This window comes from Pipistrellus kuhlii, unplaced genomic scaffold, assembly GCF_014108245.1.
Source record: "Pipistrellus kuhlii isolate mPipKuh1 unplaced genomic scaffold, mPipKuh1.p scaffold_m20_p_86, whole genome shotgun sequence".
Lineage (NCBI taxonomy): Eukaryota > Metazoa > Chordata > Mammalia > Chiroptera > Vespertilionidae > Pipistrellus > Pipistrellus kuhlii.
This window is the reverse complement of record NW_023425591.1, coordinates 515,185-802,653: the sequence shown is the minus strand read 5'-3', so window position 1 is coordinate 802,653 and position 287,469 is coordinate 515,185. Positions and strand designations below refer to the sequence as shown.

Genomic DNA, 287,469 nt, shown 5'->3' with positions numbered 1-287,469 from the left:
TGCGTCCATTGCTCACGCGTTGTCAGAAGAAAGCCATTTTCGCATAAAGCTGGGACAGATGTGTAACTACCATCTGCATAATACAATAGAAAGTCTGCTGTGCAGTCTGCTCCTCAGGGTGACACTGGAGCGTCTCAAAGTCTGGGCTCCAATAGTCGCCTTCGCGCTGGGAGGTGACGACAGTGCCGGTGAGATGCAGCCACACCTGGCATTCGACAGGCGGCACCGTGGGACCCAGGCGACCTCAGACCTTGAGAAGTTGGAGAAAGCTCCAAAGGCCCCTGCAGGCAGACCCTGCCCCAGCGCCACCTTCGGTCCCCAGAGCCGGAAGGAAGGGCCCCCGGCCGGGAGGGCTGGGCGCTGGTGCCGACCGGACCCTGTGCCCGCGGTGGGGGCAGCTGACGTGTTTGGGAGCAGTTTCATTCCGGATGGAGAAGTCATTTGCTCCCGGAGCCACCACGTGGAAAGGCGGAAGAACCTGCTTCCCGGTGTGGAGGGACTCAGTCAGGTGGTGCCCTCGGCCAGGTGAGCACGGCAGCCCGCCCGAGGGAAGAGGCCTCACCTTCCCTGACGGCGGGAGAGGCGGAGGGCCAGCTCTGCCCAAAGCCCGACGTGTGACTGTGACTTGAAGTGCTATTTATTGCAGTTTTCTCTAGTCTAGAGGGTGGATTTATGGATTTTCTTCCATCTGCATTTTTTCTGTGTTCTCACAATTAGTACTGAGCCTGCATTAAGTATATAATTTTAAAAATTTACCTTAAGCCAAAACCGGTTTGTGGATAGAGCATTGGTCTGTGGACTGAAAGGTCCCAGGTTCGATTCCGGTCAAGGGCATGTACCTTGGTTTCGGGCACATCCTCAGCAGGGGGTGTGCAGGAGGCAGCTGGTCGATATTTCTCTCTCATTGACGTTTCTAGCTCTCTCTCTCTTCCTTCCTCTCTGTGGAAAATCAATAAAATATATATATTTTTTTAAAAAGTTTTACCTTAAAATCATGTCATTCATCCAGGGCCTCGGGTTGGAAGCTGGGATAAAATGCCCTGGGGAGATTACCCCAGGCACGGACAGCCACAGCACAGACAGCCACTCTGTGCACAAGGCCCTGAGCCGTCAGTGTCCGGCACACAGGCCACCACGCTGCCCCGCTCCAGGCCATGGACTGCTCCGGGTGGGGGGCCGCTTCGAAATGAGCTACCGGGACACAGCGTGCTGCGCGCTCTGAGGGGCGGGGGCCCTCCTGGCCAGTCTACGTTGATGCGGGGGCAAGGATGGCAGCAAGCCAGGCCCGAGACCGGAGCTCCCTGCCCTCCGAGAAGTGTCCGGCAAACACTCTCCCCCCCCCCAACCACTCAGGGCCCCTGGAGAGCAGCAGCTCCCCTCCCAGCTCTGTCTGCCCCGCCACCTGCCCCTCCACCTGCCACTCGGCAGATACCCTGGAGGTCACCAACTCACCTCTCACAGGCCCGGGGCGTCCCACAGAGACGGTGAGCAGCCCCACAGCTCCCTTCGGGGACACCGGAGCCCTAACCGCCACGTGCCGCTGGGCTGAGGGGCTCTGCGCCACCATGCTCGCTCACGGTCGGTGGCTAACGGAACCGTGAGAAACAGCGGGAGGACCTGCTTCCAAAGGGCCTGTACTCATGTGCCGGCCGCCACAGGAGGAATGTCTGCCTCCCCGGGGGTGCTTGCTGGGAAAGTGAGGAACAACCGGCAGGGTCATTAGCTGGCCATCAATAACAGTGGCCCTCAGCCTGCAAACACTCTGCTAGAGGCCATATAAGTACAGGTGTACACACGTACACATACAGAACACACACGTGTAAACATGTGTGCATACATAAGCATGCATGCATATACACATATAGATATATATAGTCATTCAGATACACAGGCATCCATAAAAGTGTGCACATATGGACATATGCACACAAACATGTGTTAATATGCACATGTATAAACATGCATACACACATATATGTGCATGTGTATGTATATGTGGATTCCAGAAGAACCCACACGTGTGTAGGCCTACACACCTGCACACACACCAGCTCTGCCTGCAGCCTTTCCTGGCCATTTCCCTAAACCTAAAGACTTCCATGCAAACCAACACATTAGCCTCGAACAGGACACGCCAAGGCCCCGAGCACAAGCTGCCGCGGTGCCAGGTGGGCGACGACCCGGAATCCTCGCTGCGAGCTTCCTCGGACGCGAAGAGAAGCAGGAGGCAGAGTCCACGCAGCCACTCACAGGCGGAGGGGAGCACCACCCGGGCACCTGAGTGCCACCCCGTCGCCGGGCACTTGGTGTCCTATTGCCAGTGTGGGGTGCCCGAGGGGAACTAGCTGCTTTAGCCTGAGGCTGCTCAGGACCAAACACTTGTGAGTAAGAACCACCCTGTGAGCAGGCTGCTCGGAGCCAGTTAAATGAGGAGTGAAATCAATGCCCCAACGCAGGAGGTGTGAGTGAAGCCACGGTCCACTCGCCGGCTCCCTGTACCGCCAGCCGGGCCCTCCGAGGGCCGGTCCGAGCCCTGCCGGGAGGCCCCAGACCCGGGGCTGGGTGGCCATCTGGGTGCGTCTCACATTCCAGTCACCCCATCACTCCCTGTTGCACAGCCCCCAGTTACCAGTCAACAAGCAAAGGCTGTCCCGGGAAGGCGCAGCTCGCTAGTGAGCCAGCCAGTCTGCAGACCACGTGGTCCGTCACGTGGTGGTTAGTCTCCGGGCCAAATAGAAGTTCCTGAAAGACCACCAGGCACCTGTGACCTACGATGGAACCAGGTGTGACTCTCCAGCACGGCTGGGGGTCCCCCACCCCCACCCCCGCCCTGGGCGCACCGCAGCCCTCGCTGCTGAAGGACGAAGCTCTAATTCCCTCACCAGGAAGTCAGCGGACGAGCCAGGCTGCCTCTGAGGAGGCACCGCACAGCGACAGCCACGGGAGGCGTGCGGCGGCCCCCTCTTGCTCTGCCCTCGGCCGGCGTGTGCCCCAGTGACATGTGGCGCGTGGGGTCCCCGAGCACCCGCGTGGCCTCACCTGGACACGGAGCCTCCCGCCACCGGAAGTTCAGCCGCTCAGCACCGCCGGCCGCACCGGGGAAAGGGAGGAGCAATGGATTGGACGCCAAGGTCAGTGTGTGAGAGCCGTCTCCATGTTACTTGTGGCGAACACGTCGTTCGTCCAGTCCGATGGAATATGAAGTGGCACGGCTAAGAGGACGGAGCACCAGCCGGTGCTGGAGCCGCCTTAGAACCCAGGGCTCCACACATGATCCCACCCCCACCCCCGGCCCTGTCCTCCCGGAGAGTCTATGTCAGCCCTGGCTCTCACCTACCCTGCCTGGGGGTCTCAGCGTGAGGGTTTGAATGGAGACGCTCAGGTCAGGGGCCAGCCTGTTCCCGCTCTGTGCTTCTCGGGAACCGCGCCACCAGATGACGGAGCCGGAGCCCTGGCCCGACGCCAGGCGACAGCTCCGTCCTCTCCTTGCGGCTCTCGGGGACACGCTGACTCACAGCGCTGCCCGGAAGACGCTCTCGAAGGTCGTCTTTGTGCGGTGGCCAGACCCGGACAGCCCCCCTGACGGACGGACTGGTGTGACCTTGGCTCCTCCTCCAGGAGGGAGGGGGGTGCTCAGGCCGACTGTCAGAGCAGCCGGGACCTTGGGCAAATCTCTTCTCATCTCTAGGATCCGGTTTTAATGCCACTTCTTCAAAATAGACTCGCCCAGGCAGAAAACTGACTTTTGCACATGGGCCACAAAGTTTCAATTGCACTGTACGTGCTTTGTGCTTTTGTGGAAGAGCCACACTCAAGGGGCCAAAGAGCCACATGTGGCTCACGAGCTGCAATTTGCCGACCACTGCTTAAGATATATAGAAAGCTCTGTCAAATAAGTAAATAATAATTATATTCTATTATATATTCATATTAAATAGATTCTAATATTATAACTAATATAACTTTGCAGAAAGGACAAGATTCCATGTCATTTGCATTATAATTAAATCAATAACCATGTCATTTTAAATTTCTTACCATTTGGAGGCAATATAAAAATTATTAGAACTCAATAGAGTATCTGGATTTATAGAAATACTGGCAAGAAAAATCAGGAGAAAAGAATTTGATTATAGGACTAGTGAACTACAAATAATTATAGTTTTAGTAATTATCATTCTCATGGCAATGTGTTTGTTTGCATGAATCCGATAAGAATCTGACTTCTTCGTAACAGGACGTAAGACAGTTTCCAATTATAGTTTTATTAACCAAAACTTTGCTGGAATGTCATGTCTGAGAGACCTGCCAGGACTCTGGATGCCAGCAGAAAGCTCTGAGGAGTGAAGAGTGACCTTGAAGCCCATAAGCCCCTTAGATAAGGCCTGGGCCCTTGCTAGGTCACGTGGTTCCTGGCAGTCTTTCCCCGTAGCGAGCGAAGGTTGCTCTCCTGGGAGACGGCATGAAAGAAATCTCAAGACACCCGAGGGGACCTCACCGGGAGGACTGCACCCCACTCTGTGGGTGTTGCAGGCGAAGCCAGATGGCAGCAGTGTAGTGTGGCTTCTTTGCCTTGGGAGTAAACTTTCTCACGAAATTCCAGCAAAGCACATTTTAAAAAAAAACAGCACATGTAATCAACTGTTATTCTTGTTGTGTTCAATCAGGCCAAATTATAACTAGATGTAATACAGTAAAGTAAATTAGTCTTTAATAAAAATGAGGGCATTTTAGGGAGAAAAATTGTTTCAATAGGAAATTATTAGAAACTGTTCTAACTTTTGCCCAATAAAACTAAATTTTATAACACAGTTTGTCTCCACCAGACTACAAGCCCTCCTTGCACCTAGGGAATACCACCTCTAGGCGCCATTGCCTCCTCCTTCTGTGCCCAGGCCTCCTCGTCCCTCAGACAGAAAACTCGACCCTCATCAGCAAGAAGCAGCTTCAGAAGAAACCCAGCATTCCCTTTCTCTGAAAGAATCCAGAGCCAAGATCCTTGAGGGGGAGGTGGGAGGCAGACAGACATGAGCAGAGCAAGGACAACGGGCCAACTAGAGGAGAGAGGCTCTGAGACATACTTCTCACCACTCCAACTGCTCTGAAGCGAGGCCTAGAGGAGCCTGTGTAGAACTGACCTTTAATCATAACTAATCAGAAGGAATTTGTGTAGTAGAAGGTATAGAGGTACAGGAACAAGAAAGTGAAGTAGACCACCTGAAGGGGTATGTATAAGTTACAGAAGGTATATGTAAACTGTAAAAGGTATGTGTAACCTGTAAAAGGTGTTTATAAGTTACAGAGAGTCTGTACAAGTGAAAAGGACTAGAGTTAAGAAAGTAAAAGTTGTTAGAAGGGATATAAAGAAAGGAATATAACAGGAAGAAAGGAAATTAGAGTAGGAATACTTAAGAATAATTGTGAAAGTAATAAGATTGTTTATAAAGATCATAGAAGGTTTATAAAGAAAAATCTTAAAAGGAATTATAAGTATACTGAATAATAAATCTAATAGATAGAGTACTGAATTAATCTGGAAAGTAATCATATTATTTTAAATCTTAGAACACATAGAGTTATATGTAAATAAGGGGGTACGTTTTTCTTAGTTTTCTTTTCAAGGCCTGTGCGAAGTAATTAGGGAGGTGCTCAGCTATGACTCCTGCGAGCAGAACCAATAAGCATGGTCAGACCGACCCACCAAGAGTCAACATCATCTCCTCAGCATCATCTCATCATCTGACAATAGCTGATGTCTACAGACCCTCGGCCTGCACGTAGCTACATCCCTCACCCTAGCCCCTTCCCTTTATCACCCTGTCCCCTACACCTTGCTAGAAGACAAGACTTAATGCTTGTAAGCACCTGTCTTCTTAATTGGACTAACCATTGCTGTTGTTGTGATTCTCTTTGTTTTCTTATAGTCTACAAAACCAGAACTTGAGCAGTGAATGTCCTTCATGGACCCTGACCTTCCAAAGCAGAAAGTTCACCGTCTCCCTGTCTCCTGCAGCCAGCAAAACAAAAAGGGGGGAGGTGTGCGGAGGTGTCTTGGTTGGAAGGTCTGGAAGGAGCCATTTCTGAAAGGTTGGGAGCCTCGGGGGGACCTTGCCAAGGCAACAACCCCTGCCTTGACTTTTCCAAGCAAGTCTGACTCCCTCCCTCCCCGGATGTTTTACTAGGATCTTTATGCTTAGACTTCAGTTTGTGCTTGTTTGAAAGACACTACAGATGTAGGTTCTTTCTCAAGGATGCTTACGTGCTGATTGTGTCTAGGGGTTAATTTTAGTTCAAGCTGTTGTGACAATAAAAGCCTAAGGAGGCAGGCAAACAGGGCCGTTTACTCCTAAACTGAGCAGCCCCTTAGCCTCTTTCACAGAAACATGTGTGAGAGGAATCATTCACCGTCCCTCAGGGTCTGCAGGTCAGCCCCGCAGGGCACCAGCGACTCCGGCATCCACCGAACCTCAGGGTCACTTCAGAAACCCAAGGCTCTGTGTGTCTTTGTGTCCTCACCTCCTTGGGGACATTTGAGCCCAAATTAGAAGTCTTGGGTTGTCACTTGAGTATTCCCCTGAGACCTCCGGCCCCACTGGGGTGTCGGCCAGCCCTCCTGAGAGTTCAGGGACCTTCAGGCACAGAACAAGTCTACTATTTGTCCAGGCTTGTGCCTGAGGGAGGGCCCTGGCCCAGGAGGATGTCAGTGAGTTTGCTTTGTTGGTTGTGGCTGTTAAAGGTGTGATTGGGTTTGGGTAACAAGCAGCTGGCCTGTCCTGAAAACAGGACATGATTTTCTCAAAGCTCCAGTGGCTATTTCAGAACCTGCTACGTGTCCAGCACTACACGGCCACCACTTCCACCGCTGCAGGTCCTGGGGAGCCTGAGTTACAAGAAACACCCAGAGGCCATTGAGATACAGGTCTCATGCCCAGGATTGTCAGATACAATGCAGGGCAGCCACTTATCTTTGAATTTCAGGTTAAGAAAGGGAATGTCTTCAATTTGCATGGGTTGCTTATTAAAAAAACAACAGCAGTATTCATTATGCCTCTAAAATCCAAATTTAACTGGTAGCACATATTTTTTATTTTCTAAATTACATGATTACATGCCGGGCCACTCCTACTCCCTTCCAACTCTGCCCAAGGACCCTCCATGCTCCTGTGTCTGTGCTGACATGAGGAGGCGAAACCACAGTGAGCCCGCAATGGGAGCGCTGGAGCAGCGAGGTCTGATTCGGGACGTCTGCTCGGCGTTCGCACATATGTCTGTTTGGAAGTACTGAGAAACCTTAAAGTGTAAACATCTTTATTTAACCACTCGCTTCTCAGACATTGGAGAAAAACAGTGATCTAAAAATAGACACAAGTTGCTCTTATGGAAATTGAAAATACTATTCACTTTGCAGACAAGAGTGTAGGCGTAGATTTTAAGCCACACTTTCTGCTGTCCGCCAGCCCGGCCTGCGTGCCTGCCTGATCCATCCAGGCCCCCGAGCCTGGGCCCTGGGTGGAATCAGGACACTGCCTGCCCGCTCAGCCCACGGGCAGGAGTCCTGTTCTCTCACATCTCCCAGGCTCACCAAGTCTCCCTCCGCACGCCCTGCCATTGCCACTGTGCAGGGTTAAGCCTCAGCAAGGCTGGCCTGGATTCTGGATCCAACCCACCAATTTCCCTCCGGTCTCTCTTTGCTCCTCGCTTCACCTGTGATTGCCAAGTGACTTCCCCAAACACAAACCTGGCCTTATCCCTACCCAGCTCCGTTTTTCCTTGACGTGAGCAAAGTTGGCCTTTCCCATGTCTTCGCCTGCTGTCCCCACATGTGCCTCCCAGCTTGCTCACAGCACACACCTGCAGTTCCCTGCACACACCATGCTCTCAGAGATTGCGTGCTTCATGCCCTGACCACTCCTGAGGCACCTTCCCTTTCAACTCTGCCCAAGTAATTCATGTCAGTCCTCCAGATCTTAGTGAGCCCCACATCACCCTAGCTGTGTCTCCTCTAGACCCCTGTGCAAACCCAGCCACGGCCCCTCAACACATGATGCTGGCTCTTCTCTTGTCCTCCTAGACACTGAGCTCCTGAGGATGGATCTAGGACTAATCCATGGCCTATCCCTGGTACCACACTGAGTACATTGGAAGCTAAATAAATGTGTTAAATTTATATATAAAGAGAGAGCGTTAACCTGCATCCTCCAACATGGCCTGATCCACACCTCCAAGGCCTGGTGTTGGTGGAGTCTCCTCCCCTTTGAATCAGAACTGGCCCTGCCTGATCAGTAGAAAGTGGTTCAGATGCTAGACCATCAAAGATGGGTCATAAAAGGCAGGGGCAGGGGCAGGGGCAGCCACATGCAGTGAGGATACTCAGCCAGCCCCAGGGGGAGGCAGTGCAGAGAGGACCTGAGCCACCACGCACAACGGTTTTCCCTTCATGTGACTGAGCTGCCTTAGAAGCAGGTCCTCCAGTCCCAGTCTAGTCTTCAGATAAGACTGCAGCCCCAACCAAAATCTACCTGCAAGCTCCTGAGGAATTTCAAGTGAAAACTGCCCAGTCAGACCAATAGATAAAAAATGACAATTGTTTTAATCCATCAAGCCTTTGTGACCTTTGCAGCATTAGATAGCAAGGAAAAACACACATACAGACACACATAGACACATATACACACATGCACATAGAGACACACATGCACACACAGACACATACTAGTAGACACACAGATATAATCACATGTATGTGTACACACTGAGGCACACATGACACCCACATGCACCTACAGATACAGAGACACATACAGAGACACACACACAGACCAACATACTGCTATAAAATATTATACTGATTTTGTATAATGTTTTCTTGGTCACTTATTCATTCATTATTGAGAAATCTTTCTTGGACTCTGAGTCCATCTCTGTGTCCCTGGAGAGTTTAAGACCCCTGTCCCTAAGAAAGAGGAATCACATACAAATTCAGGTTTAGGTGGTCTGTGAGGCCCACGACTTAACCATATAGTCAGCCACTATTTCTTTTCCTTTAAGAAATAATATATGAAGCACATTGGAAAATTTAGTTAATTACTTGAGAGGTGTTTAATTTTTATTGTTTGTTTATAAATTCAAAAATAGCATTATCTAGCTTAATTATTAATCTTTTCATAAGAGTTGGCTCCAAATTACACAGCCATTTCCAAATCCAAGCACACCTTCGAATGGCGGTCGGCCGGCCTTGAGGCAGGTCCGGTGTGCCGCTGCTGGCTCCCGGGCTGTCCCAGGGCTCTCCCCCCTCCCGCTGGCTGCAGGGGGCTGAGCACATGGCTGACCCGGGAGCTTCCGGTCAAAGACAGCCTCCCTCAGGTAAATCAGCACCCAGACATCACGTACTACCTCTGGAATATTCTAGAAGTGCACGGCAATCTGACTCATAGAGCATTCATCCCATTCTACTCATCACAGCTCACTAAGCATCTGTCTCCTACGTGCGGGGAGCTAGCACTGGGTCTCAGAAGCCAGCGGGAAGGCTGCGCACCCCAGCCCGGGCACCTCCTCAGAGAGCTGAGGGACATACGTGGAAATAACTTAGGCCAAGGCAGGACCTGCAGAGACGGCGGGCTGGGAGATGCCCCTCGGTGTTTGAGGTGACAAGAGACACTGAGGGCCAAACGTCCCGGACAGAGTGACGGCGGGCCAGCCTGTGACCCCGGGTCCCCGGCTCCGTGGCTGACTGCCAGGACGCCTCCCCGGGACACCAGCATGGCTTCACCAGGTCCAGAAACCACATGGCGTGTGGAGCGGCACTGGGTCTCCTGCCCATTTGCTGCCAGCATTGGGCAGGCTGCTGGAAGGCTGTGGACGTCCAGCAAGACCAAAGGTGGGAAACGCTGTCAAGTTTAGCATGTCCGAGTACGGGGTAGGAGGGACCGCCCTCAGCGCCGTATCCCAGAGGAGCCCGCAGGCAGGCGAGGAGGCCGGCTCGTAAAAACTGAGACAGGCAGCTGGCAGGCGGGGAGGCAGCTCAGAGGCTTCAGTCAGCACTCTGGGGAAAGGGGAAGGAGCGGGACGAGCGGGTTTTAGGGTTCCCGGTGGGGGTCTGGAGAGAGTTCCTGACTACGCTCCCCAGCAGCAGGTTCTGCCCAGGCCATACTGGACCACTCTGTGTCCAGCTAGCTGGCCAGGACCCAGAAGAACGGGTTGTCCTGAGGATCCCAGATCACGTCAGTAGGAGATCTTAGTAAGGCATCTGCCCCTGCCCTCCCACCTTCGATTGCTGGGAAGCAGGTGCCTCAGGGGCCGCCGTCACCAGGGCCCTTTGTCCTCACAGGTCAAAGATCTCACCCACCACCTGGCTCTGGCAAGGCGGGTGAGGCAGGGGCACAGTGATGTGCCGTGCAGCCCCTGAGCCATGAGGTCCGCCGCCAGCCCACCTCCATCTCCCCCAGGCACCCTCCTCTTGGAGGCAGGGTCCTCAAGTTCTCTCTGCCCCTCCTCCTCCTGCACCCACTCCTTCCAGATCTAACCAGTTCACATCACCACCCATGTGACAGGTGACAACCGGATAAATTCCATCTCCCAGAGGTATGCAAGGAAGGCCTGATCCCTCTGTCCACAAAGTGGATACAAGGAGGAAATTCTCAGACACTCGCAGGCCGCTGAGGGATTGCTCTGAGACAGGGTCCCCTCTCCCTCGCTTGCGGGAACACTCGCTCGCTCCATCACCGGGCCCAGCAGGAGCAGCTCCCGCCCAGGTAACCCACATCTAAGGCCCTAGGACAGAAGGGGAGGGAGCCGCACCTCTGAATTACCCTGGAGACATGAGGACAGACTCAGGACCCAGCCTTTAGGAAGGGCCAAACTCTCCCTTTTCTTCCTGCTCAGTTTCTGCATCTTACCTGTGAGGACATCAGGGTCCCAGCGAGAGATGTGTCCCCTCCTGCAGGAGAGAGCAAGAGCCACCCTCCCAGCCCAGCCCACTGGCCCACTGACTGCTCACAGGCTCACCCGCACTCGCCCTGCGAGGGAGCGGATCTGAGCATCTTCATTTTGTCACCACTCACAGGAGCCAGCGGGGGCCTACGGAGAGTGCCACCTCCGAGGCCGGCCTGGCCCAGCTCTGGCTGCGTCTCAGTCCCCGAGGACCCAGCCCGAAGGCCTCGGAGGCACCCCAGAACCCCCCTGTGGAGGCCGAGGTCCTGTGTGGGCCCCACCGCCTGGTCCATCCCAGGCCCTGATGGGAGAAGAGACTGTATTTGCTTTACTTTACCTTTAAGAGGGTCTTTCAGCCGTGACATCTGTTTAAATAAGCACTCTGATTTGGAATACTTTCAGATTTATAGAAAAAGTTCAAAGGTTGTGCAGAAAGTTCCTCGTACCCCCGCCCAGCATCTCCCAGGGTGCCCCACGGCCCCGGTCAGCAGGAGGCAGGAGCAGGGGCACAGATTCACGTATCTGCCTACATGCAGCCTCTTCCTATCCCCACAGCCATTCCAGGTCAGCACTCCAAATCCACGCAGAGCCCCGCCTACCCAAGCCTCTCACACCTTCACCAATTCCTGTAGGCGACCAGTGTCTAAGTAGCTGACTCACTGATTGGGATCCAAGATACTCTTAGTAATCGTGGCCACCACTCGTCTCACAAGGCCACTCTCACCTCCTGGGCGCCTAGTCCTGGGAGCTGGCAAGTTTGGGTTCCATCTGCCCTGCCTGTCGCATCGTGGGCCACAGTCAGTGCTCCTGGATGTGACACTCAACCAAGGCAAGGGGTCTGACAGGACACAGCGACGATGCTGCACAGCAGACCCTGACAGAGCCCTCAGGTGCGGAGCGTGGCACGTGGAGATGGTTTGTTGGCCTCACTCACTCTCTCTGGCACCCCGTAGGCCATGGGTAGAACAGCTGAGACGATCCTTGAAGATCTCAAGTCTATGATCATGTGAAGTCTGAGAAAAACAACATAAAAACGTAAAAATACATTTGCAAATTCAAATGCAATTTTTGCTCATTTTGTTAATCCTCACCCAAGGATATGGATATGTTTTTATTGAGAGAGAGAGAGAGAGAGAGAGAGAGAGAGAGAGAGAGAGAGAGAAAGAGAGAGAAACATTGATGTGAGAGAGAGAAACATCAATCAGTTGCCTCCTGTATGCATCACAACCAGGGATCAAACCTGTAACTTAGTATATGCCCTGACCAGATGTCAAGCTCCTGAGCTCTTGGTGTATGGAACATCATTTCCACCAACTTGGACACCCAGCAAGGACATTTTAGTTCCTTTTTTTTTTTTTTTAGGAAACCAATACAGTTTTTCTTATACATTTCACAATGAATGTGAGAGTGATTCTCAAAGTGTGGTCCACAGGGCCTTGGGTTCTTTGAGACTCTTCTGGGGGGTCCAGAAGATCAACATTATTTTTTTTCAAAATCTGATGAAGACATTCATTTCCTCTCTCTTACGCCCTCACCGTGCCTGGTGGGGAGATGCACTGGGAAGTCACAGAGATGGAGACTGCCTTCTGGAGCATGCAGAGCCCCCAGACCCTGATCTCAGGGGACGGCCACGGTGCAGAAATCCTGTTTCAAATGTTCAAAGGGCAGGTGGCAAATGGAGAGCATTTGTCCAAGAAAATCTGCCAAACCGCGGTGAGAGGAGGAAGGGTTTGAGGACTGGAGGCAGATGCTCTCCTGCCGCCTCAGTGCTGAGGGAGGCTCCACCCGTGAGTGTGCGGCCCGGAGCACAGGGCCCCCCTCAGGCATCAGGCTGGGCTGGGGTCTCCCCGGGAGGGTCTCCCTCGGAGGGACAGCCCACCGGCACCTCTCACGTCCTCTGGCTCTGGGCTGCAGAAGCTACATTCCAGTCCAGAGCAGCTGAGAGGACCGGGACCTCCTCCCACAGGCCCCACGCGCGCGCAGCACAGAAAGCGGCTCAGTGAGCACACGGGCCACGGGCCCCATCGCCTCTCCGGCGAAGGCACAGGCAGATCCCACAGCGGAGGGACAGCACTGCCTGCCGCCTGCTGGGAGAGCCGGAGTGCCACTGACAGGAGGCCGCTCCCCGGCCCGAGGGGCTGCCCTGGTAAGAAGGGTTTCCCAGGAGGAAGAGGGAAACCGGCTTTCCGTGGAACAGAGCATGAGGGAGTTGGGTGCTATCGGACACTGGCGATTTTTGTGGTTAAAAAAAAAAAAAAAAAAAAATTAAGAGGAGGTGGTAGCTCCATGAACACACAAGCTGACCTGGAGGCAGGCGGGCAGTTCCCAGAGAGAACAGCGCAAAGACAGCTAAGAGCCTCCCCAGGTCGGATGGGGCTCCAAGTCCCGCCCCACACTCAAAGGGGTCCGTATTCAATTGGACCTGACCAGGGGCGGTCTGAACTCGGGGCATTGTCACACAATGGGCAACAAGCCAGCACCAGTGAGGCTGACGCCGAGTGTGACACCACCCGAAGACGGCGATGGAACCGCGATCGGGGAGAGAGACAGCCGGCAAGAGCCCTACCAAACTACTGTCCTCTCGGGGTGACTGACACACGCCCAAGGCTGTGCCCTCTGGTGTGACATCAGAGGCTGCGCACGCAGAGGGACGGCCAAACTGACGCAGGAGCAGACCACAGCGAGCCCTGCCCATGGAGCCCAGCACCAGGCCTGCTACTATTCATTTCTAGTGTGTCCAGTTCTTAACAAAAAAGAAACGGGAGAGTGTGGCCCAAATACAAGGGAAAAATCAAGCAACAGAAACTGCTTTTGAAAGGGCCCAGATGTCAGACTTAACAAAGACTTCAAAGCAGCTACAGTAACTATATTCAAAGAACTGAAAGAAGCCATGTTGAAATAAAGGAGGGTATAATTAAAATATCTTATTGAATAGGGAATATCAATAAAGAAATAATTATTTTAAAAATCAAATGGAAAATCTGGAATGGAAAAGTACAATGGACAAAATAAAATAAAATAAAACAAAATAAAGCCCTAAATCTGATCTGACAGAGGAAAGAATTTGAAGGTAGATTGATAGATATTTATGTACTCTAAAGAGAAAGGAGCAAAGAAGATGGATGACACCTGAGAAATGTAGGACGCATGCAATCTACTAACATATGCATAATGGGAGTACAAGAAGAAGAGTGAGAGAAAGGAACAAAAAATGACTTTTAAAATGACTTCGAACTTCCCAAAGTCAACAGAAAAAATTAACCTACACATATAAGAACTTTGCAATCTCAATGATCTCCAAATAAATTACACGCAAAGAGATTCACAAACAGACACATCATAGTAAAAATATTGGAAGACAGGAAATCTAGAAATCATCAAAAGAAAAAAAGTTTATCACATACAAGGAAACTCCAATGATATATTCAAAGTCTTATAAGAAAATACCTCCCAATGAGACACTTACATCTAGTAAAATTATCTATGAAAGAAAGGTGAAATAGACATTTCCAGAAAAACAAAAATGGAGGGATTTGTTGCCGACAGACCCATCGTATGAGAAATGCTAAAGAAGGTTCTTCAGATTGGAAGCAAGTAACACCAGATGGTAATTCAATCACTTTTTTTTAAAAGAGTTTGTAAAGGTAATTATCTAAGTAATTATAAAAAACAGTATAATTATATATATTTTCTCCTTTCTTCTCTGATGCAATTTAAAAAGCAATTATATAAAATAATGTGTATATAATTGCAACGTTGGGTCTATAACAAATAGATATGTAATATACTTGACAATAATAGCATAGAAAAGGTGAATGGTAGTGAATTTGTATTGGAGTAAGAAAATAATACCATATATTACCTTGAATCTGCAGGAATAAATTATGAGAATGAGAAATGGTAAATAAGATTAATGTAATTAACATCAAAACTACATGCTTGTCTTGTTTTTCAATCAATTTCTTTAAAAGATATGCAATTATATAAAGTAATAATTATAACAATGTATTGTTGGGTTTGTAACATAGATAGCTAAGTGTATATAATAATAATAACAGCACACAAAGGGGAGCAACATCCCGATAAACATTAGGTATGACTCTGAAATAGATTCTAAATTAATATGTATATTGTAAGTCCTAGGGCATCCACTAAGATAATAGTCTAGAAATATATGATGAAAAAAAATCACTACAAAAAGTACAGTGTTATACTAGAAAACATCTGCTTAATGCAAAAGAAAGCATTAAAGGGGAAATAGAGGAACTAAAAGGACATAGGCATATGGGGGGGAGAGGGGAGTGCCCGGATCTAACCATATCAACCCTAACACTAAATGTGAATGGATTAACAATCTAATCAAAAGGCAGAGACTGTCAAACTGAATTGCTTTTTTAAATCTAACTATCCTGGCTATAGTATATTTGCTTATTTTATATTCCAAGATACAAATAGGCTAAAAGTAAGAGTGAAAAAATATATACCCTGCAAATAACAATCATTTGCTAACATCAGATCAAATTAACAAGAACTGCAGGAAATTTTATAATGATGGGGGAAGTGAAAACATTCTAACACCTGCTGCGGGGATGGTTACAAACTCTGAATACACTAAAAACCATAGATTGTTTCATTTAAATTGGTACTCTGTATGGCATGTGAATAATACCCAAAAAGCTTATTTCTTATTCAAAAAAGAGAACGATGCCATACAGAAGCCACTGTGAGACGTCAGCGACAATTGAAGCCAGACACCAATCAATAGACATAAATCCCCCCTCTCGTTAGCGCCGCTGTTTGGGAGAGAATTGCTGTTTCTATTAACAGCGTGTTCTTGGTGTGATGGATTTCTTACTGTTATTTCAGACACACCCCTTCTCCCACCTGGGATCCATACCCCCAGAGACGCCCTCTCCCACACCCCATCCCGGTGCCCTCTGCGTTGAGCCTCGGACAGCTGGGCCTGGGCCGGGGGCTGTCACCGCGCTGCTCGGTGACATGAGGGTTGTCCAGCACGTGGAGGGCCGGCCAGCGCCGTCTCCACCACCCCGGGAAGGGGCTTCGGGTCACCCTTCAGGTCTCTGTCCGACAGAACAGGTTCCCCCACCCCCCACGCTTGTTTCGGGTGTCCGAGGCCGGACCACCCCAGGGTCCTCCCCACCCGGTCCCGATGAGGGCCGACGAGGACAGCACCGTCGCGGGCCAGTGCCAGGCCTCGCAGGCCGGAGGGTGCCCTTCCTCCAGCCCACGTCCACGCCCCCTCCAGGCGGAGGGCCACCCTGGCCGTGGCAGCAGCCGGCCACGCCTTGGCCCAGTGGCAGCGGCTGGGCCAAGGTCAGGGTCCCTCGTGCCCACCTGGCCCCTGTGCCCTGAAGGCTGCTTGCTGCCGACGTTTGCAAACTTCCTAGAAAAAAGCCTGAAACTGGGAAGTCGGTGCAGCTGTGGCGCCTGCGTCTCCCGGCCCGGAGGGTCCCTGGCGGCCGGGTCTCGGCCTCTTGCAGGAGCAGCCCAGGCTGGCCCGGCCTCCCGGCACCTCAGGGCCTGGGGCCCGAAGGAGCAGCGCAGCTCCAGGCCCAGAGTGGCCCTGGGACGGCTCTGGGACCTACGCTGCCTCCCAGCCCCGCCCTCCGCTCAGGGACTTGCCACGGAGCCTGGACCTTCCTCCATCCGCCCATCTCTCCCGCCTGAGGCCTGGGCAAGACAGGGGCGGGGGCGGGGGCAGGGGAGGGACGGGGCGGGGTGAGGTCTGGGCAGGCTTTGCTCATTCACCAGGTCTTCTCCCCACCCCCCCACCCCCCAGCACATGAGCCCTAAGGGCTTGGCGCTGGGTGTGTTTCTTATAAATCTAAGTGATACATTTGGGTTTGAATGAACCATAAAAACGCGTTGTTCTCTCCCCCCCCCCCCATCCCTCCACCCCCCCAGGGAGTGGCCGCTTTAGGAAGAAGGAAACACTGGCTCGTGAAGCTGGGTGAATGGGAAGGGCTCCTTGATAAGAACACCCATAAAATGAGTAAGGACACGTTTTACAGGGTGGGAACCCCGTCCCTGAGGTCGCCCGGGGGGCGGCAGAGTGGGAGGGTCACAGCCAGGGAGCAGGAAGACACAGGGGGCGGAGAGGAGAGGAGAGATGGCCAAGGGGGTGAGGGCACCAAGTTCCCCCTGCCCCCCACAGCACTGGGCCCCGTGGTGGGAGGAGCAGAGGCGCTGATCAGCCGCACAGGCAGCCTGACAGGCACCTGCCCTTAGTGCTGTGCCATTTCTCAGATGAGAACACCAAGGCCCGTGCAGCTGGCTCACTTGTTCACAATCAGGAAGCAGCCAGCGGAGACTTGAACCCAGGTCCACAGGACCCCAGTGAGCACAGCCTCCCCACGGGGCCTGCTGGTTCCGCAGAGACCGTCCGTGTGACCCTGGTTTCCTCAGGATGCGCTTAGCGTTTTGTGCGTCTGAAAACCACACGCACGGATCTGGACACAGTGCTTGTCGCAGCTTCACTGGCCACAGCAAGACTGGGACACCCCAGGACGGCCTTCGGTGGCTGCGGGTGACACCCCGGGCCGGCCACACCGATCCCTCTGCCTGAGGGAGGCTGCGGCCTGGGCGGCCCGGACGATAGCCCCCATCACAGGCCGCCTGCGAGTCCCAGCGGACAGCCCGCTCAGTGTGACGAGGCCCAGACACGAGGCTGGTGGTGCTGGCGCTGTGAGGGCAGGGTGACCAGTGGGTTCGTGGGGCTGCACGGGAACACGTGGGTCCATGTGAACACACAGGGAGCGAGCGCGGAGCTGCTGGACCGGAGCAAGGCAGGAGCTGTCAGGGACGATTTCCCGCTGCGACGTGGCGCTGTGGTGGGGAAACGTTCGCTGGGGGACACTATGAGGGGCCCTGAGGTCTCTGGTTTGTTGCTATAACTCGGTGCTCAGCACGGTCACCAGGGAGAGCTCCGAGGCCTGGTGCTCTTACCTGCCGCTGTCGTCCTCCGGGGCACAGGGCACGGGGCACGGGCGAGGGGCCAGGTGAGACGTCACCCCTTTCACACTTTATTTTAAACCTGGACTTCCTTCTGCCTGAGAGCTCGGGGAGCACTCCTCCCAGGAACGCCAGGCAGCGGGGCGTGAGCGGCCGGGCACACGCGGGCGGGAACCGGAGTGGCCTTCCTGCCGTGTTCCACATTGAAACCTGCCTCTGGGAAGAGAGGATTCACCTCCAAGGGGCAGAGGGCGCTGGCTGGGCACGGCCTCCATACCGCCGGAGCTGGCTTGTCTCCCTGCGGGCGGGCAGCGCGTGGGGCTGGGGGCCTCCGTTCAGGCCGACTGTGCCTCAGCGGCCAGGACTTTCTCCATCCTCCACGCTGGCTCCGGAGTCAGAGACAGAAATGAGCCCAGGGGCAGAGAAGGAGGGCCTTGGTGAAGCTGAAGTCATAGCGGGGAGCGGGAAAGGGGGACCCAGGACTCAGCTGATCTGCAGGCCGGTGTAGAGTCTGGGGCCAGCCTGGGGTAAACTGCTGCAGGGCACCCAAATCCTAGGCCCTCCCCTGCCCTCCCAGCCCTTCTTCCTGGCACAGGGCTGGCTCCAACAGGGGACGGCAGTGGGACAGCCCGTGTCCCCGACGGGGGGGAGCTCCTCTCTCCGGTGGGGGCAGAGGCAGCGGGAGCAAGTGCTCAGGTTCCCCTCGTGGCCTCGCCACCAGGCCTGGGCGCACTTCTACGCAGGGCCAGCCCTGAGCTCCCCACTCCCCTCAGCCCCCGACGGTGCTCACCGACCCTCACGGCCAGGTGTCCCTGGGTGTCAGCGTTCCTGTCCCAGAGCCAGGCCTGCAGCCCGCGCACCAGCACCGCTGGGCTCAGACGTGACTCCACTTCTTTGATTTCAGACCGGGCTGCTGCTGCAGAGCCCGCCCGACCTCTCACAGAGCAGAGTCCAAACCCAGTCCCGCACACACACCATACACATGCGCACACGTATCTCACACATGCATACATGTGACACCAATGTACTTGCATGCACCGCGCATGTGCACATCTTGTGTGCAGGCACTTGCACGCACACAGTTGCGTGCATGTGCACAATCTCACACGTGAACACATGCACACTCACATGCACATGTGCACACACCACATTTGTATGTGCGTGCACGTGCACACAAGCACACATTGCACATGCACACGCACGTCTTGTGTGCACACACATCGGACATAACATGCATGCACATGTGTGTGCATACACCATACACACATGCACACACCCACACATGGTGGGCTAGCTGGGCTTGCTCTGGGAGAAGACAGAGAGAGGCCTGGGGAGCCACCTTGGGAAACAGTGACCTCCATCTGGGCTGCCGGGGCTGTGACAGGCCAGGCCAGGAGCCCTCCCAGCCCACGGACATTGCAAGCAGCCTGGCTTGGCAGCAAATGCCAGCACCCAGTAAGAGGCTCAGTGCATTGCGGCAAAGAGGCATTCTAATGAACGACTGAGAGAGGAGAGACCCCTTGATCCCAGCACAGTGCTTTACCTGCAAGGATCTGAAAGCCAATTTGGGGACCAACCAGCTCAGCTGCCCTGGCCAGCAATCACAGTGGGGATCCAGCCACAAAGACGCTGACCAAGGTGGGCATGGGGGCGCCGGCCACAGGGCCAGCGCTGAGGCCTGCCGGCAGAGGCAGGCCCTCCGGTTCTCAGCGGAGCCATGGGGGGACGGGGTGTCTCCAGCTGAACAGAGAGAAAGCAGAATGGAGAGCAGCAGACAGAGTGGCAGTGCCGAGTGGAGGGCGGGAGAGGCGCCCACCCCCTCCGCCATCCAGGCGAAACCCAGACCAGAGGCTGGCATGCTGGGACCCGACTGCAGGCCAGTGGCTGCGTGTCCAGTCCCTGTCCCTGCTCCACACGGGCACCTTGCCCAGTCTTCCCTCTCAAACCACTCCCACCGAGCGGGCCCCTTCCGGTGATCTGAGGGCGTGAGGGCGCCGGGGTAAGCCAGCATGTCCTGCGCCTGGGCAGGCCGCCAGGCGCAGGCTGGGGACACGGCTGGTTGTGTCCTGGGTGTGGGGCCGTGCGGGCTCCAGGCAGAGGCGGCCTCCATCGATTCCACCGAGCTCACAGATACTTCGCTCTGCCGTGTGCATGATGTTTGCCCAAAGCTCAGGAGCCTGGCTATAAAAACGACATGAGCTCGGCGGGTCCCATGTCGCCGCACTCAGGCTGTCTCCAGGGCAGCAGTCCTCCGAGCCCCAGCCTCAGGGCTGCATCGTGGCTGTGGGGTGGCCAGGATGGTCACTTTGTGTGCGATGATTAGCCAGGCCCAGGCTCTGCCTAGAGATGGAGGGTTACAGGACTGGAAACAGAGAGAGGACTCTGTGTAAGCAGTCCCTGCACAGGCCCGGGGAGAGGTGGGTAGATCGCAGGTTCCAGGCTAGACTGGTGGCAGGAATGGAGCCAGGAATCCACACGAAGAGATGAGCCGCTGTGGGAAAGGCCAGGATCGGAGGACGGGCTGCAGGCGCCACTTGGAAGCAATCGGGTGGGGAAGGGTTAACATTGCCTAAATGCTTGCGGGGCTCAGCTTGGCAGGTGGGGGACCTGAGTGGGGGGAGGGGAGTGTCGCCCCTGACTTCAGGATGCCATGGGGCACCCGGCACGGTGTCTGACGGGCACTGGTGGCCGGCGCTCTGGGCTGGGAGAGGCCCGGGGTCACTCTCACGAAGGTACGCGGATATGGACGGTGGCCACAGCCCCAGTGAGACCCGGAGCTGGCGGCCTTCGGGGCCAGGAGAGACGGAAGCCGAGCTCATGGGGCGTCAGCCACAGAGCAGCGCCCTCAGCGGAGGCCAGGCCCAGGAGCCCTCCGCAGCAGGTGTAGCCCAGAGATGGCGGCACCCAAACAAGATCACGGGAGAGAAACACGGGTAAAGCCGGCCTGGCCCGCAGCGAGGCCTCTCGTGGGCCACGGTGCCCGGGACACGCCCCTCCCAGCTATTCCTGCTGCCGGGACGGGAGATGGTGACTTCGTCTGCGAGGGTGGAAGGCCACCCACGGAGAGCCGCGCCGAGGGCAGCCCTGCACCTCGTTCTTAAGTGCACCCATCACCCACGCGATGGACGGGACAGGAGCTGCCCGTGAAAACCCCAGTCCCGCTGAGAAGGGCCAATCACAGCAAATAACCAGATGGCACACGGCCCCGGCCAGCCGGGCTCGGCGCCCCAGGCTGCTGTCTCTCGAGGGAGCCCCTGTGACAGTCTGGCCCTGGGTGACCCCTCCCCCGCGGCCCAGCATGTGAGCCGGACAGGCCACGGTGGCTCATGCACAACCCCGGTCTGGCTGCCATATGGCAGCCCTGGCAATTCCCGCCGAGCCCCGGTGCTCATGGTGTCGCTGGGAGGACCGAGGGCCGGGACCAGCTGCCTCCCCACCACCATCATGCAGCCGGGCCCGGTGACCTTGGCGAGGGCCTGTGGCTGCTCCGCGGACACCTGCGGTGCTGTGCTGTGACACATGTCCGCTCTAGAAGAGATCCTTTCCTGTGTTTACTGTCTGCGTCCCGTTCGGAAGGAGGGAAATCCTGGCGCCCAGGCCCCCGGGGAACAAGGCAGGGCTTGCCCTCCCGTGGCCTCAGGCACAGCTCCAGAACCTTCCAGGCCCCTCCCCCTGCCCGGGCTTTCCCAGGGCGTCTTCCTGTGCAGCACCCCTCCCCGCAAGACCCACCCACGTCCACGTCCACTGGTGCACCCAGAAGCCCCGCAGGGTCCCGGGACCACAGGCCAGGGGGGCCAAACTCCGGGCACTGCCCACCGGCTTCGAGGCCCGGCCCCACCCTCCGCTGAGTCAAGTTCAAACCTCCCCCGCCCCACGCGCCTTTCATGTGGTTTCCGTCTAATCTGGAACGCCTCCTCCCCACGGCCTTTGTACTCGCGACGGTTTCTCCAGTCGCCTTTTGAAAAGCCTGGTGCCTCGCAAGCACTGGTTTCACCTGTGCAGTCAGCATGTCTGCCCCGGGCCCCCCACGGGGAGAGACGGGCAGGGTGCAGGCCGGCCCAGTGTCCGCCAAGCGAGATGCCGGCACCTTCCCTGCCCGGCCTCTGCCCCAGCAGGCCGGCCTCCCGCCACCACCCGCCCGGCCGCGGCTCAGGACCTCAGAGCAGCTCTGGTCCTCCCCCGGGAGCAGGCGGAGGATGGGCACAGCCTGCCCGCTCCCCGGGAGGCACCGGGAGGCGGTCCGAGGCGGGGGGGGGGGGGGCAGCCACACACCTCCCTCACGCACAGCCCTGCCCTCCCCGCGAGGACCTCACAGCCGCTCAGAATGTGCCCATGACCGATGTCGGCGATGCTGAAGGTTTGACAAGCTCCACTTGTGGTTTTCAAAAGAAATCATTTTTAGTGTTTTTGTGCGTGAAGAACTTCCTTTCTTGGCATAAAGTAATTGGAAAGTACCATGGATATCTCAATAAACACATCAAAAGTAACTTCCCGGCTTGCTGCGACACGCCGGCCTGTGGTTTCTGTCAGCTGGAGCTAAACCTCAGGTTTTCTCAGACAGAACAAACCATTAAAATATCCAACAGAAAAAGCAAATAGATGTAACTCCTCTTCTGTTTGCCGGTCTTCAATAAAAGGCCATTCTGAGAGGAGCAGCCGCTCGCCCGGAGCACGTTTCTCCGGTGCCACGTTGCGTGTCCAGCTGGTGGCGCTATGCCCACTGCCTGTGCCCACTGCCTGTGCCCTCTGCCTGTGCCCACTGCCTGTGCCCACTGCCTGTGCCCTCTGCCTGTGCCTGCTGCCTGTGCCCACTGCCTGTGCCCACTGCCTGTGCCCGCTGCTGTGCCCGCTCCTCTGCCTGCTGCCTGTGCCCGCTCCTGTGCCCACTCCTGTGCCCTCTGCCTGTGCCTGCTCCTGTGCCCGCTGCCTGTGCTGGCTGCTGTGCCCACTGCCTGTGCCTGCTGCCTGTGCCCACTGCCTGTGCCCTCTGCCTGTGTCCTCTGCCTGTGCCCGCTGCTGTGCCCGCTCCTCTGCCTGCTGCCTGTGCCCTCTGCCTGTGCCTACTCCTGTGCCAGCTGCCTATGCCCGCTGCCTGTGCCTGCTCCTGTGCCCGCTGCCTGTGCCTGCTGCTGTGCCCGCTGCTGTGCCCGCTGCCTGTGCCCTCTGCCTGTGCCCACTGCCTGTGCCCACTGCCTGTGCCCTCTGCCTGTGCCCGCTGCTGTGCCCGCTCCTCTGCCTGCTGCCTGTGCCCGCTCCTGTGCCCACTCCTGTGCCCTCTGCCTGTGCCCTCTGCCTGTGCCCGCTACCTGTGCCCGCTGCCTGTGCCCACTGCCTGTGCTCACTGCCTGTGCCCACTGCCTTTGCCCGCTGCTGTGCCCGCTCCTGTGCCTACTCCTGTGCCCGCTGCCTGTGCCCGCTCCTGTGCCTACTCCTGTGCCAGCTGCCTGTGCCAGCTGCCTGTGCCTGCTGCCTGTGCCCGCTGCCTTGCCCACTGCCTGTGCCCACTCCTGTGCCCGCTGCTGTGCTGCCCGGAGCCAGGCCGTGCACAGACGCTGCCCCTGCTGCAGGGTCTGAGAAAAGCTCACAGAAACTTGAGGCTAGGGTTAAAATGTCAGGGGCTCAGGCAAACCTCTTCCCGGGGAGTTGGCCGAGGCAGCCCAGGCCATTCCCTCCCCGCGGAACGTGGGCCCTGGGTCCCACGCATGGCCCCGGGGCTGGTGGGCCCGCGGGACCCGGCAGCTGAAGCAAACCAGCACCCCATGCAGGAGGCATGACTGTCACCTTCTAGCAAAAGGGACATCTCACATCACAAAGGACATTTTCCGGGGGAGAGAAGTGTGTGGCAGGCTCTCAGCCACAGCGGTCGGCCTGGGAGCAGGTCCTCAGGGGGAGGTCTGAGACAGGCATTGTCCCCCGGAGGGGAGAAGGCAGACGCAGAGTGGGCGGTGAGCGGGAGGGCAGGTCTGTGGGGACCCCGTCCAGGGCTCAGGGCGCCCCCGTCGATGCCCGGGCCTCACCCAGGGTCCTCTTCCCGCCTCCCTCCCTTTTGCACCCAGGTCTGCCAACCCTTGGTGCAAAAGCTGGGGAAGGCGAGAGAGAAAGAGAGAGGCAGAGGCAGACGATGCAAGGAAGAGTGGCCACCCCGCAGCCCACGCCAGGCACACGCTGTCGTGCAGACTGACCGGCCACACGGAGGTCCGCCTGTGCCCGCCCGCCCCGCGTCCTCAGCAGAGCTCGTTCACGGACACGGTCTGAGCCCGGGCCTGGCACGGAGTCTGCGGGGCCAGTGTGCTGAGCGGGCCGGTGAGGGCTGGGTCTGGGCCCCGTCCTGACAGAGAATCTGGAATTATTCCCAACAAGGGCTTGGGTCCTGCTCTCCAGCCGTTTGGGTAAGTCTGGGGCCCGGATCCAGTAGGTCTGGTCTCGCCCTCAGAGTCAGGCCCTGTCCCCCACCTCCATTGTCACTGTCACCACAGGAGGCCTGTGAAACAAGGAGGCTCAGCTCTGGGGGGCCGGAGGCTCAGAGGAACACACGCAGGAGAGATGATGGGCAGATGCGCATTCAACAAGCTCTGTCTGCATCAGGGGTGAAGGTGGACAGAGAGGGCAAGATTGTGGTGACAGTGACAATGGTGACAGGGACCGTGGTGACTGACAGGGACTGTGGTGACAGGGACAATGGTGACTGACAGGGACCGTGGTGACAGGGACCGAAGTGACTGACAGGGACTATGGTGACAGGGACTGTGATGACTGACAGGGACCGTGGTGACTGACAGGGGCCTAGGTGACTGACAGGGACCATGGTGACTGACAGGGACCATGGTGACTGACAGGGGCCAAGGTGACTGACAGGGACCATGATGACTGACAGGGACCATGGTGACAGGGACTGTGGTGACTGACAGGGACTGTGGTGACAGGGACCGAGGTGACTGACAGGGACTGTGGTGACAGGGACTGTGAAGACTGACAGGGACTGTGGTGACAGGGACAATGGTGACTGACAGGGACTGTGGTGACAGGGACCGTGGTGACTGACAAGGACTGTGGTGACAGGGACAATGGTGACTGACAGGGACTGTGGTGACAGGGACCATGGTGACTGACAGGGACCATGGTGACAGGGACAATGATGACTGACAGGGGCCGAGGTGACTGACAAGGACTGTGGTGACTGACAAGGACTGTGGTGACAGGGACTGTGGTGACTGACAGGGACCGTGATGACGGGGATCGTGGTGACAGGGACTGTGGTAACAGAGACTGTGGTGACAGAGACAATGACTGACAGGGGCCGAGGTGACTGACAGGGACCGTGGTGACAGGGACTGTGATGACTGACAGGGACTGTGGTCACAGGGACAATGGTGACTGACAGGGACTGTGGTGACAGGGACCGTGGTGACTGACAGGGACCATGATGATGGGGATCGTGGTGACAGGGACTGTGGTAACAGAGACTGTGGTGACAGGGACAATGGTGACTGACAGGGGCCGAGGTGACTGACAGGAATCGTGGTGACAGGGACCATGGTGACAGGGGCAGTGGTGACAGGGGCAGTGGTGACAGGGACCGTGGTGACAGGCACTGTGGCCACAATGACTGAAACCCAGGTGGAGTTGACAAAGGACATGGGGGACAACGGACTCTAAAAGGATGGACTCCAGTGATTTGGTGATTGGATGAATGTGGGGAAGAGAGACAGTGAGAGACAGAGAGGGAGATGGAGAGGGAGATGGAGACAGAGAGGGAGAGAGAGACAGAGACAGATAGGGAGATGAAGAGGGTGAGAAAGACAGAGAAGGAGAGGGAGACAGAGACAGAGAGGGAGACAGAGACAGAGACGGGACAGGAGGGGTGGATGGGGGTTCAGGACTGTGGAGGAGGGGGTGGTTGCTGTCGGTCCGCCCGCTGGCAGAGAGGTCTGGCCTGGAAGTCAGGGCCGGGCCAAGGCACTGAAATCGCCACATCGGGAGGTAAAGTTCCGGTCGGGCTGCCAAGCATCCAGCCGTCACTGGGACGTGGGGATGTGCTCGCTGCCAACACCTCGCTCCGCCTTGGGGCCTGTTCCCAAATGTGCAGACCCCAGCCCTGACCCTCACGGCTGAGTGTGCCCCTTCTGGAGCCAGGGAGGTTGGTCAGGGGAGGTCACCAGGGTAGGTCCTAGTCCAGTCACCAGCGTGTTACACAGCAGACATGCAGACAGACACACAGACTCGGGGCGGGCGCCCGTGAAGGTGAGGACTGCCGCGGATGCCCTGGGACGGAGAAGCCCTCGGAGAAGCCCAGCCCGAGCTCGCCTGGTCTCGGAGCCCTGCCTGGTCTGCAGTGGGAGCCCCTCCATCGGAGAAGCGATGTGACCCAGCCCCGAGCACCTCGTCCGGGCCCAGCACCGCTCTGAGCGCCGTGGCGGTGAGGGAGGTGACAGAGGCAACCACCCAGGAGGCCATGGGGACCGTCGCCATGGAAACCAGACTCCTGACTCCAGTAGAGAATGGCTTGGGGTCCAAGGCAGAGGGGTTTCCAGGCCCCTGCCCTGCGCCCCCTTCCCCCGCTTCCAGCACTGGCCAGGACTTCCCAGCGCATATGTGCCAGTCGCCTGGGGACCAGCGAACAGATGAAGTAAGTCACCAGCTCAGCACCCCAGATACCTGGGGAGCACAGGCGAGAGCCCCGTTCAGAACAGCCCCTAGAGGGTGGCGATACCTGCCGGCTACATAGATGCCCTCTGCCATGTCACTGATGTCCCTCTGGCCAAACGCTGGCGGCAGCACCTGTGGCAGTGATGTCACAGGAGCCACGCCCATGGGTGGTCCCTGCGGAGGCTGAGGCTGCAGGTCCTGAGGGCATCAAGCAGCATGGCAGCCCTGGCCAGTCTGGCTCAGTGGCTAGAGCATCAGCCTGCAGACTGAAGGGCCCTGGGTTCAATTCCAATCAAGAGTATGTACTCCGTTACAGGCTTGATCCCTGGCCCTGGCTGGGGCGTGTGCAGGAGGCAACAACCTTTGTGTCTCTCTCACAGGATGTTTCTCCCAGCCTCTCCTCTCCTTTCTCCTCTCTCTAAAAACCAATGGGAAGATATCCTCAGGTGAGGATTAACACAGCGAAACAAAGCGAACAGTGTGGCAGAGGGTGGGTCGTGTGGGCTCCCACTGTGAGATGGTGGAAGGATGGACTGTCCACGGTGCCTGCACGCAGGGGTCTGGGCAGGAGGCTGCCGGGGTGGGCGGCACTGTGGCCATCGTTTCCCTGTCCTGCACACCATCAGGTGCAGGCGTTTCCACGGCAGCGCAGAGGCTGACCTCCAAGGCCGATGAGAGCCAGGTCCCTGCCGAGTGAAAGCACTTCTGCTGACGGGTCCACAAGTGCCACGCACGGCCGTCAGCGGATCTCCGGGGCTTTCTGACGAGGCGGAGACAGTGCCTGACCCACAGCCGGGAGGTGTGCCAACTCCTCCCGGACAGGGTCTGGTCCCCCGAGATAGGCCCCACCACTCCCGGCCCCTCACAGAGGCCCTGTCCCAGGCCGCGCAGGCCCCTCAGCTGCCCTGGCCCCGCCCACTCCCCCCCAGGACACGGAGTCTAGGCCATTAGGGAGCATACGCCATTGTTTTGTGGGCACACGCATCTTCTCCTGACGGCTGTGGGTCAGGGAGGGTGACCACTCCCCAGGACCAAGGTTCCTGACACAACCACAGTCAGTAACTCACACTGAGCCCAGCCGTGGGTGTGCCTGGAGGAGCTGAGGGGCGGCTGTGTGCAGGGCAGGGCTCAGCGCTGTCCCTTGGCCTGTGTTCACTCTTCTGCTTCAAACTCGACGTAAACACGTGATTTCAGTTTTGTCCTTTCTGTTGGGCTGTGTGTGGAATGGATGTGTTAGCTTAGGAATTGTCACCATAACAAACAACGTGCAGGAAGAAAGACGGGGGGAGAGCTAAGCCAAGGCAAGGCTAAGAATAGAACCTAATTTATGCCAGTTGATTATACTTGTGGCAAGAGTGATAATGAGAGATATTTTGAAGGGAAAAAAGAAGATAATTGGAAGATTTATTTCTCCTAGGCGAGGAGATGGAGAAGAATGAGATCTTTAATTACATGAATAAGGAAATAATTATTGATAGTCACAAATAACGTCTCTATTGGCTCAGCGGCACTCACGGTCTGTCTAATCAGTTTAAAACCTGACGAGGGTGCTTAGTGGTGGCTGAGGAGAGCGAGCCATGCGGGGCAGTCAGAGCTGCTCCCGGGGTAGGTTTGTAGCAGGAAGAGCCAGGAGCTGATGTAGACGTGGGTCTCCGGGCGCGGGGGGTGCAGACACCACAATGCTGAGCCCTCGAGGGCGGGGCCCTTCTGACTGACGCCCTCTGCTCTGGGTCCCAAGCTCTGCATCCTTCCGGGCACCCAGTCAGCCAAAGCCACTCCCTCCGGGGGAGGCACCTTGTACTGGGGGCTACTTCCCGCCCTTGGCTTTTGGAATCGCTCGTCGCACACTCTCTGAGGCCGCTCAGTGCAGAGTCCCTTCACGGGGCCGAGTCCCTCCCCCGGGGCGGCACAGAGCTGCCTGAGGAGCCGGATGGTGCCCCTGGCACGTGGGAACGCACCAGCCTTTCTCCTCAGCAGCTCCCAGGCGGCCTCGGGAGGCCTCACTGCCCGCTCTCGGGGTCCCAAGCACAGACCCTCCCCTTTGAGGAGGGGAGAGCTGGGTGGGTGGCGGTGGCGGGGAGAGCCCGGTTACTGACTGGAAGAGGGACTTGGGCTTCACCGAGAAGCTCTCAGCGGCTCAGGCGGCGGCCAGGCCGTTTTCCAGAGGAAGGTGCCCTCTGCGGAAGCATGAGTCAGAATTAATCAGGAGAGCAGCGAGCCCCGCCAAGGCCACAGGCCGTCCCCAGTGTCCTTGACAGAGCCCCCGCCCCCTGGCTGGGCGAGGGAGTCTTCGTCCTCAGAACTAACAGCCACCAGAGCCAGCCTGCCGTCCCCCACCCCCCACCTCCCCAGAGGAGGCACAGACGTGGCATGGTGGGGAGCCGGCCACACGTCCACCCCCCAGGTGCCCACGAGACTCTGCAGCTGCCACACACACCCCGCCCCTCGGCCGGTGGCCTGTCCTGAGTGACGGGTGATGCAGTGGGGACCCTGAGAGTGGTCCTGTCCCAGACCCCATGTCCCTCAGTCCGCAGGCCCCAGCTCTGGTATTCTCTGTGCCCAGACGGTCTCAGCGTCTCCCCGTCGCTGTCCTCTGCCTGTTCACCAGGTGACAGAGCCCCCTCCCCCTCCCCCGCCGGCCCAGGAGAGGTTGTTCTTGTAGGACAGCCCCCCGGACACCCCTGATGGAACACCACTGCACCACTGAGTGCTCACAGCGGCTGAGGGGGAGGGTGGGAGGAGTGGGTTCCTCTCCAGGTTCGGGACAGAGGCTGCCACTGGAAGCCTGGACCATGCGGCCCCCACCTCCTGAGGCCAACGGGTGCCTGGTATGCGGAGACCGGCCATTTCCTCAGAATGGAGGTGCCCAGCCACCTTGGGGCGCTGAGGATGCTGCAGAGCCGGAAACGGGTCCAGGGGAGCAGGGGCTCAGACAGGGGACTGAGCAGCGCGGGCACAGCCGGCCTCAGGCTGAGCAGGTGCTCACAGCCCAGCTCCAGCTTCGTCTCCGTCCTTGCCTGGGACCTGTGCCAGGACGCCGAGTCGGAGACCCAGGCCCAGGAATGTCCCCATCGGGGAGCCTTCACGGCGAGTTAAAGGAAGAAGGCATGGCTCACGCAGAGGGGCCTTCGTCCCAGAAGGCCATTGTCCGTCAGAGCCCACTCGGCTGCACACCCCGGCCACGCGGCTGTGCAGGAGCGACGCTGGGGCGGGTCTCTGTGCTGATGCCACTGGAGACGGCCCCAGTGGAACAACCTGCAAGAACTGGGGACACTTGTGGGTGACCCCTGCGGGGAGCCCCTGACGCGGCCACCCAGGGCTGCTTCGAGCTTCGGAGCAGGCGCCCTGTGTCAGAGTCCACGAATGGCTCCGGGCATCAGCTCTGCTGTGCATGAGCCGAAGAGCCATCGTGCTCACCTGTCCATAGCGACGGGTTGACCCTGGAGGTCACTCGGGCCCTCAGATGCCACAGGGAGGCAGGCAGGGCCAGTCCTGCTTCCCGACCCACACAGAGCGGGGCTCAGAGTCAGTAGCCCCCTTCTCCCTGCGGGGTAGCACAGGGCACGGAGTGTTCTTAAAGCCTGCGCGCCCAGCTCCCCTGGCGGGCAGTGCCACCCTCGGCCCTGCAGCGGGCTGGTCCGAGCAAGTGTCAGGGGGCAGTTCCGGGAAGCGCTGCCGCTCCTGGACCAAGTGATCCCTCTTCTTCCTCGTTGCTTTCTCCCCAACCCCTTCTCCACGCCTCCCCTTCTCCTGGAGAGAGTGGGCAGGAGCTGAGCACCCTTTGTGGCCAGGAGGCCTTCCTGAGGACAGGCACTAAGAGTGGGCTCTGAGCGTGGTGCCCTCCCCGGACTCTGCCCACCCCACGGCCCACCTCCCAAACAGGAGGGCACCTCCTCCCGGGTTTTACTGAAACTCAATAGCCTTCTTCTCAGCACCTATTCATGCCCAGAACAGAATGAATTCCGAGAAGAAATAAACTTTGCTGGGTGATCCATCCTGCACAAGACATTGTGCAGCACCCAGCGGCAGGACTGGCACCCATAGGAACACAGTTAAACTGCCAAGCAGGCGTCTTCAAACTACGGCCCGCGGGCCACATGCGGCCCGCAGAGGAGTCTGATCCGGCCCGCCAGGTTTTTTTGGGCAGTGAGCGCAGCCGAGGTGTTACAGTAGGAATTAGTAGTTCATATAGTCCAGCCCTCCAGCTCTCTGAGGGACCGGGATCTGGCCCCCACTTTAAAAAGTTTGAGGACCCCTGGCCAAGAGGGTCCGGGGCAGAGGTGTGGGTCCACACAGAGCGGCCATGGTTTGTGAGGTGAGATAGACAGCCTCGCTGGAGAAGGTAACCTGTAAGGAGGCATTTTTAGCTGGAATGACTGATAGAATTAAAACACCACCGCCCGGTAAGAGACACACCATGCTGCTCACTCCCGGGTGCAGGCAGCTCGATGGACCCCAAATCCCAGCAAACATTAGCTCCGAGAAAGACTCTTTTCATCCACAACTGCAGCCGAGGCCAGGCTAACTGGTGTTTAAGACATCTTTGGGGAACAAGAAAGCCTCGAAGGACCTAGTACCCCGAAGCCGGCCACTTCCAGCTGTCGACGTTAACGGTAAGTTAACGGCTCGTCAGCTCCCACCAGGGCCGGGTTTGAGATGAACGGAGGCGCTCTGTGTGCGTTCAGCAGGGATTATGGTCCCAGAAACGTAACCGTGCAAACACCTGCAACTAGACAGTAATTTGCTTAAATTCCGTCTGCATATTAAATGATCATCTGCTTTTTTCTCTTTATTTTTGTTTTATTGCCTTTTTCCTTATTTATATTCAGTCGCTGCCTCCAGCCTGCTAAGACACAGAAAGTCACTGTAATTAATTTCTCATGAGAAACAAGATGGACACAGATGTCACGTAGGAAGCAAATCCTTTCAGCCTCATCTCGGGGAGTCCTCAGGAGCCTCGTCTGTCACCGCCAGCAGGCCCTCAGCCATGCCACCTCGCTGCCGGCGAGAGGGCCAGGGGGCTCTTCAGACCCCACAAAGGACGGCGGCTCAGAGAGGCGGCTCCCCCAGACCTGTTGTCAGAGCTTCCGAGAACCAGACATCACGGACACGGTGTGAGGGCCGATCACAGGGTGTGACGCACGCCGGGTCAGCCGCGGTCTCCGCTCCTCCCACTGTCCACCGGGCCTGGCCACTGCCAGGTGGAGAGCCAAACCCAAAGGGGTGACACCACCAAGACGAAGCATCTCTGCTTTGACGCAGCAGACCGGCCTCTGCTCACTTGGTGTTCAGGTTTCCACCAGGCGGCTCAGCATCGAGCCTTTGTGAATTCCATCTGTTCGGCTTAGCAGTTTGTGCCTATTCCGTCATGTGTTAATTATTTCTGTGAAGTTCTCAGGCACCACGGGTAAGAGGAATTCTGAGAAATGGAAGCACGTTCTGGCCATGGACTCCGGACAGTTGGGATGAACACTGAGCAACCACACATGCAATTCCAATGCTTTCAAAGCTTAGCCAGACCCTGTGAGCCCTGGTGCACACTCACACATGTTCAGCCCTGATGTGTGCTCACACGTACTACTGCTGTTGTGAGCTCACATATGATCAATGCTGCTGTGTGCTCACACGTGATCAATGCTGCTGTGTGGTCACCATGCTCACTACTGCTGTGAGCTCACACGTGATCAATGCTGCTGTGTGCTCACTGCTACTGTGTGCTCACACGTGATCAATGCTGCTGTGTGCTCACTGCTACTGTGTGCTCACACGTGATCAATGCTGCTGTGTGCTCACTGCTACTGTGTGCTCACATGTGATCACTGCTGCTATGTGCTCACATGTGATCACTACTGCTGTTGTGAGCTCACATATGATCAATGCTGCTGTGTGCTCACATGTGATCAATGCTGCTGTGTGCTCACATGTGATCACTGCTGCTGTGTGCTCACATGTGATCACTGCTTCTGTGTGCTCACACATGATCAATGCTACTGTGTGCTCACATGTGATCACTGCTGCTGTGTGCTCACATGTGATCACTACTGCTGTTGTGAGCTCACATATGATCAATGCTGCTGTGTGCTCACTGCTACTGTGTGCTCACATGTGATCAATGCTGCTGTGTGCTCACTGCTACTGTGTGCTCACATGTGCTCACTTCTGCTGTGAGCTCACATGTGATCACTGCTGCTGTGTGCTCACATGTGCTCACTGCTGCTGTGCACTCACACGTGATCAATGTTGCTGTGAGCTCACATGTGCTCAATCCTGGTGTGTGCTCACAAGTCATCAGGGCTGGCTCCTCCCACAGCCTCTGCTTGGCGTGCAGACAGCTGTCTTCTCCCGTGTCCTCACGTGGCCATCCTCTGTGTGTGTGTCCTCATCTCTTCCTCTAAGGACAACAGCCTACAGGGTTAGGGCCCCAAGGCCTCACTTTGCCCGTCACCTCCTCAGAGCCCTTCCTCCCACGCCACCACGGGCAGAGGTCCTCGTGACCGCGTGGGGACGGAGTCAGCCCACAGCAGCGATCCTGCTCACCGGCCTCCGGGGACCGCACCCTGTCCTCTCGCACTGACCTGGGTAACCCTACAGCGACGTTGACCTGTTTTTCTCCATAATACGTCCATTTGTTCAAACCTGTTTTCTAAGAGAATTGGGAAGGTCCAGACACCGTCATCCTCCACCTGCTAAGCAACCCTCTCCTTAACCCACGAGGCGGAGGCAGAGTGCATACCACGGTGACTCTTACCTGCAGCAGGGCCTGCGGAGGAGGCCGAGGCCACCCGACCCGCGTGGAGAGGGCAGTGACGGGCATTTCCGCAGACGCAGGTGCCGGCATCACATGGCGCTCACGACGGGCACATTCCTGTGCGGCCCATGGACGGTGCTGACACGTGTTCCTCTGAACCCAGGTCCGGGTTAGGATTGACAGGGGGTGACATAGGCAGGGTTCCTCATAAAGACTTAAACAACGAAGCCCAGCAGAGCTGCCTGAGGCAGAGGAGCACGCACAGGGACGCGGTTTCGGGAAATTCGAGGATCATCTCCTTGCCCTGGGTCACCCACCACCGGCATCTCCCCTGGGCTGGCAGCCCCGCTCCTCAGGCTCCAGAGAGAAGTAGGGGACACAGCGGCCTGGGACCCGGACAGGCCTCTGGAGTCTGCTGGCACCACAGAGCAGAGCACGCCTCCCTGCCGCCATTGGCTCGGAGACCCCACGCTCCCATCCTGGAGAGGACCCGGTGGCTGAGGAGGAGCAGAGGAAGAAATGAAAGTGTCAGGCTGGGAAAAGAAAACAAAAGGGAGGTGAACTCTCAGCAGAAGCAGCGGAGGTCCCTCCCAGTCATCCGTTGCAGGTATGAGCGCCGGGAGTTCTGGGATAGCTCATGTGTGTGCTGCCCCCAGACACGGAGTGGCACCTGTCCTTGCACCCGCACAGAGAATGGCTAGACTGGGCCGGCAGGGCAAACAGAACCGCGGGGGCCAGGCCCAGGGCCTGGAAGATGCCCGCAGTCACCCAGCATCCTCCTGTGCTGGAATCACAGCCAGCCCAGCTCTGCAGAGCTCACCGCGGGCAAGGAGACAGGTAAAGCTGGGTTTCACTTGTGTCTCGGGGTGACAGCACACTCAGTGGAGAAGGGCGTAGGGGACACAGGGCCAGAGAGCAGGTGGGTTGAGGGCAAGACCTGGCCAATGAGAGCTGGTCAGTGTCTTCATGTTCCCCCAACGGTCTCAACACAGCGAGTGCCGGAGGCTGTGTCCCAGCCAGATCGCACAAGGGTCACCTGCAGACATGGCCGACGCATCAGAGGCCCTCCTCCACCCGTCCCTCAACCCTTTAGGAGAGTCGTCACTTGACGGTCATTGGGAACAGGCATGGGTCCCCCCAGGGGCATGGCCAACAGGGAGCGGTGACATCAGCCTAAGGGCTAGTGACCTCCTATGCCAGTTGTCAGCAAACTCATTAGTCAAGAGAGCCAAACATCAACAGGTCAACGATTGAAATTTCTTTTCAGAGCCACATTTTTTAAACTTAAACTTCTAACGCCACTTCTTCAACATAGACTCGCCTGGGCGTGGTATTTTGTGGAAGAGCCACACTCAAGGGGCCAAAGAGCCGCATGTGACTCGTGAGCCGCAGTTTGCCAACCAAGGTCACTTCCACACTGAGCCCGTGTCACCTCCACGCTGAGCCCGTGTCACCTCCACACTGAGCCCGTGTCACTTACACACTGAGCCCGTGTCACCTCCTATACACTGAGACCATGTCACCTCCACACTGAGCCCGTGCCACCTCCACACTGAGCCCGTGTCACCTCCACACTGAGCCCATGTCACCTCCACACTGAGCCCGTGTCACCTCCTATACACTGAGCCCGTGCCACCTCCACACTGAGCCCGTGTCACCTCCTATACACTGAGCCCATGTCACCTCCACACTGAGCCCGTGTCACTTCCACACTGAGCTCGTGTCACCTCCACACTGAGCCCGTGTCACCTCCACACTGAGCCCGTGTCACCTCCACACTGAGCCCGTGTCACCTCCACACTGAGCCCGTGCCGCCTCCACACTGAGCCCGTGTCACCTCCTATACACTGAGCCCGTGTCACCTCCACACTGAGCCCATGTCACCTCCACACTGAGCCTGTGTCACCTCCACACTGAGCCCGTGTCACCTCCACACTGAGCCCGTGTCACCTCCTATACACTGAGCCCGTGTCACCTCCTATACACTGAGCCCGTGTCACCTCCACACTGAGCCCGTGTCGCCTCCACACTGAGCCCGTGTCACCTCCACACTGAGCCCATGTCACCTCCACACTGAGCCCGTGTCACCTCCTATACACTGAGCCCGTGCCACCTCCACACTGAGCCCGTGTCACCTCCTATACACTGAGCCCATGTCACCTCCACACTGAGCCCGTGTCACCTCCACAATGAGCCCATGTCACCTCCACACTGAGCCTGTGTCACCTCCACACTAAGCCCGCGTCGCCTCCACTCTGAGCACGTGTCACCTCCACACTGAGCCTGTGTCACCTCCACACTGAGCACGTGTCACCTCCTATACACTGAGCCCGTGTCACCTCCAGACTGAGCCTGTGTCACCTCCTATACACTGAGCCCGTGTCACTTCCTATACACTGAGCCCGTGTCACCTCCTATACACTGAGCCCGTGTCACCTCCTATACACTGAGCCCGTGTCACCTCCACACTGAGCCGTGTCACCTCCTATACACTGAGCCGTGTCACCTCCAAACTGAGCCCATGCCACCTCCACACTGAGCCCGTGTCACCTCCTATACACTGAGCCCGTGTCACCTCCACACTGAGCCCGTGTCACCTCCACACTGAGCCCGTGTCACCTCCACACTGAGCCCGTGCCACCTCCACACTGAGCCCGTGTCACCTCCACACTGAGCCCATGTCACATCCACACTGAGCCCGTGTCACCTCCAAACTGAGCCCATGCCACCTCCACACTGAGCCCGTGTCACCTCCACACTGAGCCCATGTCACCTCACACTGAGTCCGTGTCACCTCCTATACACTGAGCCCGTGTCACCTCCTATACACTGAGCCCGTGTCACTTCCTATACACTGAGCCCGTGTCACCTCCTATACACTGAGCCCGTGTCACCTCCACACTGAGCCCGTGTCACCTCCACACTGAGCCCGTGTCACCTCCTATACACTGAGCCCGTGTCACCTCCACACTGAGCCCATGTCACCTCCACACTGAGCTCATGTCACCTCCTATACACTGAGCCCGTGTCACCTCCACACTGAGCCTGTGTCACCTCCTATACACTGAGCCCGTGTCACCTCCTATACACTGAGCCTGTGTCACCTCCTATACTCTGAGCCCGTGTCACCTCCACATTGAGCCTGTGTCACCTCCACACTGAGCCCGTGTCACCTCCTATACACTGAGCCCGTGTCACCTCCACACTGAGCCCGTGTCGCCTCCACACTGAGCCCGTGTCACCTCCTATACACTGAGCCCATGTCACCTCCACACTGAGCCCATGTCACCTCCACACTGAGCCCATGTCACCTCCACACTGAGCCTGTGTCACCTCCACACTGAGCCCATGTCACCTCCTATACACTGAGCCCGTGTCACCTCCTATACACTGAGCCCGTGTCACCTCCACACTGAGCCTGTGTCACCTCCACACTGAGCCCGTGTCACCTCCACACTGAGCCTGTGTCACCTCCACACTGAGCCCGTGTCACCTCCTATACACTGAGCCCGTGTCACCTCCACACTGAGCCCATGTCACCCTCCTATACACTGAGCCCGTGTCACCTCCTATACACTGAGCCCGTGTCACCTCCACACTGAGCCTGTGTCACCTCCACACTGAGCCCGTGTCACCTCCACACTGAGCCTGTGTCACCTCCACACTGAGCCCGTGTCACCTCCTATACACTGAGCCCGTGTCACCTCCACACTGAGCCCATGTCACCTCCTATACACTGAGCCCGTGTCACCTCCTATACACTGAGCCCGTGTCACCTCCACCACTGAGCCTGTGTCACCTCCACAATGAGCCCGTGTCACCTCCACCTGAAGCCCGTGTCACCTCCTATACACTGAGCCAGTGCCACCTCCACACTGAGCCCGTGTCACCTCCTATTACACTGAGCCCATGTCACCTCCACACTGAGCCCGTGTCACCTCCACACTAAGCCCGCGTCGCCTCCACTCTGAGCACGTGTCACCTCCACACTGAGCCTGTGTCACCTCCACACTGAGCACGTGTCACCTCCTATACACTGAGCCCGGTGTCCCTCCAGACTGAGCCTGTGTCACCTCCTATACACTGAGCCCGTGTCACTTCCTATACACTGAGCCCGTGTCACCTCCTATACACTGAGCCCGTGTCACCTCCTATACACTGAGCCCGTGTCACTTCCTATACACTGAGCCCGTGTCACCTCCTATACACTGAGCCCGTGTCACCTCCACACTGAGCCCGTGTCACCTCCACACTGAGCCTGTGTCACCTCCACACTGAGCCCGTGTCACCTCCTATACACTGAGCCCGTGTCACCTCCACACTGAGCTCATGTCACCTCCTATACACTGAGCCCGTGTCACCTCCAGACTGAGCCTGTGTCACCTCCTATACACTGAGCCCGTGTCACCTCCTATACACTGAGCCCGTGTCACCTCCACACTGAGCCCGTGTCACCTCCACACTGAGCCCGTGTCACCTCCTATACACTGAGCCCGTGTCACCTCCACACTGAGCCTGTGTCACCTCCTATACACTGAGCCCGTGTCACCTCCTATACACTGAGCCCGTGTCACCTCCACACTGAGCCCGTGTCGCCTCCACACTGAGCCCGTGTCACCTCCACACTGAGCCCGTGTCACCTCCTATACACTGAGCCCGTGTCACCTCCACACTGAGCCCATGTCACCTCCACACTGAGCCCACATTGCCTCCACACTGAGCCCGTGTCACCTCCACACTGAGCCTGTGTCACCTCCTATACACTGAGCCCGTGTCACCTCCACACTGAGCCCGTGCCACCTCCACACTGAGCCCGTGTCACCTCCAAACTGAGCCCATGCCACCTCCACACTGAGCCCATGTCACCTCCACACTGAGCCCGTGTCACCTCCTATACACTGAGCCCGTGTCACCTCCTATACTCTGAGCCCGTGTCACCTCCACATTGAGCCTGTGTCACCTCCACACTGAGCCCGTTTCACCTCCTATACACTGAGCCCGTGTCACCTCCACACTGAGCCCGTGTCGCCTCCTATACACTGAGCCCGTGTCGCCTCCTATACACTGAGCCCGTGTCACCTCCACACTGAGCCCGTGTCACCTCCACACTGAGCCCGTGTCACCTCCTATACACTGAGTCCGTGTCACCTCCACACTGAACCTGTGTCACCTCCTATACACTGAGCCCGTGTCACCTCCTATACACTGAGCCCGTGTCACCTCCACACTGAGCCCGTGTCGCCTCCACACTGAGCCCGTGTCACCTCCACACTGAGCCCGTGTCACCTCCTATACACTGAGCCCGTGTCACCTCCACACTGAGCCCATGTCACCTCCACACTGAGCCTGCGTTGCTTCCACACTGAGCCCGTGTCACCTCCACACTGAGCCCGTGTCACCTCCTATACACTGAGCCCATGTCACCTCCACACTGAGCCCATGTCACCTCCACACTGAGCCCGTGTCACCTCCACACTGAGCCTGTGTCACCTCCACACTGAGCCCATGTCACCTCCTATACACTGAGCCCGTGTCACCTCCTATACACTGAGCCCGTGTCACCTCCACACTGAGCCTGTGTCACCTCCACACTGAGCCCGTGTCACCTCCACACTGAGCCTGTGTCACCTCCACACTGAGCCGTACATACTGAGCCCGTGTCACCTCCAACACTGAGCCCGTGTCACCTCCACACTGAGCCCGTGTCACCTCCTATACACTGAGCCCGTGTCACCTCCACACTGAGCCCGTGTCACCTCCACACTGAGCCGTGTCACCTCCACACTGAGCCCGTGCTCACCTGGCCGTTCACTCCACACTAAGCCCGCGTCACCTCCACACTGAGCCCGTGTCACCTCCACACTGAGCCCATGTCACCTCCACACTGAGCCCGTGTCACCTCCACACTGAGCCCGTGTCGCCCTCCACACTGAGCCCGTGCCACCTCCATCCTGAGCCCGTGTCACCTCCACACTGAGCCCGTGTCACCTCCACACTGAGCCCATGTCACCTCCACACTGAGCCTGTGTCACCTCCTATACACTGAGCCCATGTCACCTCCACAACTGAGCCCGGTGTCCCTCCTAAATGAGCCCGTGTCACCTCCTAACACTGAGCCCGTGTCACCTCCTATACACTGGCCCGTGTCAACCTCCTATACACTGAGCCCGTGTCGCCTCCACACTGAGCCCGTGTCACCTCCACACTGAGCCCGTGTCACCTCCTATACACTGAGCCCGTGTCACCTCCACACTGAGCCCATGTCACCTCCACACTGAGCCTGCGTTGCTTCCACACTGAGCCCGTGTCACCTCCACTGAGCCCGTGTCACCTCCTATACACTGAGCCCATGTCACCCTCCACACTGAGCCCATGTCACCTCCACACTGAGCCCGTGTCACCTCCACACTGAGCCTGTGTCACCTCCACAACTGAGCCCATGTCACCTCCTATACACTGAGCCGTGTCACCTCCCTATACACTGAGCCCGTGTCACCTCCACACTGAGCCTGTGTCACCTCCACACTGAGCCCGTGTCACCTCCTATACACTGAGCCCGTGTCACCTCCAGTCTGAGCCTGTGTCACCTCCTATACACTGAGCCCGTGTCACCTCCAGACTGAGCCTGTGTCACCTCCTATACACTGAGCCCATGTCACCTCCACACTGAGCCCGTGTCACCTCCACACTGAGCCTGTGTCACCTCCACACTGAGCCCGTGTCACCTCCTATACACTGAGCCCGTGTCACCTCCACACTGAGCCCATGTCACCTCCTATACACTGAGCCCGTGTCACCTCCTATACACTGAGCCCGTGTCACCTCCACACTGAGCCTGTGTCACCTCCACAATGAGCCCGTGTCACCTCCACACTGAGCCCGTGTCACCTCCACACTGAGCCCGTGTCGCCTCCACACTGAGCCTGTGTCGCCTCCACGCTGAGCCCAGGGTCCTGCCCAAACTGCAGGTGTCTCCCAGAGAGGACAGGGTGCGGGGCACCCCCCACTGTCTCCTGCTCAAAGGAGAGCATGAGCTCATTGCTGCTCGCTCCCACTCTGCCTCAGCCCGTTCCCTCTGGGCCTCGTGTCCTCACCTATGAGTGGGGTTGAGAAGAGGACCCTCCATCTGGCGGCTGTGTCTGAGGACTAACGCCAATCTGCAGACGCTTAGCTGGGAGCTGCAGGCACACGCTGGTGCGTAGGGCTCCTCTGTCACTGTTACTATTAGTCACAGGAAGATGGGCAGGCCAGGAGCGGGGACCAGGCAGCACTGAGTAGGATCGCTGGGGACAATGTAAAGGCCACGGGTGTTCGATGGAAAGAGGCTTGGGCTGCAGCAAAGAGGACCCCAGAAAGGAGAAAGGCAGGAGGAACCCTGGAAAACTGCAGTCCGGTGGACACTCTTGGGCCTGGATGGCCCTGAGGAGCTGCCAGTGCCACCAGGACCCCGCTCCTCCTCCTCCTCTCGGGAGCTGAGCCACCTGAGCAAGTCGTTCTCCAAGCCCTGTCCCCGTGACGGCCTGGCCATCACAGCGCTGCCCAGAAGGATGTCAGAGAGTCCATGCGGCCTGTTTGCTGGTAGCACTTGCAGCAGGTGTGAGTACGGGCGCCAGGCCAACCCACACCGTGGCCACCTGTGACCTGGGTGTGAGAGCAGCCAGCCTTTCCGTGATGGAGCCGAGTCATCCACCGCCTTCACACCCCACCATCACGGCGCCATTGCTCGCCTCCTCAGTCCCTGTTCCACAGGAGTTTCTACGAGCAGCTACTAACCCACCGCCGACGGCACAGCCTCCCAGCCCCGCCGCCTACCTGCCCAGCCTTTTCCTGGTTGGACACCACCATCACCCTGGGTCAAGCTGGCCACCCATGCCTCCCACTTTGCCCGGCCTCCTAAAGCCTCCTCCTGTCCCCCCTGCCCGCCCGCCCCCTCTGGGCACCACAGGCCATGCTGACCTCTGAGCCAGGCTCCCGGCTTCTGGCGGCCTCATGTCCTCTCACCTGCCCTCTGCTAAGACCCCCAGTGGCCTGTCCACTGGGCCCATGCCACACTGACGTTCGGGGGGCCCCCAAAGGCTGACGACGGCAATCCCATTTGGGGGGCTCTAAAGGGCTGAGAGGACTGTGTGTTCCCTGCAGCGCCTGCTTCTCTCTCCGCCCTCTCTCCTCCCATCGCCTCCTCCAGAGAGCACCTCCTGACCAGCCCTGCTCCCACTAAGCAGTGCCCATGCTCCTAACACCGCCTCGGGAATAATGCCACTTACCGCCTTGACCTCTGACTGCTTCCTTTCCCGTCGCTGGCTCTCGTCCTAAAGCTCACAGGGCAGGGATGGAGCCTTCGTCTCCCAGATCTGGAGCCCAGCCGCCCTCAGTTAATATTTACTGAATGAATCAGGGGACACGTTAGCTGGAGCTCATTCACACTAGCATGTAAATGGCTGATATTCATCTTTTCCTGAGAACAACTCTTGGTAGGGGAGCCAGAGGGGAATCCCCGGAGGCCAGAGCAGGTGGAGAGAAGGCAGCAGCCCCATTGAAGGGGGGGGGAGGGGTTTCAGCTTTGCACACTTCCCTTCCAAAGGCCGGTTTCCTCACACGATCTGAGCAGCGTGGTTGGAGGGGAGTCCTGGTTCCTGTTGGAACAAGTCAGAGGTACTTGTGACACTTTCCAGGGGAAGGAGGAGCTGGGCAGCCTGAGGAGTCAGACCCTGTAAGATTGAACCCCAGACTCGAAGGGACGTTCTGACTGCACGGTGTGGCTGCCTCGCTCCTGAGGGACACAGACTACTGAGATGCCACAGGGCTGTTCCTCACGGGGCCATGGCTGTGGCCGTGGCTGTGGCTGTGGCTGTGGCCGTAGCGTGGACTCAGAGGGCTTCCCGAGGCCTGAGATTGGTGCTGCTGACCGCACTGGGAAGGACCCCCAGAGCCGCCACCATGACCCACCCCACAGAGACCAGGCAGGCTGGCCTCCAGCCGGGCGCTGGCCCTCAGGAGGCGAGCAGGCAGGGCAGGTCTCTGGTTTCCTGCTGTCCAGTGCCAGGACCTGCCCCAGACACACCACTGGAGCTCACACTCAGCTGCCCCTGGGTCCCTACTGACCCCTCTCAGTCCTTGATGCCACGAGGCTGCCCAGGCAACAGCCAGCCCTGCTCCCCTCCCGCTCAGGGAGCTCTCCCAGGCCACACCTTGTCACCGCAGGCTGCTCTCCTGCCAGCCAGCTCCCCTCCCGCCGGGCGCCCGCCCCTCCTCTCCGGGGAGCACACAGCGGGACCCTGCCCACACCGTGTGCTCAGAGGTGTCCCCCGACGGTCCAGGCGAAACAGGTCCTGCTTCCTCCCGACACTCGGCAGGTCCTTGCAGAGGCAGGTCCTCTGGAGTTTCCAGAATGACCGAGGAGCCGTGAGCACGTGGCTCCTGGAAGCTGGGTTGTCACTCTGTGAGCTGGAACCCCAGGGCGACGGGGGCCCAGGCACCCAGGCAGACAGATGATACACCTTGATGGGGACAGAGACACTGCGGGCACTGCAAGGTGCGGAGACTGCTTGTCACAGCCGTGCTCCTGCTCAGCTTTCATCATGATGTCAGAGTCACCCCGCCCCCCTCCACTCTAAGGTGCCTCTCCCTTCCTCTCTGACCACGCACACCGGCGGGGGTGGGGGGTGAATCCCTTTGTAAGGCGGCTCAGAGACAGCAATGATGTCTGCACCCTGTGCCCGGCATGGGCCTGTGGTGTCCCCCAGACAGAAGTGCCGCCCTCGGTCCTTGGGGTCAGCAGCTGGGCCCTCACTGGTCCCAGGCCTCTGAGCAGTACCTGGTGTCTTTGTTACCCAGCAAGTGACCAGGAGGCAGATGCGTGCGAGGGACCAAGGGCTACGAAACCGCAGTGGAGGCAAATATTTATTCCAGGCACACTTGTCATGCGCCTGCAGAGCAGATGAGATTAGCCTGGCATGTTGCAGATAAAGAAAGTCAAATGGCACCTTTTGCCTCTGGCCCGTCTCCACACGGCCTGCCATCCCAGGTCGCAGGCTGGTCTGGTCTTCTCCCCACCCCAAACCGGAACTGACCTTCCCTAGCTTGCTGTGCTTTGGCCTGGAGGCCTCTCCTCCTATCCCCTCACCTCTCTCCACTCCCTGTGTCCTGGAGTCACCCCCTCCCCGCCCCAGCCCCCGTCCCTGGCCCTGGGCAGGTCCACGGCCTCCGGATCTGAGTGGGATGCAGAAAGGCCACCTGTCCCAGGACAGGATTCCAGGCTGGGCAGCTGGAGCCCTCAGGCAGGGGTGACACCTGAGGGGGGTGGCCTTGAAGACACAGATGTCCCTGCCTCATGCCTCCACCACGGGCTCGACGGGCTCCCAGCACCCCTCCCCACAGAGCCTTCACCTGCTCCCCAAGAATGGGGGGCAGGGAGGTGCAGACAGGAGCACAGCCCCGGGCACAGGAAAGCAGAATGTCCTGGGAGGAGGAACCCACCAACACCTCATTCCATTACCTTTTGTGAAGAAGCAGTTCAGGAAAAAACACCAGTAGCAGAGAATCCAAGATGGCTGCACAGGTAAACACCTAGCCACAGTCACACACAACAATTTCAATAAAATACAACTAAAATATAAAATGGACATTACCCAGAACTACAGGAAAGTTGACTGACTGGAAATTCTACAACGAGAAGGAAAGAGAAAACCAGAAGGAAGAGCGGAGGAGCTGTAAAAGCCTAAGGTACGGAGACTAGCGGCGCGCGCAGAGAGGACGGAGCCGGAGAGGAGGGGCGGCTGAGTGCCTGGCTGGCGGTCCCTAACAGAAAGGAGATAAAAACTCTGACTGTGCTGAACCCCAGACCCGACAGCGCTGAACCCCAGTTCTAGGCCAGACCCTGGGGACCCAGGCTCAAACAGAGGGAGCCTGGGCTGTGAGGCAGAATCCCAGGGGAGCAGCGAAAGGCAAAGCCCCCAGAGTCGCACACATTGCGCACAGAGGACCGACTGTTAACTCTGCTGATAGATTGCCCTGGCGGGAAGGAGACAAAGGCTCCGCACTGTGCTGGGCCCCAGTTCCAACTGCTCTGAACCCCAGTTCTAGGCCAGACCCCGGGGACCCAGGCTCACACAGAGGGAGCTGGGCTGTAAGGCAGAACCCCAGGGGAGCAGCAAAAGGAGGTCCCGGAGGCGCGCACATTACGCGCAGAGAAGGAATGATTGTCTGTGCTGTGGGATTACCCTGGTGGGAAGGAGACAAAAGCTCCAGACTGCTCTGAACGCCACCTCCAACTCCACTTCCAACTGAACTGAACCCCAGTTCCGGGCTCATTGTAGGAGAGCCTAGACTGTTTGGTAGCAGGCGAAAATTGAGGGCACCTTTCTCTCAGAGGTGCTTGCAGCGAGTACTGAAGGACCCTGGGGAATACTGAGACTCAGGAGCCACGTAGGGCGGGGCTGACAGAAACCAAGGCTGTAGGCTCCACCCCATCCAAGCAGAACACAGAGACTTTTAAGGCTACCAACTCAGGGAAGCTGCGAAAATGCCTAGACAAGAAAATAGATCACAAACGAAAGAAATAGAGGACAAAAAGCAACTGGATATAGAGTTCAAATCTACGCTTATAAGGTTTTTCAAGAATTTCCTAGAAAAGGTCGATAAGACCTATGAGGATATGAAAAGAGATCAACTAAAATTAATAAGGAATCAACAAGAAATAATAAGGGATCAACAAGAAATAAAGAATACATTGTCTGAAATAAAAAATATTATACAGAGTCCTAAAAACATAATGGAAAATCGCAAGAGTCAAGTCAAAGATTTAAAACATAAAGAGCCAGAAGACACTCCTCCGCAGAAGCAAGAAGGCAAAAGAATCCAGAAAATTGAAGATAATGTAAGAAACCTCTGGGACAACTTCAAGCGAACCAACATCAGAATTATGGGGGTCCCAGAAGATAAGAGAGAGCAAGATATCGAAAACATACTAAAAGAAATAGTGACAGAAAACTTCCTTCACCTGGTGAAAGAATTAGACTTACAAGTCCAGAAAGCGCACAGAACTCCAAACAAAAGGAATCCAAAGACCACACCAAGACAAACCATAATTAAAATTCCAAGAGCAAAAGACAAAGAGAGAATATTAAAAGCAGCAAGAAAAAAGCAGGTAGTTACCTATAAAGGAGCACCTGTATGATTGTCAGCTGATTTCTCAACAGAAACCATGCAGGCCAGACAGGAATGGCAAGAAATATTCAAGGTGATGAATAGCAAGAACCAACAGCCTAAAATAATCTACCCAGCAAATCTATCACTCAGAATTGAAGACCAGATAAAGAGCTTCACTAAAAAAAATAAATAAATAAATAAATAAATAAATAAATAAATAAGGAGTTCATCACCACCAAACTAGAATTATATGAATTGCTGAAGGGGGTTCTTTCAAAAGATAAAGTAAATAAAGATAAAAATTATGAACAACAAATACATAACTATCAACAAGTGAATCTAAAAACCAAAGAAATTAAAAAAAAACCTGATGAACAATATTAACTGGTGAATATAATAGAATCAGAGGTGTGGAAGGGGAGTGGACTGACAATTCTCGGGAAAAGAGGAGTGGGGGGTGTGGGAAGAGACTGAACATAAACTGTGCACCTATGGATGAGGACAATGGGGGGTGGGGAAAGGGCAGAGGGTGGGGTGGGAAACTGGTGGAGGAGAGCAATGGAGAGGGGGGGAGGGGAAGAGGAACATTTGTAATAATATGAACAATAAAGATTTTTTTTTTAAAGCGGTTCAGGGCAGTCCTCTCAGCAGGACGCATGGTGGCAGCAGCAGTGGTGGAGGTGGTTGTGGAGGTGGGGGTAGTGATCGTGGTAGAGGTGGTGGTGGTGGTGATGGTGGTGGTGGTGGTGGAGGGTGGGGGGGGTGGTTTTGGTGGTGGTGTTGGTGGTGGTGTTAGTGGTGGTGGTGATGAGTGGTGGTGGAGGGGTGTTGGTGTTGGTGGTGTTGATGTTGGTGGAGGTGGTGGTGGTAGTGGTAGTGTTGGTGATGGGGGGTGGTTTTGTGGTAGTGGTGGTGGAAGTGGGGGTGGTGATGGTGGTGGTGGTGGTGGAGGTGGAGGTGGTGGTGGAAGTGGAGGTGGTGGTGGAGGTGGAGGTGGGGTGGGGGGGGGGGTGGGGGTGGGGGGTGGGGGTGGTGGAGGTGGAGGTGGGGGGGGGGGTGGGGGGTGGAGGTGGGGTGGGGGTGGGGGGTGGTGGTGGGGGTGGAGGTGGGGGTGGAGGTGGAGGTGGAGGTGGAGGTGGAGGTGGAGGTGGAGGTGGAGGTTGGTGTGGAGGTGGGGGTGGGGGGGAGGGTGGGGGTGGGGGTGGAGGTGGAGGTGGTGGGGGGGGTGGGGGTGGAGGGGGGGGGTGGGGGTGGGGGTGGGAGGGTGGGGGTGGAGGTGGGGGTGAGGTGGGGGTGGAGTGGGAGGGGTGGGGGTGGGTGGGGTGGAGGTGGAGGTGGGAGGTGGAGATGGGGTGGGGTGGGGTGGAGGTGGAGGTGGGGGGTGGAGGTGGGGGTGGGGGTGGGGGTGTGGGGTGGGGGTGGAGGTGGGGGTGGGAGTGGAGATGGGGTGGTGCTGGGGTGGGGGTGGAGGTGGGGGTGGGGTGGGGTGTGGGGTGTGTGGGGGTGGGGGGTGGGGGGTGGGTGTGGGGGTGGGGGTGGGTGGGGGTGGGGGTGGGGGGTGGGGGTGGGGGTGGGGGTGGGGGTGGAGGTGTGGGTGTGGGGTGGGGTGGTGATGGAGGTGGGGGGTGTGGGTGGTGATGGGGGCGGAGGGTGGAGGTGGGGTTGGGGTGGAGGTGGAGGTGATGGTGGGGGGGGGGTGGTGGTGGGGTTGGTGATGGAGGTGGGGGTGGGTGGTGGTGATGGGGGTGGAGGGGGCTGGGGGGGGGGTTGGGGGGGGTGGGGGGGTGGGGGGGGGGTTGGGGTTGGGGTGTGGGTGGGGTGGGTGGTGGGTGTGGGGGTGGAGGTGGGGGTGGGTGTGGGGTGGGGGTGGGGGTGGGTGTGTGGGTGGGGGTGAAGGTGGGGGGGGGGTGGGGGTGGGGTTGGTGGGTGGGGGTGGGGGTGGGGGTGGGGGTGGGGTTGGGGGTGGGGGTGGGGGGTGGGGGTGTGGGTGGGGTGGGGGTGGTGGTGGGGGTGGGGGTGTGAGGTGTGGGTGGGGGTGAGGGGTGGGGGTGGAGGGTTGGACGTGGGGGGAGGTGTGGGGTGGGGGTGAGGGTTGGGGTTGGGGGTGGGGGTTGCGGATGGGGGTGTGGCGTGGAGGTGGGGTGGGGGTGAGGGGTTGGTGTGGTGGTTGGGAGGTGGAGTTGGGGGTGGGGGGTGGTGTGGGGGTGGGGTGGGGGTGGGGTGTGGGGGTGGGGTGGGGGTGGGTGGGGGTGGGGTGGTGGTGGGGGTGGGGTGGGTGGGGGTGGGGGTGGGGGTGGGTTGGGGTGGGTGGGGGTGGGGTGGGGGTGTGGGTGGGGTTGGGGGTGGTGGTGGGGGTGGGGTGGGGTGGTTGGGGTGGGGGTGGGTGGGGGTTGGGGGTGGGGTGGATGTGTGAGGTGGGGTGGAGTGGGGTTTGGGGTGGGGGTGGGGGTGGGGGGTGGGGTGGGGGTGGGGGTGGAGGTGGACGGTGGAGGTGTGGGTGTGGGGGGGTTCGGGGGTGGAAGATGTGGGGTGATGGGTGGGGCGTGGAGGTGATGGGTGGAGGTGGGGGTGGGGGTTGGGGGGTGGGGGTGGGGTGGGGGTGGGGGTTGGGGTGGGGGTGGGGGGTGGGGTGGTGGGTGGGGGTGGGGTGGGGGGGGGGTGGGGGTGGGGGGGTGGGGGGTGGGGGTGGGGGGGGGGTGGGGGTGGGGGTGTGGTGGGGTGGGGGTTGGGCGGTGGAAGTGTGGGTGGGGGTGGGGTGGGGGTGGAGGTGTGGTGTAAGGTGGGGGTGGGGGTTGGAGGTGTGGGTGGGGTGGTGGGTGGGTGAGTGGAGGTGGGGTGGGGGTTGGGTGGGGGTGGGTGGGGGTGGGGGGGAGGTGAGGTGGGTGTGGTGTGGTGGGGGTGGGGTTGAGGTGGTGTTGGAGGTGGGGGTGTGTTTGGGGTCGGTGGGGGGGAGGTTGGGGGTGTTGGAGGTGGGGTGAGGTGTGTTTTGTGGGGGGGTAGGGATGGGGGTGGGTGTGGGTGTGGGTGTGGGTGTGGGTGTGGGTGTGCGAGTGGGGTGGAGGTGGGGGTGGGGAGTGAGCATGGTGGTGGTGGTGGTTGGTGAACATGTGGGGGTGGGGGGTGGTGGTGGGGGTGTGGGTGGGGGTGGGTGGTGGGGGTGTGGGGGTGGGTGGGGGTGGGGGTGGGTGTGGGTTGTGGTTGTGGGGTGGGGGTGTGGGGTGGGGGTGGGGGTGGGGGGGAGGGGGGGTGAGGTGGAGCGGTGGAGGTGGAGGGTTGGGTGGGGTGGGGGTGTAGACGGTGGAGGTGGCGGTGGGTGGAGGTTGGGATGAGGTGAGGAGGTTGGGGGTGGAGGTGGATTGTGGAGGGTGGGGGGGTGGAGGTGGGGTTGGGGGGGGGGAGGTGGGGTTGGGGTGGGGGGTGGGTGAGGTCGGGGGTGGTGGAGGTGGTGTGGGTGTTGGTGGTGTTGGGGGTGGGTGTGTGGGTGGGTGTTGGGGGTGGTGTTGGGGGTGGAGGTGGGGGGTGGGTGGGTGGGTGTTGGGGGTGGTGTGGAGGTGGGGGTGGGGTTGGGGGTGGAGGTGGAGTTGGGGTGGGTGGTGGGTTGGTGGGTGTGGTGAAGTGTGGGTGGGGGTGGTGGGTGGGAGGTGGGGGTGGAGGTGGGGGTGGGGGTTGAGGTGGGGGTGGAGGTGGGTGGGGGGTGGGGGTGGAGGTGGTGTTGTGTTGGGAGGTGGGGGTGGGGGTGGGGGTGGGGTGGAGGTGTGAGGTGGTGGGGGGGTGGGTGTTGGTGGTGCTGTGGAGGTGGGCGGTGGGTGTGTGTGTGGGGTGGGGGGTGGAGGTGGTGTTGGAGGTGGGGGTGGGTGTGGGGGTGGTGCTGGAGGTGGGTGTGTGGGTTGTGGGTGTGGGGTGTGGGTGTGGGTGTGGAGGTGGGGGTGGAGGTTGGGGTTGGTGTGGAGGTGGGGGTGGGTGTGGGGTGGGTGTGGGTGTGTGGGTGTGGTGTTGTGGGGGTGGGGGTGGGGGTGGTTGGGGTGGGAGTGGAGATGGGGCGTGGTGTGGTGGGTGGTGGGGGTGTGGGTGGGGGTGGGGGTGGGGGTGGGTTGGGTGTGGGTGTTGGGGTGGAGGTGGAGGTGGGGGTGGTGGTGGGGGTGGGGGGGGGGGTGGAGGTGGAGGTGGGAGGTGGGTGTGGTGGAGTGTTGAGGAGGTGGATGGTGGGGTTGAGGTGGAGGTGGGGTGGGGGGGTGGAGGTGGGGTTGAGGTGTGGGGGTGGAGGTGGGGGTGGTGGTGTGGGGGTGGAGGTGGAGTGGGGTGGAGGTGGAGGTGGGTGTGGTGGTGGGTGGTGTTAGTGGGTGGTGGTGGAGATGGTGTGGGGGGGTGGTGTTGGTGGTGGGTGTGATGTTGTGGGGTGGGGTGGTTGTGGTTGGTTGGTTGATGGGGTTGGGGGTGGTGGGGTGTGGTGGTGGAGTGGGGTGGTGTGGTGGTGGTGGTGGTAGGTGGTGGAGGGTTGTGGTGGGAGTGGGTTGGTGGTGTTGATGTTGTTGGAGGTTTGGATGGTGGTAGTGTGTAGTGTTGGGTGATGGTGGTGTTGTTTTTGTTGGAGGGTGGTGGTGGAGGTGGTGGTGGTCGTGGTGTGAGTTGGAGGTGGATGATGGGGGTGCTGGTGGTCGGTGGGGGTGTGGGGTGGGGGTGGTGGGGTTGGGGGTGGGGGTGGGGGTGGGGGTGGTGGTGGGTGTGTGGTGGTGGTGGTGGTGGGGGTGGGGGTGGGGGGTGGGGTGGAGGTGGAGGTGGAGGTGGAGGTGGGGGTGGTGGTGGGGGTGGAGGTGGAGGTGGAGGTGGTGGTGGAGGTGGAGGGTGGTGGATGCAGGTGGGGTGTGGTGGTGGGGTGGGGGTGGGGGTGGAGGTGGTGGTGGTGGGGGTGGGGGTGGTGGGGTGGTGGTGGAGGTGGGGTGGTGGTGGGGGGGTGGAGGGTGGCGGTTGTGTGTGGGGGGGGGGGGTGGGGTGGGGGGTGGTGGTGGGTGTGGGGGGTGGGGGTGGGGGTGGGGGGTGGGGGTGGAGGTGGGGGTTGGGGTGGGGGTGGGGGTGGGGGTGGTGGTGGAGGTGTGGGTGTGTGGGGGTGGGGGTGGGGGGGGGGTGGAGGTGGTGGTGGTGGGGGTGGGGGTGGGGGTGGGGGTGTGGGGTGGTGTGGGTTGGGGTGTGGGTGGTGTGGGGGTGGGGGTGGGGGTGGGGGTGGGGTGGGTGTGTGGGTTGGGGGTGGGGGTGGAGGGTGGGGGTGGGATGGGAGGTGGGGGTGGTGGTGGTGTGGAGGTGGAGGTGGTGTGGGGGTGGTGTGGGGTGGGGTGGGGGTGGTGGGGGTTGGGGTGGGTGTGGGGGTGGGGGTGGGGGTGGGGTGGGGGTGGGGGTGGGGTGGGGGTGTATTGGACTGACAGTGACAGGAATGGAGTGGAGGCCTCTGCTCTGGGACATCCCGGGGAGCCTGGCCCTGGGTGAACGATGCGGATTGGTCTGTAGAAAAGCGTGGGAGATGGACCACTTGTTCCCGGCGCGTGGCGCGGTGTGTGGGGTGAGCTCACTGTACTCCAGGGGGCTCTGTTGCAGCAGGTGCTCAGCTTCCTCGCACACTTAGTTCTCCTGAGGATGCGCTGTGTTGTGTGTCTAACCACTAATACCGATGTGATGCCCAGAACTACACTGATGTCCCTGCAGACTCCTTGTCTGAAAAGAGCCGCCGCCTGAGGGACCGCGGGGCCGAGCGGGAACTCAGACCGTTCAGGGACAGGCTTCCTCGCTCGGCTCTGCCCCCGGAGCACACGGGGACCCCGAGCCCTCACACCCGGCCGTCACCAGGGCTGGGTGCAGGCAGAGCTCCAGGCCGGCGGCCTCCGGTCCTGGCACCGGCAGCTGGGACAGGTGGTGGCCCCACGTGGCGCTCCGCCCTGGCCCGGGGCTGCCCGGGCTCACAGACACGCCACCCAGGCCTTGTCGGAGCAGCTGTGGGGACGCCACACCAGAATGTGCCTGGCTCAGAGGGGCGCCTGGTGCTGCACGTGCATGTGAAACCCTTTCTTCAGCCGGGGAGGGAGCCGGCCGCCTTCTTAGCCGTCTGTGTCTCAAGGATTCTCTCCGCTTAAGTCTCCGGGAAGTAGCGGCTGGCAGACCCATCCGACCGGAAGCAGCGCAGGCCGTGGAGCAGCGGGGCAGCGCGTGCGCAGGGACCATCGACGCCGAGCGGGGAGGCCGGTACAGCAGCGGTGCAGGTAGGCGATGCTGTGAGTGTCCATGCCTCGGAGCTGCGCTTACAAACGGTTAATGATGAGCGCTGTGCTCCGTACACTCACCGCACACAAAGCACACAGCTGTGAGCGCACTGGCTGCCAGCCAGGAGGCCCAGCGGGACGCGGCCCCGCACTGGAGATGGAAACAGCTCTGAACCCACTCCTCTCCCGCAGGGTCTTCCGAGGGGGGCACAGCCAGGAGGAAGAGGCGCCATGGGGCCACGCCAGGAAGGCGCCGAGCACCAGCTCCGGGATGGCAGGGAGCGCGGTGAGCCGCCACCGGGGCTGCATGGAGGGCCACCGCGGCCTCCCACATGCTCCCGGCAGACCCAGGGATGGCACAGAGGACGGAGCAGGGCAGGGCCGGGCGTGGGAGCACACCGAGAGGCCTCCGCACTCCCCCTCCCTGGTGCCAGGAAGCTGCCACCCGAAGGTCATCCATCCCTCCTCTCAGCCACGGCTCCACTGGCCGCATGCACACTGCCCGCCGGCCATGGCGAGCCTGGCTCCCAGGCTGCGCTCCGCCTTTGCGGTGTACCTCGCTCACCCCCACGAGAGCTCGGCCAGTGGAGTTAGATCCCCCCGTGATCCAGACAGGAAGCTGAGTCACACCTGAGTGGGGCGTGGGCACGTGGACCACAAAGCTCTGCCGGAGCCAGCCGTGCCACAGCCGTGCCGGCTCACCGAGCGCCACGTGGCCTGGCGGAGGCCCTCCTCCAGCCCCTTTCTGTAGCCTCGGCCCCGCCCACCGCGCACAGTGTGCGAGGCCCCCGCAAGGCCCTGAGGCCACCACTGGGGAGGGAAGGGGTCGATGCAAAGCCGTGGCCACAGGGCGTCTCCGAACAGTCCCGGCGCGGAGGGGCCTGTGGAGACCACGCCGGTCAGAGGACCAGGCCCAGGACCGGCTCAGGTGTGGATCCAAGGGCCAAAACCAACTGACAGTGGCACAGAGCCAGAGGCGTGGAGCCGGGAGCGGACCGACAGCTGGGGCGGGGGGGAGGGCTGGATAGAAGAAGGTGAAGGGATCCACCAAAGAACATCTGTGCGTGGCCACGGCACAGACCAGCGTGGAGAGGCGGGGTGCGGGGGGCCGGGGGAGGACAGCGGGGAAATGGGGGAGACTCGGGCGACGGGCACACGACGCAGTGTACACGGCATGTTTTACTTTGGATTGAGCTGTACACTTGAAACCTGTCCCCCAGTAAGTCAATAAATAAACAGAAATAAATGTTAAAAGACAGAAATGAGTGTCGGTCGGAGGACCACTATCAGTGGGCACGAAGTCCGCCCGGCAGCCCCTCAGGGAGGCGCTCACAGGCGGGACGGTGGGACGGATGTTTGGAACTTTATATCCAGGATCTGAGCGCTCCCTCTGTGGGAAACAGCCTTCTCAGCTACTAACCAGCAGGAGGGGCGGGGGGCGGGGTTCCAGTGCATCCAGTCCAAGCTCTGCAGCGATCAGCCGTGGCCCCGATCAGTGTCGCCGCTCCAGTGGTTCCTGTTGGAGTCCGGGCAGTGGCTGGTCTGCCCTGAGCTTGGCCTTCCTGTGAGTCACGGGGCCCCTGGCAGGGGCAGGGGCAGGGACGCAGAGAGAACAGTGGGTGGCAGAGGGCAATCGGGCGTGGGGTTCCCCACCCCACCCCAGGCAGGGCAGGCCCGGGGCCCCGCAGAGCCCTGACCCCAGAGCCAGTGCCCGGGTTTGAGCCACGGCGTCCGCGGCCACAGCACCTGCACTGAGACGGGTTTCTGTGATGTCGTGGGGCGCAGATCCCCCAACATGAAGACAAACACATTCCTGCTCGGCCGCGGGTCATGCCCGGTCCTGCCGAGAAGAAAGGCCGCCTGTGACTGGCTCTGAGTCACCAGCTCGGCGTGAGTCACCGCCGTCATTCAGGGGAAGAGTCGCCAGGCCATCGGAGCGCACCCTCCTCCTGTCGCCTCCGGCTGCCCTGCGGGAGCCTTTGTTTCCAGAACAACAGGAGCCTCGGACCCTCACATGTGTCCATGTTCGGTCTGGGGGCTCAGAGGCAGCACACCACAGGATGGGCTCTGGGCGCTCCCATTCGGGCCCAGCTCTGACCTGGGGGGCACCAGCGTGTTTGTAGGGCCTCCCCAGGGCCAGGCCAGACCCTTAGGGCCCCCAGCAGGTCTGCTCCCAAAGGCTGGGCAGGAGGCTGCCCAGCAAATGCCCCCCTCGGCCCTGAACTGACCCACACCTTCCCAGGCCTGTTTGGGGAACTGCTCTGCAGTGAGGACCAGGACCGCCTCCTGACCCCGGGCCTGTGCCCTGGGCCTGGGCAGCTGCTGCTCACCCAGTGCGGGCACAGCCATGTCCCACGCCTCTTCACGGCAGAGTGAGCGTGGCCCCTCAACCACACTGACATTTTGAAGGTCTGTCCGTCCCCCTGCAGCAGCTCGGGCCGGGCCGGGCTTCCACAGAGCCGTGGTGGACGAGGTGGAAGGCCGTCTCCGGCCTACAGGCTCCTGTTCCGGGGAACCGTGCACAGATGGAAACCGAGGGAGGAGCCGAGGGGGGAGGAGCCTGACGCTGACATCTCCGTCCAAGGAAACTTGGGTTTGTCCCTGCCCTGGCCTTGGGGAGCACCTCCTCGCCTCCTGGTGTTCTGGGCGAAGGGGTGAAGAGAGGGGCCCCAGCCAGCTGTCACCCACGTTGTAAACATTAGTCGTATTTGGGGGGGATGAACCGAGGGAACCCTGACGACCGAGCAGCTCTGCTCATCGGACGGATGAATCGAAAGCCCTGAGCCTCCCTGCAGGTCCGAGCCGCCGGCCTGGGGAGCCATCGCTAGCGCCCCACGGAGGCAGGGTGCAGTCCAGCCGTCCAACCCCCTGACGGAGCGTGCACCGAATTCAGGTTTTCAGGAAGTCCAGAGCGTCGGTGCCCCGGTCTACACCCACGGCGCCGTCGTTTCCTGTCACAGTGGGTTTCTTCTTAGAAACAGAGACAGTGCTCAGCACACAAACACCAAGTTTCTGCACTTCCAAACGAAACGAAAATGACGGGAAACGTAGGCACAGGGTCCGCCACTCACACTTTACACCTGGTCTGTGCTGTGGGACGCAGACCGGGCAGCCGCTGGGACACAGCGAACACAGCGTGACGCTTCCCAAAGACCCGGGCGCACTGCATTCGCATCCCCGCAGCTTAGGGGGCAAGACCAATACGGCTTATTGGTCTAGGAGAGATACAAGCAACGGGCAAGCTCCGGTTAGCGAGGAGCCTCCGGGCTGGGGGTCCAGAGCAGCCTGTTGGGAAAGCCTGTAGAAACGTCCAGCGTCGTCGTTAATGGCTTTGTTTGGTGCCAAGGAAAGAACAGAACTGAGCAGACAGACGGTAAGAGTTCACGGGAGCCGAGGCCTGGGCCAGGCCGTTCTCGCTGACCGCCGGACTAGGGGAGAGCACAGGGCGGAACACGTGCCATGCCTTTGGCACAGGAAACTAGGAGCTGCTGACCCTGCCCCTCCCACATGCCCGCCGTCTGGCCGAGGATGCCGGTCCCTCAGCCCAGCTCCGTTCCAAAGCCCGGAGCCCGGCCGCCCAGGCCGTCCTCCCAGGGCCTCCGCCTCGCTTCTGCAGGAGCAGCCTGAGCCCCAAGCCGCCCGCACAGCACCTGGTCCTCCAGCCCATCGGGACCTCGGCGCACGCAGCAGACGTGGGGGCACCCTCCTGCCTCAGTCCTCAGACCCTCAGGCCCACCCGCAGCTGGAAGGTGGAATAGCAGGGAGCCACAGCGGGTCATCCTGCCTGCGGGGGGAGGAGCAGACACGCCGCCCGGGCCCCGCCTGTGTCTGGGCCACGGGCCCTCAGCTCCCCACGATCCCACATGTCCTCACAAAACACCTACCGAGTCCCGGAACTGTGCCTGGTGCTGGGCCCAGCCTGCCCTGCGCTGACCGTGCTCTGGAACAAAACTGCCTGAAATACTTTTGGGCAAAGATAAAGGTGGGGAAGAGACAGACCAGGCAGAGCACCGGGGTCTGCGCATCTCCCGGGGTCCCCAATATGCCCCGGGGATGGCCGGGGCAGTTAGGCTGGGACCACAGGTGCCGCTCCCTGAGGCCACCGTGGGGTGGCTTTCCTCATTAAGGAGCCCACCCCCGACAGCAGGTGCACCCAGGTGGGGCCGTCCTCCACTGTTAACCCAGAAAGAACAGGCCCCGCCCGGCGACGCCCCGCCCGCCCCTTTAATAGGCCCACAGTCCTCCCAGGCCTGGCTAATGGCACTGATGCGCGAACAAAGCTACAACCACTCAACCACAGCAATTATGCGGGGCTGCTCCTATTATTAGAAGAGATTGGCTGGTGGTCATTTATTTTCCCGACGCAACTGACAAGGAAAAGGTGACAGGCACTCCCAGGGAGCGTGTGCACCGGGCCCAGTCTCGCAATGCCGTGGCCACTGTCCTCTGAGCCTCGGGAATGAGATGCTCCTGTAGCACAGACTGGTGTGGAGCAGCAAGGCCGTCCCAGGACCCGGCGCTGCGGGGGCCACAGGATTCTCCTGAGCAGCAAGCTCCACCAAGCTTCTCAGTCGTGTGGAGAACACCAGCCCCCACTGCCCAGAGCCGCCCAATCTGAGGCTGCCTCCTGAGGACGTTGGGGCGCAGTGGGCACCCCCCCTCCCCCCCCAGAGACAAGCAGACCCGGCGCTCTGCCTGGAAGGACACCCTCCTGAGTTGGAGTCACCAGATCATTGTTAAAAGACAGATTAAAGTAATTTTAAATAAAGTCAACACAAAATGTCAAATTAAAGTCAATATTTTAATATATAAGTATACCCACTGTCCCCCAAAAGGGATGGCTCACGTGTACTCCGCTCTGCCACACGCCCTCCAGAGGAGGTGGAGCAGCCAGTGCGTTTGCCGGAGTGACCCGCAGGGCTGCTTTAATCGCTGTTCCTGCTTACGGTGCGGCTGAGCTGCCATGAGGCACCGAGGCGTTGTTCCACGCGGTGGCTGTCCTCCCTCTGTGCACAGGCCGAGAGGTGAGCGGGAGCCGCCTTCTCCGGCTCCTCCCGGGCTGCCTCCGGCACAGCGCCGCGCAGTGGTCAGTGTCACCACGGGTTGCACAGCCTCAGTTGCTCTGGAGCCCGCCTTTGTGACTGTGGGGCCTGTTGCATGAACTTGAACTTGAGCCGCCCTTGCTGCCCGAGACCAGCCACCCTGAGATTCCTAGTTCATCTGGAACGTCCTGTTCCCATCGGTTCTCCGGCGGCTTTGTCAGCTGAGACACGGGCTGACCTGGAGACCTAGCTCTCCCTGCGTCCACCCAGCGCCCCACCTCCCCCACACCCACCCCGCACTGCTATTTTCTGGAGCGCTAGGCCGTCACTGCTATTTACTCATTAACATCCCAACCGCCCCCTGCATTTGGGAACGGCCCAGGGCTCCGGGGCTCAGCGTACGTCGGCCCACTCCCGTATTTATGCCATAATTGTTTTCTCAGTTTGATGGGCGTTCGTCTGAAAACCAGCAGTAGTCACAAGAGGCCCCTCCCGTTGCCCTGCCCTGAGCCGCTTCCCCCGTGATCCGCCTCCAGCTGCCAGTGGTCCTCTGACAACCTGTGGCGAGCTCCTCAGGCCAGGCCCCATGGTCTCTCACCTGCCAGCACCCGCTCTCACGGCTTCTCGGCAGAATGCTGAGACACAGGGAATCCGTGTGGCTCTGACCACACATGGGCGCGAGCTCACGGCACACCCGCCGGTCAAACGCACGAAGCCCCATGGTCCCCCAGAGACTGGGATGAGCTGTGGGTGACCACACCTCCCCCACCCCCAGCAGCCTGGTGAGTCAATCAGCCAATCATCTAACGAGGGTCTGCAGCCGAGAAGAGGGGGGGAACCAGCATCTCTTGAGCATCCATTACACGCCAGGCACTACCCTCAGACGCTACATCCACGGCCCGTTTGTTGACGTCACCGAATGAGAACGGAGAGCCAGAAGCAGCCGGCCAGCTCCTGTGCGCAGGCCTGGGTCTTGCCTCGGGTCTGCACCGCGACTGTGCTCGCTCAGTCATGAGTCACGGTCACTGCCGGGGTGGGGGGGCGGGGATGCCCACCTTGCTGGAAGGCAGGCCAACATGCAAAGCAATGCCCTGCACGGACCAGCTGCCAGTCCCTAGGCAAAGCCTGAGGCCCCCGCGGCGGCCCCTGCAGTCCCCTCCCTCCCCACCTCCTGGCTCTGAGCAATGCTTCTCCGCGTGAAGGCCGCCAGCGGTCCCCTGGGCCGCCAGAGGTGGGGATGGGGATGCAGAGCCAGGACAACCGCTGGTGCCAGAGGACCTAGCCGGAGCTTCCCAAAGCCTGGCCATGGCTCCGTGTGCCACAGCGGGTGGGCAGCCAGAGTCTGGGCATCGCAAACCATGGCCAGCCAGCTCAGGTCTGTGTGTGATGTGTGGGCAGCGCTGTTTTCTATGGATTCCATGATGTGGACGAGTGAGGAAGCACCAGAGCGGCACATTAAGCATCCCAGGCCTGGCTGTCCGGGCTTGTGCTCCAGGACCCGGTGGATGACTCACCTGCAGGGTCCGCGGCAAGAGAGAGCCCAGCGGGGACAGCAAGCGGGTCTCCGCTCCTTCCGTCTCCAGACAAGCGTGAGGAGCTCTCTGACTGCCAGCACTGACCCCTCCCCCACTATTTCCTGTGGCCACAGCTCACCTCCTCGCTGCCCGGGCTCCGTTTTACTCACCCAGCACCCTGTGTCTGCATGCTTCATTGTCTACGCCCCCAGACCAAGGCTCCCATCAAAACATACCTGCCCGGCTCCTCTCTGCCTCCTGGCCTGGCCCACCATCCGAGCGGAGGGGCAGCAGGAAGCACCTGCAGTCCCCGTGGGGGCTTCATGCCCTGGGCCAGGCAGGGCCTGTGGTGGGGGCTTCGGGCCCTTCCCCGGCCTGGCCTCCTGGAGCCCTGTCTGTGGGACAGTTCACCCGGCTGTGGCTCCTCCCGAGTCCAGAGCCTTCGCTCCTATAGGCCCCTCCCCCCGCTTCAGACACGGTGACCACAGACTCCAGCCCAGTGTTAGTCCTCCAGGCCTCCGACCACATCTGCACGCAAGCCCCCACCTTCTTACTGGTGAGGACACAGAGGTTCAGAGTGGTCCGTGGCTGAGGGCAGCCTGGTGGTCAGAGCAGGACTGACTCTCTGCACCGCCACCTCCAGTGCAGGAAGGTGCTCACCCTCCAGTTATCAGGCCTCTCCTGCAGCGTGCGGGGCTGATAACCGGCTGCTGAGGGGACACATGCTTGCTGATTAGGACAGTGGCTGGCACACGCTGACACTACACAACTGATGGCGATGATGGTGATGGTGACTGTGATGTGATGGTGACTGTGATGTGATGGTGATGATAATGATGATGGTGATAGTGATGATGGTGACGGTGATGGTGACCATGATGGTGATGGTAATGGTGATGATGAGATGGTGATGGTTATGGTGATGATGGTGATGGTGATGGTAATTATGATGGTGACGTGACAGTGACGATCATGGTGATGGTGATGGTAATGGTGATGGTGATAATGATAATGGTGATGGTGACTATGATGTGATGGTGATGGTGACCATGATGGTGATGGTGATGGTGATGGTGATGGTGATGGTGGTGATGGTAACGGTGATGGTAGTGATGGCGATGGTAATGATGATGGTGATAGTGATGGTGATGATGTCACTACACAAGCAAATGTGATGATCATCACCATCATCTTCCTGGCTCTCAGTAGGACCAGGAGTTTAACCAACGTCATAGGGAGAGCTATCAGAGAAGCCTGATGAAACGAAACAGCCTGTTTTTCTGGTGTGGTGTGTTTCTAATATGCTGGGAGTACGAAGGAAGATGCTTCAAGGCCGTGGACCAATTCATTCGGCCTCGTGTTCTGAGATACACCTGCATTTATTCATTTGGCCTCGTGTTCTGGGATACACCTGCATTTGTAGCCTCGTTTCCAGTAAGTTGACCTTGAAAGAGCAAAGCAAGCAACCCCCAAATGCAAACGATTGAAATCCACATATAGAAAAGCTCCGCTTTGTGGAACTCTTGTTTCTTTTTTCTCCACAACCCTAACGAGTCATCTCCCCAGTGTCAGGGAAGTTCATGCGGCTGTCTTACTGGAGGACTTCCGGAGAACCGAGGAGGGCCCCACACTCCTGAGAAAGGGCAGCTCTCTAGCACCACCCTGAAGAGAAGCAACTAAGACACAAATCCAGTACACCACACACACGTGTGTTCATACCCACACACATGAATATGAATATATATGTGCATGTGTGTGTGTGTGTGTACTCACATGCATGCATGATCGTGTGTGTGAACACATGCACACACCCATGTATGTACATTCTTCCTGAGTATCCTGAACCTGGGTCCCAGGCTTCCTCAGAGCAGGTGGGGGTGGGGAGCACACATTGGGGACATGAGCGCTGAGGAAGACACTGCGCCGCGGGCACAGCCGCCTGTCCGCCTGTCCTCGGTCCTCCAGCCTGGGCCGAGCCTCCTCTGCAGGGCACCTTCCCGCCCGAGCTGAGAGAAGAAACTGGCAGCCCAAGCACAGCGCTGGCACAACCCGCGTCCTCTGGCCCGCCCGGCCCGGCCTTCCTCGGGGTGAGACCAGCCCACACTCGGGCCCTGGCCGCAGAGCCCAGAGGCCGCACCACGGACGGCCGCCTCACCGAGAGGGAGCTGCGCGGGCGCGGGCGGACGCCTGGCTGTCCCCACGGCGGGCCCGCGAGGGACGCCGCAGGCTGCAGTGTGTCCCGCGGGCGCTCGGCTCAGCAGGCAGCCTGGTCAGCACATGGAGAGGAGGCAGAGGAGCAGCGAGCGCGGGAAGAAAGACCCTGCGGGGGGGTCTTCACGCCGCGGCTGCTCTGCCTGGTGTGTTTGGGGACTTTGGGCTTGACAGCCTTTCGTGGCCTCAGTGAGTCAGGGGGCCCAGTGCCATGGGAGAGGAGCCATGCCCAGGTGGCAGAAACAACATCGCCCACGGTCTGCTGGCCACTGGCCACCTGGCCACCTGGACACATGGACACATGGACACATGGACACATGGACACATGGACACATGGATATTTGGACACATGGACACATGGACATATGGACACATAGACACATGGACACATGGATACATGGATACATGGACACATAGATATTTGGACACATGGACACCTGGATATATGAACACATGGACACATGGATACATGGACACCTGGTCACATGGACACATGGACACATGGACATCTGGACACATGGACACCTGGACACATGGACACATGGATACCTGGTCACATGGACACATGAACACATGGACACATGGATACATGGACACCTGGTCACATGGACACATGAACACATGGACAAATGGATACCTGGACACATGGACACTTGGACACATCGACACATGGACACATGGACACATGGATACCTTGATACATGGATACATGGACACCTGGACACTTGGTCACCTGGTCACATGGACACATGGACACCTGGACACCTGGTCACCTGGTCACATGGACACATGGACACATGGATACCTGGGCACATGGACATATGGACACATGGATACATGGATACATGGACACATCGACACCTGGACACATGGACACATGGATACCTGGACACCTGGTCACATGGACACATGGATACCTTGATACGTGGATACATGGACACATGGACACTTGAACACATGGACACATGGACACATGGATACCTGGACACCTGGTCACATGGACACCTGGTCACATGGACACATGGACACATGGATACCTGGACACATGGACACCTGGACACATGGATACCTGGACACCTGGTCACCTGGTCACATGGACACCTGGACACATGGATACCTGGACACCTGGTCACCTGGTCACATGGACACATGAGCACACGCATACCTGGACACTTAGACACATGGACACATGGACATTTGGACACCTGGTCACATGGCCTAGGGGTTAGGATGGCTGCCAGAGCCCTTCATGGAACAACGTGTTTCATCAGCATTACTGCGAGCCTTAAGGGACCAGAGCGCACCAAATGGCCGCTCACGCCCCAGCAGGCTTCCCTCTGCCATGAGTCCAGAGGGGCACCAGTGGCACCACCCGGCTCCCCTCTGCTCCAGAGTGACATGGCAGGCGATGAGGTGCTCCTGGAGGAGGAGCACCCTGGCCTGAGGGGAGGGCCCTACTGTCAGAAGCAGCGTGGCCAGGGCTGCCCTCAAATGACCACCAGAGCAGGCCCTCTGGGGGCTGCCGAGGGACCGGCAGGACTCGGGTCCATGGTTCCAAATGCTGGTCCTCGGCCATGAGAAGCCCGGCCGTGATGTGAGAACAACAGGGACAAGAAGAGAGAAATGGAAGTGACATTGAAATGGATTCCTACAAAGGACTGCCTTTGTTCTGGAGTTTGTCTTTTGGGTGTTAAAATGTTTTGTCATCCACAGAAGGATGGCACTAATTCATGGTAGGGCTTTAAAGTTCTTGATAAGGGAGGGAAGGAGGGAGGGAGGGAGGGAGGGAGGGAGGGAGGGAGGGAGGGAGGGAGGGAGAAGGGAGAGGAAGGAAGGAGGGATAGAGGGAGGGAAGAAAGGAAGAGGGAGTAGGGAGGAAGGAAGGAGAAAGGGAGGAGGGAGAGAGGGGGAGAAAGGAAGGGAGGGAAGAGGGAAGGAGGGAGGAAGGGAGGGAGGGAGGAAAGGAGGAAGGAGAGGGAGGGAGGGAGAAAGGGAGGGAGAGGGAGGGAAGGAGGAAGGGAGGGAGGGAAAGAAAGGAAGAGGAGGAAAGAGGAAGGAAAAAGGATGGAGGAAAGGAGGAGGGAGAGGGAGGGAGGAGCCAGCTCAGACTGGTCCTGAGGTGGGCCCATTGGTTTTGAGTTCTCAGTGTTGGCAGGCAGGCCTGGGAGTCAGGGTATAACCCACCCGCCCACTGTCCAGAGAGGAAGTCCAAACCCCGAAGACAGAGCCGCCCAAGGTCACACGGCCCGCCTGTCCTCACACAGGCCCGGCCTTGCCAGAGCTCACAGGCCTCGCCGCCACTCGTCCCCGTGGCAGAGGGTGACGCGCAGAGGTGGCGCAGGGCACCGTCCTGGACTTCCCCGACGGCCCTGCGGGTGACGGTGCCGAGCCGCCTGTCCTCACACCCCTCCCCACCTGCTCAGGGGAGTTTCAGTCAGCCACAGCCTGGTCAGCGCTATCAAAGGCAACTATAATAGTTTTCAAAGCCAAGTGTTCACATTTCCGCAAATTAATTAGGTAATTTGTTTCTTCAAGAGCGTCCACCATGCCTTACCCATTAAGCAAAGCTCTAATGCATTTAATGTGCTCAGCACCATCAAGCTGCAATGGTAAATTAGTGATAATTACACATAAATACACTGCAGCCCCGGCTAGCCTCACTCCCAGGATCTGACATCACTGACAAGCCCGCTGAGGTGAGCACCGCCAGGAGCGCCGGCCGGGGCCTCGGCGGGCGCACGGCAGGCTGACGCTCCGGGCCGCGTGCGTGTGCACCTGCTGCGGGAGGCGGGCTGGTCCCGAGAGGAACCAGCGGGAACACCCTGCTGGCCCCGGGCCTTCCTCCTCGTCCCGGTGAGCCGGCGCCAAGCGCCGCTGGGCGGGAGGGGCTCACAGGGAGGCGAGCGGGTCGTCCTGCGGCCAGCTGCCGTGGTTCATGAAAGAAACACGTTCGGTACCAGCCCAGCTCTGTGCCGAGGGGGAAATGCTCCCCCCTCTCAGGGGAGGCTCCTGCGCTCCCCGGTGCGCAGGCCTGGCTGGTAGCTGGGCGTTTGGGGCCCTTCTCCGCAGAGCTGCCGTGGGTATGGGCTCGGTCACAGTTCCTGGCCCTCGTGGTCCGTGGCCGGCGTGGCTTTGGTGAACCGTCTGTGAGCTGTGACCGTCAGCCAAGGTCACCAACATGGAGCACATAGACCCTCAAGAACGGATGCCCAAACCGCCCCTTTAAATTCACCTCCACACAGCGGGCCACACGGCCATGCAGCTCCACCTTCTGTGGGCATCACCCACAGGTATGAGTAACAATCGTGTGCGTCCAGTGCCCTCCCATCACTTGACTGACACGGGTGTGTGCATGTAAGTTACATGTGTACGCATTTAATGTGCTCAGCACCATCTTGACCCTTGGACACAGAGCAGACGCCCCCAGAGCTGAAGGCCTCGGACAGCCAGGAGCTGGCCCAGGACCGAGGGCCACGGTACAACCTCATCGCCACTGTTTCCGGGGAACCTGGATGTGGCTCTTTGAACGTCGTTCTCCTTCCATCAGCAGACGACCCTCCCAGGAGTCCGGACCCTCCGGCGCTCTGTCCGGAAGGAGGCGTGTGGGGCGCTCCCTGGTCGCCGGATCGCGGCGGGCTGTGGGCTTGCAGTCTGTGAGCAGGGACACTCACGAGCCTGGTGCAGAGGACTGATGAGGTGACACTTGTAATGTGATTGCAGATGATCTGATGAGCAGCACCTGTGATCGAGAGCGTTCCTCCGCCTCCGAGGATGCTGGGGTGTGATGGCAGGCCTGCGGGGAGCTGCACCTAATTATGTAATTGTCTCACGCCCGGAGCGCGCTCAGCGGGGGCGGCGGCCGCACCATGCGGCACCGGCTCCGTGAGGACCCTGGTCATTAACGTCCGTCTCGTCCATTAAAAGCGGAGACTTCCGTGTCACTCTCCCAGTGACCACCAGTGATCACAGGAACGGAGTCACACCGACCGCTTAGAGGGGGGCTCGCAGGGGCTTTCTCAGCCCTCCTGCCCGCTCCTGCGCACACCTGCCCGCCATGGCGGAGCCGAGGCCGCTGGCCAGGCTGGGACTGTGGCTGGGCAGAGGGCAGCCATGGGGGATGTGCGGCGGCTGGATCAGCTGCCACATCAAGGGCTGGGCTCCCCAAGCTGGGCCTGGGCAGCTGCAGTAGCTGCGGGAGGTCAGAGACCTCGTCTCAGGTCCTCTCACGGACAAGTTGGCATCCGTGGCCATGTCTGGAAGAATAAACTGAAGAATGAATGAACGCATGAATGAATGCATGAATGAATGAATGAGGTCCAGATAAACCAAACAATGCCTCATGGGACAGAGGGGACCTGAGCGGGGCTTTGGGGCGGGGAGGAGTTGAGGCACATCCCCACCTGTGAGGCCAGAGGTGCTCTCTGAGTGAGAAAACTGGTTTGGCGGCTTCCGGACCAGGGGCAGATAGTGGAGAGGCAGGTCAGCAGGCCTCAGAGCCAGTTCTGAGCTCCAGTGCCTCTCACGTCCTTTGTCCCAAATTTCAGACCCAAGAAAGACCGAAGTGCACAGAAACCCGTGATCAGACCTGCAGCTCCTGCTGCCTGGCTCACAGGCCCAGGCCCCAAAGTCTCCAGGGGTCCCCTAGGGCTACGGGGTGCTCCTGGCCTACAGGCAGTGGGCAGGGGCAGCGTTGCAAGTCACCGAGAGGCAAATAGCCAGCAGGAGGCCTCCCTGAGGGGGAGTCTGACACGGTTTCTCCAGGGCCCGGGGCTGCGCCTCCCCAGATGGCAGGAAGCCCTCAGGCGAGCCATGAGCCCCCACTCCCTCCCCTCCCTCCGTCTCAGACAGAAGCAAATACCGGCGTCTCGTCTCATCGGAGCCCCTGCCTCGCCCACATGCAGGGGGCGGGATGTGAGCCGGGGTGTGAGGGAGCCGCACGGACATGGTTTGTTGGGCAACTTTAGGCAAATCGTTCACTCTCTCCCGCCCAGGGCTCCTGGCCCACAGGTGAGAAGCCCCGTGCATGGCTCTCCGTGCCTCAGGCTCACCGAGGCTCTGGATCCGAACGCCGGAGCACACGTGGGCCCCGCATCTGTTCTGCACGGCGGGCGCGCTCCTCTGCCACAGGCAGGCTCAGTGTACCCGCCCCCCGGCTCCCTCCCACCCTGCATCCCTGTGCCCTCGGTGCCCCCTAACACCACACCCTGGCCCCACAGGCTGTCTGTGGCTTCTGCTCAGGCTGAAGTTCACAGGATCCCTCAGGAGCCGCAGGGACAGCAGGGCCCCGGGACCATGCTCCTTCAGGTTTAGAAAGAAGTGCTGGGCTCCCCCACCACCCAGCCCCACCCCCCGCCCCCAGCCCCTGCCCCCAAAAGCAATTCCTGTTGTCATGCCCTCGTCTACTTCAGTTTGGGCTCCACGAGTGGCCTCTCCTGTCCTCTCCCACCTTCTCCCGCGTCCCTGCACCGGGGCAGGGAGGAAGGGGCGGGTGGCAGGTCCTGGCTGCCAGGGCAGGTTACGGGCGCTGAACTGAGGTCTGGCACCGCCGCCTCCTCCTGAGGTGCCCTCGGCACCGCGGCCAGGCCTCCGTTCCCCTCACGGCGCCCCCTCCCCCCTCACAGCCTCGTGCCCAGCAGCACCCTCCTGTGGCCCCAGACTTGTCAGTGACCAAGTGGGCCTGGGGCCTCACGTCCACCGGCGCCCTCGGAGACACTCACAGAGGCCCACGGCGCACTCCGCCAGCCTCACCGCCCGCCTCCCTCCCTGGCCCGCTGGAGGAAGAGGCTCTGGCCAGCGGGGCAGGGAAGCAGGGCACTGGACTCTGGCCTGCCGCCCCTCCCTCCTTCCTCATCGCTCCCGCCCAGCCCCAGCCCAGCCCCGATCTGCTCTGAAGGGGCTCCACCCAGGCCTGGGCACCCCCATGGTTCCCTCCCCAGCACTTGGTCACAGGCACCCACCTGGCCGTGCCCTGGGCCAAGCCTCCCACCAGAAAGGCTCTCCCCCCCCCCCCCCGGAGGCCCCGCCCGCACAGGAGCCCTGGCTGAGCCGCACAGGGGCTGTGGCTGCCCCGCCAGGCTGAGTGCCTCAGGGGCCGTCTCAGCATCCTCCCTGGGAAGATGGGCAGACGCCTGTCCTCCCGCGGGGTGATGCCAAGGAGCAAGTGACACCTGCCTGCCCTGCCTGGGGATGCCCTCCTCCTGGGAAGTCTCTAACCAGGCCCAGATCCTGGCGGACAATCTGGGCGCCGCGGCCGAGGACCAGCCGAGTGCACGGAGCTCATGAGACCCTTAGGACCCCGGGGGCAGGCACCAGGCACTGCTTCCCAGGCCAGAACACAGTCTGTGCCTGGAGCAATGGCAGGGCCGGGGCTTAGGCCGGGGTCTGCGTGCTGCTCTAACCTGCCCTGACAGCAGTTACCGCGGTTACTGATGGGGAAGGCCCTGCCCCCGGCCTGCCTTGGTCACTCGGGAGCCACGTGGGAAATGCCCCCGTAGGTAACTTGCAGGTGGGGAAATGCATTCCTTCCAGCTCAGCCCTGCCCCCTATCTCCCACAATGCTTCACTCTGTGTGCCCCGGCACCTGTCATAGCCTTCACCTCGCAACATTCCGTGGCCCCACGTGCACGGGGTGAGATTTCACTCCCTCTCCTGGCGCTGATTTGGAGTGGCTGTGGCCAGAAAGGTCACCCAGGCCAGCTCAGGTCCATGGCGGCTTCCGGAAACCACAGCTCACCCGCCGGTGCCCCCCGAGCTGGGTCTCTCCCATGCCCAAGCCCTCTCAGCACGTCTGAGTGAGGAAGCCAGCGTGACCCGGAGGGTCAGCAGCCTCAGGCCCGGGCTGTGACCACGTGGACGGTGCCGCTCGCCGCCCTCCGTGCTCTCTCGCCCGGCTGAGGCCGGCCTGTTCCGATGCTGTCGGTTCCAGACTCCCACAGGTTCTGAATGGACCGCGAGCACAGCTGGGCATTGAGAGGATCTGGCACTTGTGGTCCCATTGTCCCCAGTGAGAGTGGCTCCCGTGCCCGGACCTTCCGGGCAGTCCACGCCGAAGGTCACCCACAGTGTGACCAGGCAGCGCGGGCAGGGCTGGGCAAGTCTCCGGAAATGAAGATCCCTTTGTGCCCGGCCTGGAAGGGCAGAGACTGCCATTTGAGATTTGCCTCAACAGCAGGAAGCCCGCCCCCTCAAAGGTGGCGGACCCTGGGCGCTGTGGGCACCGAGCAGGACCAGAGTGCGGCGCTCAGCAAAGGCCATCGTCCCGTCACAGACAAAGGCCGCTGTGGTCCAGAGACAGTTGGCAATAAAGAGGCGCTTGTCTGAAAGGCCAGCAGCTCAGTGGGCTGGAAGGAGATGGCACCCCAAGTGCCCGCCCTGCCCCGCCCTGCCCAGCATCTCCAGGGAGGGGCGGTCCCGCCGCCCTCGCTGTTTCTGCTCGCTGGTCCCATAGCGTTGTGACAAGGGCCCAAGACAACTGCATGGGGAAAGAATGGGGTTTTAACAGATGGTGCTGAGGAAACCAGAAATCGACACAAAAGAATGAATTTGGACCCCCTACCTCACGCCATCTATAAAATGAACTCAAAACGTCAGAGCTAAAATGACACACTTAGGGTGGACCTCCATGACCCGTGGCTGCACAATGGTTCCTCAGCTGCCGACACCAGTGCCCCAGGCACTGAATAAGTAACAGACACATGACTTCATCCAAATGAAAATGTTTCCGCATCCAAAGACATCCTGAGGAAAGTGAAACACAGCCCACTGCTTCTGCATTGGAGTGTGAGCATGGACAACAATATTTGCAAACCACATATCTGATACGGTCTGATATCCAGAATATGTAAGAGCGCCTACACCACAGCAACAAAAAGGCAAAGAGCCCAATTTCAAAAAAAGGGGGAATTGGACAAACATTTTTCCAAAGAAGATATATTGTAGCAATATCCAATGACACAAACACATGTCCCTGAATGGCCACAGCAGCATTGCCCACGGTTATCAAAAAATACAAACAGCCTGCCTGCCCGTCACCCGGCGCATGGCAAACACGTGGTGTGTCCTCCCACGGACGTGCTACTCCGCCGTGAAGAGGAATGGAGCTCTGGTGCATGACCCGGACGAGCTAAGAAAGCATTACGTATGTCTGCGAAGAAAGCTGGGCACAGATGGCCACGTGTGTGCGGTCCCATCATTATCCAGGACTGGCAAATCCAGAGGCAGAAATGAGAACGTGTGGCCGTGGCCGGAAGGAGGGCGTGAGGTGGACAGGCACAGGGTTCTCTCTGGGGATGGCATGTTTGGGAATTAGCAATGATGATGGTTTCTCGACTCCAGGAATACAAAAAACACCCTGACTTGCACTTTGAAATGGTGAGTTTTATAGTTAAATGTATCACATTTCAATTTAAAAATTCAATAGCCCAGCGGAGGTGGGGGGAGGGGTGTTACTCTCCCTAAAGCATCTGCACGTAGAGCGAGATTCTTGGCATCCAGCAGGGAAGGGACACTGAGGACCCCACCCCGCCGTCTAGTCCCCGCCCAGAACCAAAGCCCCCGGTGCCGCCCAGCTGCTCCCCTGAGCCATCAGTGTGCCCACCCCGGCACGGGAGGCAGGTGTGCGGGAGCCGGGAGCCGGGAGCCGGGAGCCGGGAGCCGGGAGCAGACCTGGCCCGTCCTCTCAGGAGGGCCCTCTCTCCCGCCCAAGGCCCTCCGACAGGCCCTCCACTTCTTGTCGGCTCACTCCTCGGTCACTTCCCTGCACCGCGTGGGCGGGGCTGTGGGGGCAGAGGGAGGGGAGAATCAAAAGGGAAACACACATATCAGCAGCCAGAGAGCCTGGACACAGGGACAGGGGCTGGAGGGGGCGGGCTGCCTGGTCATCAGTGACTTGGCTGCCCTTTGCCCTCGTCCGCATGGTGGGCAGTGCCCGGGCTCCAGCAGAACAGCGAGGCTCCGGGCAGCACCGAGGGCAGAGCGGGGGAGTGAACCCAGAAAAGCCCCCGTGGGCTGGGGACTGGGAGGGCGGCGCCCCTTCCATCTTTCCAAAGGCAGGCCCATGCCCGAGGTGGCTGACCACAGAGGAGCGGACCCAGTGACAGGGAAGGGGCCTGAGCCAGGGCCAGCCCGTGACCCCTTCTCCCAGGGCCTCTGACCTCACTGGCTGGGGCCTGACCCGGTGACCGTCCTCTCCCCCGGGACAGGGGGGACACAGAGAAGGGGGAGGGAATTGGGGGAGAGCAGATGGAGAGCCTTTCTCAGGGTGGTGGCAGGCAGAGCCTTGCAGAGGGAGAGCCCAGAGCTGGGTTCTGAGGCCCCTCGAAAGCCCCTCCCTGGCCCTCAGCCAACTGGCTGGCTCATTCCCTGAGCTTCACTCACATCTCTGCCTCCACCTTGATCTGACCAATTGGGACCATCCTAGGGGGAGGGGGGACTCTGAGAAGCTGTGGGCAAGTGGGGCCCCAGAAGAGCCCTGTGAGGAGACCTGGCACCTGCGGGAACTCAGCCCGGACGCCACATTGCTCTCATGGCTGGGAGGCCAGGGGGCCGGGGGTGGGGTGGTGTGCAGCATGTGCAGCAGCATCCCCCTGAGCACTTCTAAGGCAATCGGCAGAATTCCAACATACACTTTGCCAGTGAGCGGATAAACTTAAATACACGTGAGACATCGCTACAGAACGAGGGTGGCTTCGTGTGGCCTCCAGGCCCCGTCCGATGGGCCCGCAGGCCAGCCAGGGCCTCCGGCGGTGAGAGGCGCAGTCTGGGCTGAGCGCGTCCGGTCTCGCCACGGAGAACCAGGCGGACCAGGCTGCACGGAGGCCCTGCCACCTACTTGGGTGTCGCACATCTGGGCGGGCCAGCAGAGGCGGAGGGCACCACGCGAGGGGCAGAGGCTGGCAGGCTGCAGCGGCCAGAATGGGGACAGGAGCCCCGAGCCCCCGGGAAGACCTTGGGTTCAGATTTCTGCGGCCACAGCCTCCCTGAGCAGGATGGACACACCCCTGCGTTCATCTTACCGTGAGAGAAGCTGGGGCATGTCACTGACCCAGACGGCAGGTGCTTTAAACATCTGCGCCCCGGACAGCCACAGCCACAGCCTGGCTCATACTCCAGGGGAGGGCAGGGGAGGGACAGGACTGAGCAGGAGGGGAGAGGACGGCTGGCGATGCTGGGTGGTGCAGGCGCCTCGGGGGAGACCTCTGTGCTCACTGTGCCCGTCAGAGATGATGGGCATGGCTGGTGAGGGGGAGGCTCACAAGCTTTAAGATGCGTTCCAGTGGGTGAACGTTGACCTATGAACCAGGAGGTCACGGTTCAATTCTGGTCAAGGGCACATGCCAAGATTGCAGGATCAATCCCCAAAGGAGGCACGCAAGAGGCAGCCAATCAATTATTCTCTCTCATCATTGATGTCTCTCTCTCTCTCTCTCTCTCTCTCTCTCTCTCTCTCTCTCTCTCTCTCTCTCGCTCTCTCTCCTCCCCCCCTCTGAAATCAATAAAAATATTTCTTTTAAAGTTACACTAGCCAAAGCTGGTTTGGCTCAGTGATAGAGAGTTGGTCTGTGGACTGAAAGGTCCCAGGTTCGATTCCAGTCAGGGGCATGTACATTGGTTGCAGGCATATCCCTGGTGGGGGGTGTGCAGGAGGCAACTGGTCGATGTTTCTCTCTCATCGACGTTTCTGGCTCTCTATCCCTCTCTGTAAAAAATCAATAAAATATATATTTTTTTAAAAAAAAAGTTACACTAATATTCAAATGACTGCATTAGAACTTAAAAAAAAACATATAAAGAGTCTAGATATATAACAAAAACTAATAAGATGGGATTTATCCAGCCTGATTACAAAATCCTAACCCCAAGTGTGACGTGTGTGGTCAGCTGGGAAAGTCACAGACACAACCCAGGGATGTGGTAGCCAAGGAGGCCGGGCTGAAAATGCACACAATAAAAATCACGCAAGTGTGGCCACTGCTGGTCCAAGCAAATCTAGCCTATTGGGTCCAGACCTGGCACTTTGGAGACCGACTCTTAAGCGAGCTAGTCTGGATCCCAAGGAGAATACCACGAACAGCCCAGGAAAGCTAGGCACACCCTGGGACATGGTCAGGAAGGTCAGCTCTGTAAGCCACTCCAAATCTACCGTTGATTTGCTGTGTGACTTTCAACAGCTACTGAACCTTTCTGAACCTCTGTTTTCTTATCTGAAAAAAAAAAAAAAAAGCATGGTTTAGAAACTACTCTAAATGAGACAATTACTGAAATCATTAAGCCTGTCTCAAAGTATTTGGCCAAGTCCTGAAATAATAATAATTATGATTATTATTGTCACTAGAGGCCCTGTGCGTGAAATTTGTGCACAGAGGGGCATTCCCTCAGCCCAGCCTGCACCCTCTCCCCTTGGAATCAGGCTTAGACCAGCAGTCAGACATCCCTCTTGGATTCTGGGACCACTGACTCCTAACTGCTCACCTGCCTGCCTGCTTGATCATCCCTAACTTCCTTTGCCTGCCAGCCTGATCACACCTAACTGCCCTTCCTTGCTTGCCTGGTTTCCCCCAACTGCCCTCCTCTGCTGGCCAATTTGGTTCTGATTGGTTGGTTTCTATGCCAGTCAGTGTCAAAAGCTCCTCCTCCTAGGCAGCCATTGGCTCCCCACAGCACCCAGACTTGGTTCTGATTGGTCAGTTGCTATACCAGTCAGCATCAAAAGCTCCACCTCTTAGGCAGCCATTGTTCCCCCTCCCATAATAGCCAGATTCAGTTCTGAGTGGTCGGTTTCTATGCCAGTCAGCATCAGAAGCTCCACCTCCTAGCCAAGCATTGGTTCTTTACAGCACCCACATTTGGTTCTGATTGGCCAGTTCCTATGCCAGTCAGCATCTCTGGGCCTATCAATGGGGCCTGATCATAAAGTCAGGCTAATCAGAAGCCTCTGTAGAGGCCTGAAGAGAAATGGAAGCTTGGCTTTTGGCCAGACTGGGAGAGGCAAGTGCTGATCAAAAGCTGCCACAGAGGCAATGGATCAGTCCCTGCTTTTCTCTTCAGGCCTCTTTCTGGCCCTGATTTGCAGCCCCCTCAGCAGTCAGTGCTGGGTTGCCATCTGATTACAGGACTGACTTCTGATTGGTTGAGCCTGGTTATTACTGGTCATTACGATCCAGGGTTTTTATATATTGGGACCATCATCATCATCATTGTGCTGAAAAAGATGTCCAGACAGAATGAGCACAACAGCTGACAGAATGAGCACAATAGCCGTCTTCCAATGCTCATCACTCAAGAGACGGAGGAGGACCTCTGGGGTGTGGTAAGTTGTCCAGAGATAAGGGGACACACCACTGAACAGTGACTCCCCTCCAGGTTCTGATTCTGGTGCCAAAGTGCTGAACCACTGCTCGCAGGGTCTGACCGCAGAGACCAATCCAGGTGTCACAGGCCAGTTCCTGCAGTGACGGCCTTGGAGACCCCCACCCGCCTGTGACCAATACCTGCTCTTTCTCTTCCTCCTCCTGCATCTTCGGTATTGAATGGCATATGCAGGGTGCCATGCTTTCCCGGTGCCCAAGATGCACTGTCCCCTGAGGAAGCCCCTTCTCGGGAGAACCAGCTTCCCCCAGCCCCAGGCTGGTCCATACCCACACTGCAGGTGTTGTGCAGCTTTCAGCCTGCACAACACCTGCAGCGACTCCGGGCCCACACACACCGGATCCCATCTGCCAGCGAATACCACTCTCCCAGAACTCAGCAGAGGGAATGAGCAGCGCCTGCCCAGCATTGCCCCAGCAGGGTGTGCGTCACACAGGCCTGAATCACTGAATCATTTCAGTGGAAACAAATTTCTCACAGAATTTCCCCGCTCCAATTCAGTCTTCAAAGCCCTTTTAGCCCAAAACATTCCCTTTTCACAGGATCATAAAAGCAATGTATGCTCATTGTACAGAATTTGGAAGCTACAGAAAGGTAGCTTTTAATATCGCTAGTTCCACCAATAGAAGCTATGCAGTTACTATTTCATGGAACATGTTATGAAGTGACCTTCATTTTACATTGGTGTATAAGTCTCCCAAGTATTGGCATCCTTTCTGTCATTTATCGTTACATCATGCAAATTTTCCAACTCATTAGATATGCTATAAAATTATGATTGGTATTCCACCACATGAAAAGAGCTTATGTCATTGGACAATCCCCTATTTTAGCTATTTATGTGGTTTCTAATTTTTTGGTATTATATAGAACATTGAAATAAAAATGCTTATTGTAGCTTTTTATTATTTCTTTAGGATGAATTCCTAGGAGACACTTATTGGTGGGCCAAATGATGAAAGCATTAAGAAACTTGATAAAAGTAATAAAATTGTCTCCAGAAAATAATACCAAGTTACTCAGAGCTAGGTGTGAAAATTCTGGACTGGCTGTTAATTTCATTATTGTTTCTCACAGAGTGCAATCATTGAAAAAATTTTATTTTACTATGACTTATTTTATTACTAATGGTATTGAGCACTGTACTTATTTTTATTGGCCATTTGTCTTACTGCTGAGAATTGTCAATGGATGCCATCTGCTCAATTATCTCCTTGGATATTCAACTTTTTCTTATTGATCCTTAAGAGCATTTTATATCTAAGAACTTTAACTATTCGTCATATGTATTTTTCCCAGTAGATTTTGTTTGCCTTTTAACTTGAAACACTATTTTTAATTTGCAGATATTTTAAATACAATATAATCAAACCTATTGATCTTTGTTTTTATGGGATCTTCTCCATTCTAAGATTAGGTAAGTATAGCTCTCTTTCTCCCCTCTGATTCTTTTATGGGTCCTTTTCCACAGGGAGTTATTTAATCAACATGAAATTTATTTTGGTGCCTGAGGGGAAGCAAAATTCTAAGTCTTCTTTTCCAAACCGGAACTTCACAGTGACCTGCTCTCCCAGCACCACTCATTGAAAACCCACTTCCCCCTAATATGGAATGGTCACCTCATCACATACGTCTTAACATATTGGGACTGTTTCTTGGTTTCAAGTTTTGTTTGTTGCTCCAGCTTTTCCATGCTACTTGATTTACTATTTCTTGATAGCACATTTATTTTGGTAGACAAATAGACCATTAATCTTATTTTCTAAAAAGTTTTGTCTGTTTCTACCTACTTGCTATTTCTTGAAGAATCACTTGATTAAGTTCCAAAAATATCTTGGCAAGATTTAGGTTAAAACTACTATCCACATAATAAAGAGCCAGAGTTGTAACCACTGTTACATCCGAAGGCTCAAGTAGACAGGAAGTCAGTGCTGGGTTGCCCTGGTGACCCAGCACTGACTGGGGCTGCTGCCAGCACCCGACACAGCACTGACTGCCTAGGGGGCTGCGGATCAGGCCTGCAGAGAAAAAGGCAGGGTCTGATCCATGGTCTGTGTGGCAGGCATTGATCAGAACTTGCCTCTCTTTCTCTCCAGGCCTGGCCAACAGCTACACCTCCATTTCTCTCCAAGTCTACACCAGGACTGTTGATCAGCCCTGCCTTTCTGATCAGGCCCTGTTGATAGGCTCAGAGATGCTGACTGGCATAAAAACTGACCAATCAGAACCAAATCTGGGTCAACTGTGAGGAGCCAATGGCTGCCGGAGGCAGAGCTTTTGACACTGACTGGCATAGAAACTGATCAATCAGAACCAAATTGGCCAGCAGAGGAGAGCAGTTGTGGGGGAGATCAGGTTGGCAGGGGAAGGCAGTTAGGTGTGATCAGGCAGGCAGGCAGAGGCAGTTAGGGGCAATCAGGCAGGCAGGAAGGTGAGTGGTTAGGAGCCAGCCATCCCAGATTGTGAGAGGGATGTCTGATTGGAGTGGGTGCAGGCTAGGCTAAGGGGAAAAAAAACCCTCCGTGCATGGATTTTGTGCACTGGGCCTCTAGTATTTTTATAATATTAGGTCTTTACACTTGGGAATATGGCATAGCTCTCCATTTAAATGGGAGGGGGGGGGAGAATTGGTTGTCATATGAGTTCTGTATTTTTCTTAGATATATTCCAAGGTATTTCATCTACCGTAGCTAATATAATCTTCCCTCTCTTAAGGTCTTAAAACTAGTTATTGCCAACATCTGAAATACTTATTTCCTAATGGTTTTATGCTGTAACTAGCCACTTTAGTACAAACTGTCTCAATAGTTCCAATAATACTTTCAATTTACTCTCTTGAGGTTTTTTATGTGTACAATGAAAACATATATAGATTATGGGGGTTTTTTTCCTCTACTTTCTGGAGGCATATATTATTTATTTTTTTCTTATCTTATTGCATTGTCTAAAATGTGTAGGTCAGTGTTAGAGCAGGGAAATCCTAAGTTTAATAGGGATCTTTAGACTATGTACCCTGATGTCTGACATTAGATTTTAGATTAAAAGTCAGAATATTTACCAAGAAAGAATTATCCTACTCCTAACCTGCTAAAACTTCTTTATTCATCAAAAATGGAGTCTCTTAGAAAATTATCAAAATGAACAATTTGTTTCTATCCTTGGGCCTGCTGATGTGATTAGTTATATCAATCGTCCTCTATATTAAACCATCATCTCATCTGGATATAAATATTTTTTTAAATCAGGATGAATTATTCTTTCAATATTCTTCTGGATTTGATTAAGTAGTATTTTATTTACAATTCAATACATAAGTGAGAGTAGTCTGTAATTTTTCATACAATTTGTCAAGATTTATATAAGAATTATGCTAACAATAAAGTGATTCATGGGGGACTTTTCATTTCCTATCTGAGTGAACAAACATGAAACAACATGAAAGTTTTATTTTCCACATCAACAATGAGACACCAACAAACACCTGTCAGAATGGCCAAAATCCAGGACACTGACAACACCAAGTGCTGGCGAGGACGTGGAGCAATCGGAGCTGTCGATCACTGCTGGGGGGAACGCACATGGTCCGCACTGCGAGCGGCACTCCTGCAGCCCCTCACGAACGAACACTCACACCTGCCCAGCGATCATGCCCCTGGAAGGCCCTGAAAACTACGGCCACACCAACACCTGCACACAGATGTCTGCAGCAGCTTTGTTCTCAAGTGCCAAAACCTCAAAGCAACCGAACTGGAGGGCCGTCAGGAGCAATGGGTAAATGAACTGTGGTCCATCCGACATGGAACAACAGCATGAAAGATAAAGGAGCTATCAAGCCGTGAAAAGACATGGTGGAACTTTTGAGTGAAAGAAGCCGGTCAGAAAGGCTACATTATGTGATTCCAACTCTATGACAATCTACAAAAGGCAAAACTACAGAGACAGTAAAAGGGTCAGAGGTTGCCCAGGGTTGAGGGGTGAGGAGGGATGAATAGGGGGAGCACAGAGATTTTCAGCACAGTGAAACTGCTCTGTATGATACATAATGGTGGATCCATGTCATTATACATTTGTACAAACCCATAGAATGTACACCACAAGGAGTGAACCCTAATGTAAGCTGAGCACTTGGGTGACAGTGGCATGTCCACGTAGACTCATCCATTGCAACAAGTGTCCCGCTGGGGGCAAGTGCTGATAGTTGGGGAGAGTGTGGGTAAGGGGCAGGAAGTGTATCGGAAATCTCTGTACCTTTCTCTCAATTTTTCTGTGAACATAAAACTGCTCTTAAAAAAATAAACCTTGGCCCTGGCCAGTGTTGTTAAGTAGTTAGAGCATCAGCCCTCATTCAAAAGGGTCAATGGTTCAATTCCTGATCAAGGGCATGTACCTGGGTTTCAGATTGGATCCCGGGTACCAACCTTGTGGAAGGCAACCTACAGATGTGTCTTTCATATCCATGTTCTCTCTCTCCCACCCCCTCCACTCCCTCCCTTCCTTCCACTCTCACTAAAAATCAATGGAAGGGTGAGTATTAAAAAAAGAAGAAAGTATCTTATTGAGCCAATCTTTATTTTCCAGGAAATAATCCAGTTTCTCAAACCTTCAATTTATAAGCAGAGTGTTAAAACCATGACCATTCCTACATTTACTTTTAATAATTTTATCTCTATAATCAGCATTTATAATTTATAATTGTATGCATTTCTCTTTTTGTTTGACTTATTGGATGTTTTCTTTTTATTGGGTTTTCCCCACAACCAATTTATAATTTATAAGGAAATTATAGTCCCTTTGGCTACTCCGTTTTCTAACGCATTCATTTCTGCACACAGTATTTTCTTGTCCCTTCTCTTCTTGCTTGGTGTACACACTAATTGTCTTTTCCCCTTTCTAAACTTCTTACGTACCGGTATCTAGCGTACTTATTTGCATTTTCCCTGTATGGTAACGAGTGACTTGCACACCATAAATTTCCATCAACTGCTTTGGCCACTCCCATAGGACTTGCTATGCAGGGTTCCATCAATGCTAACTAAATAGTAAGTGCCATTTTCATTTCCTCCTTAATGCAACTTATTTTGTTGCATGATTCTTAATTCCCAAAAGTTTTAGGGTTGTGACTAAAGTTCTGGTCAAAGTGGAAGTAGCATTTGATCCTGATCTCAATGGATGGAGGTGGAGCGGAAGATAGAGGGAACCTCAGGAACAAAGACACAGAGGTGAGCAAAGTTTGAGCAGGTGCCAACCCAGAGTGCTGGCGTCTCCATCTGCAAGGAGGAACTGAGGACTAACAGGGGTCTGACTGCCAGGCTTCACCGCCTCTGACAACACTAACTGGTGTTAGGGTGGTTCTCTCTCTCTCTCTCTCTCTCTCTCTCTCTCTCTCTCTCTCTCTCTCTCTCTCCCCACCTGGCTTTCTTCCTATCTATCTCCCCTCTCTCCATCCCTATATCTATCTCTTTGCAGGGGGGAGGGGATAAAAGCAAAACTTTCTTTATAAAAGAGAAAAAGTAGATGACATAATACTATAAATAGAAACCCCTAAAGATTCCCCACACAAAAACACTACTAGAACTGATGAATAAATTCAGTAAAGTAGCAGGATACAAAATAAATATCCAGAAATCAGTTGCATTTCAGATAGACAGATATAGATATAGATATAGATATAGATATAGATATAGATATAGATATAGATATAGATATAGAGATATAGATATAGATATAGATATAGATATAGATATAGATATAGATATAGATATACATAGGGGTTTTTTTACAGAAAAAAAGAGAAAGGGATAGAGAGTTAAAGTTAGAAAAATCAATGAGAAAAACATTGATTCAGCTGCCTCCTGCACACTCCCTACTGGGGATGTGCCTGCAAACAAGGTATATGCCCTTCACCGGAATCAAACCTGGGACCATTCAGTCCACAGGCTGACAACTCTGTCTACTGGGCCAAACCAGTCAGGGCTCAGTTGCAATTTTATACACTAATAATGGACTATCAGAAAGGTAAACTAAGAAAACAATCCCATTACAATTGCATCAAAAAATAAAATAAATTACCTAGGAATAAATTTAGCCAAGACTTGTACTCAGAAAATTATAAGACACCGAAGAGGGAAATTGGAGAAAATACAAAGAAGTGGAATCATATAGCATGTTCAGGGGGAGAAATTGACTTTATTAAAATATCTATACTACACAAATCAATCTATAAATTCAGTGCAATTCCTATCAAGATATCAATGGTGTATTTCACAGAATTAGAACAAACATGCAAACTATGCCACAAAGCCATAGCAATCAAAGTAGCCCAGTACTGGCAACCTATACAGTATTTGACAGCCCTGCCCATGTGGCTCAGTGGTTGAGCAACAACCTATGAACCAGGAGGTCATGGTTTACTTCCCGATCAGGTCACATGTCCAGGTTGTGGGCTCGATCCCAAGTAGAGGGCATACAGGAGGCAGCCAATCAATGATTCTCGCTCATCATTGATATTTCTCTCTCTCCTTCTCACTTCCTCTCTGAAATAAATAAAAATATATTTTTAAATATTTTAAAAAATATTTTACACAGGAAACAAGAACACAATGGGGTAAATGTAGTCTATTCAATAAATGGTGTTGGGAAAATTAGACAGATACATGAAACTGGACCACATTCTTACATCACACACAAGAATAAACTCAAAATGGATTAAAGGACTAAAGAATTAAGTGCATGGAGATTCCCAATAAAAATCTCACCATCATTCACACACAGAGATGGACATGGGCAACTCAAGCCACTTTCTTTGCCCACGCAAGGTGACTCGGGTTGCAGGCCAGACTCAGGGATGGCTCAGCATCAGGACCAGCCTCCGCGCTGCCAGCTGCCCTCCCTACCTCCCCACCCCCCCAACCCCCCACAGCCCCCCAACTCCCCCGCCATCGCCATCCCCTTGCAGCTGGGCTCCTACCCCTGGCCCCCACCAGCACCCTGGATGGGACACAGGCCCAGACGTGAGTTTCCCCATGGTCACATGGTCACATAGTCACATGGCCACATGGTCACATAGTCACATGGTCACACGGAGGTGTGTACTGCAGGCGCACTGTCCCAGGCATCCTGTCCCAGGGTTTGATCATTGCTGGAAAACAATGGAAATGGAAAACAAAGTTCTTTGGACCCACTCAGAGGCTGAAAGGCCGTGGCTCTCCGAGGCAGACAATGGAAGAAAGACACAAACAGAAAGGAAAGAAAGCGGGTGAGGCACAGAGGGGACACAAAATCAATGGGGCCGGCCGGTGGATACTCCTTCCCTCTGGGCTGTAGGAGCTCCCACCTCTGTTCAGATCGCCCCGGTTGCTTCCCGTTTGCACTGGACAGAGAGGGACTTTGGGGCCAGAGCAGCCTGCCCTTTCCCAGCATGCCTTACCGGGTCCTTCAGAGTGGCTACAGGTCTGCCCCTCAGTTCAGGGTGGAGCTGGTCGGCCCAGCCCTGTGCACAGAGGAGACCCAGTGCCCACACCGGCACAGATGCTGGGCCACGCCTGGGCCACAGTGGCTGAATGCCCTCCAGGAAAATCCAGGCCCTGCTAACGCTGCCCCTGGGACGGGAGACCCAGGCCTATCACGTGGGGCTCTCCATCGCAGAGCATGGGTTCGGCCCAGCCACAGAGCAACTCCACATGCAGGCCCGCCAGCCACAGAGCTGGCTCCACAGCGCAGTGGTGGGGGGGACCCACAGCACAGCAGCCGGGGACCACCCATGGGGAGAGGCCTGGCTTCCAGCAGTTACTCCGCGGCCCTCGGCCGAGACCGTGGCTCCTTAGCTCCTGGCCTTTCCTTTCCTCTCCTCAGCATGGCTGCTGTCCGGGGACCCACACCTTTTCTCACTGCCAGACCCCCACCCGATGAAAATAGACGGAAATGCCCGGAGTGTTTGCACATGGCAGTGGCCAAAGCGGAGATGGAGGGGGGTGTTGGGGCATTTTCATACCCTTACGTCAAACCCCACCTGAGCAGTGGGGGACTAACGTGAGGACTGGGAATCACACCTGAGCAGTGGGAGTCACACCTGAGCAGTGGGAAATTCACCTGAGCAGTGGGGATCACACCTGAGCAGTGGGGATCACACCTGAGCAGTGGAGATCACATCTGAGCAGTGGGGATCACACCGGAGCAGTGGGGGTCACACCTGAGCAGTGGGGGACACACCTGAGCAGTGGGGATCACACCAAAGCAGTGGGGGACTCATCTGAGCAGTGGGGGTCACAACTGAGCAGTAGGGGACTCACCTGAGCAGTGGAGATCACACCTGAGCAGTGGGGGACACACCTGAGCAGTGGGGAACACACCTGAGCAGTAGGGGACTCACCTGAGCAGTGAGAGACTCACCTGAGCAGTGGTGGACTCACCTGAGCAGTGGGGATCACACTTGAGCAGTGAGGGACACACCTGAGCAGTGAGAGACTCAACTGAGCAGTGAGGGTCAAACCTGAGCAGTGGGGATCACAGCTGAGCAGTGGAGGTCTCACCTGAGCAGTGGGGGACTCACCTGAGCAGTGGGGGACACACATGAGCAGTGGGGGACTCACCTGAGCAGTAGGGATCACACCTGAGCAGTGAGGGACTCACCTGAGCAGTGGGTATCACACCTGAGCAGTGGGGGACTCACCTGAGCAGTGGGGATTACACCTGAGCAGTAGAGGACTCACCTGAGCAGTGCAGATCACACCTGAGCAGTGGGGGAGTCACCTGAGCAGTGAGAGACTCACCTGAGCAGTGGGGGACTCACCTAAGCAGGTGGGATCACACCTGAGCAGTGGGGATCACACCTGAGCAGTGAGGGACTCACCTGAGCAGTGGGATCACACCTGAGCAGTGGGGATCAAACCTGAGCAGTGGGGGACTCACCTGAGAAGTGGGGATCACACCTGAGCAGTGGGGGACACACCTGAGCACAGGGAATCACACCCGAGCAGAGGGGGACTCACGTGAGCAGTGGGGATCACACCTGAGCAGTGGGGGACTCACCTGAGCAGTGGGGGACTCACGTGAGCAATAAGAGACACACCTGAGTAGTGGGGATCACACCTGAGCAGTGGGGGACACACCTGAGCAGTGGAGGTCACACCTGAGCAGTGGGGATCACACCTGAGCAATGGGGGACACACCTGAGCAATGGGGGACACAACTGAGCAGTGGGGGTCACACCTGAGCAGTAGGGACTCTCCTGAGCAGAGGGTTACTCACCTGAGCAGTGGGGGACTCACCTGAGAAGAGGGGTACTCACCTGAGCAGTGGGGGACTCACCTGAGCAGAGGGGGACTCACCTAAGCAGTGGGGAACTCACCTGAGCAGTGGTGATCACACCTGAGCAGTAGGGGACTCACCTGAGCAGTGGTGAACTCACCTAAGCAGTAGGGATCAAACATAAGCAGTGGGGGACACACATGAGAAGTGGGGGACTCACCTGAGCAGAGTGGGACTCAACTGAGCAGTGCGGACTCACCTGAGCAGAGGGGTATCGCCTGAGTAGTGGGGGACTCACCTGATCAGTGGGTGTCACACCTGAGCAGTGGGGGTCACACCTGAGCAGTGGAGGACTCACCTGAGCAGTGGGGGACTCACCAGAGCAGTGGGGGTCACACCGGAGCAGTGGGGATCACACCTGAGCAGTGGGGGACTCACCAGAGCAGTGGGGATCACACCTGAGCAGTGGAGGTAACACCAAAGCAGTGGAGATCACACCTGAGCAGTGGGGATCACACCTGAGCAGTGGGGGACTCACCTGAGCAGTGGGGATCACACCTGAGCACTGAAGGACACACCAGAGCAGTGGGGGTCACAACTGAGCAGTGGGGACTCTCCTGAGCACAGGGGGACTCACCTGACAGAGGGGGACTCACCTGAGCAGTGGGGAACTCACCTGAGCAGTGGTGGACTCACCTGAGCAGTGGGGATAACACCTGAGCAGTGGGGGACACACCTGAGCAGTGGGGGACACACCTGAGCAGAGGGGGACTCAGCTGAGCAGTGCGGAATCACCTGAGCAGAGGGGTATCGCCTGAGCAGTGGGGGACTCACCTGAGCAGTGGGGGTCAAAACTGAGCAGTGGGGGACTCACCTGAGCAGTGGTGATCACACCTGATCAGTAGGGGACTCACCTGAGCAGTGGTGGACTCACCTGAGCAGTGGGGATCACACCTGAGCTTGGGGGACACACCTGAGCAGTGGGAGCCTCACCTGAGCAGAGTGGGACTCACCTGAGCAGTGGGAGCCTCACCTGAGCAGAGTGGGACTCACCTGAGCAGTGCGGACTCACCTGAGCAGTGGGGGGTCAAACCTGAGCAGTGGGGGACTCACCTGAGCAGTGAGGGACTCACCTGAGCACTGGGGATCACACCTGAGCACTGGGGGACTAACCTGAGCAGTGGGGGTCACACCTGAGCAGTGGGGATCACACCTTAGCAGTGGGGGACTCACCTGAACAGTGAGAGATTCACCTGAGCAGTGGAGGACTCACCTGAGCAGTGGGATCACACCTGAGCAGTGGGGGACACACCTGAGCAGTGGGGATCACACCTGAGCAGTGGGGTCTCACCTGAGAAGTGAGGGACTCACCTGAGCAGTGAGAGACTCACCTGAGCAGTGGGGGACTCACCTAAGCAGTGGAGATCACTCCGGAGCAGTGGGGGTCACACCTGAGCAATGGGGGGACTCACCTGAGCAGTAAGAGACTCAACTTAGCAGTAGGGGACTCACCTGAGCAGTGGGGATCACTCCTGAGCAGTGGGGGTCACACCTGAGCAATGGGGGACTCACCTGAGCAGTAAGAGACTCACCTGAGCAGTGGGGGACTCACCTGAGCAGTAAGAGACTGACCTGAGCAGGGGGGGACTCACCTGAGCAAATGGGATCACACCTGAGCAGTGCGGATCACACCTGAGCAGTGAGGGTCACACCTGAGCAGTGGGGGTCACACCTGAACAGTGGGGAACTCACCTGAGTAGTGGGGATCACACCTGAGCAGTCGGGGACACACCTGAGCAGTGGGGGACACACCAGAGCAGTGGGGGTCACAACTGAGCAGTGGGGACTCTCCTGAGCACAGGGGGACTCACCTGAGCAGTGGTGGACTCACCTGAGCAGTGGGGATCACACCTGAGCAGTGGGGGACACACCTGAGCAGTGGGGAACTCACCTGAACAGAGGGGGACTCACCTGAGCAGTGGGAGACTCACCTGAGCAGAGTGGGACTCACCTGAGCAGTGCGGACTCACCTGAGCAGTGGGGGGTCAAACCTGAGCAGTGGGGGACTCACCTGAGCAGTGAGGGACTCACCTGAGCAGTGGGGATCACACCTGAGAGTGGGGGACTCACCTGAGCAGTGGGGGTCACACCTGAGCAGTTGGGATCACACCTGAGCAGTGAGGGACTCACCTGAGCAGTGATAGACTCACCTGAGCAGGTGGGACTCACATGAGCAGTGGGGGTCACACCTGAGCAGTGGTGATCACATCTGAAAAGTGGGGGACTCACCTGAGAAGTGGGGGATTCACCTGAGCAGTAGGGATAATGCCTGAGCAGTGGAGATCAAGCCTGAGCAGTGGGGGACTCAACTGAGCTGTGGGGGTTACACCTGAGCTTTGGGTTCACACCTGAGCAGTGGGGGACTCACCTGAGCAGTGGGGTTCACACCTGAGCAGTGGGGATCATGCCTGAGCAGTGGGGGACTCACCTGAGCATTGAGAGACTCAACTGAGCAGTGGGGGACTCACTTGAAGAGTGCGGCTCACTCCTGAGCAGTGGGGATCACACCTGAGCAGTTGGGGACTCACCTGAGCAGTGGGGATCACAACTGAGCAGTGGGGATCACACTTGAGCAGTGGAGGTCACACCTGAGCAGTGGGGGTCACACCTGAACAGTGGGGGACTCACCTGAGCAGTGGGGATCACACCTGAGCAATTGGGGACACACCTGAGCAGTGGGGGACACACCTTAGCAGTGGGGGTCACACCTGAGCATTGGAGACTCTCCTGAGCAGAGGGGGACTCACCTGAGCAGTGGGGCTCACTCCTGAGCAGTGGGGATCACACCTGAGCAGTGGGGATCACACTTGAGCAGTGGAGGTCACACCTGAGCAGTGGGGGACACACCTGAGCAGGGGGGACACACCTGAGCAGTGGAGGTCACACCTGAGCATTGGGGACTCTCCTGAGCAAAGGGGGACTCACCTGAGCAGTGGGGGACTCACCTGAACAGAGGGGGACTCACCTAAGCAGTGGGGGACTCACCTGAGCAGTGGTGATTACACCTGATCAGTAGGGGACTCACCTGAGCAGTGGGGATCACACCTGAGCAGTGGGGGACTCACCAGAGCAGTGGGGATCACACCTGAGCAGTGGAGGTAACACCAAAGCAGTGAAGATCACACCTGAGCAGTGGGGATCACACCTGAGCAGTGGGGGACTTACCTGAGAAGTGTGGACACACCTGAGCTGTGGGGGTCACATCGAAGAAGTGTGGACACACCTGAGCTATGGGGGAATCACCTGAGCAGTGGGGGACACACAAGAACAGTGAGGGACACACCTGAGCAGTGGAGATCACACCTGAGCAGTGGGTTACTAACCTGAGCTGTGAGAGGCTCACCTGAGCAGTGGGGAACTCACCTGAGCAAGAGAGATCACACCTGAGCAGTAGGGATCACACCTGATCAGTGAGGGACTCACCTGAGCAGTGGGGATCACACCTGAGCAGTGAAGGACTCACCTGAGCAGTGGAGATCACACCTGAGCAGTGGGGATCACACCTGAGCAGTGGGGGACTCACATGAGCAATGAGAGACTCAACTGAGCAGAGGGGGACTCACCTGAGCAGTGGGTATCACCCCTGAGTAGTGGAGATCACACCTGAGCAGTGGGGGACTCACCTGGGCAGTGAGGGACTCACCTGATCACTGCGGGTCTCGCATGAGAAGTGAGGGACACACCTGATCACTGCGGGTCACACCTGAGCAGTTGAGGACTCACCTGAGCAGTGGGGGTCACAACTGAGCAGTGGGGATCACGCCTGAGCAGTGAAGATCACACCTGAGCAGTGGGGGACTCACCTGAGCAGTGGGGGGTCACACCTGAGCAGTGGGGGACTCACCTGAGCAGTGGGAGACTCACCTTAGCAGTGGAGATCACGCCTGAGCAGTGGAGATCACACCTGAGCAGTGGGGGACTCACCTGAGCAGTGAGGGACTCACCTGAACAGTGGGGATCACACCTGAGCAGTTAGGATCATGCCTGAGCAGTGGAGATCACACCTGAGCAGTGGGAGACTCACCTGAGCAGTAGGGGTCACATCGGAGCAGTGGGGATCACACCTGAGCAGTGGGGGTCACAACTGAGCAGTGGGGACTCTCGTGAGCACAGGGGGACTCACCTGAGCAGTGGGGGACTCACCTGACAGAGGGGGACTCACCTGAGCAGTGGGGGACTCACCTGAGCAGAGGGGGACTCACGTAAGCAGTGGGGGACTCACCTGAGCAGTGATGATCACACCTGAGCAGTGGTGGACTCACCTGAGCAGTGGGGATCACACCTGAGCAGTGGGGGACACACCTGAGCAGTGGGGGACACACCTGAGCAGAGGGGGACTCAGCTGAGCAGTGCGGAATCACCTGAGCAGAGGGTTATCGCCTGAGCAGTGGGGGACTCACCTGAGCAGTGGGGGTCAAAACTGAGCAGTGGGGGACTCACCTGAGCAGTGGTGATCACACCTGATCAGTAGGGGACTCACCTGAGCAGTGGTGGACTCACCTGAGCAGTGGGGATCACACCTGAGCTTGGGGGACACACCTGAGCAGTGGGAGCCTCACCTGAGCAGAGTGGGACTCACCTGAGCAGTGCGGACTCACCTGAGCAGTGGGGGGTCAAACCTGAGCAGTGGGGGACTCACCTGAGCAGTGAGGGACTCACCTGAGCAGTGGGGATCACACCTGAGCACTGGGGGACTAACCTGAGCAGTGGGGGTCACACCTGAGCAGTGGGGGACTCACCTGAACAGTGAGAGATTCACCTGAGCAGTGGAGGACTCACCTGAGCAGTGGGATCACACCTGAGCAGTGGGGGACACACCTGAGAAGCGGGGATCACACCTGAGCAGTGGGGTCTCACCTGAGAAGTGAGGGACTCACCTGAGCAGTGAGAGACTCACCTGAGCAGTGGGGGACTCACCTGAGCAGTGGGGATCACTCCTGAGCAGTGGGGGTCACACCTGAGCAATGGGGGACTCACCTGAGCAGTAAGAGACTCAACTTAGCAGTAGGGGACTCACCTGAGCAGTGGGGATCACTCCTGAGCAGTGGGGGTCACACCTGAGCAATGGGGGACTCACCTGAGCAGTAAGAGACTCACCTGAGCAGTGGGGGACTCACCTGAGCAGTAAGAGACTGACCTGAGCAGTGGGGGACACACCTGAGCAGTGCGGATCACACCTGAGCAGTGGAGGTCACACCTGAGCAGTGGGGGTCACACCTGAACAGTGGGGGACTCACCTGAGTAGTGGGGATCACACCTGAGCAGTCGGGGACACACCTGAGCAGTGGGGGACACACCAGAGCAGTGGTGGTCACAACTGAGCAGTGGGGACTCTCCTGAGCACAGGGGGACTCACCTGAGCAGAGGGGGACTCACCTGAGCAGTGAGGGACTCACCTGAGCAGAGGGGGACTCACCTGAGCAGTGGGGGACTCACCTAAGCAGTGGGGGACTCACCTAAGCAGTGGGTGACTCACCTGAGAAGTGATGATCACACCTGAGCAGTAATGGACCCACCTGAGCAGTGGGGTTCACACCTGAGCAGAGGGGGACACACCTGAGCAGTGGGGGACACACCTGAGCAGAGGGGTCTCGCCTGAGCAGTGGGGGACTCACCTGAGCAGTGGGGGTCAAAACTGAACAGTGGGGGACTCACCTGAGCAGTGAGGGACTCACCAGAGCAGTAGGGATCACACCTGAGCAGTGGGGGTCACACCTGAGCAGTGGGGATCACACCTGAGCAGTGGGGATCACATCTGAGCAGTGGGGGACTCATATGAGAAGTGAGGGATTCCCCTGAGCAATGGGGATCACTCCTGAGCAGTGGAGATCACGCCTGAGCAGTGGGGGACTCACCTGAGCAGTAGGGGTCACACCTGAGCAGTGGGGATCACACCTGAGCAGTGGGGATCACACTTGAGTAGTGGAGGTCACACCTGAGAAGTGGGGGTCACACCTGAACAGTGGGGGACTCACCTGAGCAGTGGGGGACACACCTGAGCAGTGGGAGACTCACCTGAGCAGAGTGGGACTCACCTGAGCAGTGCGGACTCACCTGAGCAGTGGGGATCACACCTGAGCAGTGGGGGACTCACCTGAGCAGTGGGGATCACACCTGAGCAGTGGGGGACTCACCTGAGCAGTGGGGGTCACACCTGAGCAGTGGGGATCACACCTGAGCAGTGGGGGACTCACCTGAGCAGTGGGGATCACAACTGAGCAGTGGGGATCACACTTGAGCAGTGGAGGTCACACCTGAGCAGTGGGGGACTCACCTGAGCATTGAGAGACTCAACTGAGCAGTGGGGGACTCACTTGAGCAGTACGGCTCACTCCTGAGCAGTGGGGATCACACCTGAGCAGTTGGGGATCACACTTGAGCAGTGGAGGTCACACCTGAGCAGTGGGGGTCACACCTGAACAGTGGGGGACTCACCTGAGCAGTGGGGATCACACCTGAGCAGTGGGGGACACACCTGAGCAGTGGGGGACTCACCTTAGCAGTGGGGATCACACCTGAGCATTGGAGACTCTCCTGAGCAGAGGGGGACTCACCTGAGCAGTGGGGGACACACCTGTGCAGGGGGGACACACTTGAGCAGTGGGGGTCACACCTGAGCATTGGGGACTCTCCTGAGCAAAGGGGGACTCACCTGAGCAGTGGGGGACTCACCTGAGCAGAGGGGGACTCACCTAAGCAGTGGGGGACTCACCTGAGCAGTGGTGATTACACCTGATCAGTAGGGGACTCACCTGAGCAGTGGTGACTCACCTGAGCAGTGGGAGACTTACCTGAGCAGAGTGGGACTCACCTGAGCAGTGCGGACTCACCTGAGCAGTGGGGGTCAAACCTGAGCAGTGGGGGACTCACCTGAGCAGTGAGGGACTCACCTGAGCAGTAGGGATCACACCTGAGCAGTGGGGGACTCACCTGAGCAGTGGGGGTCACACCTGAGCAGTGGGGATCACACCTGAGCAGTGGGGGACTCACCTGAGCAGTGAGAGACTCACCTGAGCAGGGGGGACTCACATGAGCAGTGGGGGTCACACCTGAGCAGTGGGGATCACACCTGAGCAGTGGGGGACTCACCTGAGTAGTGGTGGACTCAGCTGAGCAGTGAGAGACTCACCTGTGCAGTGAGAGACTCACCTGAGCAGGGGGGACTCACATGAGCAGTGGGGGTCACACCTGAGCAGTGGGGATCACACCTGAGCAGTGGGGGACTCACCTGAGCAGTGAGAGACTCACCTGAGCAGGGGGGACTCACATGAGCAGTGGGGGTCACACCTGAGCAGTGGAGATCACATCTGAAAAGTGGGGCACTCACCTGAGAAGTGGGGATTTTACCTGAGCAGTGGGGATAATGCCTGAGCAGTGGATATCAAGCCTTAGCAGTGGGGGACTCACCTGAGCTGTGGGGGTTACACCTGAGCATTGGGTTCACACCTGAGCAGTGGGGGACTCACCTGAGCAGTGGGGTTCACACCTGAGCATTGGGGATCATGCCTGAGCAGTGGAGATCACACCTGAGCAGTGGGGAACTCACCTGAGCAGTGAGAGATTCACCTGATCAGTTGGGGACTCACCTGAGCAGTGAGAGATTCACCTGAGCAGTGGGGGACTCACCTGAGCAGTGGGGATCACACCTGAGCAGTGGGGTCTCACCTGAGCAGTGGGGAACTCACCTGAGCAGTGCAGACTCACCTGAGCAGTGGGGGTTACGCCTGAGCAGTGGGAATCACGCCTTAGCCTTGGGGGACTCACCTGAGCAGTCGGGGTCACACCTGAGCAGTGGGGGACTCACCTGAGCAGTGCAGACTCACCTGAGCAGTGCGGGTTACGCCTGAGCAGTGGGAATCACGCCTGAGCCTTGGGGGACTCACCTGAGCAGTGGGGGACACACCTGAGCAGTGGGGGACTCACCTGAGCAGTGGGGGTCACACCAGAGCAGTGGGAATCACACCTTTGCAGTGGGCTACTCACCTGAGTAGTGGGGGACTCACCTGAGCAGTGAGAGACTCACCTGTGCAGTGAGAGACTCACCTGAGCAGTGGAGGTCTCACCTCAGCAGAGGGGGACTCACCTGAGCAGAGGGGGACTCACCTAAGCAGTGGGGGACTCACCTGATCAGTGATGATCACACCAGAGCAGTGGGGGACTCACCTGAGCAGTGAGAGACACCTGAGCAGTGCTGGACTCACCTGAGCAGTGGGGATCTCACCTGAGCAGTGGGGAACACACCTGAGCAGTTGGGGACTCATCTGAGCTGTGGGGGTCACAACTGAGCAGTGGGGGACTCACCTGAGCAATGGGGATCACGCCTGAGCATTTGAGATCACGCCTGAGCAGTGGGGGATTCACCTGTGCAGTGGGGGTCACACCTGAGCAGTGTGGATCACACCTTAGCAGTGGGGGACTCACCTGAGCAGTGAGAGACTCAACTGAGCAGTGGGGGACTCACCTGAGCAGTGGGATCACTCCTGAGCAGTGGGGATCACACCTGAGCAGTGTGGGACTCACCTAAGTGGTTGTTGGACACCTGAGCAGTAGGGATCACACCTGAGCAGTGGGGGACTCACCTGAGTTGTGGGGGACACCTGAGCAGTAGGGATCACACCTGAGCAGTGGGGATCACACCTTAGCAGTGGGGATCACACCTGAGCCGTGTGGGACGCACCTGAATGGTGGGGGAGACACAGCCAGCATGAGCTACATGTCTCCTGCCATTGACTGAGCACAGCGCAGGCAATGGCTGGACGACCTGTTACAGGAGATGTTACAGGAAAAGAGTCACGTGGACTTGCCATGGGCCTGTGCTGGGGCCCCAGGAAGGCAAGGGCAGCTCCATCCCATCCTGGCAGGAGGCGGCCGAGGGTAGGCGGCCGGTCCCACAGACCGTCCCGCTATCCAGAGCCCCTCTCTTCCCAGGGACAGCTCACCTGCTCCCGGAGGCCGGAGGCCAGAGCACCCCACACCCCACACGGGCTGGCCGGTCACAGCTCACAGTGCCCAGCCTCCAGCGGCTCTTGCCCCCATTCTTGTCTTTTTTGTTTCATTCTGGAACAAGAAGCCCTGAGCACCTGTGTTTCCATTCTGTACTTCCAACCATTCTCCAAAAGGTGGTATTTGGGGAAGAGTGAGGTGCTGAGTATCCACCTGACCGTTTTGTTTTCGTTTTGTTTTGTTTTGTTTTTTTATTATTGCCTTAAGGATGTTTCTTCAAGGAATAGTCTGGATTTTAATTTGCTTTGTTCAGTGTGCACGGACTGTATGCTGGGATCCTAACCCTAGCACTTAGCACGAGTCTGTCCTGGGAGACAGACTTTAAAGAGGTTTTAAGGTAAAGAGAGGTCATAGGGTGGCCTGACCGGATGCCACCGGGGTCCTCACAGGCAGAGAGCATGACCCAGCCAAGCTGCCCGTGTCCCCCGCACTGCTCAGGCGTGATCCCCACTGCTCAGGTGAGTCCCCCACTGCTCAGGCGTGATCCCCACTGCTCAGGTGAGTCCCCCACTGCTCAGGCGTGATCCCCACTGCTCAGGTGTGATCCCCACTGCTCAGGTGAGTCCCCCACTGCTCAGGGGTGATCCCCACTGCTCAGGTGAGTCCCCCACTGCTCAGGTGAGTCCCCCACTGCTCAGGCGTGATCCCCACTGCTCAGACTCCAGATACCGCCGTGAGGAGGCGCAGAGAGGCTGGCCATCTACACGCCAAGGAGAGAGGCCTCCAGCCCGGGGCCAGGTGAGGACGGGAGGAGACAGTGCCCTGGGCGTGGCCGAGGGTGGGAGGGAGAAGTCCATCAGGGGGTGATGGACACTGGCTGAAACCTGGGCCCTGGACCGGCCAGGCCTCCGGAGCCTCGCTGGCCATGGAAACGTCACACAGCAAGGCTGCCTCCCCCTGAGGCTGTGTGCTCCCTCCTTCGCCCCAAAGCAGTTTGTGTTGGTCTAAAAGATGCAAAGGGACCCTCAGGTTCTTCAGGGGAAAGTGTAACGAGAACACGCAGCCTGCCCACGTGACCTCTGCCGTGTGCTGAGGTGGGACGTGACTGCCTGGAGGGAACACGGTTTGGGGGACTTGGTTTTGGAGCCGCCTCAGAGTGGCCCTCATTGTAGGGTGGGCGGCTGGGTGTGAACTCGCACCCCTCCCTCCTGGCCCCTGAGTGGGTGCTCAGCAGCCCGATGGGATGGAAGCCCTCGGGAGTGCCTTCTCGGGAACTTCCTTGCAAAATCAGATTAGTTAGCCCTGGGCCCAGCACCAGGCGAACAATGGCGTCTCTTCTCCGCAGCAGAGCGTGAAGAGGCCGTCATGAGGACTGGGCACTGGCTCTCTGCTGCCCCATCCATGTGCGAAGGGCCTCACATGACAGGAGAGGCCTGGGACCCACGAGGTGCCCACCCCATGCTCCCAGGGCCTCCTAGGTCTTCAGACAGAACCTTGACCCACTCTACCCCTAGGAGGAAGGCCCAAATGGAAAAAGAGAGAGGTCTGATATCAAACTGAGTTCACTCTCTATCTCAAAATGGACAGCCTTGGGCTCCTGGCCGTGACAAGGGAGGCAGCAGGGGGACTGCAGAAGGAGCCCCCACCTTGAGTCCTGGGCCTCGAATGTCTACTTCATCCTCTGTCCCAGAGGGCAGGACCCCGTCTTCCTTACCTCTGCTCCCTGACAGTCCCTGGAGGTTATTCTCCCCAAGTGGGTGCTCATTAAACGTTTGCTGGCCCTGGCCGGTTTGCTCAGTGGATAGAGCATCGGCCCACAAACTGAAGGGGTTTTGACTCCCAGTCAAGGACAAGTACCTCAGTTGCAGGTTGATATCCGGTAACATTGGGGGTGCAGGTGTAAGGCAACCGATCGATGTCTCTCTCTCACTGAAACCTGGGCCCTGGACCAGAGGACGCTGGGGTTGCTTGTTATGCATCATAACCTTGCCTCACTGTGGATATGACCTGGTTTCCATGTTCCAGTTTTAGTAATTATCTCTCGATGCAAATTGCCCCGCCTCTCGCTGCCCCTACACCACGGGACAACCATGTTACCATTTTGAGTTTTTCTTACCCTTGTAGATGTGCGTACCTCTTGATTTTTCCACTCTGTAAATCAGGGTGGCAGCTCCTGCTCTCTCTACAACTTTTGCCAATTATAATTTTACTAGAAGCTCCGTGCACAAATTTGTGGATAGAAAGGAAATTAATCAGAAGAAATATTTTAATATCACTATTCGCCCTTTTTCTATAATAGAAGTGTCAACCAAATTCACAATTAACAATGGCAGATAGAAACACATGTGTGCAACTGGCACCAGCAAGAGCTTTATATATGTATCACGCATGAGCAAGTCAACTTAGCCTTTTATAGACGTAGAATTAACTTGCTTAATTAGACCTGCTTTCTAATTTAGTTGAAGTTTTTCCAGCCCAGTGAAGCACCCCAACTTCCCTTTCAGGTAATTGTCAGAAACACAACAGTAATTATCAACACAAAGCAGATTACTATTATAGATCACTCAGGGAAAACAAAGGGTAAAATATTTAACTGCAGCAGTGTTTGACTATATTCTGCTTAGTGAAAAAACCTGAAGTCATTGTCAAGGTCCACCATTTCTTACTTCTTTTCAGTCAGATCAAGTTTTTGAGCTTTCTAAATCTCCATTTTCTAGCTAATGAAAAGAAAATGGGATTCTATTGAGTCTCCTATCTACCTACTCCAGGACTTCTGTGAGGATCAAATGAGATGAGGCATATGAAAATGCTTTACAGACATTTGGTTAAAGTGTAAAATGTTTGCACCTGGCTATAAAGCAAGTCATGTTCCCGGGCTGAAGAAACTGCAAGGAGGCTAGTTGCTAGGGAGAGGAAGCCAGGCGTTGCTATGTGATGTCATTACCCAGACAGACACTTAGCATATTAGCCTTTTATATAGAGAGATTTTTACACTGTCAGGAAGGCTAGTATCGGCATTTAATCTTGACACTGGCATGAAGTATTCTGGGCTTTATTCCATTCAATAAGATAAATAAACGTTTTTTAAACATTGAGTGCATTTCCATGATTATGGCTGCATGGAGATTGTTCCTACAGACAAGTGATCTGGTCCGCTGAATTATCTGTGGGTCCCATGCCAGGGTCCCCTGGCAGCCGGGTCACTCTCCAGCATGAAAAAGGCGTTCTTCCCAGGTTCCACCAGGAGCCATGGCATTACAGACTCCTGTTCTCATCAGCCAGCTGTTGGCGGGGAGCTGGGATGGGGCTGGGGGGAGGAGGGAGTGGGGGGGGAGACAGGTGAGGGGCAGAGTCCTGAGAGCCCGGACAGACAGACACCATGGCTGTCTGTCTCCAGCCTCAGCTCCCCAGTCTGCCTGGCCACTCAGACCCGCTCCACCGGGACGGAGGCGCCCCAGCGGCCGGCAGAGCGGCTCTGGCCACCTTCTCTTGCAGGTTTTGTGGAAACATCTTCTGTGCTGTCACCCCCTTAGGATCCATCAGGTGTGGGCTCGTTCCTTTGTTGTTGTCACTGTCCCTTCAGCGTAAGAAGCCCACCAGGACTGGCAACTTGTAAGAATCATCGCCATCTCCCATGAACCCCCAGGCCAGGCTCCAGTGAGCGCGCTGCATGCACGGAGGGAGAGGAGGGGTGTGTGTAAAGCGGCCTATGGGAGCAGAGCGGGCAGAGCTGGCGGTGCACTCACTGTGCACCGGTGAGCAGGAGACAGCTCTGGCCGCTCGGCCTCCCCAGCAGTGGGGAATGCCCCTCCCTGCTTCACACGGCCAGGGAGGGGCATTCCCCACCCGGGAGCAACCCTCGTGCACAGGGAGGCAGCTGTGGGCACGTGCCCCTGCTGAGGGTGACCGGGAGTCCTGTCTGTCCTAAGAGAAGCCTGTGGCTACCGTGGAACCACAGCAACACCTGCTCTCCCTTACTCGGTCTCACATGCTCCTCCTCTCCTGGTTCCTGGGACCACCCCAGAGGGAACCCTCTCCCAGGCCGCCCAGGCTCTGCACGGGGTGAGCCGTGCCCTCCGGGTCCTTGGGCCGCTGACACCGCTGGGTGGGGAGGAGCGGGCAGGGGTCTCGGGAGCTGGGTCTGGTAGCAGGTCCAAGTGCAGGTGGTCAGGATGTGAGGATGTCTGGTCCTGAGGCTGGGGAGGGGTGGTGAGCAGCGAGCTGGGCTCCATTGGGTGGGAGCCCTGTCCCTGGGGCTCAGGAGGGACCGTCTGTGAGCCCTGAGGTGGGACCTGCTCAGATGGTGGATAAGCCCGGCCCCTGTGGAGCCAGCCTGGCCAGCCAGCGCCGTGGGCCATTCCCGCGAACCACATGGGAGGGCAGGGCTGGGCCTCCACGTTAGCATCTTACGAAATCCGAGTCATTTTCAAGTTGAAGGTCGCCGTTAGCTTTTGCTTCATTGTAAGTGAGTCTGGGGCCCGGCACAGGTAACCCTGCAAGTCACCACCGTGGGCCTCTCGTGTGAAACAGTGGCGAGAACCGCAATCGATGGGCATACATCAAGAGTGAGAGGTTTATGCGGGGCGAGACAATGGCTCAGCAAAGCAAATGTTTGCCTTCTTTAAGAATAGCATTCTCATGTATAAAGTATGAGTAATAAAATCAATGCCGCTGGCATCGAGCAGCCACGGGAGGGGGGGTGGAAGAGGTGGGCTCTGACAGGTGACTAGATAAGAAGGGCCCTTAGCCCTCTGCTCGGTAAACATGTGCCCGGGGTCTTGGTTCCTCACGGACTGCGGGTGGAGGTTCCCCAGATTAGCCCACTGTCTTACCTACTCAACATTCAAGACGTGTTTGTCGTCTCAACGATGACTGTCCTTCCTGTCAGAACAGGGACTGCAATAGGAGACATGGAGCCCTGGGGCCCATGCCTAGAATGGGGTGCACTGAAGAGAAAGGTGGGAAGGGTCCCCCCCCCACTGAGGTGAGAAGTGGGGTGTCTCCAATCAACCTGACATGATGTCACTGGCGTGGCGATGCATGCGGTGGCGGCAATGGTGGACTTTGGAGACCTGGGCAGTGTGCAGACCCCTCTCCCACAGGCAATGGGGACGCCGGGGCAGATGGCGTGGCTAACAGCCCACCATTTGCAGGGCTTGCCGAGGGCTGATCGGAAAGACAGACACATCAAAACTGGAGTCACTGCTCCCGCAGAACGCCACAGCGTGTGACTGTCATAGCACCTGGCGGCCCTCACCTGCCCCCGGGAAGGTGCAGACCCCGCGTCTGCACCTGGGCTGCCTCCCCTCTCCCCTCCCCATGGCCACGCAGGGCCTCCCTGCTCCGCTTCCTGGAGAGGGCAGCCCAGCAGGGCCGGCACCCGGGCGGCTGGAGGGACCTCGGGCTGAGAAGCAGCCCCGGCCCTGCTTTTGGGGCCAAAGCTGGAGAAGAGGCCTCCCGGGCCCCGGCCCAGCAGGTCACCCTGGGGTGGCACATGCGGGGACACCCTCTCCCTGTCCCAGGCGTGACTGGGAAGCGTTCTCTGATGAGCTGGGCCTTGGCAAGCCCGCGCGGGGCTGGCTGCCAAGTGCTGTCCCAGCAGAAGGGCCGTTTTGCAGGAAAGAGGAAAAATGATTGCAAATATGAGCTGACGTCAGCTCTGTCTTTGGAGACTAAAAGTTGGTGGCAGGATGAGGTCATTGAAACAGGCTCTCTCCTCCTTCTAGAGTCTTCCCGTTCCCTGGACGCGGCCCTCGCCCCGGGCTCCTGTGTCCAGAGCTCCCGGAGCAGGAAGCAACAGAGTTCCGAAGGCAAGGCTCTGCCGCCCCTGGCAGAGCTGACCGTGCCAGCCCGCAGCCGGCGCACCTTCCAAACGCCGGTGCTCCCCGAGCCTGCGAGGGGACGCCGAGCCTGTCACACCCTCCAGCGCGGCCTCAACCTGCCCCTACCCTTAGCTGATGACATCCCACAGTTTGCCCAAATCAGACCATGGATGGGTCATCCCCGGGGAGAGGGCAGGGGCCCCTGTCAGGGAGGGAGGGGCGGGGGCCAGCTTTCTGCTGCGTGTCCCAGGAGCAGCCAGCGTCGAGCTGGGTCCATGTCCGCCACGCAGCTTGGAAAGGACTCGGAGAGGTTAAGTGCAGCACTCGAGGTCACACAGCTGCGTGAGGAGAAGCAGGACTTGAACTTGGCTCTCTCTGGCTGTGATGCTGTGGGCATGGGCACAGCCTCCCAAAGAAAATAGAGACAGTTCCTGGTGTGGAAGCCCCGAATCTAACCACAGCCTTTCTGCCCAAGGTCTGGTCAGCCCATGTCACCCCAACAAGCCTCCTTGGGGGTAGGCAGAGGGGAGCAAAGAGGAGGGGACCAATGGGACCAAGGCTGGGACCGGAGGCAGGGCCCAGGAGGAGAGAAGCCAGTGGCTTAGAGGCGGCAACGTGACCTCACCTGGAAAGCATCTCGTGTCCAGGAGGAGCGGCCAGGTCCCCTGGGGAGACGCCCCGGAGGCGGAGGCGGGGTGCTGGGTGTAAACAGTGTACAGCCTCTCCAGGTCTCTAGGGCCTTGCCCAGGCGCCCCTCCATCGGGATGAGGACCCCAGAAATAGGTCATGTTGGGGAGACTTATTAATAACTTCCTTCAGAGGTTCTTGAACCTCCAAGTGGAGAACCTGGAGCCCATCCTGCTGTTGGAAGCGGGGCACGGGGGTCTGGCAGGCCACAGGGTGGGCACGGGGGTCTGGCAGGCCACAGAGTGGGCACGGGGTCTGGCAGGCCACAGAGTGGGCACAGGGGTCTGGCAGGCCACAGAGTGGGCACGGGGGGGGCAGGCCCCTGAGTGGGGCACGGGGGTGGGCAGGCCCCGGAGTGGGGCACGGGGGGGCTGTCAGGCCCCGGAGTGGGGCACGGGGGGGGGGGGTGGGGGGGCAGGCCCCGGAGTGGGGCACGGGGGTGGGGGCAGGCCTCGGAGTGGGGCACCGGACACCCAGAGCGGCCGTGGCTGATCATTGGCGGGAATGTGAGGCCCTGGGCTTTCAGGGCGGTGGCAGCGGCGGCAGCAGCCAAGGGTGGGACGCGCAGGCACTTGGGAACCTCTCGCACCCCCCACCAGGGCACCAACGCCTGCTCCTCTCCTGCTGTGCTGAGCTGAGGGATCAGAAGCAGAGGGCCAGAGGTGGGAGTGTGAGGTGAGGGTGAGAATGGGGCACACCCAGGGCCCCAGCCACCGCCAGCAGCAAGGCCAGCAAGTCCTTGGCACGTCCTCGAGCAAGTCCTTGGCAAGTCCTTGGCACGTCTTCCAGGGCACGTCCTCGAGTCACCACTGTGTGGCCCATGCCCACGCCAGGAGCCTGGGGTCCATCCCAGAGCTGGGCTCTCCCCCGTTTTCCTGAGCTCAGGGGTGAGCGAGGCCGGGAGTGGCCATGGGCAGAAGCTGGCTGGGCACCATCTGATTCTCACTGTCCCCGCATGTGCCACCCCAGGCTGTGACTCCCGGCTCTTGCTCCTGGGAGCGGGACCTGATGCTCAGAGGCTGGGCTGTGGCCTCGCTGCACGGCCTGTCAGGTGCCCAGCAGGTGGGGCAGTCCCCAGTGGCCCCCAAATCACAGGTGGTCTAATCCGGTGCATGTTTGCTCAGCGCCCAAGGCCGGGGTCTGGGGACGAGGGCCTGGCACAGGGGTCCTGTCCTGCCCTTGAGCACAGCCCCCTCACCCCCTCACCCCCCTTACCCCCTTACCCCCTCCACCCCCCTCATCCCCCTCATCCCCCTCACCCCCTCACCCCCTCACCCCTCTCACCCCCCTCTCTCCCCTCACCCCTCTCACCCCCTTCCCCCCTCCCCCCCGCCGCTCCCAGCGATGACCTGGACACACACAGGTGCGCCTGCACCTTCCTGGGGGCAGAGGTCACCCGGGTGGGTTGGGGCATCTGCCTGGCCCAGCCGCCAGGGAGAGGTTCCGCATGTGCCTCCTGCACCCGGGCCGCAGTCCTCCCTCCGCTCCGCACTCAGCCCTGACCCTCCTTCCGGCGAGACTCCTTGCCACCACCCGCCTAGACCCCCAGCCCGGGGGACGCGGCTCCTGACCCAGGAGGGGGAGGAGATTCGGGTGAGGGGGCTAATTGTGACCTGGGCAGCACGCTGCTGCCCGGCGGTGACTGGAGCGCACCGGTCACTGTCCGGGTGAAGTCCTCAGGAAGTAAACGTCAATGTTTTCTCCAAAGCGAAGGGCGGGTCAGGGAGTGCCTGTGTGCTGGGAGCCACTGTGCCCGGGACCCCCCTCTGTCAGCGGAGGGCATCCCCAGCCCCGGAGCTGCCAGGATGCCAGCGATAAAAGGCAGCAGCTTTAGAGATGAAGTCGGGGAAACCGATAGTTGAACTTCTTGTCCAAACGCACACAGGCCGTTGTGATGGCCAAGAGGCCTCACTCCTGACCGCGCAGCCCGGGCCCACCAGCAGCTGCGTGCCGCCGAGGGGAGGCCGGTGTGCACCGAGCCCAGGCCTCCCGCCGCCCTCCCACGCCCTGGAAGCAGGTGGCCCCTCAGGGACCTCGCAGGGAGGGTAGGGCTTGGGCCCCAGGCCAGGAATAGCTCCAGCAGGAAGCCAGGCCAAGCGGGCACACACCCAAAGCAGTGTCACCCGGAGGCCAGCCTGCCAGGCGTGACACGGAAAGCACGGATGGGAGTGGCACGGAGGGCAGAAAGCTTCCCCGTCAGAGGAGCCCAGAGACAGGAGTTGTTCTGGGGCCACAAGCGGCAGTGTGACCCCCGCCCACAGCCCGGCCCTCCCATCAGCTCATGGCGGCACCACAGGCTGACTGCAACCCACACGAGGACCCCACTCACACTCAGCCTCCCAAAGAGCCCCGAAGAGTGCGCGTTCCAGATGTTCTCAAAAATGACCGCTACTTGTTCTTCAAGGGTGGATGCCATTTTCAGAAAAACCAGGAAGGTCAGGAGCCACATCCAGGGGTGACCCGTCCCACCAGGTCAGACAGCAGCGAAGTGAGCAGCAGGGAGGGCAGCCACTGAGCTCCTGGTCACATGAGCTGGCTTCCTTACTGGGATCGCATTCACATGTGTGCAGTGTGTGTGCATGTGTGTGTGTGTGTATACATGAGTGTGCCTATACACTGGCGTTGTGTGTGTGCATGCACATGAGTGTCACATTTGTTTTGAGGCCCTTGTGGCGTGACCACACCCACAGTCATGCCAATGAGTGTCCTGGGGACAGCATTTCTCCCTCCTTTGGAAGAGCCAGTGAGTCTCCCAGTGGATGCCTGGTGTCGATCTGGATCGTCTCGGCCTGCGGAGGCCAGAACCTTCCTGAGCTGGGCAGAAATGCACACACGTGTCACATACACTTAAAGAGTCTGTGACCGAGAGCGGGAAGCGGGTCACAAATTCTGCAAACCTCTGGGTTTATAGGCCCACTAGGGACAGAGGCACCAGAACTTTCCAGCGGGGAAGGTGGGGTGCCGCCTCCCGGGGAAAAGGCTCCCGAAGACCCCAGGCCGCCTCCGCTCGGACCCCCAGCCCCGAGCACAGTCCTGAGTGAGCCTCACAGGACCGGGGCCTGCTCACTGGGAAGAGCTGCCAGGCCTTCGTCAGGCAGGAGAGCCTCGGGGAGGCAGCACCGGCCGGCGGAAGCAGCCTTCTGTGCAGTGAGTGAGGGCAGTACGACTTCCTCGTGGGTAACGTCCCGAAGCAACCGTGAAGCCAACCCGGGGGCAATGGCGCCTCGAGAACAGGCCTGAGGCCACAGCCCAGCCCCACGTGCTCCGTCTCCCTGACACGGACCAGCGGGTCCCAGCCTTTGGCCCTGAGACTGCCGAGCGCACGGAGAGAGCACGCGGAGAGAGAGCGCACCACGTGACTCGGTGCAGCAGCCTGCGCACCGCACACCGCTCCCGCGTCTACACGGCTGCGGAGGACGCGGTCCCACACGTGTCTTCACGGTGCCTGCGTGGCTCCGGCTGCCAGGGCGGTCGGCCTGTGGGTCGGACCTGAAACCTTCGCCACAGGGCACAGGGACGCTCTGCTTCTTGGTGACACTGAGATTCGAGGCCCAGTCCGTGGCCGCCCACGGAAGAGGTGTCAGGTCCGAAGCCTTTTTCTGTAAAGATGCAGCCGTTGTCTCGGACGATCAATCACCAGGACTGCAATGGTTTCGTCCATGAAAATGTGGACAAAATCATAGCTAAGCCCACAGGCCCACCAAAAACAAGTCACCAAATGAAACCTAATTATTCTTCTGATGTTTATTAATCCTCACCCAAGGATATATTTGCCATTGATTTATCGAGTGAACAGGAGGAGGAAGAGAGAGAGAGAGAGAGAGAGAGAGAGGGAGAGAGAGAGAAACATTGATGTAAGAGAGACCATTGATTGGTTGCCTCCCTCTTGTAACCAGGCCAGGGATGGAACCTGCAACCCGGGTCCATGCCCTGGACTGGGAATCGAGCCCACAGCCCTTCGGTGCTTGGGCTGGCGCTCTAGGCCCATCATCATTCTCCAAAAGGCTCTCTCGTCGTACTGCGGACTCTGGGATCCAGTGTTTGCGCCACCTGATGGGGTGCCCTACGTTTAGGAAATTTCACGAGACATAAGCTTAACCCCAAGGGAGCAACACCCGTTAACTCATTTTTTTCCTACTTCAGGTCAGCAACGTTAGCCCTTTACTTAGGTGACAGTCCAGAAAGTTCCCAGAGTCCCTCACACGTGAACCCCGGTCGCTCCAGCCGGGTCACACACACATTTCCCACAAGTGTTTCTGAGCTTCTCCAACGACTGTGCTGCCCACCTCCCGACCTGTGAGGCTTTGACCCTGACTTTGAATGAAGTCCGCTCCCTAGTGGGCAACAAGGGTGAGCAGGGCAGCTTCCATCAGACACACACGTGTCTGGTTTGCTCCTCTGGTCAGACCTCCCTGTGCGTTATCTCACTATCCCCACGCTCACTGGGCCACACAGACACCCGGACAGTACAGGCCCCTTTTTCTGCTCTCCCATGCAGAAAACAGCTCAGAGAAGAGACTGTCCCATCCCCTCTCCCACCCAAAGGGAGAGACAGCAGGCCAAGAGACTCGGGGCTCCGTAAGGTGAGTGAGGGCCCAGGCTGGGCAGGAGACATCGGGACAACGATAGGCACCTGGCTTTCCACCTCTGCCCTCGCTTCACTGCTGTCTGGCCGCCCATGAGGACAATCTCAGCCATGGACATCTGGTCCCCCACGGGGACAGTCCCACTGGGGCTGGCAGCGGGGACATCAGGAGCCAGAATCTCCAAGAGAGTGGACGGCAGATAAGGGTCCAGAGCTACTTTCTCTGTGGAGCTGAGCAGGGACTGGGACGCTCCCCGGGACCCAGGGTCCTTCGGCGCGCTTCTTCGGTTCCTACATGTGACCTGCCCCACGAAGCCGCCGTGTAGACACTCTGGCAGACGGCCGGCATGTGTCTGGAAGGCCTTGCGGGGTTTCCCCTGAGGACCTGGTGGTGCGAAAGCCCATCTGTCCCTCAGGAAGGAGGTGGTTAGGCAGCGTCGACATGGCCTGTGAGCCACAACAGGCCGTACAGCCGTTCCGGTGTCCGAGTCTCTGGCGTCGGTGGCAGGAGCCATGAGAGCCGCAGGAGAGGGGCCTGGGATCTTTGAACCCGACGGGAGGGTGCAGGCTGTGAGGTCTGGGCACGGGGCAGGACCTCGTGGGGGCACTCGGAAGCTCAGGGTTATGAGACGGGTGACACACCAGTGTGGGTGGGACAGCCCTCCACGCCTGGCATCACAGGACAACACCTCCTCCACTCTGTGCGCCTTGACGCTGGCCACCAGCGGGCACTGGGAGGAGGTGGTCTGGGCGCGGGGCAGGGATGCCTGTGGCCTCTCTCGGGAGCAGCCAGGGCTCAGCTGGCTCCCCTGGGACAGGCAAGGGCTGTGCCCTCCCCTTGGCATTGCCAGGAAGGCTCATTGGAAGGAAGGAGCAGCTCTGAGGAGCAACAAGCCCCCACGGCTGGGGAGGCTCCGCCTCGCGGGCTGGTTCACCCACTCCCTCTCGAGTGCCCTGCTCCCCACAGCTTCCCAATTCAGTGCCACAGGCAGTCCCAGGCCTGAGAGCTCTCCACTGTGCACTCCCATCACCCTGACACGGGAGCGAGGGGGCTGGGCTGCAGAACCATGGACAGCGGCCATGGCATGGGCGCCAGGGAGCACTGGGCCCTCACTCTCCCTGGCCAGCCTGCCCTAGGGTGGAAGGGGGAGCGAGGGCCTAGGCTCTGGGCCAGCTGGAGAGTCGCCAGCTGAGACGGTGCCTGGACCCCTCCATGCATGACATTTCTGTCCATCACTCTGGGCTGAGCACCCAGGAGGGATGCCGGGTGCCTCCGCTAACCATGACAGAGGGCTCTGGACGGCGTCCATCTGCGAGGCCCCACCCAGGTCACCGTGAACAGTGGAGGGCCTGGGCCCGCTGGCCCACACGGACACAGCACCTTTGGGAATGAGGGCTGAGTCAGAACGAAGGCATCAGGGCCACAGGAAAGGGACCCCTGGGTGCCAGGTACCAAGAAGGGTACTTGAGGTGTGGTCAGGAGGCTCCGGAGGGTATGACAGGCCCAGAGCTTACGGCTCCTGGGGCACTGCCTTCAGTACGTCTCCGATCACAGCTCTTCCCACACTGAACACTCGGAGGCCAGGCTTGGGGCCCACGCTGTCTCCAGAGGACACACTAGATGGTCTCTGCACAGGGATGTTTGTGAAATAGATGGGCTGGTGCAGGACCAGCAGCCAGGCTGCCTTGGTGTCCCCAGCAGCCAGGACATAATGGGGCTGTGTCCCTGACCCGGGGCTGGTCAGACGGGCCTCGGACCTGAGGTTGGTGTGTGCACTAGTCTGGCTTTGCCGATTTCAACCCTTGGACGTGAGCACTCGAGTGAGGCAAGCCTCAGTTTCCCCATCTGTAACGCCAGGGCTGGGCAATGTCCCAACTTTCCCCTAAAATTCTCAACTTTAACGGTGCGTGCAGAGATGACATCAAACGAGCTGTTGTTTGCTTGTTTGATGAGCCAGAAGCATGGAGGGCTCTGCCTGCGTGGCCGGGGCGAGGCCGCCTCCCAGACTGCATCCCCCCCTCCCTGGCCACCCTTTGAGCGCTCCCTGTGTTTTGACTTTTCGTCTTTGCTCCCTGAACGATGATTTATCTGGCTTTCAGATTGGAAGGCTGAAAGGCCTAAGTGTGTGTGTGGCTTCTGGGGTTGTTTCGATTTATAAATATTTTAATAGGACTTTTATTCCTTCATAACAAATACCTTAGAAACCTTTGTACCAGGAACAGTTTCCTTGTTGTTGTTTTTAACAAAGCCCATCTCAAGAGAGAGAAGAAAAGGGTTCAAGAAAATCGTCACCATTTTAAAAGTCCCTAAAGAGCATGTGAGGGTCACACCTGGCTTACACCTGTCACTAATGCTCTGGTGACCATCGTCCATCATTCTTCCAGCGCTCTGCCCTCCAACACCCACAGGACAGTCAGCGACATGGGCCTTCATGTCATGAGGCATCGTAGGGCTGTGTCACTGAGGAAGTGGGACGTACTGGGCACTTCAGTCTCCAGCTGGAGAAGCCCCAAGGCTGTGTGAGACAACAGAAGAGCCGGAACCTAACAGTGGAGCCCCAGCACCCCCGAGGGGACACAGCCCAGCTCCACGGCCCCGGGGGCAATGGGGGCCGCGGGAAGTGGTCAGGGCCGCTCAGAGGCTGAGGTCCTCACATTGTCCTGCAGGATTGACCACGGGGATAAGGGTCCAGGTGCGAATGCTCTGCGGCTAGATTCTCGCACTTCACCTCTGACCCACGTCCAGCTCTCCCCCTCCCTCCTTCCTCCCTGAGAACCTTCCCCGGAGAGTGGCTGTGATACCCCAGGCGGGGTCCCCGGCCCCGACACGCAGGGGTCTGCCTTTCTGGAGACACGTGTCTGAGCAGCAGGACTCGGAGCAGAGCTCGGATCACGCGGAAGGCGCCTCGGGGGAAGGCGCTGGCCTGGAATACCTATGGGCCTTCTCCGGCCTGCGCACCGCTGATCTGACGGTGCTGGGAGCCAAAGGATGACAGCAGGGTTGAACGCCTGCCCAAAAGCAATTACTGATTGGAATTGATTATTTCTACAAAGAAAGGTGACCGATGGATTAGTTGTCACATTACAGGGGATCGGGGCAGAACATCTGTGCTTGTTAAAGGGACGCAGCTACCTGACATAGATGGGGCGGCGGCCACAGCGCCGAGGGTGCTCCCCGCTCCCCGGAGCCTGAAGGAGCGGGCTGGGCTGCTGGGCCGGGCTCCCTTCCCTCCAGAGCTGCTGCACCACGCCCGTGGGAGCGGGAGAGCGAGGCAGGGCATTCAGAGCAGCGCGAGCCGCGGCCGCGGCCGCGTCCAACACGGATTATAAAACGCAGACCTCGCTTAGACACACAGCGAAGTAATGGGAAATGATATGTGACTAAATAGCTGAGATCTGTGGCCCTGCCTTATTCGATTTGCCTAATTACACCTTTTACTGCCTCCTTTATGGAGTCATTGCCCAAGGTGCCTGTCTCCTTTATACCCACGCCTTCATTAACAGCCGGATCAAAGTGCCACGTGAGCATGTTGGCATGCAGCTTCACAACCGCTTCCACGCCACTGCCCCGTGCACCTGGGAGGGTGGCTCTGCCCGCCTTCTCTGGCGGTGTTTTAAGAACCAGCCTCCCACCCCAGCCCTCCTTCACTACAACGCTCGAGGAGACCGGTTCTAGGAAGTACATCGGGATGGCGAGAAGGAGCACACGAAGGAGCACACAGACACGATGCCAGTGCAGCCCGCGATGGAGACGCGCAGGGAAACCAGGCAGCTCGCACTTGGGGACCTGCCGGCCTGGCCCGGGCACCCCTCGGTGTCCATGGCAGGAGGGTGGAGGGATGAGCTTGAGGGGCAGCTTTGTGTGGGCACCACTCAGAGGGCAGGCCCGGTTGCTGGGCTGCTGGGCTGTGCATTCTGGGTAGCCATCCTCACATCCTCACTCCGAAAGCCAAGAGGAGGCATGGAGGTGGCGCTCACGCACACCTTTGGGTATGTCTGCACATTCCTCCGCCCCCACCTCTCCGTGCTCCCCACCTCCACCCCCACCGCCCATGGTGGAAGCAAATGCCTCGGAGCTCTGCCAAGGAAGACACCAGTTCGATGTGTCTCTTCTCCGAGGACAGCATGGAAGGGCACTGTTGCTCCAGCTCCCTTGGTAAATAGAACAGGTCAGGAGTGGTCCCGGCCCTGGTGCACGTGTAGACGGCAGCTCCCTGGCCAACATGCTAGGCGAGAGAATGCCTCCAGTAGTCTGTGGCCCTGCACGGAAGTTCAGATCTTTCTAGAAAATGCAGCCCTGAGGGACTTGGGAATCTGGTGCACCCTGTCATCCTGCCACCAAGGGAGAGGGCAGAGGGGTGCCAGGCGGCCTGGGCAGGAGGAGCCCCAGGCGCTGGCCTGCATGGAGCTGTGGCCACACCGGACAGACGGACGAACCTGATTTGCTCTGCTCCTGCCTGTCAGCATTGCATCTCCTTTTTCATTAAGAGACCATTTGGGCAGAAATGTCCAAATGACCTAAGTGCCTGCTGGCTGCCAAGGGATCACAGTTGCCCCTTCTGAGTGGCAGGGCTCCCCAGCGGGAGGGAGCAGGTGACAAGGGCCCGAGGCCTCCCAGCTGGACCGGCTTTGGGCCCAGGAGACCTGAGTCCCCCTCCAAAGTCCCCATGTCAGGCCCTCTGAGCAGTCCGCCAGTCCTGCTTCCCTGCTCCAGCTCTGTCCTCACACCCAAGGACCTGACCTTCCTGTCACACACACTTACTCATGCATACTCATGCATGTAAACATACATGCACACACAATCACACGTGCACTCATACCAACATGCAGTCACACACATACACATACATATCGATACACTTGCATTCATACACATACATATACATAGTCACTTATATATATACAAACACAGTCACACACATCCATATGCACATACATACACTCTCGCACACATACAGACACACTAACACACATTAATGCACATGCACACACACCTCACTTTGTCCCCCATGCCTGATCTTTAGAAAGAATCAGAAAGTCACTCCTGAGCAGGCCCTCCCCCCTCCCCGTGGGCTCTGTGGGCTCCTCACCAGGTCCTCCTGGGCAAAGGGCATGCCAGGCAGACGGGGTGCCCGAGGGCAGGGACATCCCCACGCCCTAGTGCTGTGGGCTCACGGGATCCTCAGGCGACAAGATTGTGGGGAGGGCAGCCAGGCGCTGCTGGGGTCCCCAAGTGGCCTGATGCAATGAGGGCGACTGTGCTTCTGCCCTGGACTCCTGTGGTCCCTGGGCCGGGCAGCTGAGACAGGAAGGGCACACGGAGCTGGGAGCAGAGCGCTAGGTCTGTCCTCACTGCCCGGGTGTGCGCCACTCCCGCGGCGCATCCTGACCCACTCACGGGAGCCACGGTCCCTTGGGCCTGGACGGGGGCACACCCACGGGGCCTGAGGCCGAGCTCACGCTGGGCTGGTCCGAGCTCGGGCATCTGCAGCGAGGAAGCCTGTGCACTCAGCCTGCGCCCAACCCACCTGCTCGCCCAACCCGCCTGCACGCCCACGCATGGAGCAGACACGCGCCTCCTGCGTGGCGCACCCCTCGCCAGGTCACCATGGCAGCGCCTGTTCCGAGGTAAAACGGGAGGTGAAGGCTGGGGCTGGACGTGATCCCTGGCTCCCCGGCCACAAGGAGAAAGGTCAGCTGGAAGGGACGGGTCCTGGGGACAAGCACCCCCGGGGCCACGGCACTTGGGTGGGTGAGGGAGGCCTCAGCGGTCACCTGTCCCAGTCACTGAGCCTGGCGGTGCCAGGTCCTTCCCCCCTCGTGGCACAGTGTTTGGCGGGCACCACCTCCTGTCCCTGGCAGTGCCCCTCTGCGCTCTGCTCTGCTGAGGAGCGCTGCCACCAGGCTCAGCCCCACGGAAACCTTCCGGGCAGAGGTCTGTGTGTCTGGCGGACGCAGTGGCCCTGAGGGAAGCTCGCACCCCAGGCCACACCCCTGCACAGCCCTGGCTGCGGCCACGGGGGCACGGGTATTCAATGTGCGGAAAGGAGACAGAATCAGGAAGAAATGGCAAGCCGTGACCGAGGGAAAGAGGCTGCGTGGAAGGCTCCCGGGAAGAGGCCCCGAGGGCGGCCGTGAGGAAGGCGACGCAGCCCCAGGGACAGAGCAGAGGCCGGGAGTGCGGCCCGGCTGAGGCAGGAGCCCAGCCCCGCCGCAGAGCCAGCCGCACCCACCCCCGAGGGGCCAGAGGGGCCACAGAAGTGGGCGGGCGAGGGGTGGGCAGGCGGCCCAAGTGGGCTAACCCTGCTCCCAGGAACCTGCCCGCCTGCTCGCAGTTCCGGCCTTGGCCTGACCAGAGGCAGAGAAAGGAGGCCATCTAGTGGTGGGGGCCGGGCGGCGGGCGCAGAGGCGCCTCCTGGGGGTGAGGGCAGAAGACAGCAGCCACCTCTGGGTGCGGGACGGAGGATGGGTGGAGGGATGCAGATTGGCCCTGGAAATGGGCAGAGCCCAGGCAAATGAGAAGCAAAGCGGGGAGGGGGGCCTGGGATCAGGCAGAGGTGGGGTTCAGAGCCTCTGACCGTGGGGAGGGGCTGAAGTGTCTGAGGGGAAGACAGAGGAGGGAGCCCTCGGTGTCTGGGGTCAGAGAAGTGGGGGGAGAAAAGGCAGGGGCTCCCCTTCTCAGTGGCCTGGCTGGTGCCCTGTTGCTAAGACAGTAAATAGAAACTGTAGTGGAGTCTGTCCAGGGAAGACCCTGGGAAATGGGGTCAGTGCGGCCTGAGGGGGCACCGCTGCTTCTTCAGTGAGGCGGCCAGTGCCAGGCCAGGAGAGCGATGGGCCATCTGAGGCCTCTGCTGGGGGGGACCCCGTGCCTTGGGGCGCAGACCACCCAGCTGTGCGCACTGGTGGTGACATGGGGTCCCTGATTTGGGGCTGCGGAGTCACACCCCAGTGCTGCACCCCTTTGCTTGTGCCTGGGTTTGTAAGGGAGTGTGTGAGAGCAAAAAAAAGAGGAGGATTGGGAAGGGACTGGGGGGGGGGGGAGGCTGGAGTCCCCCAGGCCCAGGGGCTTCTGAAGCCCCGCCCAGCCCCACCCCACCCAGTGGTGTTGCATCCATGTGAGCTGCTGCACGGTGACACCCCAAGCAGGCTGACTCTCCAGCATCCAGGACCCGGTGTCCTTCCGGTGTCTTTCCCACTGGGCTGTGCGGCCAGGATGCTGGGTCACACCCTCCACCTGGCAGGCCTGGCAAAGGGGGCTGCTTGCCCACCTGGCTGGGGGCTGGGGTCAACCTGGGAAAGGCCCTGCTGGTGCTCAGTTCTTACTGGGCCCCTCTGGCCTCCCGCCAGAAGGCCACATGAGGGGGCCCGCGTGGACGCTGGAGGGGCCCATGGTGTTGAGGGCCCAGCCTTCAGACCTGCCTGTCCCGCTGCTCCTCCCAGGGAGGCTCGGCCTCCAGCGAAGTGCAGGGCCTGGCCGCAGGGCCGGCGGCTGCCGCAGCCCTCTCTCTGGCTCACTCTGAGCCGCTCTGGCGGGAGTGGCGTTGGAGGCCCAGAGGACGGTCCTGTGAAAGGGGGGTTCTGCTTTTTTTTTTTCTGCTTTAAACAGGACCTCATTTTCTGAAAGAAAATGGAAAAAAAAATAGCTAGTGTTGCAGGCACTCTGCAGCCAGAGCACGGCTCCCTGGGCCCGCCCGCCTCGGCTGCAGCCCCGCATGGGCCCGCAGGCTCAGGCACAGCCCCTGGGCACCGCGGGGAAGGAGCCAGATCCCACATCCAGCTCACCCCTGGCCTGCACTTTGCTCGGATCGATAGCTTGTGGGGGTGGTGTGTGCAGTCTGCCCACTCACGCTGCCCCCAGCACAATGGGCCTCCGCCCACCTCCCAGCTCCACTGTGCCCCCTCCTCCAGGCTGGGTGCAGTGCCCACACCACTTGGCCCAGCCAGCAGGCGATCTCAGATCACCAGTCCCAGCCCCGCGCACTCCTACATCCATGCTCAGAGGGTTAAAAACAATGCGTTAATGGAAACACAGAAGGAACCACGTTTTCCAGTCTCCGGGGGCTCTGACCGCCTTCATACAGCAGTGCTTCCGTGGTGGCCGGTGAGGACGACCCTCCATCGAGGATGTGGAAGATTCAGGAAAATGCAGACCCTGTGTCTTTAAAATGCTGTCAGAGCTGGACTGCATAATAAAGTCTCAGAAAATATTTAAATCAGCTCTGGGCAGCTCTACCCTCAGACACTGGAGAGAATACTTGTTTGATGATTGAGGCTGGGAGGGGGGTCTAGGCCGTCCTTTAAAAACTTAAGTTGGTTTTAACTGAAGCACCTACCATTCCGGGGAAGGGAGGGGGAACAGGGAGACACGCACAAAGCAGGGGGTAACTGGTGTCACCCTGGGCGCGGGCAGCGTCCCTCACACCCACCCTCGTCTTAGCAAAGGTGTTGTTCTTCTCCTTTTAACTCAGAGCCTTCAGGTGAAAATAAAGCAACAGCAGCACAGAAAAAAAATCTAGTCTTTTTTAGGGTTAACATCAGAAGCGAAGCTGTGCTGCTTTGGCCAATCAGATGCGCCCCTGCCAGCTATAATATAGTACTGAAGACAGCCTCTCGCACAGCTCTCCAGGCTTGCTACCATTTAAAATCAGACTCTTTTTGTCTTTTGATTGCTGTCTCCCGCCCCAACTCAGATGTGCTCCGTTATCAGCGACCAGCAGCCCGCCGCTCCAGCCCCCGTCTGGGTGGGGATCGGCAGAGAGTCCCCGGCGCTGGTGGCGGGCAGGGTGCTATAGGGAGAGAAAGAGCGAGGCAGAGAGCAGCGGGGGAGCAAGCGGCGAGCCCGGGAGGAAGGGAGGGCGCACGGCACACACTCGCGCACTCGCGCACAGACCTGCACGGGGACGGCGTGGAAGTCACCGGCTCCATGGACGAGATGCTGCTGCTGACGAGATGTCTGCTGGTCCTGCTCGTCTCCTCGCTGCTGCTGTGCTCCGGGCTGGCCTGCGGACCGGGCAGGGGGTTCGGGAAGAGGCGGCACCCCAAAAAGCTGACCCCTTTAGCCTACAAGCAGTTCATCCCCAACGTGGCCGAGAAGACCCTGGGGGCCAGTGGAAGATACGAAGGGAAGATCTCGCGAAACTCGGAGCGGTTCAAGGAGCTCACCCCCAATTACAACCCCGACATAATATTTAAGGACGAGGAGAACACAGGAGCGGACCGGCTGATGACTCAGGTAGAAGCCAGAGCGGGCGGGCAGGGTGTCGCCGCTGCCGGGGGGCTCTGTGGGACCAGGCCGTCCGGCTGTGTGTTTGCTCTGGGGCAGAGGGAAAGGCGATTTCCCCCTAGCCTTCCCCACCCACCTGTCCACCTGCCATCCCTTCCTCTTCCTGGAGGGAAAGCAGGTGAAGGGTCCAGCTGAAAACTTTGGGGTGGGGGTGGGGGAGGCGGCGGTGGGGACGTGGTCCCCGGGTGGCCCTGATTTGATTCTCTGGCTGGGATGGCCTTCCCATCCTGCCTCAACTCTGGCGGTGACTTGGGGAGTCCTTCCCTTTGGGGTGTCTGCCCTTTCCAAGTTTGGAGTGGAAATGCGGGAAGGGGCAGAAATCCCCCATAACCATGGACTGCCTCCAGCTCACCGCACAAATGTGGCCTCAGCATCTCAGAGCGCCTTCCCTCCTCCTCTGTCTTTCCACCACTCCCCGGGCGCTGCCCCTGGGGCGGCCAGAGATGGCGGAGCCAAGGCCGGGCTGGGGGCCTGGGTGGTCCCGGCGCTCCCAGCTCCCCTGCGACTCCTGCGCGGCGTGCCGGCAGCGTGCATGTATCCATGTATCTTTAAGGATGTGCGTTCCTGCTCCTGGCCGGTACCTGAGGGGAGGGACTTAGAACTTATTGGCACCGCATCAGGCCGGTTTGCAACCCGTTCGCCCTGGGACTCTCCAGGGGCTGGAGAGAGGAACCAGCGAACCCGCGCGTCCTCTCTCCCTCCGCCGCCGAGACTCCGCGCCAGCGCCCGCCCGCCGGGGTGGGCTGTCTGAAACTCCGAGCACGTAGGACTGAAGCTAGAAATGGATTTCCTGGCAAATATAGGTCAACATCCTTTTTATTGCCCTATTAAAATAGTCAAGTCCTACCTTTAGGGCTAGGAGCGCACAGCAGCTGACTGAGCGGCGCAGAAGGGGCCGAGTGCGAGAGGGGGGCGGCGGGACGGAGCCCCGGGGCCGCGCTCCCGCCCGAGGCCCGGGGCTCCGGGCGGCCGAAGCCTGGGCGGAGGGAGCCGAGGAGAAGGTCCCTCTCCGCCCCCCACCCCGCGCTCCCCTCTGCTCCGACCCCCCTAAACCTGCGTTGCGGGTGCGGCCCCGCGCGCCGGCCCCGGGAACTCCACGCAGCCCCCGGGCGCCCGCGCTGTGGGCGGCGGGGAGTTCTCCGGTCCGTCCCGGCCCGACCCCGTCACCCCGCTCCCTTGGAGGGAGGGGACGGCGCGGGGTCCCCGGGCCGCGGGAGGGGAGCGGCCGGGCAGGCGCACACCCGGCAGACGCACTCGGCTCCACTTACTGCGGGCGATCGATCCCGCGGCTCGAGTTTCCGCGCACCGGGCGCTGCGGCCCCCGAGCCCTGCCCGCGGCCTCGGCTAGAAGCAGGCCCGACGGCCGGGTCCCCGCGCGGGCGGAAGGCTGGTGCGGGGCTCCGCTGCCTCCGCGGACCCGCGCCCCGCGCCCCGCCACTCTGGCCGCTGCGTGCGCGGGCAGCATTTGAACTTCTGACCTTCTGTCAACTTCCCTCAGACGGAGAAACGAAAACAAATACTTTTTCCTTGGGCAGTGGCTTTTCCCGTTCCCTGCACAAAAGGACGGGGGAGGGGCAGCCACCACCACGCTGGGTGGGGAGAGCTAGGCCCGAACGGCAGCATGGACACCACAAATGTCCCCCCAAAGTCGTGGGTGTCTGGGGAGCGGCCTGGAAGGTGCCCTTGGCTCATCCCTTCCCGCCCTACCTTTTGCTCTGATCCCACGGGTGGGAGGGCGGGGCAGGTGGAAGGCGGCAGGCGTGGGTGGTGAGGGGCCAGGCTGGGTGAGGGGGTGACACAGCCGCCCCCCAGGCTGGCGGAGGCTGGGGCTCTCCTGGGGCACCGCGCACGGGCGCCCTCACTCCACATAACCCCCTGGGCTCCGCTCAGGTGCGCCCTCCTCCCCTCCCCGCGCCTCCGTGCGTCTGTCTCCACTGTGCCTGCCGCCCGAGCCCCTCAACCGTGGCGAGATCGTCCCCAGTGGAACTCGGAGAGCATTCTGGACGCATGAGCTCCTGGTTAATATTAACTCGGCGGGGGGAGCGCAGACAGAGCCGCGTCCCCGCGGCCCGGGTGCCAGGCGGGTGCCGGCCGGGCTCTGAGGGGCAGGGCCCCGCGAGGGCCTGGCTGAGGCCGCGGGGGCACCGGCCTGAGACGCGGGCTGAGCAGGTTTCTGGGTGCGTGGCGGCCCAGGGCCCCGCGCGCCCGCGTGGCTGCGGAGGGTTTTCCCGGTTGGAGGGAGGCTGGCTGCCCGGAGCGGAGCGGGAGGAGCGGGCGGTGTGTGCCCGGCGGAGGGGGCTCTTTTGAAGTTGGCGCGCCCCTCCCCCGCCGGGAGCCCGCAGGCCGCCGCCGGGCCGGTCCGCTCCCGCGCGGGCGCGGCGGCGGCGCAGACGGAGGAGGCGGCGGGAGCTCAGGCGGGGGAGCCGCTGGGCCTCGGCGGCACAAAGCGGCCGGCGGCCCCGCTGGGCTTCACGGTGGCTGCACAGGAGCCGCGCTTGATTCGCGGCACACGACCCAGTGAATTGATGGCCGTCCTGGGCTCCGGCTCTGCCGCCGCCGCGCCGGGGAGGAGGGGCGCGGGAGCGGATCGGGCCTTCCTGAGCCTGCGTCCTCGCCCGCGTCCTTCGCCTCTGATCCACGCGGCGCAGCTCCGGACGCCAGGGTGGCCCGTGTCCGGCCTCCCCTCCCGCCGCGGCCGGGCACCTCGGCCCCCCGCGCCGGGAGAGCGGGGCGGGCGGGTGAGGCCGGGCCGGGCCGGGCGTGCGCGTGTGCGTGCGGGCCGTGTGCGCCTGCGCCGCCGCCCCGCAGCCCGGCGCTAACTGACCCCCGTTTTCGGATTGATTTTCATGTAAAACGCGTTCAATCCTCAAGATGACCTCACTCAAACTCTGTCCTCCTGGTTTTTTTTTTTTTTTTTTTTTTTTAAGAAAACGGCTGTCAGGCCCAGAAACCTGCAAGCGCTGACCTGCCACCAGGGCCGCCCTCCCCCATCTGTTGTATGTTTAACTCTACAACCGTATTACTGCGTTTTATTGCTGCCAAATACACAGGGCTTTTCCTGTTGCGCAATCTATCATATCCCGGTGTGCAGGGCGCCCCTCCCCCCGCCGAGGAAATGAGTCTCTCCCGGCTCTGGGGGCCGGGGCCGGCGCCCGCCCGCCCGCCCGCCGCAGGCAGCCCTGCCCTCTGCAGACCCGGCCGGACACTGCCGCGCGCCCCGAGGAGCCGGCCTCTTGGGATCCGCCAGGCTGTGTCCTTGTCCTTTCCAATCCTGCACCCGCAGCAGGACGCCGCCAGCGAGTCCCCGCCACACACACACACGCACTGGATTCGGCGGTTACTGCTTCCTCCTCTGGGACCGCGCACATGCGGGATGTGGGAGACTTCCGCTCCCGCACCCTGCCCCCGCCTGCCGCTTTCCCCACTCCCCGAGCAGCTTCCTCGCGAGGTGGCTGGGGGTGGGGAGGCGAAGGCCGGGTTCAGGGGAAGAGCCCAAGGCGCAGGGCTCTCTGGCCTCAGGCATTTCTGACTCCCCATCCCCCACCTCCCCGCCCCACGCCCTCTCCCTCCCCACCGCCTCCCTCCACCTCTGAAGTTTGCTCTTCAAACTTGCCGGACACCATTCTGCGCCAGAGCCAAGAAAACAAGAGGGGGAAGGGAGCAGGTTAAGGAAAACAAGAGGCAGGCAGACCTCAGCCGCAGCGAGAGAGTCCGGCCGAGGAATGCGGCTTCCAGATAAAGACTGTTTGTCGTCCGGCCCAGCCCGGCCGCATTGAAAATTATAACTCACTGGGCCTTTCACTGCTGGCTCTCGCCCACCCTCCCTCTGCTATCAGCGCCCCCCTCCCTCCACCTTTGGCTTCATTCTCACCTCAGATAGGCCTAGGGCGGGAGGGAGGGTCCAAAGATAAGGCGAGGCTTTGGGCTCTTGAAGAAGTCGTGCGTTTTGCTTGGTTTCTGCAAAATTGCACCTCGGGCCTCCCTCTGGCCTCCGGGTGAGGGAGTGTGCCTCCCGGGGAGGAGGGCGGAGCCCCTCACAGGTGCAGAGAAACGGGCCACAGCCAGGGGTGGCAGTGGGTGGGGGACACCTTGGGGAAGGCGCAAGGCATGGCCAAGGGTACCCCGTGGGTCCCGCAGCCTTTGTCTGCAAACACAGTTCCCTCTTCCCCCAAAGTCTCTGCTCCTTCAGGGTCAGACACGGCCCTCAGCTCATCTCTAAAGGAAGCTGCTCCTGCAGACACCCCTTCCCAGCCCGGTGCCCCCTCTTCCGGGCTGATGGCGCCCCCTCCAGGGCTCAGGGCTGGCCCCACCCTGGCCGCAGGGACCGCTGAGCAGCGGGGAGGTGGGTGTGGGCTGGTGCTGATGTCCTCGCCGCCCTTCTCTCTGCAGAGGTGTAAGGACAAGTTAAACGCCTTGGCCATCTCGGTGATGAACCAGTGGCCAGGAGTGAAGCTCCGGGTGACGGAGGGCTGGGACGAGGACGGCCACCACTCTGAGGAGTCGCTGCACTACGAGGGCCGCGCCGTGGACATCACCACGTCAGACCGGGACCGCAGCAAGTACGGCATGCTGGCGCGCCTGGCCGTGGAGGCGGGCTTCGACTGGGTGTACTATGAGTCCAAAGCACACATCCACTGCTCTGTGAAAGCAGGTGAGTGATCCCTGCCCGCACCCCATCCCTGCCACTGCACCCTTCCCCAGCTCCACATCCACCAAGGGTGTCACCTGGTGCCCTGCTGCCTGACTCAAGGCAAAGCAACAGAAACGGGGGGGGGGGGGGGGACCAGGGAGGGCATGTGCTTCTGCGGGGGGGGTGTGCTCTGTGAGGCTCGACCCCAGCCGGCATCGCCCCCCTCCCATTTATGGCTGCAAAGGCCCGAGGTCCCTTGAACACTGACGCAGGGGGCATGTGTCTCCTGAGTCACCCCACCCGCTCCCGGAGCCCCCACAGGAAGTGGCGGAGACAGGGGAGAAAGATGGGGGACACTCTCCTGATGGGAGACTGCAGCCTGCTGGTTAGCCAGGTCTGGCTTCATCCTCCTCTCCTTTAGGGCTTAAGAGTCATCGCCCCCCCCAACAGGAGCTTATGTCCAGGGTGCAGGCCCCTGTGCTCTCCCCTCCCGGGAGCGCCTTCGGATTCCAAACCAGCTCAGCTCACTGGCACAGCCCGTGGGGAGAGGCCTGGTGGGAGTGATAAACCCAGCAGCCACCACTTCCCACATCTGGACATGCAAGCCCAGAAGCCACCCGGCTGGTTAGCAGCAGGTCGGCTGCCCAGGCCACGGCAGTGCTGGAAAGGCCGCTGCGGCTGCGACCAGCCTGCTGGGAGTGCTTCCCTTCCCAGGCCTGCAATGCCCCGCGCAGTCGCTGGCGAGGAATCGCCCTGGCAGGAAGGCTTTAAGCCCACAAGCCAATGCCCCAACCTGGCGGCTGTTTGGCCCAAGTCCCTCTAGCCCGCGTGGGCATTTAGCAGAGCAGTTCACACCGCATTCCCCAGGAGTCCCTCTGTGCCCTGCGCGGTGTTGAGCAGCAGATGTGAGTGGAGAAAGAGTTAGTAGGTAAGGAAAACGTGGCTCTTTTCCCACCAGAGGAAAGGAGTGTCAGGGACGCTGGGAGAGGTCCCTGCCTTGGGAGGTAGGGAAGGCGGCACCCCCACCCCTTCGCCGGGCGCCTCGGGGAACCTTCTGCTGGGTCTTCCCTACGCCGCTCCCCTGACCCCTCCCGCCCCCGCAGTCAACCCGCACCCTTCCCTGGCCCTGGAGGCTGCACCCTTCCTGGGGCCACCCTTGTCCGGGGTCCCCGGCGGGGCGGTCCCCGGAGGCGGCCTCGGAAATGAGCAGCGGCCATGCGGCCGGGCGGACCGCAGAGCCGCTCATTGGCATTCGGCGCACAGGCCGCGGCGTGTCAGGCGGGGCGTGCGACTGGCCGGCCCCGCGCCCGCCGCATTCCGGGCTGCGGCCTCCCACGGCCGGGCCCGCACTTCATGCCGGAGAAACCGATGAGAAGATTAAAAACCCTCGGTAATTCCGGCGGGAAGATTCTTTCTGGCGATCTCTATTTGCGAAAAGCATGATCCCGGAGATTGGAATGCAGAGAAGCCTGGGCCTCCGCGCCCCCCTCCCGGCCCCCCGCGCGCCGCGCCCGGTCATTGTCCTCCGGACACTGAGCCCCGAGCGCGGAGGCTCCTCACGGCGCGTCGTCAAGGGGCCTTGAGAACCGGCCTGCCCGCGGCCGCGGCCCCGCCATTAAAATTCAAATACACAGCTCGAGAGGGGCGAGGGCCGGGCTGTGCAAACAGTGCCTGTGAGGCCGCCCAGAGCCGCGTGTGAACCGCGGGGGGCGCGGGCTGCACCTGAGCAAATAGGGGGGCGGCCGGAGAGGAGACGTGAAGCCCCTCTTCCGAGCGCCCCGGGGCCGCAGCCGCCACAGGGACCGCGCCGCCCGCACTGGGTTTGCCGGGAACGCGCACCGCTGTCACACCGGCCTGAGCTCTGGAATGTTTGTCCAGTTGCTACAACCACAGCTATTGTCGCCCCCGCCCGTCTCCGGACTCCGAGGGCCTGGGCGGGCGGTGAGGGTCCCCGCGGGGTAGCCGGGGCCGGAGGGGGCGGGAGCGCCTCGGCGCCCGGGGAGCTCAAGGAGGCTTCCTGAGGAATCCAAGTGGAGAGCAAACACCTCCTGCACTCCGGCGGGGCTGGGTGTGTGCTGAGCGGGGTGGGGCGGGAGGAAGGAGGAAGGAAAGGAGTTGGCTAGCCTGCCTTTATCACCGCCAGCCCAGTCCCTAAAGAGCCCTCCGGGACTGTCTGCATCTGAATGTGCCTTGGCGGCGGGGCTTGGGGAGAGGTTTGCGCGGAACCAGCCTTCCCAGTCTCCCACAGGGCGCGGGCACCTCGCGGGCACCCTCCGCACGCGCCTGGGTCCGGGACTCGCCCTCATCGCTCTCCTCTCCTCCCGCAGAGAACTCGGTGGCGGTCAAGTCCGGCGGCTGCTTCCCGGGCTCGGCCACGGTGCACCTGGAGCAGGGCGGCACCAAGCTGGTGAAGGACCTGCGCCCCGGGGACCGCGTGCTGGCGGCCGACGACCAGGGCCGGCTGCTCTACAGCGACTTCCTCGCCTTCCTGGACCGCGACGACGGCGCCAGGAAGCTGTTCTACGTGATCGAGACGCGGGAGCCGCGCGAGCGCCTGCTGCTCACGGCCGCGCACCTGCTCTTCGTGGCGCCGCCGCACAACGCCTCGGGCGCGGGCCGGCCGCCGGGGGGCGCGCCGGGGCGCCGCGCGCTCTTCGCCAGCCGCGTGCGGCCGGGCCAGCGCGTGTACGTGGTGGCGGGGCGCGGCGGGGGCCGCCGGCTGCTGCCCGCCGCCGTGCACAGCGTGACGCTGCGCGAGGAGGCCACGGGCGCGTACGCGCCGCTCACGGCGCAGGGCACCATCCTCATCAACCGGGTGCTGGCGTCGTGCTACGCCGTCATCGAGGAGCACAGCTGGGCGCACTGGGCCTTCGCGCCCTTCCGCCTGGCGCACGCGCTGCTGGCCGCGCTGGCGCCCGTGCGCGCGCTCCGCGGCGGCGACGGCGGCGGCGGGGGCGGCGGCCGCGAACCCCAGCCCGAGCCCGGGGCGCCCGGGGCCACGGGCGTCCACTGGTACTCGCAGCTGCTCTACCAAATAGGCACCTGGCTGCTGGACAGCGAGGCCCTGCACCCGCTGGGCATGGCGGTCAAGTCCAGCTGAAGGCCTGCCGCGGGGAGGAGGGCCGGCAGCAGCACCCTGCCGCAGAAGACGCGGGAAAGCAAGCGCACGGAATGAGACGTTAATTATAATAATAAGTAATAACAATAATAATGAAGTAGGACAACCCAAAATAGGCTGTAAGGAAACCAAGACCCGGGAGCTCTGGCGTCGTGTTTAGTTCATATCTATTTTTTGAATCTTTTCGTTATTGTTTTATTTTGATTTTTTTCACCTCTCCTGGCTATTTATTTGTTTGGTATGAATAGATGTTTTAAATAATATGAACCGGACCTTCAAGAGCCTTAACTAGTTTGTTTCTTGGGTAATTTATTATTGTCGTGTGAACTGTTCTCCGGGGAGAGGTGTGCGGCCAAGCGACCTGCGCAGAGTCTATTTTTCTACACGTCCCTCCGCCGACAGCCTGCCCGCTCTCCCGCTCCACTCCTCAGCCGTGAACTCAGCTGGTGGGGACACAAAGTCTATTTTTATACACAGAATTGTAAATTAGATTTTTGAGAGATCAATACCTAACTGAGTTACATTTCATTTTTGAAATAGTGTAAAATATGAAAATATATTATTTTTAATTTAACTAATTTCCAAGGTCACAGTCATCTCTTCTCATATCCTCGTGGATGCATATTTGCTTTGTCATCACCATTTTGGCCACATTCTTGGAAGTCAAGACTGTTACACACTCACACACACTTTCTTTCTTTCTTTTTCTTTTCTTTCTTTTTTTTTTTTTTTTTTTTTGACAAACTGGAAGATGTTATTTTTAACTTCAAAGAATTTATTAGAAATGATATTTTTTAAAAGTGCACATAGCAATGAGCCCATGTGGATGGAGCCTGTAGTTTGTACAGAGATAAACAAGGATTTTTTTGCATTAATAAATTGAGAATAACTGCTGTAAATTTACTAAACTGTATTTTTGAATATTTTGTAATAGTTTTATAGAAATAAAGCGTGCCGCGCACAGCCTCGTTAGTATGTCATCCCTGAGGGTCCCTGCCAGCCCCTGTTCCCGGTGGCTTCCTGGGTCCGGCCTGTGTGCAGATGACACACTGAGTGCCGACACACTCCGTGTGGGTTTCGCCCTGGAGAACCTCAGCTCTGTGTGGGACCCACACGCCTAAGTTGGTGCTGTGCTGGGTACTGTTCAGTGCCTCTGCCAGCCGTGGGCCCAGGTGGCCCAGGCTCCCTGGAACCGAGGGCAGACCTGTTCGCTGGGCTCGCTGCCCCAGCAGATGCTGTGCTCCCTGGCCCTGTAGGGAGGCCCCTGGCTGCTTCCCACAGTCCTGGGGCCCTTTGAGGAGGGTCCCGAGCGAGGAGAGGGCAGGGGCTGGTCCTGGCTGAACCTCCCTGTGCTCAGGCTGGGGAGTCCAGGGCAGGCCCCTGGGGGGTGCCCTCCCGGCCTTTCCCGACAGACACAGCATGGGCCGCAGGTGCCAGGTCCTCAGGCCATGCCGGTGTCTCCGTCCAGCCTGTCCGCCTGGAGTGGCTGCTGGGCATGGACGTGTGCCTGGGCACAGCTCTCCTTTGGCGGCACCTTGTGGCACGCCCTGGGTCAGGGCGTCTGGGGAGGAGGTCCTCGGTGTTTGATGTTCAGCCAGCCAGGGGGCTCTGCCCTTTGCCATGACTGAGTCGTGGGCTTTTTGAGGCTACTGCCATGCTTTGGCCTCGAGCCCTAGTACCTAAGCTGGGCTCTGCCAGGGCAGCCCATGTGGGTGGCCTGTCCGCAGGCCGCTCTGCAGAGGCCGACCTCAGTCCCCAGGCAGGTCTGGAGCAGCCACTCCGGAGGCAGGGCCTGGGTCCCCAGGGCCTCTGTGCCGAGGGTCTGGCATGGTATGGCTTCTCCAGGGGCCCTTGGGTGCGGCGCCTGGGGTAAGTGGCCCTGGGGGGTGGGGGAACACTGGAGCTGGCCCATGGTCAGGCCCTCTAAGCAAGGGGCGGAGGGTCCTGGTTTCTCTGGAAAGGTTTTTCTCTGGTCGTGTGGGCTGTTGGCAGGTTCAGAGTTTACCGCCCTGCTGGCATTGGGTGGTTTCTGGTGTGTTGGCTGTTTAAGTCTGTACGTTGGTGGAAGTAAACCGGCAGCCGTGGGCTTGCCAGCGTCTCTGGCTGCGGTGACCCACCTGAGTAACCAGCGGTGAAGGCAGAGTCCTGGCCTCCAGCTCTGGAGTGCCCGCAGCGCCCCCTGCAGGCAGGTGTGCGGCCTGTCTCACTTTCCTGGCCCAGTGCCTTCCCATTCTCAGCATTTCTCCAGCTTTGCATTAAGAACGCTCCTTTTCATGGGCAACTAACTACGGCAGCGCCGGGAGAGAAACCAGACCCAGGGCAGGAGGAGCAGCCGCTCCCGCTGCCGGCCGCTCACAGCTTCGCTTCTCCGTCTTTGGGGCTTCAAAGTGCACGCGTGTGCCGTGCCTCTCCCCGTCAAACAGCACATCAGTGTGTGCGTGAGGCTGGTGCCCTTGTGCTCTGTTGTTTGGGTGATTACTGATTACAGACGTGGCCACATGGGGATCCCGCCTTCTCCGCGGCTGCACTGAATGTGGACGTCCTCACCTCCCTGGCCCCCACGGAGGGCAGCCAGGCTGGGGGCCGGGCAGAGGCACCTTGTTCTTCCTGGCGGAGGCCCTTTGCTGTCACACAGCCACATGGGAGATGCCAGGCAGACCTGCTGAGAAGGCCAGTTGGTTGCAAGATTTGGCGGGAAAACAGCAGAGTGCCGGCCTGTGGCAGCTGGGGGTGGCGCTGGCTCTCACTCCGCACCCGGTTCTCTGGTTCTCGTCCCTCCTTCTGGAAGGACTGTTCTAGGGGGTGAGTGACTTCCAAACGCCTTCTCAGGAGCGAATCGCAGGACAGCCCGGCGCCCAGCTTCTGAGGCCCCGCCGGCTCACACGGCCCAGCACTCACACTGGTGTTCACGTTTCTAAACGATGGGCATCTGCGGGAGAGGACAGCTCCTGCGGGCGAGAAGCAGTGAGGTGTGAGCTCAGTCGTGGCATGGAGTCCGAGGCAGCTCCGGCTCATAGAGCTGCCCCAGCAGATGTCAGACCCTGTCCCGAAAGCATGGCCCGGCCTGGAATGGTGGCCATCTGGGTGGGGTGGGAGTGGGTGGAGTGGGGGTGGGGTTGGATGGGGTGGGAGTGGGTGGAGTGGGGGTGGGGTGGGATGGGGTGGGAGTGGGTGGAGTGGGGGTGGGGTGGGGGGGGATGGGGTGAGGATGGGTGGGTGGGGTGAGGATGGGTGGAGTGGGGGTGGGGTGGGATGGGGTGAGGATGGGTGGGTGGGGTGGGAGTGGGTGGAGTGGGGGTGGGGTTGGATGGGGTGGGAGTGGGTGGAGTGGGGGTGGGGTGGGATGGGGTGGGAGTGGGTGGAGTGGGGGTGGGGTGGGGTGGGATGGGGTGAGGATGGGTGGGTGGGGTGAGGATGGGTGGAGTGGGGGTGGGGTGGGATGGGGTGAGGATGGGTGGGTGGGTGGGAGTGGGTGGAGTGGGGTGGGGTGGGGACCTCTTGTTTCGGAAAGAGCCTGGCGGTGTGAGTGTCAGCCCCAGCAGCAGCCAGGTGGCCCCCGGTGACCCTCAGGTCCGGGTGTGGCTGTGGTGTGTGGCTGTTCACATTCACTTGGTGACATTTGTGGGAGACACAGTCGTTCCTCCCACGACTGGTCTGGGGTTCTGGGGGCTGAGGGAGCCTTAGCCCTGCTCCCTGCTCCCGACCTCCAAAGCCCACTCCCCAAAGGCCTTCTCTCCTGCGTGCTGCAGGGCCTCCTGGCACGCAGCTCCTGCTCTGTGGTGTCCAGCCTGCCCAGCTCAGGGGTCCACTGAGAATGCAGGCTCCTTTTCTCCCCTCCAGCCCCTCCCAAGGTGCAGATGGCAGGGGACGCAGGCACCACCAGGGACTATATGGCCACCACCGCCCCTCCCCAACCCCTCCTGTCCCTGGGCCCTGCCCCTGGCAGTGTAAGTGCCAGGCATGCGAGGCGGCCAGGAATGGAGGGGTGGGCTTGGGGAAATGTAGGGCCCTGGTAGGGCCCCTGCCTCTGCCCCTTTTTCCTCCCCTCTTCACCAAAGCTCCACGCTGGTCAGCATCACCAGCTTGCCGAGAGTGTGCCCTTGGGTGGAGTCCCAGCGACCTCTGGTGGTCGTGGTGGGGAAGCGCAGGCACACCCTGGATGGGGAAGCCCTGCAGTCAGCTGGGGGCTGATCCACATAAATATCAGCAGTGCCCCCAAGGAAGGGTGGTCCCACAGGCGGCGTGTCGAGACCTGAAGTGTGGGCAGTGTCGCCCTCTGCGTCCCGCCCGGCAGCTGGCCTGGCTCCCTGCCGAGAGGGGTCACTTAATTCTGAGATGCTAGGGTCAGAGAAGAAAACTAAAAGCAGCCCCCTGGGGAAACTGAGCCTTTAGGGGGACGAGGAGGTGAGCTCATGAGCGTTGGAAAGCTGAGGGTCCCAGGGCTTAGGCCCGGCAGAAGGCGGCCCCTGGGCCCCGAGGCCCCGAGCAGCCCGCCTGCCCGACTCTCCCAGGTTCTGTCATTCCATGTAAACAAGCCAGGCACCCCTCCAGGACCCGCCGCCAGGCCCGGAGCAGCCTGGCAGCCTGGTGGCCACACCTGAGCTGTTTATGGGTGGCTCTGTGTTGGCTCTTCAGTCAAAAATGAACTTCTTCAGGTCAGAGACAAAAATTTTAAAGGCTGTGGTCAGCCTGGGTGCCAGGCGGAGGGTGCAGCCTCTGCTGTCGGGCAGATTCGCAGGTGGACCCTGACCTCGGCCGGGCACCCACTCGCCACCCCGGCAGGGTGCCCGCTTTCTCAAAGGTCCCAGCTCTCAAGGGCCTGGGAGCTGGGAGCCCCCCTGGCTGGACTGTGGCCCCCCCACCACACACACACACACACACACTTTCACCAGGACATCTGGTCCAGTGCGTGTCTGTCTGTGGGCCAGACCGGAGGATCAGGCACGTGACGGTGGCAGCTCTCCCTGAGCGGAATGGGCGTGCCGTGAGGCTGGCCATACTCTGAGTTGGAGTGGGGTCCGACCACGCCATCAAGGACACCCCAGCAGAGCCAGCTGGGCGTAACTGCCGTGCCCCAGGGCAGACCACAGACAGCACCTCTTAACGCCGCGTCTTCTCTGACGATGCGAAGGTCGGGGGCAGGGGTGACCCTCAGACAGGCAGGGCCCTGGGGCACTGGAGGGGAGCAGTATGGTGACCGAGGCAAGGGACTGAGTGAAGGGTGCACACCCCGTGGGAGCGGTGGAGGCCTGGAGGAAGGCTGGCTGCTGGTGGTGAGTGTCTGGTTGGGTCACCAGTCTCTGTTGGCACCGAGAGGCCTGCTTTGGGCACCAAGGAAAACCTAAGGGACTCCAGCTCTGCCTGCCAGTCTTCACGGCCAGCAGGAAAGCCACCTTGCTGCCCCTGAGACCAGCAGAGGCCGCAGCCCTCCTCCTACAGCCCTCTGCTCTCCTTCCGGCCTGTCCTCCATCCGTGACCACGATTCTGAATCGGCCTGAGGTTCTCGCTGCGCAAGTTAGACTGGAAGAAAGGACAGCATTTCCCAAGGTCGCCCGCTCAGGGCAGGAGCTAGGGAGTCTCTCACTACGGGACTCGGTTCATGGTGTCTGTTAACTCTCCGGGCAGGGGCAGGGGCAGAAGACCAGACCTCACAGCTGAGAGCTCCAGCCAAGCTCTAGAATGAACATGGCCATGCTCAGAGTTGGCCTCGACTGGGAAGTGGGGTCACATGGAGTGGAAATGACTGACCTTTATTCACAATTGGAAATGTTATCCTAGCCTTGGGGTTTCACTGATTCATCGACTTGGCAATTCCACTTTCTTAGAGTGGACACCAAGGACATGGCCACAGACTGGCGTGTTTTCCAGCGGTTTCTACAATCGTGCAAACCTGGGCAGCGGCCTCCGCATCCATCACTAAGGAATTAAACTAATTACCTACTGTGTGCTCTCCAACAGACACCACTCTGCTCTGTACGACGACACAAAACGGTGTCATGAGAAACTATTCACAACATGGGCGAAAGCTGTTTCCAGAACATTACATACAGCAGGATCCCATTTGTGTGCAAGTATGCACACACATTTACATGCAGGTATGTTTATATGCTGTGTGTGCGTGTGTGTACGTGTGTTTGTGTGTGTTCCCATACATGTGTGTATACATATGCATATGCATTCTTAGAAAAAATTGGGCAGGATACACACTGACATCTTCCCAGTGAACTTACCACATGACCTCAGCTGTCTCATGACAATTTAGTAGTGTGAGCAAAAATAAAACATCTTAACTTGAAAACGTTTAAGAAGTTTTTTGTGTTGTTTCGTGTCCCCTCCAAGCCCGTCCTAATGGCCTGGGTCACAGTAGCCTGGGATAGCCACCGAGATGCCGCTGACCTGTGGCGCATCCCCACCTCCAGGTCCAGGGGAAACGGATGGCGGGGTGTCCACGGCTGAGGAGACTCCAAGGCATCCCCCAACGATTCTGCTGGGGCGACCCCCGGGCTGAGCGGAGGAGCCAGGCTCTAATCTCAGATCTGCGCGAGGCGAGCGGTGCTGACCGGGCCATGCCTGCTCTTCAGGCCCAGGCCCCCACATGTGATCGGAGGGGTCGGTCCCAGACCGAGGTTGGGCCCAGCTCCAACATTCCTAGCTCGTCTGACCAGGTGCCTGGAAAACTGCGAGTTCACTGGGGCAGCACTGGCACCGGCCGGGTGTGTCCTGGCTCTGTCCGCGCTGTCGCTGCAGGAATGCCACGTGGGGGTCTCTCTGTAGTGAGCTGGTGGAGGAGCAGCTGAAGTGACTGACAGTGAGTGACCCACTGCTGCTGTGCTGGGCCCACAGGCCTAGCCCAGGGGAGCTGAGTCCCTGTCATCGGGCGCCACCTGCTGGGCAGCTCTGGAACTGCCTTCAGGAAGACCCACCGCAGGCCTTGGGCCTGTCTCAGGTATCAGCAGAGGGGAGGGGCCCTGGGTCTTCCTGGGAAAGTGAGGGCCTTGGCACCCCACCTCCCAGCTGCTGGGCTCATGTCTTGGGGAAGAGCAAGGGCCTGCCCAGATAATCCCGCCCCAGAGCAGAGAACCCACAAACAGGTGAGGCAGAGGAACAGCACCTGGAGATGGCAAAGAGGAGCATGCACACGTGACAGCAGTGTCCTGGGGCCCCTTCCTTAATGTGGTCTTATGTTTTCAACAAAAAGGGGGAATTTTCTAAATGTGGGCTCACTGTGAATTGTTTGTGCCTCATCGAACTTCACAAACCAGCAATGCTTCATGCCTATGTCCCACGTCCTGGCCGACAGTGCAGGCGGCATGGGGGCTTCGGGAAGTAGGGGACACATGGCACCTCGGCAGCTGATGTTGCCTGCTTCGAAGACGTGTGGAAAGGATATGACAGAGGAACGGGAGAGACAGCAATGACCAGATCAGCCATCAGGGAGAGTGAGACCCTCACCAGGGAGGGCAGCGTCGTGGGTGGAGGTGACCCTGGTAGGTGCCATGGGTGGGAGGCTGAGGCAGTTTCACCTCTGGTTCTTCCAAGGATCTGGGTTCTCAGGAAGCAGCATGAGGAGAAAGGACCCTGCTCCTCTGCCCCTTTCCCCCAGCCCCCACCCCCATGGCTCCCAGAGCTGGGGCAGGAGGCAGAGCAGCAGACCTCCCGGGCTGGCACTGTGGCTGCGGCTGTTCGAGGGCAGGCGCGCGGACAGGCCCAGGTGCGGGGACTTCGCTGGGGCAGGCAGGTTCGGTCAGCAGGAGACACTGCAGCCTAGAGCCTCGCTCCTGCCCGCCCGCCCGCCTCTGTGCTGGACGGGGAATGTCTGCCATCTGATCTACACTCCCACCTGCCTGGTCTCAGTGCTGGGTCCTGTGCCTCACCACCAGCTCAGGGTAGGACCCAGTTCAGTACTGGGTCAGCACCCAAAGCTGTCTTCCCATCTCAGGTCTGAGTCCCTCCTCCAAGTCTCTGGGACCACAGGCTGGTCAACGCTGCCCTGGCGCCCAGCTCTCTGTGCTGGTCCCGTCCCTGTGTGACCGATGGAGGGACAGCCAATGCCCATCTGGCCATCATGGGGCTGAGGATCCCTGAGGGGCACAGCCAGGCTCAGGGCAGATTTTCTTGACTGGATCCACCTGAGACCACAGACGGCTCGCTGCCCCTCAGCATGGCCCCCAGGCACATCGGGGCAGGGACAGAGTGAGCCCCAGCGTCTGGGCCACAGCCTGCCGCCCAGCGCCCTCCTGGGCTCCCCTTCCGTGGCGCTCACTGAGCCCGCCCGGCTTCCCTCCAGCTGGGACTGAAACCACCTTCAACGTGGAAACCCACTCTTCACTGAGGCCTGAGGACATGGGCAGACTGGCCATGGGTGGCACCTGCAGCTACTCGGCCACAGCCCAGGACATGGTGGGAGGGCCGACATGAACTGCTCCCGCCTCCCAGGGCCGCGAGGCTCTGCTTGTCACACATCCTCGTGCCTTCTTCCTTCCTGAGAACCAAACGGAGGCCTGGTCCTCACGTCGAGGGAGGGGAGACCTTCCAATGGCATCTGTGGGAAGCAGGGTGGGTGTTGGGCGGGTGCTGGCCTGTGCCAGAGTCCCCAGACCTCTCAATCGTGCCGAGGCGGGCCACAGTGTGGTGGGACCTGGGCCTCGGCCCTGCAGCATGCCGCCTACTTACAGGGGCGCCTCTCCACCCGCACCCCGGGGAGCGCAGGGTTCCCGCCCAGGAAGGCCATGGGACCTCAGGCAAGGAGCTCCGGGCCCATCAGCTCCAGGGGAATATGGAGGTCACGTGCGCCACACCTTACTGCGGCCTCTTCACAGGGTAAGCCCTTTTCCAGACAAGGTGGGAGCAGTGAGAGCCACCCACCCGAGTCCAGTGCTGACACCAACGCAGGACCAGCCCGGGGACAGCGCCACCATGCTGTCTGTCCACATGGGAGAGCAGCTCTGGTGAGTCTGAGCATGGTGCAGGCATCCATATGTGTGTGTGTGTGTGTGTGTGTGTGTGTGTGTGTGTGAGAGAGAGAGAGAAAAAGAGAGAGACAGAGAGAGAGAGAGAGAGAGAGAGAAGACATCTGGTTTCCTAAATGTTTTTTTTTTTAATATTAATTTTAGAGAGAAAAGGAGAGAGATTAGAAACATCAATGAGAATTATTGGTGGGCTGCCTCCTGGAGCACGCACCCTGACTGGGGATCAAACCCACATCCTGGGCATGTGCCCTGACCAGGAATCGAACCGTGACCTCCTGGTTCACAGCTCAACACTCAACCACTGAGCTACGCCAGCACACAGAGTAAGCTTCAATGATTCCTTTAACAACGTTTCCCAGAGTGCTTTGTTTTAAAAATACTTTACTTTCAGAATAGGTTATGAATTACGCCCAATTTGTGCAACGTGGCAAATGCTGCGGGTCCACCGAGCACGTGGCACACGGGTGCGGCAGACCCTGGGGAAGCAGACCACTCGTTTCCTGCAGTGACCGTGTGTGATGCCGTTGCGGGTCCGCAGACCAGGCCACCCTGCCCTCAGGCGCCTGTGTGGAGGCCACGACGGCACCAGGGGACACCCAAGGAGAGAACAGTGTGTCCTCTGGGGACATGGCCAAGCTGTCCACAGGGGAAGAGACGGTGGACAGATAAAATGAAGGCTGCAGACAAAAGCAGAAACTTCAGACACTTTATTAACACATCTTGCACATTACAATACAGGTCAGAACACAGTCCAGCACGGAGTCACACAATGATACAGAGCAGGCATTTCCAACCCTCACGCCCGCTCTCCACATCTATCCTGAGAGGCTGTCCCAGTGACGGGCGCGTGGAAAGTGGGGTAAAGCAAGGCAGCACCCCCTGCCAACGGGAGTGCAGTGCACTCGGTAGGACGGACACACGAAGTAGGTCTACCCAGAGGAAGGAAGCAGTCGGCCGGCTCGGAGCACGCGCGGCGCCCGGCTTCACGCAGGCCAGCGGCTGCCCACACCCGAGGCGGCGGCGCACTAGGTGGGGAAGGGTCCCGGGCAGCCTGGGCCGGCACCGCCCAGCAGAACAATAGGCGCGGCTACCACTAACACTGAACCATGCAAAAGCGGTCCTGCAAAGTAGAGGGCAAAACAGAGGTTAATGACACGCCACCGCGCAGGACGCAGGCCTCCTGTCACACTGCAAAGTAACAACGCAAGTTATTCTCTCCGACAGACCAGGGAGCAAGTCAGGCGTGGACCTGTCAAAGCAAAGCTGCCGGTCAGCCAGGTGCCCACAGTGCCCACGAGCAGGAGCCGCCCACCTCGTGAAGGAGGGCGTGGGCAGGGATGGGCACCGGGGCGGAGGCGGAGGGGGGTTCATCTGGAGAGAAGGCGGGGGGAGGGGCAGCGGAGGGGTTCTCGGGGAGTCCCAAGGAAGTAGGACCGGGAGGCCCGACCTGGCCCAGCCACCGGAGCAGCAGGAGGAAGGAGAGAACCAGTTCAGTGAGAAAACATCGGTTGGGGACTTGGTTGTTGTTGAATCTGAAAATTAAACAGTGGAATTAAAGCCTCAGTTAAAACCTCACAGAGGAAAGACAATCTGGACCCCTCGCCTGTGAAAGCAAAGCTGAGTTAAGTCCAAGGACCCCCGCTCCTCGGCGGCAGTGAGTGCCTCCTGCGGACACAAAGCGTGAGGGCAGTGCAGAAGCAGCAGCGCCCACAGGGCCCCAGGCGGGAAGCAGCAGGAGGGAGCCCTGCTGACACAGGCACCAGGCAGCTGCCAGAGGAACACGTGAAAAAAAACATCTGCCCACCCTGTGGGACCCACTACTGCTTAAAAACCGTGTGATGCTTCCTGAGGACGGGGTGGGCCTCTCTGCGTGCCCTTTAGAACCAGTAAGTGAAGCACGCAGAGCGCCCAGCCGGGGCTCCCATCCAGGCCAGAGGGGAGAGCCTCACCAGCAGCGCTCGCTCCTGTCCGCGGACTCACAGCGCGGTGTGTGACCATCCTCTGGGAAAGGAGGTCACTCCGCAAAGCCAACGACCTTCCCAACCATCCGTCAGCGGACGGTACACCTGGATCCAATATGAATCAGCGGGTTTTGCAGTTTCCAGTGCACAGAACCACGGCACTTTACGTGGTAAAAATTAAATACTAGTAGGTTGCAAAAGAACCTTACACACAAATCCTTAGGATTTAATAATAAATCAAGGCCAGCGCCTTTGGAGAGTTCTTATTTAAGAATGTTCAAATAACACTTCACAAATTTTAAAAATAGTTGAAAAGATCAACTGAAATGTTCATTAAATAAATATATCAATCTAAACTTCTAACTGATCTGACTCTGTGGCTCCCTTCCCGGGGGGTCTCTGTCCCACCCCCACCCCCACCTCCGGGAGTGAATTCCCCTCTAGAACACGTCACTGGGAAATATGTGAGCCAGCAATACCTTAAGCACCTTCTCTAAATAAGCGACCACACAGAGGGGAGGCAGAGCAGGCCTCACCGGACGTGGAAGCCGGGTCGGGGCCTATGAACAGGGAGGGAGGGCCATGGCAGCGCAGGAGCCCACAGCCATAGGCCATCAACAAGGACGGCCAGCCGAGCACTGCCTCTCAGGGCTCCACGCACAGACTCACTCCAAACCTAACTGTCCTCATAGGGCCCATCAGTCCAATGGTGTAAAGCACAGCAAGCTTACCTTCGACTGAACAGAAATAAAACACAAAACACAACAAAACAGAAAACTGAAAGCCAAAGCAAAAGACTTGACAGCTGCTCCAAACCAGCTCTCACTCATCTACCCCGCAGAGCCACCTGCCCTCCGGTGGGCCAAGCAGAAGGGCCACCTGGTGCAGGACGGCTCTCCACCCGCCCTCCCACCTCCCGCGGGAGCGCCAGCAGACACCTACCACACCCATGCGCCCACCGCCCGCAGCCCGACTGCACCGCCTGCTCCCATGTGCACATGTCAGGAATCGGGCCACAGTGACGTCTCATTACAGCGACTTCCTTCTGCAAAACCTCCTCTCCCACAGCTCCCCTTCCTCCGGCCCTCACCCCACTCCTCCTCGGCTCCTCCTAGCAGCAAAGTCCTCTGTTGGTGGAATTAAGCAAAATGCTGTGTGAAAAAGACCCCAGGTGCAGGAAATACCCTGTCACAGTTCAGAGATGCCACAGAACCAGTATGAACATTGTTTCTCAGGACCTTTACACACATGATGAGGACGACCCAAGTTAAAAGTGCTTAAGATGAAGCCTGCTCCCTCCCGCCCACCCCGCCTCCCCGGGCTGCGGCCACAGGCACCCGCTTAGGGTGCTGCCTGTCCAGACATGGGACCCTCAACATTTCTTTTGGGAAAAAAGACAAGATTTTTCCTTTAGAAAAAGATCAGTATAAGGACTTAACAAATGTGGCCAGACCAACAGCAATGCAAGCTTATGCTCAGACAGGCAGCTAGGTGAACTTGTTACAGCACAAAACCAAAACAGGGTAATGCGAAAGTAATGGCTCCACATCATTACCTACTGCATCTACCTTATGAGATATACTGATATTTACTGGCTTTAAGCTTCTTGAATTTGTGAGCAAATAATACACAGGTCAGGATCAATGTATTGACTTACTCCCATCTTTATAAAAATCGGATATACACACGAACACGTCAACAATTATGGAACTGCATCCATTAAACTTTGATGAGACAACACAAAAGAACTAGCAAAGAGCTAAGGTGTCGCTGAATTGAAAACATCTCCAATAACACTTCAATTTTAAAAGGTCCGTATTTACACAGAGTGTTGGATGCATCTGCGTCTCATTTAAATGCATGATAAATAAAGAACAGAGATAATGGTTGCAACAGATCTTCCAAGAGGGTTCAGCTACGGTGATCCACTTCCCTGCGAGAAGTGCACCACGAATGGAAATAAAATCCCTTTCTAATGCTGCTGCTTTCTTTTTTGGTAGTTTCCTCCAAGGAAACTCAATTTTGTCCCCAGGCCCGGCTGCCTGCAGGGTCCCCACCCTGCGGCCCCATGTGGCATGTGCCCACCTGGGTTCTGGAAAAGGCCCACTTCCCCCTGGAGGACAGGGCCTGGAGAAAAAGCATGCCCGTGTGTGCAGACAGCAGACACACATCCAGGCACCCGGGTCCTATCAAGCCAAACGCAGGCCCTGAAGCACCGGGAGCATCTGAACAGCCGCGGGGCCGGGCAGGTTGGCTGCCGTCACTGCTGGGAAGAAAGGATGCTACACGCCACTCTCCAGAGCCACATGCAGGACTGTGGCTTCCAAGCCACCGCACACTCAGACTACTTCAGAAAGCAGCAAAAGTTTGTTCAACTCATCCTGTGTGGCAGCAAGTCCTCGAGGACGGTCCCTCAACTGGGCCTTCCCGCCGGCGACAGAGTGGGGAGTGGCCTGAATCTAACTAGAGCTCCAGCTACCTTGTCACCTCAGCGCTCACCGCTACACATCCCTGTGAGCTCCCTGCAGCTGTGAGAGTGGGCAGCTGCTGGGCACAGGGCACGGGCTCGGGGGGGGGGGGGGGGGGCCTGGCTAGTCAGGGGGCGCTCCCGGGGACCCTCAGAGTGCCTGCACTTTCCGGAGCTGACCTCGTTCTCCAGGCTCACTCAGCACACCGTGCTGACAATCAACACCGCACAAGGTCTCACAGCATCTGGATACTCCCCTTCAGTTCTGCTCACTCACTTTGAAAAAGTAAAATAAAACCTCAACTGTACAAACACGATGGTGCAAGCCCCCACAACCTGGGTCTCAGCTCTCACGAGGCGGCCGAGTCTCGAAGCGCCATCTCTGCACAGGCCTCCGGGCTCCCAATCTGGCCTCCGTATGCTTCTATTTCTATCACCTCTACGGAGAACTCAGCCTGACGTGTCAGGTATGAAATACAGCTAAAAGGTCTAAGTGCCCCCAGTACCGTTCGCTCAGTCGGGTCCTCGTCAGAGTAACTCCTCATGGACTCCGCGGTGAGCAGACATGCAGGAAGGCATGTTTCCACACACGCCCAGAGTAAATTCTCCTCAGCTTGCTCTGTGGGAGCACAGCCCCACCTAAAGGAGCCCACGCACAATCACTCATGGGTGACACAAACTTCGCTCTGGATCTCAGTCCCTGTGAGACAGCCTTCCTCGCACCACACGCCGGGAAGAGTGGCGTGCTGGGGTCTGTGTCACCTTGCCCTGGGTCTAACGAAGGACACGCAGTGCCACTCAAAGGCCTTATAAAAACAGATCATTCAAAGCAATGATAGCAGCTTCCCTAAGACCCCTGCATGTCAGAGCCAGTGACATCTGCCGCTTTGGGCTGCGTTTAAAGAAAAAAACCAACCAGCTCTGTTCAAGCTTCAGGCTGTCCCGCTGCCCAGCAGGCCCACTGTGCACCCCACCAGGCAGGGAGTCCCGGCCAGGCAGCACCCCAGGGAAGCACAGTGGCGACCACCTGGTCCTTGCCTATTTGGGAAGTTAAAAATGGGTGGGGAGTCCCCTCAGGAACTCGGAATATGCAACTGCCCTTCTGGAACCTTTATAGGAAGCAGAATCTGCCACACCCGCCCCTGCCCCACCCGCCCTCAGGCAGCTGTCAATCACAATCACCCACATTTCCGCCTGTTTTTACAAGCACCAGCAGAGGGCTTTCTAAAACGCCTCTGGTCTAGCCTGCACTGAAGATAAGTGCAACCATTATCAAATATTCTTTGCTGCGGAGAGTACTCAAATTTGTGCCGCTAATGTTACTCCCTGAACCTAAGTCACGGTGACGATCGATCAGATGGTAAAATTACGAGGAACAGTGTCTACATGCATTGTAAGCACTTTGAAAACAAAAGAAAACAAAAACTGGAGTTCTCGGAAGTGGCCACAGAACTTGAAGCCATCAACACTGAACTCCAGCCTGCCACGTCCTGCAAGTTCAGCTCTCCCGGAACCGGTGCTGGCCACCCGGCGCTCTGGACAAGAGTCAGCAGATGGACGCAGACCTCGCTGGCCGGTCCTGTGCAGGCAGCTTCCTTGAAGACAGTCCACAGCTGTGTGTGCAGTGTTAAGTCAGCCTCCCTGCTAGAAATCACTCCACAATCAGGGCCACGTTTATGTGGGACAAATCGATCATGTGCCTGTGGAGATGGAAACAAACAGCCCAAGTTAAGGGAACTCTGCACACAGCAGGCGACTGACAGAAACAGGAGAAAGCCAGAGGGGAAGGGTGGGCCCCGAGTGACAGGGGAAGGGTGGCCCCGAGGGACAAGCGTCTACATGAGAGGAAGCACTGTCCCCTGTGCATGAATGTGCATCTGTAGTGACAGGTCACACATGACAGCATGCAAAGCAACAGCTATGGTGACCGAGAGCAGATGGCAGAGGAGAGGTCCTGCCTGCAACCACGTCACCAAACCCATGGAATCCACCGCTACCTGTGGAACTTCTGCTGAAATGCCAATGCGTGGGCTGGCTCCTTAAACTTGGCAATGGCTTTCCGTTGCTGGGGAAGCATCTGTAAACTCTAGAGGAAGGAAACAAAGAAACGTTTTAACATCGTGCTTTATATGGTTAAAAAAATATATACATGCAAACATTAGACTTAATACAATTGAAGTTCAGGCTGATACTTGAATCACTAAAACAAATTCCATTTTGTGGAATTTTTCTTACCCTTCTAGATAATATATCCAAAAACTCTGTTTCAAAGGGTCATTCCCCTGACCAGCACTTATAATCTCCAAGCCTGGCATCAAGACCTCGTGTCATCTGACCACACCAGCTGCCCAATCTCCCCCCTGAACTTTCTCTGAGGCCTTAGAGAGCCACCTTCTGTTCTCAGGCATTCCTGTCAGGTGACTGTCCATAGAATCTAGATTTTGGAAATACTATGCTCCTCTTCTTGGGGGGAAAAAAAAAAAGTTTCTAGATTTCCAGGGTGCCTATCTCATGTGTGTGTGTGTCGCCAATGTGAAGGCATGAGCTTCGTTTTTACCATTTACCATATGAGAGGATTTGTGGAAGTGTGTCTTAGTGGTTTAAATCTCAATGTGATGAAGACTATCCGTCAAGACAGCATACATGGCAATGAAGTTCTTCAGCCACGAGAATGACTGGCTCTCCGTGGCCCACACCCGTCACGAGAACATTGCCTACAGTGGCCTGCTGGCTGCTCCCCTTTATTTACATTGTGGTGCCCTTTCAGTAAGACAAACCCTCATTTTCTAGACGTGAGAATGAACTGTAGAAGTTGTCATAGTCAACCTAGCGGGATTATAACATTAGTGATTTCTTTGGGAGGACAAACATGCTTCACTGAAAGTTGAAAGGCTAACAATCACTGGTTTCCATGTTTCCACATAAACAATCACCCAAACGTTAACATCTGTCTCTGTCTCCACTGTTCACTCTGACTCCCCAGCCCACCCCAAACAGCTTCCTGACATGCCACCCGCAGCACTCGCCAGCCTTTCCGAGGTGCTCCCACTCTTTCGAGACAAGACGTCTTCAGTTTCTGAGAACACGTAATTGCTCTGCTATTGATCACAAAACACTAGCTGAAGTGCTCCCCGAGTGGGCCTTCCTGTGCTCACACTCAAGTCCCAGCAAAGCCATGTGACTGCACTGCGTGGGAACTCCACTAACCGCAACGTGCATGCGGTGCAGAAGCCCCCCTCCCCCCAGGACCGTCCTCCTTCTGGGAGGAGCCTATTTCCCTGCTGGACAGAGAAATGCAATGTTGTTGGGGAACGAAACCGACTGCATCCTGACAGACCCACTCCATGCTTTCCCCTCTGGCCAATGATTCTTCAAAGATGGCCTAAAGCCAAAACAATACTAACTCTTAAACACAAGGGGAACTGCCCAAAACAGCCCTGTTTGGGGACGGTGTGCAGCCCTCTCCCCACTTGACAGCTCTGCAGCCCCCCGTGGCAGTCAGCCTTGCCCGGGCATCTTTGCTCCTCCAGGCGCAGTGCTTCTTGGAGAGAAACAAGTAGGACCTTATTTTGGAAGTCTCCCGGTGCACGGTTCACTGTCTGGAGGGGTCCGAGCAGAAATACGGGCAAGTTTGCTGCAGAGCCTCGGGCAGCCCCACCCCATGCAGTCACAGAATCGTCGGCAAGTTCCCACCTGCCTGTTCTCTGACAGACGTGCGTGTCTCCTGAGTTCCTACGGGTCTCCTGAGCTTGTTCACGCCCATCCACGTTCACCACAGGTTGTCCATGCTCCCTGACCCCTCACACTGAACCTTCGGACACAGGGCTCCTCAGAGCTCTGCCTCCCGCTGCCTCCTGAGAACCCATGGCTTCCAGGCTTACAACAGTCCCGAGCCTCTCTGGGGCCTCCATGAGAAATGCAGGTCTTATGGGCTTCTTTAGACCTGGTGGTGAGGGGACCCGGCAGCCTACGTCTGACATCCTGCTGGTTGCTTTCCCAAATGTGCTGAATGCAAAATGGCTCCCTCTTTCACTGGGGACGCCAGCGTCTTCACGTCACTCACCAGCCCCTTCCTGGCAAGTCAGAAGCAGATGCAGTGGCTGTTCTTGCCAACGCATGTCCCTCAAGAGGTCAGATTCTCTGCGGTGACCCTGCCTTCCTGGCAGCTTGGGGGACTCCCGTCTGGGTGGACGGAGATGTTGTCTGAGGCTGGCAAGCCGTGTCCTGAAGCAGCTGCCCTCAGACAAGACCTGCTGATGTAGGTGCCCCAGCGGAAGGGGACCTGCGCTTTGTCCTCCCTGCTTTCACACGCTTTGCCCTGTGACATGGGCCCGTTTCTTCTGATCCCCTCCCTGCCAGGTTAAGCCAGGGAACGATGAGGTGAGGGCTGTGTTCCCAGTCTTTTGTGATTTATGTGAGCCTGAGGGAAACACCAAGACTCACGAGGTGGAAAGTCGCACACAAAGAAATGGCAAAATCGGGACTTCCGCTGAAGCCTCATCTCAAAGCCCTGCTCCTGCTGCCACCAGCTGCAGCCTACCTCCCAGCAGGTCGGGAAAGCAATATAGCCACCAGCAGAGACACTGTCAGCACAAGCCAGGCACAGGCAGGCCACATCTAAGCACCAGCCGTTACTACGGGGCGAGGGTTGCGGGGAACCTTAAGTGATCACCAACTCCACTCTCCTGAGGAAATGCCTCTTTTTATACCATGATGTTTCATTCATTATAAAATAACAAATGTTTAATACAATTTTAGGCACAAAACTGCAAACGGAAATAAAGATAATGAAGCGAAGGGGCCTAGGAGGCTGTATCGCCCCTGCTCCCTGCTCCTGACAGCTGAGCAGCTCGGTCTTCCGGAGCAGGAGGGGGGCCAGCCACACCCCACGCCCCTGCGCCGAGGACTGCTGGTGACAAGGCCGGCTGACTCACACTCACCCTCACACCGGAAATTCTGAAACTTGATACTTCTTGTGTCATTTCTCCCTTCTGGTTAGAATATTCTACAAAACCTTCTCATTTTTTCTTATTGTGTAAATAATGAGTCTACAGAAAAATGTCTCTTCAATGGCCGTTCTAGAGAGGTTTGTGATGATGGTCTAAGGCACATGTGTCAAACACAAGGCCCGCGGGCCAAATCCGTCCCGCCAGGCCTTGCAATGTGGCCCGCACCGCACTGTCATCACTGCACTCCGCTGCGTTTCCATCACAATGACAGTTTATGACTGTTCAGTAAACCATTCGGCCCGCGATTTAGGCTGGATTTTAGATTTTGGCCACTTCTCTGATTGAGTTCGACACCCCTAGTCTAAGGGAAGAGCGACGTGGATGCCTTGCTCCACACTGGGCAAGCCTCTCAGATTCCACAGCTAAGCAGCAGACCTTCCACTGCAGTGCCATCCACAGACCCTGTCACACAGAAACCCACTCCTATAGATCATATTAATCAACCAGTGGCCTGTGCATGGATTTGTGCACATTGAAAGGAAATTAATTATAAGAAATATTTCGATATTGCTATTCGCCCTTTCTCTATAATAGTAAGTGTCAGAGATGAAACAAAATTAGTAAAATGTATATGGAAATAATAAATTGATTAATAAATAAACAAAAACAAGCTATAATAACTAAGATGATATAAACCAAAAACATGTTATAAAAGCATTGATAAAAAAAAAACAATGACTGATAAATTGATTAAACTTATTCTAATATCTCCCTGTATACCACATTAAGAGTGAAAACACTTTCAGAGTACTTGACTAAATTTCCCTTGTGATGAATGAAGTATTCGCAACGTTAACTTTAATGTCACACAATCTTCAAATTCGAGAGAAAGCAACATATAACTGACCATGTCCGAATATGGGTTCAGGTAGTAATATTCCTACTCTGTCTAGAATTTGTACTTGTGACTTATTAATAGTCACCGCAAATGCTGGCATCACAGGAAACTGTCTTCAAATTCATTTAAATTAGGGGTGTCGAACTCAATCAGAGAAGGGGCCAAAATCTAAAATCCAGCCTAAATCGCGGGCCGAATGGTTTACTGAACAGTCATAAACTGTCATTGTGATGGAAACGCAGCGGAGTGCAGTGATGACAGCGCGGTGCGGGCCACATTGCAAGGCCTGGCGGGACGGATTTGGCCCGCGGGCCTTGTGTTTGACACATGTGATTTAAATGGAAGGCCAGTGTCAGATGGGAACAAGTATCATGCATACGTGAGTAAACGTTTATTTTTAAAGTGCCAGTGCACATCATATGTACTGGGTGGTCAGTCGGACGTACGTACATACGTACAAGTCAGTCACTTAGCCTTTTATATATATAGATAGATAGATAGATAGATAGATAGATAGATATCACCCAATAAATTTTATTAGAAAAGAAAAAAAGGGGGGGGGGACGACGACACATTGCAGACACCACCACCACTGCTATTACACCATGTGGATTCGAGGTGGCACCACAGTCCAACACTCATAGGCTTTGCTGGGTCATCACAGTGGAAACCCCACCTCAGCTCCATCCCTGCCAAGTCTATTTATATTTAAAACATAATTATAACAAGATGCTGTTATATATTTTCAGAATTTATACTCACAATGATATCCTAACACTACTGTAGAAGCTTGTTCTATCAGTGTGGTCACAGACTGAGCGTCTTGGCTTGTGTGGCTGCAGCTTGAACAGCTACACCCTCACTCACAACCATCCCAGGAGCCAGACTGGCAAGGACAAAGCGCACTCGGCTCAGCCCCAGGCAGGTGCACAGGCTCTGGCAGCAGCTCTACACCCAGGGAATCCCACAGGACACGGGGCCTCACCTTTCTTTCAAAGGTAAGTGCTGTAACCTAGAAAACTTCTTTCTTGTCCTCTCTCTTTCTCATTAAACAATTCAACATTGTTTTTGCTCTGCTTCAAGTGCCCTCATTCAAACTTTATTATTTATAATAATATAGAGGCCCCGTGAACGAAATTCATGCACGGGGAGGCAGGGGGGCGAGGGTGTCCCTCAGCCCAGCCTGCACCCTCTCCAATATAGGACATCCCTCTCACAATCCAGGACTGCTGGCTTCCAACCATTCACCTGCCTGCCAGCCTGATCACCCCCTAACCACACCCTTGCCAGCCTGATTGATGCGTAACTACTCCCCTGCTGACCCGATTGCCCCTAACTGTCCTCCCCTCCTCCCCTAACTGCCTCTGCCTCAGCCCCACCACCATGGCTTTGTCCAGAAGGATGTCCAAGAAGGTCTCATGGTCTAATTGGCATATTACCCTTTTATTAGTATAGATAGGATATGACATACCGCCGTAATTATAACATATCTACCAGTATTACTCTGAGAATACATACTTCATGCAATAGGAATGCATCTAATACATTACATTATATATGTTGTAAGTGGTAGGAAATATTATATTGGTAGCAATAATATACACCTTGTGACTTCCCTTCCTGGTTTGGGAATGGTTCCCCAGTTCTTTGTACGTTTCCTAGCCTCTTATTTATTTATTTATTGTCATTCAATATAACTTTATTTACTGTTATATACTCAGAATGTTACATATACTAACTTCTTAATTCATATAGTATCAGGAACTCAACTGCTTGGTTGGTGATGGGGTTGACCTAGTTTGGGAGGATTATTCCTGAAATAATTAAGGAAAGGGGGGCTCAATCTTTCTTCTTGGTTGTTTGCTCCTCCCCAGAACCTTCACCTTTCTTCTCGTCCTCAACTTCTTGGGCATCTTCTCCTTCACCTTCATCTTCACCTTTACCTCCTTCTCCCTCTTTGCATCCTCAAATTCTTCCTTGGCACCTTCTTCCTCTTCCTCTCCTTCCTCTTTCTCAGCCTCTTCCTTCTCCTCCACCTCTTCAGCTTCTCCTTCAGAAGTGGGTTCACCCTTAGCTCCCTCGGCTTTTGCAGCCTCAATGATCTCCTCCACCTCGATCTGCTCCTCCTGACGTGGCTGCTGTATTAAGAAGGGAAGGAGTAAACGGACATCAAGTAGGAAATGGTCTGTAAACCACCGTAGGCAGATGGGTTAAAGACCTGGGAACTCTGGGAGTAGTTGCTGACTATGCTTCCTACGATGGTGAATCTGAGCCGGGTCTCCTCATCTTCTAAGAATTTCCTGTAAGCTGCAATGTCTTCGTCCAAAGCCTTCTTCTCATTGAGGTGGTCCTGGTATTCTTTTAAATATGACATTTCACTCTCTGTAGTTCTCAACTCCTTTTCTAATTTGTTGATTGTGTCCTGCAGAGCACTTATGTCAGAGTTCTGCTTATCCTCCAGCTCTTGCAGCCTCTTTTCCAGTGCTTCATTCATGCCCCAGCATGATTTGATCTCCAGGGTCTTGGCCTTGAGCAGGCAGCGGCTCTCAGACACCTCATCCTTGGGGGCGCGCACTGCATGGGTGTTCTTGGCAGTGCTCTTAGCATGGTGAAGCGGCTCTGGAACCATCCTTCGGCATTCTGCATGTTCTTGGCAGCCAGATTCTCGTACTGGGCGCAGATGTCCTTGAGCGTGGTGGAGAGGTCGAACTTGGAGAACACGTCCATCTCCACAGAGACCTGAGCATACTGGATCTGTGCCTTCAGCTCCTCTCCATGCACCTTCTTCAGAAAGGTAATTTCCTCCATCAGGCTGTCAGTGCACTTTTCAAGCTGAGCACTGGCTTGAGCTTCCTGGTCTGCACCTTTGTGCGCCTCCAGCAGCCAGCCCTTGACGTCTTGGCAGTTCAGCACCTCTTCCTCATAGTGCACCTGCAGGTTGCTCCCAGCCCCGTCTAAGCCCCTTCCTATGGGATCCGGGGCTGTACCCACGATCCCCTTGCCCTCTCCTCGCCAGGGACGGAGCCCTGCGGCGGAGCACAGGAATCTCATTTTCATTAAAATGTTCAACCCGGGCCCATTCCATCTGTGTCCGCAGGCAGCCTGGGGGTAGACACTGGCCACCCCCGCCAGAGCTCAGCCACCATGGACGGTACGGGTGAGACAACCCACCAGACCTCGTGGCTGTGATTTGGACTCGCTTCCTTAAATAGGGACCTGGTGCTGGGTGGGCGGCAGCAATGCTTCCTCCCCAGCCCATGCTGGAGCGGGTCCCTGAGGTTTCAAAACCGAACTATGAGGGCGGCAGAGGCCCGGAGCCCACCAGCTCTCCCTGGAACCCACCAAGGCTTGCTTCCACACTTGCTGAAAACCTTGTCCTCTTGCCATGGTAATCAGTTCGGGACTCTGGCCGGCCTGAGGGAATTGGGCGCCGCCATCTTCTGGCTATGGGCGCCGTCATTTTGTGCCAGAGTGATGGTTAATTTGCATATTACCCTTTTATTAGATAGGATGACCTCTAATCCTTCTTCAGAACAGAAAAAAACATGACAAATGGGAGGGGAAATAGATCACTCAAGAGATCTAGAACTCAAACATACAAAGTTCAGTTTTCAGGAAAGACCAATGCAATGCAGCCACTGAACCTCCCTCGGTCAGTGCCATGGAGTAAGCACTGGCCACACAGACTCTAGTCTGGAAAATGGACAGAACTACCAAGGATGCATACTCCACCTCCTCCCTGAGACAGCAGGACACTGGCCTCAGCGCTGACCTGTGATCTGACCCCAAATTCTTAGCTACTGTTGGTCTGAGGGTGTCCAATCAAGATGACATTTTGTACCTGAAAACAATCATCTAGTGTCAGTTCTGTGCCTGCAAAGTAGCCTGATCACTACTATCAGGAAACAATTATCCCTATGCCCTCCCCACGCCACAGAAAGCCACTCCTGAGGATATAGGCCAAAGTTCTTGGTTCACTTGTCATTACTACATACACATAAAAGGAACCCTAACATCTCTCTCAGAACCCAAAAGTGAGAGGCGGTGGAAAGCTTTAGTATTTAGAAAGGTATTTGTTATTGTTTACTTTTAGGAAATTTCAATAGTACCTGGAGATTCCAAACACATCAAGAATGAATTACTTGTATCAGCTCTAGCCTGAACTGTTCCCCATTCACTCTGGAGCAGAGCACTGTGTTACTCAGAAGCCATCCCATCAGTCAGGGTGTAAGTGCTCTGTCTCAGGCAGGCCGCCTGGGCCTGGAGTGAAAGCACTGCTCCAGCTGGCAGGGAGGGCAGCAGCGAAAGCACTGCTAGAGGAAACTGGGAGAGCCGCCTACTCACTGGTTTACCGACAGGGTCCTGGGAAAACCTGGTCTATAGTGGACTGGAGACCTACCATTTGCTGCCAACCCCAAGGAGACCCTTAAGCACTCAGAATTAGCCAGTTTTAGGAGACCAAAATACAGTACACATTATTTCCTATTTGTAAAATCTAATCCAAGTCCCACAGATGTTAATGTGAAAGGCTATTTCTGTAAATTAAGGTCAAGAAGGCTACTTTAAAATTTTTTAATTATCTTAATATATAAAAACCCTGGGTTGTAATGACCAGTAATGACCAGAGGCTGACCAACCAGAAGTCAGTGCTGGCTCTGCCCCTAAGCAAGCAGTAAAGGGCAGGTTAGGGGTGATCAAGTAGGCAGACTAGCGGTTAGGGGAGATCAGATAGGCAGGCAAACGTTTAGGGGAGATCAGGTAGGCAGACCGGTGGTTAGCGGTAATCAGGTAGGCAGATGGCCCCTCGCCGGGCTGGCCCTGCCCCCAAGCAACCTGTTAGGGGCAATCAGGCAGGCAGGCAGAGTGGTTGGGGTGATCAGGTAGGTAGGCGAGCAGTTAGGGGCGATCAGGTAGGCAAATGACCCCTCGCAGGGCAAGAAAGAAAGAGGGAGGCCCAGGCCAGCCAAGCCATTGCACCCCAGCCTGTGGCCTGCAGAGGGGGGCCTCTGATGGCAGGGGAGGGGGGCAGCTCTGCACAGATGACAAGCAGTGGCAGCAGTGGGGGTGGGGCCAGCTGCCTGCAGCCCGGGGAAAGAAAGCCCCAATGACCCCGATCTTAGGACAGGCCTGGGGACCCTACCCAAGAAAGCAGGCCGGGCTGAGAGGTTCCCCCCATTCCCCCTCAGTGTATGAATTTTCATGAACTGGGTCTCTAGTTACAAATAAAATGTGTGACTGGGGTGAAAAAACTATATATACATGTGCATATGTGAACTTTAGGATAATCTGAGGATTTCAAAGCACCATCTGTTCAGTTGGAATAGTTATTCCATAAAGTTTATATGTAAACATCTGAAAATTCCCAAATAATCGAACTCTGGGGTAGAAGATCTGACAGCAAGTGTGCACAAGAGATGTAACACCTGCCTCCTCCTTAAAAGCATTATTTTCACACAAAGTAACCAGCACTTCACGATAAAGCAGGAAGTGACTGAGTCATAGACTGGACAACTGGCACAGGCGCCATGGAGCAGGTGCCCACCTGGATGGGTCCCACTGACATGAGCAGGCTCTTCAGCTGGGCGTCAGTGGTGGATGACGACAGGCCTTCGACAGACACAACGCAGGGCTGCGGCTTGCACTCCACCACCCGCAAGTTCTGCTTATTTGGCATCGGGCGCCCGCGGCCCATTGGCCCTGCTGTTCCCCGGCCTCTCCCGTGCATGACGACCTGCCAACGACAGGAGGAACTAGTCAATTCAAAAGCTTTGGTTATTGTGCACAATTACTAAGATATATCAGTGAGCAAATAACTTAGAATCCATTAAAAAACACCCCGAGCTACAGGATTTCCTATAGTATTTGCTGTGCTCAGAAAAGAATTTAATGTCTAAAGAGGATACCACCACCCAGCAAATGTGACAGGAAAAGACAAGAGCTGGTTTGGAGCCCAGCAGGGACGAGGCGGCACCTGTTCCCTCCGTGCTAAGGATGAAGCAGCAGGCCCATGGGATCCAGCAACAGACATCAGCAGCACACTTCGGGTTCAGGTTGTTCCTTATGCCCCAGAGCCTGAGTTTCTCCCTCCATACTCTGGGCCAACTCCGCAGGGATGGTGCAACCCTCTGCCACCACACAGGCACCACAAGCCACAACCTCACAGATCCAGCTCACGTGGTTAAGTACGCACATGCACTGGCACCCTGAGAACTGAAAGGCCACTTCTGTCACAATGGTCCCCTGGCTGCTGCCCTTTACATTCACCTGCAGAGCTTTAAATCAAACCAAAAGCCCAAACCAAGGACACAGGGCATCTACCCTGACCTCCAAAATTATGACATCACTGACCTAAGGTGGGGCCCAGACCTCAGGAGTTTCTAAAGCTGTCCAATGTTCAAAACACTGTCCTGGGACCTTTTAATAAAGAGGACAGAGCTGATCTTTCTGGTCTGTTCTAACTAGGAAACAAGACAGAACACTGATGCCAAGTGTCTCCTTGAAAACAGAACTCATCCAACACAGAATGCACATTAGAAGCAGCCACAGAGTGGGTGTGACCAAGGAGTACCAGAATTCCCAGGCTTCCTACCCAGACTTGGGCCTAGAATTGTGGGTGAAAAGGAGAGCATGCTCGCTGGCCATCTCCAGGGCAGCAGGAAACTACTGCAACCTGGGTGGTGGGTGCTGTCCCAAAGCTGCATCATTAAGAAGTCATGACAGGAAGCATGCAGGCACTCCTTCCCGTCAGACCATTCTAGCTTCACACTTCCAGCACTGTTGAGGACACAGCTGTACCTTCTTGGTGGGATGAATCCCTTGGATGCTCTTGATGCCCGGAGGGCCTGCTGAGTACACATGGGCCCCGACTGGCAGGTGCTGGGGCTGCTGAAGGGCCCCCTTGGTCAGCGTCACCTTGCGGACAGGCTGCTGTCTCACTTCTGGAGGCTGGGGAGGCCGCTGGGGCTGGCCGTCCGGGTGAAAAAAGCCATCGCTCTCTCCTCCCTGCTGGAAGGAACAAGAAGGCATACTGGTCAGCAATTGCACAGCCAGCCAGCCCTCCCACCATCGGACAGTGTCCCACTGAGACACAAAACCATCAAACAATGGAAAACCAAACCTGTTGTTTCACTAGAGCCACTAGGACATTTCTCACTTGACAGTGTTTGGGTTTAAGTAACAGTTTTGAAATGAAAAACAGTAAGATCTTGGATTAGTGTACCCACTCAAGAGGTCTGCAATTAAAGGGAAAGCTGTTTAGCTCAGTAAAATATTGCTTAACTTAAAAAATACTTCATACTCAACATGCATTTCCCATCTGCATGTGTGTTTGTGTTAGAATCTGAGAGTTTGCATAATCAATGATTTTAACTCTTAAATTTAAGGGAAGCAGGCCACCATGCTCCCTTGTCCTCTGGTTGTGGTCATGAATCCCGGGCCGTGTCCAGCCGGTCCTTCCTCAGACACAACACTGCACATGGACTCTGGGCTCAGGGGTCCTGTTGAGTCACAAGTGCCATTACCAACTCAATGACTCAGAGGAGGAACTCCTGGATTCTAGTAAGAGTTTACAAGTATCAGAAATCTAACCTTTTGCCTTTTACTACTGTTCCCTCATTTCATGACCTTAAATACTGTTAATCAGTGAAGAAGTAAGCACACACTCAAGCTACACTGAGAGTCTTAACTCCACCGGGTAGCAAAAAGCCATCTGGCTGTGCCTGTTGGCCACTTTCAGTGTGAAATGTAGCATCTTCCCAGCAGGGAGCTGGTGACCGAGACAGAAAAGTGGATACAAGAAAGTCAGACCTGGACCTGCCAAATTATGTCATCTTATCAGAAAGGGATGCTTGAAGGTGAAACTAGGCTCAGACCTCTCTGAGCACTACACTCTGCTCCCAACATAAACAGAAACATATTGGTCAATGGCTAACCTTCCCCATGCAGACTGCTGAGTTATGCAGTATTTCCAAGAGGAGCTTGGTAAATTAGCCCAGAAGCAGCCCCTATATTTTCTGTCTCTTTTCCCTCTAAATGTATCTTTTGAAGACAGTTTAATGGAACAAAGGGAAGGAACAGGGACTGGAGCAAGCCAAGAATAGGTAAAATGTTTGCAAAAACAGTCCAAACTAAGGAAAAATGAGATTAAAAGTCACAGGTGGTCTTCTGGCTATGGAAGCACAGAGAGAGCAGCAAAGCCTCCCCACCCCCAACCCAAAGCATATAACTGGGCAAAACAAGAATTGCCGGCCTTGGAAGTGGAGCAGCAAGAGCAATGGATATAGGGCCTCGGGTTAGGAAGTCACAGAGCTGATCTGAAACGTCAGGCAGCACCATCAGTGAAGTCGGTGGAGGGAACAGGAAGCACCCACAGATCTGATGGCCTCTGACCTTGGTCCTATTTGCAACAATAGTTGACCAGCCAGAAATCCGAGAAACTGAGGAAATTCCAGTCATGGAAGAGCTACTGATGGTGTAGGAAGTCCTTCCCATGCAGTGACAGGGTTTCAGGCAGCTAGCAGGAAGTAAGAGCCTGATGGGCTCCAGTGCCCACTCTGACCACACAGATTCCCTGCAGAGGGCCCCCAGGAACCTGGCTACAATCTCTTCCTGGCCAACTGACTGACCACTGAACTGAACAAAAATACAACATATCAAAATTAAGGGGATGTAACCAGCCGGTGTGGCTCAGTGGTTCAGTGTCGACCCATGAACCAGGAGGTCATAGTTCTATTTTCAGTCAGGGCACATGCCCAGTTGTAGGCTCCATCCCCAATAGGGTTGTGCAATTAGCAGCCAATTCATGATTCTCTCTCATCACTGATGTTTCTATCTCTTTCTCCCTCTCAGAAATATATACATGTGTGTGTGTGTGTGTGTGTGTGTGTGTATAATAATAATAATAAAAAAGAGCTAATATGCTAATGGTTGGGAGGCCGTAATGCATAATGACTGGTTGCAGGAGGCTGCCTGTGCGTGCGAGGCGAGGCGTTGCTCCAGAGACAGAGACAGAGACAGGGCTGAAGCGGGGAGCTGCCCGAAGGAGGTGGGAGGTGAGACCATCCCGTGCTGGGGAAGGCGGGGTGAGAGCCCATAGCATCTCCCTCCTTACCCATCCTGCATCACCCACCGCTCACACTCAGAGAGCCCCACCGCCCACCTGCCAGAGGAAGGAGCACAGTGCAGCAGGCAGGAGGCTTCCAGGAAGCAGGAAGGTGCCTGGAGAAGGCAGGACCAGCCTGAGGCGACTGGAGGGACTGAGAATGGGGCTTGAAGTGGCCAGAGAAGGCCTGAGAGATTGGGGGATGGGGGTGGGGGTGGGGTGGGGGGCTGGGCCAGGCGTGTGAAGCTCAGTGTAGAGAAGTTTGGGTGGATGGGCGGGGCTGCGCGATTTAGTGCGCTGGGCTCCTTTTGTGTGTGTGTGTGTGTGTGTGTGTGTGTGTGTGTAAAATCTAGGGAATGCAACTAAAACAGTTCTATCAGAAAAGAAAATACACCTATAATCAATAACTTAAACTTTTATTTGAATAAACTAGAAAAATAAAAAGAAATCAAATCCAAACAGAAGAAAGGAAGATCACAGTGAAAGGCAATGACATAGTAAACAGAGAAACAATAGAAAAAAATCAAGGAAAGCAAAGTTGGATTTTTGAGATCAACAAAATTGATCACCCTTTAAACTGACCAAGAAAAAAGAGAAAACACAAATGACCAAAATCAGGAACAGAAGAGGGATTATCAGAACATTAAAAAGGGTGACATGAACAACTTTATATCAACTAACTGGATAATTTCAATGAAATAAACAAACTCCATAAAAGATGGAAGATAGCAAAAAGAGACCATTAAAAATCTGAGAAGAGTCCTAGCTGATTTGACTCAGTTCGACAGACTGAAGGGCCCCGGGGTAGATTCCAGTCAAGGTCGGGTAGATTCCAGTCAAGGTCAAGTGCCTGCGTTGCAGGCTCAATCCCCAACAGGGGGTGGGCAGGAAGCAGCAAATCAAAGATTCTCTCTCATCACTGATGTTTCTCCCTCTCCCTCTCCCTTACTCTCTGAAATCAATAAAAATATGTATATTTTTTTTAAATCTGAGAAGAGAACCAATTCATTAAAAACCTCCCAGAAAGAAATGTCTAAGCCCCAATGGATTCAGTGATGAATTCTATCAACTATTTAAAGAAAAAGACCACTCTTTCAGAGAACAGAGCAGAGTCCTGCCCAGCAAGTCAGCCTGAGCACCATAGGGTCAGAGGTTCAATGCCATGTAACTGGGTTGCAGGTTCAATCCCCAAGCCTGATCAGGGAGTGTCCAGAGGCAACCAATTCTATGTGTTTCTCTAAATCAATCAATCAATCTCTCTCTCTCTCTCTCTCTCTCTCTCTCTCTCTCTCTCTCTCTCTCTCTCCATTTTCCCTTCCTCTCCCCTCCCCCCATTTCTCCTCCTTTCCACTCTAATGATTCCCTCAGACTCTGCCCCATCCAATTTGCTGCCCCACCCACGCTGTTTAAAGCCGCTTTTCCATATGAATGGCCTATCCTGGTTCAGGCTTCAGACATTGCTAAAATCTCTTACACAAGTAGCAGCTGGAGTCAGCATGCCCCAAACTTATCAATAAAAGGCCCAAGACCCAGCACTAGCACCGGCCTGCCTTGCATCACAGTTGGGCCTCACCTGGGGACTTTCTCGCCCAATACAAGTAAGTAGCAGCTATCTGCAGATCACTCTGTGGTTCCTGTTGGGTGGCCCGAGGCAGTAGTTGATTTTGCACCTCCCAGGAAGCCCCAGAGCCAGTGTACCCAGTGGACAGCTTCAGACCATACCAGATTATAATACTACCATCCACAAGCAACACACTCAAGGGGCAGATTCAGTGAGCACCAAAGCCTCACTAAAGCAAGTCCTGTTCCATAGGGACGTCTACTGCACAGCAGCTCTTTCATTGCAGACATACCTGGTCCTCACAGCCAATTGGCCTGGAGGTTAATTCCTCCCAGTGACACCAACAGCAATCAAGACTCAGATACAACAAGAAGCCGAAACCAGTTTGGCTCAGTGGTAGAGCGTCGGTCTGCGGACTGAAAGGTCCCACGTTCGATTCCGGTCAAATACAACAAGACTGTGCAACCAGCCCACCGAGGGGCACACCTAGAGTGCCCAGCTCAGGTGATGGGAGGCTGAGCCACTGAGCCCTACAGGACACCTAATACAAAAGGCTGTTCTACAAATTCCAGGAGACATAGCAGCTCTACCTAATACACAGAAACCAACACAGGGAAGCAGCCAAAATGTGAAGACAAACATCACAAATGAATGAAATGAAAGCAAGCAAACTCCTGGATACAGAGTTCAAAACAATGGTTTTAAGATTGCTCGAGGATCTTAATGAAAGCTTCAAGGGACTTAGTGAGACTTTCAAGGAAATCAGTAAGAACATCAAAGACATGAAAAAATACCAATCAGAAATGAAGAATACATTAATGAAACAAAGAACAATTTGGTATATGAGGAAGCAAAAAATAGCCAATGAAAAGAGCAAAAAGAAAAAATAATCCAAAAATATGAACATTAGTGTAAGAAGCCTCTGGGACAACTTAATTGTACCAACATTCGCATTATGGGAGTGTCACAGGGAAAAGAGAGCAAGATATTGAAACCTATTTGAAGAATTAATGACAGAAAACTTCTCCTAACTGGTGAAGAAATAGACTTACAAGTACAGGAAGAGCAGAGAACTCAAAGAGGCCCACACCAAGACACATCATAATTAAAATGCCAAGAGTTAAAGACAAAGAGAGAATATTAAAGGCAGCAAGAGAAAAACAGTTAATTACCTATTGTCGCTGATTTCTGAACAGAATCTTTGCAGACCAGAAGGGAGTGGCAAGAAATACTCAAGGTGTTGAATAGCAAGGATCTACAACCAATATTACTCTACCCAACAAAGCTATCATTTGGAATTGAAGGTCATATAAAGCAGTGTTTTTCAACCTTTTTTGGGCAAAGGCACACTTGTTTCATGAAAAAAATCACGAGGCACACCACCATTAGAAAATGTTAAAAAATTTAACTCTGTGCCTATATTGACTATATATAAAGTAATTCTCTTGAATAGGAATCAAATAAACACAAAGAAAGTATTTTATAATTACTTTATTATGAAATATTAAGTAAACAAAATAGTGAAAAATTATAAAATTCTTGTCTTGTCTGCACCTACGGCACACCAGGCAACATCTCGCGGCACACTAGTGTGCCGCGGAACAGCGGTTGAAAAACGCTGATATAAAGAATTTCAGAGTCAAGAAAAAGCAAAAGGAGTTCATCACCACCAACCCAGTACTACATGAAATGTGGAAGGGTATTCTTTAAGAAGAGGAGGAAAACAAAGATGAAGAAGAAAAAATAATAGATCTAAAATATGAACAATAAAATGGAAATAAATACATATCTATTAACAATTGAAAATAAAATAAGTGAACAAGTAATCTAATGAACAAAACGAACTGATGAATAAAATAGAATCAGAGGATGGAAACATGAAATAGACTAAGACTCTCAAAGGGAAAGAGGGTAGAGGAATGGGAAGAGATTAAGGTGGTGAAGGCCTGGGGTAGGGCAGAAACTGGGTAGAGGGGTACAAGATGGGGGTGAAGGGGGACATCTATAATACTCTTAACAATAAATTTTTTTTTTTTTTTTAAGAATAGGCTTTTTTCCCCAAATAAGAGAAAAAGTCTTCGTTTTCAAATTCTTACCAAAAATTAATTCCAGAATTATTTCAATTAACACTGGCGAAGAGCCAAACTATACTTCACTAGTTGTGGCCAGACTCACCCAGGGACAGACCAAACTGAATGCATACATTTATTTAGGAGTCTTCTAGAACTTAAGCATATTGTTACAGCACTGAAAGATATAAATTAAAAAATACTGTCGATTCAAATCAGGAATTTCAGAATTCTGTTATCTGAACGTAAGGAAATAACTGGTCATCTGTGGATGGCAAATTATATTGTAGTCCAAAAAAGTGGTTGGGGTCCCAGGGCAGCCTCTTGTGAATCTCCCTCCTATAAGGCCTACACCATTCCTTCCACAGCAGTGTGTTTAGACATGGTTTTAAATATTTCACTTCCTCCAAACAGATGAGAAAAAAACTAAGTTAGGGCTCGGCAGGTATGGCTCAGTGGTTGAGCATCAACCTATAAACCAGGAGGTCACGGTACGATTCCCAGTCAGGGCATATGCCAGGGTTGTGGCCTCAATCCCCAGTGTGGGAGAGAAGGAGGAAGCCAATCAATGATTCTGTCTCATCATTAATATTTCTCTCTCTCTCTCTCTCTCTCTCTCTCTCTCTCTCTCTCTCTCCCTCCCTCCCTCCCTCCCTCCCTCCCTCCCTCCCTTTACTCTCTAAAATCAATATAAATATATATATTTTTAAAAAGAAGTTTGTTCTATAGTACACAAAACTAGAAATATTTTGTTGTTTTTCCCCCCCAAACAATTATCTTTTAATGCACCATAAAATGTATTTAAGATAGGTTTTTCTTAAATATAAAGAAAGCTTCCTGAATTAAGAAAGAGTAGTGAATACTTTTTATCTGCTTAATCATTATAAAAAATGCAGTTTTTAGCCACCATCAAGAGCAGGACAAATTTATTTATAACGAGTGGTTTAAATGTACAGATAAAAAGGCCTATTGATACTGTCAGGGCACCCTGCAATTTGACAGATCAAATCTTATTTTCATTCTTAAAGCCCATGAAGAAGTGATATCGCTGACGTGCATTCACTAGTGAGCAAATTGATTAATCCCTCTCTATAGAAATCTCAACTCTTGATTACACCTATCAGACACTAAGCAGCATTATTCTAGAGTGACAACACTTTGACAAATTCCCCAACCATTTTTCTCAGCCTTTGTGGCCCTGCTAGCTTGTATTAACCCGATGAAAAATTAATTTTCCTTATCTTCTCCTAAACCCCAAAGTCCAAATCCGCCAAACTGGCAACTCTTTCTGTAAAGGTATTATGAAAACCTCTAAAAGATTAATTGCATGTCTTCAGGTGACATTAAATTAATTTCTGTACTCATGACAGACACTTGATACTCCGTACTGAGAGGACAGATAACATTGTCAGGACACACCGAAGGACAGTGGTTGGGGTCCCAGGGCAGCCTCTTGTGAATTCTCCCTCCGATAAGGCCCCCTCACTGTCAGGGCCATGCACGATCTCACAGCCCGCAGACCTCCCCGCACAGGTTTCTATTAACCACAACAATGCTGGGCCGCCCCCTGTAATCTGCAGCTCACCCAGAAGCCGGACAACAGATGATATGCATGCTATGCCAAGTTCCTAAATACAAACACATTTAAGGCTCCATTTTGTCTTTGAAGGATAACCGCTAAGGAGAAATAAGCAGGCTACCATTCTCATTCAGGCTCCTTCCTTGGTCAATTCCCTAATTAAAGCTGCAGCCTGAGGGGAGAACACGTCCCCTTTGCAGCATTCACCTATTCTCTGCAATAAGCTCCGCTGACATATGGCGAGCACACAAATACTTCAACAACGTCCATCTAGAGTGCTTCCTGTAACATTTCGGAAAGGGTCTGAGCTGTGACAAAACACGGAGCAGACAGACCTCAAAGCACTTGTGTTTCCTGGAGAAGAGCTCGATGGGCACACACACTGGATCTGACAGCAGGTGGCAAACGGCAGAGACTCAGGGCTTTCTCTCAACATTCTCTCTCCCTGAGCTCTGTTAGGTTTGGGGAAATTTTTAAGAAGCAAAATTAACTGGCCTTTGGAGGAACAAAGTAAAGCCCTGAGCCTCTGAGGGAGTCATACTCCAATTCCTGCCACGTGAATCTTGGTCTGAAAAGGAGACGACTGCTAATGTGGGTTCCTCCAGCCACAGAGCATTGAACTCACGACTCTTCCAGAGAGAGCCCCCCCGAAGGGGTGAGGCCAGGCTCTGCAAGGCAGAAACTGCTGCCTGCCCTGGCTGAGAGCAGCAGACGGGCAAGGGGGGAGTCGGGCTCGCACGTCCTGAGGTGCCTCCCCATCCACACAGAGCAGGGTCTTTCCCACTCAGTTTCCCTCACTTTCTGATCTTCTCATCACAGGCATGTCCTCTGACACCTCATGTCCGACTGCCTTCCCTGGCCCTGGCATGACCTTCCCTCCGTTAGAAAATGGGCTGTGGCTTCTTTGCCACAGGAACTTTCTGCATGCTCTTCCCCTCTGCCCAGAGAGGCTTCTCCTTCCTGTGCTCTCCCCAGGCAACCAGCACCTTCTCTCTCTCAGGCATTTCTTCAGATCTCCCTAAGACACTCACAACACCCGCAGTCTGCTGTGACCCGCAATGTGACACCCCGGAGCCGGCACAGCACCGGGGAGCTCCTCAGCCCCAAGTCAGGTCTATTGTGACAGCCACTGCCAATGCACTCCACCCCTGCCATAGAGGGCAGGGCCTGACTCCTCAGGACAGCCTCCTTCCCTGCAGGACCCTGACCTCAGTCCTGCCAGAAGAACATGCCTGACACTAACCCTGGTCTACAGAAACTCATTTTAATACTTAAATAATGGTGTTCAATCCTCTTGGAATTCTCACACAGGACAATCATTCAAAAATGAATTCAATGCAGTACAAAGTATTTTCTACTCGTGTTGATGACCTATTTCAAGAAATGTAATATACAAAAGAATCCAACAGATACAGATCTCTTGATTCACCTTCTGTCTTGGAACTCACCCTAGATGGACGGACATGCTGATAGGGCTCAGATGCAGTGACACCCCGTGAGCAAGTCTGGGTGGACACGGGGCTGGAGGACACAGGGCTGCTGCAGAACTGAGGCCCAGAAGCCGTAAGAGGAATCTAAAACTGCACCAAAAGCAAGGGTGTGTCCAAGGAATGCTGGGGACACTCCAAGGACAGCACCAACTTACCATGGTCCCGTGCCAACTGGGACCATTCCAACACCCAAATAAATAATACTAATAACAATTCATTGTGTAAAGTAAGTATTCAAAGCCCATGTTGCTGTAACAAATGAACAAATAAATAAGCAAGGGCAAAGAGAAAGCTACCCCCGGCAGAAACACGACAGATAACAAGCAGAAATGCAGCGCTGGCCCTGGAAATGTCAGTGTTGTTAACACGCTGCAAATCCACAAGAAATGGGATCGTTAATCTCAAAGCTCTTCCCATGAATTACTTATCAAGTACAAAGGGTAAGGCTATGGCTTAAAATAGAGAGACTTGGCCAACACCACCTGACTCAACGATCCAAGTGCCAACACTGGACAAACCACCAGTAGGACTGGGAGGAGGGCAGAACATCCTTCTCTGCATCTGACGTCCCTCTTGGGAAAATGGGAGACAAAGCAAATTAAAGGGCATTCGACAAAATATTTAGCTAAGACTCCTCTTTAAAAATGTCTGAAGAGCCCAGCCGGCATGGCTCAGTGATTGAGAGTCGACTTATGAACCAAGAGGTCACAGTTTGATTCCTGGTCGGGGCACTTGCACAGACTGTGGGCTCAGTCCCCAGTAAGGGGCGTGCAGGAGGCTGCATGTACTCATCCTTCACTCCAACCTTAGCAATTTCATTTATAGACTAGAGACTGAGGTTCAGAAAAATGAAATAACTGTTCAGGGTCCCAAGGGCAATTAATTATAGACAACCATCTGAACGTGGGCCAGCATCATGTACAAATGCACACTCCCGGTCCTGGGGAGGGAGCACTTCAATTTCCATGCTCCACGAACATGAATTTCCAAAAGGCTACAACAATCAGGATGCAAGAGAGAACCCATGGAGAAAGTGAAGAGTGACTGTGAGTGGTAAACCCAGACAAGCATGGTCACCAGGACTGTGAAAACCAACATCAAGAAAGGAGCCATGCTGAAATCAGTTTGGCTCAATGGATAGAGCTTCGGCCTAGGGACTGAAAGGTCCCAGGTTAGATTCCGGTCAAGGGCATGTACCTTGGCTGCGGGCACATCCCCATTAGGGGGTGTGCAGGAGGCAGCTGATCAATGTTTCTCTCTCATCGATGTTTCTAACTCTCTATCCCTCTCCCTTCCTCTCTGTAAAAAATCAATAAAATATATTTTTTTAAAAGAATAAAAGAAAGGCTTCGTGTGCCCACCATGCACTTGCTACAACCAAGAGGAAGGAGGATCATAAACTAACATCACTCAAAGATAAGCAACAGAAGAGCAGACTAAAAACCTGCCTTAAGTCGCAGGCTCTTTCACTTTTCAAAAAACCCAATTTAATAAAATCTAAAGACAAGTTATTTGATTATAAGTAGCACAATATGGATACTGAGAGAAGAGAACTCTGTGCTGAAGCACCATCACCTCACAAGTCAAGCACAGAGAACCACCTGTTGCGGCTGTAAGGCACTTGCAGCCTGTTCTGGCGTGAGTGCAAGGCAACTGCTCCCTAACCACCCCAGGAACACACCCTGACTGGATCACCAACAGGGCACTTTTAGGAACAACACTGCAGACTGACTCCTGTCCTGTCCAGAGTCAACAACATGGACCAGCAGATCACTGATACAAAAAGTAATGTAATTAACTACATCGATGCCAGCTTAGGTCAGAGAAGGATCTATACTAATAAAAGGGTAATATACTAATTAGACCGGAAGTCTTCCTGATGTCCTTCCAGACAAAGCCACAGTGGCAGGAGCTGAGGCAGAGGCAGAGGCAGGTTAGGGGCAATCAGGCAGGCAGGGGAGCAGTTAGGGGCGATCAGGCTGGCAGGGGGGAGCGGTTAGAGGCAATCAGGCCAGGAAGGGGGAGTAGTTAGGGAATCAGGCAGGGGAGAGCAGTTAGGGGTGATCAGGATGGCAGGCGAGTGCAGTTAGGAGCAATCAGGCCATCAGAGGAGAGTGGTTGGGGCAATCAGGCCAGCAGAGGGGAGCGGTTAGAAGAGATCAGGCTGGCAGAGGACAGCAATTAGGGGCATCAGGCAGGCAGGAAGAGTGGTTAGAGGTGATCAGGCAGGCAGGCAGGCAAGCAAGCGGTTAGGAGCCAGTGGTCCCAGATTGCGAGAGGGATGTCCTGGATTGGAGAGCGTGCAGGCCGAGCTGAGGGACCCACCCCTTCTAGTAAAGGAAATAAAACAGACTCCCAAATAAACCTCTCTAAGAAACCTTATAAATATGATATTTACTATACTTTTGTACTAACAGAATATAAAGAAGCTCATTGTGAACATACAAGAACACAGAAATTAATTATATTAATAATTACCAATTATTTAGTTAGTTATGAACCTGAAGTGCATAAATAATACCGTGCACAGGTACAGTATATAAGCTGATCCTCCCAAATTCTAAGACCCTGTCAAAGCCTTACTGGAGTTGCCAGTTCAGACCTGCACTCATGGCCAGGCCCAGGGCATTAATGCCACAGCTAACATAGAAATTAAAATCAGAAGAAATATGCACACGCAACACTTAACAGAACTGTTTCCTTTTGTATTGCCTGAAATAAATACAATTAAGAATATGCTCTTAAAAATAGCTCCTACACACACACACACACACACACACACACACACACACACACCATGACCATTTGAAAATACTATTTTTCCAGGTCAGAGAGACATAAACAAGGCATTTACTAGGTGTACCCGTTAATAATGCCATTTTGTGTTTGTTTGTTTTTCAATATTGGAGTTACACATATGTTGATATATGTACGATTTGATATGTATGCTATTTTATTGTATTGACAACAAGCTTCAAAACTTCATGTCAAATTTTCTGAAGGTGTTAACATCACAGATATTTTTATGCTTAAAAATGTCAAGTTTCATGCTAATAAAAGAACATTTGTGGGAAGTTTTAATTCATTATTTTGAAGAAAAGTGCTGCTGAATACTTCAGGAAACTTATGGTGAACATGCTCCATCTCAAGATACTGTGAACACTGGTTTAAATGCTTTAAAAATATGATTTCGATGTAAGAGACAAAAAATGTCCAGGTTAACCGAAAAAGTTTGAAGACCAACAATTACAAGCATTGGATGAAGATGCGTGTCAAACTCAAAAACAACTTGCAGAAAGATTAAATGTTGCTGAGCAAACAATTTCCGATTGTTTACAAGCAATGGGAAAGATTTTAAAGGAAGAAAAATGGGTGCCACATCAACTGAATGAAAGACAAATGGAAAACTGAAGTCATCAGTAAAATGCTGCTTCAAGGGCAGGAAAGAAAGTCTTTTTTGCATAGAATTGTGCCTGGCAATGAAAAGTGCATTTATTTTGAGAATCCCAAATGCACAAAATCATGGGTTGATCCAGGTCAACCATCAACATTGACTGCAAGGCCGAATCGCTTCGGAAAGAAGACAATGCTCTGCGTTTGGTGGGATCAGGAAGGTGTGGTGTATTATGAGCTTCTAAAACCAGGTGAAACTGTTAATACTGATTGCTACTGATAACAAATAATCAATCTGAATTACACTTGCATCGTAAAACAACCAGAATGTTCCAGAAGACACGGCAAAGTAATTTTGCTTCATGATAACGCACCATATCACACTTCAAATTAAAGACACCTTAAAAGCCCTAACCTGTTTGGCTCAGTGGATAGAGCATCGGCCTGGGGACTAAAGCGTCCCAGGTTCGATTCCAGTCAAGGGCATGTACCTTGGTTACAAGCACATCCCCAGTAGGGGGTGTGCAGGAGGCAACTCATCAATGTTTCTCTCATTGATGTTTCTAACTCTCTATCCCTCTCTCTTCCACTCTGTAAAAACAAACAAACAAACAAACAAAAAAATCCGCAATAAAAATTCAAACAAACAAACAAAAAAAATGTTAACAGATCTTGCCTGGGAAGTATTAACCCAGCCGCTGTATTTACCAGACCTTGCTCCTTCAGATTACCACTTGTTCAGATCGATGGCACACGCACTTTCTGAGAAGCACTTCAAAATGTACAAAAGTGGAAAATTTGATCTCTGAATGGTTTGCCTCAAAACAAGAAAAGTTCTATTGGGACAGTATCCACAAATTACCTGAAAGATGGGGGAAATGTGTAGCTAGCGATGGACATTACTTTGAACAAAGCAATTTTGATGTTTCTCTTGAAATTATCATGTTTTCTTTTATTACAAAATCTGCATTATTGACTGGTACACACAGTATCCTCAGAGAGTTGAAAATAGCCAACATGCTACTGGAGGAACTGTTGGAAAAAATCCTCATGGAGACTGCGGACAGGTTTGTTAGTTAACTTATTACTTAAGAATTAGAAAGAGCTAAAAAGTTACTCCAATGTTATTTTCATGTAAAATTCCTGTTGTTTTTCTGTGTATTGTAAAATTATACAACATAGTTTCTGAGTATAGCATGATATAAAAAATATTTTTTACCCTGTAGAAAAAAAGAGCAAAAATGTAACTAGCTCAATTCTTTGAAAGAAAAGGTGTTGACTCATTTGCAAGCTGTTCGACACAGAGCTAGCCGAGCCCCCAGCTCAGCTGCAGGCCCGCCAGAACTCTGAATGCACTTGGCCCTGCTCTCTGCCAGCCACAGCTCACCCATGGAGGTCACTAGAAAGATCTATTCCTGACCTTGGCCCCATACCACCTGTTTAGAACTCAAGGGGAAAAGTGAAACGCTGATAAAGTATGCTTAAAACAAAGTCAAAAGCGAAAGGCCACGCACACTGGAAAACTGGTTAACTTTTGAGTTCTCATGTAAAAATAACAAAGGCATATAATAGTAAAATAATTTGATGGAATAGAGGCCAGCTGCTAATTTTGAATTACCATGAATGGAGGTGAGAAAACAGATTCAAGAAAAACAAAATTATAGGTCCTATTAATATGGAATTTCTAATCCATATTACTCTATCAAATGTCTTAGTATACAAGCACAGAAATAAAAGCAATTAGCACTGTACTGAGTAAATTGCTCACAAGTTGTTCCCACATGAGCACAGCACAGGACATAATGCCCCACGTGCCTCTTCACTCCTCTGTGCACTGTCCCCCCGGAGGGCCTTAGGGTAACGGCTGTGGTCGGCTTCCCCTTTCCTCCTCAGGTTATAGACAAACCACACACACCAGCACTGTGACAAGAAACATCTGCACAAACCATCAGAATGTGCTGCAGAATCCTGTCAGCACAGCCAGGCTAAGACCCCTTCTATAAAAAAGCAGGGATATACCCACAGCTTCTTGAAAGGACAACCTTGTGCCACAGACATCTGTTTGCCTCTGTTCAAGAACTGAATTGTCCAACCCAGGCTGGAAAACACTGCCTTAGCCTTAGAGAGAGTGATCTAAAACGGCCCCTGTCACAGGGAGACAGACAAAAGTATGCTTACCTCTGACCTGCAACCCAGGTACTTGCCCTTGACCTCCAATGGAACCAATGACCCTCAGGTGTGCGGGCCGAAGCTCTAATCCCTGAGCAACACCGACCGGCCAGGGTCACCATGTCGCACTGTAGAACTCTTCTCATTCTGTTGCCCCTGAATCTAAAGCTAAACACAAGTCGCTTGCTTTGTGGTAAAGGAAATTTTGTATTTAAAACAAATTTTGTAATTCTACCACAAATTATCCTCAAAAAGAATCTAAAACTGAGAAAGGTCTAAGTGAAGGACAGAGACAACTGAACACTATGGTCAGCACAGAAACGGCAGCTCTCACACCAGCTTCCCGTCAGAGGGGCTGGTCCACGGGACTGTGCAGAAGCAACCTGCCTCCCTCTGCTCACACTCCTGCTCTGGGAATTAGGGCACCCTAAGAGAAGGATGTGGAGATTTAAGAGGCACAATGACCTCGTCAACTTACCCCAGCTGACAACTTAATCACCCTGACTTTGGAGCCGACATGCGGCCCATCTCCGCCACCGCTGTTTGCCCGGTGCATGACAGTCCTTTTGGTGCCGGGCTTGGAGTCCGGGGGCCGACCCTGCAGGGCCATCACTCGGGCGGTCTGTGCTGGGGGCAGCTCGTCCCCATCCTCAGGCTGTGCCTGCAGGACTTTGTGTCTCAAGTGCTTCAGTGGTTTCACCGGCTGTCCCGAATACTGCATGTGAGCACCAGATGGCGCAAAGTTTGACGTTTTCGGCTGAAGACTTGAAAGAGCAACATCTTGGTTTTTCACGAGAAGTCTGTTTTTCACATTCTGTCGGACCTGGGCACCAGGGAAGGGCAGCAAGGGGTTTCCATTCGTGGGCAACGGCAACGCTGGCGGCTCTTCCCGCTCCACAGGGGCCCCGGGGCTGCAGAGTTGCTGCTGTTGCTGTTGCTGCTGCTGCTGCTGTGCCAGCCTCTCCAGGAGCTCCTTCTTCCTGGCTCCGGCCTGCTGCTGCCGGCGCATCTCCTTCTGCTTCAGGATCTCCTCTCGCAGGCGCTTCTGCTCTTCTATCTTTAAGCGGTACAGCCTCGTTTCCTCATCTTCATCGGGAAACTGGATCAGAGAACACACACGGTTTACCTGGCAGCGCCAGACAAGGCGACCTTGCCAGCGTATTTCTACAAACTCAGAAAATGCAAATTATAAAACCCTTTCATTCAAAATTTGAAAAACACTTGAAGTATAACTTCTTCCTCTGTAGAGAGGGGGAAACTATGCAACAGCTAACTTAGAAAATCTTATCAGAATATTAAAAAATAAAAGAACATACATTTCCTTTTATTTATAAGTTTGAAGCCAATTAAACCATTCATTTAAGGTATCAAAATATGTTTCGAATGGAAATAGCTACAGTAGGGGCGCACTGTCACACAGGTTTTATCTGGCTCTTCTCTGACGAGCCAACAAAAGGTGGGTGTAAATGACCTGAAGGGGCCTGATTAGAACTATTGATTTTTCGTACAGAATTTCAGCCTGATCTCAAACTCATTTGTCACAGAATAATTGGCTGTAATGAACAGCACAAGTCAATCTCCCTGACCTTGAACTCATGCACTCTCCTCAGAATCAAAATGCTGTCAATGGCAGTATTGGAATATTAATGCTATCTAAGGAAAGCTCTAATATGCCAGCCCCAAACGATTCTGAGAATCTACCAAAAAACTGTCACAGAAGTCTGATAACTTTCACCAAAACCATGCAATAAGGAAAGTTTATTAAAAGTTAGGCATTTAGCCCTAGTCTGTTTAGCTCAGTGGACAGAGCACTGACTATGGACTGAAGGGTCCCGGGTTCCATTCTGGCCAAGGACACATATCTCTCAGTTGCAGATTCAATCCCCTCTCCAACTGAAGCATGTCCAAGAGGCAACCAATCAATGTGTCTCTCTCACATCTATGTTTCTCTTTCTCTCTTTCCCCATCCCTTCCACTCTCTCTCTAAAAATCTATGGAAAAATATTCCCAGGTGAGGATTAAAAAAAGTAAGTTAGGCATTTGTTTAAAATGGCAATAATTTTCTTTAAAAGCATCACAGATACACTCGATCTATTGTAATAGAATTTAATCTATCTAGAGGCCAGCTATTAACAAACAAACCTTAAAAATTAGAAGTTAAAACCAAACTGTAGCTGCAGACCCTACTGGTGCCCCCAGAGCCCATGCACTTGACCTACAGGACAGAGTCGGGTCCTCATGAGGGCTTGCTTGTCATTTTAGAAGCCATCCTGACCAAGTCAGCTATCTAACTGAAAGTTTAGGGCAGATGTGAAACGGCAAGCCTGAAGTTCGATGAGGCCACAAAGGTAGGTGTAACAAGTGGGCAGCACTGAAAGAGTGCAGGGGCCGGACAGCTGGAGAGCAGTGACAGGTCAGGGCCCACTGCCTCAATGCAGTAACAGATATGTCCCCAAGCAACCAAGAAAGAGTTCAAATATGTTCAAGAACATAGCTGGGAATACTTCTATATACGTATGTCCTTTATCATATCATTATCGATTGGGTGAATGTAAGAAAATAAACTACAAAGCAAAGAGAAGACATTTTAAGATGTAAAAAAATTTTTACTTCTGTTCCATTCTCTGTGCCCAGAAAATTGAAAGCACACAAATGAAGACACTGCGCACACATGGTCACAAGGCTGTGCCTAAAAGGCCACTTTGTCCTTTTATTTAGTCTGTTATAAAAGTGCCTGTAACTTAACTTTTCTGAACCAGTTTGTAATGAGTGGAGAGCTGGCTATGTAGAGTAAAAGAAGGATAAAAATTTTAGCAAAGATTTCTTTTTATAAACTGCCCCAATCCAGTCTGTAAATCTACATTATTTTTTCATATATTTGATTTTAAAACCAAAAGTCACCCTTCTTCTATTAAGAGCTTATTAAATGTCAACTCCATGTTTTTACTTTATATTGACACTTCTGATTAGTAACGCATTACAACTGCTTACTATTTATTAGCAGAAAATCTGACTTCCCTTCAAATTTAACTATTAGTGTTGACTGGTTTTTATATAATTAAGAAAACATGACTTGCCTATATCTTTATCAAAGAATGTTCACGACATTCTTTTATATTAAGTTTGCACATGACACTAATTTATAATATTCTACATAAATTTTGTCAATACCATGTCCCAGGCACATGTACTCCACGGCTAAAGAAGCCGAGGCTTGTGAGAACGGAAGTGTGAAGTGACTTGCTCAGGGACATGGTGTGGTGCTGGTGGGCGTTTCTCACCTATGCTCCACTAGACACCTAGACCCATTAGAGCCCAGGACTTACAGACACTGCACACAGCATGAATTTGTCCTTCTGGCAGCAGGCTAGGATTAGATCTTGACTGCATGGAAGCATAAGACAAGTGCAGCCATTTCTTTTCCAGGAGCCCAGGTGACACAGATTTTACCAATATTTAGCAAGATCTAACTAAAAAGTTCAGGACCAATTCTGTACTAACACCACTAGACAAAAAAAATAATCAAGTGGCCACAACTCAATCAAGGTGCAAATAAGATCTCAGTTGGAAACCAGGCCACATACACTTTCATGTACTCTTCATTCTTAATACTTATACCTACTGAAAATCAGCAAGAATGGAACAAGTCGAAATAACATCCCCCCCCCCCAAAAAAAAGTATTTTAAGGTTAAAAAAAAAAAAGTGGTCCTCTCTTCTAGCCATGCACAGCGTAAAAGGGCCCATACTGAGAACCAGCTAAATAACTACAGCTCACAGGCCGAATCTGGCCTAGCATTACTGTCATCAAGCTTTACCAGAACACAGCCACCCCTGATGATGCTAGAACTGTCTGTAATTGCCTTTGTGCTAACAATGCAGAATTAAATATTAGAGATCAGTTTGGCCTATCCAGTCTGACATTTTTTATTATCTGCACCCTTTAAGGACTTGTTTGCCGACCCCCAATATATACAGACTCTACAGCATACAGCGTTAACTGTGCAAGTGCATAAATACCATCTAATACTGAAACCAGTGAGAATGAGCGTGTATGTTATATGAACATGACTGTGAGGTTTCAAGGACCTAGTTGAGAAAAAGTGGGAAGATATGGTGATAGCCAAGTCCTACCTCTGGTTCTGCTTTTGCTTCTTCCTTAGGTTGACCCTCAGGGCTAACCGGCTTGGCCTTCAAGTCCGTCTTCCCCTGTGTGTTCCTAGGCCCAGGTCTCAAGGGTGGTGACATGCTGCCCGTCGGCTTTCCATGAGCACCAGGCGTGGATGCACCACGACTGTTACTCAGTTCCATGACGTGTGAGGGTGCTATTGGTAATTCACGCAAGTTACTGTTTCTGGCGGCAGTTGGCTGTAGCTGCTGCATTGGCCGTTTGTTTACATTCTGAGATGTCGTATTCTATCACAAGAAGACAAATTCAAATTACAACAAGAATCGTGGGAGGACCACAGAAAGGCACATTAGATTATTAGGTAAAAACACTTAGAAATAATTCCAATTAGTGACTTCTCTCTCAGGGGCAGACACTTCTGCTGGTCAATACGTTTTTCAAAATGAATGTTTCCTGCTTAGTGCAGAAGTACACTCTGCTGTTAAGGACTGGGACCCCTAAGGGGCAACACTGCTAACAGACAGACAGGCTCTGAACTGTGGAACTCTCAGCGGGGCACTGCAGATGGGTCTGGAGTTTGGGGACAGAGCCGACAAGACTCCACCTGCACAAGGAGTTGGCCACACCTCTTCTACTGGCTCCCCTAAGTTTACAGCAGACCAAGCAACAATTGAAGCACTAAGTCAGTGCCCTCCCTGGAGGAAAAAGATATCGTGAGTGTTCTCCAAGAGGAAACACTTGGTTATGTTCATCCTTGGGACTCTTAACAGAATCCCAACACCTTGGGGACGGGGTGGGGGGTTGGGGAGCCACACGGGGCAGGTTTACAAATGTGAGATGGCTTGGGGATTCAGTTCTCAGATCTCTTGTTGGCACGTAAGGACACAAGACTAGGCAGGTGTCTTGCCATTGCTCTAACAAAATAAAACTCTAGTTACAAACCACCGTCTTCCCAGATCTAGAAATCTTTTATTTCTCATATCATTTTAGTCTCATTGCTACTTTAAGAAATAGGTATTAGAAATTTTGAGATTAAAAGTAGCTAAATGACAAGATTGAAGCTTGAGGTAACAAGGGACAGTATAAAAGGAAAAGCCAACTGTCACCTTAGAGCACATGTGCCAAACACAAGGCCCGAGGGCCAAATCCGTCCCGCCAGGCCTTGCAATGTGGCCCGAACCGCGCTGTCATCACTGCACTCCGCTGCATTTCCATCACAATGACAGTTTATGACTGTTCAGTAAACCATTTGGCCCGCGATTTAGGCTGGATTTTAGATTTTGGCCCCTTCTCTGATTGAGTTCAACACCCCTACCTTAGAGCATAGAACTCTAATCATTAGACTCTTTATAAAAAGGTTAGTTATTTAATGGAAAACAGGCGATAACTGCTGCAGTTATTTTTGCAGCCAGGATTCAAGAATCTGGCGAAGGGGCTAACGAATAAATGGATCCTCTAGACAAGAAATATAAATCTGAAGGCATTAGTGGAGCCAGGGTGGGAATCCTCACCCTCTAGTGAAGTGGGCTCCCTAACTTTTTATTTACACATTTTGCTCTTTAGCAAAGCAAACATACATATTAAAGGTAACGTTTGGTGAACAGTAAAGGATTATCAGGTTAGGGATCGCCTTGAGCCATTCAGCCAACTGCAGGTAATAATATGCAGATTTTCAGCCCTGCTGAAAAAGTCCATCATCCTTTTGAGGACTTCTCACATTATGACCTGCTTGTCTTAGCCTCCAGCAGATAACAGTGACCTTGGTCTTTTATTTTTAAAGCAGTATACTCCCCAGTTTCTTTCCATGCATGACCAACCACATATTTGCTGATGGTCCCTGAGAGTGTATCCTCACAAATAAAAGCACAATTAAATGTAAGCTCCACGAAGGCAGAAAACCTGCCTCTTGCTCACTGCTGTATTCTCAGAACTAGAGGAGTACCAACCAAGAGAACATTCAATACATTCTTCCTGAATTCTCTTGCTTATTCACTCATAGCCCAAGGGAAAGCAAGCCACTGGCAAAGGGAAAGTGACTGTCACCGGAAACTATTTTCTGAAGTTATGTGTCTGTTAATTACTATTATCATCGCTGCAGGAATACGCAGATAAACAAAAGAAACTGAAATAAACAACATGATGGGTCTTTCACGCACAAAAGAGACACTATTAATTTCTGTAGTCAAGAAAACCAATTTCCTAAGCCGTTTTTAAACATGTGTTCACTGTGGAAAAACTCACTACATGTGCTTCGTTAATTAAATCCGAACTAAAAACTACTCTGGCTCAGGAGTTCAGCCCCTGACGTTGTGACTTGAAAGACATCCAGACGGCAGGAGACAAGTGGACACTCACATGCCTCAGCCCCTGGCGCTGGGGGCACTGCATCCGATTGCTATTCTGCTGAGGCTGAGCCGTCTGCATATGAGGCCTGAACTGGGGCTGCGACATGGGCATCAGAGGTGGTGGGGGAACGGACAGGTGGTGGTGGTGCTGGTGCTGCTGCGGCTGGTGAGGAGGCTGGTGCTGCGCCTGGGGGGGCGGCGGGTGCTGCGGAGGTGGCTGCAGCGGGGGCTGCTGCTGAGGCTGTGGCGGAGGCTGGTGGGGAGGGGGTAACGGGGGGTGCAGAGGGCCCTGTCGTGTCAAAAGAAAGAGAAACAACAGTTTATAAATGCATATACTAGTTACCGTATGTTCCAATTCAGCCCTTTCCTTAGAAACCCCAACACCAAAAAGAAACTTGAAGTGGTACAAATTTCATTTCAGATTTGCTGATAGAGGTAATGTTATATATACATTCTAAATCCTTTTAATCTCAAAATTCCAAGGATTTGTCCTTAGGAGATTACTAATGATACAAACATAACCTCTGGGATATTCCCAGCAGCACTGTCTCTAAGAACGTGTGCAACACAGCGACGCAGTGTGCAGCCTATGAGCAGGCCTGGTGTGCAGTGACAGGTAATGAATGCCCTGCCATGAGAGGACATAACCCAGGCTCCTGCGGAAGAGCATGCGAGGATGGGTGCTCTGAAGAGCCTGAGTAGCATGAGCACCCAATGTTAGTGTGGCTGCTGCAGTGTCAGGCTTACGTTCCTCTTTAAATACTTATCTCTACTCGAGTGCTTCTGCAGTGAAAATGTAGTCACTGTATTTTTTTTTTAATAAAAAGAAAAACAGGGAGGTAGAAGAGGGTAAAGGTATAAACGGTAATAAAAGAGACTTGACTTGGGGTGGTAAATACGCACACACAAAAAAGAAAAATAAAACAAAACAAAAAAACATTTATCCTCCTCTAACACCCTAAATAATCACCATTTTCCTCTTTTCACTTTAATGCATCCTCTGTGCTCCTAAACAGCTGATTCCGGCACCCTCCATCATGTATTTAATAGTATGCTTCAAGGACAAACACATGTGCTGGGAAGGAGCAGCTCACATCACACAACAGGCCGCCCATGAGAGAGCTCACCAGCAGAGGGCACTCAACTCATCCAAGGAGGAAGGAACACAACACTAGCTCCAGGGAGAACCTTCCACTGCATACCGCAGTAATATCAGCTGACAGACAACTTTATTTCCCTGTAAACCTTTTATGACTTCTAGTTATGAGCAAAGATATTGTCAAAATACATCCTACTTATATTAGCAGTATAGCCATTAATAAAATTAAAAAATCTTAATACTAAATGTTTTCATTTCCCCAACATTTACAATCACCTTTTCCATTTCTCCTATGACTTGAGATAACCAATACTGTCAAGAAATTATCTGTTGTGAACAGTTAATAGCCTTATTCTTTAACCTCCAGATCTTAACAGACTAGAATAAAAATATGAAACTTTGTCTTTAAAAACACCAGGCCCAGACCTGCAGCACCCTCCTCCTCCCCCACAGACCACCTGTCCCACGGCCCACCCACTCCGAGTACCTGGAGGTTAGGCTGAGCGTGTGTGGGCAGAAACGGCTGTCCAGGGCCCGGCAGGAAGGGCTGTCGAGGAGGAATGAAAGGCCGAGCGGCAGCAGACCCTGGCTGGCTGAAGTGCAGCAGGCCCACGGGACCTGGAGGCTGCAGGGTGGGCCTCACAGGCCTCTCCCGAGGGAACACGGGCTGCTGTCCTTGCTGATTAAAAGCTGGTCCAGGCTGAGTGAATGGTAAGGGACTGGGCGTGGGCACAGGGTGAGCGCTGCTGAGAAGTGTGGGAGGGGGTGGCGGTGGTGGGGGGCTTCGCTGCTCCAGAAAGAGATGACTTGGGAAACGAGGTTCACCTGAAACTGAAAGGCAGTTTTTAATTATCCTCGTGCTGTCTAATCAGAGGGTCTAGGTCACCCTCTGCGCCTATACCTTCCAGGCACCCTCTGGCTGTGCAGGACGTTTGCTCTTTAGAAAGCTGGTGGCACACAGTCCTCCTACAGACAAGATGCCAAGTGGTGGCAGGAGGCGAATGCTTGAAAAGAATCCTAAGTTTCCCCTCTTACTTCTCCATGGCTTCACTGGCCATTTTCTAGAACTGATTTCCTTTTGTGTGCGTGAAGTTCACGGGAAATGACAGGCAGAAGTGCTAGGGCACAAGAACTGGTGGCTTAACAAAAGCTCTACACAGAAGCTAAATTCGGTTTAAAACAGAAGTGTGCCCAGGCCCATCACCACCACAGCTTGGTTCCGTTACTCTGCACTGTCCCTTACCTCCTAAGAAGAAGGGGTCTCGCTCCTGGGGAGGGGGTGGTGCTCTCCACTGGTCCTGCAGAGGAAGCCGTGGGGGCTGGCTAAAATTGTTGGGAACCGGTCCAGGGGTGTGCTGTGCGAATTCTGGAGGGCCCTAAAGAACAACAGGGAAAGATGAGAGGCAGGAAAATACACTGTACATGGAGCCAAGTTTTCCCCTGAAACATCAATTAACTTATCTCCCATACTCCCAGTTTATAATTACATGTTAACAAAGTAAATGATTCAGCCACATGAAATAGTCAAACATTAAAACACAGCATCTAAAATATAAATCCTTGTTTTCATATGTCTACAGCACCAAAAACATTCTTTTTAAACTTATTGAAATCCGGGTGACTATTGACCTTCTTGCCTTTTCGTCTAAAAGACGCAATGCCTCATTTAGACATTCCTGATGTTTATCTTCTCAAACATGCTATTCTTTGCTACCTTTTTAACACAACTATAAGCTACAGATATAGAGCTGCTTTACTTCAAAAGCAGGGAAAATAACAGAATTTATACTATAACAATATCAGCAATCTCTAACAAAACAGGAAAATGTGAAATGTATAAGAAACCATGTTACTACAAAAGAAATATTACAAAGTTGGATTCCACTGGATAAAAATTTCTAAAATCTTAAAGATTAAAATTCTTTACTAGCTAAATATTTTCTAGTAAAACTCTACAAATAAACTAAAATTACTTTATTTTCAGCTGGTCTTTCGAAAAGTCAAAGATTTTTAAAAACAACATTGGCTTAATAATGCCTCACATTGTTGGGTGCATAGAAAGAAGGCCTCACCCTGGGGTGGGGGACAAGGACAGGTTGGGGGGAGTCAATAGGGGGAAAAGAGGTCACATGTAACACTGTCAACACTAAAAATTTTAAAAGAAAAAAAGCCTCACAATTTTCTCCTCCTCTAGAAAGAATTAATTATACACATCATCAAAATAATTTCTATTTAATAACACCTCATTCCTTAAAACTCAGCCATTATTTCTCAACTTTTAAAAAAATAATAATTTTTATTGATTTCAGAGAGGAAGAGAGAGGGAGAGATAGAAACATCAATGAAGAGAGAGAATCACTGATGGGCTGCCTCCTGGACACCCCACACTGGAGATTGAGCCTGCAACCTGGGCATGTGCCCTGACCTGGAATTGAACCATAACTTTCTGGTTCACAGGTCGACATTAAACTACTGAGCCATGCTGGCTGGACATTTCTCAACTTTTTAAAACCACATTCCCTTTTCTCATAAAATTATAATGCTTCTTCTGTCATTTTAGTACTAATACTCTTTCCTCTAAAAGTGACATCATTTTAAAATGCCGAAACCGGTTTGGCTCAGTGGTAGAGCGTCTGTCTGCAGACTGAAAGGTCCCGGGTTTGATTCTGGTCAAGGGCATGTTCCTTGGTTGTGGGCACATCCCTGGTAGGAGGTGTGCAAGAGGCAGCTGGTTGATGTTTCTCTCTCATCTATGTTCCTAGCTCTCTATCTCTCTCCCTTCCTCTCTGTAAAAAAATCAATAAAATATATTTAAAAAATAAATAAATAAAAATAAGTGACATCATTTTAAAACATTAAAAATGCTTTTGCAAACTACATTTGCCTTCCTTCTCCCTTTAAGAATGTGCTCGACCCATGGCATTGTAAGAATAATACAAAATGAACACTAGTATAAACACAAACATGTAAGATCCATGACTATATGATGTTAAAATAAATAGGTTTAAGCATAAATATTACATCTTTATAAAAACAAATATTAGGTACTTATTAAAACACTAGAGGCCCAATGCATGAAATTCATGCAAGGGGCTCGGCCCTCCCAGCCCTGGCTTCATCCGGAAGACATTCAGAAGGTCGTTCAACTGTTTGGTCTAATTAGCACATTAGCTCTTTATTATATAGCATATGGAATAGGAAGCCCCCAAGATTAAATTCTTATCAACTAAGAGACTGCCAAAGCAATAAATGTTCAGTAACTAAGAAGTGTAAAATCTGTACATGAGAACACACAATGGATGCAATCCTGTTACATTAGCAAGCTTCTCTATGCCCAGTAAATGTACACATTTTCTCACTTGAGACTTTACCCATATAATGCTTTGACATGGATATTCTTCAATATTTAATACTTTTACTATGGTAATACTACACTAGAAAAAATGCTCTGATGGCATGGCTGGCATGAGGACTTCCAATGAGCTTGCCTCCTTTCTGCCATGGCCGCATACTTTCCTCTTGTTCTCAAAAGAGTTTTATTTTGCCCTGGCTGGTGTGATAAGTGGTTAGAGCATCAGCCCACGCACCTAAGCATCTGCAGTTCAATTCCTGGTCAAGGGATTCCTGAGTTACAAGTTAGATCCCCGGACCCAGGCAGGGCCCATTCAGGAGGCAACCGATTAATGTGTCTCTCTCACATCATCAATGTGTTTCTTTCTTCCTCTCTCTTTCTCTTTTCTTCCTCTCTCTTCTCTCTTCTCTTCTCTTCTCTCCCCTTCTCTCCCCTCCCCTACTCTCTCTTCTTTCTTCTCCCTCCTTCCCTCCTTTCTACTCTCTCTAAAAATTAATGGGAAAAACATCCTCAGGTGAAGATTTTAAATTTTTTTCTGATTTTCTGTTTGAAGTCAATGAAATATGTACTGTGCATTTATTTGCACAGGTAACTAGACAGAATATGTGTTATTAAAGGATTTATTTATCAAATATAACATTAGTATCCTATCTTCAGTTTCATATATCTTTTTTCTCACATATGTATGTATTTCAAAACATGGTTTAAAATCATCTTCAAAACTTTCTGATAACAAATGAGCAACCAAAGTCCTATTTTTTGTTTATTTGTTTGTTTGTTTAAACCATTTCTCTTGAAGTGGCACTGAAAATCAAGTTACAAATTGCCTGCCCTCTGTTTCGTGGCAAGCTTTGACTGGTCACCTGCCTCCACACATGCAATGTGGCGACCAGTCAGCACCTCACCTGCTGAATAAAAGCCCTCTTTCACCTAAGCAGGGGATTCAAACTGCTTCTATTCAACTGGACTTCCCTCTTCTGGGGGAGGGGACACCAGGAAGTTTCAAACAGGGAAGTAGAAGAGACAGGATAAGATTCATTAAAATAATTTGTAGTGAGAAATGCAAAACCCACAGATTACAAGCATGCTCCTAAGACAGGAGCAGGACAGCACCACAGCCTGAAACAAGCTACTAATGTAAAAGGTCAAAGAAATCACTGAAATTTAAATGTTAAAAATGAGTTATTTTTCATGAGGTTTTAGCTTACAAATTAGTAAAATATTAACACCTACATGAAGACAAATGACAAAGCATCTTCAACCTTTAAAGTGCAATAAAGGATAGCTCTCCACTAATACTCTGCTGTGGTCATGTATCAATAGATGGTGTGGTCTGCACGGGAGAGAGGTTTGGGATGGACCTTGAAATATGGTAGCACTCATACTTGGGTAAAAACTGCTGTTTGAATTTTAACCTTGCTATCTGACTTCTACCTTCGATTGCTTGCTTAAACAATAGGGTAGTTACAGGAGATTGACTCCCACTGACTCAGTAGCTTCAGGGGTAGAAACTGTAGATAACCTTTAGTTCTGCTTTTGTATAATGGGCAAGATAGGGCCACATTCCAATGTCAAGCAGATGTGACTGGGAACCAACCCTGCAGGCCATCCCCAGTCTTTAGAATTTAGTCCTGAGGGGCCAATCAGGGTTAGCCGAGGCAGTGACATCACCGACCTGAATAAAACTCCTGGACTGGGCGAAATTCGCTCTCTTCCGCCATGCTGCCGGCATGAGTGGGACAGGGCCCATGCTAGCATGGAGATGGCTCTTTTGTTTATTGCATCGGACTCGGCTCCCTGGTGGTCCTTGGGGATCATGACTGGAATCCCCAGCCAGGACCATGAGGGACCCCCATTCCGAAGAGCCTGACTGGCCGCGGTAGGTGTGTGTTTGTCTGTGTTTTTGTGTGAGCGCTCTGGAGGGACTGCCCCTCCATCAGGGCTCTTACCTGGGTGTTTACTGGCTGTTGCGTCAGCCATGGTTTGAGTCCAGATTCGAATCTGTAATAAATTCTAGCATGCTTAATCAAATTGGCTCCGGTGGTCCATCTCTTGGGGACTCGCTTCGTAACAGACCTCAGCGATGCAACAGCGCCCATGCAAACCCCCCAAAAGCCCCTCGGTACACAAGTGGCCGATCAGCAGGGCCCTGCTGCTGTGGGGACGGTACGAGAGAACTGGTCTGGAGAACCTCGGTCCAAGCCAAGTCTGGGAAACACTGGGTCTCTTCATGTTCTTAAAATCATACAGCAAATTGAAAGACCACTCTATTACCACCTCTGATGGGATTTTTCATTTAAAAAATAGGACAAGTATGCTGCCTATCTACACCTGTGTTGGGCACCACTATGGAATGAGCTGTCCTGACTCTGTCTTGACTAGTACACACGGCTTTCTTCCTTATTTCATAGAGAAGCCCTGATAGCTACTGCTACTTTTCTGACCTGGCGCGCAGAGAACTGGAAAATACCTGGTTTCTCCTGAAGTCTGTGGGCCCCTATGAATTCCATGATTGCACTTTACTGCCATCCGTCTAGCCCTGCTGCCAAGGCTCTGAACAGTGCTGGCCGGCAGCAGCCCTCCCGGACTCTGTGTGTCCTCCCCACTCCTTCCATGAGAGAGCGTCTTCCCAGTCCTCCCATGAGAGGTTTTTTCATTATAAACAAGGCCAAACGCAGCTGGAAGAGCAGACTGGCTACACCATTGCAGGCAGGAGGTCTGCCACGTTTAGGTTTGTGGACTCTGCCACGGTTGAGCTAAGGAAAGTGTTTCTCCTTTACCCTCTTCACCCTCTTCTGGAAGTGCCTGCTGAATTACAGACAAATGCAAAGAGAGACTGAAGTGGTTTAGTTTTCAATAGGAACTTCAAGATGTCTAAGAACTACGTACCTTATTTCTTGGGTCTCTAAGCACTTGCAGATTTCCTGGAGATTATTTTAAATATTCCTAACTTCTAAAGACATTTTTTGGTATTAAAATGAAAATATATTGGGATCACATATCTTGGCCTCTTTGGAATTTTAATATTGTGATTTTCATCACTTCCCCAAACCATCTTTTCTTTAATTATCCTTGTGCTGTCTAACCAGATATACACAGGTATTCAAATGTTACTAAAACGTTAATCTTTCTTCAGCAGTAACATTTTTTAAAAATATATTTTATTGATTTTTTTACCGAGAGGAAGAGAGAGGGATAGAGAGTTAGAAACATCGATGAGAGAGATACATCGACCAGCTGCCTCTTGCACACCCCCTAATGGGGATGTGCCCGCAACCAAGGTACATGCCCCTGACCAGAATCGAACCCGGGACCTTTCAGTCCGCAGACCGACTTCAGCAGTAACATTTAACCAGAACTTTATTCTTTATCCTACTAAGTGAGAATGCTCAACTGATGGACCTGTGTCTCTGGCCTTCCCTCTCACTAGCACAGCACTGACCACATGACTGAACCTCTCTGTGCCTCAGTATTCCCATCTGTAAAACCGCCCTACCTCCTGGGAGAAGTTACAGAAACACACACAAAGATAGTCCCCAGAAACCATGAAACCTCACTGTGCCTGGCATTGTCATTTTCATAGCACATTTTTGCAGACAGCATTCCACCATAGGTGTAATACACAGCTTCTAACAATTATGTGTTTCCTGATCAAGTGAAAGACAAATCAGCATAAGTCCCCTTCCCATCCCCAACTCCCTCCACCCCACCCCCCTGCTGGCCTGTTCACCTGCAATTGTCGCCCCAACCAGACTGGTCGCCCCTCATGGCCCCCCCACCGGCCTGGTCTCCCCACGCAGCCTGCTGTTCAGTCATTTGGTCGTCCCTTACTAACACCCTGCTGGCCTGATCATAGGCAGCCATCTTGTGAGAGCGTGAGAGCTAATTTAAATATAACCTCTTTATTAAATAGGTTATAATAAAAGCCTAATATGCTAAGCGTCACTATGATGCACACTGACCACCAGGGGGCAGATACTCCAACTGGTAGTTGGCTTGCTGCTGGAGTCTGGCCTATGGCAATGAATGAGACCGGCTGGACACCCCCTAGAACCCTCCCACAATCCCTCCCTGGTCCTAATCATTCACTGGTGGGGTCCCTGCAACCTCTCACAATCCAGGACCCCTCTGGGGTGTCGAAGAGCAGTTTTTGGCCCGATCACTGCCAGCCAGGCTGAGGGACCCCACCAGTGCATGAATCTGTGCACCAGACCTATAGTATCCTAGCTAATGAGAGTAATATGAAAATTGACCATACCTCTGCTACACCCACAAGCCATGCCCACCAGCCAATCAGGAGCAAGTATGCAAATTAATACAACCAAGATGGCTGGGGCCACGGAGAGAGCAAGAGGCTTGGGTTTCCCCAGCAATGGAGGAAGCCAAGCTTCCCACACACCTTGGTCAGCCAGGGACTCCACTCAAGGCTACAAAGTTTCAATTATAGAAGATAAATAAATCCCAACACAAACAGCCAGCAGAGTGAGCAGGAGGCTTGGGTTTCCCCGGCGATGAAGGAAGCCAAGCTTTCCACATGCCCTGGCCTCCAATGAAGGCTACAAAGTTTCAATTACAGAAGATAAATAAATCCCAGATACCAGGGCCTCCGCTTGGGTCGCCAGGGGGTGTGGCCAGCCTGCAAACCACCACAGGCCCTTTGCCCAGGCCACCCCACACCCCAACGGAACTCCCACCCTGATCTGAGACACCTTTCAGGGCAAACCAGCTGGCGCCCACCTGTGCACTAGGCTTCTATCCTATCTAATAAACTATCACTCCAAATTGACTATCACTCCAATACACAAAATGGCTGCCCCATGTGGACACAAGATGGCAGACACAAGATGCCAGCAGGGGAAGGAAAAGGTCTTCAAGGTAGGGCAGTTGTGGGCAATCAGGCCAGCAGGGAACGGCAGTTGGGAGGGACCAGGCCTGCAAGAAAGAGCAGTTGTGGGCAATCAAGCCTGCAGGGGAGGGCAGTTAGGGTCCATCAGGCTGGCAGGGGAGCAGTTAGGCATCAATCAGGCTGGCAGGGGAGTGGTTAGGGGGTAATCAGACTGGCAGGCAGAAGCAGTTAGGGGCAATCAAGAAGGCAGGCAGGCGAGCAGGTAGGAGCCAGCAGTCCTGAATTGTGAGAGGGATGTCCAACTGCCCATTTAGGCCCAATCCTACCGAATTTTGTGCACTGGGCCTCTAGTAGATTATAACAGCCCTGACCAATGTGGCTCAATGGTTGGTCTGGTCAGTGTCTGGGGTTTGACTCCCAGTCAAGGGCATGTACCTGGGTTTCAGGTTCATTCCCCACCAGTGATGGAGAGTGGGGGAAGCAACAATTAATGCGTCTTTGTCACATCAAAGTTTTTCTTTCTCCCCCTCCTGCCCTTCTACTATCTCTGAAAAACAATATAAGAAAATATCCTCAGGTGAGAATTAACAAAAATAAATGAATGGCTGAAACCAGTTTGGCTCAGTGGATAGAGCGTCGGCCTGTGGACCGGGTTCGATTACGGTCAAAGGCATGTCACCGGTGGGGGTGTGCAGAAATTGATGATTTTCTCTCATCAATGTTTCTAGCTCTCTATCCCTCTCCCTTCCTCACTGTAAAAAATCAATAAAATATATATTTTTTTAAATAAATAAATAAAAATAAATGAATGTTCTATATAATAAAAAGGCAATATGTAAATTAACCCTCACACCGTAACACTATCACAAGATGGCACCATGCACATCGGGGTTGGGGGGGATGCTGCCGGCTGCTACGTGCGCCTGCCGGCCGCAGTTCCCATGGCCCCGTGGGGGGAGACGGAGGGGTGGGCAGGAGGTGGGTCCTGGCTGCTGCTCCACACAGCTTCCACCAGGGTTCCCTCAGTCCCATGCACACATTACGGGGCAGCTCCATGGGGAGTCCTGAAGCTCCAAGTTGCTTCCATCTGCATGGATGCAGGCAGGTCTGGTTCTCATGGAATTTTGAGGCACATGCAGGTGGGCGGGAACATGACTTTGGGTCTCACAGCACAGGCAGACCTGACGCTGTGTCCCCATGGGCGCCAGCCCAGACTCTGACAACAGGGATGAGGGAGTCCCATCCCCCACAAATCAGCAAGAATCAGCCGTTGGCCGGGACTGGTTTGGCTCAGTGGATAGTGTCGGACTGCGGACTGAAAGGTCCCAGGTTCTATTCTGGTCAAGGGCATGTACCTTGGTTGTGGGTATATCCCCAGTAGGGGGTGTGCAAGAGGCAGCTGATCGATGATTCTCTCTCATTGATATTTCTAACTCTCTATCCCTCTCTCTCCTCTCTGTGAAAAATCAATAAAATATATTTAAAAAACAAAACAAAAACAGAATCAGCCGTTGGTCAGCCATCTCTCAACGGCCTGACAGCCAGGACTCTCATTCACTTGCATCCCAGAGCCTGACAGCACGGAGATGGGGCTATTTTTAGAGATCAACTATTGACACAACATAGCTCTGCAGCTGAAAGAAGCCTGTGTCATCAACAGAAAATGTCTGAAGACCAATGTGCCTCTGAAGCTAGAAGAAGGCAGCATCAATGACAGAATATGTCTAAAGAATAGTCATCAACAAGTACTACCAATACTGGTAGGAACTGCCTGCTCAGCAAAAAGGAGGATGCATAGTTGTGGTAGAATGACTGTTAGATGTCAATTTTGCCAATCACTAAATTTCTCTGATGACAAACAATCTGATAGAAAATTTACTCAATGTTGTAGCAAAGATAAAGTTTGTCCAAATGATAAACATTTCCCAGAATACTGGCATATTTGAAAAGATGAAAGATACCGAAACCAGTTTGGCTCAGTGGTAGAGCGTCGGTCTGCAGACTGAAAGGTCCCAGGTTCGATTCCGGTCAAGGGCATGTACATTGGTTGCGGGCACATCCCTGGTAGGGGGTGTGCAAGAGGCAGCTGGTTGATGTTTCTCTCTCATTGACGTTTCTAGCTCTCTATCTCCCTTCCTCTCTGTAAAAAATAAAATAAAAAAAATTTAAAAAAAAGATGAAATACAAATGTAGATTCTGACAGTAAAAATTTCATAGAAAATATTTGTTCCATAGTTATTTTGCTTTTGCTTCCATGGGAGCAAATATTGCATCACCATCAGGATATGGGCCATACTGTTTTAGAATACACAGACAAGTTTATCACTGTACTGGAACTTTACATCCTTCAGATAGCGTTTTTCAGAAGTTTGTTCAACTCTATATTTTAGATATGGCCGAAGTGACAAGTAAAAGATTATCAATGCCAGAAAACCAGGGATGTTCAGAAAGACTCATGATCAACATCAACCTCAAGCATGAAATAAATGAATTAACAAAATTGTACAAGATACTACATGAGAGGGATCCAAGATGGCTGCGCCCAGGTGAACACCTAGCCGCAGCCGCACACAACAATTTCAATAAAATACAACTAAAATATAAAACAGACATTGCCCAGAACTACAGGAAGGTTGACTGACTGGAAATTCTACAGTGAGAAGCAAGGAGAAAACCAGAAGGAGGTGCGGATGAGCTGGAAAAGCCAAGGTACGGAGACGCAGAGACGCGGCGCGCAGAGAGGACAGAGCCGGAGAGGAGGGAGGCCGAGTGCCTGGCGGGCGTTCCCTAGCGGAAAGGAGATAAAACTCCGACTGTGCTGGGCCCCCGACTGCTCTGATCCCCAGTTTTAAGCCAGACCCCGGGGACTCAGGCTCAGCCATAGGGAGCCCTGCTGTAAGGCGGAACCCCGGGGAAGTGGCGAAAGGAGGTCCCAGCGGTGCGCACACTGCGCACAGAGAAAGGACGGTCAGCTGTGCCGCGGGATTGCCCTGACGGGAAGGAGACTGGGGCTCCAGACTGCTCTGAACGCCACCTCCAACTCCACTTCCAACTGAACTGAACCCCAATACCGGGCTCATTGTGGGAGAGCATAGACTGTTTGGCAGCAGGCGAAAATCGAGGGCACCTTTCTCTCAGAGGCGCCAGCAGCGAGCACTGAAGGACCCGCATAGGGCGGGGCTGACGGAAGCCAAAGCTGCAGGCTCCACCCTGAAACCCCGTCCCATCTGTAACTGCGAAATGCGACAACAAAATAGATCACAAACGAAAGAAATGGAGGACAAAAAGCGTCTGGATATAGAGTTCAAATCTACGCTTATAAGGTTTTTCAAGAATTTCCTAGAAAAGATGGATAAGGCCTACGAGGATATGAAAAGAGATCAACTAGAATTAATAAGGGATCAACAAGAAATAAAGAATACATTGTCTGAAATAAAAAATATTTTACAGAGTCCTAAAAACAGAAGGGAAGATCACAAGAATCAAGTCAAAGATTTGGAACATAAAGAGCCAGAAGACACTCCTCCACAGAAGCTAGAAGGCAAGAGAATCCAGAAAATTGAAAATAATGTAAGAAACCTCTGGGACAACTTCAAGCGAACCAACATCAGAATTATTGGGGTCCCAGAAGATGAGAGAGAGCAAGATATCGAAAACATACTGAAAGAAATAGTGACAGAAAACTTCCCCCACCTGGGGAAAGAATTAGACTTACAAGTCCAGGAAGCGCACAGAACTCCAAACAAAAGGAATCCAAAGAGGACCACACCGAGACACATCATTATTAAAATTCCAAGAGCAAAAGACAAAGAGAGAATATTAAAAGAAGAGCAAAGAAGGTAGTAATCTATAAAGGAGCACCTATACGATTGTCAGCTGACTTCTCAACAGAAACCATGCAGGCCAGAAGGGAATGGCAAGAAATATTCAAGGTGATGATTAGCAAGAACCTACAGCCAAAAATAATCTACCCAGCAAAGCTATCACTCAGAATCGAAGGCCAGATAAAGAGCTTCACTAATAAAAAAAAGCTAAAGGAGTTCATCACCGCCAAACCAGATTTATATGAATTGCTGAAGGGGGTTCTTTCAGAAGAGAAAGTAAACAAAGATAAAAATTATGAACAACAAATACGTAACTATCAACAAGTGAATCTAAAAACCAAGGAAATTAAAAAAATCTGATGAACAATATTAACTATTTGAATATAATAGAATCAGAGGTATGGAAGGGGAGTGAACTGACGATTCTTGGGGAAAAGGGGAGAGGGGGGCGTGGGAAGAGACTGAACATAAACTGTGCACCTATGGATGAGGACAATGGGGAGTGGGGAAAGGGCAGAGGGTGGGGTGGGAACCTGGTGGAGGAGAGCAATGGTGGGGGGGGGGGGAACATTTGTAATAATATGAACAATAAAAACTTATAAAAAAAATTAAAAAATAAAAATAAAAATAAAAGCATGGTCCAAAAAAAAAAAAAAAGATACTACATGAGGTAGGAAAGGAAGCCCAATCTGAAGCAGCAGCAAAAGGTATTGCTCCCACAGAAATAACAATGGCGATGAAATACAATTGTAACAGTGATCCAGGCAGATATAATTCTCCCCGTGTAATCCAGGTTGCAGTCATATTCAGAAACAATGATGGAGAACCTCCATTCATTGTAAACTAGATCCCAATAATCTGAATGCCACAAAAATGAAACAAATCAGTATCCTGTTCCCTACATTAGATTCAATGACTTTAAGGCTCTAAAACAGCAGTGTAATCAACAATGATACTAGACAAAATGTAAGGACACGAGTCACACAAATGCAGTATTATGGATTTCATTTCTCTGTGCGGGACACGTTCAATCCTATTTTAAATGCAGGAAAGTTAACTCAACAGTTTATTGTGGATTCATATTTTAAAATGGAGGCAAATAGGATAAATTTCATTAAAGCAAACCAAGCTATCTTGAGAGTTGAAAAATATAGTGGTTTGATGGATTATCTCACATCTAGATCTGAAAATGACAATGTGCTGATTGGTAAAATGATAATACTTCCATCATCTTTTGAGAGTAGTCCCAGAAATATGCAGTAGCAATATCAGAATGCTATGGCAATTGTAACAAAGTATGTCAAGCCCAATTTATTCATAACCATGACATGCACCCCAAATAGTCAGATATTACAAACCATTTACAATGCTGGCAAAATGTTGAAAACAGACCTTACTTGGTAACCAGAGTTTTTAATACTAAACTGAAAGCTCTTTTAAGTGATATAAGTAAATTCCAGTTATTTGGCCAAGTAATAGCTAAAATTCATGCTACCGAATTTCAGAAACACAGACTGTCTCACCCTCACATATCATTATTAGTGAATCCAAATTACGAACGGAAGATGAAATTGACCATATAGTTAAGGCAGAAATTCTGGATGGAGAACAGTGTCCTCGCTTTTTCAAATTGTAAAATCAAATATGGTATATAGACCATGTGGAATACAAATCCAAATAGTCCATGTAGTCGGATATCCCCTAAGGGGTCCCAGATTGGAGAGGGTGCAGGCCAGGCTGAAGGACACCACCCCCATACACAAATGTCATGCACCGGGCCACTAGTAAAAATATAAAGCCATTACGCACACATATATCTGTATCTAAATTTGCCCAAGTTATAAGAAATAGCTTTGCTCTAAGAATGGACATCAAGAGTGGAAATTACTGCAGGACTATGGGTGTAAACAGAACACAAAATTGCTTGCGGGCTTTGCAGAAAAATGGCCGCCTTCCTTCCGACCAGGACACTGATGGCTCATCCGTCTGTGCTAAGTCTTCCTCCCCCCACGAGCCGGGCTGCATTTCCCAGTTGGGCCTGCAAGGACTGTGCCATGTGGCCAAGTTTTGGCAAATGGGATGTGATCAAAAGTAATGGAGGCCAGTTCCACAGCTGGTCAGTTAAAACAAACCTGCCCGACTGATCCCCACTTTTCCCCTCCTGCCAGAATGAAGTAACCTGAGGGAAAGAGGAAGGAGTCTGGAGGATGAGGACTGAATGAAGCCACTTCCCAGGGCCAACCTGTTAAGGGTCTGGGAGCCAGCCAGTGCTCTCCGGCTGACTCCCCGTGCTGGACACCTGGGGCTGTTCCCCAAGACTGTCCCTTCAAATGGCCTTCTACCCCAGGGCGGAAAACTCAAAGGTTCCACCCCTTCCTGCCTGTACCCCCAATGCCCTTACCAATCTAGGGCTCTGCCGCCACCACCTCAGGCTCAGCCCACACTGCCGTTTGAGTGGGTCAGTCAACCCCGATAGCCTGTGGGGCAGACACTCCATTCACAAAACTCTTCTGAGCAGTTACACACCTTACACTCAGCACAGTTAGGAAGCGGAGGGGCCTGGACCTGCCTAGACACCTGCCTCCAGAACCTCTACGCTCTCTATTGTTTGCAAATGGCTGAAACGCATCTTCACATCCCTTTATCTAAGCCAATGTCTGATAATCCCAGATGCAGCCTTGTACGGAAATCCAATGGCTGACCGGAATGGACAGATGGCACAGGCAGCTCTTACCTGATCAACCTATGAGGGACTGCTGAAGGGGTGGGACAGCCTAAAAGCAGCAGCTGACACGAGTTGAGTAACAAGGAAACTTCTGGCTCTGGAAGCTGGTTCAACAGAATAAGAATGGGAAAAGAGGGACTTTTGTGGGCATACCCTTGAACCTATAACAAGGTGTGGCACTCTGGGCCGGCCAGGTGGAGGACAGCGGGGGCTAGGTTCCAGAGAAGCTAGCACAGGCTGAGCTGTACAGATGAGCCAACCCTGGGAGAGATGGACTTAGTTGGTCAGTGCAGTCAGACCCACCAGGAAGAAGCCTGTAAGGGCCAGGAGGCGACGAGTTAGAAAAAAGGGCAGTTGACACAAGAAGGAAGTCTCTGACCAGAGAGGACAGCTCCTCTGGAGAGAACAGGAGGCCCTTCATAGCCACCTGGAGCGTCAGTGGACAACAGAAGTAGAAAACCTGAACCCTGAAATAAACATAAAGTATTAAACCTTTTCCAAGGTCCAGAAAGCCGCTCACAGGCTGCCTTTTGAGAACAGAAGAGACATTTCATAAAGGGGAGGTGGTACTGTCCTCACGGCTTGGTTTCATTTTGGACACAGACGTCTCTTACCTACACAACTTACATTTGACCTTATGGAGAAGACTGCTTATTGCGTACCAAGTGCTCATCCTCACTGCTTCCTCCGTGACAGGACAGCACTGTGCCCAGCAAAAACTCCAAATTCCAAGCTGTAGCAAAGGTGGCCCTGTGACTGAGTTGGGCCAACAAGACAGATGGAATAAGACTGCCTTATAGGCAGCACCTTCTGCCCCACCTACCTCCTCTTTCACCAGGAATTTGGTAATCCTATCTAATAAAAGAGTAATATGCAAACTGACCATCACTCCAACACACAAGATGGCTGCCCCCATGTGGTCAAAGATGACTGTCCCCATGTGGATACAAGATGGCTGCTACAAGATGGCCAGCAGGGGAGGGCAGTTGGGAGGGACCAGGCCTTCAAGGGAGGGCAGTTGGGGGGCGATCAAGCCTGCAGGAAAGGGCAGTTAGGGGTGACCAGGCCCGCAAAGGAGGGAAGTTGGGGATGACCAGGCCTGTAGGGAAGGGCAGTTGGGGGGGTGGGAGGGAAAGGATACAGGCCTGCAGGGGAGAGCAGTTAGGGGCAATCAGGCTGGCAGGGTAGCAGTTAGGCATCAATCAGGTTGGCAGGGGAGTGGTTAGGGGGTGATCATGCTGACAGGCAGAAGCAATTAGGAGCAATCAGGCAGAGGCAGGAGAGCAGTTGGGAGCCAGTAGTCCTGGATTGAGAGAGGGATGTCCAACCACCCATTTGGGCCCAATCCCACTGGGTGTTCGGACATCCCTTGAGGGGTCCCAGATTGGAGAGGGTACAGACTGGGCTGAGGGACATTCTCCCCCATGCATGAATTTCGTGCATCAGGCTTCTAGTAAATAAATAAATAAATAAGCATACATGTGTATTTATTTATATATACACACACACACACATACACACGCGCACGCGCATACACACAGGTCCATGATACCATCACAGAATAGCCATACCAACTCAGAACTTTCTCATTTTTATGTAAAAACTAAGAAGCATGGTATTTAAAGTCACTGTTAACTGAGATTTCTGTGACACGAGAACAATAATGTGTCTTCCATAAATACAGTGGTGGCAAAAACTAATAGTTTATCTTCCATAAAAGCCACAGCAAGAAACAGGCAGAACAAATAACTTTTCCTTAAAGAAGGAAGAAACTCGGGTTTATAGAATTACAAGTAAATTACCCAAAGTTACACTATCACTAAAAAACTCAAGACATGAACTACATTTCAGCCTCTGGATATATAAATCGCTCTTTCTTCCATGGCCCCTGCTTCTGCTGGGACCAAAGACACCTTGATGCCAAAGTGTGACACTGCCTGAGAGATCCTCCTGACATGATCATTCATTATGTAACCTTCTACCCTGTTTCCCCAAAAATAAGACAGTGTCTTATATTAATTTTTCTCCCAAAGATGCGCTAAGTCTTATTTTCAGGGGATGTTTTATTCCTCCATGAAGAAGAATACGGTATACATTTACTGTTAAATGGAAATAAAGGAAATTTATTACCTGTGTACAGTACAGTAGTATGGTAGTTGTCAACACAAACCAGACAAACTGTGAATCCTACAGTATCAAGAATTTACTCATTTATTCAATGACAATCATGTCATCATCTTCTGGAACATCATCATAACAATCCAATTCCTGAATTTCCTGGTGAATTTCTTTCAGAATCAGTGGACCAAATCTCTCATGTTTAGCCTAGGAGGGGTTTTATTTTCGGGGGGATGCCTTATATTTCACTCAGAAGGAAACCTGTAAGCAGGTCTTATTTTCGGAGGATGTCTTATTTTCGGGGAAACACGGTATCATTCATGGGTATCAAGGATAATAAATTATAAAGTCCCTCTATCAAATGCAGATTTTAAGACCATTATTGCTCTGTAAATACCTCACTTAACATAACTTTTAATACTAATGTAATTCTACCTTTTCAAAGAAAAGGCCACCTTAATCCCTTCCAATAATTTCTGTTTTGCTTTTCTTTATATTCCTTTAAAAATCCAAGTTAAGAAATAATTGTTCCCTTTCATGTAATTCTTATACAAATTGTGCTCTCACTTTTTTGCATCTCTTGATAATTACATGATGCTATCTACACTAATCCTATTCAGGAAGAACTGATAACTTCCCTTCAGAAAAAGGATGGAAACTTTGCATAAATTGCTTAGCACAAAGTTAATCATATAATGCGGAGAATAAAGAGGCTCCAACAGCTATTATATGATTTATCAGCTTCCCTAAAAGGGTCAGTTGGTCTATTTTAATAAGACTAATTAAATACCTTAACAATATCATTGAAATTTCATGAATCTCTCAATAAATTACAACCTTCCTCTACATATTTTCATTTCTTAATCTCACTTAAAATGCAAAGAACTATATAAGAAACCAGATACTCAAGAAGGCCTCTCAGTTAATTCTGATTAAATGGATTAAATGGGGAAAAAAACCAGACCACTAGAGACCCCTGACAATTAAAATTACAGCCCTCTATAACAATGTTAATCCTCTTACTTCAATTGTTCTTAGATTTCTTTTTCCTTCAGGTTGTGCCTGTAGGTTTTCCTAGAAGGTACTTTTATAAACACAGATGCACTGCAAACATTTTGAAGCAGTCTATGCCCAGTGCTAAGCCCCGGCCACATGGACTGACTGCACAGCATGAAGTGAAGTTACAACATCTTCCTTTAGTACAAAGTATTGCTTTTGATAAACAACTATTGATTTACATCCTATATAATAAAAGGCTAACATGCAAATCAACCTAACAGTGGAACAACAGGTCACAATGACAAGCACTGAATACTAGGAGGCTGACACTCAACGCAGAAGCTGCCCCCTGGTGGTCAGTGCACTCGCACAGGGGAGTGCATCTCAACCACAAGCCGGACTGAAGCTGTCAGTAGGAATTCCCCGAGGGCTCCCATACTGCGAAAGGGCACAGGCCAGGTTGAGGAACGCCCCCTTTTATGCACAAATGTCGTGTACTAGGCCTCTAGTTATTTCATAAAGAAAAAGCCCTTTACTCCTGCACCCCATTCTCCCCCCAGCAGCTCGCCCAGTGACAGGCGCTGCATAGCAAGCTTTTCCACTTTAGCACCAAGTGATGGTTATAGTCTGATATGGTGATGATTCAACTGGCAGATGCACTAACCGCTGCCCAGTTCACTGAGCAGCGTTTCAGGACTGAGAGAGGGAGGGAGGGAGGGAAGAGGTGCAGTATGCTGAAGAAAGAGACTCAGGCTGCCCTGGTTCCCATCCTACCTCCTGCACCCAGTATGTCAACCTCAGAAATTTTACCTCCAGGCCTCAGTCTCACCACCTGTGCGGTGGAATAGAAGGTGCCTGCGTATGCTGAACACAGGCCCGGAGAAAGTCTAAAATACTGAACTCACTCCTAAACTTCCTCACTGCCACTGGCCTTCATCAACGTGCACTCCAGGAGACAGACTCTCACTCAGGACTGATTTCAAAGGAGGCAGCAGTACAGGCTCTGTCAAAGAAGGCTCAGTCTGCTTGCTGTGAAACCTTCATCTGGGAAGTCACCTACAGATAACCCATACTCCCACTCCAAGCTACTTGCAAACAACCATGTTCACACAAACCTAGACACAGCAGCTTCATTGTAACAACTGAAAACCAGAAATAATCCAATGTCCAAAGGGGGAACAAATAACCAGTACATCCTTACAATAGGATAATACTTATCAGTAAAAAGGGTTGCACCTCTGGCACGTACAACCAAGTGGGTGAGTGAGTCCCAAGTGCACCTTGCTAAGTGAAAGCAGCCAGACTGAAAAGGCAGCATCCCACAGGGCCCTGAATGCATGGACAGTTCTGGGCACTGGGCACTGGGCACAGAGCGGAGGCTGGGAGGGGCAGCAGGAGAGTTTCTGGGGAACAACACCTTTCCCAGTCCTAACCATGCTAATGACACAACTGCACACACTTATTAAAATTCACAGACATGTACATTAAAAGGACTACATTTTTTAAATGAAAAAAAGTCTAATCTTTTGGAAGAAGTACTTTCAGGTACTTTATAACAGAATATGGTCTCTTTCAAAATTTATCTTAAAAATATGTCTGCACAGACCTATGGGAAATACATATTAACAAAAACAACTAGTGTGCTTTACAGGATACAGCACTAGAACAGGCCACAGAGATCTTCTTGAACATACAGGAGTCCTGAGACTTTGACATTCTGTGTTAACATTTCACTGGGTGAATTACTGAATTAGATAGGCAAACTGCATTCAAAGTTTAAGTCTACTATACACACAACTATACACCTGGGCAGGATTTTGTGGAAGGTTTTCATTTCAATCTAACAGTTTTACTTAGCCAAACATTAAACAAAATAATTTACCAACCATCTTACAATGCAGTCTTTACAACAGGGCTGTAGGCTCGGTGATGATACAAGAACTGATCTCAGGATTTCCATGAGCATCCCCAGCCTTTGAGTTATTTGTAGGGATCCTACTACACCCTATCTATACCAACACACAATGTATGCTGACAGGACACAAGTCCAGTTGAAGGGGTGCACGTTTTATAATCTCCACTTTAATCGCTGTTACACAGTGGTTAGCTGCTCCTCCTACTGCTGCAGTTGGGAATTCACTGATATGATTAAATTTGATGGTATGGTAATATATGGTAATCATGATTAATCAGAAACACACCAGCAAATGGAGGATGGTGGGTATTATGTCACCTGCATTTTAAAGTGCAGTCTCTCCATGCAAGCCTGACAACGTCTGACAGCTGGAAGGACCTTGTCCCACATTTCCTGCTACCACTCCTACATCTGATAAAATGCCCATCATCCCTTCCTGCTTTAACTGCTAATCATTAAGAGGCAATGCAGGCGAGCAGTAACAACAAGACGGGTTCAAAAGAAAGACTAGTGTCCTAGATGGAATGATGCCGGGTTCACAGCTGCACGGACCACAATCAAGAAGGGATGGAATTGGATGCAGCAGTCTCATCAAACACGATTTGCATGAAATGCCACAAAGAACACATCCAGGAGCTGTCAATCATCACCACCTGGTCCCTTCAGAATGAAGTCAGATCTACCTATGAGAATTGTACCTAAAAAGGAAACACCAACAGAAATCTCATTTACCGGGTCTAAGTAGTAATGTAATTGCTAAGAAAACATTTAAACTGAAAAGTGAAGTCTTTTTTAACATAATTTTTTATTTTAAAATAAATAAAGATTGCCCAGCAAGTGGTTGATCAGTGGTTGAGCGTAACCTATGAACCAGGAGATCACGATTCAATTCCCCATCAGGGTACCTACACAGGTTGCCGGCTCAGTTCCTAGTAGGGGGTGTGCAGAAGGCAGCCAATCAATGATTCTCTCTCATCATAGATCCTTCTCTACCTCTCCCTTCTCTCTCTGAAATCAATAAAAAAAAAAATACTTTTAAATAAAAAATAATAAAGATCACTAAGAAATTATTTAGTAGCCAAATACTTAGTATTTAAGTGGCTACCCTTGAAATACTAACATTTCCTGACATAGCAAAGTGAAAGCAATGACTGAATAGGTTTTAGAATTCCCTAGGTCAAGAAACTTGACAATGTGAGTGACTTGGGAATGATTCCTATACTTAAAAGCAGCAGTCGCACTGACATTGAAACCAACTAGTGAAATCTGAAAGCTGCATTTTCAGATACCATTAATTGAAATTTTCATGTTACTTTTTTAAGCAGGTAGACTTTAAAAACATCTCTTTGAGGACAAATATGTAACTGGAAAACATACTTGTACATAAGAAAAGGACTTTGTGGAAAGTGAAACCTATTAGACTAACATGTAGAACAAAAAACGTTGGGAACTGAAAACAAAATTCAGACACAAAGACAGTGTCTCACAATAGGTTGAAAACCACTATCTCATATTAGGTTGGCCAATCTCTGTGATTTTTTATTTAAAAAGTAGAGGCATTATCACTTAGCACAGTTCCTAGGCATATTAGTTCTAAATTAAGAAATTCTCAAATTTTCATGAGATTGTCCCAACAAAATCGGCTTTTAAGAAAGTAAACTTTGCCAGTCTGGGGGAAGAGAAGAAAAGCCATGGCACTAATACCAACTGTACCCCAACTTCATGCCTGTCACATGTGGAAATCTAGTGGTCCTGTGTCTCCTGTCTGCCTCTTCTACTCGTTAGTCAGTTGGGTAGAGCTGAATTCCAAAGAGTTAAATGTACAAATTCACATCTGTGTTCTTGAAAACAAAAAAAGTAAACAGGCAATATATACCCGCTCTACACTACTCCTTTTATGGAGTCTCTAATAAATAACCAGATAACTCAATATTAAATTCCTGTGTGTACTTCTTTAACAACTATTCATCTGCACCACCGGGCACAGATTAAATGGGACTTCGCAGACGTTTCTCTGCAAACCAGGTGCTCAGGAAATGAGCTGGCTGTCAACAGGAACACCACACTCTCCCAGGAGCTCACTGCAGGGCTACCGCTGGGGACAGATAAGATCCCAGTGTCCTTCGCTCTTGCTCCACAGATTTCTGTATCTTCTGTGTATCCTCGATGAATATGAAGTTAGGCTTTCCTAATTTGAATATTTTATCACTTTATTTGTATGTGAGTGTGTTCATTTCACAAAGCAAAATTCAGTTTAGTGAATGCTGACCAAAACCCCCTACTGGGAAATACCAGGACAGGGCCATCAGTAGGAGATCTCCCGGCGGCTGTGGCATCCACAACACTGTCTCCACCATTTGCATATTATCATTCAGGAGAACTGGGCTTTCTTTAACTGGGCTCGGTCTGTTTTATGATTGGGGGACTATATGCAGAGCACATGGCATGAAAAAGAAATTCACTAAAAGTTCACAAAACTACATTTACATTCATAGCAACAAGTTTAACAACCTAGGAGTACAAAAGGAAAAAACAGTATTACTCAAAAAAGATCTGGCATAAGTGACCTAGAATTAACCTCCTGTCCCAACAATGTTTTGAAGGACATTTTAAAGACATATTCTATTGTATGTTTCTAAAATAGATTCCACATCTGATTATTTTCTCTGCGGAAGACTGATTACAGAAATAAGCAGAGCTCTGCATTTTCAATAACCAAAGTTCACTGCTTAAGACCTAGAATTTGGGACTTTAAAAAAGATACATGTTAAACAGTAGGAAATAACTGAGCTGAAGAAAACATTTCTCAAATTATATCACCCACATGACGATGTCCTAATGCAACTATTTCCTTTCATCCAAGCCAAAGCAGCTTGATAGGATCAACACCCTCGAGTACCGTGTAACTTCAAGTTCACTGCCTCACAAAGCATTTTCTCTTGTTATCCTCTGGTACTCAAGGATTTGCCCAATTGGAAAATACAAGTAGATGAAAACTACAAATGATTATTCTAATTTTATATAAGCAAACAAATTTTTGCAAAAATATTGATTACATACATTACTTTCTTTTTCTTCAACTATAATTGCTTTTTCATGTCAAATGCTATCCCTAAAATACAAAGTTTATTAAGTCCAATAATTTTAACACAGATGCTCACAATCCCAAGAAACAGAAAAAAAAAACTCAAAAAGTTAGTGCTTTATAATAACTGAGCAGTTAAACCACCTCACAGGAAAGGTGTATCTAATGAGTAAACACATGCAAGCTTATCCTGGGGTGATGCAATTATTAATCTAAGCTATTTGGACAAACACCTTGAGTAGGAATTATACTAAATATCACCTGATTTTTAAATAACTGGTTTTTAGAATTTGGTAACTAATTTAAAGAAAAAATTAGCAAAGAAAATAAAATCAGTAAGAATCCATTTTAGAAACTGCATCTTAATTCATAACTCCAAATCAAGGAACTTTCTAAAAAAAACAAAAAACAAAACAAAACTGACTTTTAAATCCAATATTGACTTTATTTTTAAGTAATCACCCGATTGTACATCTAGATCCTTCATTAAAACTTTTCGCTAGCCTGGCCAGTGTGACTCAATAGTTTGAGCATTGACCTATGAACCAGAAGGTCCTGGTTCGATTCCCTGCCAGGGCATATAGCCAGGTTGCCAGCTCAATCCTGAGTGAAGGAAGAAGAGGGGTTTTCAAGGGGGGGAGAAAAAGAGGGGCCAGCAGGAGCAGCTGATCAATGATTCTCACTCATTACTGATGTTTCTAGCCCTCTCTCCCTATCCCTTACTCTCTGAAATTATTATCTTTTATAAAAAATAAATAAAAACCTTTTGCTAAATGCCACTGACAAACACATCTACTGAAATATCAAAGCTAAAGTCAAATAGGTCATTCAGGTATTTCCTGAAAATCAGATTGTCTAACCTAAGCAAAACATTTGTTTTACATACAAATCACATTAAAATTTTACATCTGATCCATTTTTTCCAGCACTGTTTTCAGAAAGACCATGTCCTCACTGATTTAATAAAACCATGAACCACCTACAAATCAAACCAAAATCTCAAATATACAAAATTTACTTAAATATATACAACTTTTTAATGGACATTTTTCATCTAGTTAAGACATGTTGGAAGAATGAAAAATTATGGAAAGTACAGGAAAGTGTGTGTGTGCTTTCTTTTAAAGATATTTTAAAGACAAAACCATCCTTTTAAAATATAAAACCATCTCAAGCTGGTGTGGCTCAGTGGTTGAACATTGACCTATGAACCAGGAAGTCATATTTCCATTCCAGATCAGGGCACATGCCCAAATTGCAGGCTCGATCTCCAGTAGAAGGCATTCAGAGGCAGCTGATCAATGGTTCTTTCTCATCATTGATATTTCTATCTCTCCCTCTCTCTGAAATCAGTAAAAACATATTTTTAAAAAATATGTGCATCCTAGAGGCTCAGTGCATGAAAATTCATGCACTGAATTGGGGGGGGACCCTCAGCCTGGCCTGCGCCCCCTCATAGTCCGGGAGCCCTCAGGGGCAAGAGGTGACCTAGCAATCAGGGGAAAGTGACGCCCTATCACACCTCTGCTGCTGCCACTGCTGGCAGCACAAGCCTCAGCCGGCCCTGGTTACCTGAGCCTTGGGCAGCCCTCGGCGGATGGGCAGCCACCAGACATCAGAGGCTTGCCCGCGCCTCGGATCAGCCCTGAGAGGCTGGGGGGCTCTGGGGACTGGAGGACTCAGAGGCGGGCCTGACCATGCCACGCTCCTGCCGCCCCTGCAGGGCTGAGGGGACTGGGCACCTCCATCTTGTGGCTGCAGGTGCCACCATCTTTGATGGTGTGACAATCAATTAGCATATTCTCTTCTTATTGGCTGTGGGCATCACATTTTTGTGATGGTGTGACCATCGATTAGCATATTCCCTCTTTATTAGGGGTGTGTGTGTGTGTGTGTGTGTATAAATGTATGTATATACACTTCTTTAATAATAAAAGTATAATATGCTAGTTAGACCAGATATCCTTCCTTCTGGACAAAGTTGCACTGGGCGGGGGTCAAGGTCCTTGCATGAATTTCATGCATTGGGCCTCTAGTATATTTATATAAAACTGATGGTCATTAGGGCTTTTGAGGTTTTTATTAAAAACAAATAGAGCTGGCTCAGTGGTAGAGCGTCGGTCTGCGGACTGAAAGGTCCCGGGTTCGATTCCGGTCAAGGGCATGTACCTTGGTTGCGGGAACATCCCGGTAGGGGGTGTGCAAGAGGCAGCTGGTCGATGTTTCTCTCTCATTGATGTTTCTGGCTCTCTATCTCTCTCCCTTTCTCTCTGTTAAAAATCAATAAAAATATATTTAAAAAAATAAAAAATAAAAACAAATAGAGACCTTGTCATTATTCTCTAAAATGTCACATACTTGCCCATATGTACACAAATGCACATGTGCCCATATTCACTTAGCACACATTATAACAAAGCAAGGCCTTCCTCACTTAACATCAGGCAATAAATAAAATCAAAATTCATATTCTTTAAGATGAAAGGCTTTCAACTGATGATCCTGATTCAACAACCTTACAGTTAACTGAAATTAATCTCATTCTCAAAAATCCATTGACCTTAAGCTTTTAATAAGCATTTTCCATTGCAAAAATTATGGTCAATATTTACAAATCTTTAAGCTTATATTTCGTTGGACCCACTTGTATTTGCATATAATATTTCTTAGTAAGTATGTGCTCATTGTCTCGGAGCAGAAGAGCAGATGCTACTTACTGGGAATCTCTGGGGTCCCACCGCAGGTCTCTGTTGGCTCGGGACTGGCAGCAGGGGCACTGTGGGAAACACCTCTCATTAGAAACAAGTTGTGCTCACACCCACACCAGCTGCTACAGGAAGGCAATAGACTAAGTGTAACATAAAACATATACCATGTGCACAACATAAAACACATTAAGTTTGCATCAAGAGGAAGGGCTTCTGCCTTCACACAACAGCACAAAAAGCTTGCATTTCCACTGTGAGCTCCCAGTTAGGGTTAGAACATTTTGCAACAAAAGAACAACTTACTTTTTTTCACTTCCAGGTTACCCAGGCTATCCAATCCCAGGCATATCTCCAACTCCACTCAAATACAAATTGAAATCTAAATCCTCTAAAGTCATGAAAAGAGTAAGAGGGAAGAAAGGTGAGAGTGAAGCAGGCAGAGCAAGGGAATATACAAGCTCAGGGTATGGTAAGAAAGAACAACTACTATGCTTAGACTTTCTTTTTGTTTTGTTTTGTTTTGTTTTGTTTTGTTTTGAAATAAGCAGAACTCCCACTGACCTATCAGAAAGACAAGGAATCGCTTTTCTAAGGGAGGAGACCTGGGGCCAAACTGGGTATGTTTAAGCTGTAAAAAATGTGTGAGATCTCCTGATCTGGATGTGGGGAACCCCAGCACCTAAGTAGTGACTGCTGTGAGTGGCAGCTATACCTCTCACTAAGATGTGCTGCCCCATCACCTGGGAAACTCTCAGAGTGTCAAGTGTTATGGTCTGATCTGTGTCCTCTCCCAAATTCACATGCTGAAGTCCTACCACCAGTAACTCAAAATGGGACTGTATTTGGAAAAAAGAGGTGATTAAGGTAAAATGAGGTTAAGTGGTGAGCCCTAATCTGTGACTGACTAGTATCCTTGTAAGAAGAGATCACAACACAGACATGCACAGAGGAACAACCAAGTGAGGCTACACACAGCAAGAATAAGAACATAGCTTATAAATTAGAAATATAGTAATATTACATAATATTTTAAAATAGTATATTTTAAAGAAATTTCTGGCAAGTGAGAAATAGAGAAATGATACAGTTTAAAAGTCAATCAAAACTGCTTTGGAAACAGAGTGTGGAGATGCACTGTTTATTTACTACAATTACTCTAGGCCAGTGGTTGGCAAACCGCGGCTCTCAAGCCACATGCGGCTCTTTGGCCTCTAGCTGTGGCTCAGCGTTAGAACCACTTCTTCAAAATAGACTCGCCCAGGCCGAAAACCGACTTCTGTACATGGGCCATGAAGCTTCAATCGCACTGTACGTACGCGCCCACACATGGTATTTTGTGGAAGAGCCACACTCAAGGGCCCAAAGAGCCAAATGTAGATTGAGAGCTGCGGTTTGCCAACCACACTATTCTAGGCATTTATACACTAAACCTTGTAATTAACATCACACATCCACAGGTCCACTGAAAGTGGTAGTGTAGATGGATGGGACCGTAAGGCCACTTGATCAAAGCAAAGTGCAACTGAAAAAACTTATTTTGATAAAATGTAAAAAAGACAGAAGTACATCCCTCTCTTGAGAGCCTAATCCAAAATTTCAAAGTAAGTAAATTTGCAAGACTTCATATAAAATAGCAGCTAGCCCCTCAATCTACGTAGCTGGCTAAAGGCTCTGGGTACATCGATTATATATCTGAAGCAAAATAGTAGACCATGAAGTGGAGAAAGAGCATACCTCTAACCTGAAAAGATTATCATGAAAGTAAAGAAGAAGAAAAACTACGCATTAAATAATATAAAGACAACGTTTTTAAAAATACGCACCAAATTTTTAAACATTTTTTTAATAAAGCTGGCGTGGCTCAGTGGTTGAGCGATGACCTATGAACCAGATCAGGGTTCGATTCCCAGACAAGGTACATGCTCATGTTGCAAGCTCGATCCCATGTGGAGTGGGCAGAAGGCAGCCAATCAATGGTTCTCTCTCATCACTGATGTTTCTCTCTCTCTCCTTCTCACTTCCCCTCTGAAATCAATAAAAATATATATATTTTTTTAAATTAAAAAAATAAACCATAAAACGCAATGGGAAAAGAGGAGAAAAAGAATAAACGCTGACAAGAACATCTGAGAACAGGTGTGATGCGTAGATAGAATCTAGGCAGGCCAGAGAGAAGGCATCTGTGACCTGTCTCCTAGGGGCCCTGCAGTGCACCTGGTCTGCAGGCAGGAAGACAAGTCTACCTATGAGAGAACTTCAAACTTGGATTGTTAACAGATGATTCCAGCTGAACCTTAAACTCCAAGTATTTGATATTTAAGACAACATCTTCTGTGTCCCACGTTCTTAATGGATTAGATTAGCTTTTGATTCACTGCAACAGTTCTAACAGTGAACAACTGAAGAACACGTTGAATTTCCATCAGAACTGGTTAATTACAATTTGATGGAACACTTCCTCGAAAAAGAAATGTGTGCCATCAAGAAAAGATATGTACATGCTTATTACCTTTTACATGTACCTTCCACCTGCCTATAACCCCGAGAACCACTAGGCTCCTCTCTCTTAGTATCTAACAGAAAGCTAGATACTAAGCCTCTCTTAAGAAACTGCTTTCCACTTAAGCTCATTCACTTGCTCTCTCCCTACACCAGCGAATCTCAAGATAAAAGGTGCGTCAAGGAGAAGGAATGTGTGGCACAAAGCCCCGGCTTCATGATGAAAACCAGTTCGCTTATTCTGAGGGTAACACTTGCCGGGAAGGTGACATGCACTTACTGAGTCTGCACGGGCTCTGGGTGCCAGGCCTCTGGCTATGCCCATCATGCTGCTAACTCAGCAAAGTACCTGCCTTCACGCCTGAAAGATACCCTGAGTCTCCTTAGCGCTCTCCCATTCTGCATGCTCTCCACCACTTATTTCCTCAGGCCACACAACCTATGCCTGACCAACTGCCAGTTCTCCCTCACTGTGCAAGGAAATACGCAATGACTAAGGCTGACGTCAGTAAAGTCATTCCCACAGCTGGATTTCCTGCAGGCGCAGGTCCTGGGCAGTCATTATGGAAAAGGCTACTTGCGTGCACCCTACTTGCCCCCGTCAACATGCGCGGGTCCCTTCCTCCCACAGCTACTAGAGCTACTAGAGCAGACACAGGTAGTGTGCTCATCACACAGACTCTAACATGCCCTGCCCTGCAAGACAGTGAGGTCACTGAGTGATTCTAATATATGGTGGGGACAAGCAAAGGGGTCAGTCGGGGTCAGGGACCGACAGCGCTAACACCTGATCTTGCAAGTGTGTCCAAGAGCAATCTCCTGTAGCAACACAAGGACATTGACCCTCCTCTGCCCGCCCCCACGGCCAGCCGCCAGTTACAGCCTTCTGCTCCAAGGCCACAGCACTTCACAGCGCCTCCAGGCTGCTGGCCCTCTCCACACTCCAAGTCCTATTCTCAGCCTTCTCCCCAAGATCCGAAACTTCTCAACCACACCTTTGGAATTCCAAGTTCTCAGCCACCAGAGCCCATGCTGGCCTCAGCCTGTCCCCTTCTTGCTCTAATGGAAAGCTAGTTGTCCCAAAGGATGCTGCTGTTTTCCCTCACAGCCTTCCCCACTGGCTCTGGAGGTAGAGAGGGGTCCTTCGTGGCCCTCAGTGCTGTTTCCACCCCCAGTGTTCCACACTAGCTACCCGATTCCACACCAGCAGCCTCCTTCAACTCTTACCTCCCTAATGCAGCCAGCCAGCCCTACCTGCTCCATCTGTCAGTGCCCTGGCATCCCCGAACCGGCCACAGAAATCCGTATGTTCATGGCTATCTGTTAAAACGCAAGACCATGACTGCAAAAAGATGTCTGCTTTGTACACTAATGTAACTCAGTGCCTGAGATAGAAGCATCACAGCCCACATGCTGGACAGAGGCATAAAGATGTGCTCCTGCCCTAGCCAGTTTGGCTCAGTGGGTAGAGCATCAGCCCAACTGAAGGGACTCAGGTTCAATTCCGGTCAAGGGCATGTACCTGAGTTGCAGGCTTGATCCCTGGCACTGGTCAGGGTACCTGCGGGAGGCAGCCAGTCAATTAGTCTCACACATCAATATGTTCTCTCTCTTTCTCTCTCCTTACCTCTCTCTAAAAATTAATGTTAAAAATACCATCACTTGGTTCATTGGTTGACCTATGAACCAGGAGATCAGTTTGATTCCCAGTCAGGGCACAGGCCCAGGTTGTGGGCTCAATCCCCAGTGGGAGGCATGAAGGAGGCAGCTGATCAATGATTCTCTCTCATCGTTGATGCTTCTACCTCTTTCTCTCCCTCTCCTTTCCTCTCTAAAGTCAATTAAAAATATATTTAAATATATATATCCTTGGATGAGAATTAATAAACAAAAAAAGATGTGCTCTGTACCAAAGGCATGAAAACAGTTTCGAGCCAGGAAATGGTAACATGAGAGGTCATCACTTAAAACTTATGACTAAAGGTAAATTTGTGTGCTTACCCACGCGCGTACACACCAGCTAACAGGGGGACTCACGGAGAGCCCCTGAGTGGGACTCAAGGAGGCACCCTGCTGACCCTCCACAATGCCTCTCCTGCCCTCCAAATTCCATGCCTGCCGCCCAATCAGAATCTCAGATACACATCTGTCAGAAAGCACCCAGCCCTTGGGTAGCAAGAGTCTAAGTGGGTAGGGAAGACAGCAGGAAGCCAAGTTGTCCTTGCAAGTTGGAGCATGACATCTCTTTGGCCATAGCAACAACAAAGGAGACACATACCTTGCACAGGCGTCACCACCGCTCCTTTGAAGTGGGGGTTTATGTGGATGTTCTTGGGCTGCTGTGGGGTCACAGGTGGAGGGGTCATCATCACCCTGGGCGCCTCCATCTGGGGTGGCACATGCATTCCTTGCGGAGGGGAGGGGTGGTGCGGGTGCTGCAGGGGCAGCAGGGGCTGCAGGGGCTGCTGCTGGAACAGGCTTCGAATGGGCTGCTGCTGGGGTGGCGGTGGGGGGGGAGGCTGCGGCTGGGTTGGAGGAATTAATCTTGGAGAGTGCGTCTAAAACCACAAAAAAAGACAAATTCACAGGAATCAACATTTAAAAGCAAAGAAAAAGTCTGGTGGGCATGTTACAGACTTACACTGACTGAATTGTAAAAGTTAGAGGAGTTGGAAGTAAGCTCATAGTAACAAGCTCTATGACACAGCAGGCAAGGAGGCTGCTCCTCCTGTCCCAGGGGCTCTACCATCTCACCATGCGCTCAATCTCAGGGCAAGGGGAGCAGACATGGCAGTTCAACCAGCAGAACAGCCCCCAGTGAGCCACGCACCACACTGAGGACAGACCCAGGCTGCCCCGCCCTCAATGCAAGTCTTCTCTATGCTGTCCCTTGTGGAAGGTCTCTTACTACAACTTTCTCCACAAGCACTTGTAACGGAATGGTTTCTACTGCTGAATACTAGAGGACGGAATCTACAAGACCACACAGAAAATCATTATACATTATAAATAAACTTAAGGAACTTCAGCTGCATTCCTACTACTAACCTTTACTTCCAGACTGACTGATCAATACAAAATGACATACCCACAAAAGTATATTTTCATTTGTTCTAGTTTTAGACTCAAGAAAATTGTAACGTTACCACCACGGGAGGCTGTGTGGGGAGCAGCGCAGGTCTGTGGTCCTTCATGCGGCCCCTCTCGCTGTTCTCTCTTCTCTGGTCCCCCATTCCACGACACATTAGAGGGCCTCCTCTCCTTCCGCCCCGCCGTGAACCATAGCGGCCCTGCTTATGCTGGCGTTCTCTTTCTTCAAACTCAAGCAATGCAGCTTTGGCTTCTGCTGAAAGCTCTGTGTGAAAAGATGTGACCGGGTTAGAAACATTCAGAACGGGAACAAGACTCACAGGAAGAACACAGAGAAGAAACACATGACAATGAAACTGTGCAACAGCAAGTGCTTCCCCACACAGGCAACTACATCGACAGGAGCAAGCACAACACAGGGGCGAGCCCAGCCACGGGAAAGACCTGTTCGATGGGGGCATGCTCTGCCACAGAATACAAGTGCTTCCTGTGTACAAAGACTGGAACATATTTTTATTTGGGACCACTAACGTGCTGAGGGAGCTGAAAAGGGGGCTCAAGTCAAAGTCAGCCATTGCCCTTCAGCTGCCAGGAACCCTCAGAACAGCTCCATCAGAACAGGTGCCATCAGAACAGCTCAGGACCCACTCCCCGGTCCCACCCAGCACAGCTGTCCTAGTGAAACCAGCATAAGCACTGCTAAGACACAGGGACGACACAGAGACTCAAAAAAACTCATACAATAGAACAGATTCCTGACTCTTCTGATCTTAAAACATAACTATTAGTGAAAGCACTCCAAAGTCAAATAATTGCCGTTAAGCCCAGCCCACGTTGCTAGTGGTTAGAGTGCCAACCCTTGACACCTTGACCAGGTTAGATTCCCAGTCAAGGGGTCAAGAGCACAAACCTGGGTTGCAGTTTCACTCCCTATCCTCCAGGGTTGGCGCACCTGTGGGCAACAACCCACCAGTCCATATGCATGTATCTCTTTCACATCGATGTTTTTCTCTCCCTCTCTCCTTCTCTCCCTCCCTCCCTCCCCTGTGAAAAAGCAATGGGAAAAAATATCCTCATGTGAGGATTAACCAAAAATAACAAAATAATTAATGCAATGTCATACAAAATGGAAAACATTTACTATTATCATTACAAATTTTTAGTTTTCTAAAAAAAAAAAATATTTTTTCTGGGTAAAGAAAGGCCTTCTGATGAGGAACCATACCAAATGAGAGCAAAATCTCATTAGAAAAAACCTATTAATGCAAACATTTGTGAGACACCCGTGGTGCTCACCTGTCTGACCACACTTTAGAGCAGGGATTTTCAACCTTTCCGTCTCCTGACACATAGACACTAATTACTGAAATTCTGTGGCACACCAAAAAATATATTTTTTGCCAATATGACCAAAAAAAAATAGATTCATTCACACAATCACTGTTGTGTTGGCTGTCATCATTTTTTATTTTTATTTGACAGTCTAAGGGAAAAGAGGTCAGTGCCCTGACTAGTCAAGTATTGCATGTTTTTAAAATCTTGCTGCTCACTCGTGATTGAAAATCGGGGCTTAAGAGATACGAAACACATAGACTCTGTCTCTAAGAAACTTCAGGTGGCACATTATTCTAAAATCCTAAAAGAAAAGAACTGACCCAAATATGGTTCCTTTATTTAAAAATATTATCTAAGTTGTGACAATATATCTTACATTAATAAACGTGTCCTGAGAAGCATTCTTACGCCTTCTTCCACAATGAAGGGTACATTGTAAATATTACCAGTTTATCTCCTACTTTAGGAATCCATAGTCATCTCTAAACTCTTCCAAAATCTCTAAGCCACACTTCATTCCCTTGAAATGGTTTCTATGGTAACCCCTCCCCTTCAAATGAATCACGGCCCCATTCGAAGGAATATTTAATCTCTTCTTAACAAGCACAGACTTTTACTCTAATCTTGACTACATGATTGGCTCACATACACATTTTATGCGGTGAATCAGCAATTATTTTTCTAGTGGTTCTAAGTGTCAAGATTAATTTCACTATCCCCAGTAATAAAATGGTTTCAAATGACATCTTTAATCAGCAAGTAAAAATGCTTTCCTCCAATTGAGACAAGCTGTCACAAAAGGTCACCAAAATATGACAGGATGGAAATTACATTTGTATCTTCAACTGAAATGTTAATTTTCCTTTAAGTGTTTTCTGTACTATGTCCAGATTCTAAAGGAGAGATATAGCTCAATGTAACAAGTTTTATACTGCATTATCTCTTTCTAAAATGTGCTTAAGAAAAACGTATTTACATACAAATAATTGTATAATGATTGGACTAATACATAATTAATAAGTATTTATAGAATACACAGTTTATTTGGCAAAGTAAAAACAATACACGATAATCTGTTTTTTTTACACGAAAACTGATCAGGAAATGTGCACAAAGCCTGCAAACACAGGATCTGTGTAGATGCAGGGCAGTGTGCTGGCACTAGAGACCTGGAACTGCGTGACACCAGATGGAACATTTCCCCACAGATCTGTGCCATAAAAAAATTATCTGAGGATACAATTTAAAAGAGAACATCATTCATCACAAGAGCTTTAGGCTGAAGCAATAAAGCATAATTAAACATAATAAATGTGCCAGTGAAGCTTAGAATATCATAAAATCTAAGTGCCTAATCATAGATAATTTTTTTTAAAGCCTAACTACAATAAATGTAGTCTTTCCTTCATTGCTTGCCCGGCTTCAAAGAGAATCCAGGTCCGCTTCCTAGGCCAAAACAGCAGGCAGCTTGGAGCTTCTGTGCTGACACTGGTTAAGGACAGTTAAGGACACAGGAAACTGGTTAAGGGCACCCACATTTTAGTGATGGCTTCTGGCATTACCACCCAAAATAAGCCATCCCTTACACATATATGTTCTAGAAACAGAAAATCTTAACTGGATTCCACAAAAGCAGCCCTAAAGTATCCTTTGTGTGTAACAAATGAATTTACATGCCAAGTATGAAGTTTTGCACCATTCCTAGGAAAACTGAGAAACAGACATTTTCTGTAATGTTTCATTCCCAGAATCCTGGATGAGGGAAAAAGCTCACTACTTAAGATCTTACACTAACTAAAAACCCAAAAGTCAAATTCTTATTCAATCTGAATTCAAAATAGGAAATCACCAACTCTGTACTGAGCTCTATACCTGCCATGCCTGTCAGATATGAATGCTAGTCTTCATTTTTTTTTATTTATTTATTTATTTATTTATTTATTTATTTTTTATTTTTATTTTTTTTAGAGAGAGAGGGATAGTTAGAAACATCGATGAGAGAGAATCATCGATCAGCTGCCTCTGCACACCCCTACTGGGGATGTGCCCGCAACCAAGGTACATGCCCTTGACCGGAATCAAACCCGGGACCTTTCAGTCCGCAGGCTGACGCTCTATCCACTGAGCCAAACCGGTTTTTGCAACTAGTCTTCATTTTTAAGTCTGGCATCATATTGACCAATACACCGTTCTAAACCCTAAAGAAAACTACTATTACACATGCAGATTAAAGGCTCAGAAATGGCCGGGACCGGTTTGGCTCAGTGGATAGAGCGTCGGCCTGTGGACTGAAGGGTCCCAGGTTCGATTCCGGGCAAGGACATGTACCTTGGTTGTGGGCACATCCCCAGTAGGGGGTGTGCAAGAGGCAGCTGATCGATGATTCTCTCTCATCAATGTTTCTGACTCTCTATCCCTCTCTCTTCCTCTCTGTGAAAAATCAATAAAATATATTTAATAAATAAATAAATAAATAAATAAATAAATAAATAAATAAAGGCTCAGAAATGGGGGCGCCAGAGCCTCATCTCATTCTTCTTTTTAAAGTACTGGTATTCTCAATATTAATCAATGATTTCACAAAATAATTATTTGTATTCAAAATGCTAAAAGACATCATTTGACAAAAAATATATACCATATGAAATGATATATGTATTCTGGTAGCAAGATATTAAAACTAAAACCCATTACAAAGAGTAGGTAAATAACTTTATCAATCAAATAAATGTGAGTATTTCTACACAAAACATGAAATTACTGTTTCCATCGCCACAAGCACACAGAGGAGCTGTGAAGTAATTTCTAGTTTATAAATATGTAGCAGCCTCTCTCAGTATCTTTCTTATAAATAAAACTAATCTTTTGTTTAGGGAATGGGAGTGTTCAGGTAATAAGGGAGCTCATTGTTTTTAGGAAATCAATCTTTAAGTGGACAGAAAAATCCTACTTGGCTGGAAATACTCCTAACTTTTCAGTTTTTAGAAAATGTATGTTTCCTAGGTTAGGGCTCACAACTACAGAGCCAAAAAAGATACTTTCAAGCCCTATTTTTATTTGTCCTATTATCTAACCAATCATTCTGCACCAGTGCATTTAAAGCCTTTTTTAAGTTGAAAGAATGATAAAAAGTCAAATGGTTTATGCTTAAGCCTCAATGCCTCTAAGGACCTCAGACCCTCTCAAGACATGTAAAAGGGCCAACTTGCCCACCACTAATTCCTTCCAGCCTCTGGCCTCAGGATTGCATGACTATAAAGCTGTCAGATGCCTTGAAAAGGAAAAAAAAAGATTCTACACAAATTCTTCAATAAAGAAAGTACAAATGATACTGAAAAGAACAGAGTGAGGCAAAGTTCCTGATAAAAAAGAGAAGCAGAAATAAAACAAACACAAACTATGAACACAGACAAGCTGGACGTCTCACCATTGCCAGGCCTGGGTCAAGGTAAAGTGGACAAGGACAAGATAACCCAGCTGAGGACCAGGGGCTGTGCAAAGGCAGCCAGGATCGGGGGAGAGTGACCCATGAAATCCACCATGGCCTAAAGCAGTGGTTCTCAACCTTTTTAATGCCGAGACCCTTTAATACAGTTCTACAGCAGCAGTTGAGAACCACTAGCAGGGTCGCCTAAGACCATCAGAAAACACATATATTTAATTTGCAATTCTTAACAGTAGCAAAATTACACTTATGAAGTAGCAATAAAAATAATTTTACGGTTGGGTGTCACCACAACATAAGGAACTATATTACAGGGTCGTGGCATTAGGAAGGTTTAGAACCACTGTAAAGGGAGCTGGCTGTAGAGGGAAAGTTCCCCATTCTTAATGGTGACTATCAAGTGATTTCACAGCCTTAGCACATGCCGCTCCCACAGTTATTATGACTGGATATATCTGGTTCCCCAATTAATGCAACAAAGCCAATCCCAGCTAACAAAGCCACAGAAACCTGCCCCCATACGGACACCTTCCAACATGGCAACTAGGCCATTTCCCTACTGAGCCACTGCCCAGTGCCCTCTAGTGCTCTGCCAAGGGTGCCATCTCGCCCTTGTCCATTATCCCAGCCCAAGCCTGAGGTGTGTCCTCCAGCAGGCTTGCTCTGTAATGCTACCATCCTCCTGCTGAGGGTACTTTTGTTTTTTCCCATGTGCTTCATCTCCTTTTCCCAAAGCCAATTTCAAATCTTTTCTTAGAAATTTGCACTGTCCTAGACTGACAACTTTATACTTTACCTTGAGAAAAGTCTAAGAAAATCTTGGGCCAAAAGGCAGAGATGGAAAAAACTGTTAGGGGGAGAAGTAGAGACTGGCACGATTCTAGAACAATCTCTCCACAAAGTTCATTAGTGAAGTAGCATGACATGACTGGCTCATGCTGTTAACTTGTGCAACTTGGAGACTTAAGTGTCCTCACATAGAATTCATATCTGCTCATGTTTATAACTGAAAATGACTACAAATCATGTTTGTTTGTTTGTTTTGTGTGTGTTTAAATATATTTTATTGACTTTTTACAGAGAGGAAGGGAGGGGGATAGAGAGTTAGAAACATCAATGAGAGAGAAATATCGATCAGCTGCCCCCTGCACACCCCGCACCAGGGATGTGCCTACAACCAAGATACATGTCCTTGTCCGAAATCGAACCTAGGACCTTTCAGTCTGCAGGCGAAAGCTCTATCCACTGAGCCAAACCAGTCCGGGCCAAATCATAGTTTTAAGAAGTAATAAAGGTTAGTTTCTTGACTGTTATTCTGACCAAGACCAGAGAGCAGATACAATCCTCTAGCCTTCCATCTCCCCATTTTCCTCCTCGGAATATGATAAAATATCCCAGCGGTTCTCAAAGTGCGGTCAGAACAGCATCACCTGGGAACTCATCAGAAATGCACCTGTGTTGGGCTCCACCCTAAATGCTGGAAGTAGGTCCCGAAATCTGTGTTAACGAGCCTTTTAGGAGGCTTGCTCACTCATATTTGAGAACCACTGCTTTATTCTCTGCAACAGACACTGGAAGGAACCATGGGAAGGCTCTCTGCTGATCAGCAACAGCCTACTATCAATCTTTAAGTTGCAGGACTTGCTCAGAATGACAGTCAATTGATTGTGTCTACAACAAGCCACATAGCACTGTAGCTTGGCTCCGTCTTCACACAGACCACCCACCTCTGTTGGCATGCATAATAATCTAGAAAGTCAACATTTCTTTACCTATTTGATTAATCGTAATTGTACTATGGAGGAAGTTAAAATGGGAATGAGGAAAGATGGGAGATAGCCAAAAATAGTTACCCAAAGTTTCTGGAATGTTCCTTCTCTCTCGAGTTACGTCTGAGAGCCTAATAATTGTTCCTTCTTTCCTTTCAGTTTTGAAACGCAATCTTCCAGATTCTTCATCCTCATCATCTTCTTCATCTGATTCTTCTTTTATTTCCTTCTGCATTTCCAAAGTCTCCATACTCCCCTACATTGCAGACACACAAAACAAAGGGGAATGAGTCCACCTTTTGAATTAAAATTGAAGAATATAAGTTTTTTTTTACATTTAAGATGTAAAATGTCCTATTATGAGGCAATGTGAGAAAATAATCTCAAACATTAAAAATTAACTTAATGTTAGAAAAGGATTATATTCCTACATGTTGCTAATTATACTTCAGAGAGAAGAAACATAAATTCCAACAACCCCTTCGGGCCTGGAGTCTGATCCAGATTCTAACAGAGTCCAAAGTATGAATTAAGCTAACACTGGCCTTCCCTGGGCTCCCTCAGAGCATGTGGCTCACCTTGTTCCTCACCTCAGATGACAGGACACTCCTTCCTTACACAAGCTGGGTGTGCCATGCAATTGCTGACACTGCCCCTTGAATGTGTGCTGCCCCTAAGGCTCCCCATCTGCTAGAGGGCTGGTTTGTTTGCAGCCCCCAAGTCTGCCCTTCCTCACTCCCCTTCTGCTCAACGCCTGTCTGCAGCTGGCCACCACCACCTAAGCTCCAAATCAGCAGGACTGATTTTTTTCCTCAGTCACTGCTTCTCACTAAAACCAGCTTGTACCTTACATTCCATTACATCACTATTCCTACAAAAACTCGGCCTGGTCTAGCCCCCAAAACTAGATGCTTCTCGTCATCAACAATTCTCAATGTCCATTTCAGTCATGTTCCTTTTGACATTAATCGCTTTTCACCTCATATTGTCTTAGTGACCTACTGTTAGATAGTGCTAGGTTAATTTAAATACTTTTTATAAACTTAAAAAAGCACATTTTTATTTTCATAACTCATAATATTTATAACAGAATGAAAAATGAACTGCTTCACTGGCAAGTGCAATGCAATCATTTTTGCATTCTTTCCCCAACATTTCTGTGCAAGAAGATCAGCTACAAATGTACCTACTCAATTGCTATAAATCCTACAAGTAGAGGCATATTTTCAGGAACGCAAATGCCTGAAAATAGAATGATGAAGGTAAGCTGTAACTTTATTTTAGGCCTAATGATTGCAATACACCTTTTGGTATTCTATTCACAATACTACAAGGCTTTAAAGTACTAAAATATTGACATTTTGTTGGTCTGATAGTATTATTTCTCTCTTACTCAATAGCTGAAACCAAATGAGTGACATATGAGATGGATCCAGCTAGGTGTGTGCTGCACTACACTCAAACTGAACGCTGGTGAGCTTTCTCCACCTCCAACCACAATGTTCTAATTTATCACTTTTTAAATGTTTGTATTGATTTCTTTATTAGAGAGGAAGAGAGAGGGATCAAGAAATAGAATCATCAATGAGACAGAAATATCATGGGTTGGCTGCCTTCTGCACACCCCCTTACTAGGAATGGAGCCTGCAACCAGGCATAAGCCCTGACCAGGAATTGAAAAAGTGACCTCTTAGTTCATGGGTCACTCCTCAACCACTGAGTCACACCAGCCAGGCCACAATGTTCCAACTTAATGTTTCAACCAAAGACTGAGAATCTGATTCTGAAGGTCCAAATGGGGCCTGAGATTCTGCATTGCTAACAAGTGTGAGGTAAAGCCCACATGCTGGTCTAGCAACCACCCCCTGAAAGGCCACAGAAGAGGAAAAGAAATGACTACCAACGAAGCAAAGACTCCATCACAACTGTCATTTCTAATTCAACCATCAACAGTAATGTTTCAAAAACTTTTCAAACAAGCTGAATAGAAAATGTGACAGAACCAAAACTAATAGTTTATCCTTTACCCATACCTTCAGCTAAGAAATCTAAAGAGGACCAAGGTGAATTGAAAACTGTTTCTTTGAAACAAATATAGGTGACCCTTGAACAATATGGTGTTGGAGCACCAACCCTCTCCTCAGTCAATGTACTGAATATTTCCCCTTACCATCAAGAACAAGTCAAGAACACTTGCCCTCAAATGTAAGGTCAATAAGGCAAAAGAAAGAAATAAAAGGACAGGCTGGAAATGAAGGATTAAACTGTGTTTATTAACAGGCAGCATAATCATTCGTCTTTCCCCAATATTATTTAAACATACAATGCAATCTTCATCAAAATCCAAATAAATTTTTAGTAGATATTGACAAGCCAATTACAGACTTTATATGGAAATTCAAAGGTCCTAGAACAGCCCAAACAACCTTGAAACAGAGAACAAAATTGGTGGATTTATATTAAGTGATGTTATATCAAAGTAATCAGGACATGAAATATTGGCAATGAAATAAAAAAAGAGATTCTAATTTAAATGATTAATTGATACTCAACAGAAGCACTAAGGCAATTAATTCAATGGGAAACCAAAGTCTTGACAACAAATAATGAAGCAATGACTAATAAACACAGAGAAAAATAATGAATCTCATACCACACACACATTTCTTAGTTGAGATAGATCGAGGACCTAAGCAAAAAACAGCTAATACTATTAAAGCTTGAGAAGAAAACAGAGGCTATTACCTTTGCAACTTTGGGATAAAGATATCTTAGGTCACAAAATTAGTGTTCATCAAAATAAAAAATTTCCTGCCCAGTCGGTGTGGCTCAGCAGTTAAGCACTGATCCAGAAACCAAGAGGTCACCAATTCAATTCCTGATCAGGGCTTATGCCCAGGTTGTGGGTACCATCCCCAGTGGGGGGGCATGCAGGAGACAGCCAATCAATGATGTTTCTCTTTCATCAATGTTTCTTTCTATCCCTCTTTAAAACACCAATTTAAGACATATTGCTATGTAAAATAAAATAAAATTTTCTGCTCATGATAAAATACCTTGAAAAAGATTAAAAAACAAGCCACAGGCCAGAGATAATATTTATTATATATACACTGAGTGGCCAGATTATTATGATCTCTGAACACATAATAATATGGCTACTCAGAGTGTGTGCGTGTGCGTGCGTGTGTGTGTGTGTGTGTGTGTGTGTGTGTGTCTGTGTTTATTTTAGAGGCCCGGTGCATGAATTCGTGCATGGGTGGAGTCCAGCCAGCCTGGCCAGGGAAGGGGATCTGGGTCTGCCTGCTGGTCAAATTCCTGGTCGAGGGGACAATTTGCATATTAGCCTTTTATTATATAGGTTATACACTGAGTGGCCAGATTATGCGTTCAGAGATCACAATAATCTAGCCACTCAGTGTGTATGTGTGTGTGCCATACACACACACACACACACACACACACACACACACACACATAATATTCATCATATACATACTAAAGGCCCGATGCATGAAAATTTGTGCAAGAGTAGGCCTTCCTTCCTCCCCCCGCCCTTTCTGCACCCGCTGCCGACATTAGCTTTCCTCCTCTGGACCCCAGCAGGCACCTAGGATTCAGGCTGCCTTCCATCGGGCCCTGGCTTCATCAGGAAGGATGCCTGGAATGACACCCAGAAGACATCCAGTATAATTAGCATATTACCCTTTTTTTTATTATAGATTATATATATCTGCCAATGGACTTATATTAGAATATATACATATTCATCTATCTAGAATAGGGGTGTCGAACTCAATCAGAGAAGGGGCCAAAATCTAAAATCCAGCCTAAATCGCGGGCCGAATGGTTCACTGAACAGTCATAAACTGTCATTGTGATGGAAACACAGCGGAGTGCAGTGATGACAGCACGGTGCGGGCCACATTGCAAGGCCTGGTGGGACGGATTTGGCCCGCGGGCCTTGTGTTTGACACATGTGATCTAGAATATAGACAGTATGTAGAGATACAATCTATACTGAAAATCTATAGATAATATATGTATAAACAATACATATTTTTGTGTAGACTATATAAACTATGTATAGCATATATAGACAAAAAATTTAAAGACAACCTACTTTTAAAAAGAGACAAAAAATTATGCAAAGAAGATATATAAGTCCAGCACATGGAAAGGTACAAAACATCACTAGTTATCAGAGAACTACAAACTTAGACTATGATAACACACCCATTGGAAATACTAAATAAACAAGATTAACAATAGCAAATGATGGAAAACAAGTGAGATCTTATGCAAGACTGGTGGGAGTACAGAATGATACAACCACTTTGGAAAATCATTTGGTGATCCTGTATAGAATTAAGCATACTCCTATCCTGTCCCAGTAATTCCACTCCTAGTTAATACCAAGTGAAAAGAAAAGATATAGCGGCAAAAGGAAATGGGAACAACCCAAATATCTATTATCAGGATAAATGAACAATACTGTGCCCATCACTGAATGTAAATGTTATCACAACTGAACAAGTCAATATTTAAATAGAGCAAAGATTTTTTTTAAAGCTTCTCTCATCTCTTCCTTTATATGTGCCAAAACTAAAATAGCAACCTTTTAAACCATTTTTTAAGACAACAGCACAACTGGCACTGATGTGGCCGTATAATTTAAAAAGCTGATCATCTTCATAATTACATCTTTCTAATTTGTTTTTGGTATAACGATTTCTTTGTATTAACCAATCAAGTACACTCATTTAGTAAAAGGAGCAACCTAAAAGAGGGTTTTAAAATGAAATTACTTTTGAGTTCCATAACTCAGATTCTAATATGTTCTTAAACACAACTACAGAGATCAAGTCATCTGAAAGGCAAGACGCTCTCTACGGTTTGAAGCCACCCAGAGCCTTGCACACTGCCAGGCAACACAAGCCAAGTACTGTTGGTTCATCAACACCCTGCAGGCATTTAAGAAAATGGGTCAAAAACTAGGAAGACACCTATAAGTGGCGAATTAAAGCCGATGATCCTCCCTGAGGACTTTGTAACTTATACTTCTAAAACAGAGAGAATGCCAGTCCTCCAAAAGCAAAGCCCTCCAAAGGATGCTGAAACAGCACAGGACACCAACATATCCTAAGCACCTGAATAGCACCAGGCCCAAGTGCTCAATAATGGTCCTTCTGCCTGCCTGACAGGCAGTGATTCCACTCTAAGAAAACAAGCCAGCAAACCTCTGCTTCCAAGGGCTGGTAAAAGTCCCTAGAGCAAAAAGTGTTAGTACAAGTTATCGTCAATCAACACAAAAATGAACAACATGAACAAGATAAATCAACAATCAAGGACAAAAGGCTGAGAAAGTAAATGTATGCTGACTCTCCTAACAGGTGGTATAAAAAGACAAATTTTCATCTGGATTGGATTTTACTTTCTGCTCTATAAAGAGATTCATATTGAAAATGACTCAAGTGTTTATATGAGAGTTACAGCAACTAGAAATCCCAAGAATGAAACAAATGCAGTATAGTTAGTTCTGTGCCTTCTAAATTAAAGGGTCAAGGTATTAACCACCCTATATTTCCAGGTTGGTAAGTTATTCTCACAGCAAAAACATTTAAAAATATTTGGTGTAGCTGGGACCGGTTTGGCTCAGTGGATAGAGCGTCGGCCTGGGGACTGAAAGGTCCCGGGTTCGATTCCGGTCAAGGGCATGTACCTTGGTTGCGGGCACATCCCCAGTAGGGGGTGTGCAAGAGGCAGCTGATCGATGATTCTCTCTCATCGATGTTTAACTATCCCTCTCTCTTCCTCTCTGTGAAAAATCAATAAAATATATTTTTTTTAAAATTTTGGTGTACAAAGCATAATATCCCCACTGTCTAGAGGCAATCACTATAACTATTTTTGTCTTTATCCACATAGACTAGTGTCCCGTTGCAGGAAGATTCCTGTAACAGGGCTTCCTGCTGTGGTCAATGCCCTGCCTGCTTTCCTCCCTTCTCTGCCACCCCACTTGCTTCTCTGCAGCTTCACTCCCGTCTGCAGGCTTGGCTTCTTTCTAAGCTGTCTTGATATGCAAATTAACCACCATTTTGGTTTGGGTTAATTTGCATACTTGCTCTGATTTGGTTGGTAGGCGTGGCTTGTGTGGCAGAGTGATAATTTGCATATTACTCTATTATTAGGTTAGATGGTTCTGGAATCACACATATAACTATGCAGTTACGGGGAACTTAAGGGGAGAATTCTGTTATCTTGTTGTTCTCATCTGACACATCACAAGCCCCTTTCCATGTCCAACAGAGAGGTGCCCTACAGTCCCTCTAAAGTAAGACCACATTTACCTGACCCTCTTGAAAAATCTACATGGTTTCATTTATTCTCAAGCCTGCAAACAAATACCCGTGTGATCTTTAAACACATCCGAGATGAACTCTTTCGAATAACTTTGTCAAAGTGGATGAAACCCTGGACTCTAAGGCTTTTGATACGGTCAAGAAGAGTGAAAGGTCTGAGACTATTACCCTCTTGCAGTCCAGAGGCAGCCTGGCACTGTTTGTAGGTGCTATGAGAAGACACGAGACTCCTGGTCAGAGACTGGAACAATTTACTTCTAACAACAGCAGTGGCATTTGGGCCAGCTTCCTGAGCCCAAATTCCCTCCGGACCACGTGCAGAGGAGTACTGGGTGACCCTGCACACTGGGGACCACGAGTTGAGGGATACGAGTATGTGAGCAGAAAGAATGCCTGCCCCTTGCTCAGGAGGATGGTACTGTCTTTCAAGGCTGTTTATGTATCAGACATCCTTGAAAAGATACCCAGGAACAAAGGTAAGTCAACTCTTTGCTCACAAAACACACAGATAAGACAGACCCAAGGAAAATCATCTCCTGGCAATCACTATTTCCACAATGGTTCCTCAACTAAATGAGACTATACCTGACCAATAATTTTTATTTTTGCAAATATTTAAGTTAAAATTCAAATTTTTGTTTTAATTTTTATTTTACTGAAGTTTTGTATACTTTCCTCATTTTTTTTTAATTCCTTTTTCACATTATTTAACCTTCTTTTAGACAGGCATGCTTTCCTCATCTGTATATATTGAACATACTATATACTGAATATACTAACTTTATACACTAAGTATATTAATTCTTAGGCTCACATGTAAATATTTCCCCATTCTTATCTGACCTTGTTTTGAGGGTATCTTTATATGACCAGATAACGCTTTTCCTTCATGGCCTAATACCAAGAGGGGCAGAGACAACCTAGTGCTCACTTCCATTCACTCTCTGTGATATCCTTAAGAATAAAAGACCCAGGCTAAGCAGGACATACTGACAAAACACTACATCAAGCATGTCAAACTTGCCCTAACCGGTTTGGCTCAGTGGATAGTGTCGGTCTGCAGACTGAAAGGTCCCAGTCTGATCAAGGAGCATATACCTTAGTTGTGGGCACATCCCCAGTAAGAGGTATGCAGAAGGCAGCTGATTGATATTTCTCTATCCTTCTCCCTTTCTCTCTGCAAAAAAAATCAATAAAATAAAAAAAATAAAAAAATTTTAAAAAGCATGTCAAACTCAAAGGCTAACAAGGACCAAATAAACAAGGTTTAAGTTTATGTCGGCTGCAAAACAAACAAAAGCTTCAACTTTCATAGAAACATAGGTTTACTTCGATGGAGACATGATGAATACAAAGGGCTGAAATAAGTGAGTAATCGTTAACATAAAATAATAGAACATTTTAATAAAATTTAATATTTTTTTCTTGAACATTAACTTACCAGACACTGAATAACTTCACAAATTAATAAGCGTAAATTAAATAAACCTATTTTTCTTGTTCTCTGAAAGCAAAATATTTCCTGTTGCGCACACCAAACAAGTCAGTACAAGACTGACTAATGACGTGGCATCAACTGCTAAAATATTTGCTGCTGGTATTAGTGAAGAGAAATGGTATGCCTGTGCATAAGGGAAATGAATGCAATACAATTATAGTAATCAGCCATTAGTGAACTTTGTAGTTTGTTACTAATAACTAGAGACCCTGTGTACAAATTCATGCACCAGTGAGGTCCCTTGGCCTGCCCTGCGGGAATGGGCCAAAACCAGCTCTCTGACATCCCCCAAGGAGGCCCGGATTGAGAGAGGGCTCAGGCCAGGCCAAGGGACCCCACAGGTGCATGATCGGGAACAGGGAGGGATGTGGGAAGTTGGCCAGCAAGAGAGGGACCCATAGGAGAGCTCCAGGGCGTGTCCAGCCCATCTTACTCAGGCCTGATCTGCCGGACCTCAGTAGCAAGCTAACCTACCAGGTGGAGTGTCTGTCGCCTGGTGGTCAGTGCATGTCATAGCAACTGGTCAACCAGTTGACCATCTGCCCCCTGGTGGTCAATGCACATGATAGCAAGCGGTTGAACAGCCTTAGCATATTATACTTTTATTGATTGAACAGCCAACTGGTTGACCAAACACTTAGCATATTAGACTTTTATTATACAGAACTAGAGGCTCAGTGCATGAAATTAGTGCATGGGGGTGGGTCACTTCAGCACAGCCTGCACCCTCTCCAATCTGGGACACTTTGGGGGATGTCCAACTGCCAATTTAAGGCCCTATCCTGGGGATCAAGCCTAAACCCGCAGTCAGAAATCCCTCTCAAAATCCAGGACCACTGGCTCCTAACTGCTCACCTGCCTGCCTGCCTGCCCCTAACTGCTCCCCTGCTTGTCTGGTCAACCCAAACTGCCCTCCCTGCTGACCTAGTTGCCCCCAACTTTCCCCCACACCAGCCTGGTCGCCCCCAACTGCCCTGCCCAGCTGGCCTGGTCGCCCTAACTGCCCCCACTGCCGGACTGGTCACCCCTTACTAATCCCCCAGCCAGCCTGGTTGCCCCCAACTGGCCCCCCTGCGGGCCTAGTTGCCCCACCCAATTGCTACTCAGTCGTTTGGTTACCCTTTACTAAACCCCCACCAGCCTGGTCCTCAGTTGTTTGGTCACCCCTCACACCCCTGCTGGCCTGGTCACCCCACACAGCATGTTCAGTCATTTGTTTAGTTGCGATGGTCACTTAGGTGGTGTGTGTGTGTGTGTATATATATATATATATATATATATATATATATATATATATGTATATATTACATATAACAGGATATTATAAAAATTAAGACACAAAATTTTTATTAAAACATTTCTTACATACCGTTATATTGGTGGGCCACAAAAATATTTGTTGTGGGCCACGCCACATGCAGGCCACAAGTTTGACATGCTTGTGTTACATTCACCAGTCTCCCTGCTCTGAGGGACAGCCCTGTGACTAAGGTGCAACTCATGAGATGGTGATTAAGTTTTGTAAGCAAATTCTGCAGTCCCTTTAGTCCCCTGCACAGCCCACTGCTGGATGTGGCCCTGGGAGAGCAGCAGTCCAGGAGCTGAACCATCAAACCAGCATGAAGCCTGAACACTAATTACCTAGTTGAGGACAATGCCAGGTCTAAAATGACCTCTGGAACTTTCTACATTAGTGGAAAGTAAACTTCTAACATCCAGTGAGTTTTCAGATTTACTGGTAAACCTAAAGCTAAAACATCATTATTAAAATATCTTATTTTAATTCACGTACAGTTTGATGGTGTACGTGCAGTGTACACATGCATGCTTATTTGGTTTTCATACACTAAAATCTTTATTCAATCTGAGATCTATTTTCATACACTGAAGTCTTTATTCAATCTGAGATCCATCCTATCTAATAAAGATGGGATATGCAAATTAACTGTCACTCCACAACAAAGATGGAGGTGCCCGCAGCCAATAAGGAGAGAATATGCAAACTGACGTGACAAAGATGGCAGTGGCCAGGCCAGGATGCTTGCTTCATGGCCATGGAGGAGTAGGGGTAGAGGGAGCTATCGGAGGGCTGCAGGGCCGAAGTGAAGGCAAAAGGCAGCAGCCAGGAGAAGGAAAACCCATTCTTTTTTTTTCTTTTTCTTTTTTTAAATATATTTTATTGATTTTTTACAGAGAGGAAGAGAGAGGGATAGAGAGTTAGAAACATCGATGAGAGAGAATCATCGATCAGCTGCCTCTTGCATACCCCCCACTGGGGACGTGCCACAACCAAGGTACATGCCTTTGTCCGGAATCAAACCCGGGACCCTTCAGTCCGCAGGCCGACGCTCTATCCACTGAGCCAAACCGGTTTCGGCTGGAAGACCCATTCTTGCATGAATCTTAGTGCATCAGGCCTCTAGTATAGGTAAAATTAAAGTGCAAGGAGATATCCAACTTTTCCCAAAATGATCAGTCCTTACTAAGTTTGTCTGAGATATGCTGTCTTATTTACTCACACATATTACGAGTTCATTTACTTTATGACTGAACTTAATCATTAATGTTCCTCCAAAGATACCCCATCATAAGCCTGTAAGAATTCTTCATCCTAACAGCCATTAAAAGAGAAAAAATTTTCGAATATAGCTTTTAGAGGGTTTTCAGCGTTTTTCATATTGCTAACTCATGCTTAATTATTTTTAGCACATTTTACTATAGCAGTTACCTGCCGGAGGAGAAAACACTGAACACAAAGGAAGATGACCTTCCCCTGTGCCAGTGAGAACAAAGCACAGCAAGGAACCCAACTTCTGTGGTCAGTGACAGGGCTCTACTCCAAACTCCAAATGTCCAGAGAAATCACTTTAATAAAATTAGCACTAAGGAAAGTGACCACCTACTCCCATGGAGAGCCTGGGAGCTGTAAGGAGCTGGGATCACACCAGGTTCAAAACACTCTTACAGCAACAGAAGACAAAAGAACAATAATTCAGTTCAACACAGGAGCTGCATGAGAACCATAGACTTGAGTCAGTTTCTTCACCTGAATAAGAGATGATTCAGGTCTGTATGAAATGTAAGGGGCATATCAGCAGGCAGGAGGCTCTTGAGGGCACCCAGTAGGAAGCAGCCAGCTGAGAGGGAAATAAAGGCTCTTGCTAGTATTGCCAACAAGTGAGTAGAAGATCTGATCCTATCTGGGGGAAATGGGCTTCCAGCGTCCCTGCCCACCCCCAATCCCGGTAAAATGAACACTGGACAGTTATAGGCAGGCATCAAAGAGTGAACGCACCATGGAGACTGAACAACCTTCTGTACAGTACAGAGAGGGAAATCCACTGTCCCAAATTAAACTTCCAAACCTCCAAGGCAGATCAGACCATCAGAAACCAACTGACACCATTCCCAAAGTCATTGAGAAAACATGGCCAAATGATGCTAATCAAAAGTCCAGCCAATAGACACACAAGTACAGTATGCAGTACTGGATCCTCACTGACAAACAAAACTTTGCTACCCTTTTCATAAATTATCATCCTGAAACTGTTATTACACAGCAATGTTTTATGAAATCTTACTGTGTTAATTTTAAAGACCGTAAATACTAGTAAATTGACTGTGCTTAAGGTATAAATTACCCGACACTTTTCTAATGTTTTGTTAAATAGTAAGTGATATACACTTGTTCCTAAGTACAAGTTTTTAAAATCAAATTCCAATTCACTCTCAAGAACAGGACTAGCAAAATCCGTAAGATGCAAGGATCTTTTCACTTCTGAGTATAATGGGGGAAAAGCACCAGAGCTGTTTGTTCATCAATGCAGACCTCTTCATATGTACAATTCTGTGGTTTTGATTCATCCCCAAGATACACAAAATCCTCCATGTGCTCTCCAGAGTAAGCTAGAATGGACAGACCATGCTCATGGTCAGCACTGCAGAGTAGGACCCGCAACCACAGGTAAGTAAGCATGTAATAAACTAAACCCCATGGGACAGACGGGCATGCGATCTATTTGTGTTTGTTAGTCTAATAGTGAGGAAGGAATGAATATGAACACCAGTAATGGCCTCCTTGCTGCAGAGCTGGGGGGAGGATTTCACAGTTTAAGTCCACATACCAAACACAGAAGAGATAATGCCAGATTCCACGGTTGTGAACTACAAAGACGGGAGAAAGGGAAGAATGATAGTGCCTATAAAGCTAGATGTACTGAGGTGAGCTGACATTAACTCACAAAAAGATACCCAACTACTGGGCTCATCTTTAAAGTTTATAAATCTCTGTAAAAATATTATAGCACTTTCAGAATTTCTAAATAATTTTAATTCCTGAAAAAAAATTAATTTTAAGACAAATGTACTGTGAGTATATTCAATTGAAACATTTTTTTCTTTTTGATACCTGAATCTCAGACCACAAAGGCTGGCTAATTCAGATGGACTTCATACAACCACTAGAAGCTCAGTGCACGAAATTCGTGCACTGGGGGTGGGAGTCCCTCAGCCCAGCCTGCCCCCTCTCACAGTCCAGGAGCCTTAAGGGGATGTCCTACTGACGGCTTAGGTCCGCTCCCCATGGGGAGCAGGACTAAGCTACAGTCTGGCCGCAACAGCTCAGAGCAGGCACGCCTGTGTTGTGTCTCTCTGGCCCACCCCAACCCCAACCCCAACCTTTCCATTGCTGCTGGGGCTGGAGGCGGCACACAGTCCCCTCCTGCCCATCTGTAAACGAAGCTCCTCCTGAGCCAGTTATGACACTTGTCCCAGCTAATTTGCATATTACCTCTTTATATATATAGATGGCCCTATGTAATCTCAGTGTGAGGATGGATGGAAAACTCACTAGAAATACTCTTCATAACAAACTACAGGAGTGCCACAATGAGGGTACACCTTGTGGGGGGCATACTCACATGTCAAGTGCTTTCCAACTGTGATTTGTTCCAATAAATTTAAGTTCAGAGAAAGCAAGGGCCATGCTTCATGCTTTATGTCTTTTAGCAATATTTGTAGCCCCAGTGCTTGAACATCGGTGAAGAACTGCTGAATTTACAAGGAAGAGGGCCGAATACAATTTGCCAATCATCTGATTTTACTGACAATCAGTTGAAAGAATAAAATGCTACAACTAGGGAATAACTAAGCACAATTTTAAGAAACACTCTAAGTAGAGCCCCGCATTATGCTGGTTTACAAGCACACCAGGAGAGCAGAGAGCTCCTGCCCACACTTAGGAAAGATGACCAACACAAACCACTTACGGGGTTAGTAAAGAACAGGTGTCCAGGACGCCTTTTCCAATATTTACCAAAATTTCAAACAGTTTTCATTAATATACCTACTGAACAAAAAGCATTCAAAAAGAATCAAATCAAATCAAATAGCTACTAAGATACTTAAACACAATCATGACTGGAACTAAACATTCTAAGATTCCACATAAACAAGCTGTAGGAAATGGGCCTCCATGATCCATCTCCAGCGTGGCTGACTTTTGATGGAAACTGTTGCTGAATTTCCCCAGGGCAAACAGAATGTAGGCAGGAGGGAAGAGGATATAAGAACAAAGAACTGTAGCCAGCCAGCATCATGGTGGAAACCCCGGGGGTACCTGCCTCAGCTAGACAGGGGGATGTGGGGTGTGGGGGCAACTAGAAAGGTCCCAGCCCAATTGTTTTAAATGGCCCAATGGGAGACAGCGAGACCTAGGCCACGGATGAGGAAACAGGTGACCCCATAGTACTCAGCCAATGAGGACCAAGAGGAGGGACTGAACAAACAGGCTGTGTTCGCTGCCCCAGGTGTGCCTGCACAACTGGACGACACCCGCCTTTGAGAACTTATTAAGTCTCATTTTTGCCATACTTCCGTCTCCGAGTCCGTTACTTGGATTCAGACAGGTGAGGGTTTCTCACACAATCCTTTTGTAATTATATGCATATATGTATTTCATTGGCCAAAATCCAGCAATTTTTGAACTTTTTTCTCAAATGCAAGCTTCCTCTGAATGAGAACATAAGGAGAGAGGACAGAGCTCCCCCTGCAAGAGGCTATGTACACCCTCTAATTCTGCAGGCTCTTCCACCACCTGCAGCCCCGTGAATCATGCATTTCAGTGCAACCCGTGTCCTAAAAACCCCAAGATCCTACTGCAACTATGATCACATTCTTCCACACAATCTCATAAGAGCTAGTTTTAAAAACTAATCTCTTTAATGATGAGTCGCTAAAGACACATGAGCAGCCTTTCACTAGCACCTTTTCTGTTGATATTCAATTTAAAAACAGAAAGTTACTATGAAAATCATCTTTCTGAAATAAAAATCAACAGTCTCCACTTCCTGATCACAGATAACAAATTCCTGTGACATTTCCTAAACTAACCTCCCATCTCTTTATTCCTATTTGGACAGTTCTCGGTTACAGAAAGGATGAATGAACAGGACATCAATCACTTTCAAATATTAGCACCTTAAAGATGTCTTTAGCAGGTCAATAATCTTTTCACCTTAGAAGGACTTTATCAGATCTTGTCTAAAGCCAGAATAAAAGCTCTGCATTAAGTACTTCTAACAATTGACAATGTATCTCCACCACACAAAGCTGTTTTCTTCCTTAGGGTGCAATCCTCAAGGTCACAATTCTGTACAGCCTTCCAGAATGACAAAGGAGCATTACCTCCAGCCAAACAAGCTGTCAACACAAACTTTGTCACAGCTCAGATAAAGAAACTGGCAGACAGTGATAATAAGGTCTAATTTCCCTCCCTCCCGAGGGAGGGAAATAGATTTCAAATCAGTCTAGAAACCTGTGCCCCAGCAGCCAGGTTATCTTTGGCACACAAAGGAGAAGAACTCACTGTGAATTCATCTAAAGGCTCATTGATCTCGATGTCCAACACTTCGTCATTGTATAGCTGCTCCTCCTCTGGCTCTTCCACATACTCCATGTGGTCTTCTGTCAGCTCGGCATCCTGGCCTTCATACTGTCCTTCCTCCGAATACTCATGAGCGTACATTTCAGACCCATCTGACTTGTGATAAACCAGTTCATCCTCTCCTTGCTCATACTCGGATTCCTGTTCTCCAGACTGGTCATTAGTGTTGTCAGCCAATTCATATGATGTGACCATGCCAGATGTGGTTTTCAGACTAATTGTGACACCCTGAGAACTAGAGGGAACAAAAATATAGAGAAAGGTGCCAATTAGAGTGGAGCTCAAAACTAAGTACCGTATTTTTCAGACCATAAGACGCTCCGGACCATAAGACGCACCAGTTTTTAGAGAAGGAAAATGAAGATAAAAAGATTCTGAAACAAATAGTGTCCTAAAATATTTTATGTGCATTAAAACCCAACATCACAGTCATAAACACATCTAATCAACCCTGTAAACAGCAGCATTTAGAAGCATTTTAGAGCCGGGCAAGCACACAGAGACCACACAGAGCCGGGCAAGTAAAAAAACTTTTTTTTTAAAGTATATGTGTAGGCTATATTTGGACCATAAGACGCAGGGACTTTCCCCCCCCACTTCTGGGGGGGGAAAAGTGCGTCTTATGGTCCGAAAAATACGGTAAAAACATCAATTAACTGTTACAAACAAGGATAAACCTGGACTGGAGAAAAGCTATTCCAGTTGTTATAAATATACACTAACCCTAACAATGACTGAAAACAGCTCATATTCTATACTGAGCCAGCACTGCACACTCTCAGAGAACAGCAGAGCCCGTGCTGCACACTGAGCCAGCAATGCACCTCTGATGGACTAGCACCCCGACTATCAGCAGCTGTGGGTTATGTGACCGAGAGAATCAGATCAACCAGTTGGGAAAACAGGTCTGATGTGACTGGCAAAAGTTTAGGTCTGAACGTATTTCATTCTAACCACCAGAATGAAAAGGATGGCATGTTTTCTAAGATTTCAAAGTAAAAATAGGAGTATTACTCTATAAACAAAAAAAAAATCATAATTATAAAAACAATTTATTTTTTAAATCCATGGTGCAAATTATAGGCTCCTATTTAAAAATAAAAATATTAAAATGTGTATAAAACTACATTTTAATGTTCAAATAAATAAAATTTATCCTAGTCACAAACATGAAAAAATTAGTTAATAATTTCTGAGCAACATACGAAGGTTAAAGTTTTGAAACTGCAAAATAAATTCATATTTTACCTATTAAATCATAAAAGTTAATAAAATGTAAAATACACTTAAAATACAAGATTTTGCAACTAAATCTAAGTCCCACATATTAAGTATCTAATCCTAACAAAACGTCCACACCACACAGACATTATGTAGTTTAAAAACTCCAAAGGTCTGCTTCAAGGCAACCCCACTGTGATGTGATGTGTTGTGTGGAGGTGAGGTTTTGGGAGATGCTTAAATCATGGAGCTTCCTGATGGGATTAGTGCCCTACAAAAGGGCCCTCAAAGAGCCTCTCTCCCCTTTTGTCACATGAGAATACAGCTAGAAGGCACCATCCGTGAACCAGAAAGTGGGTCCCCACCAGACCCTGACAGTGCTACCTAGCACTTTGGCCTTGGACTTCCCAGCCTGCAGAACTGTGGGAAATAAATTTCTGTTGTTTATAAGCCACCCCGTTTATAGTATTTTACTACTGCAGCCCAAACAGACTAAAACAATTACATTCAGATAGTTAACCGGAGTGTAAAGTACAGTCCAAAGGAATTTCCAAAATGGTAATTCCCAAATGGTAATCAGCTAGGTACAAGTAAAAACTGTCTAGAAGAAAGCAAAAACAGCAACAAACAAAAAGACAAGTCCAGAGGCACTGCCCCAATCAAATATAGCAATTCCTCTAAACAGGAGTACACAACTGTGCTGAGCTTTCTTATCACCTGCACTCAGCAGAACTCAAAGAGATCATTAAATGCAAGGCCAACAATGACTTTTAAACAGTTGATCTACTTATAGAAAACACACCTATTTGTAGCTTTCACATCAGAGTTAGATTAATATCCCATTTAGAATAAAATAATACGTTAAAAATATAATACATTAAGTTATCTCCATTATAATTATAAATTACAAGTAATTCTTATCAACTTAGTTAAATAAAGACAATTTTTAAGAAGTTAACATTGAGTACCTGAAATTTTCGTCATCTTCATTATCACTTTGTAAAAGATCATCATTCAGCTCTTCATCTGACAAATCCGACTGATTCTAATTAAAATAAGATTATACGTAATGCGTGTCAATTCTGTAATAAGACTTGTTATAAAAGTGCAAAATCACATTGACTGGATTGTTTCTAACATTGTTATTAAAATATTTACCATTCAGAAAGTTTTCCCAGTTTCATGTAACCAATGATAAAATCGAGAAATCCCACATGTAGCATACTTGCTTACTACCCCAGACTAGCTTTTAGATGCACAGCCAAGTAAGTATAAAAGTAACAAGCATAATGATCATATTTACTATAATGCTAACAAAAAAAAAAGGGAAATCTTGTGGTGACTCTCTACAAACAAAAATTTTTCTTAAAAACACCTTAAGATTTTACTAAATATAACATTGTCCTATATAATTAAGAGGTGATATGCAAATTGACCATCATGCCCTCACAAGATGGCTGCCTACAACCAAGCCGGCATGGGGGTTAGTGAGGGACAACCAAACAACTGAACAAGCAGGCAGCGTGTGGGTGACCAGGCTGGGAGGGGGTTAGTGAGGGACATCCAAACGACTGAATAAGCAGGCTGCATGGGGCGACAAGGCTGGCAGAGAGGGGCAGTTAGGGATAACAAGGCCTGCAGAGGAGAGCAATTGTGGAGGGGAGACCAGGCCAGCAAAGGTAGGCAGTTGGGGGGGGGGGGGGGGAAACACAGGCCTGCAGCAGAGGGCACTTCGGGGGGACCAGGCCTGTAGGGGAGGACAGTTGGGGGAGGAACCAGGCCTGTAGGGGGGTGGCAGTTGTGGGCGATCAGGCCAGCAGGAGAGGGCAGCTGGGGGAGACCAGGCCTGCAGAGGAGGGTACTGGGGGGTGGGGGGGAACAAGGCCTGCAGGGGAGGGCAGTTGTAGGCAATCAGGCCAGCAGGAAGGGAAGTTAGGGGTGACCAGGCCGGCCAGGGAGGGCAGTTGGGGGGTACCAGGTCTGTAGGGGAGGGCAGTTGGGAGGGACCAGGCCTGCAGGAGAGGGCAGTTGCGGGGGACCAGGCCTGCAGGGGAGGGCAGGGACCAGGCCTGCAGGGGAGGGCAGTTGCGGGCAGGCCTGCAGGGGAGGGCAGGGACCAGGCCTGCAGGGGAGGGCAGTTGTGGGCGATCAGGCAGTTAGGAGTGACCGGGCAGGCAGAGGAGGGCAGTTGCGGGGGACCAGGCCTGCAGGAGAGGGCAGTTGCGGGGGACCAGGCCTGCAGGGGAGGGCAGGGACCAGGCCTGCAGGGGAGGGCAGTTGTGGGCGATCAGGCAGTTAGGAGTGACCGGGCAAGCAGAGGAGGGCAGTTGAGGGGGACCAGGCCTGTAGGGGAGGGCAGTTGGGGGGAACCAGGCCAGCAGGGGGAGGCAGTTAGGGGTGACCATGCCTGCAGGAAAGGACAGTTAGGGGTGACAACCAGGCGAGCAGGGGAGGGCAGTTGGGGATGACCAAACTGGCATGGGTGGGCAGTTAAGGGTGACCAGGTCAGCAAAGGAGGGCAGTTGGGGGCAACCAGACTGGCAGGGGTGGGCAGTTAGAGGTGACCAAGCCAGCCGGGGAGCAGTTAGACATTGTTCAGCCTAGCAGGGGAGAGGTTAGGGGGTGATCAGGCTGGCAGGCAGAAGCAGTTAGGGGCAATCAGGCAGGCGAGCGGTTGTGAGCCAACAGTCCTAGATTATGAGAGGGGTCCCATATTGGAGAGGGTGCAGGCTGGGCTGAGGGACTTCCCTACCCCCTACCCTCGTGCACAAATTTCATGCACTGGGCCTATATTATAAAAAGCCAGTGGCCGGAACGCCAGAATGCCAGAACGACCAAACGGCTAGTCTCCAGGAAGTACATGAAGCACTTCTTGGTGCTTCCTCCGGCCCACGAGCCACTCGGGTGACATGGCACAGCCCATAGCTCGCAGCGGCGAGCTACTGCACATGGCGGGTCTTTGGTCCCGCTAGCGTGGCAGGTCTAGGTCTCGAGGGATTCTCACACTGGGCCTCTAGTTTTAAAATACCATTTAGCGATAATAGAAAAATGCCTATGATACAACACTAAATTTAAAAAAAAAAAACACCAGTATTTAATATATAAAGTATATAAAAAAAAAATCATGGAATAAGAATAAAAGGAGCCAAAACCGGTTTGGCTCAGTGGATAGAGCGTCCGCCTGCGGACTGAAGGGTCCCAGGTTTGATTCCGGTCAAGGGCAGGTACCTGGGTTGCAGGCACATCCCCGGTGGGGGATGTGCAAGAGGCAGCTGATCAATGATTCTCTCTCATCGATGTTTCTAACTCTCTATCCCTCTCCCCTCCTCTCTGTAAAAAATCAATAAAATATATATTTTTTTAAAAAGAATAAAAGGAAATATGACAAAATGACAGTCATGTGGATTTATATTTATTTTTTCATTATTTTTAAATGTTATTGAACTCTGATTCTTAGAGTACAAAGTATTTATTTTACATTAATAAATGAAAAGAATACCTGTATATTTGAGTATGTTTATCTTTAAGCTTATCTCTAAATACTCCCAAAAAGTGAATTCCCGATACAGTATGCCAAATATTAACCCCAAATATGAAGTTCCATCAAGGCAAGTGGTAGTTTTACGGTTACCACTCTCACAAACTCAATACCTGCTAGAGTGCCTTGGACAATATAGGAACTAAACTCTTTATTAAAGAATCTACTGTTTGAGTTATAGTTATCAGAGAATTTACTAACAGTAAATAGTCAGCTATTTGTGCATTTAAAAATTCAATTCACAAAATTTTAATCTATACCCAAGTTTCCAGGAACACATCCCCTGCAGAAGACATATTCCTATATTTTAAGTGTAATTAAATGACTACCATTTAGTTTCAAAAAGATCTGTATTTCTTACCTTTTTGCCAGATAGCAAATCTTCTCCAAGTAAGTCATCTTCAAGTTCACTGGAGAGAAGAGACACGCCAATGTATCATCCTATTACATGCTGAGAATCTACCCAGGATTTGGGGGCTTGGGAACTTGCACATTACATTTGCTATACATTCCCTTTTCTTTACTAATAATAAAAACTTACTTTCAAATATATAGGAAACACTGGTCTTTTAAATGTGAGAGGCTTTGCAATAGGAAGTGGCTCTCACTAGACCTCTAAGCTTAGTTTTTCACCTCAATATTGGATTTTTTTTTTTTTTACCTGTTCAGTAATCAGTAAAACAATAAACTGTAGCAAGTAGTATCTGTGCTTTCTCCTACCTTTAAAAACCTACAAAACATAGGAAAAGATGCCAAGTAACATTAACTATAAAAATTAAAAACCACTGAGAGCATTTGACACTCATTAAACTGCAAAAAATTAAAACATGGCACAATCATGCTGATGACAACAAACAAGTAAATCATAAGTAAGGGAGTTTATCTCTGTGTGACATGGAGGTCCTGGCAGCCATCTGCAATCTTTTGTCAGCATGTTTATGTTCTGAATGATGGCAACAGACTTTCTCACAAAACAGAAAATCTTAGCAGACTTGAGAAGGGCATGTCAGAGTTTTGTGCTATTCTTTCAGATCTATTTTTTTTATATTTTAATTAAAAAAGAATAAACAAAATCATACAGGAAAACATTTAGACATTTAATTATATTACTTTAAAGACTTTTTACTGTTCAAGGGAACATAGGCTGCAGATTGGAAGGAAATCTCTACAAGCACAAAAAATAAATTTCCCAAAGTATAAAGAATCACTAAAATCAATAAAGAGAAGACAATCTAAAAGAAAAACAGACATAAATATGAAAATGTAACTGACAGAAAAGAAAATCCAAATGATGAGTAAACTGCTAAAATACTCTTTCTATTTGATTCAGCCCCCATCAGAATTTTTTAAACAAAAATCAGTTGCCACTACTTCCCAGTAAGACCACTTCTTTTACAGGTGAATTTGTTCTAAGCTCTGAGCAATGTTTTTAGGCTGAGAGTCACTGGAGGAATGAGCTTTATAAACTTAGTCTACAGGATGAGACATAGTTTCCAATGTAGAGTATTCTGTGAAGTTTCTGGGACTCCCTAGTTTCCCAACAGGAATCAGTGTCTTTTTTTTTTTTAATAATACTGTTGTTCTTTAGTCAGAGCTTTAACTTTCTGACCGCAATCAAAGTCATTTTCACATTTGCAACACAGTAATTAAATGGTAAAACTTATACAGACAGAATCATCATCAGCTGAGAACTCCACCTCCCAGCTTCTGTCCCGTGGACTTATCCCAGGAAACATCCCTATTCCCTGTCATTGCTCCGGGCTCCTCACCAAAAGTAATCACTACACTGAACTGACATCTATCATTACTGGTGACTTTCCATATACTGTCAGCATGTGTGTACTTGTGTGTGTGTTTGTGTGTGTGTACGCACACACATGCACTCCTAAAAAGGTATTTTCATCTTCACAAGGAATCAGGGAAATACAAATTTAAAATACATGATAAAATGGCAATAATTGTAAAGTCTAACAAATATTGGGTAGGATGTGAACAACAGGAACTCTTACAGAAAAGTACTCCAAAAACAGCTCTGGGTGTCCCCCAAGTCAGTATCATTGATGTACAAAACACAGAGAAAGACGAGACAACCAGCGCTCCACTGACCACCCTTTAGATGACACAGGCCTGGACCCTCTACCTGGCGTGCCCATCCTCGCCCTCCAGCCCACTTGGGAAGAGCATCAGGGGCCAACACACTGTTTTCAGGGAAGATCTCTGCGTAGCAAGTGGCAGAATGAGATAAATCAGCGTGGACTCTGATACACACAAGCAGGTGTCCATACCTGTCCCAGTCCTCATCTGCAGCCCTTCTCCTCCAGGACCGCTCTGCACCAGGCTTATCAAATTGGTCAAAGTCATCATCTGTGAAGGAGAGGCCATGAAAATCAGTCTTCCCAAATTAAAACACATCCACATCTTCAAATAGTGACACAACCTTTCTTTTGAGGACTCCTAGTATGACATTTTGAAATACTAAAGTTCCAGCCCTAACAGTTTGGCTCAGTGGATAAAGTGCCTGCCTGTGGACTGAAGGGTCCCAGGTTCAATTCCAGTCAAGGGCATATACCTTGGTTGTGGGCACATCGCCAGTAGGAGGTGTGCAAGAGGCAGCTGTTTGATGATTGATGAAACAGATTGATGTTTCTCATAGATGTTTCTAACTCTCTATCCCTCTCCCTTCCTCTGTAAAAAACCAATAAAATATTTTTTTAAATAAAATAAAACACAAAACTTTCATATATATTACTCTTATAAATACTTCAGCCATTTTTAGTAATTAAAAATTTTTAAATAATAAAGCTACTTAAAGAAAATCAATTTATTGATCACTATTAGAAAAACCATAATAGAACAGTTTTATATCATAAAATTCAATAAAATATTTCCTTTATAAAATGATTTAATGTATATTTTTGCTACAACTACACAAGTGGGAAACAATTGCTGATTTGCTAATAGTTATATTACTTTTTTTTAATATATTTTATTGATTTTCTACAGAGAGGAAGGGAGAAGGATAGAGAGATAGAAACATTGATGAGAGAGAAACATCAATCAGCTGCCTCCTGCACGCCCCTTACTGGGGATGTGCCCGCAACCAAGGTACATGCCCTTGACCGGAATCAAACCCAGGACCCTTCAGTCCGCAGGCCAACGCTCCATCCACAGAGCCAAACCAGTTTCGGCAGTTATATACTTTTGGTAATCTTTACATTTTTCCAAATGAATCATGGAGAACAAAAACCATCATTAAGGAAATAGTTAGGATAGTGTAGCGAACACAACAGGAACATGACACAAACCACGCATATGCAGTATATCCTGAACAAGGCAGGGGTTGGGGCACTGAAACCCATCAACCCCAAGCAGTCAAAAATTCATATATAACTTTGGTCTCTGCCAAAACTTAACAGTCATTCCTCAGTATCCATTGGAAATTGGTTCCAGAAACCCTTCAGATACCACAATCCATGGATGCTCAAGTCCCTTATGTAAAATTAGTGGCCTGGTGCATGAAATTTTTCCCCCCTGGGGGGGCGGGGGTCTCTGGCCTGCAAACTCTCCAATCTGGGACCCCTCGAAGGATGTCCTACTGCTGGTTTACAGGGATTGGGCCTCAACTGGCAGTTGGACATCCCTCTCGCAATCCGATACTGCTGGCTCCTAACCCCTTACCTGTCTGCTTGATTGCCCCTAACCACTCTGCCTGCTGGCCTGCTTGCCGCCAACTGGGCCCCTGCTGGTCTGCTTACCTCCAACAACACTGCCCCCCACTAGCCTGATCACTCACAACTGCCATCCCATCCTGGCCTGATCACCCACAACTGCCTTCCCCTCTTGGCCTCTAACAGCCTCTACCTAGGCCGGACACCATGGCTTTGTCCAGAGAACATCCAGAAGGTCTCCTGGAAGGTCTCCCAGTCTAATTAGCATATTAACCTTTAATTAGTATAGACAGAGGCCTGGTACATGGGTGGGGCCTGGCTGGTTTGTCCTGAAGGGTGTCCGGGATGAGAATGGGAATTCCCTTGGGGCGTGGGGCCGCCTGGGTAAGGGGTTGAGGGCCGTTTTCAGGCTCATCAAGCTCCCCATGGGGGAACCTCACCCCATAGGGGTGTGATCAGCCTGGGTGATGGGCTGAGGGCTGTTTTCAAGCCTGCCATACCCCCTTCAGGGTGGGGGAAGCCACTTGGGTACCTGGCCAGCCTGGGTGAGGAGCTGATGGCAATTTGCAGGTTGGCCAAGCACCCCAGCAAGGACCCTCATCCCATGGGATGGTGATCAGCCTGGTTAAGGAGCTGAGGGCTGTTTTCAGCCTGGCCACACCCCCCGGTAACCCAGGCTCTCCTTTTTTTCTTTCTTTTTTTCCCAGCGACTCCTTGAGTGGAGGTCAGGGATCTGGGATTTATTTATTTATCTTCTATAATTGAAACTTATAGTCTTGAGCGGAGGCCAGGTCCAGCCAGGACAGGTAGGAAGCTTGGCTTCCTCCATCGCTGGGGTCAACTCAAGCCTCCTGCTCACTTCAACTCCATGGCTGCCACCATCTTTGCTGGGTTAATTTGCATACTTACTCCTGATTGTCTGGTGGTCATGGCTGGTGGGTGTACCAGAGGTACAGTCAATTTGCATGTTTCGCTTTTATTAGTGTAGATCAGTGTAGACTAGAGGCCTGGAGCACGAATCCCTGCATGGGTGTGGTCCTGCTGGCTGCTCCAATGGGGGCCAATTGAGCTGGGCTGGTGGGGGTGAGGGGATGTTGGGGGGCCAATCAGGGCCGGGCAGGGGGCTGCAGGCAGTTGGCTGGCCGGCTCACCCACAATGGAGGTGGGGAGTCGGGGTGGGGCTGGCCAGGGAGAGGGGCCATAGAAGGTTGGAGGGCTGATAGGGTCCGATCAGGCTGGTTTGCTGCCATAGTGCACGTCATAACGACTAGTCGGTCTGATCACTTGGTAGTCATAATGACCAGTCTGTCTAATCACCCAGCACAATGCTTACAGTCTGCCCTCTGCATCTGCAGATTCCCAACCACAGATAAAAAATTTGGTTGAATCTGGTTGGTTGAATCTGCCAAAGCAAGACCTGGGGATACAGACTGCCAACTATATATTTATTGGGGGGAAAAAACTTATGTAAGTGGATCTGTGCATTTCAAACACATGCTGTTCCAGGGTCAACTGTACTTTTAAATTCTCCAGCAGCCACATTTAAAAACTAAAAAGAAGCTTGGAACTTTAATAAGTGACATTTTAAAACATTTTATTTAACCCAGAATATCAAAATAATGTCATTATAGCATGTAATCAGTCAAAAAAATTAATACTTTACATTTTCCCCACACTACATAAATGATTTGCACACACAGCATGTTGCACATCTAATTTTTTTAATCCTCACACTGGATATATTTTATATTTTTTTTATTGATGGGGGGCATCAATGAAAGAAAAAGCAATCGGCTGCCTCCAGTATGTGAGACTGGGGATCAAACCCACAACCTAGGTATGTGCCCTGACCAGGAATTGAACCTGCAACCCTTCAGTGCACAGGTCTAATAATGCACCAACCAACTGAGCTATGCATGCCAGGGCTCATAACTGAATGACAAACTCACTAGTGGGGCTCACCAGTACCTGTGAACTGGCAAAATTAACCATGAACTTGAAAATAGATTAACAGAGACTGTACAGTCCAAAACACGGGTGCACATGGAACACTTAGGCCATCAAACAATTCTTCATAAATTTTTTAAAAATTAAAATCGTGCAAAGCATAGTCTGTAAAATAAAACTAGAAATAATGAAATAAAAACTAGAAAATTCACAAATACATGGAAATTAAACAGCACACAATTCATCAACTAACAGATCAAAGAAATAATTAGGAAAATGAGAAAATACTTTGAGACAAATGAGCACAGGATGCAGCAGGGAAATTTATGACTGGAAATATTTTCCTAACTGCTAAATGTAAGCAACTAATTCAAGTTGTTTTTTTAATCTGAGGGTCAAACAAAATATGCCTCTGGTTATTCTGGCAAGCAGCCAAAGTATGACTGTGAGAAAAACAAACAGAATCAAAACAGCTGTTTTTACTGCTTTCCCTTCTACCTCCTGCTGGACTCTCAGTGAATACCACATATTTTATGCTTCCTTTCTAAAGGGTTTCTTTTCTCCACCAAAGGGGCATTCCCTCTCTATGAAAACATGTACAAAAAGTTTTGCTCATGACTTCACCCTTGACAGATATTGCTTAAATTATAGCACCCAATTATGCTGAAGCCAGAAAACCCTTATGCCACACTAGCTCCTAATGATGACCACTGACAAACACTGCTTAAAAACATACAACCCTTGCTCCTAGCCTAATCTGATTCAGTGGACTTTAATTTTTGTTTTTAAGCTTCTCAGTAATTCTGACAGATAGCCAGGATGGGAATCCTGGTGGCCCCAGTCAACTGCTATCAATCAGAGCAGATCCTCCAGAAGTAAAGCTTAACTGTCATCTTGTCACATAAATACTTCCTAGAAAGAGTTAAATCCCACAAAAGTCAAAATTAGAAGCCAACATCCCGCAAAAACAAATATTTCTCCAAAAGAAAGACCCCATAACATGTCCTTAAAAATTAACATGTCCTTAAAAATTCCAAAATAAGGAAGTGCAAATTAAGCAACAAAAACTAAGGCTAGAACTGAGGCCATGAATCATGTAACCTTCATTTATTCTACAATTATTTCTTAGGCTCTTAAAGTATTCCAGGCATTGTCCTACATACTTGGCATACAGGGATGTCTAAGACAACAAAAACCTCTACCTTCGAGTAGGTTATAGTCTAAAAGGAAGAAAAACAATAACCCCAATACATATGTATGTAATCTAGCTATTTATTGGGGGAAATAGAGCAGGAAAGCAAAGAAGATGTAAAGTAAGGAGGAGCATGAGCAGAAACAAGACATGATTGCTTTATGCAGGCATCTCTGGCTGAGAACACATGAGCTGGGATAGCTGTTGAAGGGGATTAAGGTGGAAGCAAGGAACCCATGTATCGAGTTTTTGAACATAGCCAAGTTGTTTTAAGTGATTTTCAATGCATGTATGTGATACATGAAGCTTCTCTGCAATCTCACGTGTAGTACTGTGACAGTCCGAATTGATTATTGCTTTGATTAGGGCGTCATCAACTTCAACTGGACGACCAGAGAGTTTTTCATCTTTGAGTGAAAAATCACCAGAACGAAATTTGGCAAACCAATTTTGACACTGCCGTTCTTTTAAGGCTTCGTCACCATAAACAGCACATAACTTTTTATGAGCTTGCAATGCGTTTTTCCCTTTGCCCAAATAAAAAAGCAAAATATGACGAAAATGTTCCTTTTGATTTTCCATTTTTCAACGAACGCCAAACGAAAACTACAAAACAGATCAAAAAACTTTTTTTACTGATTAACAGCTGAATAGCCAACTATCAAATAACAAAATGTGTTTTACATTTGTACTACGTCTGTAAACCTAAAAATTCAACTGAAGCCATGTGTGAAACCCGCAATTACTTAGTTGCCGACCCAATAGCTACTGATCGCTCCCAACTGCTTGCCTGCCTGCCTGCCTGCCTGCCTGATTATCCCTAATCCCTCTGCCTGCATTCCTGATAGCACCATAACCACTTCCCTGCCGGCCTGATTGATGCCTAACTGCTCCCCTGCCAGCATGATCACCCCCAACTGCCCTCCCCAACTGCCCAATTGCCTCCAAGTGACCTCCCCTGCCAACCCGGTCGACCCCAACTGCCTTCCCTTGCAGGGCTGAGGGGACTGGGGTACTCCGGCTGGATGAGGCAGGACTGAGGGGACTGAGGGACTCTGGCTAGATGAGGCGGGGCTAAGGGGACTGGGCACCGCCATCTTGTGCCTGTGGGAGCCGCCATCTTGTGAGGATGTGGAAGTCAATTAGCTTATTCCCTCTTTATTAGCTTGGATGTTGCCGTTTGTGAGGTGGTGTGGGTCAATTAGCATATTCCCTCTTTATTAGATGGTACATACACACACACACACACACACACACACACATATATGTTTAAAACAGGGAAGTGGAGACCTCTATATTCTGAAGAAAACAATCTCTTCTCCTGACACAGAGTAAACAGGAGAAATTGTAAAGGTAACCCAGTGATATATTGCTACAGCAGCAAGTGGGAAGAAGAAAACAATTTCCAAAAGAAATTAGGAATGATGGTAAATGTGAGCAACCTTGTGCTTGAACAAAGGCATATAATGCAAAGGGAAGACCACACCTAACGATGCAAAAGCAGGAATATCCTTTCTCTCCCCCAGAATATGGAATGTGAAATGGGTATGGAAAGAGCCACAACTCGAATCCTAAGAAACTAAGACAAGAATCCTGTGCCTTTCTATTCTTATTACATTTTCTGCAGTCATTTCTCATATCTGTTCTCTAGAATATAGACACGTCCTTCTTTCCTGTCTGTCACACTGAGCAGAAGCATGAAAACGAACTGTCCACGTTAGCTCAGAGTTATAAAGGAAGAGCAGCACGTCCTGAAGTCAGGGGAAGAGTGCTCAGCAGGACAGGAGTGCCTTGGAGGCCCTTGTCTATATAGACTCTCCTCCTAAGGCTTAACCCACACTAGACATGGTTTTAATAAAGGAGTCAACTAGGTAGTATGTATCTATAATTAACACAACTTTCTTAGAATTCTATTTCCTTATCTTCTTCAGGAATCTGGAACTTGGATTAAAATCTTATAGAATACTACAGGCCCAGTGCATGGAATTCATACATTGGGGGGGGGGGGAGGTCCCTCAGCCCAGCCTGCACCATTTCCAATCCAGAATCCCTCTAGCAATCTGGAACCACTGGTTCCTAACTGCTCACCTGCCTGCCTGCCTGACGGCCCTAACTGCTCTCCCATACTGGCCTGATCCCCCTAACTGACTAACTGCTCTCCCCTCCTGACCTAATCCCCCTAGCTACCTAACTGTTCCCCCCTGCCAGCCTGATCCCCTAACTGCCCTCTCCTGCCAGCCTTATCTCCCTAACTGCCTAAAACTGCTCTCCCCTGCTGACCAGATGGCCCTGCCTATTTGCACTCCCCTCCCCAGCCAATTTACATATTCCTCTATTATTAGTATAGATTATCTTGGAACAGAGTTCTAGCAATTGTCTAGTCCAAGAGTCAGCTAACTACAGACCCAGCCACATATTTTTCGCCAAACTTAGCTACTGTCTGTTTATGTACATTAGTGTTCATTGGAACACAGTATGCCAACTCAACTATACATTGTCTATAGCTGCTTTCAAGCTACACAGGCAGGGAACTGCATTAGAAGCCATGTGATCCACAGAGCCCACTTTGGGCCTTTACAAAGCTTGCCAATCTCTGCTCTGCTTCGGTGATTTTCAACCTTTTTTATTTGAAGATTATAAAAACTAATTATTAAAACACTGTGGCACACTAAAAAAATAATGTTTTTTGCCAATCTGACAAAAATAGGTATTCTTTTTTTAAAATATTTTTATTGATTTTTTACAGAGATGAAGAGAGAGGGATATAGAGCTAGAAACATCAATGAGAGAGAAACATCGATCAGCGGCCTCTTGCAGCACCCCCTACTGGAGATGTGCCTGCAACCAAGGTACATGCCCTTGACCGGAATTGAACCCGGGACCCTTCAGTCCACAGGCCGACGCTCTATCCACTGAGCCAAACCAGTTTCGGCAAAAATAGGTATACTTTTGATTTACTTTAAAAAATAATTACCTACCCTTTTTGCTCCAAAGTGACTTTTTTTAAAAATTAGATGCCAATCCTATCTAATAAAGAGGTAATATGCTCATTGTTCTCACGCAAGATGGAGGCGCCCACAGCTATTAAGGAGGGAATATGCTAATTGACTGTCACACCCTCAAAGATGGCAGTGCCCACAGCCACAAGATGGTGGCACCCAGTCCCCTCAGCCCCACCGGGGCAGCAGGCCCACTCCAAACGCTGCCTCCAGAGTCCACGGTCCACTCAGCCTCCCAGCTGCCCAGGACTGGCCCAAGGTGCAAGCAAGCCTTGAATGGCAGCTGCCCAGCCCCCCAGGCAAGCTTCAGATGGCAGTTGCCCAGCCATCCAGAGCCGGCCCAAGATGCAAGCAAGCCTCAGAAGGTAGCTGCCCAGCTGCCCAGGTCCACCGAGGCTCAGGTTACCAGGGCCAGCCAGCAGCAGAAGTGTGATGGGGCATTGCCTTCCCCTGATCGCCAGGTCGCCTCCCGTCCCTGAGGGCTCCCAGACTGAGAGGGGGTAGACAGGGCTGAGGGACCCCCCCCCCCCTCCAGTGCATGAGTTTTCATGCACTGGGCCTCTAGCACTTAATATATAAGTATTTCTGATGCCAAGAATTACCAATCAGATGAAACCTTATTATGCAACATGACCAATAAAATAAGACGCAACTCCATTATAAAACCTACATATTTATGGTTTAAGACAGAGCATTCACACCAGATAGCTACTGTTGTGTTAGCTGTTGTCATTTTTTTTTTTTTTTTTTTAATCTCAGGGAAAAGAGGTCAGTGCCCCTGACTAAATAGGCATTGCATGTTTTAAAAATTCTTGCAGCTCACCAGTTAAAAACATCACTGCTCTAAAAGTTCTCAACCTTCTATCCTAGCTGGTGCAGTGGATAGAGTCATCAGCCTGTGGACTGAAGTTCTGGATTCAATTCCGGTCAAAGGCACATGCCTGGGTTGTGGGCTCAATCCCCAGGAGGGGGCATGCAGGAGGCAGCCAATCAATGATTTTCTCTAATCACTGATGTTACTCTCTCTCCCTCTCCTTTCCTCTATGAAAAATAAAAAATATACTTAAAAGTTCTCAACCTCTTTTCTTTTACCTCAATACCGTTCTCATGTATTGTGAATCACTATTAAAGTCAAAATTCAGTATTTTATTAGTAAGGAAATCCAGACCCTTTATTTAAACAATAACTTGAAAAAAGAATCAGGGTAATGTTCAAGAACTTTGAAAGTGAGCATATTAGCCTTATGGTATTAAATGAAATTCTGAGTAACCAAGCAAAATGCTCAGAAAGAGCCCACACCTATACCATGTTGCTTGTTTTAAAATTGTTTTAAAATCTTATTGTTTTAAAATCTTATCTATAGGGCCCCTGGACAGGTTCTCCTCACATAAACTTAAGTGTTCTGTTTACACAGTGTGCTGCACAAGGCCATGGTTGTCTTGCAACTGACTTTCCTCTTCCGGTGTTGGAAAATCAATAGCTGACAAGTCCCGACAGATAGCAAGGCTCTGCCTCCCAACATGGAAGTTATCAAAACCGGACTCCTGAGGTCTCAATCATCCTTGGTGGCCTGGAAGAGGACTAGTAGTCTGAGCTTGGCCAGCTGGATGTCCCATCATGACTTAGAATCTAGAGGAAATGACACCCATCCCTCTTTTTAAAAAATTAATCCTTCTAGTCCTAGCTGGTTTGGCTCAGTGGACAAAGCTTCGGCCTGGGACTAAAGCACATGTGTCAAACACAAGGCCCACGGGCCAAATCCGTCCCGCCAGGCCTTGCAATGTGGCCCGCACCGCGCTGTCATCACTGCACTCCGCTGCGTTTTCATCACAATGACAGTTTATGACTGTTCAGTAAACCATTCAGCCTGCGATTTAGGCTGGATTTTAGATTTTGGCCCCTTCTCTGATTGAGTTCGACACCCCTAGACTAAAGGGTCCCAGGTTCAATTCTGGTAAAGGGCACATGCCCGGGTTGTGGGCTTGATCCCCAGTAGGGGATGGCTGAGGTAGCGGATCAATGATTCTCTCTCATCACTGATGTTTCTCTTTCTTCCTCTCCCTGCCTCTCTGAAATCAATAAAAATATCTAAACTAAGAAAAGAGAAATATGCAAATTGGCCATGACTCCACAACGCCCACCAGCCAATCAGGAATATGCAAATTACCCCACCAAAGATGGCTGGTTAATTTGCATACATAGGCACAGAGTGGCCAGGCAAGGTAGGACACCTATTATGAGGGGGAAGGGTGGAGGAAGCTACAGGAGCAGTCCTCCAGCAGAAGCAGAGAAGCCTGAAAGCCCTGTCCAGAGCAAACACTGAAGGCTCTGGCCGGAGTGAAGACGGAAAGCGGCAGCCAGAGCAAAGGCCTAGGTCCCAGGTGTTGGAGGAAAACTGGTGCTGGCAGCCGAGGGAAGGCAGGCCCATTGCGTGAATCTTCGTGCAACAGGCCTCTAGTACAATAATATAAAAATGAATCCTAAAGGACCAGCCACTACATTAAAGAAATGTCGAAGAAAGGGACAGAGCCCTTCTGCAATCTTCCTTTCTCCCACAGAGTGACTGTGTTGCATGCTGTAGGCACTGGGCTCTCCTTAAGTGCAGAGGAGAATGTCAACAAAGCACTTCCTAGAGGCCTTCCCTGCTGTCCCTGAGTTACAGTATGCAAAGTAAGGCACTAATAGGAGGCTTGAGTCACAATCATCACAGCTGTTTTCAGGAGGCAGGGGCAGGGCACACACAGGCAACAAGAGGTTCTCAGAGGTCAGGGAGCTCTTGGAAACCATGTGCTTCACCTGGGCTTTTAGGAGCTGCCATAGAGGTGACTTCTCAAGTCTCAATAGCATCAAAGATCGGCTCCTCCAGTGCTGCAGACTGAGCCGGCCTAGGAGCTCTCCCCTGTCCTCAGTCACAGGGCTTCCAGGCAAGGTCCTTGTATCAGACTGACAGAAACAGAGAGGGGTTTCCTGAGCACTGCACCTCCAGCCCTGCCAAGAGTTGTAAAAGTTCTGATTCCTGTATTAAAACCCTCCATACCTGGAAGATACAGCACAGGTTCTGTTGTCCCAAATAAGCCAGCACTATTGCAGAGCTCCACACAGGTCCATTCTCCTCCAGCAAGCTAGCATTTTCATATTTGCTTAATCCATCCCAAATCCTCCTGTAACAGATGTGAAAACTAAGACTAACCAAAAACAATTGATTTCAACTCAGGTCTACCAAGTACTGAGCTCTTAAACTTATTCAACAAGCAACCTGAGAAACACAGCCTCTGATTTCCTAAATCGAAATATCACAGCGCAGCCAGGCCTTCCTTGAGTGTAGGTAGGAGGATCACTCACCCATGGTACCCACTAAATCACGCAGGCAGAATTATTCTAACGGATAGGCAGCCTGGTGGCCCACAAGACACATGCTATCTTTGAATTACATTTTTTTTAAGTAATCAACTTAATTGACAATATTTTAAAAATAGAACTATATATAAGTATAGAATTCCATTTTCTCTCAAGAAAGGAAATATAAAAATATCTAGAATAGTGGACTCAAATTTGCCACAACTAAATCAAGTGAAGATGTACAGCATTTGGCGAAACAGAGAGAAGATTCTTGCATTCATATGAAATATAACTCATGAAGGAGTGGAACCAGAGAGCCTGCCTGGGAGAAAAGACTGTGGGTACCTCCTTTCTCCAGTCTTTGTTGTCCTCATCTTTTGCTTGACTTTATCAACTACCAAGGTACCAAAACAATCTCAAGGAACTGTCTCACTATTCTTGTATGTTTTTTAAATAAACGAAGTCAAAATTCAATAGTAAGAGTTTCAGAAGGTTAAGAACAGAGGAAATGAAAAGCAGAAAAACAATAAGAAAATTCCGCAGAACTGAATTAAAGGATGCTTGTTTCCATACTAAAGTGTCTATTAAATGCATGGCACAATATAGACAAAAGACCTATGCCAATGACATTTTGGAACATGAGAGGAAACGAAAAACATCATCAGAAATTTTCAAGAGCAGAACTGGAAGACAATACAACCAAAATTCTAAGGAAAATGCATTCAAATCTACAGTTCTAGATCTAACAAATCATCATTCAACTGAAAAGGTTAGAATTTGTTCATAACACATGGGTCTCAAAAAATTTACCTTCCACACACCCATTCTTAGAAAGCTGAGTGTTTAATTTTATGCTGATTTGAAAATATATAACAAAGAATAATTTTTCCAGAAAAATTTATCAGAATGACCAGTGAATGTAAAAAACTAAACTGACCAATGATAGAAGGGACTGAAAAGTAACTTAAAGAGGCACCAGACCAAATTGGCTTTGCAGACTCGAGTTATTTCAACATTCAATAAAGAGATTTTTACACAGCCCCAGAAAGCTTCACAACTTATTCCAGGAAGCCACTTATCTTGTAAAAAAACAGGATAGCACATGTGCACAAATACAAAGGAAGACAACTATAACAATCTTTTACCATCATAAATGAATCCTAAAGTAAAATCAAAAATACAGTAAAAGAATAAAATATGCAGAAAAAGGTTTTGAAGCCAAGAATGCAGGGTTGGTTCAACATTGAAAATCAATACATTACTCTACATTGCAAGATGAAAGAAGGGGCCTCATCCATCACCTCAAGAAATATTTTTTTAGAAAAGCATCTGATAAAATTAAAACCCAAATCAAAAAACAAACATTCTTAGCTAGACAAAAATATCAGAAACTTAGAGCAAACACCATACTCAATATTAAAAGAACACTCATTTAAGTCGAAAAGATGACAAGACAAAGACACCTGCCATCACCCATATTATTCAGCATTATATTGGAGGACTTGACAATGAATGTTTCTAGAAAAAATATAAGAAAAAAAAATGAGACATAAATATTAGAATAGAAGAGACTGCAGATGACTGATTGCAAATAAGCCAGTTTTTGTAATTGAATTAATTTTGTAATATAATTTAATTACAAAAACACTTTTCTATAGGTCAGTAACAAATTTGAGAATGTAATAGGATAAATAAACCTATACCATCCACAATAAAAACAAATATAAAATATCTAGGAATTAAACAAAAAAGTAGAACTATAAAAAGAAAATTGTACTACTATAAGTTCCATTGGGGCAGGAATCTCTGTGTGGTTTGTTCAGCATGCATCCAATCTCTTAGGTAAGTGTCTGGGACATTCAATAAGCATGTGATAGATGACTGATGACATAAGAGAAGAACTTAAAGGCATTCTCATTGCTGGATGAAAGAACCCTTATAGTAAAAATACCAATCATTCCCAAGTTATGTTAATAAATACAATGAGATCCTAATAAAAATTTCAGAATTACTTACAGAACATGAATGAAGATTCAGAAGTTCATTTTTTTAAATACACAGGGCTAACCAAGAAATTTCTTTAAAAGAACATGCTATTTAATACACACACAATGAAGCAATATTGTTTTAATTATAAATGGTAATTAGTATGTAAAAAAGATGGATAAGAAGAATTCAATAAATCATATTAGAACTGTGAGAAGCCCCAAATTCACACTATACCCAAAATAAAATCTCATGTGGAATAAAAGTTAATTTAAAAATAGTAATAATTGCCGAAACTGGTTTGGCTCAATGGATAGAGCGTTGGCTTGGGGACTGAAGGGTCCCAGGTTCGATCGCGGTCAAGGGCATGTACCTTGGTTTCGGGAATATCCCTAGTAGGGGTGTGCAAGAGGCAGCTGATCGATGACTCTCTCTCATCGATGTTTCTAACTCTCTCTTTCCCTTCCTCTCTGTACAAAAATCAATAAAATATGTTTTAAAAAATAAATAAAATAAAAATAGTAATAATTATAAAGCAAAGGAGCATAAAAAACTAAAGCATACAGGAACTCTTGGTATGGCGACACCATTACGGAAAAAAATCATTAAAAATATACAAAAAATTTCTTTAAAACAATGAGAAACATCAACCACTCAATTAAAAAATACAAATGATACAAGCAGGCAGAAAAATAAATACAATGTATGAAAACATACTTTCACTAGAGACAAAAAGAAATATAAGCTACAACACTGAAGCTATTTTTCTGCCTCAAGATTATAAAATATATAATAAACTCTTAGAAAGTGCATGAAAATGGGGTAATCTCAAACATTACTAATGGTACCAGCCTTTTTGAGGAAAACTTAGCAATAGCTATCAAAATTGTAAACATATGTAATTTTCATTTAAAGCAGTATCTATCCTCCAGAAATATTGGTTTAAGCACACCAAGACGTGTCTATAGATGTTTGGTGCAGTGTTTTCTAAAGCAGTGAAAAAGTATAAAGACTGAAACGGTTAAACAATAGCGGGTCCAAACGGTGCTCACCTATTGGTGTAGACTCCCAAAACTCGCAGAGCCTAACCCTTAAATGGACAAAGGGGCAGCAGAATGCTACCTGGTTCCAGCTTTAGTGTGAGACCACAGCACTGTAAATGTACTCAGAAAGCAAAAAGGGCTGGTAAAGAAAACATTCATTCTCCAATTCATCCACCACGTGGCAAATACTTGCTCAACAGACAGTCCCCACAGGGCCGTGAAACACAGGGCTCCTAACAGGTCCTTGTGGGGCTCACAGACTACCAGGAAAGGGAGATTAAAAATAATAACAATAACTAAGTAACATTATAAAACGGAGTAAATGTCGGAAGAAAACCCAGGAGCCAGAGAACAGTGGGGAAGAAAGCACAGGAGCAGGAGGTGGGCATACTTGACACAGAAGGAAAGCTCCAGCGGGGGCGGGGGCGGGGCGGGAAGAGCGGAAACTCTCTGGGGTCGAGCTTACTGAGAGCTTTCCATCTGTGGATTCCATTCACTGTCATTCACCAAGGCGCCCGTTAAAAACACGAAACGTGACACAATGGCACCTAAAGACGACGTACTGACTGGATGCTCCCAGACCGCACCCGGAGAACGACAGCAAATACACCATTCTGAACCCCAGAAGGTCGCCCGGAAGGTAAACCCTGTATTTCAAAGTTCAATTGGAAAGATCGAACACGAAAAAGAAAAAGAAAAAGAAAAAAAAGACATCAAAGTGGCAAACTGCAGATCACATCGCCAAATGTTTTGACATTTCGGCCAAACCTCCAGGCGGGTGAAGTGACACGGCTGAAAGGCGGCTCTGAATTCGACACGAGTGGGTGTTAGTTTCCATGACGACCGCGCCTCCCGAACGCTGCTGTCAAACTTCCTATTAGCCCTAAAAGTCTCCCCAAAGGCTTGTTCCGTATTAAAAAAACAAACACAAAACCCCCCAATCAACAAAATGTGATTCGCCAGAAGGTGGCTTTCTGAGGTGTGAGGTCGCGTCAGGCACTTCCGCCGCCGAGAGGCGCGCGGCCCGGGGGTCCGCACGGGCCCTCGCTCCGGGCGCGGCGCCACGCAAACCGCTAACAGGTTTCCGCCGCACAGCGAGGGTCCGCGGGAAACGCGCTGAGCTGACCTTCGGGAGCGCGCCGTGTCTCGAGAGTGGACCCGCCAGCGCCGCGCCCGTTCGGGGCTCCACACCTACCCGCGACCCCTCGCCTCCCGGGACAGGCCGGCCCTCGCCCGCCCCGGGGCCTGCGCTCCGTGCGGGCGCGGCAGCTGTGGGGCCCGCGGTGACCACGGGGGTGCGGCCGGGCGCTGCTGTCCAGGACCATCGGCTCACGTACCTGCGGCGCCGGCTCCTCCGCCCGTTCCCAGCGCGGCCGCCATGCTGCTGCGACGCCCGCTTCCGCCTCGCCCCGCGCGCCAGCTGGGGGCCGGGCCGGGGCCGGGGCCGGGGCCGGGGCCGGGGCCGGGGCCGGCGGGCCGGAATGGGGACGCGGCGAGCGAGGCGGGTCCGGTCGCTGACCCTGCTCCTCCGCGGGGAGAAAACAACAAACTACCGTAACATGGCCGCCGCCTCGCCGCCGCCGCAGTGCACGCCGGGAGGATGGCGGCCGGAAGGCGCGACGCGGCGGGGGGAGGGGGGGAAGTAGGTCCCTCAGAGGCTTCTACGAGAGGCCGAGGCCGAATACGAACAAAAACGGGCCGGCGGCCACCCCGCTCCGCTCCACAAACCCAAACCGGCGGCTGCAGGTCGTACTTTGGTCGAAGGTTCTGTCGTAAGCGCTTTGCAGCAGCTGCCGCGCCGTGCTTTACGGCAGGCGGATCTGTCGATAGCGAGAGCGGGTAGGCCGGGCGCAACCTGCTGAGGCCGGAGTTTAGTGTCTGTGTTCGAACAGCGAGGCGGGGAGCCGGGCCGTGGTAGCTGGCCGCGCTGACGCGGAAGGGAGCGCACAGTCTCGGGCTCGATCCGCCGGCAGGGCCGCGGGCCCGCACACGCGCACTGCGGGGCCCGCCGCCGGGCGCGCGCTGCCAGGGCCTGCTGGAGGCAGGGGCGCGGGCCCGGTACAGGAAGCCCAGCTCTGGGTGCTGCCCTGAGACTCGTTTAGGTAGCGGGGTTTAAAGAAGAGCCGGAGCCTGCACTTCTGAGCAGCGAAAAGCTTATAAAATGAGACAGTCCTAAGTGGCCTGAAGTGAAGGGTGTTGGGGGACTGGGCAGTGACCAGGGAAGGCCGAAAGCAGCTTGGGACCTGGCGTCCACTGAAGGCTGTCTGGTTGTCAGCTTTTGGGGGCGAGGAGGAGGGATGTAATTGGATCTTCAAATACAAGCTGCAAACATTGGGGGAGAGGGGAAGAGGAAAGGGTCATTTTACGTAGAAAGAATACTGAACAGAGGCCCAGAGATGTCCAGTGGCTTGTGTGGTTGAGAACTGGAAGCAGATCCTGTGGCGGCTGCAGTGTTGGGATAAGTTGGGAAGGTCTGCAAGGGCCAGAAGACATTTTTTTCTGAAGCTATGGAGTACAGAACGGTTCTAAGAACAGAAGTTGGGTTGTAGGATTTGTGTTTTAGAAAGATGGCAACACTAGAGAGAATGGGCAGCATCGGTAAGCATGAACTGGAGGTATTCACCCCAGTTAATAACAACATAGTATCAATAGCAACAGTCCCTGCAGGAGAATGGTCCCTGGATGTATAGAGAGATAGGCAGGTGAGGAAACAAGTGTAATCAGGTGTGAATGGAATGAACATTCCTACCTAATAAAAGAGTAATATGCAAATTAACCATCATGCTGCTACACCCACCAGCCAATCAGAGTGAGTATGCAAATAAATCCAACCAAGATGGCTATGGCCTCAAAGAGCAGGAGGGAGGCTTGAGTATCCCAGGCAACAGAAGAAGCCAAGCTTTCCTCCTGCTCTTGCCTGCCTAGGCCTCCACTCAAGGCGACAAAGTTTCAATTATGGAAGGTAAACAAATCTAAACAAATGGCGGCAGCCACAGAGTTGCAGAGAGCAGGCTAGGGTTGCCCCCAGCAATGGAGGAAGCAAAGCTTTCCTTACACCCTGCCAGCCCAGGCCTCTGCTGAAGGCTACAAAGTTTCAATTATAGAAGATACATAAGTCCCAATAGAAATGGCTGCCAGCCACAGAGCAAGCAGGAGGCTTGGCTCCACTCCAGGCTGCAAAGTTTCAATTGTAGAAGATAAATAAATTCCAGGAACTAGGGCCACTGCTTGGGTTTCCAGGGGGCAAGGCCAGCCTGCAAACCACCACAGGCCTCTTGCCCAGGCCACCCGAAGGGAACCCACACCCTGATCCAGGACACCCTTCAGGGCAAACCAGCTGGCCCCTACCTAAGTACCAGGCCTCTATCCTATCTAATAAAAGAGTAATATGCATATTGAACATCACTCCAACACACAAGTTGGCTTGATGGCTGCCCCCCTGTGGTCAAAGATCCTGCCCCAATGTGGACACAAGATGGCCAGCAGGAGAGGGCAGTTGGGAGGGACCAGGACTGCAAGGGAGGACAATTGTGGGCAATCAGGCAAGCAGGGGAGGGCAGTTAGGAGGCACCAGAGATGCAAGGGAGGGCAGTTGGGGGCGATCAAGCCTTCAGGGGAGGGCAGTTATGGGTAACCAGGCCGGCAGAGAAGGGAAGTTGGGGGCAAACAGGTTGGCAGGGGAGCAGTTAGACATCAATCAGGCTGGCATGGGAGTGGTTAGGGGGCGATCAGGCTGGCAGGCAGAAGTGGTTAGGGGCAATCAGGAAGGCAGGCAGGCGAGCAGGTCAGAGCCAGCAGTCCTGAATTGTGAGAAGGATGTCCCAGATTGGAGAGGGTGCAGTTTGGACTGAAAGACAACCCCACCCCTGTCTCATGCACAAATTTCATGCACCAGGCCTCTAGTTGAACAAATAAAAACTCAAACACAGCCAATAGTATGGTGGTTACCAGAGGGAAAGGGGGTGGAGAGATAGTAAAGGATGAAGGAAGTCAAATACATGCTGAAGGAAGAAAATTTGACTTTGGGTGTGGGCACCAATATACTAGTACAGATGATGTATTATAGAATTGTATACTGAGAACCTAGATAATTTTTATTAACCAATGTCACTCCAACAAATTAACAATTTTTAAAGGAAAAGTTTAAACTTTTTAAAATTACTTATTCAAACATTCAATTAAGAAGAAATATATCATGGACAAGCAGTTCTAAATCCAATACATCCCTTTTGAGTTGGGTGGCAGATACATTTAAAGGAATTTCAGAAAATAGAATACAGTGGGCCCCCCCCCACAAAAAAAAAAAAAGTTAATGGTAGAATCTTGATGGCCAAAAGAATGTTTACTTTAAAACTTTTTCAACTTTTATATATGTTTGAAATTTGTCATAATAAAATGTTTGAACAAAATAAACATTCCTTGTTTTATAAATAATGTAATACCTAAAAAAATAAAAAATAAACGTTTATAAATAATTTACTTTGATTCGACTGCATGTAATTGATGCAAAAAAATAAACAATATGCTTGGCAAGCAAAGTCAAGTAACTGTTCCACCACAAAACACATGAACACATCTAGATTTTTTTTTATCATTATTGATTTTTTGAGAGAGAAAGTAAGGGGGAGAGAGAGAAAAGACAAACATCAGGTTGAGAGTGAAACATCCATTGGCTGCCTCTGGCAAGGTATCTAACCCAAAACCTGGGTATGTGCCCTGACTGGGAATTGAACAGGCGACCTTTTGATGTACTGCAGCATTTCCCAAAGTGTGGTACACGTACCCCCAGGGGTATGGGAAGAGTTTGGTGGGGATATGCACTGCACCGTGCTTAGCTGCACCTAATTCTACATTCTCATGAGTACGAGGGGTACTCAGCATGATGAAAATTATAGAAGGGGTACACATGTCAAAAGTTTGGGAAACACTGGTGTACTGCACAATGCCCAACCAACTGATCTGCACTGGCCAGGACTAACATACCCGGATTTAAAATGGCTTACATACCTAATCACCTCTATTTTTCTTTTTTAATCTGTCCAGGATGGAACTTCTACCTCAGAAGTTATTTTCCAGAATAGTTCCACTGGTGATTTTGAGGAGGATTCTTCGGAAAAAAAAAAAAAAAAATTCACAAACCTGAAACAATCTCATAGATACTTTGTAGCCATATTATACTTCTGGAAAGACATGTATATCAGATAAAAACCAGCTGAAACTAAATTTCTCTAAGACTGGAGTCTAAACATTTTGATCCAACATCCATTGGAAAAAATGCTTGAGCCTGGACACCAAATATTGGAAGATCTTGCTAAGTTACTGTGGCTAAAGGTTTAATGAACCCATCTATCTTCTCTACAGACAAACCCCACTTTGAGTAGACTTTCTGCCTTGTTCTAGAAACGTGACAAAGTGGAATGTCAACTGTGTTCCACAGTCACACGTGTCACAAATGCCCTCTGGCTGGTTAACTGCTTCTGGCCGCAGAGGAATGAATAATCTCTAGCACCTGCCAGGAAGCCATACCCTTAGGCTCTCTTTACCTGAGTGTGCAGATCTAATAAACTCAGGTAACTATTATTGTTACAAGAGAGACTGGTCCCAGGGTGAACGGTTTCTAAGCCGAGCAGCTCCCACACCCTAATCTTCTGGCACCTTGTGGAGAGCGACTACAGCGTTTGGGCAGGTCCAAGCCTCGGACTGACGTGTGGCAAAGCCCTCCCAGCACTGTTATAGCCAAAGGCTATGGCTGTAAGCTTGACTTTAGAGTCCGAACAAGACCAGTGTCCCACCTGGCCCCAACTGTATTCTCTCGTCTGCCTTCTTCAATCCTTCGCCGCCCCTCCGCGGCTTCAGCCCTGGCCATGCTGGACTCGGTTCACACCTGAGTTGCACTCTGGGTGCCAGATGACGCTTCCTGTGTGGGGAGCTCATGCACGCCTATGGAATGCAGCAAAGGCGCCTGATACTGCATGGAGGGCTTCTCTCCCTCTTCCTGAAGGGAGCTGCTGCCAGTGTGACATTATATGACGTAAGTGCTAGACCTGAACAGACCTCCGAGTGAGCACTTACAAGTCATACATATTCTAGTGAAAATGCAACAGTTCAGCTTTGTTTTTAGTTAAAAGTGAATACAGAAGCTTTCCTCTTCTGTCAATGTGGGCTGGAAATTCTAGGGCCCCTTCCTCCTGCAACAAAACAGATTCTGCAGAAAACACTTGTAGTGGTTGCATTACTGAGTTTTAGACATTAAAATTTCAAGGGAGCAAGAAAAAAAAAAAAAAGCAACACCTGAGCAATCAGCAGTGAGCGAAGTGTGAGAGAGGCAGGGTTTCCCCAAAGACAAGGCACCGTTAGCCATGCTGACAGGGAGTGCATTCTTGGCCCCTATTTGGGGGGAGAGAAGATGAATTTGGGCTCAAAGATTAAGCCCGAGGATCTGGAAGAGCTTCCCCTAATGACGCTCCCACATTTTTCACACACCAGGGAAGAAGCCGGGATAATAATCAGAAAGTATGAACTCTTGAGGACCTCAGATATGGGAATTACTCAACAATATCTGAAATATTTTAGGAAATAAGACATGGGAGTGGTAAATCAAGAAGAGATCCCACAGTGACCAGAAAGCCCTCTAGCTTCCCTTTCTTCCAAACTTTCCGTTTCATAATCTGGTCTTCAAGCCATTGGGAGGTACCGGTGGTGACAGGACAGGTGGGGAGGTGGGAGAGCTGTGCTGGCCCAGACCAGAGCCATAGACCCACACCCTGCAAGATGGCTGCCCCCAGGGGGTGGCAGAGCTGAACAAGGAGGGCCGTAGGCTGGCAGCTAGGGCAAGGGGCACCTGGGCAGAGGGAGGAAGGGATCCACCCAGGGGGGCAGTCCAGCTCCGGGAGCACAAATGGAGTGGGTTAGGAGCACATGGTCCCGGATGCTGTGGGAGAAGGAGAGGAAAGGAGGAAGGTCCTGCTTACAGGCATGGTGTCTGGAAGGTAGATAGCAACATGGGACTTGAGCCCAGACCGTGGGCATCTGGGCAGCAGAGGCACAAATGTGACTGAGGTGCCACCCTCCCCCAGGGAACCCAGGTGTGGCCTCAGCCAGCTGCTGTCTGATCACGTGAGAACAGTCCAGCCCCAGAATGAGTCTGCAAGACCAGGCCCTTAAGACACATTCTCATTGGAAGAAGTCACAGAGCCAGCCCCAGCCTGAAGATGCCACCCTCAGGCGGGCACTGTGGTTCTAACAGCACCCACACACTTATTCCTCAGGTACTGATGATTGACAGGGTGGAGAAATCGGGCCATGCATTCTTGCAAATGAAATATTAAGCTTGTGTTTATTATTGTGACTAATCTCAAATCTCAGGAAGCCACATGGTTGCCCCGAGCATTTGCGGGTAGCTTTTGTGGACCTTAGTTTCCTCATTTACACGTGAAGGGGAGACACGAGTGTTTCTGAGGTGCTGGCGTGGACCAGGGCATGTGCAGACACTACGGGAGCAGCTCCCGGAGCTTTGAGAACTTGAGGAAGATTTAAAAGTCCTGCTGAGTTTTTAAAAAAGAGAGAAACTGTCCCATTCCTTCTAGAACAATAGGATTGTGGGACAGAAGGCACCCCCAGCCTTACCCTCTGCCCATCATCCTGGGAGATGTCCCTTTGGGATGGCATGTGGCAGGCTGGTGGGCGAGGGGCCCTCGGACATGCCCTGCAGCTGGGTGGGGTCCCTTCTCCCAGGAAGAGGGCAGTGGGCTGTGTTTTCCCTGGAGCCCGGACGGGGGAGACAGCGCCCAGAGATGATGTGGGAAAGCATCAGTCTGGCTAATATGGTGGCAACCCCAGGATGGCACTGCCACCAGCAGAAGGAGCGGGAGGCGGATGGCTGGCTTCTGAGCCCTCTAACGGCGCCCTCTGAGCACATCCACCAGATTTCACTCCACCGGCCACTTGCCTCCAGCCACTTGTCTCAGTGCAACAGCATCGAGGGTCTGTGGCCGGGTTCTCCCCGTGGCTGATGGAGGAGAGAGGGATGGCTGACAGGAGGAAGCCTGCCGAGCTGCGAAGGAGGGTCTGGGGAGTAACAGCATAGGTGGAGGATCTGTGAGATTGTTAGACTCTGATGTTACCTCAAAAGGGCATTAACGGTTTTCTCTGGGGAAAGTTGATGATCAAAAAAGAATTGGGGTCTGAATTTTGTCCATAAAATAGTGGCTGTGTGCCTGCACTTCTGTGGGAGGAGGGCGTGTGCCAGCGCTGGGCGGGTGGGAAAGGCGTCAGGCGAGAGCTGGTGCTGGGTGGGAACTCAGCTTACCTGGACAGAGAGCGGAGAGCACGGGGGTCAGAGGAAGAAGCTCAGGGTCAGAGTGTGAGGGGCACAGGCCCAGCTCCATGAAGGCTGAGGGAGGCACCACCCCCTCAGGCGACAGCTGGCGCTGAGGGAGCGAAGGGTAGTCAGTGCCGGGCTGGAGGCCTGGGAGGCAGCTCTCTGGAGGATCCATGGAGAAAATATCCTCAGGTGAAGATTAACAAAAATAGTAATTTATTTAAAGGAGGAACTGAGGTCCGCATGGTGGAGCACTCGGCCTCTGCTCCTGCGTGTGGGCAATGCCCCGCCCCAGTGTGCACCCACCAGGTGAGAGAGGTGCTGTCTTCTTCCGGGCTGGAATGTATTTGTATCCAGAGACAGTGCTCTTCACACGTGGAATTCTGATTCATGGTGTTTGCCTCCCTCTACGCTTCTTCCCGGCTTTGTGTGTCAGGCTGGTGGGCACCTCAGGGCACTGCCCAGCTGGCCCACCCTAGAGGCGGTGCCCAGTGTGCCCCAGCTTTCCTGAAAACAGTTATTTCCCTTTATAATTACTAAGTATATTGTGGGCAGGTGCTTCAAGACCATGTAATTTGTTTCTAATCAAACACTCACCCACTAATTTGTCATGCATTGATGGCTCTTGCCTGAACTGGTGGTTATGTTGGGTGCCAAGCCATGCTTTTGTAACTCCACAAGTGTCTACATTTATTACTTGTAATGCTACTTGTAAGAAAGAGCTGCTACCAATTCCCATTTATTTGTTTATTCAATTATTTCTGTATGTCAGTATGAACCTTATTTTATTCTATGGATTATAATCTATTATAATCTAACTAGAGGCCCAGTGCATGAAAAGTCATGCACTGGAGGGGGGGGTCCCTCAGCCCGGCCTGCGCTCTCTCACAGTTCAGGAGCCCTCAGGGGTGGGAGGCGACCTGGCGATCAGGGGAAGGTGATGCCCCCATCACACCTCTGCTGCTGCCACTGCCTGCAGCGCAAGCCTCGGCCAGCCCTGGTTACCTGAGCCTCGGCAGCCCTGAACAGCTGTGCAGCTGCCATCCAAGGCTTGCTCACCTTGGGCTGGCCCTGGGAGCCTAGGGGGCTTAGGGGACTGGGTTCCGTCATCTTCGAGGGCATGGCAGTCGATTAGCATATTCCCTCCTTATTGGCTGTGGGTGCTACCATCTTTGTGAGGTTGTGATGGTCAATTAGCATAATCCCTCTTTATTATCGAATAGATAGGATCGTCACAGATTTGGCCATTGGAAAACATTTCTAGTAGGATCTGGTATCTATTGTATTTGCCTTTAGGTTTAATGTATGTTGGGGAGCAAATGTTTGTGTCCCCACCAAATCCATATGCTGACACCCACCCCAGGGGGTGCTATTAGAAGAGGCTTTTAGGAGTGAGTGAGGAGGTCACTGGAGGCCCTGAGTGTGGAGTCCGCTTGAGGTGGGATTGATGCTCTGCAGGGGAGGACACCAGCGCTCAGCCACGTGAAACTTAGGAAGGGAGCTGTCTGCAGGCAGAGCAACCTCACCCAGACCCTCTGTCCCTGGCCAGTGTGGCTCAGTTCCTTGAAGGTTGCCGCATGCACCAAGATAACATCCCCCTCCTGGCCCCCGCCCTCACTGCCCGACCTCCCACTGCTCCTGAACTGTGAGAGAGCGCATAGCCATGGCATTTGGTTTAATTTCTCCTTCCTGAGTTTCTTCTTGTTTGTTTGGGGGGTTTTGCACATGAACAGGTCACTCGCATGTTTTCTTTTTCTCCTATTTCCTGAGTGCAAGGAACTCCAACATGCACACAGTTGTTCATTCTCTAGTTTGCAGGGCCCTGTGCTGTGTAGCACCTGGAGCTGTAGGCCGTGCATTCCTCCCCCTCAGGAAGGTGATTGCCGTGCGTCTGCCCCTTCTCCTGCTCTTTTCCTTGGACACTCCCTCTGCTGTGGGTGCTGTGGGTGCTGTGGGTGCTGTGGGCGCAGGGCTCACGTCAGGAGCAGAGAGCCCTTCCAGCCTCAGATGCTGTCACAGGCAAGTCCCTGGCTGGGCCTTTTCATCCTGATTCTCCACTTGTCGGCTCAGCAGCCCTCCCTCCCATAGAACAATGGAGACAGGTGGTCATTAGGCAGGGATGCTCGCACCCTCAGCCCGGTCTGACACACGGTCGCAGGGCCCCATGCTGTGCACATCGCACTCGGCGGCAGGCCACGTGCCCCACTTATGAAACCAGTAGCTGGAGATGAAGTCTTGTGTGGAGGACAGAGGGAGAGGATACGGACCTGCAGCAGGCATTTCAGGGTGTCTCTCAGCGATGCCCAGGCCCTGGGGTGGCGCTGAGAGCAGAGGGAGGCAGGTAGCGAGCTGGGCATAGGGAGGCGCCCCTGGCACCCTGGGTACTTACAGAACTTAAAACAGCCCTGCCGGAGGCTGGTCTGGTGTCTGAGCTCCCAGCTGATATTTGGGTGCAAAGATGAGCACAGGAGAACCTCAGGGTCTGCTCCCTGGCTTGCAGGAAACCAGCTGCCAGTCACCTAGTGCAGGGAGCTGTGCAGCCTGCAGTCTCCCGGGAAGGCCCAGCCACAGGCTGAACAGCGGGGTCAGCTTCCTCGCTGCCCAGCATCACAGCAGAGAGGGAGGGAGGAGCCGCAGGCTTCAGGCCTCCGAGGTGGGTAACAATGCATAGAAACGAGTCCTCTTCAAATAATTCCTACTTGTTTTTATTTGACCTAATTGTAGATTTTTTTTGGATCTAAGATGAGGAAAAAAGATCTCTTTATTTTTATTTTAAAGAAATGGACATTTGAAACACATGGAAAGCCGTGAAATGCCAGGTGCACTTGCCCTTCCTGTAACCAACCTATGGCCTCACACAAGTCATACCCTTCCTCTCCTGTCCTCAGGTTAGGTGGGTGATAATAGGTCCATCTCTGGGACTGTGGAGAGTATTAAATGAATTAATGCATTTAGATGTGCTTGGCATTGGGTTAGGGTTGATCAGTGCCAGCAGTTTGATTACTCCCATTACCACCACAGTCACCACCACCATCACCATCATCATCATCACCACCACCACCACCATCACCACCATCATCACCACCATCACCACTACCATCATCACCATCACCACCATCACTATCACCACCACCACCACTATCACCACCACCACCATCACCCCTATCACCATCTCAACCTTCCAGCTATGGATAGCAGAATGTGCACACTCTGAATTAGTCTGACAGCATGCAAATAACAGAAAAGTCCGAACAGCTGGTTAGCAGCAGGTGGTGATCAGAATCCAGCTCCTAATCACATGCTCTTTCCGTGTGCCAGTGATTCACCTGGGCCGGGGCTTACTGAAATTCCCCTCCTGGCTCCTCCTGTCAGTGAGTCTATTTCTGTAGGTTTCCGGGGGAGCCAGGAATCTCAGTTTTAGCAGCAGGATGAATGACTACACCACAGGCATTCCTCCAGCTTACACTTTCACAACTATTGTACCAGCCTGGGCCTGGAGGTGGAGGGCGCGAGTAAGACCCAGAACCTTGTGCCCAGCTCCCCTAGACCGGATACAAGGTAAAGCCTGTCATTCATCCTAATTGGTAGAAAATAGATAAGAAATAAACTCATCCACCATTCATTTACCCAACATTCCATAAGTACCTACCATACCGCCAATAGCTACTATTCCAGTTATGAGTTAGTGGAGAAAAGGGGAAAATCCACCCTGGCCGGGTGGCTCAGTCGGTTGGAGTGTCATCCTATACACCAAAAGATTGCAGGTTTGATTCCTAATCAGGGCACATTTCTAGGTTTCAGGTTCAGTCCCTGGTCAGGGCACATACTGTAGGCAACCAATCTATATTTCTTTCTCTCATCGATGTCTCTCTCTCTCTCTCTCTCTCTCTCTCTCTCTCTCTCTCTCTCTCTCTCTCCTTTTAAAATCAATAAAAACATATTATTGGGTGAGAATTAATAAAAGAAAGAAATAAGGAAAAGGTGAAGATCCTTGCCCTTATGGCGTTATAGTCTAACTGGGAGAAACAAAAGAAATAACAACTAGCTGAATAGCATATTAGGTGCTGAAAGAGCCATGAGTGGGAGGAATGGGAGGGAAGGGCGGCAGAGAGTGGCTGTAGTTTCCATCGGTATCATTGAGAATGGGCGGCTGCAGCAGAGACTCTAGGCGGTGAGGGCCTGGTCAGGGGCATCAGGCAGAGGAAGAGGTGGTGCAAAGGCCCTGGGGTGAGACAGGACAGTGCCAGAGGCGGGAGGAGCAGCAGCAGCATCTGTATGGTTGGAGCCACTGTGCTGTGAGGCACAGGGTGGGAAATGAGCCCTGAGAGGGTCAGGACTCTTCTAATTAATCCTATATAATAAAGAGGTGATATGCAAATTGACCTTCACAGCGTAACGACGTCACAAGATGGTGGGGCCCAGCGGCTGCTCTGCATAGCCCAGAGGTGGGGCACTGGGGTGGCACTCCAGGATTCAGGGCTGTCCCATGACATGCCAGCCATGCAGGGTGGGACTCCAGGACTCGGGGTGATTCCATGGTGTGTGTGTGGCGGGAGGGAGGGTCCAGGGTCTCTCGCGATTTCGTGTGATGGGTCACTAGTATAAATATAAAAATATATTTCCCAAATAGTTAAACAGGCTCTTTTCATACCATTGAATGTTTCCTGCACTAAAGTATTGAGTGGCCACACTCACCGGAGTTGTTTTCAATTGAGGGTTGCTCACTGCATGTAAGTGGGTGATGAAGTCAGCACAGTGACCAGCATTTAAAAAAATTGAAGTATAGAACAGATTAAAATCTATTGGGGCGCATTGCACCAACTATTTGGTGCTATTTCATGGAAACTGTTGCTTCCCAAGTGTAACAGGAAATGAATGGAGCAAAGGCATCTGTCAAAAGTGAGCTGTGAATCTTATGACTCAAACCTCTGCTCAGGCTCCTGAATGAAATTAATTAGTGACCGAAATGCCCTGTGTCCAAAAGCCACAGACGGCGGGTTCAGGCAGCACCAAGGCCAGCGGGCACTCAACGAAGGGACCAAAATGGCCCCTTGGTGCTGATGCACAGAGGGGAAGGGCGCCACCTGCAGGCTGCCTGGCTTAGGTCACCAGGCTACCCCGACTGTTTTCTGACAAGCCACCCTTCTCTCCCTTTTTCTCACACTCTAATGTGCTTTTTAGTTAATTGTTGTTTATTTTCCTGTCATTTGAAGTCGGGTGGGCTTCATTGGGTGTGGTATAAGGATCTACAATGTGATAAAATAAATGGACCTTAACACAATTGCTCCCCAAATGGGAAATAGGCCATGTTAAAAAATTAATGACCAGCAACTATGAAACTTTATTTTTATAGCGGTGACATGTACACACCATGCAATTTCCATTTCAACTATTTAAAAAAATACTTTTTATTGATTTCAGAGAGGAGGGGAGAGGGAGAGAGAGATAACATCAGTGATGATAAAGAATCATTGATTGGTTGCCTCGTGCACACCCCATCCTGGGGACTGAGTTGCAGCCCAGGCCTGTGCGCAGACTGAAAATCACATTGTGACCTCTTGGCTCATAGGTCGATGCTCAGGCGCTGAGGATCGACCATTTTTAAATGTAGGGTTCAGCAGCACTCACATTGTTGTGCAGCCATCACCACTACCCACCTCCAGAACCTTTTCATCTTCCCAACAACCACAGAATCTGAAATTAAAAGGTACAGTTCATGGTTTTAGTGTATGGTTCTTGAGTTCTGACAAACACATATTTATATCTTCACCATGTCAACCATAGTGTGGAATCATTTCAAACCCTCCAATTCTTTCCCCAGTCCCAGCCCTGGACCCCCTGGTGCGCTGTTTTGCCTTTATTCTGCCTTTTCTAGGGTGTCCTGTAAATGGGATCGGGGCAGTGGGCTGGTGCACTGTGGCATCTCTTAGGTCGGGCGTTTCTGCACCGCGCGGTGTGCTGAGGCTCAGCTGTGGGGCTGGGAGGACCCATGCTCGGTGGATTTCACTACAGAGAGAACCCCACTTTCGTTTCGCACGCACAGCCAAGTTGGGCTCTGTCTGGTTGTTGAAGATGAGGAGTAAATTGCGATGCACAATCACATACATGGTCTGGGATGAACATGCATGTTCATCTCCCTTGGGTATGTAGAGAAATAGCTGGGTAATGGGGGAGCATATGTGTAACTGCAGGCACTGCCACACCAGCTCCCTGAGGGGCTGGGCCACGTCTCACCTGCCACACTGAGTGAGAGAGGGCAGTGCTCTGCATCCTCACCAGCGCTTGGCGTTGTGGTGGTAAATTTTTTTTTTAATTTATTGATTTGAGAGAGGGGTTGGGGGAGAGAAGACAGAGGTTTGTTGTTCCACTTATTATGCATTCATTGATTGATTCTTGTATGTGCCCTGACCGGGGATCAAACCTGAAGCTTGGATCATCAGAACGACGCTCGAACCAGTTGAACTTCCTGACAGGGCCTTTAGAATGTTTCCCCACCGAACAGATATGTAATGGTGTTTCCTATGGATGCGCTGTGTTTCCCTGACATCTCAGGACGGTGAGTGTTTCTTCAGGAGGTGATTGGCCGCCCACATTTCTTGGTGTAAACCTTTTGTCTGCCTTTCATTTGGGTTGTTTGTTTCTTAGTTCCTAGCACCTGTGTGAAATATTCCCCCCACTTTGTCCTTTCCTAGTCATCAGTACCCATCAAAGAGCAGTGTCTAATTCCGATGAAGTCTGCTTTACCATGTTTTGTTTTGTAGGTTGTGGTTTTTGTATTCTAAGTAATCTTTGCCTAACCTAAAGTCACAGATTTTCTTCTAGATGTTTTCTGATTTCAGGTTTTACACTTAAGTATATTATCCACTTTGATTCGATATTTTTTATTGTGCAAGTTATGGGTCAAGGTTAATCTTTTTAATAAATATTTTTCTGATGTACTAGAAGTAGTGCATATTCGTGTAGAAAACTTGAAATAGAGAAAAGAATAAGATTGCCTGTAATGCAGACATTAGTGATGATCACTTTCAACTTAATATATTTCTTTCATGTACAGGGATGGGCAAAAGTAGGTGTTCAGTTGTAATCAATTAATACAATCTACATATACAAAAGCCTAAGTGACTGGCTGACATTTTGACCATCCAACCGGTAGATATGACATGCAATGACCACCAGGGGCAGATTCTCAATGCAGGAGCTGCTGAGCTCCCGTGATTTGGCAGCTGTGGTTCTTGGGTGACGCATCCAGAACCAGAGGAGAGGAGCCCAATTCTGAGGTGCATCACCCGAGAACTGCCCTCTCACAATCCAGGACCCCTCGGGGAATGTTGGAGAGCCAGTTTCATCCGATCCCTTCAGGCTAGACCAAGGGACCCCACTGTTGCACAAACCCATGCACCGGTCTCTAGTAAATAATATTATAAAAATAAACTTGCCAAAACCGGTTTGGCTCAGTGGATAGAGCATCTGTCTGCGGACTGAAAGGTCCCAGGTTCGATTCTGGTCAAGGGCATGTACTTCGGTTGTGCGCACATCCCCGGTGGGGGTGTGCAGGAGGCAGCTGGTCGATGTTTCTCTCTCATTGATGTTTCTAGCTCTCTCGCCCTCTCCCTTCCTCTCTATAAAAAAATCAATAAAATATATATATTTTTAAAAAGAAAATAAAAGAGAATAAACTCGGTGTTTCACATACTCACATACTATTTCATTGTAAGCACTTATTTGTACTCTCTTAGTTAATATGTTCCTTTTTTAAAAAGTCTCTTTTAAGAATTTTCTTTATTACTGAAATAAACATGCATTGGGTACGAGCTCCTTCACTAGGGATGGGACCTCTTTGGACACTGGAAACTGGAAAAAAGCCATGAGCAGCCGCAGGTAGATGGGTCATGTTTTAGTGCAGACAAAGCAGCCAGCCACCAGTTGTTCAGCAGTGCATTTTAGACTGACTCAAACAAGACAGGCTTCTTGCCAGATAGGGACATCAGTGTGGCATCAACCAGTTACCTAACTGGGTCGTTATATAAAGGTGCGCTGCATGGCGTGTACCATGAAACTGCCGTGTCATTGCCTTTGTGAGTGAGGATGGCAGATGGGCCTTGAACATCCGGCATGCTCCTGTCAGAGCCCCCACAACTGCTTAGTGCATAAAACTAAAAAATATAAAGCAGCAAAAGAATCCCATGAAAAATGTCCTTAATCACACTATTTAAGACAATTCACCTGTCTCCTTTCAGGTGCTTATCTTGAAGGCATGTCTAGGCATTATTTTGTTGACTAACTAGAGACCTGGTAGATGAATTTGTGCACAGTGGGGTCCCTCGGCCTGGCCGGCAATCAGGGCTAATCGGGCCATGGGAGGTTGGCTGGGTGGAAGGGCTGTGGAAACACACTGACCACCAAGGGGCAGTTCCTGCATTGGGAGTCTGCCCCCTGATGGTCAGTATGTGTCATAATGACTGGTCATTCGGTTACTATATATATATAATATATATATATTATATATAAACCTATGATTATTTTATAATGTAGTTAACTACTCTGATGGTGATATTTAAAATGTGTCCTATGGCCCAGCCGGTGTGGCTCAGTGATGGAGTGTCGACCTATGAACCAGGAGGTCAACGTTCAATTCCACATCAGGATACATGCCCAGGTTGCAGGCTCCATCCTCAGTGAGGAATGCAGGAGGCAACTGATCAATGATTCTCTCTCATCATTGATGTTTCTATTTCTCTCTCCCTCTCTGTTGCTCTCTGAAATCAATAAAAAAAAAAAAGTATTTAAAAAAAAATATGTCCTGTGTTTTTCTGTTCTGTATATTGCTGGAATAAGCAACCTCATCCATGTATCCTTGGACTTGAGATTTTTTTCTTGGATTGGAGTCCCAAGAGGGTCACTCATAAGTCAAAGGCTATGGGCAGGCTCACTGCTCTTGAGTCACTGGGATGGTTCCCTCCCTCCGAAAGGTTGAGTTGACTTATCTTCCCCCATCCAGAACCTGTGATTAACACATTTTTTTATGCATGATAATTTGATTGGGGAATCGCGACATCTCACTTTAGGCTTTCATTTGTATCTGGTTGTTATTGAGACCACACATGCTTTCCAAGGTTGGTTCTCCTTGGCCACGACCTCTTTGGTGATTTGTCTGTTAGTTCTCTTACCCACCAGGTAGTATCTCTATTAGAAGAGGCATCCTCACCTTTAGAAAGAAATCATCACCATGCCCTGTCAGCCTGACATCTTCTCCTGCTTAGTCTCACATGCAGAAGAGAGAAGGAAATGTATTTCTATCAATCTCCGAGTTGTTGGCCTCTTGATTTCTTGAAAAACAAGAAAAACAAAGTAGATTTTTTGACCTTTGAATTCTCAATTACCAGGCCAAGCTTTCAAGACAATTAAGACATAAATATTCTTCATATGGAATCTTGTTCTTCTTTGTCCATGATTGATACCTTGTGCTGAAGAAGCATGATGATGTACAAAAGAATCTTCTTTTAAAAAGCAAATGTTATGAAAGATGGGTTGTCAAATACATCCAGAAAGAAAACAACAAAGAGAGAACATAGTTTGCCTTTCTAAGATGCCCTAACAAGACCGTGGTGGGCACCAGCACCCCTGGTCTCCTCTTGATGGCTGTCACATGTGAGTCTTGGGGTAGCACCTACAGGCGCCGTCAGCACTGTGTGTGGACAGCTCCCCAAGTAGGGACCCGTTTTGGAACATGGGTTGAAATTATGTTTGAGAAATTGAGTCTCTTTCATATTTTGGAGTAATATATGACACATTTTATGAACATAAGCTGTTCATTGGATTAATAATTGAATATAAGCTCCCAAATCAGCCAGGTCACCATTTGATTCTCTAATCTTTTTTCTAAACATTGCCAACTACTTTAGTGATGATAATGAGGAGGAGGAAGAGGAGGAGGAGGATGAAGAGGAGGAGGAGGAGGAAGAGGGGAAGGAGGAAGGACATCTGGAGAGCTTGTTAATGTCATAAGAAGGGGTCTTAAATAGCAATGCTACTGCAGTCCTTTGGAGAATAGCGGGAAATCTGAGCCCCTAAAACAGCCATCACATGGGTGTTGCCTACATTCTCTTTGTTCCACTGATTCAAAGGGAAGCAGGTGGGAAGTGGCTGAGTTTAAACCACACTGTGCAGGCCACTCTCTTTAGGAAAACAAGATTTCCAACTGTGCATTCACTGAGGTGGATCACTGAAAAGTTAGAACACAATGAATTCCATTGCATTTCCATTGGGAAAAATATATTTCTTCTAAATATAAGGGGTATTTTTTGTTCATTTAAAATACCTGAATTGGCAGTTGTCATAAGATCATTCTTTTTTCCCCAAGTCCACCAATACCAATATATATATATATATATATATATATATATATATATATATATATATATATATATATATATATTTTAATCCTCACCCAAGGATATGTGTGGGGGAACACAGGCCTTGTGGGAAGGTCTGTAAGGAGGATTCTCCGGAGGCCGGGCCTCGGGGGGCCTTGCTGAAGGTGGAAGCCCCTGCCTTGACTTTTCCGAACACGCCGAGCCCGGGTGTCTGCTGGAACCTCTCTGTTTGGTCTTTAAAGACCGGCCTTGTGGAAGCAGGTGCTCTCTCAGGATGCTCACTGCTGACTGTGTCCGGAGGCTCATTTTGTTCAAGCTGTTGTACAATAAAAGCCTAAGGAGGCAGCGAGCAGCACTGCTTTTTACTGCTAAGGCAAAGCAGCCCCTCAGCCTCTCTCCACAGAGACGTGTGTCAGAGCAGCCATCCACCGCCGCTCAGGGTCTGCCGGTCAGCGCCGGCAGATATGTTTACTGATTTTAAATATATTTTATTGATTTTTTTACAGAGAGGAAGGGAAAGGGATAGAGAGTTAGAAACATCGATGAGAGAAACATCAACCAGCTGCCTTCTGCACACATCCTACTGGGGATGTGTCCCTAACCAAGGTACATGCCCTTGACCGGAATAGAACCTGGAACCTTTCAGTCTGAAGGCTGATGCTCCATCCACTGAGCCAAACCAGTTAGGGCAATATGTTTACTGATTTTAGAGGGGGGTGGGGGGAGAGAAACATTGATGGATTGCCTCCCGTATTTGCCCCAACTGAGACTGAACTTGAAACCTAGGTATGTACCCTGACCAGAGTGAGGATCCGACTAACTGAGCCCCCAGCCAGGGTCAACATCAGTATCTTAAAACTTGTCTGAAATGCATAACCCATCCCATATTCTCTTTTATTCTCTCTCACAGCCAGCAGGACAGTCCCTGTAGTCACTTTCTACTGGGAATGCGACTCCTCAGTCCCTTCTCTGCTAGCTTTTGGTGAATTCCTATCCTCATCCATCAGAACGATGCTTTCCACAATAGATATTCTGCTGGGAGATCTGTGCTCGACTGGAGCAGACCTATTTAGACCACTCACCACAACATGCTTGTCAGCTGAAGTCTGCCAGCCTGCTAGGAATTTGCAATTTTATTTTTTTATTAATTTTTATTTATTGTTTTTTAAAGAGACAGAGGAAGAGAAAGGTGGGGAAAGAGGGAGAGAGAGAGAGAGACGTTGATTTGTTATTCCACTTATTTCTGCATTCTTTGGTTGATTTTTATATGCGCTGTGACTGGGGATTGAACCTGCAACCTTGGCTTATTGCGATGATGCTCTAGGCCACTGAGCTACCTGGCCAGGGCCTAACAATTTGCAATTTTGGAAGATGTGCTTGTTTGGATGGCCAAGTTCTCAGCTCAATGGTTTATATTGTCGAAGGCTGTCCTTCTCGTTAGGAGCTCCAGGTCCACCAAAGGGGTGTTCAAAACAAAACAGCCCTAGCCGGTGTTGCTTAGTGGATAGAGCATCAGCCTGCAGATCAAAAGTCCCAGGTTTGATTCCGGTCAAGGGCACGTACCTTGGTTGCAGGATCTTCCCCAGCCTGGGTCCTGGTCATGGCACGCATGCAGGAGGCAATCAATGGATGTGATTCTCTCAACATTGACATTTCTCTCTCGCTCCCACTCTCCCTAAAAAGCAATGGGAAAGTATCCTCAGGTGAAGATTAAGAAGCAACAACACAGAAATGAGCTTGGGGACTGGAGAGCCACAGAAGCCTTTTCGTGTTTTGGGGGGCCTTGTCTAGGACCCGCCGGGCCACCAGCTCAGTTGGCGGGAGCCCGAGACCCAGCGCTGTCAGCAAAGACAGACCCCAGCTGCCCGGTGCGGGCGAGCAGCTGTGGGGCCGCCGTGCAGCGTGAAGAAGCTCGTGCCTGGCACCCTCCTCTCGGCTGTGGTGGTGCCTCTCGGTGGGGACTGAGAGTTCCGGGGACGCATCGCCTTTAAAAAGGACGCTGGCAACTCAAGAATAGTCAGACAGTGAGCTGGGGACCTGCCTGCTGCACGTGGCAAAGAACCCTCGCCTCCTCCTTTTGAAGCGAGGGTTTGCCTGGCATCAGCAGAGAGAAGCTTTATCTCTGCAGACGCGCTCCTTCCGGGCCGGGCGGTGAAGGAGGATGGACATATTTCCACTTGCACAACGTGCCTGAGCAATCGCAGACAGCAGTGCCTCTCCCTGCTCTCGGAAGCTGCCTGGACACACACAGCCTCTCCCCGCCCTGGGGTCTATTGACCCAGCGGCAGAGACCGAGCCTGAGAAATCTCTCCGACAAGCACCCTTCCATCTTCAAGCAGCACAGTCCCTTTGAGTCTGAGCGAAGCAGCAGGGACAAAGACAGCCACTCTCGGGTTCACGGCAGCTCTGGACGTGGCCATCGCACAGGAAACCCTCCAGGATCCCCGAGGTTATCCGTTCCAGAGCTCCCGTCCGAGAGGAAGACATCGGAGGTGGCAAAACCTCAAGCCTGAATCCTGACTAATATTCCTGCCTGCCCTCGTGTAACCCCTGGTACAATTTAGTTCATTGTATTAACTTATTTCTGGGAACTTCTCTTTCTCCTTCTGGGTTCCTTGCAACCCAGTCCAGGCACCAGTCGCTGAGAGAGTCCCCACTTCCTGGCCATTAAAGAAGGGGGCTCAGATGGTGTGAGTAAGGAGGGCAGAGGGGACAGGGATGGCCAGGCACAGAGGGACCTGGCTGCCTGTAGCAACCAGGAGCTGATGCAAATGGTGACCAGGGAAATTCAGCTGCCCCGCCTCCTCCCACCCCTCTGGCCTCTGTGTGTGACTTCTCTGTGTGACCCCACTGGAGGTCATCCTGAATATTAGTGTTATCCTGCTGGCACAGAAGTAGCTTGTGGTAAAGAGCTTTCTTGTTTAGGGGCATGCCGTGTGATTGTTCCAGTAGTTTGAAGGTAGAGAAACAACTGTTTCCATGTGCTAGGTGACCAATGTTAAAGACTATACTAGAGGCCTGGTGCACAAAATTCATGCATGGGGGGTCCCCTCAGCCCAGCCTGCACTCTCTCCACTCCTGGACTCCTTGTGGGATGTCCAACTGCCAGTTTAGGCCCAATCCCCAGGATTGGACAGTCAGACATCCCTCTTACAATCTAGGACCACTGGCTCCTAACTGCTCATCTGCCTGCCTGATCGCCCCTAACTGCCCCCCCTCCCTCCGCTGACCTGGTCACCCCTAACCCCTCATGCCCGCTCCCCCCCCACCCCCCACCGCACTGGCCTGGTAGTCCCACACAGCCTGCTGCTCAGTCGTTTGTTCCTCCCTCACTAACCACCCTGCCTGCCTGGTTGTCCCACGCAGCCTGCTCAGTCTTCCATTTGTTTGTTTTGGATGCGATGGTCACTTAGCCTTTCATATGTATAGATAATATCCCCCCACCCTCCATAAAAAACTTGCATGTGGATGGCACACCCATGGGTGCAGCCTGGAAAGGGAAAGAATCAACTGGGAGAGAAGGCGAGCCCCGCACCTGGGACACTGATGGTCCTGCTGGGAGAGGCTGCCCCAGCCCGAGGCCCCTCTCGGCCCACGTGCAGCTCCGAGTCTTTTCCCGGAGCCGCCATAGCCTCAGTGGTTCCTGGATTAACGTCCCCGTCATGCGGGACAGGTTTTCTTCCCCAAATGGTCCCAGGGACGCCAGGCAGGACGTGTTTCTGGGAAAGACAATCCCACCGTGTTGGGCTTTACTTCCAGAGCAAACCAGGGAAACATGCAGAAGGCAAACACAGCATTGTTTCTGACTGTGCGCACACCATTCCCTGGTGTGAGCTCCCGACACCGCCCTGCGCTGCCTGCTCGGCGCTGGGGCACATGCCAGCGTGGCTCCCAACTCCCGCGGCGCTGAGGGCAGAGGGGAGGGCCCGTTGATCATGGCCTGCCTGGGGAGGGGGAGGGGGCTTGATGATAGATAGAGATGGCTGGAGGCTCCCAAGGTCACTGGGGTGCAATGGCCCACAGGATGTGGCCAATGACAAGAAAGGCTAATGCTCCATCACAAGGACCTTTTGTGCCAAGTGTTCCCTGTGGCTTTCAGCCAAGGACCAGCGGGCAATGAGATGCTAGAGCGGGAAATGCTGATGGCGTTCACTCAATGGCTCCTACCTTACAGTTGGAAAGGTGTGTCCTGCAGACCCTGTGAGCTGCTGAGCCTCTTTCCTGAGCATCTTCTCTGACAGACACGGAGCCGCAGGGGCCGTCCCAGCCCAGGGCACCTCTCTGAGGCCACAGGAAAGGAGGGTGCCGCATGGGGGCATCAGAACTGGGCGCTGACTGAGGGCAGGCACGAGTGCTCAGGAGGGCTTCCTGGAGGTGGTGATGCTTGCATCAGGTCTGGAAAGACCAGGAACAGTTGGGTTAGGAACAGTTGGGAGGACAAGGAAGGGTCTGGGAAGGGAGGATCAGCCGCTCAGATTGAGGGGACAGCTGTGCAAAGAAGAACATAGATCTGAAGAAGCTTGACATATGTGTGTGTTTATTATTTTTAATCCTTGCCAGAGGATTTTTTTCCATTTATCTTTAGAGAAAGAGTAAAAGGGAGGGAGGGAGGGAGGGAGAGAGAGAGAGAGAGAGAGATCAATGTGAGAGAGAAACATGGACTGGTTGCCTCTGCACATGTCTGGACCAGGGCCAGGGATCGAATCTGCAACCAAAGTATGTGCCCTTGACCCGGAATTAAATCCACAACCCTTCTGTCCGCAGGGTGACACTCTAACCACTGAGCAATCCGATCAGGCAGAAGCAGCGTATTTACTTGAAGTGAGACATGGCTGAGAGAGGCGAGCGGTCTCCTCACGTGGAAGACTGGGAGCTACCCCAGGGAATCATGGGCGCCACTGGGCTTTGGCTCTTGAGCCTCCATGGGTTGGTATCTTTAGAGAGGAGGCAGACTGGGCCACTCTGGGCAAGAGTCTGAGGATGAAGCTCAGGGGATCCGAGGAGGAGGGAGGACATGGGCAGAGAGGAGCCGGACACAGAGTCACAGCAGGTGGCCCGGAGGGCGGGGAGGGTGTCACTGCATCCCCCAGGCCTCTGCCCCCGCCCTCAGCCCTCTCCAGCCCAGGAGGCCTCGGTGTGTCTCAGCTGCAGGCCCAGAAAAGCGGGGGAAACCAGATGAAGATGGCCTGGCTGCATCAGGACCAGAGGCACCGATCGAGGACTTGGACGCCAGCCCCATGCCACCAAGGGTGGCGATCAGGACCTGACCATGGCCTAGCTCCCCTAGCTCCCTGTGTGACTGCCCCGGAGGCCGCTGGAGCAGGTCTGAGCCCCCCCCCCCCCCCCCCCCCCCCCCCCCCCCGTAACTGGAGGCAGGCGGCTTTCTGAAAACAAACCCTCGCTTTCTCTGGGGAGAGCTGTTTGTACTCCTGGGCTTTTGTCTGGTAACAATTTGTATGGTGTTTTCTCGAGGCCCTGAGCAGTAACCAGTGGTCCCCAAACCTGGCTTCCAGTTCTCTTCTCCTCTAAGAGGGACTCCTCAGAGGACAGGCAATTCCAGGCGGCCCAGTGGTTATGAGGTGGCTCTGGGCATCCCTCCCTCCCTCCCTCCTCTCTCCCTCTCTCCTTCCCCTCCTTCTCCTTCCCCTCCCTCTCCCCCTGTCCCTCTCCCCAGTTCCTTCTAAGTCTCCCCACGGCCCCGTTTTGAGGCCCAGGCACGGAACATTGGGGCAGTCACCTGCAGTGGACATCAGGGAATGGGGGAATGATGCAGATCATTGTGAGCAAATTTAGAAAGCGTTTCCCCTTGGACTGAAATGCTTACCCTGTCTGTTCAAACGTGGCCTTAGGGGGCAGCTTGGTGGGGCGCATGAGCCCCACAGGGAATGGTCCGGCTGGAGGTCGAACCCGAGGGGGAGGGTGCTGAGCCGCCCTTCATGTTGGGATTTCCACAGACTCATTTAGGGGGAAAGGATGCCCTGCTGACTTTTCAGCGGGTGTCCTGTCAAATGTAAATGTGCTCCTCATTCATCAGCCCAGTCACTGTACTTAGCTCATGGCGGTGGGGATCGGTGGGCGGGGACTGGCTAATAGAAAGGTACAGGGCACCATGGAGAGTGGGCTGGGGGCAGGCCCAGTGCCTGAAAGGAGACTAGTGGAGGATTGGGGGTGAGGGAGAGGGGTGGGGGGAGGACCCCTCCCGGGAGGAGCTCATCAGAGGACATGCCTGGCCTGCTGTACCTGCCTAAGACCAGGACGAAGACAAGACCCACAAGCAAGGGTCTGCAGCAGGGCTCACAGGGCGTGGCCACCTAAGGCCCACCTGGCACAGCAGAGGGCAGGGCCAGGCAGGAGTGTGGGGACGGGGTGGGGCCAGGACTGAGATAAAGGCGGGAGACCTGAATTGGGTGGGGGTTGCGGACCTGGGGCCATGGATGGGATGGAAGTTAGAGAGCAGGACCGGCTTGGGTCAGGGGACAGGGTGGGCGAGAGCAGGGCGGTGCCAGCGGGAGGAGGCAGCTTGTGCACCTGAACTGGCACAGGTGCAGCCTGTCTAGGGCAGGCACTGGTCTCTGGGGCAGTGCGGGTGGCGGCCAGGCCCTGGCTGACACTCCTGGCAGAGGAAGAGCCCGCTCAGGGCCTGGTGCCTGGAGGTGCCCCTGGATGGAGGAGCAGATGCTACTGCTGCCCAGGACCCGTGTTCTGCGGTGAGTCGTGAGCAGGGCCAGCAGGGGGCAGCCTCTTCCCCGGCGGTGCAGTGCTGGGCGGCCCAGCCCCAGGGCAGGCCGAGGCCCAGGCGAGCGCTCTGGGTCCAGCTCAGCTCCCACCACACCCGCCCGGGGGGTTTGGGGAGCGGAGTCCCCTCTGCTCCCTGCCTGCCCTTACCCTCCCCCTCCCCCCGTCATATTTCGCCTCTCAGCCTCCTTTTGGGGGCGCTGGCTGTGTGGCGGGCTGGCTCACCTGCCCTGGAGCACTTTGGTGACATATGGGGCTGCTGGTTACTGGGTCTCAGCCACAATTGAGCCAGGCTTTCTGGCTGTAAATTCGCCCATGGACTCCACAGGTGGGCTTCGGCAATTAGAGGAGCAAGGGCAGAGCATGGCTGATGGGCCGGCAGAGGCACTGGGTGAGGCGGCCCTTGCTGTGGGAGCAGGTGCAGGCAGGGAAGAGGCCCCGTCTGGGCACAGAAGCTCCGGGGCTCACACTCAGAGCAGCTCCAGCTCTGCGTTTGCATCTGCACTCCTGGGGCCCTGGTCTCCAGGCCCCACCCTGCCTCGGGCAATTAGAGACCACTCTGACCTCTGACCGCTCAGGCAGTCTGCCTGGTCTGGGCCTGGGGGCAGGGGCGAGGCTGTGGAGAGTGCCTGCAGGTGTCCTGTGTGGGGCGAGGGGCTGGGAAGGAAAGGCGGGTCAGGAGCCCATGGAGAAGGGTTGAGCCAGGGGCAGAGGGGGATTGAGCTGGAGCCACGGAGGAGAGCTGGAGGCATGTGTGTGGAATTCTGAACAGATGTATATGGGGCTCCTCAGACTTCTTCCTTATGGTGGGTGAGCAGCAGGTGCAGGCCTGGCAGCTGGTGAGGTCCAGGGACCCTGAGGAGCGGGAGGGAGTCAGCAGGCTGGTCTCAGGTCTGAGTGTAGCTGTGGGAGCTGGAGGGGTGCTGAGCAGAGACACTGAGGCACAGAGGGGGGTGAAGTAGGCCCCGGAGGAGACGGCTTCACCCGCCAGCGCCACTGGAGGTCTCTCCCTCAGATGTCCCCTTCCCCTCCTCCTGAATTGCTCTCTTCAATCTCTGCTGTGTCTGCATTGGCAGCACAATCTCCCAGCACCTGGGTGTCTCGCACTTAGGGACACCTGGGAGGGGACACCCTTCTATATGGTTGAATCCGGGTCTCTGTCCTAAGAAAAGTCTAATTCTGTCTTTAAAAAAGTGAAATTGCCCAAGCTGGTTTGGCTCAGTGGCTAGAGTGTCTGCCTATGGACTGAAGGGTCCCGGTTTTATTCTGATCAAGGGCACATGCCTGGGATGTGGGCTCCATCCCCAATAGGGGACATGCAGGAGGCAGCTGATCAATGATTCTCTCTCATGATTGATGTTTCTCTCTGAAATCAGTAAAAATATATATTTTAAAAAGAAATAGAATTCAGAAACCTTTACTGGAGGCTAAAGGTGGGGATGGGAACTGCCTGCCTGCTCTCATTTTAGAAGTAATCCTATATAATAAAACCCTAATATGCAAATCAATGGAATGGCAGGACGACAGGTTACTATGACACACACAGACCACCAGGAGGCAGATGTCAATGCAGGAGCTGCCCCCTGGATGTCAGTGCCGCTCCCACAGGAGAGTGCCACTCAGCCAGAAGCCGGGCTCACTGCTGGCGAGCACAGTGACGGTGGTGGGCGCCTCTGGGGATGTCAGACTGCCAGCTTAGGACTGTTCCCCATGGGGTCCGAGGGGTCCTAGACTGAGAGAAGGTGCAGGCTGGGCTGAGGGACCCCCTCCCAAGTGCACGAATGCTCTAGCATTAGCCATAAGATGTTCGAAGTGAGTGTTCTTTGCCACTCTCCCACGAATCCTTGTCCTTTTTTCTGAGAGAGGCTTCACGTGCCCTGCTCTGGCCCTGGCTCCTCTCCTGGAATTCTGGGCCCTCCAGGCAGCGGGCAGCTCTGGTGCCCATGGCAGCAACTATGAGGGAGATGGCTGGAACCCTGTCTGACTCTGCACCCACATTTATATCGCACCGGCTGGCGCAGCGGTGCTATGACTCGGCAGTAGAGTCATGAGAACGTGTTTTAAATATTTGGAGCTGATTTGGGGCTTCAGTGGCCCGGCCTCTTGGTGTCAGGCCACCACTGATGGGCTTGCGTGGCCGGACCCAAACCCCTGGCCTGGGATGTGACTGGCTGCCAGCGGACCGTGTCCAGCCGCCTCAGGAGGTGGCGCCGATGGCCTCCGTCGGGGCAGCCTGTGGCCACAGACCTTACATCAGCGTGCTGAGCTCACCTGGAGGAAGAAGGCTCCATCTCCTCACACAGCCTGGCTTCCCCAGGCTCTCAGGCGCCTGCTGTGCCCCCTCCTCGCCAGCAGGGAGGCCCACAGCAGTCAGAAACTGGTCTCCATTCCCTCTGCCCAAGGGATCAGTCCCTTCCTCCAGGTGGGGCCCAGGGCAGGTGACTTCTCATCTCCCCCCTTGTCTGCGGGAAGAGCCCTCACCCGCTCCGCCTGGAGCTGGAAACAGGCTTTTCCTAGACGATCCACCTACGCAGGCCGTGAGACGGCCCAGTAGGTCCTCGCCTTCCTCGTCACCTACAAGCCAGGGGCTCAGGTCCCTCTCCAGCGCAGCCCGCCCCCGAGGGCAGAGCCCCTGTGCACAGTGTACACAGCCGGCAGAGTCTCATCTCAGCTGCCAGCTGCCCTCGGGCGGGAGGACGTCTGGGAGCCAGCTCTGGTCCCTCCTCGGCTTCCCTCCCAGGATTGGCAGCCACCAAGCCCTGAGGGCCCTCCAAGCACGTCTGAAGCCACCCACTCCTCCCCTCTGCCACCACACCCAGCACCCCGCTAACTAGCCTCCACCTCCTTTCCCCCCAACTCAGAGTGACTTCCTGTTTTATTCCTGTCCCGTTCCCAAGTGCCCATGGCTCACTGTTGCTACTGGACCACAACAGCTCCTCGCCGTGGCCTGTAATGACCACTGTGCTGACCCCTGGGGGCAGCACTGTCTCCTGGCTGGGGCTCTGCCTGCCTCGTGCTGACCGGATGAGCATAACGAAGCAGGGAATAGAGATGAAGGTCCCCTGAGCTCCGGTGAGCCATCGGCACAGAGGGACACCTAGGAGGGGACAGAGGACCACAGAGGAAGCCTCTGCCTCCGGCCTCCGGAGCACATGGCCCTGCCCAAGACGGGCCCCAGTGGACCGGCACCTACTCCCCGCCTCCCCACTCTGCCCCTCTGAGCCCACTGCTGCCTAGAACCAGTCCTTACTGCCTGCCCTTTCCGCTTTCACTTCCTCACAGACCCTCCTAGGAAGCTGACAAATGTGTGGCTTCCAGACCCGCTGTGAGAATTTCGGAAACCCACACTCTGTTCGCTGACGCAGGGCCTGACCGTGGGGAGCAGAACCCACAGCCCTGCTTTGCATCAGCACATGCCCGGGCTCGCCTCCTGCCCTGGCTCTCACCATCCCAATCCCCACTCATTTGCAGAAGAGCGAAAGTGGAGCAAGAGCTGAGAATCCGTCCTGGCCAGTTTGCCTCCGTGGTTAGGATGTCGCCCGTGGACCCAAGGGTGGCAGGTTCGATTCCCAGTGAAATCAGGCACCTTGGTTGCAGACCTGATGCCCAGCGGCCAGTCCATGTGCATGCAGGATGTGCAGCCAGTCACTCTGTCTCTCACATTGATGTTTCTCTGTCAGTTTTCCTCTCTCCTCACTCCCTTCTCTCTCACCTACACTCTCCCTAAAAAAATAAATGGAAAAAATATCCTTGGGTGAGGATTAAAAAAAAGAGGCGAGAATCCTGCTGGTACAAACACGGTAAAGCCCTGCTCTTGTCCCATTGCGCGGCCTCTGCGCAGACGCCTCTTAGTGACGCATCGCCATGTCACCTGTCACCTGGAGACAGTGCCTCTGCCCTGCACTCAGTGGGCATTCAGCACAGGCTTTATCCACTCCGGCCTGCCACTGCCTCACTCCGTGGAGGGCGCTCTGTGCGTCTCCTCGTTGTCTGCAGACCTTCGTGCTTTGCATGTCAGCTGTCAGCATGCCGGGCTCTCAGTCTATTGATTTAATGACAACCATTACCACAGGAATTGACCTAATGTTTTCATTACACTAAAAATGCTTTAACAAGTTCATTCGGAATTGGGCCAAGGTGCAGGTCCACCGGGTTCTGGTCACATTCCCTGAAGGAGGGTGACTTGTAGGGGACCTTCTGGGACAAGGGCGTCCCATTGCTGCCATCCCAAAGGAGTCTAGAGACCGCCCTTCCCCAGGCCTTTCAGCTTAGAAATCCCAAGTGTGGCTGCAGGAACAGAGGCTCCCGTCCCATGGTCCCTGCCTACAGCCCCACCCCCTGCAATGGTCCTGAGATCGTCCTTGGAGCCTCTGCCTCCGGCCCCCAGGTTTGGCTGCTGTCTGTCTGCATCTGGGTGCCCGGTTTTTCCACCTGGTGTCACACCCTTCCTGCCGGCTTCTCCAGCGTGTGCACCTGTTGGAGGCCAGCCATGTAACCATGGCTGCTAGACCACTCACCAGAGGGTGCTTGGCCTGGCCCCACTAGCTCTCTAGTTGCTGGTCTGACTGCCACTGGTCTGACTACCACCGTGCCTTCCTCGCCTAAGCCACGGCCCTGGCCTGGCCTGGTGCCCAGGGCCAGCCTTTGGCTTTGACCAGTCCTGAGCTGGTGGTCAGCTTTGGTTCCCCATGATCGGAGTCCCAGTGCAAAGTGAAGATGCAGGGTCTCTGGTCACAACCAGTAAGAATTTCAAGACGGTGACAGCGGAAGGCTGGTGAAGCCGGCCCTGCCCGGAGGAGCCCTTAGGCAGAGGCAGAGAGCTACAGAGGGGCTGGCGGGCACACAGAGGCTTGGACACAGGTGTGACGGCCACACTTCTGCTCACTGGTCAGGACAAGCCACACCTCTGGGCAATGACGAACTAAACAACTAACACATCTCTGAAGATGTGCCCGGGCCGCCCTTGGCACAGTCCCGATGCCCAGGCAGTCAGTGTGATTGCTGTGACATCAGCGCAGACCCCCTTTCTCCCTGGACAGAAAGTGACATCACTTAGGGGGCTTCCTGTGAGCCCATGCTCCCTGGGCTGCTCTCCAGGCTGCTGGACCCACACACAGTAACACCAAACAAGCAGACCAGCTTCTGCCATCCGCCCCAGCCTCTAGCTGGTTCGGGCATACTTTTCAAAGGTGAGGCTTTCCAAATGTGACCCAGGGAATGCGTGCGAGACTGGGGGCAGTGGTGAGCTGATGGCACAGACCTTACTTTCCCTCCAGCGCCACTGTTCTTGCTTGTGGTTCTTCAGTTACCTACAGAGAACTCTACACTTGACCCCCATGACCTTTATCTGAACACCATCCTCTATAATAAAAGGCAATATTTGGTCTATAATATGCAAATAGACCAAATGGCGGAACAATGGAACTGAACAACTGGTCGCTATGACATGAACTGACCACCAGGGGGCATGTGCGAAACATGGCAGGCATTGGCTGGAGCGGGATTGTGGAGCAGGTGAGCGGGGGCGCCAGACCAAGGTGGGGCACCAGTCACTGTCATCCGGGTGAGCCTCTGGTGGTTACTGAAAATCCTTTGCTCCTGCATGCTGTGTCCTGCTTGGCACTCGCACCACTGCTGGCGCCAGCCCCAATTGCTCTGTGCTTTCAGCGGGTGCGAGTGGGGCCCGAGCCATCAGCGTGTGGGAGCAGCAGTGGCGGAAGCAGGGCTGCTGGCAGAGAGGGGACCAGGGGCCTCAATGGAAGGGGATAGGTGCGGGTGCAGAGGATGAGCCGAGATCCGCTCCTGTGAGCAGGCTGAAAGGCTAATTCCAATGTAACCCTGATATTTGGGGGCTAGCAATCTGAATCTGTGCCAGCCATCTAAAGCTCATTCTTGATAATCTATAATTAAGTCACTGCCCCTTTCTCCACACACTGGTCTTGCAAGGCCTGTTACCTAAATGCTCACATTTTACAGAGGCCATAAAATCATGAACAAAACACAACCCAGAGGGGGTCTATCAGCACTGGTGCCAGGCTAGGCCTGAGATATGGTCTCAAGGCCCCTATCCCAACCCACGGGGTGCTTTGCAAAGCCCACAGAAGGTCTGGAAGTCCCCATCCATATTTGGGGGACACAGAAACCAAAAGGGGATAAAAGAGGGGTTTGCTCAGATTTTGGAGGTGACTCTTTTGAGACTATCGCTGCGATAAAGCTGTGTAACTCCATTTCTCTAAGGTGTTGCTTGGGTTTCTTTAGTCTTCTACAACACCCGTGCCTATGGCAGCCTCATGGCCCACAGTTCCTTTCAAGGTACATGAATTTGTGCACTGAAACCCTAGTTTTATATAAAAGACAGAGTTCTGCTCAAAACAGGAATGATCAATTGGACAGGAACCTGTACTCTAGTCTATCTCTCACCCAATGTAGACATAGCCCCCCAATAACCAGTCATTACCTGTAGAGTGCCTGAGAAGGCACATGGCACTTCTTTACATTGTCAGCTGAATCCAGGGTGGTTGGCAAAGCCACACTCTGAAAACATATTCTGCCAAAAGGCAGGAGTGCTAGCAGCTTGACCTTCATTTCAGCCCAGGTGTCAGGGGGTGGGAGATATAGATATATATATATTTGATTTTTTACAGAGAGGAAGAGAGAGGGATAGAGAGTTAGAAACATCAATGAGAGAGAATCATAGATCAGCTGCCTCTTGCACACCTCCCACTGAGGATGTGCCCGCAACCAAAGTACATGCCCTTGACCAGAATCGAACCTAGGACCTTTTGGTCTACAGGCCAACGCTCTATCCACTGAGCCAAACCGGTTTCGGCTGGGTAGTGGGTTTTATTATGTAAATCCAGTCAAGCACCAGGAAGGGATAGGAAAGCTTCCTGGTATTTGGAGGAAACAATAAACTCCCTACATGGCTCTGGGTCACTGTCTCTCCATCAGAAGAGGGCAGTGGTCCCACCCAGTCCAGCTTTTTCCTTCTATCTCTGTGTCTTGTCTCTTTATTTCATTTTTCTCAATCCCCAGCCGCCACTACTCAGGAACTGGACCGGTCTCTAGCTGTGCTGGATGTGGGAAAGAGAGAAATATTTACAATTACCCATCCCCATAACTCATCATAAATAACCCCTCTCCTGAGACCCTCAGTATCCCAGGAGGCATTGGGGCCTTAACTGCTCATCATACTTTGAAATCCTGTCTCAGGGCCTACAAGAAAGCCTAGGTGACATTGCCAAAAGTTTAGTTCAAATTCGGGATCAGACTCACTAGTGGCTTCACCCTCCAAAATGGGAGAGGACTAGACCTCCTAACTGCGGAGAAGGCGGGGTATGCTTCTTTCTGGAGGAAGAATGCTGTTTTTATGTCAATCAGTCTGGCCTGGTCAGGGATGCTGCCAAAAATTAATAGAAAGGGCCACAGAGATTAGAAATGTAAATCAAGTCCATGGGACTACTGGATAAAAAAGGTAAACTGGTATACCTGGCTACTTCCCTTGATGGGTCCATTAACATTCCTATTCCTCATTCTCATTTTTGGCCCAGGAATTCTGCATAATCTTTCATCTTTCTTTTAGGACCGCTCTGGAGCCTTCACCAACCAGACTCTCAGGAAATCATTGGAGCTGCAACCCCTCGGCCCAACCAGGAGGAATCCATCCAGTGTTCCAGCCAATGCAATCACCGCCCATCCCCCTGTGACCTCCACGTCCCCGCTCAGCAGGAAGTAACTATGGGAGAAATGACCTCCCTCCCTATTCCATAAAGCAAACAGGCTGGAACGTTTGGTCCAATCAAATAATTAGATTGATACTCCCTCCCCTGGCAAACTGACCTTTAGATCATTTTGAAACCAACACACCCTTTCGCTTAGAGCACATTCCACTTGCTAAGACCAGTAACTTTCCCCTCCGGACTTGCCCAGGATTCAGATCTGCCCAGAGAATTCCCTGCTGAGAAAGCCCACCTGGAATCCTTCAAGAGCTCTGACTCCCCAGTCCCTGGGTGCTGGCACCATTTTGGGACTCAGCCCATCTGGTTTCCAAATGACCTGACACATTTATAATTCTTTGCCACTTTCGGCTCATGCATTCCTCCTTAACATTAATCAGATTGGTTGAGTGTCATCCCATTATGCCAGAGGTTGCAGGTTCCATCCCTGGTCAGATAAAAGAATCAACCAAAGACTGCATCAGGAAGTGGAACAACAAATGCCTCTCTCTCCTCCCTCTCTCCCTCCCTCCCCCCCTCTCTAATAAAATTTTTAAAAATTACGGTGGTTTGAACTGTCAGGGACTCACTAATCAGGCTGCCATGTGCCTGTGAGAACGGGTAAGTGATGTGTGGACTGTTTTATGCCTTTCCCAGGATTTTCCTAACATTACCAAGTCTCACCAAAGAGAAAGTTAATATTTAAGAAACAGAATAAAAACGTTCAGGGTGATCAGATGAGAATTACCTGCGAGCACCGAGACGCCCAGTGAGGGTTAAGGTGTGTTGGGTTTCGGTTAGCTGAAGGCACCGGAGGCCTTTGTTGTTGTTGTTAGAACCAGAAATCTTCAACTGCGTGAGCACCCACTCTTCTCGGAGAGCCAGCAGCACTTGCTGGGACTAATTATCTCCTCCCTTGGAGACCAGAGGCCATTATTGTCTTGAGCACCAAGGATGGCCGAGCGGACTGGAGAGGAGCAGAATATTCTTGGAAAACAAGGCTGCTTCTTGCTGAAAGGGCACAGAAGGAAAACGCCTGGCGTCCGGCGCTGAGCAGCCAGGGTTTGCCTGTTCACTTAAGAACTACTGTTTATAAGCTTTCTCTGTCCGCCATCCATCCCTCCGCCTCGCCTCCTGTCCGCAGCATCTCCAGGTGGTTAAAATGAGTTCTTCTCACAGTGACTCGGAATTTCGACCTGGAAAACGTAATTTGGGTTAAAGCTCGATGGGGAGTCACTGGCACGATGAGTTGCCGTGGTGATGGGCTGGGGAGGGGATGCATGGAGGCGAGATTTGGGTATTTGCAGAGCCTCCGGGCTGGGCTTTGTCTCAGCACCAGCTGGTGGGCCTCCTCTTTCCAGCTCCTCCCGCTGCTGCCTCCCTGAATGTGGAGATTAGCTCGGAGCGGGGCATTTCCTGGGGTGTGGCCAGCATGTCCTTGCTAACAGAGCCCTGATTCTGCCCAACCAGAGTGGCCACGTGCTTTCTGTGACAGGTTGTGCCCTTTCCAGCCCCAGAGGGGGGCTCAACGGGTCTAAGATAAACATAGCAATCTCATTTCCCTGCCGGTGACTGGTCAGCCAGGCCACCAGCCAGTTCTGGCCAATAGGAGTGGGAGGAAGTCTGCCCGGGGCACCTGAGGCCCTGTCCCCTAGGAGGAGAGGTGGGCGGGTGGGGACGGGGACGCTCATCTGTGGCTGAGGGTGTAGGAGCCTGAGGAGCTGAAGCAGAGAACCACATCCGACATCTCACAATTGTGTGGGGAGAGCCAAGAGCTCGCAAAGGACACCGGAGCCCAGTCACGAGGTGCTGCCCGACCCACCCCGAGACTGCCAGCTGGGGGTGCTGCCATGTGGACAAGAACTGTGTTCCCCCAGACTCACATGTGGAAGCCCTGCCCCTTCAGACCTCAGAATGTCATCATATTTGGGGATAAGGTCTTTAAACGGAGAATTAAGTTAAAAAGGGTCTTTAGGGACTCTAACCCTAATGAGGATTAGGGCTGTCATCAATAACCAATGAATTATAATCAATAACGCACAATCCAATGTGACTGCTCTCCGTATAAGAGGGCATTTAGACCCAGACATGTGCACACACAGAGGGACGACCATGCGAGGACGCAGGGAGGAGAGACGACACACCACGAGAGAGGCCTCGGAAGGAAGCTGACCTGGCCAAAGCCTTGGTCTTGGACTTCAGCCTCAAAAATTGTGAGAAAGTCACTCTTGGCTGTTGAAGCTGCCCTGCCTATGGCAGCTCTGGGGAACGGATCCATCGCTGATGCCAATACGCGCTTAGGAAGCCAGTGGCACCATCTCTGACTCAGAATGGCTCCAACAAAGAGGAGAGAATTGATAACTGACTTATGAGAAGACACTGCCCTCAGAGACCCAGGTCCTCCATCCCTTGCCCCGCCCTTGCTGGCTGAGCCTCAGGCTGACTCCTGGTGGTGCCAGGGTAGCTGCCACACTCCCAGCTGCCTCCTGCAGGTGGCGCTGTGCAGCAGGAATGAATGGGATGGCCACTTATTGTGTGTGTAAGGGTTCTGGAGAAAGCCTCATGTCTCATTGGCCAGAACTACATCCAGTGCCCTTGCAAACCAACGATTGGCAGCGTTGTCTGAGTGACTGTGGTCGGGTGAGCTGGGAAGGAGCCAGTTTCCGGGCACAGGTGGCTGCCAATGCAGCCAAGAAGTGGGACAGAGATGGTGGTTGGGCTGCAGGTGCTGCCCCACCTCTGCACCCAATCACCACCAATCCTGTGGATTTTATCTCCCCAAAAGCTCTTGAATTCACTGACCTCTGCACATGCGCCTCCAAGCCTGGCCCCTGCTGGGCTCCGAGGCTGGGACCTGGCACTGTATCTTAGCCAGTGGGTGTGGTGGATGGTCACCTGTGCAGTGGCCAGAGGGCTGCCATTTCTGAGATTTCTACACCATACGGTTCCCGTTCACATCTACGCGTACACTGACCCCCCGCCAGCAGCTGCCTCCCTGAGGGCCTGGCCTGGGACTCTCCCTCAGTGACTTTGTGACTTCCTATCCCTGCTCCTCTGTCCGTGAGGACAGCAGTGGTCACACCCTGGGCTCCTCACCAGCCTCTCGGGCAGGTTCAGAGCGGGGCAGTGGGGATGCCTGACTGGAAGTGTTTGTGGAAATCCATGCGCCATGGTGGGTTCGGGCACCTGTGTGGTGTCACTGGGGCGGGGCTGGGAAGAGATACATCCAGCCACTTTGAGACGGCCCCCAGGGACCACCCCAATCTTCCGTGAGCTCCACTGTCATCTCCTTCCCACTTCAAAATCACACACACACACACACACACACACACACACACACACACACACAGTCAGAGAGAGACTGGGAGGTGAGAGGAGGAGGCAGGCGCGGAGGTGGCGGCCCAGCGGGGAGGAGGGCTTGCCCTCTGGCTGGCAATGTGACCCGCCCCCGCCCCCAGCCCCTCAGGAGGCTCCACTCCTCTGCCTCCTCTAATAAACTCAAAACTCCTGTGACTGAAGATTTCAGATTAACATTTAAATTAATGCCGGACTGGAAATCTGGAGGCCCGGGTCGCTGGTGTGACTCCGTTAACTTGTTCTGTGACCTGGGGCAGAAATTTAAAATGATCTTTTCTCATCAAGACGCCCCCCCCCCCCCTCTCTGTGGGAAGGTCAGGGTGCAGCAGGCCCTGGCCCGGCCCCTCCCAGCCTGTCCTGGAAGCTGCCTTCGTGGGGCCGTCTTCTTACCTGCGATGTTTGCTAGGCTGGGCGTGCGGCCCCTGTCTGCCCCGCGGCTGGGACCGGGGCTCTGGCCCAGGGGACAGAAGCCCCCACTCCCACTGCAGCCACCAGTGCAGCCACTGCAGGGAGCCCCATTTCCTCGGCCTGTCCTGGTGCAGCTGAAACCGGGCACTGCGCTGTGGGAGCCCGGAGCAGCCCCAGAGAGCTCAGGGCACCAGCCTTGCCAGGACCTGCCGGGGGCAGGCTCCCAGGCGGCCCCCAGGTCGGCCTGGGATCCCGAGGCCCTGCACGGTCCGGCGGGGCCAGGAGGAGCCGGCTAAGCGGCTGTGAGCAGGTTCTGGGGCCGCAGCCTCGCCCGCCCCGAATGAGGACAGAGTCCCGGGGAGCGGCTGGAGGAAATGCCCGCGGCCGCAGCACCTGCAGCCAGGTGGCCAGCGCAGCCCCTCCTGACCCTTCTCATGCCCCCACAGGCCGTGCATCCAGCTCCCAGCTGTCCCAGGAGGGGCCCATACCTGCCAGGGCACAGAGCCCCGGGGCCGCACGACCTGGAGCCAACGCGGCCACCGCCCCTCACACTGACCGTTTCCCGCTCCGCTTCCCAGGGCCTGGCTCCCACTGTCTTCGCTCTCATGGAGCAGGAGCAGGGGTTACGGGAACCTCTAGAAAATCACCCCCACCGCCCCCCTCCGGTCCAGCCTGGATGCCAGCCCATGCCCTTGGCTGTCCGCAAGGCCCCCAATGGCCCTCAGCCTGCAGTGGTCACCTTGCTTCCCCCAGGAGACCGTCTCACCGAGCCTGAGCCTGGCACCCCTGGCGAATGCTCCCATCAGCCCGGCCCCGACTGGCGAGCTGCCCGCGGTTGGTTGGGGTCCCATGGAGACCGCTGATGTCTCTCTGGTTCCGGCCCTGGGGGAGAGGCTTCCTCTGGTCTGGCGGTCAGTAAACTGGAGAGAGCCGTGCTGAGCAGTCTCGTAGGGAACGGGAGTCCCTGTCTAGGCGGGCATCCTTCATCCACTTCCCTCGCCTGCCGTGCCCTGGTCCTGGCAGCCGAGCCGGCATCATCCCGGCTCCAGCAGTGGCACGTGGAGGGGCAGCGCCAGGCAGAGGCGGGAGCTCTCTGTTCAGGAAGCTCCCAGGACACGTGCCCCAGAGCAGGTTCCGTGGCTGTGGCAGCTGAGGAGTGGGAGGAGGTGTGGGTGCGAGTTCCTGGTGGGCGAAGGGGCAGCTGTGGGGGGCAGGGAGGCCTGCACTGGTGGGATGCCCAGGCCCTCTCGAAGCCTGGGCAGACAAACCTTCCTGCTGGCCGTGACAGTAGAGAGACAAGCTGCTTTTCTGGGAGTCCGAGACCTGGTTCCGTCGTGGGGCGGGTAATCGTAGTGGCCAAGTACAGCTCACACTGACCGCGTCCTCCGGCCAGCAGGGGCGCAGTCTGGACAGCGCCGGCTTGTCTGGCCCCAGGCCCCGGTCCGGGTGCTAAAAGGTGGTTCAGGCCACAGACCCCTGTGGACACACTCACGGGCGCACACACCCTGGAGGCAGAGGCGGCCGCAGCGTACCCCACGCCGGGTTTTGGGAGCCATCGGCTGGCCGTTCTGTGTAGAATGAGGAAACGGCACTGACGCCAGGGTCAGTCAGCAGTTCTGAGTTCAGATCCTGGGCACTTCCGGGCTCTGCTGCTCTAACAAAGGGTCTGCAACACCGTGCTAGGGCACCAGTGAGGCAGCGGCAGCAAGTCCGCCAGCTTCCCGCCCAGCACACAGGTCGCGGCTCTTCCCCCTGGGGGCCTGGGAGAGGGGAGGCTCCGCATAGCTCACAGGAGCTGAGCTCTCGGCCGGCCTCTTCACATTTAGCAGTGTCTCTCTGGGGGCAGGGCCTCCGCAGGTGTAATCGATGCAACCCAGGGGTGTCAGGGTCGTTGAGGACGCAGAGCACAGGACTCTCGATTCTTTTAAAAAGAGGATTTTAATGTCTCTTTTGAGAGAGAGATTTGTTATTCCACTTATTTCTGTATTCAGTGTTAATTCTTGTATGTGCCCTGACTGGGGATCAAACCCACGACCCTGGCATATCAGTATGACGCTCTATCCAACTGAGCTACCCAGCCAGGGCCTGAACAAGCAGATTTGAAATGAAAAAGTAAGACATATGTGGCGAACAGGAACACAAAGGGTCCGAAGAGGTGTGCAGAGAAGCCGGTCCCTTCTGGCTGCTTTGAACACTGCGCGCGCATGCGTAAGCTGTCAGAGTCCCAGGGGTGTGGCGGCGGCGCTGGGCCGGAGAGGCGTGTCCGGAGGTAACAGGCTGAGGTAACAGGGCCTGTGGGCCAGCTGGGCTCGGTGACCACGGCCACGAAGATCAAGGTGGCTCCGTGCACGCGACCCTGACGCGGGAGAGGGAAAGGTGCGGGAGGAAGTCTGTGCCAGTGTATAATTGCGGATATGGGCAATTACCAACCATTTATCCAAACAGCAGTTGGTCTTAATCTTCTAACCTTTCTCTTGTTCAGGGTATCAGCTCTAAATTGCTTCTGCGTCCTGGGGGACCAAAGTAATCTTTGGGCTTGAAATTGAAGTGTCTCTCCCAGCACCTAAATTTTGTGTCTTGTCTGGTCGGGAGGCATGGCGGCACTGTTGTTCATCAGGATGGAAACAGGCCTTGCACGGTGCCTGGGCGAGGCCAGCGGGGTGCCTGGTGGCTGCCTAGAGGTGCTCAGAGGGGCACCCACCCTCCGGCTCCCCCCACGATCTGCAGGGACTTCTTGTGGGGCCAGGATGCAAGATGCACGTCCGGGAGAGACTAGGCACTTGTCCTGGGGGATGGAAGGAGTGTCTTCCTCCTTGGAGATAATTCAGAGCCTCCCCCTGCCCCCGCTCTCCGCCCCCCTACACACCCAGTGTGGTGGCAGGAGGCCTGGGGGAGGGGTCTGAGAAATGAGGAGGCGCTGGATGGGTCACTGTGAGTTCAGCTCCCATCTCACCCTGTGATCAGCACCCAGGTGAGTGCTCAGGCAGGTAAGCCAATTCCCATGTCATCCTAAGCGACAGCCCTTGGAAAAGCCGTCCCACGGTGTCGGCTGCCTGCTCGGAGCTGAGCGGAAGTGGCTGTGGCTTGCTTCCTGTTCTGTGCAGCACAGACACCTGTTTGAGAGCAGACACTCGGGTGGGCAGTCTCTTTCTGCCCTTCTTGCTGGGATCCTGCCTGTGGAAGGGGTTGGGAGTGAGGGTCAGCCCCTTACACGAGACTGATGATTCACTTATAATTTTTAAAATTTTTGTTTTAATTTAATTTAGGGAGAGTGAAAAAGGCAGAGAGAGAAACATCATGGGTTGATTCTTGTATGTACCCTGACCGGGGGATTAAAACCACAACCTTCGCTCATCATAACAATGCTCTCACCACTGAGCAACACTAGCCAGGGCTTGATGATGTGCTGTCTTAATTTGTCTGCGTTTGCGTTAGAAGGGCTTGAAGGGTGTTCCTCTCTATGTCAGAGAGGTTGGGAGCTCAGGAGTCTCTCTTGGGTTCACTGTCTCCAAATGTTAAACAAAAGGACGGACAAACTGCTGCTTTGCTCCTGACACAGATCCAATGGGCTCCTGCAACCTCGTTCCCTGCACCCTGGATTACCAGGCTCACATGGTCACGGTGGAAGGAATTCTGGAGAGAAAACAGGCAGCTTTAGGGAAGGGGGTCTGTGGGAGAAGGATGCGTCTGTGAGGGGAAAAGAGAGCTCCAAGAGGCCAGATGCTTATCTTGCTTTTGCAGAAGATGGAGGGATGCTACAGGGAAGGTGTACACTCACAGGGGATGGAGGGATGTTACAGGGAAGGTGTACACTCACAGGGGATGGAGGGATGTTACAGGAAGGTGTACACTCACAGGGGATGGAGGGATGTTACAGGGAAGGTGGACATTCACACAGATGGAGGGATGTTACAAGGAAGGTGTACATTCACAGGGGATGGAGGGATGTTACAAGGAAGGTGTACATTCACAGGGGATGGAGGGATGTTACAGGGGATGTGTATACTCACAGAGGATGGAGGGATGTTACAGGGAAGGTGTACACTCACAGGGGATGGAGGGATGTTACAGGGAAGGTGTACACTCACAGGGATGGAGGGATGTTACAGGGAAGGTGTACACTCACAGGGATGGAGGGATGTTACAAGGAAGGTGCACATTCACAGGGGATGGAGGGATGTTACAGGGGAAGTGTACATTCACAGGGGATGGAGGGATGGTATAGGGAAGGTGTACATTCACAGGGGATGGAGGGATGTTACAGTGGAGGTGGACATTCACAGCTGATGAAGGAATGTTTTGAAATTTAAACTAGTGTCCTGGTGCACAAAGTCATGCACAGTGAAAGGGAAGTAATTAGAAGGTGGCTAGCAGGGCAGGACTGGGCGAGATGGGCCAAATACGCCCTGAAACCAACCCTTGTGGTCCCTCCTGGGTGTCTGTGGTGTGAGAGGGTCCCTCCAGCAGGGGGGGGGGGGGTCCCTTGTCTTGGCTTGCAGCGATCAGGCTGAAACCGGTTCTCCAGCATCCCCTGAGGGGTCCCGGGGTGCGAGAGAGCGCTCTGCAAAGCTGCTGTCGTACAGGGTGTGGAATACAAAAGAAGGGTGCCAGGAACTAGATTTGGGGCTGACAGTGCCCCAGCAACAACATAACCCCCTGTCGAAGGTGGAATCGCGAGGCCCCACAAAGCATCGGACTCCCGCCTCTCCGGTTTTGGGGTGCGTCACCCGAGAAGCGCTGCTGCTAAGCCACTGCAGCTCAGCAGCTCCTGCATTGAGCATCTGCCTCCTGGTGGTCCGTGTGCATCATAGTGACCGGTCAGATGGTGGGACACTTCGCATATTAGCCTTTTATATACTAGTCTATAGATAGCTCTGGTCCTGCTGGGGCCTGGCAGAGAGAACATGATGTCTGTTTTCCGATGAGAACATGCAGAGCCGTTAAGTGGATAGCCACGTGGAGGCTGGGCTGGTGTGGGCCTGGGCCCTCCGTCCTCTGTGTGGCTTTGGGGTCAGGCTGCCTCTGGCTCAGTCACAGCAGAGTGGCCTCCATGACCCCGATCTTTGAAGGACCCAGGATCTTCCCCAGGAAAGAACTGGAATGTCTGGCTTCTGCCCACTCAGAAACCCTCCGCTGCTGTGACTCACCCTGGGCCTTGTGCCTGTAGGCCCGGCAGGTGCTCGGCCACATTGGAGAACCAGAGGTGGAAGCGGTGGGCAGGGCTGTCCACTGCCTGTCCTGCCGGGGCCGGCGGGTGCCTGTGGGGTTGACCTTGAGCATCTCGGTCCTTCTGCTCCAGGATATGTGTGCTTCACGTGTTGTCACAAGACGAAGACGCAGGCAGCGGGAGAGGCCTCCAAGGCCAGGGCATTTCCTGGGTCCCAGGGACAAGGCTGGCCAGAGGAGACATCACATCTTCCCGCCCATTTCTGCTTGTGCCTGGGGATGGAGGAGCTCACCCACACAGCGGGCCTGCAGAGCTGGTGGCTGCCTCCTGTGTCCATGTGGGCCATTTCCTTATGACGGCTGTGTGCTGGGGCAGGTCTGGAGGGCAGGGACCTGTGACCCACTGCTCCGGGCCAGTCTGCCTGGTGAGAAGGTGGAGGGGCCAGAGGACCAGCAGGGAGAAAGCCACCTGTGCAGTGGCAGCGGCTCCGGCTCCTGGGGCCCCAGGCACACGGACTTGGGAGGACACCAGTGGGTGAGGGGACAGACATCCAAGGGGCCCATGTGTCCTCCAATCAGCACATGGATTCTGTTGTTCCACTCCCAGCACCCTGGGCTAAGGCTCCTGCACAGGCCCCTGCCCCGACACAGGCTGTGCCCACTGCCATCTCCTCTCTCTCTCTCTCTCTCTCTCTCTCTCTCTCTCTCTCTCTCTCTCTCTCTCTCTCTCCCTCTCTCCCCATCCCTCCCTCCTTGATTTCTCTCATGTTCTCCCCTTGACATACTCTGCCAGCAGCAGCGGCATGGCCTGTTGAGAAATCTCTGGCCCAGATCCCCTCCCTATGTCTCTCCTGTGCATCCTGGCGGGGGCCCAGGGCGGGTCAGGAAGCCTGGGAGGGCCCACAGGCACTCAGAGGCCTCCGGGGACTGGCGGAGCAGCAAACTGGGATGCAGGACTGCTGGGCTCTCCTTCCCCTGAGGCTGGACCCCACACCCACTCTCCAGTCCTACTCCAGGCCCTCGCTCGCTGGAGGGGACGCCTGAATGCCAGGACCTGCTCAGGGCAGCGCAAGAGATCACGCTTCAGGCTGAGCGGCCCCTGCAGCCAACTCCTCTTCCTTCTCAGTCTGAGAGGCTCCAGAGCGGCAGGGTGAAACTGCAAACTCTCGCTTCTGGGGACAGAAGCAAGAGTTTGCATGCAGTGTGTGTGTGTGCACATGTGTTCATTCATGTGTGTATGTGAGCACACAGGTGATCAGGGAACTGTTTGTGACCCCAGGGACAGGTCACAAACTGTTGCTGCTGGCTGCCGTGGCCCTGGTGACCCTCAGATGGAAGGTCCATGTGGGGCCAGTGCTGTTCCAGGTGGGGCCAGCAGGGGGACCTTTCCCCCAAGGCTCCACCCTGGTGGGGTGCCTTCACAAGGGGTTAAACCTCTCCCCCCAAACCTCGGGGATTAAACATTCATGTGATCCCTAGGGGATGTGGGTGGAGGGGTGAGCAACATTAAAAGGGAAGATTACTCCTAATCCTCCTGGAGTTGTAACAATGGAGAGAGCAAAGCCGGAAAGCGTCCGTTGGCCGGAGGTTGGAGGACAGAATGCCTGCAGTAGGTCACTGCAAGCCTGGGACCATTCCTGATGCCCCAGGAACGGCGGCTGTGGTCAGAGGTGCTCAGGTTTTCCTAACGACCGACACGGGCACGTGGAGACACTCACCTCCCTGGCCAGGAGCGAGCTGTGGGTCCTGAGGACACGGGCGAGGGTCCCGTCCTCGTCTGGTTCGCATGCCCGGGCCTCTCTGCAGCCTCACCACCCCTCGCCCCGGCAGACACTTAACATGAAGCAAACAAAGTCAGTGTTGCTTTGAGAACCTGTTTGGACCAGCACCAGCGCTTCCTGCCTCCCTGATGAGGTTTGTCCCTGAGTGACCAGAGAGCAGTCCATTTATCTGCCGACTGAAGGCGTGTCAGGTTCTGGGGCGGCCGGGAGGCTGCTGGGGCTTAGTGGGTGTGGGGTGTTTGCTGCCAGGCAGCCTGGACCCCATTTCTACGTCACTGCGTGGTGTATGGTGGATTCTGTGCGGTTCATTCTTAGTCCCTGTGAGGCAGCAGCAGGGCCCAGGGGTGCCTCTGTCTTTTCTCTGGCGGTGAGCGAGCTGGAGCGGAGAACCGGCTGCATTTTGGTGCTTGTGGAGATAGGAAGGAGAGAGCATGTGTTCTGTGTTCTGACTGTGGACGGAGGCGGGCACTCTGGGAGGAAATGAATTTCCCCTCTGATTCCTGAGGTGAGCTTTGTTTTTTAAGCTGCTCCAGAGGGCCCGGCGATGCCTGTGTCAGACCCAGGGACATCGCAGGGCCTGGCAAACGCCCCATGTTGTGGGAAGGAGTCATCTTGCAGAGATACTGTGAGATTTTTAACATGCAAATCCTCCTCGGTGGGTTTTAAGAAAATTTCCCAGCAGTGCTTTTAGGAGGAGAAGGTAAGTGACACAACACACAGCAACAGTACACCAGGCCCAGTTCCAAGCAGGAGGATGGACTTTCAAAGCACAATTTAAAGAGGAAGAGCCCTCTTTCTAGCCGTGTGAGGTCACAGCAAGAAGATGGTTCTCACCAGGAACCAAACCTGCCAGCCCCAGGGCTGCAAGAAATGCATGTCTAATGTGTAAGTCGATCAGTCTGTGCTGTCTGTCTGTGGTTCTCTGTCTGTGGTTCTCTGTCTGTGCTGTCTGTTGTGATTCTCTGTCTGTGGGTGTCTGTGATTCTCTGTCTGTGGTGTTTGTCTGTGGTTTACTGTCTGTGGTGTCTGTGGTTCTCTGTGGTGTTTGTCTGTGGTTCTCTGTCTGTGGTTCTCTGTGGTGTTTGTCTGCGGTTCTCTGTCTGTGGTTCTCTGTGGTGTTTGTCTGTGGTTCTCTGTCTGTGGTTCTCTGTGGTGTTTGTCTGTGGTTCTCTGTCTGTGGTGTCTGTGGTGTCTGTTTGTGGTTCTCTGTGGTGACTGTGCTGTTTGTCTGTGGTTCTCTGTCTATGGTTCTCTGTCTGTGCTGTCTGTCTGTGCTGTCTGTCTGTGGTGTCTGTGCTGTCTGTCTGTGGTACTTTGTTATGGCAGCCTGAGCTAATTAAGACACCTTATCTACTGAAAATACACCATGGACCCCCCACCCAAGGTCAATGGCAAGGATCCAACTCATGTTCTCAATAGCTGTGCCTGGTGGGTCAGGCCATACTAGAAGGGCAGCCGGTGTCTCAGTTTGTGCCTCTGCAGGGAGATGCCTCCTTGACCACGTGCCTCACGGATTGTGAGTTTGATTTCTCCGGGACAGTTTCCCTTGGGAAGGGGTCAGGGGATGGATGTTCACGCTTAAATCCACGCCGCACGTTACCCACCCCAGAGGTGCCGACGGCGGGGAAGAGCGCCTCGCGTCCTCTGCGGGCTGCGCATCGCTCGTGGCCTTCTGGAAGCCAAGGCCTGGGGGCGGCCTGCCGTTCTCGTCGTACCTGCCCTTCACTGGCCCCGTGACGCCGTCTTCACAAGCACGTGCTCACTTAGGTTCCTGCGGCCATGGATGCTGTAGGTTTTCCGCTGGCTTGTCTGCATGTTTCATTACTTCCTAAGTCCGGGTGTGGGGACCGAGCTGTCGTCTGACCTACATGCTGCCCAGGGGTGTTCCTGGGAGGACTTGTCTGGGTCCCGCCCTTCGTGCCACACGGACAGACAGACAGACGTCTCTTTTCACAGTGGCTTTGAGCATCTCCTGGTTTACCAATAGTTGTCTGACATTTCTGCGGACAGTTTGTGCTTTTATGTTTAAACATTGACTGTACGGAGTGTGACGTTTGGATGTGGGGTGACGTGCGGTCAGCTTTTTGCCCAGGGGGAGGCGAGTCATGCGTGCCGGCCGCAGTCATTACGCAGAACACGCTGCCTTTGGAGCTGGGCCTTTAAGGGATTGACTCAGGTTAAATGAGGTCACGAGGGTGGGGCCTTCCTCTGAGGGGCTGTCCTTCTCCATTTCTGTGAAACAAAGGACTGGAAATAAACGCGTGTCTGCTCCGTTGGTGCCCTTGCCTATGAAGACCTTAGGGATGTGAGAGAGACAGGCCGGCCCCTGCCCACTGCCCTCCTGCTGTCTAAGTGGGGTGTCCTGGTGTCTGTGTTCTGGGCGTGTGCTGACTCGGCCTCGCAAGGCAGGAGAGTCTGTGGGGCCAGAGCCACTGCCTCCAGACCAGCCCGGGCAGCGTGGCTTTGTGCCCCGTTTGCCCAGCAAGCGGCCTCAAGCACAGTCTGGCCCCCGGCCCAGGGGCTGAGCCTGCCACGACCCCTGTCCCAGCTTCACCTTCTCTCTGGACTCCCAAGCTCACCCTGCCGTGCCGGTGTCGGACGGGACGAACCTGACAACCAATAACCGTGTCTGCAACGGGGACCGAGGCACGAGGCTGGTGGAGAGAGAAAGCAGTGGTTCTGGCATTTGGGTGCCCAGAAAGATGAAGTGCTATCTTATCCCAGGGGAGTAGGAACCAGGTGATTCAGATCCCCTGGGCAGGAAAAAATAGCCATTATCACAGAGCAGCCAGCGATGG

General features: G+C 52.3%; 2 protein-coding genes and 2 long non-coding RNA genes across 9 annotated transcripts; 1 reads left to right on the top strand and 3 right to left on the bottom strand.

Annotated features, from left to right (window-relative positions):
* Positions 1–102,726: 102,726 nt before the first annotated feature.
* Positions 102,727–113,209, bottom strand: LOC123651822. Of its 3 annotated transcripts, none has more exons than XR_006740778.1 (3): positions 112,715–113,074; positions 111,054–111,260; positions 102,727–103,544 (listed from the first exon to the last, which is right to left on the bottom strand). It is a non-coding gene; the product is annotated as an uncharacterized LOC123651822 (long non-coding RNA). The 3 variants fall into 3 exon arrangements; XR_006740779.1 differs by lacking the exon at positions 112,715–113,074 and adding an exon at positions 112,294–112,446; XR_006740780.1 differs by lacking the exon at positions 112,715–113,074 and adding an exon at positions 113,154–113,209 and having other exon boundaries at positions 102,728–103,544.
* SHH (sonic hedgehog signaling molecule) lies at positions 111,087–120,157 on the top strand. Its single transcript, XM_036425836.2, has 3 exons — positions 111,087–111,395; positions 115,836–116,097; positions 118,404–120,157. The coding sequence occupies exons 1-3, from the start codon at positions 111,087–111,089 to the stop codon at positions 119,174–119,176; spliced, it is 1,344 nt and encodes a 447-aa protein (XP_036281729.1). The 3' UTR covers positions 119,177–120,157.
* Positions 120,158–131,770: 11,613 nt separating this feature from the next.
* On the bottom strand, positions 131,771–242,458 carry RBM33 (RNA binding motif protein 33). Of its 4 annotated transcripts, none has more exons than XM_036425834.2 (19): positions 242,284–242,456; positions 242,154–242,248; positions 226,928–227,006; positions 225,004–225,052; positions 222,073–222,149; positions 219,806–220,118; positions 205,165–205,336; positions 198,588–198,796; positions 197,720–197,999; positions 192,952–193,010; positions 168,614–168,746; positions 167,858–168,201; positions 166,282–166,560; positions 163,932–164,213; positions 160,278–160,898; positions 145,234–145,443; positions 143,981–144,169; positions 134,589–134,677; positions 131,771–134,291 (listed from the first exon to the last, which is right to left on the bottom strand). In XM_036425834.2, the coding sequence occupies exons 2-19, from the start codon at positions 242,194–242,196 to the stop codon at positions 134,243–134,245; spliced, it is 3,477 nt and encodes a 1,158-aa protein (XP_036281727.1). In that variant the 5' UTR covers positions 242,197–242,248; positions 242,284–242,456; the 3' UTR covers positions 131,771–134,242. The 4 variants fall into 4 exon arrangements, with proteins under 4 accessions (XP_036281727.1, XP_036281728.1, XP_045433181.1 ...); XM_036425835.2 differs by having other exon boundaries at positions 145,234–145,440; XM_045577225.1 differs by lacking the exon at positions 145,234–145,443 and having other exon boundaries at positions 242,284–242,458.
* On the bottom strand, positions 152,078–155,433 carry LOC123651823. Its single transcript, XR_006740781.1, has 2 exons — positions 153,093–155,433; positions 152,078–153,055 (listed from the first exon to the last, which is right to left on the bottom strand). It is a non-coding gene; the product is annotated as an uncharacterized LOC123651823 (long non-coding RNA).
* Positions 242,459–287,469: the final 45,011 nt, after the last annotated feature.

What these genes read in the sequence shown, in the direction of transcription:
- SHH (XM_036425836.2), top strand. Translation starts at nt 111,087, where the DNA reads ATGGACGAGATGCTGCTGCTGACGAGATGTCTGCTGGTCCTGCTCGTC. An exon ending in CGGACCGGCTGATGACTCAG is followed by an intron (nt 111,396 to 115,835) that starts GTAGAAGCCAGA and finishes TTCTCTCTGCAG; the next exon opens with AGGTGTAAGGACAAGTTAAA. An exon ending in CCACTGCTCTGTGAAAGCAG is followed by an intron (nt 116,098 to 118,403) that starts GTGAGTGATCCC and finishes CTCCTCCCGCAG; the next exon opens with AGAACTCGGTGGCGGTCAAG.
- RBM33 (XM_045577224.1), bottom strand. Translation starts at nt 242,196, where the DNA reads ATGGCGGCCGCGCTGGGAACGGGCGGAGGAGCCGGCGCCGCAG. An exon ending in CCACACAGCCTCCCGTGGTG is followed by an intron (nt 198,000 to 198,587) that starts GTAACGTTACAA and finishes TTGTGGTTTTAG; the next exon opens with ACGCACTCTCCAAGATTAAT. An exon ending in TGATTAAGTTGTCAGCTGGG is followed by an intron (nt 145,444 to 160,277) that starts GTAAGTTGACGA and finishes TGTTCCTTCCAG; the next exon opens with CAGGGAGGAGAGAGCGATGG.